Raw genomic sequence first — 260,847 nt, 5'->3', positions numbered from 1 at the left:
TTCATTACTTGTATACAAAACCAAGCTGTTGAATCACTGCCCTTCAGCAGCACCTTTCTTCCCTTTGCCTTTTCAGATCTGCTAGGTTTTCCATCCAGATGAAGACAAAAGGGTGCAAATCCCAGGCTTGATGGTAGAAGGATTTATGCATAGCAGATGCCCACAGGAATCCAGGGGCAAACTAATCTTCCTACATGCCTGCCACTATCAGTGAAGATAGACCAGCAGTTCTGGAGGGCATTTCAAAAGAGAAGCTTCACAGAAGGTGCCCTGAACTATTCCCCGCAGGTCCTCTTTCTCCCTGCCAGGTAGCCTGAGGCTTGCCTTTGTGGAAACCTCTTTAGATCCAGTTTCTTGGGGCTGATACTGAGGTTTGCTGTCAAGCCAAGAAAATCTTCCTTCATCTGCTTCTACTCAAGCAGCCCAAACCCGCCCCAAAGGCAATGAATAGCAGCATCCTCTATTGTAAAGGCCTAAAACCTGGATCAGCACCAATCACTTAAAGTCATAAAGAAGGATCATCCTACTTGAAGAAGCAGGCCTACAGCCCAGGGAAGTTGTGAAATCTCCATCCTTGGAGACAAGCAGAATGTGCCTGAGCAAGGCCCTGAAAAACCTGATCTCCCTGTGAAGCTCTAAGCAGGAATTTGGACAAGAACCTCCAGAGCTTCTGTGTATTCCACAGTGTAGACTTAAGCAAGAAGCTCTAAGGAAACACTAGCATAGGGTACACCCTCCTCCCATGGAGGGAGGACTAGAACATAACAGCACAGGACAGATAGTGGTGATATACAACACACCTAGGGAAGGCATCAATCAGGTACTGCAGAGATGTGTGCAATGTGAAACCTGCCCAAAGCAGAGCCCTTAACCAAACAGCCCTCAGCACTTTCTGCAGCCTCTGTGGCTCCTGTTGAAATGAAGGCTGCTATCTCGGCTAACTACTGCTTCACAAGCTGGTATGTGGCCAGCAGGGAGTCTGGGGACTTAAAATAGGCAAGAATATGCAAGATCTGAAAAGAAAATGGTCCTCATGGGGCTGTCACTCTCCAACAGTTAACTCTGAAAATTATTAATTTCAGGATTCCCAGGTTTACAAGCGTCAGGCTTCATGGTTATTTTCAGTTACTGCCAAAATAAAACTCAGTTTCCACATGCATATATTTTCCTCATACTCTCCCCTCTACTGGCCTCATCAACATTTTTTATCAGGAAACTCATTATTTATACTCTTCTGGCAAGGACATTATATTTCATCAGTGTTGCCAGCAATGCCAATTTCCCTCCTTACAGTTCTATCCTAAACTGCTTTCATATCTCTCGCCTTGTATTTCTCAGTAAACCAATAAAGCACAAATTCTAAGCCTTCCAGTTTCCCTCTTTTCCCTCCCACAACAGTCATTGATGTCTAACCACAGACGTCTGTGCTTCTTTTCAATAACTGTGCATGCAGTCGCCTATAAAATATGCACATGATAGCGCAGGGAAATTCCACACACGTTTTCTCCATCTGAAGATATACTGGTTCATATGTTACATTTATATTGGGTCTGGATCATGTCCTGCCATCATTCTGCAGGGAGAAATCCCAAGGCAGTCAACAGAGGCTTTTCAAGCAGATAAATGACAGAACTTGGCCTTACAAGCGGAATATTGTATGATATATTTCCTTTTCTGTTTGCCAAATTGATGTTAAGAAGGGGTTATGCACTTAGACAGTCATCATAAGTTTCAGAAATAATCAGCAGACATTTTTACTGAAACCCCAGAAAACAGAGCAATTAATCAGAATATCACTGCTTTTTCTATGAAGTTGCAGTTGCTTTTATTTTACTGGCATTGCATCACATAGCAGTTTTTCCACCATGGGAGCTTTGAGGTCAGTTTTAATTTATGGGGAAAAACCTTTTTTACTCTGAGATTTCTGAAAATACACAAACAAGCACCACTCAGACATGACATAACTGAACCACAGATTCAAACCCCTCTCAGGTTCCAGTGTCCCCTGTGGTCCCCACCAGATGTGCTGCACCCATGGAGAATGACCAGGGAGGATGCAAGTACATTGAACAAGCTGTTCCATGGGGGCAGGTGGGCTGAAACAAAAGGCAGATGAGATTGACACGTTGATGTATGCATGCTCTGTGGAGGAGCAAAGTCAAATTAACAGCCTTAGCTCCCCAACAGCAATGGCATTCAAGGGGAATATTAAGGCAGTAACCACATCTGCATCTCATTTTCCTTCAGTGTTTCCTAGTCGTACTGAGCTCACCCACTGGAGAGTGACATAACAGCATGAGCTGATGGGAAAGTGTCTTGAGATGTATTATGAGTAAAAAATATGCAGAATACACAAATACAGCAGGGACAGAGGGAGGTGAGCTGACCAAACCCTGCATTTTCCATTTATGAAAGATGAGTGGAGGCATTTTTAGGACACCTCCTGTCTCACACAGACCTGAAACAACAGCACTGGCAGCCCCAGCCCTTAGCCTTGCACCTCTGTTACAGTCCAGCATTGCTTCTATGGGCTTGCTGTGGCACAGAGATACACACATACCCCTCCTGCCATGGTGTGAAGGTGCAAAAGGACACCATTAGCCCCTGTGGGAGTCCCAAAGTGGGCGCTGCATAGCACCCAGCCAGTGTCCCTGCACGGTACCACACCAGCACAGCACTTCCACCAGCTCCTTTGGGCATCTCCTGGAAGGCATCCACATAGACAAGATCTGTGCCTTCAGGTAGGATTGAAATGGAGGGGATTGAAGCCACCTTATTCTAAATGACTGGAGTTCAGTGCTAGTTAGATTCATGGTGATAGACGAATTGCCTTTACTTGCTTGAGGGCATCTGTGCTATCAGGCCATGAGTCTGTGTGTGTCAAAAGTTCACAAAAGTGGTGACCCAATTACCTGTCTGTAGCAGTGGGGCTGTGGTATCTGGCAGGCAGATCATGCAATACCTTAGCACTTAGGTCAAGGCACTAAGCCTTCTTGAATTGCATGAGATGTATCTGGTTTCTAGAGAAGTCACGGACAAAAAATTAACTGCAGCACTGGAGGTAATCTGGGGAGTTTTAAAGATTTCTGTTAGATTTTATCACATTCAACATTGTGTCTGTTTGAGTTGCAATTAACAGCAAAGCTGCCATTGAATTTGACAGGGCAGGTCCATGGAAATGTGAAAAAAGCATCAGGTCTTTTTTCCTAGCCTACCTTCCTTCCCACTAAGAGGCACTTGGAAAGAAATACTGCCGGATCTAAGGAAATGACAAGCTCATGGTCCCAGTGCAAGTGAGAGGGGTATTGTCTTTTCTGTCCCCAGGGGAGCACTGTAACAGCCCATGAGAGCTACCTGTCCATGTCGGGAATGAGCCCCAGCAGGAACCCCACATCCTGCTCCATGTCAGCATTTCCCCTGAGCTGTGGGAAATCTCACAGTCAGATCTAATCGGTGCTTGAGCATGCTGGCACGGGTCCACCTACACTGGGAAGCAACGCTGCTTTCGGAAAGTGACACTTCACACCATCCTTCACTACTGGTATCCTTGATCTGGCAGCTCTGGCTCCCTCCAGAAAGGTAGACCATCAAGGACTTCTCCAAGAGCAGATACATCCAGTGCTGATTTGAAGCCTGCCTGTGTCACCAGCCTGCAAGTGCCAATGGTACATTTATTCAAATTGTGGCTGCAGACCTGCCTGCCCCCAGCATTTTGCCCTCAAGAAACAGGGTGCAGCTCTCACAGGTGGGTGGGGGCCACATTCAGAAGTGATGCCTGGTGCTGCACCTGAATGTGAGGTCAGGCATAGTTTCCACCGCAGCAGGAGTCAAAGAAAATGATAGTCTAAAGCTCAGTCTAAAACTTCTTTGTCAGTAGTTAAATAAAACTGGTCGCTCTGCAGCATGCTTTTTTAATCTTCATGCTTTTCTAGCTCAGTAGAGGGAGAGAAAGGTGCCACACAAAAATTATGAGTGACAGGCTGATACAATGACTAAACATCTTTGGCTTATTTTCATCGTTAGACCAACTAAGCATAGCTAGCACATAATAAATCTGAGGTGCAATTAAAGGTCTGCAGCATTTTTACTAGATGGAAGTTCAAATTCCCAAACCTAGTTCCTATTCCACATATTTTAGGGGTGTGATATTTTATTCTTCCCTTTTCATCACAGATGACAGGAACTGCACTGGAGGCAGTGATCAGCTGGCTCTCCTGCCACGCAGCAGCATGAACCTCAACAGCAGCAGCAGCAGCTCTGTCACTTAAGGAGTCTGTAGGTTTTGGTCCTTGTGGCTCCAAACACAGACTTTATCCTAAGCCTGAAGGCTGGTCTAAGCTCTGTCTGGAGCTCAGAAACTTGGTCTGTCAAATGACAAAATACCTCTTAGCTCCATTCCTGGTGATTTATTCAAAGGTGCAAGAGTAGCTTTTTCTAAGTTTTAAATCCTGATGCAAGGGAAATTAGCCATTGTTTTCCTTCAGGGTCCCAGATCACGAGTATTAGCATTAAAAAATAAAATAAAGTTATGGCCAGCTGTAAAAATACTAGCTAAAGAAGTTGCAGATGTTCCTAGGGGAGCTACTGAAATATTTTGGCACCTTTGCTCTGTCATTAAAAACAAAATGCGCTTGTCGGTTAGGGCTGCAGTGAGAGTTCAAGTGGACAGAGAAAAACAGGAAAGCATTTATTAGCATGTAAGTACTAATAGTGAATGTGGGCTCAGCCCTGCAAAAGCACTGGCAGGACTCCAGCTCCCAAACCCCATGCTTTACCCTGACTGTGGCATTTAAGTCCTGGAGCATCAGCGGGTGGCTGCAGAGAAGTCAGGATTGCAGCACACGCCTTTGCTGCATGGACAGTCCGGAGCATGGGCTAGAAACAGCTTAAAACAGGGCTTGGCACAGGATAAGGGATCACAGCAGGCAGGTAAAATAGTCTGACAAATACACTGCTGTGAGTAAACTACTTCTATCAGCTAAACTTCTTCAACCTAGCTCAAGTGTCTCCACAAGACACTACCCCACTTCAAGTTAGCTCCATATTGGCAATGGAGATATAGCCTGAAACTCAAAGGAGACCAACCAAATACCTTATAAAAATATAAATAGGGGCCCCCTCAGGCACCCTTGAAATGCTTACTCCTAACAGCAGGGCCTAGGCCATTGTGCATTTTGCAGAAAAGTGTAAATTGCTCTGCCTTAGGCCAGCCAGGAGGAAGCTTCATTCCAAGAGTGAATAGTTCCTGCCTCCAAATTCCTTCATCTTTCTCTGTCTCGATCTTTCAGGCTCTGGTTTTCCTCTTCTTTCCAGATGCTTGGGGAAAACTCTAAGGATTGAAGGATTCTGCCCTAATTCACCCCGGGGGAAAGAAACACAGATACATAGCCAAGTTGGCGAGGAAGATGCAATCAAAGCAAGTCATATGGCCCAGAGATAAGGAGGTGAGTGAATCAGTCACTGTGACACGGTAGCACTGGGAAAAAAAATGGGACTGATCCATTCATAAAAGCCTGCCTTGGAAAAGGAAGCTGAGCCAAGAAGCAGCAACTGGTCCAGGGCACACTATCACCTTAATGGGGAAGGGGGAACTCGTGCAATGCAGAAGGTCCAGGTAGCAATATACACATGAACTCTGACCACAGAAATATCTGTAGGAGCTGTCTTGTGCTACCATTCACTGACATTCCCCAAGCTAGCAGCTGGGCTATCATTAATTAGAAACATTTTTCCCCTTTTCTAATCTCTAATAGGTCATCTAATCCATGCCAACTGAATTGGAGGGTTTTTTAGAAAAACAGATTGTCAAAAGCTCTTTCGTTTACTGGAGAGGTTTGAATAATTGGACATTTCTACTGGAAAATTAATCTCTGATCTAGCAGACATCACATAGCTGAGATTTTCCTCAGTGTTCATTTCTGCCCAGACAACTGAGCACCATGCTGTATTCTCCACAAACAAAATGTCCATCCAAGAAAAAGAGGTTACTGCACTCAGTACAGTACTCAGAATCTTGATATGCCACCAACTATGCATGACAAATGCTGGAGAGGAGCAAAGCCTACAGGAAGAAAAGAGTGTGCGTGCTCTGGAGAGGCAGCAGGGTCCCAGCCCACAATATTTAAGCCCAGTTCCAAATTTTCTCAGCGTTTCTGCCTTTTTGGATGGGAGCTTTGGTCTGTGTGCATTTCTGTGAAGGAGACAAGGAGGAAGGGAGGGAGCCTTTTCTTGGTTCCCAAACAAAATCTCAGGCTGCGAGCCTGTCTCAGGCTCACACACCAACATCTAACAAGCAAAGACAAACAACATCACAGCTCCACAATGCTTAAGCTTGATTGAATGACGACAATTCCACGTTAAAATAAAAAAGAACATCAGAGCTTTCCACAGCTGCATCAACATTATCTATTAAAAAAAGCATGACACTACATGAAGCTTTGGCTGTGCAAGCCAAGAACCTCAATCAGCCATGGTTTGGAATGAGGCCATGGCTGAATTCTCGTGTAAAGTGATGCTGCCATACTGCTTACTTTCCACTGAGGTTTTCCACAAATTAACAGCTGTAGCAGACTCCCAGAAAACAGCAACTCTTTCCAAGTCTTTCTTCTCTGAAAATGTTGTTTCTTCACTTTATTCTTCCTCATATGGAAGGGGAGAGGAGGGTAAAAAAAAAAACTCAACAGCCCTATGAAACAAACCCAAAAAAGCTCCAGACAGACTGTGAGAAAAATTAATCACAAAGATTGCCTGGAAAGAGAGCGGTTATCTGTAAAATTAAACCAGTGGTGGGCCCAATTTTTCTTTTTATTATACCAGCATGGTGGGATTGAGAATCAAACCCAGGAAAAATATTTCTGGAGCAGCCCTTCTGATTTATGACCATCTCAACCACTCTGACAAGATCAGAAAACTGCTGGATTCTTTCCAGTTGAGCACCACCAAAGGCCAAATCATTCCTATTTAGGGAAAAACAAAACTTCCCTCTGGTTCAGCAAGAATAGTGTTTGGCACCAAGCACAGAGAAAACCGCTTCGTTTCAGCTGGCTCGCTGAAGTGCAGCTGAGATGGAAAGGTGATACCAGGCTGGTGTGGGTGGCTTCAGATCATACTCTTTCCTCCTGATTGCATCTTGGACATCACTAGGTCCCACACAGGGTGATGCAGAGGGATTCATTATAAGTGACAAAAAAACCTCTTTAAGCAAAAGTTATTTGATTTCTAGCTTGCACAGATGGCTGTTGACTCACTTGTGAGAGGAGTGATGGAACTAGCAGTCTGGAAGAAGCATTGTGGGACTCACAGCATTAGAAAATATGGATTCACAGAGCTGGTTGACTTCTGAAGATCTGTGAGCTATGGTGTAGTAAAAGGCAGTCCTTGTGCCTAGAGAAGGGGTTTTCCAGCTGGTGGAGTGCTGGGTTTTCCCTCCTTGTGCCCACCAGTGCGATGCATAGATGTGGATTGCCATGGGTGCTTGGGTGTGCCCACTGACAGCAGCACAGGGTGCTTTACAAGAACAGCAGTGTGAGGTCATCCAGGGCACCTGGTGCCCTGCCCTTCAGAGCCTCCTAACCCCGGGGTCACCTCCATGCAGCTATGCTGCAGACAGACACTTCAACAACCCTGCCAAAGGCAAGTCCTTTTTGGGGAGTGCTGGGAGGGTGATAGCATCTGAGCTACCATGGAGAGAAGCTTAGAACCTTGGAAAGTCAACTGAGATGAGCCTGGACCACTGTTTGATGCTGTTACAGACTCCTAGGTGACTTACCCTGTGTGTCAGAGGCAGTAGCAGCCCCAAGCCCAAGGGCCATCACAGGACTGTGCTGGCTCCTCTTCTCCATCTGCTGCTGGCAAGCTCTGCAGGTTGCAGGAGCCACTCACACAGTCAGGAAACAGCTACTGCAAAGCCAAACCTCCTAATTCCAACCAGGGCAGGATGTGATGACTTTGGGTCAAATGGCAAACTGCACCACATGGTGACCCTCCCAAGTGCACAGCTGTCTGGGGAGGGACCTCATCTTGCTGCCCTGAGAAGTCTTTCTTGTCCCTGTTTTGCTCAGCTTGGCATCTGAAGGCTTACATATTATACTCCTGATGCAGACCATGTACCAAAGGAGCTATCAACAGCCTGTTCTCTATTCAGGGAAATTTCTCTTCAGATAAATTTTTTCCAAAGTATGAAATTAATCAGCCTGCTGGAGCACATGATGCTGCTTCAGCTTCAAGTTCAGAAGCCTCTGCAGTCCAGGTTGCTACTGACACAGTTCCTCAGATTTTGATGTCCATCTCACACCTCTGTGATCCCACTGTACTAGCCAGGTCTCATGTGATCACTTCACACAACAAGCTTGAAAAATAAATATACCTATTTTATCTTTCAAGTATAGCCACTGCCTATGAGTTCCCAAGGAAACCCCAAACCACCAAACCAAAGTAATGCTGGAGAACAAAGGACCTGATCATTTCTCCTGACCCAAATTTAAAAAAAAAACATTAAAATATCCGTTTACTAGTCTGTCCTCAGTGCACTCCCAAGCCTCAGAGATGTTCTGTCATACTGTTCACTAATTGTTTTCAGTGTTTGATGTGAGTATTTTTGGCAGTCAGTTTGTCATGAATTGACACTTATTTTGTCAACCTATCTTCAGCAAAACTGCACACCCTCCCTCCTCGTAGACCTGTCAGAAACATAAAGATTACTCATTGCATATTTCTAAGAAGCTCCTGAAGCCAGCACTTGGAGTTTGCATAACAACCATTGTCGACAATCCACCTACAGCAGCTTAAAAATACAGATTTGAATGGGTGAAGAGAGGCCGGGAGTTCTCAGAAGGACAAGTCAGATTCAGGATTTTATTAATAGAACCGGAGGTGTTCTCATGAAGGCAAAAAAAACCCCAAAACCCACTCTCTTGTTATCTTAGCTGTCATCAGCAATCACCTTTTCAAAAACAGGCAGGCAAGATGCAGAGTATTCCTGTAGATGAGCAAACAGAAAGCTGCTGCAGAAAAACATTGAGAGCAAGATGAGAGAAGCAAGCACCATGGATCCTCTCCCAGGTCCTCCTTGGGAGGTGCTGGATGTCCACTGGCCCTGCTGGAAGGACTTAATTTATTTTTTTTTTCAGTCTGATGCCACACATTTCACCCCTGGAGGGTTAAACATCAAACAAAGGGAACCCACCAGAAAAACACAAAGCTGTTTGTGACATGGGCTCCAGCACTCTCTGCAGCAAAATAAAGCAATTATATTAATTGGAGTGCACAATAGGCACTCACCAAAACAGCAGATGAATTGATGCAGATCAGCAGTGGCTGCTGGAGAGGGCAGGGAGGAGCAGGGCACAGGACAGGGAGGACCATGGGTGGCTGGCTGCATTTCTGCCACGCTGCTGCAGCATCACCCTGCCCAGCCCTGCCTCCAGAGCTCAGCAAGGGACAGAGAGGAAACCCGGCCACCTCCTAACCCGGGGCTCACTCCTGCAGGGTGACAAGCTGTGGCACAGCAGAGAAGGTGCTGCCATGCCTGAAGGGTTTCCCATGAGCTTGTGCCACCTTCTCTCAGGTCTTGGGGGAAAGGAGGGACATCGGGGGTGACCACGAGAGTGCGAGACATAGGCAGGAGAGCCCAGAGAACAGCGACATCGGAGGCACCATCCAGCCATGTTAAAAACCTCCACTCTGAGAAAACATCAACACTCACAGTCTTTTTCCAGCCAAATCCCCAGCCTGTTAGGTTCACCATTAACAACAATCCCTGCAACTTTCTCAGCCTTGCTGTTTACACAAGCTAGAGCTTTCATACATAAAACTCTTAAATGAAAACATTAAAGAGCAGCTGGCGCCTCTTGGAAAACTCATAAAAAGTCTGTTTTCAAACAGTGTCGCTTCTATACCATAAATTTCTATATTTCTTACTCCCCTCATTCCTTATTTCTAAAGACATTTGCATGAAAACAGGAACTTTGTTTATTAAAGAGTTCATCTGCTCCTGCTGTTAATTTTCCACCTGAAGCCAGAATCCCCCGGGTATGACATCATTAGCACAGCTCTGGAAATGATCATGAAGTCACAAACAGAGGGTTAGGGCTTCACTTGGAAAATAAACAGCAAGAAGACAGAGCCTCTGCCACAGCCAAACCCCAGATTCTTATCCAGTTTTTCCTGGAGCAACATCCCATTGATTTCAGTGGGACACTGACCAAAACAAGGCTGTCAGCAATTCCTGTTTCAACCATTCCTCTCTTCCTGTTCCTGCCTCCAGGGCATGAGGGACTTGCCCTGTGCAGCAGGTCTGGGTCAGGAGAAGCCCTGCCTTGGCATGATGCTGGTCCTCCCGGTACCACATCCTCACACTGCTCCCTGCAGGCAGGGGCAATCCAAGGGGGGCACCATCTCATCCCTATATCAGCTTTTGTGAGTGCCCCCCTTTTCCAGCTATGCACCATGATATGTCCTGCTTGCATGAAGCCCATCATGTGGGCAGAGCAGCTGCTGGGATGCAGGAGACCAGAAGGGAGCCCTGCTGCATCTGCACATGGGCTGGCTGTGGAGGAGTGGGGCTGCCTCATGCCCAGACATAGACAGAAACAGCTGCCTAACAGTGCTGGACTCTAGGGATGACTAAGGGCACCTGAAGATCAAGAATAAATGCCTTTACAGGGAGACTTATAGGAGGGAGAGATATGTTTCATGTGCAGAGGCAGAAGAAAGAAACACAGGAGCTAATATGTCTCCTTGTGTGAGGCTGGAAAGACAAAGTAAAGATGTCTTTTATTAGAGCAGATCCAGCAACACTAATCAAATCTACATTTTCACCTCCTGTCCATGAAAAGCACAAGAAAATGACTGTGAGCTTAGAGAGCTTCATTAAATCTCTTTTCACATATAAAATCTCTGACACAGTTGAAGCCCTTCCCTCCCATCACCAGGCAAGCACAGCTAATATGTAATTGCTCAGGCCAAACACTGCTCGTTTTTTGATCTGATACCTATGCATGCAAATGGCGTATTTGTCATGTGATGGCTCTCTGCACGAGTGCCACAATGCTGGGCTGCTGCAGCAGCAAAGATAATCTGGCTCTACAGGGCCAGCACTCTCCATCCAGCAGCCTGTGGTAAGCAGCCTGCTTGTCTCCCTGCCTCCCTACCCTGGGCCACATCAGCAGCCAGTCTAGGCTGCTCAATACTGCTGCTATGGAGCAGACACCTGAGCACAGATGTCTGAAAACCTTCACACCTGTGACAAAGCAATGTGGCTGACTGGGACAGAGACAGCCTGGTTTGGAACAAGGTTATTAATACTGCATGGGGAAGGTGGAGGCAGAATATGGGATTGATCAGATACTGTCCATAAAGGATTTCTTCCGTTTATCCTTGTTCTCTAAGCTTTTAAACCTTTGCGTATATATTGCTACATCTTTATTCAGTGCTGATGCTGGGATCCTGAATAACGTTTCAGAAATATTGACTATTTCTTGAATATGAACTGGTAATATTTGGTATAGCAGAGGGAAAAGGAAAAACAAAAAAAGATATGCATTTAGTCTTGCAAATAAAACCTAAGCTTTTCCCTCAGTGAAATCACTGTGATTTGATTGATCACCACAAAGCTGCTGCATGGTGGCAGTGCTCTGTTTTCATGACCTGATTTGGGCTTGGCTGCTGGGAGACACTGTCTGGGGGAGAGGGAGCCAATGAGTGCTCTGGATGCATGGCCCTGCACGACCACCACATGCCTCTCCTCCCTCGGCTCTGCCACCAGACCCCACTGCCCCCAGCTCCCTCCAGAACAGCCCGTAGGCACCACAGCCTCCCATTTCCTTCAGCTTGGTCTGTTGTTATAGCAAGACCAGTGTTTTCCTTGGCATGGGCCAGTAGTCCCATAGCACTGTACTTCCTCCACACAGAATAAGTGTTATTTAACAGCTCTGATTATTTTGGAGAGTTGTTCAGCCTCTTTTTTTGAAAAAATGAGAATACATTGAAACTGATTGTATTGGCTGCTTGTGACTATTTTTTCTGGATGGTCCTCGCTCTCTTTGCATAAAATGTGGGATGCACACCCAGGCAACTTTTCAAGAAGGCACAGTGCCACGGTCATATGTGCCTTGTTTAAAGAAGTTGTCACCTCTGTAAAGATAAGCATGCAAAAAAGGGAAATGCAGGCACACTGGGAAGAGGTACCAGTCTCTGCTCTTGTTCGCCCCAGTACGCACCCAACTGAGTCAATAAGAATTTGGTCCAAAGCAAGTAACAACAGGAAGAGCTGATAAAGCTCCTCTGGGTGCTGTTATTTATCCCCTTAGCACAACTCCTGATAGCATAACTCTAACCTGTCAAAGAAGGGTTGCCCTCATTTCTTGATGTGGATACAGGCAGACAAAGAGTAAATATTTCAGTGCAACTGAAAGTGTCTCTGACTCATCATATCATCATAATTTTTCTGGAAGCTACTGGCTTCATTCTCTTTCCTCAGCCCTTCCCTTAGGACAGTTTACTTCAGGAGCTCTGCATTTTCTCAGAAAATCCCCAATGTTCTCTTTGAGAGTCAGTATTGTTAATTTTAAAGAGCAATCAGGAGACGAGCCCTCCCTTGGTCTGCCCTCCAACCCTTGTTTCACCATTTCCTTACTTTCAAGTCCCAGTGTAACAAATGTTCAAGGTCTTCCTCCCACCTGCTTCTCCAAGGCAGTTTTAAATTAGCCATGATTTCCTTCTCTCCTCAGCTTCTCATTTTTTCCAAAGTCTGTACTATCAAATCCTAACGCCCTCCTTTCCTCTTTGTTATTTGAGGCAGCCCTGCGTGCTGCTCATTCATGAGGACACTTCCACCCACTCTACTGAGCCAATATTCCCCACCTCTGCACAAATGCTTTCATCCCTGCATTAGTCTAGCTCTCACTTCTAGCAGCTGTTTTTTGTTTCAGAGAGGGGGGTGTGGGGTCTTTTTTTGTTGTTGTTGTTTGTTTGGGGGTTTTTTGTTTGCATGTGGGTGTGTGTGTCTGTTTTGTGGGTAGCCCTTCACACTCTGCAGGGCTGCAGTCTTTCTCAAGTGAGTACTTTCTTGGGAGGAGGGCAGATCATGGCAACAGAAGCGAAGGTTTCTTGCTGGAAAGATCATTTGCTCTCTTGAGTATGAAAAAACCTACTGCTGCTAACTTCAAGTGGGCCCACCCTCTCCTCCAGGCATCTTTACAACCATGAAAATTGCAATGTCACTGGTATTAACAGCACGAAATGGCAACAGCTCACTCCACTACAACTCCCTGCTCCTGCAGGGATAACAACTGAAACTTCAAATTAAATTGAGAAGCTGCCTCTCCAGCCAATGTCTCCAGCAATCTTCCCCAGAGGAATGTAGGGCCACAGGGTTTGAGTGGAGAGGTAGTGAACCTCCAGGCTGCTGTAGCCCATGGGGGAGTTAGTCCCAGAACAGTTTGTTGGTTTTTTTACAATGAGGGTGGTGAAACACTGCAATGTGTTACCCAAAGAAGTTGTGGATGCCCCACGCCTGGAAACATTCAAGGTCAGGCTGGACAGGACTCTGGGCAACCTGATCTAGCAGAAGATACCCCTGCTTATTGCAGAGGGTTGAACTAGATGACCTTTGAATGTCCTTTCCAACCCAAACTATTCTTGGCTTCTCTTCTCCTGGCCTGGAGGTGGTCTCATCAGTTTGACAATGTCATTTAACCCCAGCCTTTTGGCTTCTCATCCACTTCCCTGAACTGCTCTACACTACCACCACAGAGGCCCATGGATACCTCTCACCTCCTGCTCCCTCTCACTTCTCTGGGCTTCCAGTCTCCAGACTCTTCTCAAGTCCTCACTTTATTTCTTCTGTTCCCACACAAGGATCCAGGAGCCATAAATGGATCAAGCTGTGGCAAGATCTAAAACTGTCCCATCTTTAAAAAGCCAGAAATACCCTGCAATCTGTGAGAACTAGCCAGTCCAGCGACAACAGGGACATATCCAGATCTGGGATATAAGGGTTAAACTCACCTGGCTTCTAAAATCCCATAATACTTGTGTGCACAGAGCTGTTACACTGCAATTTACTCTAAATTGATACTCCATTTATCTGTCCATAGCCTTGGAATCTTGCTGCCCCTGCACTCCTAAATCACCCTTCTTAGACTCTCCTTATTTAATTTTCCAGCTCTTCAAGCAAACCCTTCCCTAACGGTCCCTGCATACCTCTGCATCCTCATCTTTGGAAATGCTGCCCCTGTCTCACTTTCCATGCAAACATGTTAAGGCATGGAGCTGAAATGTCATGCCAGAAAAAGCAACCCAGGTTGTTTTGGTACATGCAGTGGTCAGCATGCCCTGCTGGAGAGCCTACCAACATGTAACTAATATCCTGAGTTTTGGAGCCAGACAAGTCCTATTCATTCTCTTGTCCAAACCACAGAGACAAGAACATCCAGCCTCTCCAATGTCTTGCAAATCCTGGGATTGACATGGAGACACAGAGAGGGAAAAGCTGAAAAGCCACCAAGCTGCCCAGTAATGCTGGCATTATGATCTAGGACCTTCCCATGCTGTAGAAGAAGTCATGCCCCTTACTGGAGTGGGCAGGCTGTGACATTTGGCTGAAGGCATCTTATCTAGATGCAGTAGTTGAGACCTCCCTCTTGAACATACAGATGAGGTTGACCCACTTCTGCTGAGATAAATCAGAGGAAAGCCTGGGGACAATGGAATCTGAACAGAGTAAAAAGAGACATTTACATGCAAGGAATAGCTGCTGTACTATAAACCCATTCTTTTTTTTCTGCTAGCCTGCCACACCACTTGAAAAATCCTTCTCACTCTGCAGGCTTTAGTCCTGTGATCAGGGGAGCAAAGGCATGCTCCACTGCATGTTAAATATTCCCTGATGTTCCAGTGGTGACAGTACATTTCAAACCTATGGCATGAAAGCACCTCTCAGATACCAAGGCAACCTTTGCTTTGCTGTGCTTCTTCATGGGCACCAGAATCAGCACAGAAACACACCTGCCTAGGGCTGGCATCTCTGATTTATTGGTTTATTTTGAATATGTTGCTCCTCTTGCACATCTAATGCCCCCCTCAAAGGACTCAAGACCTTTGCACTTTTCTGATGACTTCGTCCTTTGTACTCTGCTCCCACAAGCAATAGGTCAGGGATCAGATGACAGACTTGACCCAAACTGGCTGACAAAAGCTTCTCATCTGCTTGGCATGGCATTCAGAGAAATCGATTCACTGAGGTGTCAGGGCTGCATTGCATTCAGCAGCAGTTTCTAGGCATGCCATGGAAGGCACCAGCACATCAGTGGGCTTATTGACCCATTCAGTAGAAATTCCAGTACTGAGCATCCTTCTCAGCTCACCATGGTCTGAGGGAAAACCTTCCTCCAACTATGTGTATTATGCTGAGTATAAAGAATAAAAGTTTCAATTTTGCAGAGTTTGCCTTCCCAACATTTTACAAAGGCACCCCTGAGGTTCCTTCTGAGTGAGAGGAAAGCCATGTGTTCCCAATATTAATGGATATTTCATTCTTTTTACTGTGAAAGTTAGGTGTTCAAGGAGGTACTGGCCAGCATGGAGACAGGAGCAGGGGCAAACAGAAATGTGCCACTGCTATTCTTAAAAGACAAAGCACAAGGAAAAAGCATCCTCAGGTGAAGTCACCTTTACCTCCAGGTTGTGTCATCTTCAGGCACACAGGTCAGGCCTGGAGTTTCTTTCTAATCTTGCTCCATCTTGCCACTGAACCAGATTTTATCCCCCAACAAAGTCCATCCACATCATCCTCTCTCTTTACCAATACTTCCCTGAGCATTTATGCTATTTTCCTTCTCGAGTCCTTATGAACTCATTTAGCACTTTTGCTGGTTTGCCTTGCTAAAAATTGTCTATTCCTCTATTCTTTCTCACTTTTTTCCAGACAGAAGGAGGGAACACGCCTTCCCAGAATTAGCAGCAGAATTATCACTGCTCACTGTCTCATCAGTGGGCAAGTCCCTGCTGGTGTCCTTACCCCTCTGCCCTCAAACACCACCCACCCACTGGGCAACAGGGCACCTCTTAATAAGACCACCTCACAGTGGAAACCAGATGCTACAATAGAAACATAAATTTTCTCAATTCCTAAAATTTGCAAAGGATTATGCTCCAGTTTTTGGGTTTTTTTCACCAGCTGCCCAGTGTGGTAAAATTAAAGATCCATTTATGATAGATGACAGTAGATAACAGTGGTTCCAGCTCGGCTGTGGTGCCCCAAAATGCCCCATTCTGCAGCCTTCTGAAATGACAGGCCGTCTGTTATGAAAATCACTTTGAACTTTCATATTTCTGGTCCAGAGTCTCCCTCTAGAATTCTCCTATGTATTAACTGCTTTTGCATATGATACCTGCTTTCAAAGCCGAGTCACACATTCAGGATATCTTCACATTGTGGTTTCACTATGCAAATTGTCTGTGCTCCTCTCTTCTAGGTACTGTATCTGATGCATCCCCCTGCCTTTTTAACTCATGGGGGGCCCCGACAGGGCTTGCCTCCCAGCTCCAAGAGCATAACTGAACATTAGCCCACCCAACTAAAGAGGCTGCAAGCATGGAGAAATGCCTCCCAGTTTGAGATGGAGCCTTGTCAGGTTGCTGGATAAAAAAAGCCCTACATTCATTTCTCTCGCTCACAGGCTTGCTGCTTAGTCAGCTGTTACACCGCCGCATAAAACCTTTGCTAAAAGAGCTGTGGTAGAAAATAGCTGATCAGTAAGTCTGAAGTGTCAGAGCTGTCTGGGTAGGTGGAGGCACTAACAGGAAGGCAGGAAACCCAGTCTGTAAGCTCAGGGCTGGGAGAGAGGAAACCATTTCCATTCAGTACAGAGATTGCAGGGCAAGCAACACTGATGGGAGGGCTCAGGCTCAGCCAAAAAGCCATTTTTTTCTCCTCTGTTTTAATGATTCCCGGTTGCTAGAATTCAGCAACCCAGGGAGGAAGCGTGGGCCAGTCTACACTGAATGCTGCTCCTTGCTCCTACCCTTGCAGCCGCAGGGAGGGGAGGCAGAGGATCTATAAATGTATTTCACACAAGTGTGTGTGAAATAACCCACAAAAATCACCCTGCGAGACTTTTTAAAAATGCCTGCTACCTGTAACACCAGCCACAACCAGCACACCAACTTATTTACATGTCATAAATCCGTGGCTCACAAAGACCTGTTGTACTGACTTTTCACCACAAACCTGTGAGCTTTGGTAAATTCGTTAAAGCAGACTCACCCCTTTCTTATAAAGGGTTTCAAGCAGCTCACAGCAGCATAAAGGTAAATCACACAAGGGCTGCCTTGTCCTCCCAGACTCCAATCACAGCTCTAGCATTCACCCCTTTGCAATTCCAAATCCTGATTAGATCTGGGAATAGATCCTACACATGGATCTAAGTGTGGGGGAAACAATGCACCAAAGATCTGGAGTTCTCTAAACCCTTCAGAGCCCCCACCGACATTTCTCAGCCTGGCAGCTGTTCCAAGGCAGCTTTCAGTTTTAATCACAAATTATTCTCCTGACAGCCCACAGCAAAATTAAAGCAAGCATCACAAGACAAAGAGGCTCGACTTTGATTTACAAATTTCATGCAGGATCCTTTGGGGGTTCTAGTTTGATTCCAGGAAGAGCAAACCAGCCCCACAAATTCAGCAGCTGTGCCCAGGAGTGCCCCAGGGCAGCGGTGCTGTTGCCTCCTCTCACCCTGTGGTATATGACAGTGGTTCCTGCATGTGTTGGCACCACTGGCCAGCCCCACCAGAGGGTCACACTTTGCTGTGCCCAAGTACACACTGCCACAGATGCCACCATATGTGGTTCACTCCTTCTCCTCCTCACTGACCAAGTCCAGCAGGGAAATACATCTCTTACAAGCAGCAGGAACCAGATTCTCTCATACCAGGTATGCGTTGTGCGAGGGAATCAAAAGCAAGTTATGTTTGAACCTGCAGGACCTACACAGCTTGACCAAGCCATAAAAATGCAGCTGTGTCAGTACAGAGACACCCAGAAGTGTCCATTTGCTCCTGTGTGTGCTGGCATGCACTTGCAGCGTGGTCTGAGCACCGCCTGGCACACTGAAGCCTTGCTGCAAATTACGGATGAGGGATTATTTTTCAGTTTCCCAACTGCATACTAAGGATTTACCCATCCCTCCATCCCTTCCACAGAGGTCTTGTGAGGATAAACTGAGTTATTTGAACATTTTGAAGGCTGGAAGTGCTAAGAGCCAGACGGGAGGGAGTGGTCCAGAGAAGCAAGGAAGCAGAGCGTAGATTCAGTGGAGGAGTTGTTCCAGCTAATGCACAGTGAGCTCCCTTGCTCCCTGAAAAGCCACTCCAGACAATGCCTAACAGAATGCACATATTGCAGAGCCTCATGTATTCAGTTTTCCTGGAAAAGCACAGAGCAGCAGTGGTTTTGGGCTCTGCCCGGGCTCTGACTGCTCGGAGCACCACACCAGCTCCATTAGCAGAATTTAGGTCCCACTTTGCTCATTCCTTTTCCTGCTCCATTCTTGGTGGCTTCCAAGGTCAGATGTTTCCACATCTCTCTTCCCCAAAATAAGGCAGGAGTGTTCCTTGTCCTTTGTGGGACCTACTGTATATTACAATTTATCATCTTTAGTCAATGGGGCACCCAACCCAAATGGCACCATCATATCAGCAGGCAAAACCCCCTAAGAAGCACAGCAATTAATTTATCTCGCCAGCATTACAACAGGGATGGTAGGAAAAAATGATCTGTGGACTCTCACAGTTCCCACCAAACCCAACAGAATGTGGAGACACAAATACAGAGCACCCCTGAACTCAGCATGGTGGTCGGGAGCAGTGAAAGGGATGGATTTTCACACCCCTGTTCACTGCTGGCTAAATGATCCCCTGTCACACATGGCCACGCTCTCCACAAGCAAGAGAAGGGAAAAATCTATGTGCTGCAGCCAGAAAACACCCTGCAGCTGAAATCATGCTACCTTCTACCTAAGGAAGGTGTTAATAACAAGAAGGATTGAATGCAAGAAGCAAAAAAGGCTGCTCTGGACACTCCAGCAAGCTTTCCATCTCATCCCTAAGCACAGCAGGACAGAATGGCTGCAGAGTGGACCACCAGTATGTTGGCATTTTTCCCACTAATTGAAGTTTCCACTCATATAAAACTATCCCATGCTAATACATTGCACTTTCATTAAAATCACGTAACTTCAATTATTTATATTTTTATTGTGGCATATAAATTACACTGTCCAAATAAAAAAATTAAAAAACAAAAAGAAGGAAAATAAAAGAACAGCAAAGCCATTATAAAATGAAATTCTGAAATTAAGTGCTCCATTCTAACCAGAGAAAAAGGGAATGTTTTGAACAAAATAATTTGGCCTGTATATTTTTCTAAACAAACTGTGTCACAACAAATGCAATCCTACAAAGACCATTTGTATTAATAAAATGGTATTTTTGCAATAAAATAAATTGCTGGCAAAGTGTTCAGTTGGGTTTATTAGTGTCATTAAGAATCCTCCCACATTCTCTTGTTTTTCAGCAGCTAGGAAAGAGGTACATTCAGAATTTCATTATTTGAGAATGAGGCAATAGATAAAATAAAAAATAAAGAGCAATTTGTACTCCTATAATGGCTTCCTCTCCAAAGCTTCACAGCAGTATACAAAAAAAACTCGGTGATTTAACCTTCTCTCTTGCAATGTAGCTATTCCTCCTTTTTATGGCTGGGAAAAATATCTCTTGAGAGAGCCTCTGTTCATTTCAAACATCTGTATTCTGAGTGCCAAGAGCGTGATTTACCACAGTTTATTGTGCTCCAAATCAGTGTCCAGGATAGGTACTCAGTATTTCTAACAAAAAAGACCACAGGCATCTCACATCAGCTATCCCAGACTTCTGGAATCTGCTACAGAGCTGGAGTGAATTTGGGACAGCAGGAAACTCAACCTCTGTTCCTTAGCTCTGGGCTGCTTCTCAATTTCCAGGCTCCAGGGCACAAGAGGCAGAGCCTTTCACCTTGTTCTAGCCCTCTCCAAAAACACACGGGATATTTCAAATGTTTTGTTAGGCAGGAATGAGCTCTCTGCAGAAACACTGACTGGCTCAATTCTCCTTTGTCCATTTTACAGCCTCTGCGTTCCTGTTGGGCGACACTTAAAGACGCGAAAGAATTTCCAGTATTTAAAAAAACTTCTTATTTTTAATGTTTTCTGGTGCCAAAACTGACAGACGCCTGTGCACGTATGGAAAAGGCAGGAAAGCAGGGCTGTTTCTGGGGAAGAAATGCTTCTTTCATTTCCTTCCCTCTTCAACATCGGTTGATATTCATTTTAAACGTGGCTGGCACTCCACAGTAAGGGGAGTGAAAGATCTTGTTCTTTCATCCAAAAAAGTATCAAATAGGTGTAGCTGCAATTTTAAAGCAACCCCACCAAGCCATTAAGTTCCCAAAAGGACGATGGCTTCCCTGCCAGCACGGGGTTTGCCATATCAGATGCAGCAGACTACCAGATCACAAAGCCTTACTGCTTCATTCTAGCCATGACCCATATTTCATCCTGTGCTTCAGAAGAAGATGAAAGGCCTTCATAATGCATCCTAAACATTACCATATGGAAAAATCTTGCAGCATTTAAAAAGGATAAGCAAATAGGATCCTATATAAATACCAGGACACTATAGCATTCATTTCTAAAATCCCAGTGGGACAATTATAATGTCTCTAATTTTCTGTGGAGGGGAAGTATATCCCTGATATATTCTCTAGGCAGTGGTGACGAGAGCTTTTCATCACAATAAGCACAGGACAGAATGCAAAAATATCTTGATGCCCAAACCTGTGAAAAATCGAAGTTCTGAACCCTACCATTTTTAATGCAGGTAGACCAGGATTCGATCTGTACCTTAAAAATTGTATAATGACAGTAACTATAAAGACTCAGAACCAGAACAAGGGCCAATGAGGCTATTAATAATAGTAATAAATGTGGTTCTGCATGAGGAAAACAGGCAAAGAATTTAAAAGGAAAAAAAAAAAGTAATTTTAGAATATGTTATGTGCTCTGTAAAATTCCCACTGCATTTGTACAATGCAGCAGCAATTAAGGAGCAATCCCTGTCTCGGAAAAGAGGCTGCAATCCACCCCGTGTTATCAGATGTTGCCTAGGAGGTCAGGAATGCTCCAAATGGTGCTGCTTCTCCCGGGCTCTCCTTGCCCTTGGGGCACAGGCACCAGCCTGGCGTCAGAGCCGCTCTCTGCCGCAGGGATGCCCGAGCATCCCTTGCTCCAGGAAGGATAAGGGGAGTCCACGTCTCTGCCAGGCTGCGCAGGGAGAGCAGGAGGAATAAAAGCAGGACCCCTCCCGCAGGGGTGCACACCACGGCGTTGTTATCTGCAGCATCATAGCTTTCCCGGGAAAAATGGTCTGCGTGGGAATGGGGGACATGCAGCCGGCACAGGGCCCCTCTTCCAGGCTCCAGTGGCACGAGTCCTGCTTCACTGAGCACCACTGAGAGCCAATAACCTTCCAGTCTCCCTCCTTCCCATGCACCTCCAGCTGCCACAGGTCTGCAGATGTACAGCTGCATTTTGAACAAATATACCAGATATTTCTTTTCTTGTACAATTCTTTTCTTGGGCAACTCTGGAGAGCAAACTGCACATTTTGGTCCTTGGTTGCACAGCTTCAATGTCCAAATCTTCCCCTCCTCAGGCAGTAAATGCAGCTATTGTTTTCCCAGTTGGTCGGGTTATTCTTTTTTTTTTTTTTTTTTTTTTTTTGGAGAGCCTCGTGTTGCTGCCAAGGTAATGCACAATGTTACACACTTTAGAAACCAGCCCGGGTTGTGTAATGCTACCCTACCACCACCAAACAACTTAGGACTGTGTCAGCCCAGGGAAAAAAAACAAGCCTGGAAGCTAGAGGAGAGAAGATTAAAGCGAAGCAGCAGCATGGTTTTTAATTGTGCCTTAGAATTTCTAATCTGGTTAATGGTCCTTCCAGCCCATCCTGTGTAAAGACATGAGCATGTGGCATGTACTGAAGGAGGATCAACACTGACACACTGACAGATGCGCTTATTGGCACAAGAGACTAGATTAGGTTTTGGACTGGATTTTTTAACTTGTTAGCTAGCCAGCAGCAACTTGCTTTTTTGGAGGGGAAGGGAGGGATCAAACAATTGCTGCAGAGGGATATTAGTTCCCTGGCAGTTCATCTTCTTCCATTACAGATTCTCTGCTTGAACATGAGACAATGCTGCCATTCCTTCCCCCTGACTCACTGGCAATTCTTTATCCATCTCTGGTTTGCTGCTCTGGAGATTTTTTTTAGCTGGAATTTGATCACCCCCACCTGCTCTTTTATTCTCTCACCATATTTTCAACACTTCTGTCTCCTTCATCACATCCCAAAGCTCTGCTGTGTAGTGAAAGCCTGTAAGTTAACCAGAAGTTCAATACATTCACCTTGGTATTATGGAATTTTGCTTGCCCATTTGAGGAAGATGAGGAGCGAGTGCCTTGTACCGCAGGCACGCCGGCATGCGTGGCAAAAAGCACAGCACAGAAGGTGGAAAGTGGCTGCCTGCCGAGAGGGATGCAGCTAATGTTTAACAGCACATGTATGAAAGCTAGCTCTGTTCACATTCCTCAGGAGAGCTGTCCCACGGGTTGACAGAGGGCTGTCCACAGAGGAGGGCAAGAGTAATTAAGGAGAACCAAATTCTAGCTAGTGGGAGAGGTGGGAATTGCAGAAGTCCTTGGAGCTCGGCCAGGACACAGGTTAGAGGTTAGAAGTGCCATGGGTGCTTTTCTGCTGACGGCAGAGTGCTGCCAGAGGTGTCATACCCTCCTGCCAGGCTCACAGCTTCTCGGAATCTGAGTGGTAGCTGAGCAGCTGGGTACACAAACCTCTCCCATACAGCCCATAATTCCCAGGCCAGTCCCCCTTTGACATCTTGCCATATTCCAACAACACAGGCAAGTGCAAGAGGGTAGAAGTTCAGGACAATGGTGGCACTGTAACTGGACTGCACTTTTTGATAAACCTTCTGTGTTCTTTCACTGTCCTGCATTCCATGTGCATGGTACCCAGCCCATGGGACCCTTTGTCCCAGAGGAAGAAGCCACTGCTTGGACACCACATCAGTGCTTTGAGGGTGGTGGGAGAGGGGACTGTGACTTTCATGCAGCACAGCAGAGACACCACAGCCAGGGCTGCTTGCAAAGGGCTGCTTGTGCCTGGCTGGGTCTGTGGCTCTCCTGCAGCCACCCAGCCTCAAGGCTGAGCCTCTCAGAGAGGCTGCTCATGGAGAAAAGGGTTGGGCTGGGACACCACCCCTGCTTGTGGCACTGATGCCAAGGGACATGTTTCCAGAAGCCAGCAGCAGTCTGAGGAGCCCTTGCAAACACCTGGCTCCAAAAGAGGCACACTGGCTGCTGAGCCTGCACCCTCCTCATACAAGGTGAATGCACACCCCTGCCCTAGAGCAAACAAACAGGAGAACACCAGCCAACTCCCTCCTAGCCCACAGGAGTATTGCCAGGTGAGGAAGAGAACAATTCACCCACCTACAGATGAGACTGCAGTACAAACAACCACATAGGAAAGAGGTGAGCCACTTGAAGGGGGCTGTTAAGCAGGCAATAACAAGGTCTGCCCTGCTTTCACCCTCCAGAGAGCCACCAGCCCTCAGCCTGGAGGACTGTGTGTCCCAGGAAGGAGCCAGAGCAGCTGCCAGAAGCCTCACCATCCCTCTGAGGGCTTAAATAGCTAGCATGCCTCCTGCATGTCCACACCAAGGAGTCTTGCTGCTTCACACAGCCAAGCTGCTCCTTCAGTGGTTTTCCAAGCACAGTGTACTTACTTTTTAATTGGGTGAGCAGAAACTGACCCCAAAGCTAGTGAAGAGCAGGAAGGGGCTCATCAAGTTATATGGCCCCAGCATTAGCATTAGCAATGCTGCACCCAGCTGTGCTCTGGCTCAGTGTTCCATGGGAGGGTTCATGCTGGCCCCAGGGCACAGCATGCATGTCATGGAAATCTAGCCTGTGTCCACAAAAACTAGAGCCTACAGCCAGGCTTGTGCTGCATGCTTTTGCTGGCAGAACAGCACCACTGAGGTGTGTGCAGGGATGCAGCCATCCAGCTTGCCAAAGCAGGATACACCTGCAGCCCTGGCAGCATTGAAGCTCCCCAAGGAAGATCGGCAGGCATTTCCCAGTCCGATGTCCCAAATGTCACCACGTGAGTTCTGCTGAGCACAGAGATCTGAGCAGAGCTGGCTGGCCCCTGGAATAGGTGGCTGCTGGTGAATCCACTACCCAAAACTGCAGGTGGTTAGCCCAGGGCATAAATGACAGCAAAAGCATTGATCTTTCTGCAGTGAGAACAGAGGGACACCAGCTCTCAACCTGACCTGCAGTTCTGAACACCAGGTTCAGCTCCCTGCTCAGAGGCAGGACAACCTGTCCTCAGTCACAGCCCTGCTCAAATCCGTGCCCTCCAGATCCAAAACAAACAACAGCCAGTTCCTGGTAGGGCTGAGAAGCAAACAGCAGGGCCATCAACAAGAGCCAGGTGGGAGCTTCTGGCTCTAAGCCTGAGAGAGCTGGGGAGGAGGAGAAAGAAACACAGTGACGGAAACATTGATCTCCAGAGGAGGGGTGCAGCAGGGGTGGCAGAGAGTGCACAGGTGAGTTCATAACTGCCTGTCAGGGAACCAGCTCTGCACTTAGGAGATGTTTTCTTGCACCAGCTATAGCTCAGCACCTACAGGATCAGCAGCATGACAGCAGGAGCAGTAGGCTCCTGCCACTTTCTCCTGGTGACCCAGGGTGTTCACCCATCAGTACACTTGCACTTACACATATGGAAAAGCCCCAGGCCATCTGCTCTTCTTCAGACTGCAAAATTATGTAGTTGGAAAAGCCCTAAAATGCTGATTCCTCTCTCAGCAGGGACACAGCTCTCCAGAAACAAAAGCACGAGTCCATTGGGGAAAAAGGATATACTGGACAGTAAAACACTGTAACCATCTATCAATGCCATGTGGGACGCTGCTGAAAGAATTTTGGAACAACTGAGAGACTTTTTGGATGCTCAAACGCTGAATGAGTCAAAAAATCATCTGTGTCCTACAGAGAAACATTTTAGAAAACAAAGCAATTGGCTTCTAGCAACATGATGTAACCTTGGTTTTTCCTCCCCTTATTGTAAGTGCATCTCTGGGTGTTTGATTTTAAAGCTGTATCCATTAATAATGTGCCTCTATATTTATTTAGAGATATGTCAAACAAGGAGTGCTTATCCGTAGCTCCAGGCAACCCAACAATTTTAATACATAAACAGCTATATAAATGAGTCTCATAATTGTCCAACAAAAGCTTCAGCAACAAAGAACCCCATAAGCACACCGTCTCTGCTCAGGATGCTCAAAACTCAGCATCCACTTCAGCAGCCAAGGAGAAAATAAGCTTTCCAAGGGAACCAGCTCGGGTTATTACAGATCAAACAGAGGAACAACTTGTTTGCCTTTCCTTAACTTAAAAAAAAAACAACCCACAAATGGAAAAACATGGGCCAGTTTTTCAAGCAAGCTCGGCACGTTGCCTGCCGAAATTACACTTACATGCAAGTGCATGCAAATGTGTTGTTTCCCTGGTCATATGCCTGAACTGCATCCACATTTTCCTCAAATGCCTCCTGGAACGTGACAGGACACGCACGAGCAACCTCCCCAACCCTTCAGAAACCAGAGCATGGGCATGCTGGTGGGAACAGAGGAAACACCTGCATTCCTCCACAGCACAAATGCAGCCAAAATAATGATGAGTCTGAAAAAAGCCCGACCGAAGGCAAAGGTCAGGTTGCTGGGACTTTGTGGAGCGCAGGGGGCTCGGCTTGGTGCTTGGCAGGATGGAACCTTATGCCCTTGTGCTTTTAAATGTATTTTCCTGCAGGAGATGGGGAAAAAAGCCAAATAAAAACAAGCAAACGTTTTCAGCTCCTGCTGCAGTTCTGTAGAGGGGTGACTAAACACTGCTGGCGATAGCTCAGCCCCATCAGAGCCTGCTGCTGCTGGCTGTATCCCTTCCAGAGAGATGCAGTCTGCCTGCCACTGAGGCAAAGGAGGTGCACGGTGGGGCATAACGTGGCACCTCTGTGTCACAGGCAAGCAACTGTGCCCCTGTGCAGTGCTAGCCACTGCTTTGGGCCAAGCCCTGCTCCAGTGAAAATCCAAACAATGCACTTGCTGGAACCTTGCAGGACCTATTGTGCACATCCCCTGACATGAAATACCAACTGCGATGTTTTGGCTGGCCCTGTGGGGAGGTCCTGCTTTTACCCTGGGGAGGTGCTGCTGATCTCTCAGCTGGGCATCACCCACCCCACACACAGAACTGAGGGGAGGAACCAAAGGCACCATGGAGGTTCAGCTTCCAAACTTGCTTTTTTCTTCCTAGATGGGAGTTACATGCAAAAGAATTATATGAGAGGCCACAAGAGAGAAGGGTAAGAAAACGCTCAGTAGTTCAGCTTAGACATCTGGGGTTTTTAATCCTCCTCCCTCTGTCTGTCTGATGCCCAAAGGAAAAAATAAAGTGCTTCGACAGGCCAGTTTGATGTGAGTCCCTGTCCCTCCCTTCCTGCTCTCCCTCACTGCAGCACAAGAGGAAAAACACTTGAAAGGCTAGGGGGTGGCCTCAAGGATGTCTGCTTTGCCTCCACTCATGCCACTCTTCCTTTTGTATCTTTTCTAACATCCAAAGAGGAAAAAGGCAGGACCATCTCCTGCACCCAGGTGCCTTTCTCACACACACACAAACAAGCACATTCCCATTCAAAACAAGACCGTGGTACATTGAACTTGTCCCTGAATGTAACCCTTCTGGATTGAACAGCCCTGCTGGCTCCTGCCTTGGGCAAGGTTTCAGTTTCCCTGTGGCTTGATGACGTGATTTGGGCAGGATTTATGAGGCTTACAAAAAAACACAATTAAATCCAAGGGGCAATGAAGGGGATTTTTTTCTTTTTCTTTTTTTTTTTTTTTCCCTCCCTTTTCATTGCTTGCTTCTAGGACTAAGGCAAAAGTTGAATTGGCAAAAGTCCACTGTGTTGGCTGGAGCCTGAATTTCTAGCCAAATATGTTTTCTCCAAGTCTAGTTAAATTAATTTCCTTGAGTTTTTCAAACATTTTCCTTGCTGTAAATGACTGAGAAGCCATTGACATTTCAGTTGAGGAGCAATCAAAATACAGGACCTGAAGGGCCAAAGCCATCTCTAACTGCTGTAACTGCTGTGGCTGGCACTGCAGCTGCCACCGCTGAGGGAAGCAGCTGAGGTGGACATCCTGGAAGATAAGGCAGGTAGGGAGGAGAAGCCAGATTGGGACTGAAATATCCCCTCTGCTGCCAGCAGAAAAAGAGCCAACCCTTTGGGAAGAAACCCAGTCAGGTCCCTGTCTGACCATGAAAGCTCCAAGAATGTATGTACCCAAATCCAACAGAAAGGAGCATGACCTCCACTGGAAACCACGCATGCTGGAAAAGAAAATGCCTGTGTCCCAACTTTGTGCTTTGAGTCCTGTTCAATAAATAATAACAAAGTACACTGGAACTGTGTCAGCTATGTCATTTCAGGTGAGGAAGGCTTGTGTTTTCTAGGTAGCAGCTCTGTAAAACCCCCAAGGAGAAGGTGCCAGGGCAAGCCAGGGTCACACGGTGCTCAGCGAGGCATGTGCGCACCCACAGCCACGTGTGCCCAGGCAAATGCATTTCTGCCTCCTGCAGAAACTAAACTTCAGATCTTGTGGGCTGATTTTCTTAATCCAAAAGCAAAGGTCAAACAGAAAGTACGTGGCTTTGGTTTATTTATGGAGAACCTTAGCCATCAGACTTTCCAAAAGCATCAGCAAATTCTGCACATCCACGTTTAAACCCCTCAGAAAGGTTTAGTGCCCTGCCCTTCCAAAGGCCCCACTGTTCAAGTGCTGGGCTGGCAGTGTCAGGAGCCAGGAGTCTGGCACAGCACCAGCCAGGCTGGCACAGCCCACAGCAGGGCCACATCCACCAGGAGAAGGGACACAGTGAACTCAGACACAGTGCATTCTCTGAGGATGTCAGTACACTTGAATTACTTACTTATTTCTTACTACATTACTGAAAAGGGGAGTGAGGAAAAAACCCTCCCAACTCGCCTGAAGAGGAAATGAATAGGGAAACTTTGAGATTTCTCATCCCTCCAGAAAGCCCCTCGGTGAGTGTGGCTGTTGCAGCTGAGGCCTTGCACCAGCTCAATCCCGATACCAACAAGGAAGTACCAACAAGGCACTCAAACCACACAGCCTGCCTCTTTTCTAAGCCTTTGGGTTGCCTCAGAAGTTTTTCAAACAAGACGCTTTCCTGTTTTTGAAACCTGTGCATCCGTATGGTTTGCAGGTTACTCAAATAACCTTATCACTTGGAGCAACGCTGGCATGAATTTCAAAACTGCTTACTGCGGTGCTCCCCTCCCCTCTCCACACATATCTATTTACTCATAGGGAGCCTTATTTACAGTATCTTCCTGCCAACTGCTGACACAGAAGAAAAAAAAGCCCTGGGTTACACATTAAGCTTTATCGTTGAAGTATTCATGCCAGACGGTGTCCAAACAGAGCTAACTGACTGACCTTAGCTCAGGGTAAGCCACACAAGGGGGAAATTTCTATCGCAATCTGCTTGCACGGGCAGAGCTCGTTTCGCACCACCAGCTTTTTTATCTCCTCCCCCCCGTCATCTGGGCTGAAAAGGCTTTTCAAAGAAAACACGGTTTTGTTTTCAGAAAGCCAAGTAGAGCTGGGTCCTTGTAAGTTCATTAAAGGAGGAATTACCAGAAGGAGACGTTTGCAGGTAAATGTTAAGGCCTGGAGAGGGCTGCCTGTACAACAAATCCTCATCTAAAATTCACACAGCCTGCAAGTCAAATTCAATTCTTCTGTCAAAAATGGGAAAATGAAGAGGACTGCGATGCAAGAATATGCCGTCCAGAAGGTCTGGAAAATCCAGAAATCAGCTTCACTATGCCTGTTTTGCACAGCAGCTTTGGAAAGAGCTGCCAAACGTAACAGTTTCACTTGACAGTCATCTTTTGGCTTAACTTCTGAGCTGGCTGGTGGCCACCTCCCATTGCACAATAAATGCCTGAAAAATTAATCATAAACTCCCTGCTTGGAACTCCCAGTGCTGCTCTCCTGAAGGGTACCTGCAGCTTGCTCCAAAACCCTGCCAGTACCTCAAACCCTGTTTTCATTAATGGCCCAGCCAGCGAGGGAGGACAAACCATGACAAAAACAATCCATGAACTTTATTCTTCCACTCCCACTTCTGCAATCTGCTGGCCGAGCCGTTTACCTCTGTGTACACTCCATGACAGCCACACCACAGCTAGGCACAAAGGCGCTTATCTTGACTTCACACTTCACATCCTTTCTTCTCACAGCTAACACTTGGCTGGTGAAGAAAGTTCTATAACCTGTCTTGGGAGAAAAAAGAATCAAGAGCTGCTCTCAGATTAACCTGCCCTGATCCTCTCTCTCCAGTAAATTCACTGCCACCAATTCAGCAGGGGTGTGTAAGGTCCCCTTGCTGCAACATTGTCTGCCTCTGTTGGTTTTGCCAGCAGGGTCTCACGGGGATGCAGACAGAGTGGGTTTGTTTGTGAGAAGTGCTGCCTGGCCATCCCGGCCACCAGAGCGTGGGGCGTGGGGCATGGGTGGGACATCACTGCACAGACTCACTGAATAAACCACTCCCCATTTTACTGCTTCCATGTCCCCATCCATAAAATTACTTTCTTCTGCCAAGCAAGCTGCTCTGCACTGGTAAGGGAAAGCCTCTGCTCCCCTCTTCCTATCTTCAGCATGCAGTGCTAGCACTTGGGGAATGCCTTTCCCCTGAGTTCCTGTCCCACCACAGGGGTGCAGCCCTTGCTCTGACAACCTCATCAATGGCTCTGCACCTCGTTTGCAACAGAGGTCTCTTCCTCTGTGTATTCACCAGAGCACTCAGGCTCATGCAGCCCCCAGACTCTCTGAGCACACTTGGCGTAGCCGCTGTCACACTGCAAGCCCTGGGCTTTCCAGCAAGGATGGGGCCATCAAATCCAGGGTGCCATCTTCCCTGCAACTCTAATTAAATTGCTCATTTAAAAAAGTAAGTGAATTGCATTCCTGCTACGTTAATTAGTTCCTCCTATGTAGTTTTCTTCTTCCAATAGACTAAGTTGAATTGAGCGTACAAACACCCTGGAAAAACAACAAAAAAAAAAAAACCAAGCAGGATTTAAACAGCTCCAGAAGGTAGCAAGAATGTATTTTCTAACATGTCTAATAACAAAACATAAAGGTATAAAACAAATGTGATTAAAACCAGAGAAGCAAGCAGCACAGATTTTATTGCTACGTTTTCACTTTTTATTTCTTTTTAACAAGGATAAAAAATAACTTGTGCAACCTCCACCAGGAAGTGAGTGGATCTTTGAACTGTGCCATCTGGCTAGTGGAATCTGTATTTTTGTTGCCTCAGGTTACAGGTTAATCCTGCCAGTTTTTATTATTTGTAGAAGTAGTTAGCCTCGTGGAAGCTTTTATAGTCTCTGTCACAGAGAAGATTGCTGCTGAGCAAAATACACATACAAAGTACCGGGGTCAGTGGAGTGAGGACATTGAGCAGGAAGGCAAAGAGATGGGGGGGGGGGAAAGGCAGTCCGGGCTAATCTAAAATTATCCTTTTTGTTACAAGAAAAGACTTTGCAACATGCACTGGCGAATTAGCCTCACTCTGCAAGTCCGCGCAGACAGGGAGGCTGAGGCTCCCTGCTCATGGTGGAAGTCAAGCCCGAGCATGCCCAGCAGCTGGGGAGACCCATGTGATGACAACAGCATCCAGCTCCATCTGGTGATGTGCTCCCAGCCCCCCCGGGCACTTTTCCATCTAGTCTTGCAAGCAGCTGGATCAATTTACTCTAGCCTACGGTGCACTGCACAGGCACAGACTGAAATTATTACTCATGGAAATCCCCTCTGTCTCAGTGCTTTGAACAAGGAATCAGGTAGCTTTCAACCTCCTGACAATTAATAGCCTTTGGTCGAGGGAGAACAGTGCAAAAACGCTGGAAGGGATGGGTTTCAAAACAGCTTGCTTAGTTTCTAGTAAATTAAAGGGAGTGGGCGGTTGAAGTACACAGTAATATTATCCAGCCCAGTGTGGTCTTCACTGACGTCAGCAGGACTTTTTTTTCCCTTCTCTTTCTCTTTGCCTGCCTGCCTGCCTCCTGAAAAGAGACACATGGAGGCTAACGCTGTGACAGAAGCATGGCTCATACACCCGGAGAACCTCCAGCTTTCCATCAACAAAGCCGGAGCACAGATGCTCCTATGTTGCAAATGAGCAGCACCAAAATATATGCAAGTCATTTCAGAGGAGGAAAAAAGCTGTTGGAAACAGAAATCATGAGGACTTGCAGTATGTATTTCTCTTCGTGTTGCATGATTAACTGCTCTGACTAAGACAACGCTCTTCCTGTGGCTAAGAACACATCCTCATCTCAGATTTTGCTTGAAATAGCACATTTGATGGTGACCCCTCCCCAGAACTGCTGTGCCCATCCCAGCAGAGCTCTGTGGTGTTTGCAACTGTGTTTTCTCAGTCTCACTGAACACATCATTTTTCTCTGAGGCCCCCGTACTGTACGCTGGAGGCATTATACAATAGCTGCCAGCTTTGCATTGAAAATATGCCAATAAGTTCAGCAGAAAAATTCCAGTATGCTTTCAGCAAATGTGATTTCTGTGTACCATCGTGCACTTGCAGCCTTTTCATGCACTGCTATTTGCATATGGAATAGAAGGTGGTTGGACAGCAAATAAAAAGATAAACAACATGAGATGCTGCAGGTAGGAAATGCTTGTAGACATCACCTTCCAGGTGAAACATAACACTACAGTGCCCACATTTACTGTGTCAAAAACATGAAACACAGAAAGTGTCCAGGCCAGGGTTTTTTTAGGGTTGCAAAAGACAAAGGGGGCTTTTTTATAACAAAAATGTGTACTGAAGCTGCTGTGCCAGGTTCTGACTCAACACAGACACATGCATACTGCTCAAAGTGGAAGATTTTTTCCAGTAATTGAGTGGACTGAATGAGCTCATCATGACCCACTGAGCAAGTTTTCTTAGTATTCCTTTTGAGCAAGAGAACAGCTTTGATCAGTGTTTGCACTCATTTGACTTTTCCCCTGTTCCCAAACTTTTGTTCCTTTCATGAAACACCCGTTCCATTCGGCTCCTTTTGGTGAAAGGAGCAATTTTTTCCTAAGTGTGGCCACGGGACTTAAGTAAATATCACTGAAGCATTAAAAATCCAATGTATTAATGAAATGATACTGCAGGCATTGTCAAGTTGCAGGATCACCAGAGCGAGAGCAGGAGAAAAGTACTGTCCATGAAAGCCAAAAGACACGGTTGTTCCACAGAACACTGCAGACACAGACAGGGCATCCTTGTGCAGGAGGCTGAGGGGGATGAGTGAAAGTGGAAGACCGTGAATCACTGCAAACAAATTATGCGATCACCAGCTGGCACATTCGTCTTGTCCTTCCATATCCTGAACTCCTGATTTTGTGATAGTCACCCATGTAAATTTATGGCATTCTGCCTGCTGCTCTAAGAGCATTTTTGGTGCCTGTTATTAAGGTATGAAACTTTACATGGTGTGCAGGTTGAGGAAAAGGTCTTGAACCGAGTCATTTTTGGCAGGAGAAGCTACAGTTCCCTCAGGGCCACAGCTATAGACTGGGCTTTGCTGCAAACACCCCATATTCGTGTGCCTGCCTTCAGAGAACAAGTCAGAGATTTCTACAAAGAAGTATCGCCCGTCTGCCTTTTCTGTGAGTTGCCTGCTGAGGTCCCTTTGACAACAGCATCTTTCAGGATTTATTTGCAACTTTCTTTAGGGCATTTTGGAGAAAAAAATGGAAGGAATTAATAGCTATCCGTAATTATAACTCAGCGTGGCAGTGCCTGTGGGTTAATGGAGCTCATATCTCCAAGTTGCCACTCCTGAATTTTAGCCACCAACCTCTGCTCCCTTCTTCCTGCAAATGGAAAGTTCCTATTGCTTTACACAGTAGGCAAAGACAATTACCCTCTGGACTTTGAAAGAAAAGGAACTTTGATGAATACGTAACTCAGCTAAGCAGCATTTTTCATGTAGAAGAAAACACTCTTCCATGTTCACACCCGGCAGGTGCAGCCCAGGTGGTAGCATGCTTTCTTCCAAGGTCTCACTGAAGAGTAGGAACGGCACCCCAGAGCCCTGCCCACACAGCTTCAGGCTCTCTGACTGAGCATTTTAACAACTCAGCTGTGGCCACAACAGCCTGCAGCACAATGTGCCCGGCCATGGCAGATGAGGTTGAAAGGAAATCCACAGGCTGCTCCAGATCTCTTTTTCAGCTGTTTTTGGAGTCCAGGCCACGTTGATTTGCACAGCTATCTTCAGACAGCCTCTGGCCACCCTGCCATGTGAGGGCAGAGCTTAAGCCCAGGTTTTAAGTTCCAAGTAAGGTGGCCCTGATGGTGAGAAACATAGCCCAGCTTGCTCAGCTTGGACTGAGATTGTCAACGTACACTGGTTTTGTAGCAGAGGATCGACGGCAGCTGTCAACTTGTGTCACCCTGGCCATGGGTCTGAGCCACTCATGCTGCAGGCAAGGCTGAAGCTGGACCTGAAGGTACACTTGCCTGAAGGTAGAAACAAGACCACCAGGCAGAGCAATGCCCCATCACCCCCAGACAAGTACAAGCAAAAATGTTAGCCATCCCATGAGACAGGCCCCTGGAAAATATCCTATGTGATTGTTTCTCACTAGCCCTGGTGAAAAGCATTCAAAGAAAGAGGGCTGCACATCTCAGCTGGCAAGCTGAGAACACCCCTGAATTATTATTACTACCACTCTCCTTCTTTACAAAGCCTTCAGAAATCTTTCCAAGATGGTATTTTTGGGACCAGACAAAGGTCAGAGTCCCTGCTATGATAAATCAGGCCTGATTCAGAGGCAGGTTCAGCTGACAGAGTCATCTGACTAGGGCAGCTGTGCACAGACCCTGAACCAGTTCCCTTCTTGTGTCTCTGTCAGGCTGGGCATGAAGCTCAGACATCTGCTAGTTCCTGAATTACAGCGTGCATGCAATAACGGACGTGCCCTGATCAGGGAAGCTTGTGTTTATTATTTTCCAAGCTTTGCATCAACTACACACACAACCAGACCACAGCGTCCGGTCACCAAATCTGCTGTGTGCAGCTGCGTTGGCTGCTAAAATGAATGGTGACTTCGTAAGGATGTGGCTTCCCTAGGAAAAAAAGAAAAAGACAAAACTAAAGGAAAAAAAATTGTGTTTCCTCTTTTCTGCCTTGCCAAATCCTTCCCTTCGAGAACTATGCAAAGTCATGCTAGGTGGCATCGTGCTTGTGAGGAGGGCAGCAGGTCCAGCCATATTGCCCACACCCACAGCTGTGTTCATGTCCAGCAAAAGTGTTTGGGGATAGTTCACAGCCACCTGGTGGGGGCCCGTGCATCCACATATTCCCTGGGGTTTGGGGGGATTCATGTCAACCCTGAGCCAGCTCTAGGACAGTGGCACCACACAACTCCCCAGCACATCCTGGGTGTCCTGCTGAGCACCAGCACAGTCAGCTCTTCCTGTCATGCCAGCTGGGCCCCAGCACATCCCTTGCCCTGCTCCCACTCCGTGCCTGCCTTCTGAGGTGCTGTTTGTGCTCCCCCATGGAAAAGTGCTGCCCTTCTGAGTGGTCCTGGATCATTCCCTTCACCACTGCCTGCCCCAGAAGGAAAGTACGGCTGCCAGCCCCGCAGGAACCTGTGCAGAATGCTGGGGCACCTCTCCAGACCCAAAAACTGGGGTACATTGGGGTAGGCAGCAGCTGGGGTGCCACCACAGCCAGGACTAGTGTTCAGGGTGAGCTCCCAGCCCACAGCTCTTGTCCACAAATGAGGCTGAAATCCCCTTCCGCCCTTCCCCTGCCAGCACCAGTGAGCTGCACTGCTTTGACCTTTTCAGGGAAATCTGCCTGGATGTTTTGGCTCTGCCTCCCTGGCAGCCACATCAGAAGGGGAGCTGAGCCCACTGTAAAGGTCAGAGAGGCACAGCCTGCCCCTCAGGGGGCTGCTGGGCCTGCCAACTCAGCTGTTATCTTCCCATGACTACAGCTGCCATCGCTGCTTGGAAAGGGCATGAACACGATCCTGTTCTTACAGTCTGGAAATCGTAAGGCCACGGTCTCAGATGGGCTCTCAGAAACAGGAGAGGCAGGGTGCTCTGCACTGGCTCCTTGTCAGGGAAAACTGAGAAGGGTCCTCACAAGAAGCTGCTTTTAGATTTGATCACTTCTCAGAGCTACTTAGTCCTGCACTCAAAGGGCCAAGTCTTTTGCTTCACATAAGGCATTTGTGTCTGCTTAAAAAAAAAGTTGAAAGCCCCTGAGACTGAGAAATTTTAAAGACACAGCAAAAAACCCCAAAGCTTCAAGCCTGTGAGCACCCCTCCTAACCATACACAAATCGCTTCCATATTTTACAAGTTTTGAAGAATGTGTGTATGCACTTTGTAAATCAGCAAGCCTGACCCTGAAGCCATCCAAAACTCATGATCAAAAACTTCTGAGTATTTGAGGTGCAAGTGACATCATTCTCCAAAGGGTTCCTTCATCTAAGTAAAAAAAAAAGGAATTTTTAAAGCAGAACAACAGAAGCTCTAAAAAGTTGCTTTCTATGCCAAGAAACATGATGCATAATGGGGACACACACAGTCCCATCGGTACAAGTGAGAAGCAAACAGGCCCTATTTTCTGTACTTTTGGGACTAAAATTACCTCCAGACAAATCCCCTACCACCTGTGACATTTGAGTGTTCAGAAACAAAAATCTGTCCCGTGGCCTCTGTGCCTTTTGTCTACCCTCCTGCATCTCTGCATCCAGTCTGGGGAGCACAGGTAGGGATGGGGACATGGCTAAGGGGTGCTGCCATCCACATGCTTCTGTAGTGCCCCTCACTGTCGTGCCCTTGGGTCTTTCAAGGCACTGTGGGTTTCTGCCAACACTTCTGAGTGGCTATGGCTCACACATTGCTGTGTCAAAGCTTCTTTGTACCAATTTCAGGGTAGCATAACATCCCAGAAGGCTGGGATGTGACCACTGCCAAGACAGCTTGGGTTTGTTCCCCTACCCCAGCAGCAGTCCCAAGGCCTGTGACTGTGAGACCAAGTCATGCAGTCTAATGGGAGCATAGCATATCTGTAGGGCAAAGCACTTGGGATTAAGGATATTGCATCCATGTAGTGCACATTTTAGAAGGGGTTGCATCAGTCTGGTTCTATAAACTCAGCTGGGAAGCAGACAGGGAGCACCCAGAAAGTACTTTCCAGTTTAGTTTCTTCCACCAGAAACCCAGCCTAAGTATTTTAAGGTCACCCCACAAGGTGGAAAGTTGTGGGGGAGCAACAAGGATATTTGTCCAAAGGGCATCCCCAGCCTGAGCTGAGCCAGTAATGCAGGTGCTTCCAGCTCATCTGTCTGCCCTGGGTGCAGGCATGGAAGAGCCCCAGTGCCTCTGCTCACCAGATGCTGTGACTGTATGAGTAAGGTAGGTGGACCCAGGCAACCTGACACAAGGCATAAGCACAGAGTTCACTGGCTGAGAAAGGGAAGGAGAGGAGATAAGTTTAGGAAAACAGTACAGCAGAGGAGGATGGATGCAGTTACAGCTCCTGCCTGAGTACACTGAGATCCAGCGGGACAGGACGAGTATTTTTGGGCCATCCCACCTCATCCCCATTTCCATCCCCAGCCCACACTGTGCTCCTGCAGGCTGTGGTGAGAGAGGAGGAAGGTGCTCCTGAACACACATCTGAGTGAAGGCCTGGACGTGGGGGTGGAGGCAGTGGGGCAGGGGCATCCAGCTCAGCCCAGCCTCCTCCGGGAAAAGGCAGTTGGGCGGGCTGGCCTGCAGCCCAGACAGCTTCAGAAAGGATACGAAACATCATCATTGTGAAAGCAGGAGGTGACAGTTCATGCTGGGGCTCCAGGGTGATTTCACTGCTGGCATGAGGTGCAGCTTGCTGTGTGCCACCACTCTGCAGCTCCTCAGAGCTCCCCTCCGGCACAGCGGCCAGAGCGAGCCTCCAGGAGTGTTGTCCCCATCCACCAGCCAGGGCAGCTCACAGCATGGCCAAGAAAACTCTCCTGCTTTCATTTAACTACAGGACTTGTCATATCTTTGTCTTCATAGGAAAAAACAAAGGCAGGAGACAAAGGCAAACTTTTTGACAAAAAAAGAGGTGTAAATGATGAAATCATGAAGGTACCAGGGTAGTTTGAAGTTCCATGGCAAGGCAGGGCCATCTCAAACAACTAGATGCCCATGAAATGTTATTTCTGGACACCACTTCAGAACTGACTTGGAGGGAAGTGTGACATTTACTGAGTCACCTCCACCACTTCCTGCAGCACCTGGCGCTTACTTCAAGGGCTCTCATTTAGATACTGAGAACTTGCTCGCTGTTCGGCTGAAAATAAAACCATTTACTTTCATTTTTTTTTCTGAAAAGCTTTGCTGAAATCATGATCTGTAACGCAACAGCCTCCAGTGCAGCTCCATGTGCAGCTCACAAGCACGATGAAAGAGCAACTTGAAAGCTGTCAGTCACCTGGTACTTCTCCCAGAAGGCAACCAAAAACACATAGCTGCTTTCTCCTTGAATCCAGTAACTGGATGAAAGTAACACTTTCATTTTCCAAGCCACCCAAACCATGTTGCATCCTGACCACTGATGGAGGTTTTCGCCACTTCCTGTGACTGCACCAGTAAGCTGCAGTAAACTGTGGCCTCCTCAGACTCAAACATGGGCTGCAGCATGGACAGAAGTCATTTTGAAGGACAGCTCTGAATCTCTGCCTTTATGAAGAGTCATTCAGGACTCCCGTGTCCCTGCTTGTTCCTGCCAGAGCCCTCCAGGGCTCAGGATGCACAGCCTCAAAATGCAAGCAATTTCTGAGAAGAGGAATTGAAAAGAAAAGCTAAACCTAATTTTAAAAAAACCCAAACCACAAAACCAACAACTAAACACAGACAAGTATTTCTTTAGTTTCGTATCTAAATTATTTTTACACATTTCTTCTGCTTTTAAGTAGTCCCCTTGATGAGGATCTAAAGCTCTGATTATTAATTGTGTGTACACATTAAGCCTCCCTGTTCTGATACACAGTTTGTTAATAAGGAAAGGATAGATTTTCCACCTTGGTATTACAGAATTTACACAACATTTCACAGCCAATCCAAAAACATCTGTGGTGTTTCTTTCAAAAGTTGAAGCTGGATAAAGAACATTTTGTCCTTATGAAGACAAAACCTTTCATTAAAGGCCATTACAATCACAAAGGATCAGCCACCTAAACCCAAGTGTCTTTGTTGGCAGCGCATCCATTAAAACAACCACTCAAACAGGATATGACATGTAAATGTTTAGTCTGTGGAAAAAAAAAGAAAAAAGCAAAAAAAAAGTACCAAATGTAGAAATGTAGAAATGTCAGAGGTGAAAGAGGAACTGGGGTTGTTTGCTGTTAGAAATGTCTCCTCTTGCATCACACTGGCCTGTGAGAGCCATGCATGCAGAAGCACCGTGGAAGTTCTAGGAAAGGATGAAAAACCTCCCTTTCTTGTGAAATACACTGTTTTCCCAGAGACCATTCCAATTCAGAGTCAGACAGGAGTAAAAGTGCAAAGTTGTCTGTGAAGAGCTGCAAAGCCATGTTGTTCTGCCCGTGCATTGGGACGCACTGCACAGTGGCTCTGCAGCACCAGCACCCAGCAAGGAGCAAACCCATGGCTGCAGACACTGGGCTGATGCTCTGCTTGCTCCATTGCTTTGGGCAGACTCTGAGGGAATAGCTCATTTGTTTTCAATCTCTCCTTGGTTTCTCTATTCTGGGATATCAACCACAAGGAACAGAAAAATGTCATGAGGACAATCAACTGCCTATTTAAAAGAATTAATATTGCATTAAGCGTCCAGGGTCTGAGAAGTTTCATATAGGTACACAACTGGACATTCAGCTCTGAAAAATGAGGCTGGACAGAGTAAAACAAAATTATGTTCTCTCCAGCTAGACATTTTTTATAGCCTGTCAGTCTGCCACATTAAATGGAAGAGAGGAAAGACCAGTTGGGACGTGCACCAGAGCCAAGATGTTCTGATCATTCCTCTTTTTTCCCCTTTCTACTCATATACCCAGAGACTTTGAAAACTAGGTGCAGGCTGGGGCTGGTTGTGAACCAAAATAAGGAGAGGGCTGTTGTGGACATCTGTGCTTGCTTTCTTGTGGGACTTGTCAGAAAAAGAGGCAGGCTGCATTTTTACTGGAAGGGGAGATTAATCATCTAGGAGATGCAAACACAAGAGAAAAGAAATAGTGTCTGTTTAGACACTTCCAGCTACATCGTGCCCCTTGCCCAGCATGTTCCTGGCATTGAGGGCAGGATCAGCACCCAAAGGTCTCCAGGGCACTGAAAGAGTAGAGCTGCGAGGGAGTGGCTGAGTGCCAGACACAGGCACCTCCCATGCCACTGCCAAGGCAGCAAGATCCTGCACACAACCACATTCTTCATAAAATTACAGAAAATGTTAATTTATAGCAAATCCTTCCCAATTAAAGACCATAAAGCTCCACAGTTAATCAAGCTGATTAAATGAATTAAACTTGTTAAGAACAGTTTTATCAAAACATTTACATTTCTGCTGAGCAGAGATTCATGTGACTTTGAGCTGCAAAGTACACAGTTGCCATGAGAGGACTGAAAAGAGGATTGGGAACATTAACCATGGAAAAAAATCAAGCCTACCACTGCTTCTCCTAGCATTCATTTAAACAGAGGAGTTCCCTGCTCCATTAATTTCATAACCATGTCAGGTATCTCCTACTTTCTGGAAAGAGAGGCATTGTTTACCCACAGTGGTAGGAAACGTGTGGGTCCAAAGGTGAGGAATTCACCCTCACCTTAAGAAACATCTCCAAGCCAAAGTGCTGCAAGAGGTCCTGGGAGAGCAGCACCCCTCACCCAACCCATGGTGTACACCCATGGCACTTGTCCAGGTAAAGTGATCTGAGTCCAAGAGCACCTGTAAAGAAACATGTCCGTAAGAGAACACAACACATACGTGTCCACAGCTGTCTGCAAGATTAAAGTAACTCAGCAGGGGATTTTTTTCCTTGTATATAAGTCTGCTCAGCTTCAGGCCCCACAGACAACCGTCCAATAAAGGCTTTAGATGTCTAACTTCTTAATTTAGACACTTGTCCTCAGTGTCACCCAACCGGGGTGAGGTGTACTGCTGAGAGGAGCTGTACATTCAACCAGGATCCTACATCCTTCAGAAGAGAGCAGCGCAGGTTGGTGGTGACATCCGATTTACCTGGACACCAGGACCCACCAGCCCCATGTCTTCCCAGAGCCTCACTTGATGGGGCTGAGCTGGGAGCAGACCTGTAATGGCTGGGCACAGGCTGAGCTGGTATTGAGGGTTTTCTCTGAGCTTATGCAGAGAGAGGGGCACCCTCCTCACAACACTCCTCACCACTTTTAGGATAAATAACATGTGGGGTTTGCTGTCTATCTGCTCACTGTAGAGCAAGTCATGATGATAGGACTTACACTGAATGCCTCACTTCTGCATAGCTCAAATACAACAAACCATGGTCAGGAGCAGAGTATCTAACCACACAGCAGCAGGCATGCCTGCCACAAATGGATAGCCAATGTGCATGTAGAAGGCAGGTTAGTGTGGGCTTCAGATCCTTCTCAAATATTTAGCCCACCTCATTGATGGGTTTACTTTGCTGCTGCAACATGCACTGCTCTCCACAGCAAGTAGTTTGAATGTAGCACTGTGTGTCTGCCCAGCACTGCATCCACAATAATGTCCTGCCAGCTAAGGATTTAAACAGTGAGACTGCACAATTCCAGCTAAGAAGGCAGTGAATTGGGAACAAGCATGTTTAGAAAATCTGCAGGTTCAGCATTTTGCAGTGAGTTCTGCTAAGGCAAAGACAAACTTGGCATTGGTACTTCATCTTCTGTGCCATATGCTTTATTCATCTGAGAGCTGTTTTTCCTGCAGGGGAGGGTGGATTGGCAGGTACGGAAAGAAATTCATTAAAATTACTTTGGTCGGTTCTTTGTGCTGGCCACCATCTCCATGTTGGTTTTTATTTCTCATGCCCAGAACAATCCTGAAAAAAAGACATCCTCTCCTGGAGCACAATAAATACTCTCAAAAGGAGTGCCTCAAAGGCCATGCTCTTGGATGAGCCTGTAAAGGCTACAAGTTGTGGCTGGGGTATTTATAAAGAGTGGTAGAAACCAAGAGACTGATAATAAAACACATGTTAAGAAATCAAATATACTTACATTCCATGCAACAACTGGGAATTGGCAAAGGTACCATCTGTTTATGTGCAAGCCACTTGCCTGGTTTTGCAACAACAGGTTTCTCAGATGATGCTTGAGCTGAGCTACCTATTCCATTTTGCACTGCTTGTCAAAGAAATGGTAGGCTTTTTAATGGAAAGACAGACACTTGATTATTTTAGGTTCAGGGATTCTGGCCAATTCCTTCCCAAAAGTGGCTGGGGTTGAATAGCCAAAGAAAATTTATGCACTTAAACCTAATGATGCTTAAACACTGCAAGTAGCAACGTAGAAATGGACAGAAGCCTGAGAGGTAGCAGAAATCTCCAGGAAAAGGACTTTTCTGCTTAGAGAAACTGCCAGCAGCTCCTGATAGTGGCCATTACAAATGTATTTCCATGTTCTACCCTTTTAAAGCATATTTTTTTTTTCAGTTAAAAAGAAGTGTGCGTTCATTCTTGAAGTCCTTTGATGTTTCTGCACCTAATGGTTTTCAGGTCTGTCCATAGGCTGTAGCAAGTTTTTGTTTATCCATATAAGACAAAGCTTTGAAGGGTTCAGACCACAAAAGCAGAAATCAACTAACTGATGAGCCACAGGCAAACATTTGGCTCCCACAGCTTTGGAGAAGCTTCCAGTTCACTGCCAGTTTGACACAATGATACTGGGTAGTCACACAAACAAAACCCTTTGTCCCTTCCTTGATTGCGAGGTTAGGTACAAACCCCTTCCTATTTCCACTTCTAATGCCTACAGGGAAGAAATAGTCAAAAAAATTTCTTAGGAAAGATGAAAACCGCATAGACATCCTAGTAGATGCTCTTCAAGTAGTGCATGTTTCACAGGTTGGGCTTAGGTGTCATTTACAAATTAGGTTGAAATTGAGTCCTTTCATATTCTAATCCGCATTGAATATAAAAATGAAGTGTGTCCTGCACACACAAAATGCATATACCATTCCAAATCCTTTACATGTCCAAACAATCAGCTCTTAAAACTTCTGCCTGAGTTTCAGCAGAATGCATTAGTGCTGACAATAACCAAGGGCTGGACTTCTCCAGAAGGGCCTTGGTCACCATTTTAATGCCCTTCCCTTTCCATATATGCAAACTGTCATCCTGCCCAGACCCCAGGGAGTGCCCAGCATGACTGTCAATGGAGATGAATCGCTTCCCAAGCTGGAGACTTATGAACCTGTAAAGCATTTATTTCTCTTTCTGTTAAAGTGTTGTTTTGGATGTAGTAATGAGGAGGAGTGTGTGAGATTTGGTTTCTAGTTATGATCTCACAAAAAAAATGTTTCTGAAATGAGGGATTGGGAAAGAAAATAGCATCTAACAGCTCCTGCTGGGACATGGGCAATGCATGGAAACATTTGGAAAAATAATCCATAGCAGTTGTTGAAAGGGCTTAACAAATGGAAAAGAAAAAGTATCAAACTAAATGCTGCTTTATAAAATAGGAGGGCCTCATTTGGACCTGTAGAAAGGTGAAGAACATTGTGTTATTGAGCAGAAGGGAGATGGCTTTTCTCTGCAGTGTGCTGCTGGGTCTGAGCCATCCTCTAAACAGATAAAGCAGCTGCAGGCACTCGTGTGTCAAAGAGATGTTGGCATACTGGAAAGAATTCAACAATGAACAACAATCAAATAACTAAAGGGAAGATTAAATAACTAAATAGTACAGTTTGGATAAGTAAATCCCTAAGAGGAAGAAAAAATTATTTGAAGGTATCAACATCAAGGAGAGAGTGCTGTTTACAGAGCTCTAGATGAGAAGTAACAAGGAAGGAAAATACCTCTTCCTGAAAAGGGAAAATTAAGACTGGAAGTTTGAGCTGCTAAGCCCCTGCTGGTAACCTTTACAGCCCTCTCAACCCCTTGCCACAACCTCAGTAGATGCAGAGGTTGCCAAGTGAGTCCCCTGGACCGCTCACAGCCACGATGGCAACACCCTTCTGCAAAGCAGCCTGCCACACACATCATGTGTGCTGCCCACCAGCAGGGTCCTGTTGCCCTGTGCCTGCACTTCACGCATGGAAAGAAAAAGCCAAAGTGTTTCTCTTCACATTTTCCCATCATTAAAATTGCTTTTCTCCCCAGCATTTGATATAACAGCAAAGCATGAAATACCTGGTAGGTCTGCAAAACAGCAAGTCCACCTCTGGAGCCTGCAAATGCCACATTACAAGCACAGGTCAGTACATGCCTGTAGCAATTGGATGCATAGCAGCAGGACTTCACACACACCCCTACATGTTTTCTGGTGGGGCCATCCACAGAGCCAGTTTCTAATTTCCCCCTGTGAACTCTGTCTGGAGCTAAAGTTGCTTAACTCTTCCCATTAGTGATGGCTTGTTCGAGCTCAAATACACCATGCTGGATGTCTGCCTCAGGCAGACTCTTCTGGTAATTTTTAGCTAAAATAACTCAACTGTCTCCTAGAATAAGATTAGAAAGATGTATGTTAGCTTGCTCTGTTTAAATCAAGAGATCAAGAGGTCTGGCTTCAGAGGCTGGTACTGATACTCTGCCAGGGAAGTGAAATGAGCCTTCGTGAGGGTCCTAAGTTCCCCCAACTGTGGTCAAGTTACAAGTTATACAAAGCCTCACTCTGCATGTACCTCATGGGGGCTGGCTGGGGTTTGGTAGATAATTTATCTGAGGACCCCATCTATTTTAGTCTTGCTGCAGGCCAGGGACACAGGTGCTGCCTCTCATCACCAATGCCGAGAACTGCTGTCGGCTGTGGCCTTGAAGGTGAAGCAAGATCCTCTCATCCTGCACAGCTGCAATTAAGCAGGACAAAGACCCTTCCCCACACAACCTCAACTTCCCTGAGAACTGTTTGCCCTGAGCATCAAAAGATATAGAGTTGTTATTGGGGGGAAAAAAGTTTTTACATCCGGATTTTAATCCTGTAGCTAAAAGCAACACTATGATGGTGCCTGTGCAGATGGGACTCAGATGGTAAGTGTTACATCAATCATTTCTAACTGCTGAGTTCTTGACCCTACAAGCTTCCTATACTTTACTCTATGTTGTGCTTGTGTCATTTCCTTGATTTACACATGGCAAACTGAAACAAAAATGCAGGAATCCCATCATGTGACATCACACTGGCTACCGCATGACTCACCAGCAGGGCTGGCTCTATTCTCAGATGTTAGTTCCATCATGCTTGAAAAGCAGAATAACTGGGAATACTGATAGCCCAACAACCTCTGCTGAGGGAGCAGGCAGAAATGACTCACAGCCTGTGCCAACCACTTCCCCATGTATTTGCTGACAACAGACAATTACTGCACAGCAGGAATCCCTGGATTCTGCAGGAGGTATGATCTGGTGAGGATACTCCCAAATCTGACTTCTGCTCCTCCTGGTGCTTCCAGCCTGTCTTATGCCTTGGTCCTGCTCCCATATCCACCTCCATGTGTGACACCAGTTTCCCTCTCCAGGCAGGGGGCCCTCAGCCTTTGCACTGCAGTAGGGTTCCCTCCTTCCCTTCCTCAGCCAGGTCCTAGACCTAGGAAGGCACATCAGCCTTCCTGCATGTTCACCTCAGCATCAGCAAAGGAGCACATCTGGAAGCACCTCCAGGCTCTGGTGCACAGCGCTGCAGTGACCACGTCAGCACAGAAAAACAATGTCCAAGAGCTGCTGCTTGGCACTTGCAGCAGAGGCTGCAGGGTGCCTGCTGTATCATCATCTGTGATTTAGCTGTCAGACTGGAACAAGTTTCCACTGAGCAAGTGTTTTCAGAAATTCAGATTCTAACTCTTAAGAAGTTTCTGTTGAGTGGCTGAGATCTGAGGCCCTTTTTTCCCCCTCTAGTTTCTTAGTTCAACTTATTTCTTTTTTCCCCCCATGAAAAACAACCAAAGGTACATTCCTGATATCTGCCAAATTTCAAGCCTCTCCTGTAGAGGCAGAAAGTGCTAGAGTTCATCAACAGATCACTTTAAAAACATTATTGAATATGAAGGAAAAAATATTGTTTCTCTCATCTCTTTCTTGTAAGCAAACAAAACCATTTTTTGCTGAAGCTTCCCAGATGCATTCGGCCTGTGACAGATACCCAGAACAGCTAAGTGGTAGACAGATAAAGTTTTCAGGGGTTTACAAGCAACTGAACCCTTGGTCTTAACAAGAAGTGTTTGATAGTCTTAAAAACAGAGAGTCCACATCAAAGTCAAGTACATGTGATTTAAACTGAGCTTCTGCTGAGTCAGGAGTAGAGTTGAACAGAAAATGTATGAACTTGATAAATTTACTTTGGTAAATTCCCCAAATTTGTAACTGCTTTTATACTTTCCAAGAACACCATGGTGAAGAGACTTGTTTTCTTCAGAAGTGCCTGTGCTCTGCCACAAGCTGCCTAAGCAGAGACTCTTCAGGATCTATATGAGTTTCAAGAGTGATTCTCCCCAGGGCCTCCACTGGCTCTCCAGGAGCCCATTCTGGGACCTTTCCCAGCACTCACAGATCTCCAGGGCAGGCTACTCATTCTGGGGGGACACCACAAGGATGCAGGTGCCAAACACGTGTTGCATTGCTCAGTGCTCAATTTGGAGCTAGACACAGAGAGCTGCTGAGCTGGGTAGGGGAGCAAGGGCCCCAGCTTTTTGGATTTACTGTGTATGTGTGGATTATTTACAGTGTGGAGTAATGGGCACCCTCAGTGAAGGGTGCTGCCAAACAGAGGGAAAGCTGCGGCTTTTTATTTTGGATCAGGTCAGAAAGGTCACTTTGCAATCATGTTATGGCATGAACTAACAAAAGCCTCGACCCATCTCCCGGTCTGTCACTGCTGAGCATTTCCATCTCTACATCACACACACACATACACATGCACACACTCTCCCTGCCACAGGGCCATCCCACTAATACCCATCATGGCACCATACGTCAGGCTGCTCTTGCTCATGAAGCATGTCTGCAGAATGTGTGATCCCCTGCCATCTCATTTTCAAAGCACAGGCAAAGATTATTCCCCATTTGTTAATGCAGACAGGAGACAGGTAGCAGGTCTGCAGACAGATGGGCTCAACCTGTCCCTCCCTCCTTCCTTCCTCTTGCCTCCCACCTTTTCCCAAGAATGCCCACTGCATGCTTGCACATGCAGTGGTGCCACAGCACTTGCTGAAACACCTCTCCTTGTGCTTCAGGGATGTTTTCACCTGTGACCGACAAGCTGGTGCTGGTGTTTCACAGTGCTGCTCTTCAAGTCCCTCTTTCATAGCCACACCATGATTCCTGATCCTTGCAATTGGGAACCTGCTTATTTATTAATCTTTGCTGACAGGAACAGAAAAGAGTGGAGGTGGGGTGCAGGGGGCAAGAGAAGAGTGTGTTTTCATTTCTGTGCTTTTGATTTTGTCTGTGCAATATGGAAAAGCTGCCCTTACACCAATGGTGACACCAATGGTGTGGCTGCTGCTGGGGCAGCAAGGGTGTGAACAAGAGGGCCTGTGAGACCTGCAGTGCTGCATGAGGTGTAGTGGCAACACTCTGTAAAGGGAGCCCATGAACAAGTTTTCATGTGAATAATGAAAACCCAAGCCTCCTCACTCTTCTCCACATTCCAATCCCTCCTCCTGTTTTCTCTATAATTTCATTTTCATCTCTCTTGCTTCTTTGTATCCAAATTTTACAGCTATTGCTCCTTTGGCAAAGAGCATCCCTGTGCTGAGATGATGGGTTTATAAGGCAGAGGGCTGCAACAAACCCCTCGTGAAGCCCAGCCAGCAGCCCCCAGCCCCCTTCTTCCCCTCCTCAAAGTTCACACGGTTTAGTATGCAAGCTTCCTGCTGCCTGCCCAGCCAGCTCACTATTCACAGGCCAACTGCGCTCCTCCGCTTGGCTCCCGAAGAAGAATAAGTATAAAAAGCCCTGAAAGTCTTGCTGCTGAGCCAGCAGGAAACTCAAACTGCTCAGAGCATGGGAACCAAGAGAAATGCTGTGGCCAGCACAACAGGTATTGTTTGGGAGGAAATCCCGGCAGCAGACACGACTGCCTACGCACACACAGATATATGTGTATATGTTTAGTACAGGTTTGGCAAAAGGGAAGGTTGGGAAGTGTATGAGGAGAGAAGAATTGATTAGAAGTTATATCCAAGAAAGAATAAGGGAGCTGCTCAGCCAAGATAAACAGCTATTTCAGTAGCCAAAGAACTGCTCCATTTGCCACGCATTTAATCCAAGTAGGACCTCAAGGTAAAGTGATGTGTCTGGCCTTGGTCTCTTGACCTTGGGCTTTTGACAAGTCTTTCTATGTCCTGGATTTTGTTCACATTATGAATGAGTTTATGAGGCAAATGCCATGTTTCCCCCATTTGCTGTGTTTTGATTTATGTCAGGGAGCATTTCTTTACCTCTATTCCCTTTGAGTAAAAGGAAATGAGGAGACAGACTCCAGGAGCACAACTCCTGCACTCCAACCTGTGATGAGCATCCAGTCCCTGGGAACCAGAACTGAGGCACTCTGATGTAAATCCCCTGACACAGCAAGTGCTCAGCACCAAAAAGCCACCTCTGTGAATCTGCTTCCCAATGCACTACACCAGCTGCTAGCCATGGGAACAGTCTATCTGCAAATATGGTAAATTTAAGTGCAAAAAAGAGAAGGAAGAAGGAAAAACTTGAATTACATAACTTCTTTTTTCAGTGAATAAAAAAGTGAATAAAAGCTGTGGTAAATGAGCTCACAAATGTCACATTCACAGGGATCACAACAAGAAGTTTGACAAGATTATGGTGATCTAGAAGTATTTTAATTATTATGTCTTACAGTCTTTCTTGACAGAGATGCTCCAAAGAAAGAAACCTGAGAGCAACAGATCATCCCACCCAGCTCAACACTCCTTGTAATCGTTCCAAGAAGAAGCAGCTGTGAAAAGCCCCCATAAGAGAATGTGTGGCCTCAAGTCTTTGGATAAACACCAAAAAGCAGTTTGGAAACCTGGCTGAAAGAGAGTCTGTAACACCAGTGGAAAATGTGGCTAAGAGCTTACCTCTGCTATTAGCAATTTTCCCACAATAGGTTTTTCCTCTGCTATCTGAGAGTTCCAGGCTACTCAGGACTTCTGCAGTGCTTCTATCCCTGAAAGTGCACTGCAGAATCATGGCTGAAGGAGGGAGATCTGAACTTTTACCTCCTGGGCTCCCAAATGAAAAGTCCTCAAATATGTAGGTGTCTTAAAACTCTGCTACTGCCTTAGTGACCCTGGCATGGGCACTGAGCAGAGATGAAGGTCTGGTGAGCCACACAGTAGGAGAGGCAGCTGGTTGCTGCAGAGATAACCTGGGATGTTCAGAGCAGCCACACAGAGCAGAGAATGGAAAATGTGACTGGTCCTTTGTGGCAGAAGGGACAGTCACATGCAGGAGATTTTAGTCAGCAGTGTGAAGCTCAGAGATTCCCACCAGTGCTTCTCCCTGTAAGGGCAACCTGCAAGAAAACAAAGCAGTCCCCTGGGGAACAGCAGCCTCTCAGCCCCAGGAACTGCCCTGGTTTCCATCCTGCAGGGTGGTGACATGAAGCAGAGGAACTCTCCTCTCCTCACCTGTCCCCACTCAAAGAGTACTTTGAGGAATGGGAATTAAACTGCAGTACAGCATGCCTGCACAGCAGAGGGGCTGCGTTGTGCATCACTCCTGCCCCAGGGAGGGTTGTATGCACTCTGCACCCACAGAAACAGCTGCATGGCTCCCCCGTGCCCCTGCACATCTGTAAATGCAGTGCTGTTCACAGGAGCAAACGAGCAGCCTCCCAGATCTCTGCGGGATGAGCAGGGAACAGCCTGTGCCACTGCAAGTGCAAAGGTCACTGAGTCATCCATGTCCTCCTCCATGAAGCACAGGGACTGAGGGTGCAGGAAAAGATAACCCACCTCCCCAGGGCTCAGAAGCAGAGGGAAAGAGGTGAAACCCTCCCAGCAGCAGGCTCTCACATACAGCCTTGGCACTACGTCTCCCTGCCGAGCAGGAAATTGGCTGCCATTACGTAGAGCCCCATTCAGCCTCCCAGGCCCATTCAGAGAGTGCTGGGGTGGACTGCCAGCGAGGGGACACCCATTGGCAGAGCCGTGAGCGCTGCACAGACAGTCCCTGCCCGCAGGGTGGGACACCTGCCAGCCCCGTGTGTTTGCCCGTGTTTGTTACGGGAGACCGAAGAGAAGAACGAAACTGTAAAGCAAGACAATGCTTCTAAGTTGATGGGGAACATTTCTTCCCGCATTAATTATTTCCCATGCTATTCCTGGCAGTGACCTTCACCAGGAAGGAAAAAAAAAAATCAGATTTGTTTTTATATCTTTTATCCGACTTCCTATGCTAAAGCCTCTGGCTAGAATGACTCACATTCATATCAGCCATCACATTATATTACACTCTATCAGTGCTGCTACCTGTCTTGTCTTCCTCAGCATTAGGGTTTGTTAACATTAAACCCAGCAATTTGCAGCTATATTTAAAGACTACCTGCTTCCGTGGCAGTGTCCATGATACTCTTGTTTCATCTTTGGAAGTAATACCATGAGGATTACATTTGAGACTGCTGGCAAACTGCCCCAGGTTTAAGGGAAATTTTTCTGTTGCAGAGCAGGCACCTGTTCTCCAACCACTTATGATGAAATCAGTGGCCTGTTATGTACCCACATGCCCTGGTAGAGATTCCTAGCATTATTTCTGCTCCCTGTGTGCAAGAGAGCTGCATGCTGAAACCATTGCCCCGTGGGGGGAATGATCCTCATGGTTCCTCATCAGTCATTGGCCCAGCTTCCTCTGACCACAATTTAAAGGGTTGAGTAGAAACTACACTAGAGGAGTTTCAGAGACTAGCACCATCCTTGTTCTCTCATTTCATTCACACTTGGTTTCTTCCTCTGTTTAACAAATACTGTGCTTGCAAAGCATCACCTTTGTCATGAAAGGTGTGTTTGCAAGCAGGTTACCTTCCAGATTTTTCATTAAAAAAAAAAAGGCATTTGGATTGCAGCAATGGCCTATCTCCTGCCAGAACTGAAGCTGTTCCATGCCAGGAGCTGTGTGAGTGCCCAGAGAGCAACCTAGCCCTCAGCTGCCTCCAGCCTAAAAGTGAAGCAGCCTAAAGGTTAAAAGAAAAATGTCATACTAGAGGTTTTAACACAATAACATATCTGAAAAAGAGTTTGATATTCGTCCTACAGAGTTCCAAGGAAACCTAGTGAAAATGCAACCATCCCGCAGAGTCTGGACACTTTTGCCTGCCACAGAATTGCTGTTATGTGTCCACCATTGCTGAAAGACCCCTGACCTACAGTATGAGGATGGAACAAGTGCTGATGCTGGCCGTGCTGGGGCCCTTCTCCATCTCTGAGTTGTGGCTCATAGCATGTCGGCAGGGCCAGTGCAGAATGTACCAATCTCTTTTATAAACAAAACAGCACCATGAACCTTGCTGTGAAATCAACTAATTTAAGGCAAATTGCAGCAAGTGTGACAAACAGCAGGAGGTAAGGGAGGCTTAAGGGTACTTCTAAAAGTGTTTATTTCACTGACAGCCCCAGAAGAGGTCATATTCTGGAACTGGCAGAATGTTTTCAGCAGCCATTGTTCTTTCTAATGCAGGTCTATCTGATTTTCCATGACACAAGATCTAACTGCTGGGTTTGAGGCTGTACCACAGGATTTTAGTTCAAAAAAAAAAAAAAAAAAACCCTGAAAGACTTTAAATATATATATATTCAAGTCCCTAAATAAATACATAAATAAACATGACACATGAAAACAAATACAATTTTTCTTTACATTTATAAATGCTTTCATTCATTTACTGCTGCATGGAATATATTCAATGGCTTATTGTCATCCTGAGATAATGGGTATGCATTAATATCCATTGCAAAACCATCTCTTCGTGTTTGTAGGCTTTGTTGATAGAGGAGAGGAAATACACAGGCCCTCCCAGGCAAGCTCTTATTCACAGGTACAAACCTTTTTTTCAGTGATGAATGAATCCTTTCAGAAATCCTAATATCAGCATTTATACAAAGTGGCCAATGTAAACAGTAACTGCTGGTTCATTATTCTTTTTGTATCCTTTGCCAATTTATAAATCTTCCCAGTTAGTGTTGAAACAGGCACCGTTTTGTTGGAAAAGAGCAAAAATTCATTTAGGAACTGAAATCTACTGATGGGAGTAGATGACATAACCTCAAGGAAGAGATTTCCTGTGAACCGCACCAGTGTGAGAGAGGAGGAGACAGAGTAAGGAGATGGGGATTTTGATACTTGGATCATATCTCACTGCTTGAATTCTCCCAGGAGATTTTGTACTACTTCTGAAAGCAGCAGCCAAAAATATGCTTTGATGTATCTTTCATCTAAAGTTATCTGTATTGATAAACTATGTTTGTGCAGATAAAGCACTGAATCAGAGAGGACATTTTTGTTCCCACTTCTACCACAAGTTCTTAGTGTGTCCTTGGAAAAGCAATGAGAGTTTGTGTGCCTGACCCCAGCCTCTCTCAGACAAGCAGAGGAGAGACCATTTTCCCACACAGCAGCATGGAAAAAAGTTCTGTGCCTCATGAGATGGACAGGTCCAACTGTACCGAGTCCTCCTGAAAGAAGAGAAAACATATTTTACACTAGTCAGATTCAGGCTCCTCTAAAATTAATCATATGATTCATTAGGAAACAAATTCTTCAGTTCAGAAATTACCAGTAACAATCTTTTCTTCTGGGATTATTGCTCGCACAGATGAGCCAAATAAAGGACCATTTCAAAGATTGTGATTAATTTCAGAGCAAAGACACTGGCTTTGCTTTGATTGAAGAGGAATGTGACTTAAATTAGGCCAGCTGACTTTGTCCTGAAGAGGACTACAGTTTCTCACATGATCTGCAGCATAGCCAAGCTGTGGATGGTGACCTCTCTGGCCAAAGCCACAGGACATTCAACTCTGCCCTAGGACATTTGCCCCAGTAAAGAGAAAATAGACTGGATGGAAATGGAGTTGTCAGAAACTGTTGAGGGCAGCTGTAGATTACAGAAAAAAAGCACTTCCTCAGATCATAGGGTATGATAATTTCTCCTACTTGCACTCTGCTCCCTGATGTAACTGAGCATTGCTGGATTAAGCTGAGGAGACAGGGAGATGGAGGGGCAAGAAGTAATCTCTTTTGGTAAGGGAACATGTATAGTAAATAACAGCTGCAAAGGCTCCCTCATGTATTGAAGTCATTATAATTCAGTGTTTTCATTCCCAAAATCAGGCTTTAATGGGAAGCAAGTTTCAACCTTTCTAGAGGAGTACTCTACAATAAGCTTGTTAAGCTTGGAAAGTACTTTGGGAGCCCCTGGGATGAAAGGCGCTCTAGGAATGAAAGCTGATATTTACGATTATTGCTTGAAAGGAACAGAGAGGAACAGCAATGTAACTTATGAATGGCTGCTGGTGCTAAAAAACATAAAATTGACTTGGTGCCAAAGAAGATAGTCCTAGCTCTCAAACCAGGATGACAAGGATTTAAGAGATGCAAAAAGTGGAAGAGACTCGGGCAAATAACAGCAAAAGCCAACCTGATTGCAGGGCAAATAGGTATCTTGTGAGTTTTTCTTTTCTTCCTCCTAAATTGCAGGCCATATCATCTGATCTCTCTCATCCCAGCTCTGCCAGCCAAAAGATGTCGTTAACCACAGTAAGTACTGCTGGTTTGTACTCAACAGAGGAACCTACAGATCCCTTTGGACATCAGGGGAGAAAAATATCCTTGGTAAGTGGTCATATGTTATGGACTGGCCTAAGCAGATTCACATCTCACTCAAAGGACTAAGAGCAGAAGCACTTCAGGCTAATGTAAATTAAACTTCTCTATTTTAGAAAGCTATAAGAGAAGAAATCAGGCTAGCAGGCTCTGCTCTGGCAAACACTTACCTGCATACTCTCAGCTTGTAAAATGCCTGCTATTGATTTTACACTGGGCATCTGGCCCCCTAATGTGGCACTCCACAGCTCCTAGAGAAGATGTTTCTCAATCCAGATCTGCTATTGAGACATCTTTATGTTGGTCTCCTGCTCTTCCACTTCTCCCTGAGAAGAGCTAAAAGAAAATCCTTTGAGAAAAAGAATTCTGAATCTCCACTTCTTCAAAAACAAGCCTGAAAGTGACTCCAATGCATAAGAAATCTTCCCTACAAAAACTCACAGGATCTCAGGAAGTGATTTTTTTTTAAATATAGCAGAGAATAACACAGCATGTAGTACAGGCTGAATGCTAATATAATACACATTTAAATTAGATATAAGGATATTATTTTTTTAATGAGCTACTGCAATGAATTAACAAATGAAAAGCTGTGCACTACAATTTACAGGCTCCAAATGAAGACAGGATACCTTTCACAGGTATGCATCAAGCAGATGTGGGTTAGTGGGCTAGAAGAATTGGAGTGGCTCTAGGGACAGGGATTTTGCTAATGAACACCCCATGCAGGTTAGCAGCCCTCTGTGTCTCTTGAGACAAGCCTTGCAACCTCTCTGCAGGCAGTCTCCCACATTTCAAATGTGGTTGTGCCCCACATCCCGGAGAGCAGCATGGTTGTGCTGTCTGGGTCACTGAAGATAGAGCTGAGCCCTGGCCTCACCTCTGACTCTGGAGAAGCACCATTTCATTGAATTGACCCTGACAGGGCTGCTCGGCACTGCAGCTGCAGCACTGGCACACTGTAAAGGGAAGAAGGTCCTCTGGCAGCTTGTGCTGCTGGGGCTGGAGTGTGCAGCATGTTCCTGCAAGGTCCTTTGCATCAGCCCTGCTTCTTCTTCCTGACAGTCTAATGGATCTGTATTAGAAATAACAGAAAGTCCTTGGCCTTTTTTTCCCCCTCTTTATTTCTTTTTTCCTTCCCTTCAGCTATTTAGGCCAACTCTGGCTAATCATACTCTCTAACTTATACTCAGTCACTGCCATGGCAACCATTTCAACATGCTGTTCATAGACTGCCTCTGAAACACACACACCTTGATGCTTCAGGAGAGGCATTAAGGAGAGCAGAACTATCATCTGCTACACTGACACATTTTTCTACAGTATTACCTCTGGCAGCATGAATCTCTTCTTTTAGCTCTGAATAGCTCATCACTTGTTCTGTCCCCTTTTCCTCCCACCAAAATAGGTTCTTTAAAAACTGACACAGATTTATGGAGATGAAAAAGAAATGGTGTGGGAAGGAAAATGCATTTGGAAATTCCACTCTCTGGCATCTAAATTCACTCTTGTCAGAATCCTGAAAGCCTGTCCTGTTACTGCTTCATAGGAAATCCTGAGGCCTGATTACAACATGGTGCTAATAATGCCAAGGTTGTGGGTTCAATCCCCTATATGGACCATTCACTTAGGAGTTAAACTCAATGATTCCTCTGGGTGCCTCCCAATTCAGAAATTCTATTTTGTTCTGTTGTGCCCCAGTGGAAAAGGAGAAAGCTTTGGGGGCTTGCTTTCTCATTTTCTCAGACTCCAGGAGAGAGGCAGCAGCTCAGGAATAGGGTAGGTGCTTCTCCTTTCTCCTTTGCAAAATGGCTTCTCTTCAGAAGTGCAGCTGCCCTGCAATGTGCAAAACCAGGTCTGCCTTTGTCCAAGTACAGAGAGCAAGATTTAAACAGCAGTGAAAAAAGATCTACCTGGAACATGTAGGTGCATTTTTCCAACAGTCACCTCCGAGGATCTTGCTCAAGGTCTGCAGTAATTAGGTTTGCTTTTGTCTAGTCATGATGCCTGGCAGCTGGGCAGCAGTGAGGTGTTGCACAGGTGTCTGCCATGCTGCCTTCAAAAGGACCATTTATTCTGCTCACACTAACACGCTCTTCTCCCAGACGCAGTCAGAGGGGAGGCTCTGACTGCCAGCACCACGCTATTAAAAATCCCTTTTAGTTTCTTTATGTAATTATAGCTGCTGTGTGGAAGAACCTGATTCCATGTCTTGAATGTTTTATGTGTTTATGTGTGCAGGTTTCAAATGTGTATATATCACATGTAGTGTCATGTTGATGCTTATCAGGTGTAATTACACTATCCATTCCTTTATTACCATCTTTTTCTGTGTTTTTATCATTGTCAGCTGGCCACTAGCCACAAACAAGGCCTGCCCACACCACTACCACCTACTTGACATCAATAAGAAAAATGTTTCTGATGCTGACCAAAGGAGAAGAGAAATTCAGATGCACCCATGAGCAAGCAAATATTGACACACCTAAAGTAAAATGTGTGGAACATTTGATTTCTGTTTAAATTATTTCAGTTTAAACTCAGCCCCCCTAGCCATAGTAGAGCACCCTCAAATACAATTCTTCAAACTGAAATGTTTCCCAGGCACAAAATCTGAGAGACAAGAGGCAGGAGTCTGTAAGGCAGGCAGATAAATCTCAGCCAACAGGTAAATAATATACAGCAGTCACCTTTGCCCTGTTATTTGAGTGCAGGCACATGCAGACATGCACATTGTTTTATAAGAACTGCATATGCACTTTCCAACAAGCATCATTTATGCATACTATCTTCCACTGAAATCAAGCCTCTGAGACTGCTGAAGTCAGGAAACATTATGAGTTCAGAAAGAAACATCATGTAGAGTCTATGAAATCTCTGGGACTCCTTGACTATGTATAGCATGCTTGGGGGGACCCAGATCTTCAGTTGTCCTTTCTAATCTGCAACCTAAAGTCAAGGCAAAGGCTGTCAGGAGGAAAATATAGGACACAGCTGACTGCTTTTAGGCCACATACTTTAATGCTAACACGTTTCTGTAACTGTATAATAATCATGGACAAAATTACAACACATCTGTGAATGGGGAACACCATCATCATGGCATGCCTACTCCAACTCTTCAGTGAATCAAATTTCTATAAACCACCGTCATGAATTCAGACTTTAACCACACCTCCCTTTCCCAATGTATCCAAATGAGTCAGTCTCCCTTGGCCTGTAGGTTAAGGATGCACTCTTATCCCAATGTGAGAGGGGGCATGAAGTGACAAAGGCTAGAAATTAAGCTGGAAGTCTTTTCCTTCTTATGTCATGCTTTAGGTAACTTGCCTGACACCAGCCAGACTGGCAGCATCTAGAGCAGAAAATCAAGCCAGCGAATCAGGGCACGAGTAGGGGAGCTTGACCATCCACCACCAAGCTCTTAGTGTGGTCCTGGGTACAGTTTTGGCCCAGGCCAAACAGTGCTCTACCAAACTGTTCCCAAGGAGTTAGCATGGCCCAGCTGTTACCAATAGGTAGTCTGTATGTGATCAGCTGGTTTTGGAGAGCATCTCACTCTGCTACGCTCCACCCTACCAAATCCCACCAGGTGAGCACCTGGCCATACCTGACTTGTAGTCTGGGGAAAAGATGGTGCCATAGTTGTCTGTTTCTCCACTGGAAGGGATTAATTTTGATTTCACACCACAGGCAAGCAGAAAAGGTACCTTGCTGGCTGGCATCATAACAGCAGCAGGAGCAGCCCAATCCTTGGCATGTGGCCTCTGCAAGGCCCTCCTGCCCCAGCCCCAGCCCCAGCCTGATGTGCCTTTCCTCACTGCTTCAGCCAAGGAGGGCCTCGGACCTGACCAAGGGGGTGCCACAGACCAGCCAAGGACTTTAATTACCCAAACAGGTAGTGCATGAGTTCAAACCTGGGCTGAGCATTTGCTACAGACACATCCTCAGCGAGTCTGGCAAAACCATGAAATGAAGCTGGATGTCCTGAGGCCACCAGTCCTCCCTTCCTTAGCATTAGAAACTGGGAATATAAACCAAACCTTGCAGAAACAAGAGAGCAGCAGCAGTCAGTGATTCTGTCTTTGTTTGATAAAAATGAAAATATGTGGGTGTCTGAATAGCTGATCTCCTGCATTTTCTCTCCTGCATTTTCCATCAGAGAAACATGACCTCTTGGGAGGCTGCATTAACAAGCACCTCTCATTCCTCCACCCCTGGCTGGGCAGCACAACATCTCTTCACAGAACTGAGCTGAGGAAAGCTGACAGTTTACAGGCAGTGCAGAAACCTGTACTGTGCACTCTCATCTCCTTTGGAATCCAGCATTAGGTGCTGTCTTGCTTTTCAAAGAGATGTGAAAGAGATTAGGAAGTAAAAAGATGGTTTTTATATTTACTTAAGAAACATTCAGGTCTTGTTGTGTTCCAAGGGAGGGCACTGGCATAGGGCAGAGCTCAGGGCTGCTCCAAATCTTATGTTCCCAAGCAGGTCAGGAGAGATTGCAGAGAAAAGCAAACATTGCAAAAACCTTTTGCAATGCAAAACTCTACAAACAATTGCAAATTGTTCGAGTTAAAGTAGAGAAATTGCTTGAATGGTTTTGAACTGTTTTCCTTCTTCCTAATAATGAGCATTTTCTTTTTTGCAAGCATGATCCTGGAATGAGAAGTCTCATAGTTTGGGGATATGTTCACCCTGGGAACATTCACGTGACCTTTCAGATCACATTCCTCCTATTTATAAGAGTATTAGTCATCCACTTAGAGAGCAGAACTAATACCATGTTTGTTAAATGACTAAATGCATGCTATGAATAACCAGTGGAGGGTACTTAAAAATCACAGTTACATCCAAGATCACACAGAGAAGCCATGGCCAGCTAACGCTTAGATGGGACACAAATAATACTATTGCATGTAAAATACATTTGAAAAACAATTTGAAGACAGTTCATTCACAGGAAGAAAGGACTAAATTAATTGCACAGATTCTTTTCCAGAGAGAGTACACCTAATTATTTAGACATACAGGAGAGCTGGCAAGAATGCATGACAGCTGAAGACTTAAATGTGACAAAAGTCCAGGCAGAACTAACTGTAAGACCACAGATCACAACTCTGCTGGACCTTGGCCTTTACATGACACAGAAAACGTCAGGGTTGTTGTACTTCAACTTTGCAACTTTGTCACTGGCAAAACACGAGGTTTAGGAGCTCTGAGTAATGCCTAATATGTTGCTCAACTTAGCTTCAGGGAAAGCACAATACAAACCATGCACGCTATTAGCCCCAACATGTTTGTGAGTCCCAGCCATCATGAGTAAACTTTCTGTGCCTCAGATCTTACAGTGGCCAGCAAACTGTCACAAGCAGTATCAGTTCCTGGGTCAGGAAAAAATGGTGCTTCCCAGGCTCTGAGGACTTTCCTGCTGTGCATGCAGAAATATCAGCACTTTGGGAAGCATTTAGCAGAACGAGACAGACATAGTCAGTACACTCAGACCATTTCTGTAAAACCATATGAGTGCATGCATCCGTCAGGAGAGGATCTGAAGGAGAGGAAAGGAAGAGTGAAAGACAAAAAGGTGGGTGGAACAGGACGAAAGGAAGTATAGACAGCAGACTATGTGCCCCTCTATAAAAGAAACACGGAAGCAGTCTGGGCTGTGTGGGGTGCACATTTCTGACAGCAGGGAAAATGGAAATGGGAACAGCTCTGCAAAGAATTTACGAGAGTTTTGAATAATGATGTGTAAATTATGGGCTGGCATGCAGAGTATTAAAGGACTTTGAGCTCCCACCTGCCCCTCAGCATTAAAGTCCAGTGATGTGCTTTCACACTACAGGATGGTGTTGGGGGGACACTGGAATGCCTGGCTGCACTACGCTTTGGCCAAACCTTCTAAGGGTGAGGTTGGACATTACTGGCAGGAAGTGCCCAGCTGTAGTCACCTGGCACATAAGGGAGCTGCCTCTGCCAGCACACCTCCCCAGTGCCAGCCTGCCCAGAGGGAGGCCAGCGCCACACCACAGGCAGCTGCTGAAAGGTTCAGTGAGAAGGTGGCAGCTAAAGGTGCAAACATCACTTCCTCATTGCAGCCTCCGTGAATGGCCCTGCCTGTGCAACACAGAGGATGTTTTGAATGGCACAGCACAGGCAGTGAATCATCATATAATCACTGCTGGTGTGTCCCAGCCTCAGTGTATCATCAAACCTTCCTTTGGGTCAAGTAACCATCTGAGTCTGACTCACCACCATCACACAGGTTTCTCCCAGCACAGGCTGGTGTGGTCAGTGAGCAGAGCTAATTGAACACGCTCTCACTGTTTCACCCATGATCCAGGAGGGCTGGCAAGGCTGGGTGCAGCTTTCTGTGCAGACCCTGGTAGCACAGAGGGTTCCCACAGACCACCTACTCTGTTGGTACCAACACAGAAGTCAGATAGCTAATTGTTAACCATGTTAAATTGTCACTGTTTCCTTAAAAACTCCTCTGGGTCAAAGGGTTAGCACTTTCATGGGCTAGAACTATGTCAATAACAAGACAAGGCCTCCAAAACTCAGAATAATTGAGGCTGACAGGGACCTCAGGAGGTTATGTGGTCTGACACCCTTACAAAGTTAGGCTTCAACATCCCCCTCCTGGTCCTCAGAGTCCGAGCTGCCAGCGTAGAGGAAGGAGAAATCCCATGCTAGCCAAGGAGTGCTTGTGCTGCTGAAGCCCCACCCAGATCACACAGTTAAGAAATAAAACTGATGGAAAAATACAGCAACATGAGGTAGTAGGAGAGGGCCATTGGAAAGATAGAGTAAACTGAGGGAAAGACCAGCAAAACTAGTGTAGGAGAGAGAAAGCATGTTTGCTCCCTTTGCTGACAAGATGGAGGCAAGAAGGGTGGTGTGAAGACATTTCTCCTTTCTCTCAGTTTGTTGCACATGGAAAGAAGCCACTTCCTGACTCTATGAAGGCAAAGTAAGAGTCAAGGTTGCTGCAGCTGGAAGAGGGAGCAGAGTCCTGGCTTCACCCTGCCTGCACAGTTCTTCCTTTACAGGCCTTGAGAGGGGTGGAGGGAAGGGGCAACCCTCATTCCTCTCTAGGCCAAATGGCAGCAGGGCTCAGCAGGTCTCACCTCCACCCTGTCACTAATATCAAATAATAATAGTATTTAGCACTTCCATAATTACCTTTGCACTCTGATATCACAGACACAGCTGAATTGGAAGTCATTAAGATCATTATAATGAGCTTCAGTGGATCCTTACAGTCAGAGGCATTATTTAGCCAGCCCTCATTTTCGTGGTTACATCTGAATAAGCACTCTGCATTGAGGTGAGGTTTGCCAATGAGACACTCTGGCTTAAAGGCAGTCTCCTACTTGCAAAGGCAGAATAAGTGTCATTATGCATCATGTTTCACCAGACTTCAAAATGCCAAGGAAGGTAAGTCAGGTTACAGCTGACTCCACCTTCAAGTTGTAATGGACTGGCACGTGGAGAAGGTCTGCCATGACCCCCAGCCATGGAAGCTGCCATTCTGGAGGCCTTCAATGCTCAATACAAGCAGCCACGAGAACCTCTCACTGCAGGCATCAATTCAGCAGGAATTGTTACTAAAGCAGAGAGGGCAGAAGGCCAGAAGCTCTGGGAGCACCTTGCACTGGGAACAGGAGTGCCGTGCTGACCCAGTGAAGGGCTGGGCTGCTGGCCAGAGCTCAGGTGGGCGGCACGTGGACATGTGGCTGTTGCTTGACTGAGCATTGCTGGGGCCTGTGAGCAGAACTGAGTCCAGAGCCATCTGCAGAACAGAGATCTGCTGGTCTTGGGTCTACTTACAGCCTCACTGAAGACTTCTTCCTTTGGCCTTTCACTAAGAAAGAAGTAAATGCCCCTTTATTGTGGTTACTTCAGTTCCCTGCTCATAAATGCAAATAGAGGCACTTATTTCTCCCATTTTTGTTCACCCTTTGTGTTTGAGCTGTGAATCCCTTGGGAATCCAAGGGCTTCTTATTATTAACAAAAGTAATGTTCTGCTTTTGTTACTGTAGTAGGAGGAAATGTAGGAACACGGAACAAACCCTTGTAATGCTATTTCTTATGTTTAAAAAAAAGAACAAAAAGGTAATCGAGTGTAATACTTTGACCAAGAGCAAAGGTAAAATCACAGCAGCTGACTCAGCGTAACAGAAAGAACTTAATAGAGTTGGCAACGTTTCAGCCTGCCTTCTTGGGGACATGAACATGGGAACATGTTAAGAGTAGCATAATATGTCCAAAACACTGTCTGGATGAAAGAAAAGAGTTAGTGTTGGGCAAAAGTATTATTTTCAGCAGCAAGAAAGTTATTCTGGCAAAGCATGAGCACAAATTTGTGTTTATTTCTTGGTGTTCAGTTACTGTCAACATTAAAAATAAACCAAATCAAGGCAGAAAATGTAAGCCTGCAGTACTGGCCCCAAATACAGCTGAAACACTCTCCTAAAGTGTTTGTGATCTAACTGTTCAATCCATCCTCCAGAAGTAGGTTAAAACAGAAGACGGGCAAGAACCAAACAAGCTTCAGTGCAGCTTAGAAATACAGTTAAGACACTATTTCTCTGCTTCAAGACAAACTGGCTCTTACAAAAAATATTGAGGAGCAATGACACTTCCTGAGCTCTGGCTGTATCTGCAGTGGAAAGGAGTTTCCCATGCCATTTCCTTAATTAGCACAAATATGCTGACAACCTTCTCCACGCAGAAATCAAGCCATAGGTCACTAAAAAATGGATCTATCTACGCATCCAAATTCACCACATGCTGAGCCAACATGTTGCAAAGCCGTAATCAGTACCTAGATTATAACATGGCTTTGTCATGCATCCAGCTGCTGAAACAAACTTGGATGTCCCAATATGAAACCTATTTGTCCTGCAGTCAGCAAATAAGAAAAGTGCCAATATATACATTCAATGTTTTGCAAGTGCTAGGATTGTGTGTTGGCATTTATTGGATCATTTTGACCATTACATGCATTTATAAATATGATCAGTTGAATTAGAGAAATAACATGATCTGAAGATCAGATTCTAAGCTTGCTTAAACTGAAATAAACAGGGAATAACTCATTTGGCATCCAGTAATTTGCTCTGGTTTCATCATGGAGAGATCAAGGCCATAGTTACCTCTTGACACAGCTCAATCTGAGCTTTAGTCCTTGTCAACAGCACGTGCTATAGTACAATCATGCAGCAGTTGAACAGAAAAGACAGCATGCCAATACAGTAAATAGTGCAGTGCCAGCCCTAGGGAAAAGTTTAGCAAGCTTATGACAGGTATGGTTTAAGCGTGTGAACCTGAGCCTTGTTCCTCAGACAGTTTTTGCCTTGTTGGTAACGCAGCTGGCAGGACAAACCCTAAACACAATTTATGCCTGGCCAGCTCCTGGCCAGCTCACAGCTAATTCTGAATGAAAGCTGTGATGTCTAAGCTGTTTCCTCCTGGCCAAGCAGCCCATTTTGACTGGCTCAGTAAGGCTGCTGCCTGCTGTGCCGATAGGACACTGCAGCGTGCCAGTGTGACCCCTTCTCCCACATTTCAGCTGCCCCTAAAGTAGTGCATCTGCAGTGTGCTGCACCAGGGGCTGCTGCTCTCAGAAGGCTTCTTCCAGGAATTCGCCTCTGTCGTTACTTGTCTGTGGCGTCACTGCCCACATTTTCCCAGAATCACTTGGCACCGATGTGGCTGGCCAGCATGGCAGGTAGCCCTGCCAGCATAGCTGCTGCTTGGAAAATCTGCCCTGTGCATGTAAGCTGAGCATCTCACTGGTTACCCGCTATAACTCTTTTAGCTGGATACAAGGTCACAGTTGTGAATAACAAGAATGTCTCTTTGATGACATTGATATAAATTACCTGTACTTTCTTGCCAAATAATAAAAAAAAAAAACAACACTAGAAAGTGATGCCCCATGAAGAACAAATTAGATCCCATTTTGTGTCCCTTCACCTGTAGAGACAGGTTTGAATGTCACTGAATTCTGAACTTGTGACTGTCACCTAGCCCAAAATGAATGAAACCAGGCTGATGGCGAAATCTGTAACTTTCCTCTTGAGCTGTTTTCTTTCCTGAATTTTATTTTGCTACACTTACTTATTCATTTCAGTACCACAGAGCAGCTTTAAGACACAAATGCACTGTCATCTGCCACAACAAATTTTCCATAGGCACTGTCAGTAAAAGCACATCCTTCAAATTTATCATTACTGGATGGGACTCCTCCTGAGCTGGTGAGGCTAGAGGGAAAACTATGCCAAGGGTCAGACCTGGGAGGTAGCAAGCACCCACAACTGGCCTTGGCTTCCTTTTGAGGTACAAGCAGCTGAACCCTCCCTTGTAGGGCAGCTGGATACTTCAGTGGTTACACGGGGAATGGAGACAGATGTCCTTGCCTGCTTGCAGAAGGACAAGAAACTGACAGGAAGCAAAAGTGCTTCCTACTGCTCAGACTGCACCCTGAACCCTTGCTGCTGTAAAACAGCCTTAGTCTTCCAGGGAGAAGGGGAGGGATGGATTGAAAGTTAAGTCTGACCTTCCTGGAAGAATGACTTACTGATGCTGTGCTGGGCTGAAATATGAAACCATTGAAACTCTGGGCCTAGAGAGAGGGAATTACCAAATCAAGCCCAGCATGATCCAATAAAGCAAACTAAGTCTCACACAGAAGCTTCCTCTTCGTAATACCATTCCTTCTCTCTGAAAGACACTTTGCATGTTTTAACCACATGGCAGCAGTGATCTAGACACCAAGAAAGCTGCCAACGTCCGGCTGTGCGTCAGCACAAGCCAGAGGAACATAAATCAGGCAAGGTGCAGGTACTCAACTCATTTGTAAATGCTTCTCCAGGGATCTCCATTGTGCTCAAGCAGTGGCAAAAAACCCCATCCACACAAAGACTGACACACCTTTGCCTCCCACTGACCTCAATATAAAATTCATATTTGGAGAGCAGAACCCCATGATCCTGGCCTCATTCACATCAGTTTCACACCGTTACCTCCTTCAGAATATCCTATCTTTGCACAGGTGTTCCCAAACCTGTCTCGCTCAGCATCTCTGAGAACCACTAATATCTAGGTCTTTCTTCACCTGAACACATGTGCAAGCACCACACAAACTTTCCCTGCAGTCCCTCAGCTGCTGGGCCCTGACCAGGAGGTACCACCAACACAAGCCCTCTTCCACAGCTCTCTTTCTCTGGAGGGTTTCTGCTGCATTACCACAGCTGAGCTGCTGGTTTAGAATGTCAAAGTCCTTCCTGCTGGAAATAAGAGCACCACTCACAGCATACACTTCACTTGAGCTGGCATTGGTTTCATCCCATTTTCTAGTCTTTGCCATGACAGCTTAAAAGTTTGGGTCTGTGCCTTGTTTACAAACTTGGCTCAGGAAAAAAAACCTCAGCTGACCAAAGGCTAGCAGGCTTGACCTCAATCATTAGCTGATATGGGGACTTAGTGAAGACTTAGGAAGTGCTAAACAAGAAAATGTCCAATATCTATGGCCCAAGAGGAGTCTTTCCCCATTTCTCACCTCATAGACAGCACTGTGCCCAATGAACATACCATAGCACAATACACAGAAGAAATTATCTCTATCCCAGACATTGTAAAATAGTGTACTGAATTACAAACTGGAGCAAGGATGTGATGCAGAAGTCCCAGACAGCCTTGGAGGCAGGATTACTCATGTATCACAAAACTAAGATGAAATTGTGCTACTTACATTGCTATAGGGCAAGGAGGAGGGAGAGACAGACTTTAGCATTTCCAGAAGACTTGTTTTAGCAACTAATGACATATGGGGACAGGATTCTCCAACCTCCCCTTGGCTCAAGAATACAAAATCCTATTTCCCCATATACCATTAATTTACTAGCCACCTAGTTAAGTGCTGTTTAAAGCCCTAGGCTTTAAATTATTCTTGGCTAATTCTTTGTATTGGCCTCTGCCCTGCAATAGGGGCAAAGACCCTTGCTTTGGGAAACCATTTTCCTTCAAAGTTGTCTGAGCTGGCTCTGCCCTTCCCCCAGAGGTCAGGTGTGTCTACAACCAGCATCTTGAACTGATGAGATCCCAAAGAAATAAGTAGCTTACACAGGTGGAATTCGGTAGAGATAATGGAAGTAAACACCAGCTTGATATTTGAGGAGTTTCTGTGCACAGTTTCATTTGTGACTACTAGCCCACAGGTGTCCTACAAGCTAAGGATGCTTCAGCTGACTCGTTTTTTCACACCACCCTCGCATGTTTCTAAAAGCATCTCTCCTTTTGATCACATGGCAGCAGGTACTCACTTGCTTACACACACAGCAGTGTTACAAGTGACTGTGCTGAACACATGCTGCACCAGTGAGCTCTGCAATATTATCTGTGGCTATAGGGCCACCACCCCTCCCACACTGTCTCATTTTTCTCAGTGCAACTCCTGGTTTGGCCCTACTCAATCCCTGGCCACTTTTCAGAGGGAAGCTTGCTCTTCCTCTCCTCCACCCCTCTGAGCTCAACAATCAGGAATACAGAGAAAAACTTCTGTTCATTTGTGCTTGGGATAAGCCAACAACCAGCCCACACTCTGTCCAGCAGCATGAAAGCCAGGTTATGTGAGGACATACCAGCAGAGCCCACATACCACTGCTGGGCTATGAGCACTTCAGATATGACTGACTCTGCTCAGGAGACTGAAATATAAACAGCAATTTCTGGGAGGAGTGGCTCCATCCAAATACTCCCCCATGTTAGTCACAGGCTAAAATAAATAAATAAACAAAGCCATATAATCTCCCAGTTGGCATGCTCACAGTCATGTGACCGGTGTCAGCCCTCACTCCAAGGTGAAATATGGATCCAAAGACTGGGTCCTGACTTCACAGTGCTCCAATGGCACAAACAGGGCAGGCAGCAGCCCTAACTGGGCAGGCACAGACTTCACCCACCTGGCAGACAGCAGAGCCCAGCTGTGTGCCACCTGCTCCCAGCTCCACCACGCTTACATAAGGGAAACATTGAGGGGGCCAGGACACATCTAACCCAGAAATCCCCATGTGACCAAGTGGATCCAAAGCAAATCCATCCCACCCAAAGTCACATCTGGGAAGCAAAAGAAACAAGGGCCACTGCAGAGCAGGGACCTGAAGAGGCTGGGGAACAGGCCTAAGGAAGTAGTTTCCTCTTCCCCTGTGCTTTGGTGAATGGGCCTAGCTATGCAGGGAGCCAAGAGGGCACACTGGGGCTGAATCAGTCTAGACTTGTTCTGCTTCTTGTCCTCCTTCCCGTGGCATCTGCTGCTGGCCCCTGTCAGAGGCAGGATGAAGAGCTAAGCAGACCTTGCATCAGGCACAGCACAGCCATTTGTACTCCCCTGCCTTGTGAGTCTGGCCAAAGCTCCTGCGTGTGCATGAAAGATGATCCCAGCATTAAATATACTCCTCCTCTTTGTCCAAGCTAGAAATGGCTCCTCAGCCTACAACATCACCAGACTATGTTAAAACATCTAAGTATAATCTGGAATGCAGCTGGAGGTCCAAGCATGGATGAGCAACCAGGATACTATATTTTAACAAGACCTATCCCAATGGGATCTGAAAGCTCCTAAAGTGTTTCTGCCTGTTGCTAATTATATTTACTGGTGGTGGTTGGCATTTTTTTTTTCCAAGCTGAAGATGAGTCAGAAAAAGAAAAAAATAGTCCTTTATTGTTGTGGTAGCAGAAGGATGTCTCCTGAGGGTGTATGTAATGCACTACTGTCACGGCATGACAATGGAAAAACTGACTGCTGAGCCAACCAAACCCCCATAAATACCTAATGATATCTCTCTTGGCCCAGATTTTCTACAAGTCGGTGCCTGAACTGCATACAAAATGACAATCGATATGAACGGATCTCTCTTCTCAACAGAGCCAGAATTTAAGAGCCCAGCTGAGCATTATATTCCAGTTCATACAAAGACATCCTTTTAAAGGTCTGTCATAATAACTTAAAGGTGGTGATCCAGCAAAAAAACTGCGAGGCCTCTCCTCAGGATCTCCCCCACGCTCCAGCCATGAGCACAAAGAACAGCTGGCCTCAGCGAACAGACAGCGTTATTAACTACAACATGGTGACACAAACAATGAGTGCCTAGGTATGTTATTGGGTTTGCATTCATGTGGGAAAATAACAACGTTTTCTTCCTTTTCTCCTTCTCCTCCTCCTCCTGGCTTGAGTAGCTCTGCCACCTCGTGTACTGGGCTGGGGAGGCAGCCGTGCCAAGCACCTGGCCCAGTTACAGGTATGTGCACAGACACAGGGAGCCCGTTGTGAGAAAACCCAGCCTTAGCAAATTTCTCTGGCCACCGTCCAGCCCCTGCACATTGGGCAAGAGACTCTCCCTGGCCGCGGTTACATCAGTCACCACCACCTCCCTCAATGTCATGGCACGGGAAGCGGCTGCCAGGGGAGGGGGGGAGAGAGAGGGAGAGAGAGGCAGTCGCTGTTTTTTGAAACAGGCTGTCCAAAAAACATTACAACACCCTTGCCGGTTTCCAGTGGGTTTGCTCAGTTCCTCCCTTCCCGAGAAGACCACACAGGCTTCGCTGGGGCGTTCCGCCCTGCCGCAGAAAGGCGGTCTCTGGGGCCCACCGCTCCCGGCAGCCGCTGCGCTGCAGCGTGATTCCCCTCGCTTCCTGCAGAGTGTCTCCCACTTGCCATCGAGGGCCAGAGCCACACTCTAAAGCTGGTATTTAGGGGGAGAACATGAGCATTTTCTTTCTTTCTTTTTCTTTCTTTCTTTCTTTCTTTCTTTCTTTCTTTCTTTCTTTCTTTCTTTCTTTCTTTCTTTCTTTCTTTCTTTCTTTCTTTCTTTCTTTCTTTCTTTCTTTCTTTCTTTCTTTCTTTCTTTCTTTCTTTCTTTCTTTCTTTCTTTCTTTCTTTCTTTCTTTCTTTCTTTCTTTCTTTCTTTCTTTCTTTCTTTCTTTCTTTCTTTCTTTCTTTCTTTCTTTCTTTCTTTCTTTCTTTCTTTCTTTCTTTCTTTCTTTCTTTCTTTCTTTCTTTCTTTCTTTCTTTCTTTCTTTCTTTCTTTCTTTCTTTCTTTCTTTCTTTCTTTCTTTCTTTCTTTCTTTCTTTCTTTCTTTTCCCAGAGGGAGATTTTTCATGCTGCTCTGCCCCCAGCACAAGGGGAGGCAGGGCTGGAACTGGAGCATTCGAAGCCCCTCACGGTTCCACTCGCTCCTCTCACCTTCCTCTGCTCTGCCTGCTCCGGTCCCTCGCATCCTGCCGGACCCGCACGCTCTGGGCACAGAGGCTGCCCCAGGCAGCCCTCAGGACAGCAGGACTGTCCTTCCCGAGCCGGCAGCAGGTCACAGGGGCCCGGCTGGCACTGCCAGCGCGGGCGGGCTGGAGCAGCGCTGCCGGCACGGCCGTCTGCCAGATGCCGCTCCCGGCTGCTGCCGAGGGTCAGTTTAGAATGACATCCTCCCAGGGAGGGACAGGGAGTCTGGTCTTCGCAAGCGCTCCGAGCAGACCCTGGACAAGGGATGGCGCTTCAAAACAGTCATCTGGGGTGTGGTGTAAGCAAAATCACTCTATAAAATAGAGCAAAACTGGCAGACAGAAGTACTGCTCCTGGCATGAATGTACTTCCATATTGATTCAACGCTTAAAAAGGCAGTGAATGAGAAGGAGGATGTTCTTTCTTCAAACCCTGCAGCAAATTCACTTTCGCTTTTGGCAGCGTGCTGTTTTCTCACCCCTCAGCTCCTTCACCCTGACCGCAGCAGCACCTTCCTCCACCGCCAAACCCTCTGCGCTGCCTCCCCTCGCTCCCTCCTCTGCTCAGCCTCTTGCCTCAAGTCCTGCTAGAGGAGGAGCTGAAATTTTCGCCTGAGCACCCTGGCAAAAGCAGGGAGACATTGCTGAAGCCGTCACCCATGCGGGCTGTGAACCTGCCCCTCAGCCCTGCCTCTCCTGGGACAGGAGCCCGTGCGGCTTTGCGAGCTGGCCAGACCGGGGGAGCTTTTCTCCAGTCACAGGCTCTGCAAGGATTATTTGGCTGCAACATATCATATGACTTTGTTCTTAGAGTTACATTTTAACTGAGAAAGTTTAACAAGTATGACTTATGGGCTTCTAAAATTGGCAGCAGAAAAATGAGCTGAGGAAGTCATGGAAAAAAACCACAAGCGAGGCCATTCCATGTTATGCACAATTTCTGGGCTCTTTTTCCAATCTTCTGGTTTTTTTGGATGGTGGAAAATATTTTCCAGCTACACAGGCCTGGCTTCACTGAGTATGTATTTATGCCAAGTTTATAAAAAGCAGCTGCAGACATGGTTGAATGAAAGGATTACACTGCTGTCTGTCTTCCAGAAGGTGCTTCAGTTCACACCCTGTCCCACAGAGCAAGGCTCACTTCTCAAATCTCCATGAATTCATGTAAGGAAGGACAAAATTTGAACCACACAATACAAACAGCTACGGCTGTGCATGCGAGTGGGCACGCACATGTGTGCACAGAGCTCTCTGGATAGCTACTAGCAGTTCCTAGCCACTGCTAACACTGGCTTTTAGCTCTCCAAGTTTACCACCATTCCTCCAACCCCTCCTCACCCTACAGCCTGGTCCATCTTCCATGAATGCAAAAATGGGGAGAGGGCTTTCAGGGTCAAGACCCTGGTCTCAGTGTATTTCTGCTGCCTGCATCATGCATACCCGCTCTCCAGCTGCTCCCACTGAAGTTCAGGCTTCACCAACCTCACGTATTTTCAGGCTGCCAGGCTTTAAGGCTAGGAGGGATTGCTGTAAGCATGCAGCCTGATCCCCTCTGCAGCACACAACACTGAATTTCAATCAGGAACCCAGGCAGCAGAGGCATAACCTTAATTTTCAGCCATGCCTTGTCACAGTCTTGGCCTGATACACTAGTCACAAGAGGAGAGTCGCAAATTATTCTTCACTCTCCTAAACAGAATGGCTCCAGGGAGTGGGGGGGGACAAACTGAAAGCAAATGTATATAAAAAGGTAAGGTAGGTGGTAAGCTGCAGATCATGCATTACAGATCTGTATCCTGCTGTTTTTTCAGTCAAGTACGTTAGAATAACAGTACTGAGAACGACAGTGTTACATCAGGAATATCGGTCAAGACAATATTTCCTGGCAATTGTTTGAGAAATGCTTTTCTCACAGCTAATTGCTCCCAAGAGGCTGTGTTTTCTCTGTTTTTAGAAGGAGAGTGATTAAGAAAGAGGGTTTTTAAACCTCTGCACCCTGCTGTGGGACAAAGAACTGTGGGGGAAAGCAAGAAAAAGAAAGGAAAGAAAAAGGCACAACAGCTGTAATGTTCTATGAAATGATTTTGTTCTGTTCTCTTGCCGAGGTGGTGGGTGCAATCATCAGTTTGGCAGAGATAAATACAGGAAAAGCAAGCCATTTTTCAGGAGCAGCTGCAGGAGTGCCACATTGCCATCTAGCGACACGGGCTCTGGAAACTGAAGCCACGGAGCTCCGCCGGCTCCCGAGCCTCCTGCACCAGTGCCCGCCGCTGGCCAGCACACCTGCACATGGGACCCACTTTCCTTCTCCTGATATACAGCCAGGCTTCAAAACTGCAAAACTGCTTGGCCTATAAAGGACAGGTGTAGGAAGGCAAGGGGAAAAGGGAAAAATTCCATAAAGAAGTTTAAGACAAACTTGGCCTTGCTAGGAAAAGCTGGTTTTTACACTGAAGCCCACAGATTCTCATCTTCCATTGCTGCTGCTACTGCTGCTGCACACAAAGCTACCACAGCTTCATCATCTTCTGCAGTTATCATATGGATGTCTGTGGCAAAATGATGGGCTGGCAGGAACAGTGAGCACTACCTTGTCTCATGGAGACAGGCCTGAATCTAGACCTAATGCCCTGTTCCCAGTCACATTGGACCAAACACCTGTGTGCCCTGATGCTATCTGCAGTGCCAACCCTGAAAATTTGACTCCACTATGTACATCTGCAATGTACCTCTGCATTTGTATTCTAAAAAGAATACAAATGTTAACCTTTTAGCACTTTAAAAGCTGAAGTGCTAAGCCCCTTAGACAGCAAAAGGCAGGCACTCCTTCTTCAGAAGATGCCCAGCAAAGGGCAGCATGCAAATTCTTTTGTATGATCTTCACACAGCAAGTTAAAAAGAAAAAAGAGCTTTGGTATATGAGAATTCTGACTTTCACTGAAAGCTGTTAAACTGAAAGATCCTGGCTACAGCAGACATACATTTACCCAGAAAACACTCCCAGTGCCTAAACTCTGCCAGAAGACACCATCATTTTGGGAAGCAATGGAAGAAGCCTTGCATCAGGCATCCAAGACTGCCCACAAAGCTCTGCTTCATGGCACATGCCCTTCCCACTGAAATAAATGACCAGTCTCACACCTAATAGGCATGGAAAGGTAATTAGCAGCAGACTGTATTGGCTTTGGGGCAAAGGATGATGCATGTAGCTAATCATTAACTCTGTCTTTGGTCCCTGATTCCTGTGAAGCTTCACAAGAGCACAGCTATACATCTGCAGGCATGTCAAAAAGGGTGATATTCTTTGGTATTAGCAAAAAATAATGTGATCTTCCAAGAAAAAAGGAAAATGCAGTTAAGTTCCTCCAAATAAAGATAATCAGTGCTACTCCAGTGAACTACTCTTTCAGCAGCATGTCTTCAAAAACCCAGTGATAGTCTCTACAAATTCTTTGGTGACTAAATATACTATGAAGACCTACAAATACTTTGAATTTACAAAACCACTCCTGCATCAATTAATAACAAAGTTTGTGGTGTCACCCCCTGAGTCCCACATCACCTGCAACATTACCAGGAGCTGGGCAGGCAGAATTTGAATATTCAGGTTTCAAAAAAGGAAAAGCCATGAAGACTCCTGAGTCTGAGCCACTGCTGTTCTGTCAGACTGCAATGTGTTTCTTTTCTTCTTTAAAATCAGGGTGAGATCACTGTTTATCTTGAAAATGTGCTTCCCAAGGTAGGAGATATCCATCTGTGAAAAGATCTAAAGTCTAATGACAAATATTGTCAGGCCTGCTGAAGATCTTCAAGAGTAATGCAGAAGAGAAAACACTGCTCCTGACTGACAAGGTCCTAACACCATTCTGAAAACAGCCAAAATAGAGAGGGATTCTAGACAGGAGTCAATTTTTCCCCTGCTTCACATTTTATGACCAAAAGCATGGGGAGAGCACTGCTCCAGTATCAATACATTCCATCCCAGGGGCTGTGTTCCCTTTAGAAAATCAACATAACTTATGAGCACTTGCTTTCATAGTTGCCCAGAGAAGCCAAGGTGCCCAAGTGGTGCTCAGGCTCCCACTGAGAATCAGATGGTCCATTGGCTTTGGATGGTGACAGGGCACACCAATCTCATCATCTGACTTCCTGAACATGTAGTTACCACATAACCAGCTCCTGCCTAGCATGTCCCCCTCTGCTTTCTGAAACCAGCTCCAAATTAGAAAAAGGAGGATAGAGCCAACAGTTCTGCTCTAACCACCAAGAGTAGGAGAGTCAAAAGCATGATTTAGAAGGCTGCATTGTTTTTAAGGATGAGGCAGCTGTCCAAAACAGGGCTACAACTTTCTCTCTGTAAAGAACTTCTCTAATCTGCAACTGTTTTATCAGGTTGTCAAGCATTCACTGTTTGCAATCCAACATCTAGGATGGACACTGACTCACTGCACTGCCTTCTAGGCTGTTTCCTTTATTTATGCCTGCTTTAATATCTATGACCCAGCTTTCCCATTTGCATGAGGGTATCACTGAATTTCGGGCACTACAGTTTGGGCTGATTACAAAGTTGTGACAGAACAGAGTTCCTTTTAAAGTTGCTATCTAAGAACAAGCTAGATTTCTGAAAGGCTGCTGCTTACATTTTCAATGCAGAAGGTATTTACAAACTGCAGGACTGCCAGCAGAGCAATTAACCCAGTGCTTGACAGCTCATGTTATTGCTTTCAGTTGGGAGGAAGTTGTGCCTCAAATCTATTCAGTTATCAAGAGTGCCTTTAATAATTCTTTATTTTGGTAGGTTAAATTATATAATCAGATCTATGGTTGGTTGAAGTCTGATTTTTTCTGATTACACTAGCAACTAGCACTAATTAGCCAACTAGTCTAAAATTAATGTGACATAGAAAAGAAGCAAGCTTCAGAGTTTCAAACAAAATTCAGATAAAATACCCAATTACTACCAAAATATCATACTATCCTAAACCTTACCTTCTCCCTTCCTGTGTTAGTCCCAATGTCCTGCTCTTGACTGCTTAGGTTTCCAAGAGGAAAGGGCCATGCAGAGTAAGTTATGGGATCAGGACTGCAGGCTGTGAGTTTGCAAAAGCAGAGACTTCATCTTGACAGATTCTTCAGAGTGCCACACACATCTCTGCTGATACAGAATTAATAATAATAATAATTTCATGCTAAGAATTCTGCCAGTGCCAATAGTCAGTAAATAACATCCCTACAAAGGAGTAAAAAAGGGCCCTCAGTAGTGTCAGAAAACTTCTAACATAAACCAAGGAACCTGATTTAAAGCTCAAACCTTTAGATGGAGAGATAAAAACAAATGAAACATAAAGCAAATAGCAAGCCCTCATGATTATGCAAATTCAGGTGTCATTATAGCAAACAGTTCAACTAGAACTCAATAAATATGGAGGCTGTAACCTGGGGTCAAATGGGGCCTCCCTTCTTTATATAGGCAAAAACTTCCATCTCCTCAGTGCTAGGATCTAGCAGTCTTGCTCACAGTAACTTACAGGATCAGGCTGTATTATACCAGGTCAAAGTAAATCTTCATCAAAATCAGACTGTTCCCACCAGTAATGAAATACTGCTATGAATTGATTAGGTGTGTACTATCAATTAAAAACAAGGGAGAGTTTCTCAAAGAACATACTTGCTCAAGAATCCCTTTTCTTAATTTCTCCATTTAATTAGTCATTGCATTATAATTCACAAATTCATGCAATAATCATTGTCATTTTAATAATCAAAGCTGAATATACATTCTTTCTCATTAAATAATATTAAATACAGCAAGAGAGGCTAACCAGGTTGTTTCAGAGCTCCAGGGAAATGCTCTTTTACATACATGGTAAAACAGGCAAATACTGTTTTTTTACAGCAAATTTCTGTATCTTCCAGGCTATGTTACAGGGTGTAACATGGCCAGAGTGACCTAAGGAAGGAGAAGCAGCATGGTTTTCACACAGTATCTTTTATTAAACAGCTTTCTCTAGATGTTATCATGTGTTGAGCAGACTTTGAAGAATTTCTTACTAACAAGTTGAATGTTTGGAAAAATGCTGATTAATGGCTACAAGGGTGGAAAATTTCCATTTACTCGTATAGCATACATACACTTAACCTCCCCACAAACACAGACCGGGAATCAGAGAAAAAACACTTTTGAGATGTAGGTTAAGATTCGGTTAAGATTCGGTTTCGAGCCAGAGTGCCACTACAATGTGGAATAGCTGCCTCCAAGGCATGGGAGAGACAAAGTATGAGATCAGCTCATTTCATATCAGCTGCAGGATCACAACTGGGTGAGTAGATTTTGTCAACTTCAGCCAAAATTCAACCAGCATTGAAAATGCATCCTCTCACCGACCTGTACTATCTTGCCTCTTTATTTTTTTGGTTGGCTCTCCTCATGTGGCCCATCACAGACAGAGTCCAACTCCAGGCAAAATCTCAAGATGCAGATTTCACTTCCACCACTCCTGCAGTTAACCAGTGCCTTTCTTTCACTCCAGCTAGCACAGCTCACCCAGAATAATCACAGATGGACAGGGGAAAATTTCTCATGCATGCCTGGGAATCAGATGCGGTTGCATTTTGTTGCAGAGTTTAAGTTATACAATGCAGCTGGCTTATCTATATACCTAGTTTGTGTTGAATGATGGAAAGTAAGAGGGATAGCCTCCTAATCATGTCACCACAACAATTTAAACACACAGGATTTTAAAAAACAAAAATTAGGTATCATCAATAGAAACACATTCCACTGTGCTCCACTGAGTCTATCTTATACACCGTACCAAATCTGTTTGGACAAAATGCTGCATTGCATCACCTCACCAGACAGAAAGATTCTAAAAATTAGGATTTTGCAGGGTGAGCTTGCACAAAATGTGTGTGCAAAACTGCCCCCTGCTGTTTAGATTAAGATGTGCTCAAGTAAATGATTGCGTGACCAAATCAGTTTTTAGCTATAAGGGTCCAATATGCTAAGACGCAGAACTGTCTGACTTCATCTGTTTTCTGCCTCCATGCACACTAGAAATTTCATACACAAATACCACTCACAACTGCCTTGCAGCATGGACCATCCCAAGAGATGCGCAGGCTGCAGCAACACAGTGCCAGCTGCAACATTCTGTTAAGCAACTCTCCCACCATGGGTGAACACCAGACATCCTCTCATCCCAAAGATGAGTTGAGAACTTCTCAGGGTGCAAGGGAAATGATGAAATGGTGAGTGACCACTGCAGGACATCCATTTGTCAACCTGTTAAAGAACCTGACCTTTACAAAGCAGGAACAGGAAATGTATGCCTGGAGTCAAAAACTTATAGCTCAGAAGCTTTTAAGAGTTCAGGACTATTAAGTTACAGGAATGATTGGAAAACAGGGTGGTGAGCTCATCAAAGGATGTCCAGTAAATATTCTTTAAAATTAGCCCCTACTGCAGAGAAAAATGAGAGAACCTGGATTTTCTTTTCAAGAATACATGGAAACCACTGTACTTTGAAAAAGTTGCCCATTATCTAATGCCAGCATGTTGCACAGTTTGGTGCAAAAAAGAACACAGAAGGGCCAGCTGTTTTCTACAACTTCACTCACACATTCATACACTGGATGTGGCAGATTCTGCCCTGCGAGAACAGCATTAGATACATCCACATTTTCTTTGGGAAGTCTGAGTTTGGTACAAATGCAGAAAACAAGTAGTCACCCAGACTAGTTCAGTTTCCAGAGCACCGCTGATGAAAGCTAGACCAGTCCTCATGAATTAAGCACAAGTTTCAGCTCTTTGCAACAGGCTCTTGGTCAGTACACAGAGAATACTGTAAGCTACAGTGGTCAGTGTAAACACACTGACTAAAAACCAAACCAAAACTTGGGTACAACAGAAGCCTTGCAGAATTTTTTTTCTTTTCATATCAGCCCTTTTTACATCCATACATTTAAAAACACAGAAGCATGGGTGTGCAGCACAACATGCCTTTGAAACAATCACTAAAAGCACTTAGTGACCACTTCAAAGATCCCCTTGATGTTTAACTCATGTTAACTGTAACACAACAGTCATGTAGGGCCACTGTTCAGCCTAAGGGACTTTAAACATACCATCAACAGATGTACAAATGAAACTTTAGAAAGATTCTTCTGAGTGCATAAATAGATGGGGCTTTACTTTGATGATGCCTGGCTGGCCTCCTACACAGCAGGGCTGGGACTTCTCCATTTTTCATCTTAAGGGCAACAATAATATTGTGTCAGCCCCCAGGGAAAGGAAATTAGTGCCAGATGATTCAGTGTGCGCCTGACCACTCTGGTTTTGGATTTGATTCCATTATCTAAAAAACTTAAATGTGACACATCAAAGGTAGTCCTGCATGATAATGAAACTAGCTGGGTGGGGTTTTTTCTATAAAAGCTGCCCAAGAAGCTCTTAACCAATGACAGAAGACTTTCCAACATAAAACTAACAGACCTCTCAGTTTCTCTATAAGAAATCCTTTTAGTGCTGAACACAAGTGCCTTGTTCTTGGAAAAGCACAGAAGGAAAGATGGTTCTTCCGGGGAGAAGGACTAGTAGTTTAACCTGTAGTAAAGTAAGATTACCAATCTTATTCTCCAGCAGCTGTGAGCTCTACAGCAGCAAATCCACAACTGGAATTTTGGATTACTTCCACACTTTTTAAATTTGCACAAGTGAAAAGAAATATGCAGCACTATGCACAGCTAATGCCATGGCATACTTCTGCTGATGCAGAAACATCCAACATTACCACCATGTTTCTGATGATCTGCACTTTACTAGTGTCTGAAAGCAGTGTCTTTGCTTGAGTCTCAAACATCTGTGGAGTATGCGTGCTTAGCTACACCTCTGACAGGCCTACCACTCTTGGAGCAACAGCAAACTTGCATTCTAGACAATGTCTTCCAAGTCTTCACAATTGTACCGTATTAGCTTCACTGGGACATTTGAGGAGAAGAAAAAAATTCAAGTCTTGTTAAAAAGATTCAGCACTCCACTCAAGGCACTCAAAACAGGTATCAGAGTTTGCTCTAGCATACTAACCAGGTACTTCTGGATTGTCAGATATGAGAATAAATTTGCATTTAAGGCTACATTTAAACCCATGCTATCTTAAATTTTGTTTGCATCTAACTTTGCAGGCTCAAGAAAAACGAAGAATGTTAGAGCAATATGGTGCTTATTACAGTAAATACCATTTATAGACATCATCAGACTGTCACCAAGCCTTCCATCAAAATCAGAACTGACACCCAGGTTTGCTGAAACACAATTCAGCAAGAGAGCTTTGCTGTAAGCTAAAATGTAAATTCAAATTCAAATTTGTAAATTCAATTGTCATTATTAACCAAGGAGAGTAGAAAAATGCTCAGGTTTGACAGAAGGGTCCTACTTTTGTCTTGTGCTGTTTGGGTTTGTTTTTCAAGGCAGGATGGAAGTTTTATTCACCTTAAAACAATGTTAAAAGCTGAACTAAAAAGATATGCTGAAGTGACCAGCAAAACAGAAGGTAAATATGCTAACAATTCTGACAAAATAAGCTAAGAATTCCAACTTTTTACTTTTAAGTATTAGAAAACTCCTTTAAAAAGCCTCATTGAAATCAGAACCTTCTGTAATTTCACAGTATTTTTAATAAGTGCAAAATAAATTTGTCCCTGTAAAATAAATTAAAATGAAAAGAGCATGCTGGCCATTGTCCCCTGAATGTGGCTACTGCATTTTACCTTATGCTACCTAAACAATTCAAGCACAAAGATTAAACTATGTCCTGTTGTTTAAGATATGTTTGTTGATACCAGCCACTAACTTCGGTATTTATCACATTACAGAAAATTTCAATAGCACCTCAAATCTTTGGAATTAATGTTTTCTAGGGCCTAAGGGGAAAATACCTATTCCATAGCAAACCATCTCAGCAGAATGACTCGGTAAGGAGCCATTTCCACTCTCCACTTAAACTCTCAAAAATCCTGTGTGAGGCAATTCCTGAACCACTGAGGAGAATCAGTGGTGCCTTTGAAGAAACTTGCACAAGGCTGAAATGAGACAGTTGGCTAGAGTGCTCTCAAAGTATCTCGCTTCTACTGATTATGCCATCTAATACCTTACTAGCAGCATCAATAGTACAGTCAGCTGGTCTGAAAGACACCTCAAAGCATTCTCAAGTTAAAAATCAGTCATTGTGACAAAAAAACAAAGCTACATTTTAAATTGTTTCTTCTGCCACCTGAGTGCTGATAGCACAAACCCAGAGAAGAGCAGAAGGCAGTCTGTTTTGACATTTAGAAGATCCCACCCATGAAAAACTCTCTTTCGTAAGTACACTTCTCCTGCTCACTTGAGCCTGCTGTATGTTGCCTGTCTCCTTTTCATCGGCAAAGGAAAACTCACCACACCATAATGAAATTGTACAACATCTAATTCCATTAGCTTTTGCTATTTACCCTAGGGAAATAATTGTCTTACCTTATGAGTGCAATTTTTTTCTTAAGGAAAATGCCTTAGGGGACTGTTAAGAACCATTTGCTATGGTCTTGAAGACTACAGACTGAAATGTCAGCTGTCTGTCTTGCAACATTTCAAGCTTTCTGAAACACCCCAACCTTTGTGCTCTTAAAATCTGCCTGGGTTCTATTCCAAACAGCTTTGTTTCAAACACATATATTATCAGAGCTTTCAAGTTTGCCAGTAATATTGAACTTTACATTTTTTGTTCCTGACAGAAATGGATTTGTCATTCTTTCTGCAGCCAGTCATCTATTACCACTGTGATTTGCATCTCCTTCTAAGGTGATCTGTAACTGTTTAAATGATCACATATTTATTTTCTGAGAAAATTACACAAGGTTTAATTAACTAAAATCATTGGAAGACCAGCCATAACATTAAAAATAAATTTTAATGTTGTCATTTTTAGATCATTTGCTCTGACACCCAAATATTCTAGATTTTAAAGTAGTACTATAGGGACACACAAGTGGAGATAAATCTTTATTGCCATAACTTCGTTTTTTCAAAAATGAGCATTGGGTTTTTAATAGGTCGTAGTTTTATGTCTGTATATGTACAACATTACAACTGTGTATTTTAATAATAATGAAGTTAGTGATACTTTGATAACTCAACACAGTGTATTTATAAAATGAATTCTTATCAAAATACACTTTTCACTGGGATAATAAATAAAATCCTGCGAAACCCACCTACACAAAGTTAATTTTAACTCTGGTAGAAGCCGATGTGGTACACAGTCCATTAACTACTATGCCCCTTTATCCCCCTACTGATGCTCATCTTCTGGGGTAAGGAAACTTTTTTCCCCCCGTTGTGGTGTGACCTCATTCAACATCATCTTCAGCCAAGCACTGTGCATTTACAATTCTCTGTAAGAAGGAGAAAAACTCATTCACAATGACATAAAATTGACAGCAGGCAACTGATTATCAAGCAATGTAATTTTACACTGAACATTAAGCAGTGTAATTATTGAACAAACTGATTAAAGTTAAAAATGGCAATCCATTTGACTTAAGTTTTTAAAGTCAGTTCCACAGAAATTAGATATAGTGCAATACCTAACACAGCCAAAATCATGTAAACAATGTTCTAACAACCTCAGGTGATTATCTCTGTGTGTTCTCTTAAGAAACCTTTTTATTCAATCATTTCCCCAAATCTGTCTTATGTACCTGGCACTTCCCAGTGTTACCACAGAGTATATGGACCTGAAATGTAACCAGGCCTGAGCTGTAAGAAGAGCCAACTGAAACCCAGCACTGAATCTCTGCTTTATGTCAGGTAACACTGTCAGGGAGTCCCCTTGTACTTCCAAGGGGACAAAACATATAATTTATTTTACAACAGACTCACCTGCCAGCATATTAACAACATTACTCACTCAGTACTCAGACTAAAATGGGAGGGCATTTTATTCATAGAGCTACTAATGGTTCTATAATCAGGGAAACTCCCAAGCCTCCAAAATTGTCACGGGTTCCTGGGCTAGTTAACATTTTGTGTCTAAAGCTGACCCCAGAAGAGGGTAGCAAAAACAATAGATTCATTTTCATGAACTTCCATAGCATTTACACACACTTGCAGAAATGTAAAATTTAAAAAAACCCCTCAAGACCCAGTGCAATAAAGTTACTGTTTTTCCAATCCCCCCAACTTGTACTGGGGAAACACCAGATCCATTTACATTACCACAGCTGTGGTCAGATGCCTCTACTTCAAGAGCTCAGCTCTTGACCCTATACACAAGAGAAGTTTTGCATTTCTATTTTATCCTGTTGCTATTAATGCTACATGATGATTTTCATATTCACTTTTTTAATATCTCAGGTGAAAAAAAGAGCTTATTTTATCTAACTTTACATATTAAAAAACCAGCAGATTACAAAACCTGATACTCAAGACTGGCGTAGTGGATAAAGTAAGTATTAACATTTTTTCCAAACCAAACCAATAGGGATGTTTCACATACCTGGCTTATTGTAGGGAGCTTAGTTAGAAGCATTTGAAACACTGGTGGTGGAAGAGTCTGCTGTAGAACTTGTAGTAGCTGCTGCGGCTGCCCACACACAGCAATGGCATTGGTCAAGTGATCAACACCTTTTTCATATTCACCTGTGTGACAAATTGTAATGTTTTGAAATCAACCATCTTCCACACTGTAACACATTTACACAAAACATCCACCAAGAGTGGTTAAATTACAGTGAATCAATACACATTAAACTCTTCTCCTTCCTTGATGGACTTTCTGAACACACAAGGCTAGAAACAAATAAGCAGATTTTCTTAGATGAAATTGACTCCCCAGAATGTCTTGATGTATAAAAAACATCTTCTAAAAAAGGTAGAGAAAAATTATTTTACAACTTACCCTTCGGAAAAAAATATTATTACCTTGAGCTAGTAATTCCTCTCCAAGCTGAATCTCCTCAAGGAAAAACTTCTGAACTGCTTCGGCATCTTTTAGATCAGGCAACTATAAACACACACAGCAAAAATTAAATCAGCCCTTAAACACCAGCTAATAAAAATTCAGCAGAAAATATTCTCAGCTGAAATTACACATGCACACAGCCCTATTGTTATACTGAAACTGGCAAAAAAACAAGTGTCACCACTAAGTTAAAAGTACTCTGAATGTTGTACTTATAATACAAGTGAAACACCTTTCAAAACAGCACTGCATTACTGAACACAGTATTACCTTCGAAAGTCCTGCTCTCTCTTTGGCAAGCTTCTGTTTCCTCCTTCCTGCAAAAATAAAAACATCTTTTATTTTCAATTTGCAATTAAAAAGCCCTTCAGATTATAGTCTGGAGCCATGAACAAATCAAAGTCCTTTTCAAAAGAAGAAACTGGTAATGTATTCCAAATACTGAAGACTGAGCACAGGACTGCAACCTACTCAGTGCAACAGAGGTCTAATTCAGAGGTCTAATGAGGGCTGGCAGTAGCACCAGCCCAAAAGGGCAATTCTTCTCCTGATGGCTAAAGCAAACACCAGCTGTGCAGGGCAGCACAGCAGCAGCACAGAACACCTTGTGCACTGCAGGCACACTGAAGCAAAGAGAATTAGAGTTATATAGGAATTATCTATGTGACTTCTAACAATAAGCCACAGAAGAACTGTCTGTAAGTCAAGTCTATCTAGTTTTGCAGAGCATGGTGCACCACCAAAGAAGGGAAATTTAGCAAGTCACAGCAGATAAACACAGTTCACTTTCTCAGCTACTTTATAGCAAAGACTTGGGAACTAGTTAATAAGTGGCAGCATCTCATCATCCCCCAGCAAGAGCAATACTAAAGCATACATTCTGAAACCTGAGGAAAGCAAACATTTACAGATGGAACAAACATTTACAGATTTAACTGCCTAACCTAAAGGCAAAAAGTTGGTCTGCTACATGAAATTGCACCACACCAGCAAAACTTGTGTAATTAAAATTAAAGTTGCTTTTAATGCAGGCAGGTATAAAGATATTTTTATAGTAGCAGTTCTTCATACATGAAAGAATAATTACACTAACACTGGCAATTTCCTTAGAATAATCATTTATGTAAATCTTCAGTTCATCAACTGAAATAGTTACACCAGTAAAACCTCTGAATACAGGACAAGTTAAACTGTCCTTCCACTCTTTGTCCTCAGTGTCTGATCAGAAAACTCCTATACTGACAAAGAACAACTGTCACACAGCCCTGACTTTCCTTTTGATATAATTTGACAAGCTGGAATACTTCCAAATATGACTAGCAAAAATTTTCTATTGTCCACATGATGAAGACAGTCAGGAATATTATTCTCTAGTATAGTGATAACCTAGCACTTGCCATTTACTGACAATATTGTGTTCTTCTTATTAAAATATAATAAAAGGTATCATTCACCAGGTTAAGCATTCTGAAACAAAGAACAAACCAGACATGCTGGTAACTGGAACTAATGAAACCTTTTGACCACTGATGACATAGATTTGAAACCATATACTTTAACCTGAAAATAATGAAGGAATATGAAGAATCATCAAGATTTTAAAACTGAAAAATGAGCTGCCACATCTTTCAAGTCTGACTACTAAGGAACTTACTTTTCCTCTTCTTAATGCTTTTTTACAGGCTCTTTAAAAGTTCACTAACTAAAACAATTTAAAAACCTAAGTAACTCTAAAGGATATTTACAACTTTTTCCCATACTGGTTGGGAAGAAATACTAGTTTCAAAGTATCATTGCAATAACAACCAAAAGTTACATTTGTAATATGACAAGAAAAAAGCAATGCCTTTGAGAGGCAAAAAACCTTGAAAAACAAACATAAAAAAACCCACCACCCCACACCTAAAAAATCTCCTGTTTGTTTTCCGTGAGGGATCTCCACAAAAATGAAACGCTACCCTCTACTCTAAAGAGATAAACACATTTTGAAAATGAAAGGCAGTCTTTCATAGAATGAATCTTTATTACCACACACAGAAATGCAGTGCATGCATCTAAAGCACAAAGCTAAACTGCAGCTGTCACACTGCAGGTCCTTCAGGCACAGCTCTTGTACAAGGGTACAAGTTTCAAAGGAGAACCAATGGGTGATCTGTACTGCTGGCACAGTTTGCAAAAGCCCCTGAGCAGCCCCAGCAGCTTCCCAGCCAGTCCCACAAAGGAGCAGAAAAGCCAAAAAGCCATTTGCATTTTCAGCTCCCATCAGTGAAGTCTGCCTACTGCCCTCCTCTCACTCTGCTGTTCAGCAGAAGATGCTCCTGGGCAAAAGTCAGCATGGTCAGAAATTCTGGCTGTCTCAGAACAAAGACATCTGTGTCTATATTTTAAAGCAGAACACTTCTATTTTATTAATTCAAGAAGGCAAATAGTAAACACACCTGAAGTACTTTATTAATTAAATACAGCCAGGGATGCTCAGCAGATACAGAGGTTCACAGCTTTGCTATCCTCTGATCCCAAGACTAAATATGGACATGCCCCCAAACTAGCAAAAACAAGACCAAAAAAAATAACCCAACAGAAAAACTCACCCACAAAATCTGCTAAGTAAGGTTAAAACATCTGGAAAAATCAAAGTCCAGTAGTTCTATGAGTCTCCCAGAAATTTCCTTTTTCCCAGGAAACTAAATCTGGCCGCCTCATTTTTATGACAGGCCTTTGTAATGCAAACTTTGGCCCAAACACAGCACACAGAGATGGCAAAAAAACCAACTGGTTCTTCATTTGTCAGCACATGCTTGACCAAATATGACAGGCAATCCACTGACACGTCAGGTCTCCTGTCCTTTCCAAATTCCGGTGAAAATACATCAGAGAGGCTGAAAAAGGACCTTATCCTAAGGAGGTTACTGGAAAAGATGTGCAGCAAAGGTGGCTTCTCCAAGCTTTCCATTTCATACCCCCACCACTGCACAATACATGGAGCATCTTTACCTAGAGAGCCGCAGCTGGCTGCTGCACTAAACCTTTCCTGGTCAAGTACTTTACAGCTCAAGCCTTCCTGTGTACCCAACAGTAAAAGTGCTGTAAATACTCAGAACCCTGGCTCCATTGCTCAAGCATCCATACTAAATAATCTGTTACAATAGCAAAAAAAACCCAACAAACCAAATTAACTAAAGCCTTGTAACTTAATGCAGACCAGTGTATCAAGTGCAAGGACTGTCCTACAATGAGGTCCTCTCAAACCAAAATGCATTTGTTTTCCACTTCAAAGCAATGCCAATTCTCAATCACAGCAGTTCTGAGGTTAATCCAGAACATGACTGTATAGAGGCTCAGATTATGGAAACCTGAAATCCAAAAATAATTTTTGGTGCTTCTGCAAAAACCTTACGTAATTCGGTGCTTCTCCTGCTGCATTTCTGGCAACATAAAAAAAACCCCATGGCTGATTATGTTGCCAAAAATTGAGTGTGCTTGTGCAAAACAAGCACATACCAGTTAACTGCACTAAAATTTCCCAATTAATGACTTGCACTGCAGGGAAAAAAGGACTTGGAACACACACAAGAGGTATGTGCCCAAAATCCTACACACAGGAGCGAGGGCTTGAAGATGAAATATTTGACAGACATAACTTGCTGAGGGGGAAATTTTGGAAATGGAAATTAATGCACTGCTAAGTGACAACACTGGCCAGGCAAATTCAATCCATGAAGACAGAATCTAAGCTGTTAAACTACATTTTAATGCTATCAGGTTAATACTCATTTTCAACCAGTCTAGTTATTGACTTTTCCATCCATGAAACTGCTGATCACATCATGTTTACTTGCCAGGAAAATTTACCTTAATGATAACTTCTTATCTTCAGATTAGTCACCAAAGGAATACATATTATCCCAAGAAAAATAACTCAGTATAAAAAGTATCACCTTATTGCTCATGATTCATCTGCTTTCCTTCAGTACTCATACCTACAATTGCATTTGAAAACATCACTGATCATTAAAACATTTAAATAAATGTTGAAGATGTGAAATAATGACGAGCCATGGGAGAAGAGCTCTACATCTTGGATTAATCCACAGTTTTCTCTGGCATTCATTCTTATCCTGGAAGCCAATGGCAGGGCTGCCAGGAGGGTTTAGAATGCAGGTGATGAAATACCTGAGAGCTGCCACCGACCCCTGCCTCACCACAGCAACAACGTCACTGTAAGAGATCACGTTTTACCTGCTTACCTTCCAAATGCCAAAAAAACAAAAAAAAAAAGAAAAAGAAAGAAAAAAGAAAGTGTCACTACGCAAACATGATGGCTATAATAGCACTGCTGAGCCTGCAGGAGAGCAAGAGTGGACAAAAAAAAAAGGCGAGGGGGAGGTGAATTTGAAGCAAGCATGGACGGAAACCACAGGTCACCCAACACCTAGAGCAAACGCTCTCCGATGGGATGACTGTCTAGAACCACCCGAAAGGAGGCTGTACTGAGGTGGGGATCAGTCTCTTCTACCATGCCAGCAGTGAGGGGACCAGAGAAAATGGCCTTAACCGAGACACGGGAGATTCAGAAGAGACATTACAAAAGATCTTTTCCACCGTTAGGATGGCCAGGCATCGGAACAGGCTGCCCAGGGAGGTGCTGGAGTCACGATCCCCGGGGGTGTTCAGGAGGGGACTGTGCCTGGCTGGGCGATGCTGCGGGGGTTAGTGCTGCAGTGGCTGCAGTGGCACGGCTGGGCGGATGACTGGACGGGATTCGAATGAGTCTCCCAGTTCTGACGGTTCTGTGTCCCGGCCCGCGGTCGCGGTGAAGGGACGGCGAGAGGCCGCAGAGCCGCCGGGGCCCGGGGCGGAGGGGGCGGGGGTCTCGGCCGGGCCCGGGGGCGGCAGCACGTGCTGCCCTCCGCGCCCCGGCCGGGCCGTGAGAGGGAGAGAAACGGGCGGAATCACTGAGGGAAGCGCGGACGGCGGGAAGGGACGGGACGAGGGGAAAGGGGAAGGGGCGCCCCGGGACACTCACGCTCCCGCAGCCGGTTCTTGAAATTGGGGTCGCTCCGCCTCTTGCGGTCGAAGTAGATGCAGTATCCGATGAAGAGCGCCCCGCAGAGCCCCGCGGCGATGGCGCTGGTCCTGCCCACCATCATGGCGCTGCCGCCGCCCCCGCGCCGCTCCCGCCGCGCGGCCCGCGCCGAGCTCCGCAGGCACCTTGGGGCGAGCGGCCACGGGGAAAGGACCCCTCCTCGCTTCCGCTGACGTCATCAGCCGGCGGCGGCACAGGGCGCCTCCCGCAGTGCCTGCGCTGAGGCTGGCGCGCATGCGCGCGTGGAGGGGCGCGCGCTGAGCCTCGGCGTTTGCCCGCCAAGCCGTGAGGGGCCGGGGAGCGGGATCCCGGGAAACAGCCTGGGATCATCGCGTCCAGCCTCTGACCCACCAGCACCGGGTCACCTTGACCATGGCAATCAGTGCCACCTCCAGGGATGGTGACCCCACCGCCCTGGGCAGCCCATCCCAATGTCTGATCACCCTTTCTGCGAAGGAGTTTCTCCTTATGTCCAACCTAAACCTCGCCTGGCACAGCTTGAGGCTAAGTCCTGTCATCCTGTCCCTCGTTACCTGGGAAAGAGGCCGGCCCCCACTCCGGTACAGCCTCCTTTCGGGCGGATGTAGAGTGGTAATAAGGCCAGCCCTGAGCTTCCTTTTCTCAGGCTGAAAGTTCCCCACTCCCCCATAAACTTGTGCTCCCAGACCCTTCACCAGCTTCATTGCCCTTTCTGCACAACAAAAAAGCCACCCAAACCAAGGTAATGATTTCTATTTCATCAAAGACCCAGTCTGAATGTAAGTCATTTTTTTCTATAGCCATTGTGGGTAATTGTACATAACTCCAAAAAAAGAATTCACAGTTAGCCTCTGCAGCAAGACCTCAGGTGGAGATTCCTGTAACACGGGAATAAAATCATGCAGCACCTCCCACCACTGCCTTCTGGCAGAAGCCAAATGCCTCAGAGCAAACAACAAGAAGGACAACAGCTGTATTAGCAAACAAAATTTATTATACTTGCACATATAAAAACCACTCTCATATATATCTATCTTCATTACACTACTTAGCATTTTTACTGGCTTGATTTTTACCAAAGGACTGTTTGTTTTTTCCAGCTTTACTCCTAGGAGTAGTTTTTAGTCTTTTTGGTTTAATGTTCTTCTTTAATGGGTTTGCTTTTTCACCAATAAAAGAGTCATTTGAGCAGCTCTTTTCTTTTTTCTTCTTCTTATCATCTCTGTCCTCGGGAGCACGAGACTGGTCTGGACTTTTCTGTGCTTTCTTCTGGTCCACTACACGCTGCACTCGTATCTTTCTTCCCATCAGAACAGAGTTGTTGAGTTTCAGAGCAAGATGTACAGCATCTGTGTTCTACAAAAGCAGACATTTTAAACTTCCATTTTAGACTTTAAAAGCAGCATTACCTCCAGCTGAGTGCTTTCAAACAAAATGTTATCTGTCTTTAAAATCGGTGAGCAGGATTTTACAATGCTGAGCACTCAAGCCGCTCAATTTAGGGAATGACACATCTCTGCTCAGGAACACCAGCACCCCCACACAGCCCACACACTGAGACACAGACACTTGAAAACAGGCTATGAAACAGCTTACAATGAAACACCAAAGTCTGAGGCAGAGAGACAAGGAAAAATTGGGAAAAAAGGCATTGGGCTGCAGGAAATGAACTAAGGAAAATGAGGCTGGGAGACTGCCATGAGAAAGAAAGTTGTACTGAATCAGAAGTGAAGAACCAGTATGCAGGAAAGAATTCCACTCACATTTTGACACATGTGTGTACAAAACCTAAAATGTTTTGTATCTCCTTCCACAGAACCGGTTTTCCAAGCTGCCTTCACCATACACAACAACGCTACCATTTAACTTCATACACACACACAAACCTCAAAAAATTACTAAAAAGAAAATAAAAATGCCCTGAAGGCAGACCCCAACTTGGGTTTTGAAGAACTCCTGTGCACAGGAGTGTGTACCTCAGAGGTTCACACGCACCTCAAAGAGGACGTATCCGAAGCCTTTCCCCAAGCCTGTCCTCCTGTCTCTCACCACTCGCACGCCCACGACGTCCCCGCAGACATGGAAGTGCTCCCGCACGGCATCATCACGGATGTCTGCAGGCAACACAAGGAACAGAAGCCTCTTCAGGGAGACACACGGCTTTGAAAGCCTGGCCCACATCCAGTTATTTCACATTTACCCATTCAGGGACGAAAACAGGATAGAATACGGATAGGTAGAAAAATATCGGTTCAGAAAATTATCGTTCCAGAAAAATCCCAGCAAGCTGACAATGCAGACTGTATAAAGGGCTATTTGCTCTGACACTGCTTCTCCAGCTCTTAAGAGTATGACATAGATCACAAAGAACTAAGGCAAAGACTGAAACAAATTTTTCAAATTATTTCATTTATGCTTGGAACACAGTAGAAATTAAGAATCCTGTTATGCATTTTTGTAGCTCTTCCTTATGCCAGAATTTCTTTCTAAGAATTTAATACTGATGATAATGAGCTTGAGCTGGCAGTTCTTCAACTGCTCATTGACTGAGCCATGAATTTTAGCTGAATGGGATTTACAGTTTCTAACCACAGCTGTTATGCAATTATTCTGATAATGGCTGGGTGTATGAGCCTTTCTCCATCTCATGCCTTGGCAAACAAATGTGACATGCCATTGCAAAAATACAGGGTTGTCTGGGGTTTTTTTAATAGGTACACTTCCTGGAATCCCCTGACGTAAATATAAACATGTCTCTGCTGAGGCGAGGGGCTGAACTCAATCGTATGGGTTTAACTACAGCAATGGGACCTAGACATGCTGAGAAAGGTCCAAGCTGCTGAAGTAATTTCAGAGCACAGCAAATCACAGAATCACAGAATAGTCTGAGTTGAAACTGGCCCATAAGGATCATCAAATCCCACTTTTTGCCCTGCCTTGACAAACAGCCTGTGCTTCACAGAAAGCACCAAAAGGAGAAGCCATCACTGTTTCTCACTTGGAATTGGTTCACAAGCAGGTATTGGTAACCCTTAAGCAGTTTAGAAAGCCATGGCCTATGCAACTTAGTCATCTTCATTTAAAAAACATGAAGTAACAAAAAGAACTAAAAGCACTTGCAGTGCCACCTACAATAAAAGAAACAATCAAGGTGCAGAACTGGACAGAAACTTATACCCTCTTTAGGTGTCTCAATTAAAACAAATAAAAATTACCTCCAGCGAAAGCTGTTTATCCACTCAATACCATGGAATAAAAAGCCTAATATCAGCCACTCCATAAATCAAATTAATGATGCATAACAATCAGACTTACCATATGAAAGATTTCCCAAGAATATAGATCGTTTATTATCATGCTAAAGGAAACAAGAGACAGAACAGTAAGCTGTTACAGAAAAAAACCAAACCAACTAAACAAAAACAATAAAAACCCACAACCAAACAGAAAAGGGGATTTCTAGCCACACATCTTACTTACCGAACTGGTTTTAGATGCAGTGTCGACTCTGATGTGAAATCCACTAGCAATTTCTGTTCCATTCCTTTTGTGATCAAAACCAAAAGGTTTTAGAAGTGAAATAAGCATTACTTAATTGACAGTATCACTACATAGCAGTATTCCAAAAGCAAAGTTACTTTTAAGTTTGAACATTTTATTCTGACTCAAGCAAAAGAGGGGAGGTTGTTTAAATTTTTCTACCCAAACTACCTCTTCAACAGGGAATGAGGGACAAAACTGAGACTTACTCCTCCAGAGCCTTCTGGGCATCACTTTCTTCCTTAAAGACCACATAAGCATTGATGAACTTTGCATTTGGGTGCATCTTATGCCTGGAATGGGAAAAGGACACATTACTGCTTAAATCCTGCTGATGCTGTGCAGGTACCAAATTACAAGTATACATGGCACATAATTCTTTATGACTTATTGAGAAAACTTAAAACACACAAAGGGAATGACAAATGACAATAAACCACAAAATACATATGAAAGACCTAACACAGACAAACTTTTAATGGCCATTGTTTAGCCCTTGAAAAATACACAAAATTCAGAAGGGGAACCTACTTGATTGCTGCTACCTTTTTGGATACAGTATCATCCGCTGGAATCTTAAAGATAAAAAGAGCTTGAGTTAGGTGGGTCTCGTGTAAACTTATCACAAAGAGTTTTTCTGTAAGACAAAGACAGATTCAAGCAGGGGCCACCCAAAGCAACATAGCCTGTACAGTGAGCAAATGACAGAAATGGCTGGACCTAGAGATGGTCTAAAAATCCCTCAGAGTTAAAGACCTTGCCTTGACTTTTTCAGACATGTTTCTTGAGTTCCAAGAGGAACTACTTCAGTGAGTACCTTGATTTACAATAATGTGTCTTAGCTTACTATGATTTAAGAATAGGTGAGCAATGTCTCAGCCAAACTAGCACAATAAAGGCATTCCTCTTTCAGAGAACATAAAGCTCTGATTCTGGATCGTCTGCTGCTACAGGAAAAATGCATCTGTGGTGCTCCTGGGGTAACATCTCCAAGGCTCCTTCTAATAGCAAAACCCACATACCCCAAACTACTTCTGAACTAAAGAAGGTACAAGCCTTACAAATACAACTGCCCTTTAGCATTAACAAATAATTTTGCTATATAACATTAAAGGAAATAACATACCAGGGACCGGAAGCGAACGGATTGGATTTGTCCATACTTCATAAAAAGAGATTTCAGTACCTAAACAGGTGATATTACAAATACTCAGTACACTATTCAACCTGCTAATGAGAATTATTTTTTAGTATTTATAAGTAATACTGTTCTTACATTGGTTTCCTTTCACTTATAGGAGGTCCCTTAAGGGCTATTAAAACAATGCAAGTAATTTGTAACAACTTCTGTGTTTTTTGTGGCAGCTTCTTCTACAGATTGCCAAAACTGAAGTAATGCTTCCTACTATGGACGAAAGTATTAATTAAAAATGTTTTATGTAACAATATGAAGCACTGCTTCATACAAAATTAGAAACAGAGTAACTTTGTAAATGCAGGTCTCATTTATTCAGCCATTTTTTTCATTGACAAGAAACTGACCAATTCTACTCAAGCAAGAATCACTGCACCCACTGCTGCAGGCAGCCCAACTCCAGGAAACCAGAGATTGTCTCTTGACAGTTTCTGAGAACAAGCACCATTTCCTACTTTCCCAGAAGCAGCTCCAATCACAAGTGTGTGTGACTTCCCAGCTGCAAACATCCCCTCAAACTGAAGACTGCAGCAACTCCTTTCATTCCTTTAGCAGACAGAACCCACCCACGTACCTTAGCAGTACAGCTGACAGGCAAGTTTCCAACAAACACCGTTCTTCTGTCTGCTCCTTCATCAGCCACCCATTTTCTCTTTTGCTGTTTTGCAGTGGTACTCTTAGCTGAATTAACAACACTTTTGGTGGTGGCTTGAGAAGCCTTTTTCTTTTGCTTTGCTTTGTTTTGAAACAATTTCTGGCCCTCCTCTTCATCCGCCTGCTCCAAAGCATTCTCTCTGATCAGAAATGACCAGGCAGGTTATAAATATGGGAAAAAAACCAGAGGATTTGGGGTCAAAAAACTGAAGCCTCCAAGATATTTTAACTTACATTTGAAATTATTATGTTCAACTCTAAAATTTCAAGCATTATTTTGTTAATTCTGCATTAAACAAATGTATCTGACCATTCAGTAATATGAAAAACTATTTGCTGTCCCCAGGACACTGCATTCACTATTTACCAGGAGTAACAGAGAAATACTTCAGAATTAAATAATTTGATAGCCTCTAAAATTGAAGGGGAAAATATCATCTTTACGTTATGTTTGGTACTCAGAACAGATTTAATCCTTCTCAGTATGCAGGAGACTGGGACCAAACCTCTGGAATACTGCTGTGCACTAACAAGTCTCCCTCTATCCAAACATACTGTAGGACCATGAACAACAAGCAGATCTGAAGGAGTCTCTGGAAGGCTACAGACACAAACACCAAGCAAACAGACTCCATGCACCCAGTGCCAGGGACAGGATGAGGGGTTAGCCTTGTGCTACAATCAAGTTTGCTGTGTTATCCAAACTGCATTGTAGAGTGAGCAGCTTCCAGCCTGCTCTGATGCACCTTGCTCCAAGTATTTAAGAGAACACAGAGAGTCAGAAAGGTTTTGTGTCACTGCAGAGGCCCAGCAGGGCATAGACAGCTCACTGTGTCTGGCACCTTGCTCCTACTGAAACCACTTCTGCTGGATAAAGCCAAGGACAGATAGCATCTCCCAAGCCAGAGAGAACCAGATCCATGTGTCTTCAACTGCTGGACCTAATGGCTCTCTAGCAAGGCATTTGCACTTCACAGACCTAGTGTCTCAACAAGCAGTACTTCCTTCTTCAGAGAAAAACTACAGAAAATTTGCACAATCTTAGAAATAATCTTAAACACTAAGCTGAAGATGATTAGTAGACGAGAACTTCGTTTTTTCATTGAACTCGTATTACGATTAATGCAGATGCTGAGGGATTTAATTTTACTATAAAATGGTAGCACTCACCTCTCTGACAGTTTTTCCTCTGCTTCTGAGCGTTCCTTTTTTCTGGCCTTCTTCGCTTTTACCGGAGGTTCTTGTACGACGGATAAGCTCTTGTCTTCTGACACTTTCTCCCCTTCTTCTGTACGCTTCCTTTTCTTATTTCCCTTTAAAAAAACGGTAAGAGAAACAGACTTGAAAGATGAAATTCCAGAATTTAGCTCACATACTGCAACATATTTAGAGCGCCATAGTCCGAAGCCCACCGCCACCCAGGAGCGCTGCCCCGGCACTCGCTCACTCACCCCCGGCGCAGCCACCAGCACCGGCGGGGCGGCGGCGCGGAAGAGGCGGGCGAGCGGCGCGGCGGGCGCGGCGGCTGCCCCGAGGCTGCCGGACACCTGTCCCAGCACGTACTGCTCCTCCCGCCCCGGCACGGACTGCTCCTCCCGGCCCCGGGCCGCCGGCTGCCGCGGCCCCGCGCCGCCCCGGCGGGCCCGCATGGCGGCAGCGAGCGAGGGGACGCGCTCAGCGCGTCACTTCCGACGGGCGGGGCCGGAGCGCTCGGGGACCGCCCCGGCATGGGAGCTGCTTCGGGACCGGGACCCGGACAGGGACCGCCCCGCTCCCGCCTCCACCGCCCCGGGATGGGAGCTGCTTCGGGACCGCCGCGCTCCCTGCTATCCGCCTCGGGATGGGAGCTGCTCCCGGCCACGTAGGTGTAGCGGCACTCCGGAGACATTCAACAGTCTGAAGCTGTGCCAGGGGACGCTGAGGTTGAGCATGAGGAGTAATTGCTTCACAAGGAATGGTATTGGAACGGGAGGTGGTGGAGTTACCACGCCTGGGTTTAAGGAAAGACTGGACGTGGTCCTTGGCACCATGGGCTAGTTGACATGGTGGTGTTTGATCATAGATTGGACTTGATGATCTCAGAGGTATTTTCTAACTCAGCTGATTCTGTGATGAGAGGCTGTCTCACTGATTTCCCACGACCCTCAGATCCAACGGGAGCTGAAGCAAAACTGACAGTGCTTTGGCTGTCTCGTCACACGTTTGATGCATTTTTGAGCTGACACTGTAAGCAGCTCTGTTGGCACCAGCATCCAATCGAAGGCTTAACAAGCAACTCAGGTGCTGAATAGAAGAAAAGTGTTGGTCTTGACACCTGCACCAGATATCGCCCTTGCCTTGCCTGTTCGATGCCAGGAAAGGTAGTGATCCTCATGGATGGGGTCAGCCCAAGAGAATACACAAATCCTTGAAAAGGGGCTACATGACTTGCAGTGGCTTTTCCAATTGCCTTCACACATCACCCAGCCCATTGCAGAGATCTGTGGCCACAAACTCAGTAAGAGGCACACGGCCTCTAGGAACTCTGCCTTGAGAGCAAGTTCAATCCCTATGCCAACAGGAATATTCCACAGTGTGGTGGGAACTACCCGGTCATAAGTATGGACAGGTATCAGTGAGCCTGCACCTAAGGGGAGGTGGGAGCACTGCAGAGCCTTCAAATAAAGTATGTTTTCCCTCAGCATATGCCAATCTCAGCTATTCCCAACATGATCAGTTGTGGGACACACAAACCTGAGGGTGTCCCTCAGCCAAAGTGTAGAGAACACAGCAGGGGGTTTGCCTTTGGGATCATGGTCCAAGCTGGCCCTCAGGAGTACAGGCACAGCCCAGCAGGCACTGCTAGTGGCAAACTGCCTCAGCTGCAAGCAGAGCGCACGTGCCAGGCAGAGAACTCACCCACATGTAAAGCTGTGTACAGTATGTACCCTGAAAAGCAGCTCAGATTTGAACCACTGGAACATGGGATAAAACAATTTGCCAAAGGTATCTTCCTTTGTTACTAACTGGAAGACAGTGGCTCCATGAGTCTGGAGAGCACCATTTACAGACATACTTCATAGAAGAGGTGCAATCTAACACATTCAGACAAATGTTTGAGTAGCCACTAAAGTGCACCAGAAATATGATGAAAATTAAATAATCTCTGTATTAATGAAAATTAAAAATCCTGTTTATGCAAAATCTTGACTTGGGAGTAGGGAGCTGACTAATGATCCCTGTTTTAAAAAAGTAAACAAATCCACCCCAGATCACAGAGTCAGTAATTGTGCAAACACACTGGCACTAAAACTGGGAGCTGATCAAGCAGTGAGTGAAACGCTGAATTTGAATCTTGCTTGCCCAGTGTAGATCCCAGTCACATCCATACCCCTTATGCCTACTGCAACTGAAAAGCAGAACTTAACTACCATGACTCTGATTCCACTAAACTTAAACAGATGAAAATACCCTCTTAGTAGCTTCACTGAAAATAAAAAAATTACCCCTGTCAGTCTTGACTTTTAACACAGTCGATGTTTCCAAAGCTTGTTTATCAGGGGTTGTCACTGTCAGTCTCATCAGTATTCTGTCACCTCGCAGGTGTAACACTATTTTGGTTACCTGAACTACAGCCAGCTGTTTGTTTCAACTGGCTCTGCCTTAATGATGGCCACGGTTTCACCTTCTGCTGAAAAAGAGGATGGATTTGAATTGATCACTAAGAGGAAAGTTAGGCAAATGCACATGCTCTGTCTTACCTTCATACGTCCATTACAGCACACCAAGATCATTTGCTAAACTGATTCTGCAGCTTGATGTAATTTTCATGAACACACTACATGCTTAATTAAACTGTTAGAAACAAAATCAGAGATTCACAAACTATGGCATTTTATTTCAGAGGCCTTTGCTTACATTTGTACAATATATTACATAACTCTCCATTTTCTGCAGAACCTAATATATATTTTATAGCTTTTTTCTATAAGCTTTTCCTTCAATGTCTGTCAACAAATTTTTACAGTCCTGTACAATTCTGAATACTTTGAAACCATTTTCAATAAAATCAGTTATAACCTTAAGCGCACACTACGAAGACTGAAAATGCTTTTCTTAGAAAAGTCAAATGAAAAGGATTCTGACACTCTAGCATCTACAAACAAAATGCTTCAAATTCTTACATGTTGTATTGCCAGAAAACAAAGAAAAACATGCCAGCCCCTATTTCCCCAGGCAAAAGAAGTACACAGAACTACAATTAAAACAGTAAAACAATCTGTACAATAAAGTACTGTGTATTAACAGTGCCAGGTATTAAATAGCTTGAATGAACACTTCCGCAATATACAAATGTCTTACAAAGGTATAGAATTAACAGGAGAGAGCTTGGGATCCATTCAACATAAAATCAATACAAGTGAAAACATTTTGAAGTTGGTTTTGGAATTTGTACAAGGCATTTAAAAAATTAAACATCTACCACTTGGCTAGCTAGTTATTTTAAAAACAACTACCCTTTTGTGGCAGTGTTGGTATCAGCAACCACAAATTATAACCTCACACCTTTCTCCCTCTTGAAGTCCTCTCCTTGAAGCTCGTAATAAAATAAGCATTACAAATGAAATATTTGTTGCTTTAAGGGGAAAAGAAACATTTACAAGAAAACACAAAAATATACCTGTTATAATCCATTATGAATAAATATACACTTTAAACTGGCTGAATACAATCTTTATACATTAAGATTTAATACAGTTTGTTAGCCATTTTCTTTCTTTTTCATAATGTATTTTATCAAAATTAAAAAAAAATACTGTTTTATAGAAAAATGGCAAAGTACAGTAGTTTCATTCCAATTAACGGGTTCTTAAAACCCAGAGTAACCTATTTAAGCCTAATTCAAACCTGTAAACATTAGTCAGTCTCTCTTTTTTTTTTTTAAAGGAATCCTCATATTTGGTTATCAGGACTGATGTCAGACATCCTACTAACTGCAGGTTTTGAATAGATGTGCTTGACGTATACAATTAAAGCCACTATAAGGTGACTTAGCAGTTAAAAAACAATTAGCTTGTACAAATGAAAATATTTTCAATATTTGTCATAAATAAATGGAAAAATATCAAATGTTCCAGCTTTAACAAAATACCAGGGAATACAGTAAGCCTTACCACATTGATTTAGATCACCCCAACAACTATATACTTATTGTCCTGTCTCTACAGGCAGTGAACAGCCTCCATTTGCCACAGTGGAAGGCCTTCGAGTCACTAGACTTACAATTCCCAGACAAGTTGGAAACAATTATTGCTTGAGGAAAAGCAGTTTGTTGTACTTTTTCTTCATAAAAGTGCACTTAAGTGCAAAGTTAGCTTGTCAAGAAACAACTTTAAATACAAAATAGTGCTTGTCTGAATTTTGTGCCACTGTGCAGTATAAAAAAAAAAAAAAAAAAAAAGGAAAAAAAAAAGAGTGGCCCTCAGCAGCCATTAAGTGCAAAGTGCTTTGGCAAGTCCTGCTGTCACCTGCACTCAACTGACATTCCATTCTGTGATGAACTTGACATAGATGGTTCTGCTAACGTTAACATAACTGCAGCCGTAATGGAACTAGAGGAAGGTGATGAGGAGGAAGATGATGTAGTAGCAGCACCTGCACAGGAAAAGGAAAACACAGGTTATAGAGATTAATAAATCAAGCAATAAACATGTCTGCTTGTTCAACAGCAAGCACTGGTACATACTGACTCCAGCAACCAATGCCTTGCAATGGAAAAGAAACCAGCCTCCTGGTTTGTGTAGGAAACACTCAATTTCACTGGTCTCCCTTATAGTCGTGAAATAAACCCCTTTTCCTAAGGGGAAAGCACTAACTAGGCCCACAAGCAGTAATACAGTAAATTAATCTGTAATTTGAAGAAAAATTATTAATATTAATAATATTAAAACAAAAGTTATTAATACCCTTTGCTTACTGCTTAGAAAAGTTTATTTTCTGTATATTTTTTCCTGTAGTTTCCTGCAGTTATGCCCCAAGAGCATTAAATGGATTGCACACATTGGTAATGCTCTTCCCCTTCCACAGTCACTGGATATCTGATCCTTCTAATGGTCATAAAATAGCTGCACACAGCATTTCCCAAAACCCAAACAAAACCACTCCTAATGACACACATCTCCCTTCAAATTATCCAGTACCTTAACATAACATGCAATTAAGCCCTTTACAAGCAGAATTTAGTTTCTAGCACTTACTTTCCCGCTCTTTTTTCTTTAAGCGCTTTCTTCTTCGGTCAATGGAAGCCACCTCAGATTTCAAGGACAGGTAATGTTTCCTGATTTCTTGCAATTTCTCTTGGAGAACTGTTATGCGCTCGGCACTAGTCAGATTTTCCAAGTCAGCTGCAAGGAAAACCATTTCTGTTAATTCTGGATTAAATTAACATTAATGGATTAAAAAGAAGAACATTTCTGGATGTCAGTGAAGTGGAAGATACTCAAATCTGAGTAATGTCATTTGAGGTAGCACACAGCAAAGCGAAGAAACAAGGGCAGCAGCAGCTGCTCTTTATCACCCCAAATTTGTTAATTTTTTATTATTCTTTACAAGATACCGCCATATGCTTTTTGGGGACTTTTAAAGGAACTGGACAGGAAAAAAAAATGCATTCTCTTCCCCATAAGGAGGAAAAGGCTAAAAAAATTAGGACAACAAATGAAAACAGCAGGGCCAAAACTAGCTTTGAGCCTGTTGCTGTTCAGTCCTGGAGCTCAGTTTGGCTCCAGACACCAGGAAGGTCAGCCTTGCCTGACTTGTCTTGGTACAAAAAAGCGAATTACAACAGGAATGTGCCCAGCTGTGGGGTGGTTCTCATGGAGTCCTGGCATATCTGCCATCAGGAAAAACCACACAGGATGACCCTGCTGGATATGGCCAGCACAGGAGCTGCCCCTCTGACTGTTCTGGGAGCTCTCCACAGCAAGGCACACAGCAGTGGGTGGCACAGGCAGGAGAAACTCTTGGTTCAGTTCAGGGAAGCCACACTGGAGACACTCCATTCAGAAGCATTTAAGAATCAGCTTAACTACTGTGGTGTGCAAAATGCACTACATCAACCTGTAATGAGGGCAGCACCAAAGGATCAAAATTCACAACTATATCAGGCTGTTGGAAAATGAGGAAAGCTCAAATGTCTGACTTGGCTACGGCAGAAAATGTGTCAAACAATACTCCAAAGGCCAACTTCTGCCAAGCAACTTTAGCACGTGGAGTGTAGCCAAGGTAAAAAGAAAGAAGGAGCAAAAGCCCTTCAAATGTGTTGCACCAGGAAAGTGTTCAATGAATCTCAACAGGGCAGTAAGTGACAATAAAGACCTTTTACATTACATACTCCTGAAGAGCACCAGAATGTAACTTGATTGTGAAGAACTACTGGGAAAAATACTTTAAAAAGTAAAAAAAAAAAAAAAAAAAGAACTCCAGCAAAGTCAGATTTGACTGTAAATTGCACTAATATGAGGGACTTAATAAGACACTGATCTGTTTTTCAGATAGGCAAATGCAGGATCCTTCCCACACTGCTCACCCCTAGCTGGACCTAGAGTAGCTTGACTGAAACAAACAAAGTGGAAGTTCTCAATACTAGAAATAGCAAATGTGCTGGTTCACTAATGCAAAATGTATAGGAAAAAAAATTACAAATCAATCACCTAACTGTCTGAACAAGAACTAGAGAATGAGGAATAAAACAGCAAGGAAATATCAACAGAAGAAGCACAAAGAGCAGATAATGTTAATGCCAGAATGACAGGTATGCATGACACAACAAGAACAGCAAGGCAGCTCAGGAGCCAGATCTAAAAACAGCCCTGGAAGAGTGTGAATAGGCAGTTCCCTGAGCTGCAATTGCAAAAATAAAAAGAGAAAAAACAAAAACAACCACCTTTTTCTTTTAAATGAGGATTTATCACAAGCTTAAGCAAAATAAGGAAATACAAAACACCTTTTTGCACTATGCCACAAGATGACTTTAGGTGTGTTTTCAAGAAAATACTTACACATTTGAAAACTCCACTTGTAAACTTTGGGCAAACGATTATTCTGTTCTTTGAGATCAGACTCCTTCTCTCCATTTTTACCACATTTTGCTGGAGACTGTGTTCTTGTGAGTGATTTGGTTTGGTGAGATTTCATGCCAGTAGAAACTGATTTTGCTGACTGAGACTTGGGCACGCTTTCACCAGCAGACAGTTCATCACTGTCGCTGCTGTTTGCTGAAGAAACAGGAAGACATTGTTACAAAACAAAGCCCAAACTAAAGAATAAGCAACTTCTGTGCTGATTTTCATACAATAGGAATTTATTTGACCCAAATCCTTTACTTTACAACAACAGAATCCATCCTGGTGCAGCAGCTTGGCTTGATGCTCTCTGCCTGTCTATAATGGGGCCAAAATGAACCACATCTGCCTGTTCACGGGGCTGTACTTTTTTTAAGAGTTCACAAGACTGACTGTTATGGACCATCTCTTGTTTACCTCTTTCCAACATTGATTTCTAATGCAGTAAATATATATATATATATATATATATATATATATATGTATACCTCTATCCCAATTTAGAGCTAACAGTTTACAGACAGACCTTTGACTGTATTTTTAGGACATGTATAGCAGATAATGTCATGCCAGAGCAAACACAGCCTTTTATTAGCCTTATGTCACCTTTATTTTAATTATCCTCAACTAAAATCACTATCAATAATCTGAAGATGTGTGACATACTCTATGAATTCCTCAGACATGATGATAAAATTTTTTGATTTTGGAAAAAGATCTTTCGCTGACCCAAAACAGAAGAACTTAACCTCAAGCTGAAAAAACTTTAAAGCAACAGACTGAACTGAACACAGACTTTTAAAAAAACCATTCAAAGGAGAGTAACAAAATAATCTATCTAGAAGATTTATGAGTAATGATTGAAAGGATGAAGTTTTTAGCATTACTAAAATAAAACTGAGGTGAAAGCAGGCACAAGAGAATGTAATTCAACACAAGTCTAGCAAAGCAGTGGAATAAAATGCCTAGGAAATCTGTAGAACCTCAATTGTTAGAAATATTTTTTAAAATACACTGAATTTTTATTTATTAATTAAAATGGATGCCTCAATTGTACCTGCCACAGGTGTTGACAAAATGAGCCCTGAACCGTTTGGCCTTTATGATCTGGTGATCTACACAGGAGAAACTGAATACCCAACACATGTAGGTGTTGGTTTAATTGGCCAGATGCTTGTTGGTGTTGGTTTAATGCAAAGGCAAGAGCTGAAGCTGCCACAAAAGCAGTAAGAGCCTTTTTTTTGTGCTTACAGCTGAATCACATTTTATCTATTTATTTTCCTTATTACATCCAGTAATGCCTGAAGTCTAACAAAAAAAATCACACACCAAGGACTACATGGTAGTAGCTTTGAAGTTTCACATCCTGATGATGTGAAAAGACACAGGTTGAGAAAAAGGGGTAAATTCACCAAATCCAAGGGAATAAAAGCTTAAAAAGTTGTATTTGTTCTGCAAATGCAGTTTGTTTTGTTACTTTAATTTCTGGGGTGAGGGTAGAAATAATGATTATGAAAGGAGACCAGTGAAATGGAATTAAAAAGGATAAGAAAATATCAAGAGGAGAAAAATTAACATGAAGGACAGGTGAGGTGAAAGCAGGCTTTTAGTAAAAGCTGTTAATAGAAAGAAGAGAGGGAGAAGCTGGGGAAAAAAGAGGGAAAAAAGGAATGTTATATGCTTTTTATCCTTGCTTTAATTCCAGTTTTTACAGTTATTCTCCAGGCTTCAGTCTCTAGCTGTTTCCTGGTATTTTTTTATTAATAGTGAAATGAAGCAGTAATTCATCTTGTCTCCCAAACACCTGTGCATATGACCCCTAACACCCCTCTGCTTTTATTAAGATTCCCTTACCCAGTACTGTGGTTTCTATTACAATTAGCTTCTACAACTACAAAAACCTGCAAAAGCTGCATTATTTACAGTAGATGTAACAGCATAGGAAGAAAACAAGAATCTATATTCTTCTGGAATTATTCTCATATTTGTTACAGGGTAGAGATATTAACACTCATCTTGCAGAAAATATAATTTCCTTCAGGTCCCAGTCACCCCTCTAAAACAGGCAGTTATCATGACACAGAGATACCTGTCCCAATTCTGCCATGTGTGAAATACACTTCTTGGCTTTCCTGAATTACATTAAAGAGCTCTTAGAAATAGGCCCAGAAATAATATAAGACATTTGAAAACACCTTGGCATTTAGGTAGAGCAGTTTCTTCATTTAAACAGTATTAAGAATTCTCTGATGAGAACATTTTGTCCTAATACATTTTTATTAACAGATTTCATCTCCTACAATCAGTTGAACAAATGGCATGCTACTTTCACACCTTTTATTTCACACCAAGCTGCTGTACTTACTAGTTTTACTCTTCTTTTTGCTGCTCACAGATGTTTTGTGGCTTCTTTTCTGCTTTTTTGAGGAGCTGCCTCCTCCCTGAGCATCTTTAAGTCTTTTTTGGCCTGTACAGGCTATAATTGGGAAAAGAAAAAAACAAAAACAAAAAAATGAGATTAAATAAATGCTTGCACTCCTCCCACAAAACACTTCAAAGCTTTGTAGACAACAATGCAACTGTTCCTGCCCATCCTTAATGCAGCTCAGTTTTCTACTTATATTGACAAGAGGAGGTGAAAGAGTGGAAGGCAGACGAAGCTTCTTTGCAGAGTGCAAATGTATTACAAATTACTTTCCCATATGCATCACCAGAATTTCTCTTGAACCACATGAATTTACTGGTTTTTAATACTGTAAATTAAATAAGAATACATTTATTCAAAAAGTTATCAAGACCTACTGGGACTAAAAAATGTTCTTAAAATTTTGCTGTACTTGGAAGCTGTGAGAAAAAAAACAAAGCCATAATCTGTGATCAGTAATTACACTGACTGAAGGTGTTAAAAAAAATCTTAGATAATGTAAAAAAAAAAAAAAAAAACAAAAAAAAATAAAGAAAGGCAAACAAAAAACAAGGGAAAAATTCTATTGGTATTTGTGACTTCAATGGGAAAAAGTAGAAAAGGAACATGGAAGCATTCCAGTACACCTGCTAAAAGAGAGTGTTTTAGGACTTCTCCAAACGTTGTTTCACAACCATCTGACTTAGAGATTAAAAATGACCCCTGGAATAAAACAACTTAAATTAAGGAACCCAATTTTCTGAAACAGGTAACATGCTGATAAAATCAGAGAGGAAGTTGAAGTCTAATGCATGTAAAAAATACTCTTTTATAATCGTGTGAAACTTCTTTCAGGTGGTAATAAATTACTTTCATATAAAAAACCCAAAGCAACCTGAGTTGTAAACCTACACAGCTCTAACTAGCAAAGCAACATAGGTGTATTTATCAAGGGGTACACATTCACCTCTTCCAAACTCTCTCCTTTAAGGAAACACATTTTGCTGCATACTTTCTGAAGAATATTTCCAACAGAACACTCAAGGTAACACACCTTTAAGGACATTTTGAAAAAAAAAAAAAAAGCTAATTGTTAGCCAAAATTTACTGAGATTTAAAAACCCACTTCTGTCTCAGAATTGTAGACAAAATGTATTTTCTTCCTTTGTGTTCATAGTTTTTAGCCACTACAGCACAGTGAAAGTAGCTGTACTCTTGATGAACTGCAAAACAGCCAGTCACTTTCAGAAAAAAGCTTCTGGATCTTGCCTTGCCAGCAGTTAAAAATCAGGCAGCAGTACAGCGACATCATGTGCACAAGTGTTTATAATCCCCCATTCTCTAGTGGTTTCAGAAAAGAAACTTCAATCTGAAAAATCAGATATGAAAGTGAAACACAGCTGAAAAGGTCAATGCTTTTATCAGCTTGACTTGAATCTTATGAAGTTAATGTTCTAGAAAAATACAAATTAGAAATGACTGCCTAAGCACCCTAGCAGCAAGAGGGCTTTCTCCCCCAAAACGAACAACTTACAGAGAATCAAATTTTATTCACGAAATGCATCTCCTGCTTCTAAGGCGGGTGCTGAAAATGCTTCCATCTTGCTACAATAAATGCTCCTTACACAAGCTATTACAGTTTGCTTTGGGCTTTTTTGCCATATCCAGTATAAACTTCATTCTTTTACCCTTTGTCCCTCAGTGAATCACCAAAATTTCTAACAAAAGCCCAATAAACTTGCTGGCAGATTACATTTTATTCATCAGATGATTATGCCATTTCCACACATCTGAAATGGGCAGCAGGCTACTACTTTCCCGCACCAACTAACTTCCCTGCACCATAACCAAAACAGGATGAAAACACATCAGCAATGTTAGAAATAAGAGCTAGTTAGGTTGGAGACAGCTCTGTTTACCCTTTCCTTTACCTTTTTCAGCATGCTCTGGCTCTGGTTGATTACTACTACTGGAGCTGACGCTGGCATCAAAGCCTGTTGGAGAAATATTTCCCTCAGACTGGAGGTCTTGCAGCTCCCCTGCTACACTGTCCACCTCTATTGTGCTATCTGTTTCACTTTTGATGCTTCGTATCTCTTCTTGATTTGGTGGCAGTGTCTCAGAGACAGTGACACTGGACTGATGTCTACTGGACTCTGTCACAGTTACAGAGGAAGGTGACTCAGGAGTTGTAGGAGGCGTATTTAGCACTGAATTGCTGCCGCTGCTTGGAAATTCAACTTTCTTCTCACCCACTTCAGTCGGCTTCTCCTCAACAGGTTTAACATCCACACTTGCTGGCAAGGATTTTTCAAGTTCACAGTTAGGCAAAGAAATACCTTCTTCTGCAAGAGTCTGAAGCTGCTCCTCTGCTGCAGCATCCTCAGGAGCAGCGTGTGGAGGAGAGGCAGCAGCCTCAGTATCAGAGTCTGAGAACAGCTCCTTCAGCGTTTTCTTCGGCCACTGGCCTTGGATACTTGACCACACGTCCTTCCGATCCTTCGCTCTGGTGTTCTGGAGTCTTTCATCAGAGTTATTGAGAAGCTTTATTCTTTTCTCTCCCACTTCAGAAAATCCAGAGTAGAAAGTACTTGTCCGCAAAGATTTCCTTTTCTCCTCTAATCCATTGTACTTTTTCGTTGGGGTGATTTTCAGTTTGGATTTGTCTTCCTCATCTTCATCCGAGGAGCTGTTACTGCTATTTTCTAAACTGAGGGAGTCTTTGTTTCTGGACTTCTCATCCTTTCTGTTAGGTGACACAGTCTTTAAGGACTCCTCTGTAACACAGTGTCTTCGTTTACCACGCTTCACTTGTGGTTTTGCTGTTTTATCCACAACCTCCTTCTTTCCATCCTTTCTCTTCTTCGTGGCTTCGTCTTCTCCATCAGACTCACTATCTTCAGATAATTCCTCCATCTCTTTCCGCAATCTTTCAGGAGACTTGGATACAGACTTGGGCACTACTGCATCTGTAAGAGCTTTAGTTTCTTCTGGGAGGGATGAACCGCTCTGCTCTTTTAGACGGACTTCATTTTTATCTTGGCTTACGGCTTCGGGCTGAGATTCCTCTTTGCCATCAGCATGAACATTTGGGGCACTTTGGTCATCTTCTTGCTCACTATCATCAGAACTTTCAGAAGCTAATTAAAAATAAATCCAAACAAAACAAAAACAAAACAAGGAAAGTTTGTATTGATTATTTATGGTTACAAAGAATTATTAAAAAAAAAAAAAACCAAAAAAAACAACTAAAGAAAACTGTACAGATATGAAGACATGCTACAGGATCTCTAGCAGTCTCTCTCTTAAATGGTACCTCCTGAAGAGTTCAAAAACTCATGGTATAATGGCTAGATTAGAAACTAGGAAGATTCTCTGTTATACAGTACATCTCCAGGAATTTCTGAAGAGAAAGCATAGAGTGCATTAATCCATAAAATACAAACTTCTGCACAATTACCCAAACCAGAAGCTGGAAGATGCCCTTACATACTTCTTGTGGGTTACAAATACTACCATTATCTGCCTTTTATCCAAAGCCCGTAATAACACAGACATTATTTTGCCTGGAAAATCCAGAGTCTAAAGGATAGAACAACACCACACACATTGGATACTCTGTGACAAACCAACCTGATGATCAACCTGGAAAAAGAAAGTGAAAGCAATAAAGAAAGGCACTTAGGGAAACAAATGGACAAGAAGAATGTAGGACAACTGCAAGAAAATTCAGGGTCAGCAATAAAGAAACAGAGAAGAAAGGATCAACAGAAATCTCAGTGTGAAAAGATACAGATTCAAGGAGAAGCACAGAACTGGCTCAAATACACACACACACACACATACATATATACACACATATATGTAACTCTTTGATTTATAAAGTTAATTACAGATTAATTACCACACTAATAATAGTGTCATTGCTATTTGGTTTTTTTTTGTTTCTCATTTCCTAAGGAAATTAAGCACTATAGGTTATGTTGACTGTTACTCTACCTACAGTTTTGGAACCCAGGGCCAGTGTCATCCAAGTTCAAATAAGTTGGAATTATTATTAAAGTCACAAAGCTTCCACAAAAGTTTGTGCTTACCCAAACTACCTATACCACACATGATTTCCTTCTCTGGAAGCATGCCCTAAACTAAGAATGAAGAGAAGCAAGTAGGTATTAAAATGTTGCTGTAAATGTGTGGGCAGGGGAACACAGTGCTAGCAACAACAGACATGCAAATATGAATAATGGGCCCTATAGCTTAGGTAAATCAAAAACGGAAAATTTAGATATTAGATAGGAAGCAAAAATCCTTTGCTCTATATCAAACAAAAAAAAGGATGGCAACACAAAATGTAATTGACTGTTAACACACTGAATTCACAGAAACTGCCAACCCTGCTTTTGTCCAAGGGTTATTTCTGAAGATGCTGTTATTATTAGCCAGACAGACTCAAGCATTTAGTTGCATCAGTTATTCAAAATTGTCATTAAGTCCTGTTTAAAAGCCATTTACAGAATTAGAAAAAGCTTTTAAGTACAATACCTTGTAGCCCATTAATGATAGAAATTTCTATTGATTTAACTGGAGCTTGTTCACTATTTTTGGTTTCAGTGCTGTCAAGTTTGGACCCAGTCTCTGGTGATGTGCTGGTGTGAAAGGGGGGTTTTGACAAACGTCGCAATTTACACGGTTTAGGAGAATACTTCTCTTCCTTCTCTCTGTCAGTTTTATTCTAGGTGAAAAAAAAGACACAAGAACTTTTCTTATTGGAGCACACATCTTATCATGGATTACAAATACACAATGCTTACAGTTATCTTTAACATTCAGTCTGTAGAGAAAAGCTCTCCTCTTTGTTTAAAGGACTACAAACACCTTTCTACACTCCATGCCAAGACCTTTCTACTGAAGACAGGGACTTTGTCAACACTAAAACAAATGGGAAAGCAAACACAACCAGTGCTTGAGGAGTAGTGGCACTGCAGGATGCCAGGCTCAGCAGTGGCAGAAGGAAAAGCTTCCCTGCAGTTCACTGTCCAAGAAATATGTCACCATCTAAGCCTAAATATCAGCCGTGGAAGAATCAATTTTGAAAGAAATCTTGGCAATAAAATTATAGAGTCACATGCACATGGCCCGGTCCATAGGTTTGCTCTGCAGAGTCAGAGAGCTCTCAAATTTAACCCCCCCAAACCAGCTCCCAACACTGAAAATAAGCTGTATCCTTCTCATTTGCATACATTTAATTAAAAATTCAGGAAAGAAAAGAAGCTTCCCCTCCTCACTTCAAGGAGAAAAGCCAAAACCGTGATGAAAAGAGTATCCATGTTTAATAGGCTATGAAGTTGCTTTGCCTGATAAGCATTTGTAGGCCAACAAAAGGCAGGCAGAAAGGCAGGGATTACTTATATATATCAAACCAAAGCTGGGAGCAACAAGAGAGAAAAACTACCTTTATTTTCTTTCGATGCTTAATTTTTGGTACATTTTTATCAGCTGGTCTCACTATCTTGTCTGCCTTTATCCATTCATCGTACCTAAACAGAAAAAGAAATCGGACGCATTTATTGTTTTAAGCAGATAATTACATCACAATAGAAATTAAGCTGAGGAAAAAGACAGTTAGTAGCCATATGAAAACAGAATTGGAATTTGAATCAAGTAATCTATGGGATTCTCAAGTCTGTGAAATTTCAGCTAAGGTTCAGAGGATTAATATCTTTTTATACTGAATGGTAAATGCCAAACCTATTTTCCAGTCTGCACAGAACAGCAGAAATCCATGTATGCAGGTAAAACAAACTACTTAATGAGAAATCTGTACAAACCTCTAAAAGGTATACTTCCTATTTATATACTGTAAAACCTTAACAATAAAAAAAATCCTTTCAACTACATAAAATGGGACCAGTTAATAAAAATAAACTCTCTTGATTCCAAGTGACTGCAAAGAGTTACTTGGAGTGAGTAACCCTTTGGAGTCACCAACTGAATCACTGACTTCACAGTGACATTTTTCAGTTCCTTTTCTGTTAAAAGTTTCCATTTTGTATCAGAGTGATTCAAGACAAAAACATACTAAATAGCACCATGTTATTAACAACAGGCATCTTGTTATTCAAGACTAGACCTGTTAAATACAAATCCAAGACCAAAGAAGTACATTCTTAGTAAGAATATAATGTTACTATGGTACTGTACTTGCCAGACTGTGCATTTCTGAAAAACTCAAGAACCATTAAAATAATTTTTTTTTTCCTCCCAATAAGAGTAAGCTGCTTTGCTACTTAAACTGTAAATTCAAGAACCATCTCTACAGGAAACAGTTCAGGTAAAAATTAGGTGGTATTAACTTTGACCTGAATGTACATACAAACTAATTCTGATCCTCCTAGGTAAACATAGAGGGGAAAAAATCAACTTTAAAAAAACCCAAAAACCCAAACTACACTCTCCAAAAAAACTTGTACAGGATGGATTTGAGCACGATCACCATGCTGGCTTTTCAGCTGGGCTTACTTGATCTTATCTTGATATATGCAATGACTACTGAGACAGTCCTAATTCAGTTTCTTTGCAACCACTGTCAATTATATTCACAATACTGGCATAAATTAGAAATATTTAGGGAAAAACATACAAGTTTGCAACCTGCTTTCCTACATATTTTAAGTTATGCTCTACGAAGGGATTTCAGAAGCTAAATACTGTATTCTACTATCTTAAATTTCACATAATAATACAGTGAGAAAAAGAAATAGCAGCAGTCTGAAAAATAGCTTTCCAAAACAATTCGTTCTGTTTTTTCACTTCCCTGTGACAATAAAAACCACAAAACCTCACAGAAGACCATACAGAATATGATACACTGCCTCAGATACCGCTGTCATTGTACCATTACACTGTCATTATCAGCTGAAATGTCACTAAACAGGTTCAAAACTGAAATACAATTCTGCAGACTACTTGCTCATATGGAAAATCCCATTTCTGTGGGAAAGTATTTGAAGCAATCTTTCTTCAAGACAAAGATATGTTTTGCACAAGGAATACCCTGAAGTGCCTGCCAAATGGATTTTGTGACCCAGAGAAAAGCAGGAGTATTTTATTAGATCTAAATATATGCATGAAAACAGCACTAGGACCTGATAAACACATGATGAAAAGTAAGGATTCTGACAGTGTCCTTTCTGCCTCAACCACACTGCTAGAATACCAAATTTGTATTCACTCATTCTTATGCATCTCCAATAAGAAATTAATCTTCCTCCTATGCAAAGTCTGCGCACAGCCCACACTGTCTGAGATTCACAGCAACTGCAGTGCCTGCTGGGGCAAGAGCTGGTAGACATGGGGGCACACTGAACCAAAGGAGAGAAGCGCAGAATCTGAAGAGAATATGTGTCCATACCACAGGGTCCTAAAAACCATGTGTTAGAAAGGGTGGTTGCACAAGCCATCATCTCATATTGGACCCTAATGTGTGACAGTCACAGCTGCTGGCCAAGCATATCCTGCTTTACTTCTGACTGCACCCCAAATAACAGACAACCCTGTGAGGAGGCCACAAAAATCTCACAACTTCTCCAGGGAATCAGCTGCCCCCACTTCACACCTTTGCATCACACAGCTCTTTTCACTACTCACACATCCAATGCATTTGGTTAACCTAAACCTGGGACAACTGGACCCCAGGCTGAAACAGATCCTGCAAAAAAGATACATTCCAAGCCACAGCTGACAACCTGACCCTAAATTAAATTCTTCCTCCACTGCAAGACAGAGAAGCACCCTGAAAGCTGTTATCTAAAATGGGGTGTGTGACTCAGACTAGAGCCTCTTTCTAGAACTGCACCTGCTAACATATAAACACTTACTTCATCACTAATCTTTGGACAGTCTGTTCACAAAACAAAATTAACCCAAAAATATTATCAAAATAGTTCTTCAGCTCTGCTCACAAGAAGCATGTACTTTCAGAGGACCTGGGTTGTTTTACTGCAGTGCTGTCTTTCACATGTACTAACTTCACCACTCTAAAAGTGAGCAGATGAGAGTGGAGAGGAAGGAAATAATATGGGGAGCTGATCCAAAAAGAGGTTACAAGATTTCTTAGAAAATCAAGATGGGGGATTCAATAAGGAATTATTATTTACTTACTTTTTAAAATCAGGTTTCATACGAAAACCTGGAATGCTTTCATAAAGAAAATCCCCTTGCCTTACCAAGATGAAGACAAAGAGGAGCACCTTGCATCAGAGCATGTACTGATAATGATACATTCATATGCACTACTTACAAGATAAAATGCACCACAACATACTCTCAGAGACTGCACAGCTGATCTTCCACAGAAGTACCAGAGGAGAAACAAGGAAGAAAGCATACTTGTCCAGACTAGATTTCATACTAGCAAAGGTACCACTTTTCTCAGAAGGACAAGTGAGCTCAAGGAGCTAGCAAGCCTTGGCAAATTCACTGAAAAGGTCCAATATACTATCTGGAGCTGGTAAAAAGGGAGATTTTTTTTTTTTTTTTTTTTTTTTTTCTGTGATCAAAGAAAGAAGAAAAACTAGTGTGATACTCAAATACTGGAATATTAGATGGGGATACTAGTTTCTTTTTTTTTGATAATCTCTCCCCTGCCACCCCATGACATACATTACTCTCCAGGACCTGAAATTTTGCTGCACATTTAATTTCAGTGGTTGACTGTAAAGTATAAAATTTGTATATGAAGTAGTGTTTCAACAAACTTAGACAGAAATTAGCACTTTCATGGGCAGATTTCTGAAGGAAAAAAGTGTTGAAAATAATAATTCTTAGCTTTAAACATTTTAAACATTCAAGAATAACATGTCTTGTGATGGTGTACCATAATGACACACAGTTTCAACAATCTAACTGCTTTTTTAATATGCACCCTCTAATTACTGGGCATACACTGCAGAAGGACACTTACACAATGAAATGTTCTTTGCACTGGAAGTTAAAGATGAAATTTACAACACAAGGAACTGGCATGGTAGGCCCCAAAGAAGTTTTAGTTAAAAAAAAAAAAAAAAAAAAAAGCACACATAATTCAGAACATCACTGTCAGAAGAAGTACAGTTTCTCTGTATTTCTCTACTTTTTCTGGTTATCATGTGGTAACATAAGGCAGAGATTTCTACCATTCCCTTTGACTACAAGCCATTCAGAGACCTTTATCAGAGATACACATCACCTGAATCTCAGGAGCTAACAACAAGATCCTTCAGCATAATGCTGTACAGCTTCTGCACTGTTTACTCTTTAAAACAAACAAACAAAAAAATTCCACAGTTCTTAATGTCACTGCTCCAGAGCATTTAAAAAAACAAACCCAATTAATGAAGATGAGTATCAAGTTTACCCAACTTCATTCCAAGTACCCCAAAGAATGTGAGCATGCCCACACACACAGTTTTTCTGAATTCCAGACTGAAACTGTGGTAAGAACAATTAGTAATTATTTAGGATTTCTGCTCAAACTTAGGAGTTTAAAGAACAGGCCATTAAATGGCATACTTGACCAAAGGGGGAAACAGGAAAGTCAACTTAGAGGAGCAGAAGAATGACAGAATTAGAAAAACCCTGGATGACTAGCAAATCCTAGTTCAGTACATCCCCTGTACTGTACATACAGTGCCTGCTAAGTATTCTACAATGAATAAGGAGATGAGGGAATTGCCTCCTACCCTACTAAGCAGTTGCTTTTCCACGTTGTCACTGACTGAAAGCCAAATCAACCTATTACAGCCTACAAGACTGGCCTTCACAATACTAAACTGTCCAAGTGTTAGATGCTGGCTAAAGCTGAGGCTTACACACTCTTTCTGTCAAATCCATAAACTTAAGTGATTTTACATGTATGAACAAAATTAGCCACATTTAGCAGAGTCCATGCACAGTCCCACAGCTAAATCTCAATCACTAATGTATTTTTCAGTGAAGAATCCTACTGCCCCACAAACCTTTTCAGAGGGCTCTTTTGAAACACCAGGTAAAAATATAAACCCAAGTCCTGCCACCAGAAAGACTGAACAATCAACACTCCTTACTTCTCAAATAAGTGCAAGTTAACTAAAAATACTTTTATTATCAAACGTATCCTAGTCACAGAAATAATGCCTCTGACATCAATCTGCAGATTTGTTTAAAATGAAGAGTTAAAAATTTAGAATCTTGATTTCTCCTTTAAAAACTGGGCTGCTTGGGATCTTCAAGGTGAAGAAGACTCATTTTTGACTTCTCATTTCTTCAGATTTGAAGTGGTACTGCTCAAATAAAAATCTGATCATTTCACCTCACAGCACGGATAATAGCATGATATTTGGTCAAAAAAGAAAAATAACTTCTATGTTTAAACGTGAATTCCAAAAGAAGAGTTAAAAAAACAATAAACCTCTTGGAATGGTACACACAGTAGTCTTCAGCGAGCAGGATGAAAATTTCAGCAAATTGCACTCCAAGGGAGTCCTCCTCAGTAAGAACTGGATCAAAAGGCAAGTCACACCCCAGCTCCCACCTTGATCAGGCTGCATCTCCCCTCATATCTTGACTTCTCACCTACTATGCTTACAGATGTTGCCTGAAGACACTTTATGTCAGATCCTATACCTGTAGATCAGTGTAGATCAAAATTCTACAGAAGATCGGTAGCAAGGTGGCAAAAGCAAGATTCCTCCCCGGCAGTAACTCAGGTGTGCCTGGAAATCACCAGGCCTTGATGCAAAGAGGTGAATTCAAGGCAGCAAGAGAACCATCACACTTCTCTGTTACCTCTGCTAGCAGTTCTTCATAGAACTGAATAAATATTTATCCTGCCCCTCTTGGTCAGAGGGAGGATTCCCAGATGACGGTTACAAGAATCTCAGCTTTTCCAAAAAAAGAAAAACAAGAAAAAAGTACCTCAGACTTGTCTCAGACTTGAGTTGTTGTTTTTCAGGTTTTTTAAAGACAGTAATGAAGTTAAAAAGGTAATAGTTAAGGAGAATGAGCAGTTATAAGCTGCTCAAAAATCTTAGTTTTCTCTACTGCTTTCAAAGTTTCTTCAAGTTTTAAATTGCAAAAAAGATGTCCAAAATAGCAACAGAAATACTTCAACTTACTTCTATAAATGCTAGACTAAAGACAATAAAAAGCATACGATCCTCCTTACATGAAAGAAAGCATAAGAAGCCAGTAGGCTGAGAAGAGTCTGGCTTGGAAGTTTAGGGCAGCCTCAGGGGGAGGACAGATACCAGATCAGATGAAATGCAGTTATTTGCTGTGCACTTAATTTGTCACTAAGAATCTTGTTGTTTTCCAGTTAAATACCCTGTTGGTGTACCCTGTGCTTCACTGACAAGAGTGAGTTCACAGCCTCAGCTAAATGCACTACTCAAATACTGAATCAGAGAAAACCGGCTTAAGAGAGCCGGAGGAGGAACCTGGAAAGAGTGATGTGTCACTTGCATGGAAGACCTAAAAGTAAGATGGGGAATAAATGAAGCCTTCTTTGAACAAGTAATTTTAAGATGATTTTCAAAGAAACTAAAGCCCTGCATTTATATAGTGTTAAAAATCTAAGTTTCATACAGTACAATGACCTTCACAGAACAGCAATACTGAAAGTTTAGGACTCCAGATGTCTATTAATTTAGTTTTTAAAATTCGTAAGTGTATTTGAGAAGTAATTCAAGAAGTAATCACTAACTAAAACTCGAGTTACCTCACGTTCCATCCACAGTAGTGCACCAAGTAAAGGACTTCTCCACCTTCGATGTCAGAATCTTTAATACTAGCTTCATACATTTTTTGATTTTTCCCTCTTCCATACCGCACTTGGACTTTCATGCCTGGTGGATAGCATTCAAACTCTTCTTCCTCATTGTTATTGTTGTCTTCTTCCTCCTCCTCCTCCTCTTCCTCCTCCTCTGCTTCTTCTTCGTCTTCATCTTCTTCCTTATTCGTGTCATCTCTTGAAAGGTTTAAAAAATTGTAGAGTTAATATGAGATACTTGATAAGCTTTTCAGTTCCAAACCACATATATTGATAAATATTGTGGATGCATTAGAGAGTGGGTAACAGGAGGCTCCAAATATGTGAAACTGTACTGAGTAATATCAGCAAAATAGGATATAGCAAAACACACAAAATCCAGTGACTGTAAGGTGCAAAAGTGACTAAAAGAAAAAAAATCCATCAAAATCTGTACGAGTAGAAGCTGTTCAAACTCATCTTTATATGATTCTTGCATGCAGTCTCTTTGTTTAAATGTAATTTTCTCACTTAAAATTAATTCTTTTCAATATAGAGAATATTTCCTAAATTCCATTTTTCAACCTACAAGTTTTACAAAGGCTTCTTGAAACTTGCTTCTCAAAAAAAAATCCTTGCTTTATTACAATACATAAACTGTATCTCAACAGTTTGAAGTTACTGCAACCACAACCAGATTTTGGACAAAAAAATCCCAACACCTTATGTGACTCTATTAGCAAATTAAACAACCTGTGCTAATTTATGACCTTGTCACTCCTTGCCAATTATGCCAAAAGTATTCTAAGTATGTCAAACTTGCATTTAATTACTATATAAATACACAAGCAGGTGTTCACTGCTTTCCGAAGTAAGCTAATTTTGAACACTTCTTTAGATATTTTGGACCAATTTTCAGAAGCAGTTAAGAACCCACAGATTTTGCTAGTTTCAGTCAATGGTTGCTATGGGCTGCTCAGTTATCTGAAAATCATCTGCAATCAGCTTAAAGAGGCAGACCACATTACAAAAGTTAATGGAGGAAAATATCTTCTAATCTTAATTACACTCATAAAGCACTGGCCCTCATATCATTCTAATCACACACTGTGCAGCAGAGAACAGATTTAGTTGCTGACTAAATTCACAACAACTGCAGACCACCAATAATCAAAAAGCCTGATACATGGAATAGGTAGTTTGGATGCCTGGATAAGAGAATGTAAGTGCTGCTCCAAGTCTGAGTCACACCAGTATTTTAGTTAAGCTCACAAACAGAGAAGCCTTTCCGTAACATTTTCAGTAGAAAACACTCAGATAAACCAAGCTACTTTCTCTCTCCGAAAGGATGCTCCTTTGCAGAAGTAAAACTCCAGTATTACTATCTAATTAGCTGGCAAAAGGTAATTCAGAACGATATGCTAAATTCAACTGATTTAATAAAATTACTTCAGAAATTAATGTTGTCACATATATTTATATATGCATAGACACATTAAATATACAAAGACACATATGTATATACACACATGTGCATACACAATGAGACAATGGCTAAAAAATCCATCTTTGTCTATTAAATACACCAAGTCACAGAAGATACCTATTCATGCATATATGGCATGGACTATACAGTTTAATTCTAGAAGGCCAAGATTTTATTTTTTATGTGTATATATATATATATATATATATATATATAAAAATATATACACACACACAAAGTCTCGGCCTTCCAGGAGATAGATAGATAGATAGATAGATAGATAGATAGATAGATAGATAGATAGATAGAACTATGTACTTTCAGTGAACTACTTTGTCAGTGAAATTAAAACCAGAGTTAAAAATGCAACATGAATAAAGAAGCTCTGAAAGCTCACTTATGGCAAAACCTACTTTCCAAGCAAATGAGGAAAAAAGGTGCCTAAAGATTCAGATGAAAAATTCCTGAATAGAATTCCATACTTAACAACAAAAAGCAACAAATAGTAATTTAAAGGATTAAGTTATAGTCTCTGCTGTACTAAACAAAAACTCCTAGGCAATTTCAATATTATCACACAAAAGCTAAAAAAAACATGGGATCAGAAGCAGAGCCACCACTGCTCCAAGAACAAGATGAGCTTGTGATTTTCCATTACTAAGTACACTTCAAAACCTCAGTGAACCAAATTTTGCCTTTTTTTTTTTTCCTCTCCAAGACCTAGGGGCACAATCCTCGAATGCGGTCTACAATATATATATATATATACACACACACTGAAGATTCAAAATTTTCCAGACACTGGCAATCATGGTGCCAGTGGCTTTTTGAAAGCTGAACAAAACTGGAGTCTCTCTCATCTTAATCACCCTATGACCTGCTTGGTGTCCCAACATATCCTACAAAGACTCCATGAAAATACCAGAAATTGGTACCTCCTGGAAGAGATGTGTGAAACCATCATTATGAAGTTGAGTATCTTGGATGATCAAGGAGATGTGAACAGCAGGCTGAACACAGGTGGAGGGCATGTCAGGAAGCAAAAGCAAAATGGAAGCAGAGATGGCTGCAATTAAAAAGTGTTCTAAGGAGTGACTTGATTAGCAATCATAAGCTCAAGATTTTAGGAATCCAAACAGAAGCAAAGAATGTTCATTTTGGAGCAGGAAAAAACCAACACACTCGTATAGCTCCTGAAACAAACAAAACAAAACATAACAAAAACAAGCCAAAAAAAATCAACAAAAAAACCCCAACAAAAAACCCAAGAACACATACCAATGCTTGTAAGGCAGATATTGTCTTATAATGCCATGAATAGTTCAAATCTGGCAGTGCAGACAAAGGGGAAGCCATGACTGCCAGAAAACTGAGGTTTCTAAGAGGAAATTGTGATTGTAGGCATCCAGTATGCACAGTCATAACTTCATTAGTCCATGTATGTATCTATGAGATCACTGGATTTTCTTCAATGCTGTTTAGTCAAAATTCCATTTGGGGGGAGGGCTTGGGGAAAAGGTAAAAAAAAAAGAAAAAGAAAAAAGAAACAAACCTCTTGGCAGCAGACAGTAATTGCCAATTTCAAACTAGTACCAAGCATTATCTACCACAAAGCTGCAACAATTTGAACAACCCAAACAGCAGCTGATGAAACAAGGCAGCAGCAGATGTGCATACACAGTGCATACAGGAGACACAGGAATACACGTGTAACTCTGTTCCAGAATCCAAAGTATTACCACAAAGCATTTCAAATTACAGCCATAGACTAAGAATACCCCCACCCCATCTCACAAGGATTGGGAACATAAACCTCCAGAAGCAAGAAACAAACAAATTAAAATGCAAAACTATTTGTTAATAAAGTAAAACCATTAAAATACTAGATCATACAAATATTGCTTATTGTTAGTTTCAAAAGACAATGCGAAATCCTCAAAAGGCTAAAACCACACACAACAGGTCATTCTCAGTCAATATAAAAATTTAACACCAACAAGCCCAGAATTAAGTGTACTAACAACGAGATGTAGGTAATAAACGAAACACTGCTGCTCTTACACCACTCAAGAAAATGTGGTATAATGCAAATCTTTTTCAACCCACATTGTCTGGCACTAAACATGAGCTGTAACAAAGCCCAGGTGAAACCTATGAGACAGAGTATGATTTGGAACACTGTATCTGCCTCCTAGGATTCCTGTTTTGCAGGAACCTACTCCAATACACTTCCCTTAATGCACCAAACTGGTAGACACAGCAGGTGAGATGGTACATGCAAGACTATTTTTTCAGGGGTTATTCTAAAATTTGAGGAAGCAAGATTATTTCAATTATTGGCTCAATTAAGTCATTACAGTTAATTGAATCACTAGCAAAAATTAACTTTAGTATAACTGACAGTTCAAGTTTAGAAATTAATTCTAATTTTGTTTCCTGCTTATTTTTTTTTCCTTTTTCTCATCCTAGAGGGTAATTTAACCCCTACTTCTCCTAATACAGAGCTGAAAGATGTTCAGTCTCTCTTCACATTGTTAATCACAGATGTATTAAGGTGACCTTAAGTTTTAAAGGCAGAGGTCATTAAGACCTTTACTGATGCCATGACAGTGGAATCTCATATTTAATTACACAAAATAACACCTCCCCAAAAATCACCAGTATTTGTCTTCCCTCTTGTCCTGGTTTTGCCTGGGATGGAGTTTGTTTCTCTTTGGTACCACAGCGCTCTGTTTTGGATGCAGGGTGAGTGGAAAGTGAGCCAGTGGTTGCATGGTACACAATTGCCAGCTGGGTTAAAATACAGCACCTCTGAAGCTACAAAGAAAATCTGAAAATAAAAGCCCAGGGACTTCCATCTGCACACGGAAAGTTGGAATAAATGCAGTTAGGGTCCCTTGTCCCAAGGGAAGCGGAAGGCACTACCTCACTGTGAGTCACACCTGAGTGTAGTACAGTACACCTCAATCATGGAAGCACATAGTCTGTAAACAGTGTGTTCCTCTGCTGCCACAGACAGGTGAGAGGACCTCACCTTATCACTTCTCATTATTCAGCCACGGGTGTTTACTCCTCAAAAGGATAAAGGCTGGTTCCAAAGTCTGCCTGAAGAGTACAGCCCTTCCTGTTTTTACAGCACTGTGTTCACGTTCACCTTGGAAGCATCCAGTATCTGATGAATGTTTAAAGACTCGCACACATGTAAGCCTCAGTGACAGGCACCATGGTTAATAACCTGCACAGTGACCATCTGCTATGTAAAATATGCTGGCAAAATCACTCTTCCCAAATCAGATGTTTCCCTTCCATTCAATACCAAGAGCCGATACATTTACACCACACCCTACGCTTTATTATTGTGTCATTTGCAGCTTATCGCTGTATCAAAAGCAATTACATGTATGTATGTATGTATGTAGCAGTTTGTATTCTACATTAAGAAAAATCAATTAGACTGTTTCTGAAAATATGACTACACAAGAACTTCTTTCCTCATACAAAGACAGCTGAAATATATAAATAGAACACACATCACAAATAAGAGCACTGAAATATATTTCTAGAAATAAAATTACTAAGTATGGTTCTTATAAGCATTTTGCTTTAGTATACACACCAACAATAAGATTCTGAGCATATATTTACACTATACAAGCACTGAACATGACACACAGCTCTCCACTTTCCCAAGCTAATAAATTCTACAAACTGGAGAAAGTTATCTCAAATATATAGTTCTCAACTCTTCAGAAGGTAAGAGATATGTCTGTTATATCAAATATACTACACTTCAAGATTCTAATCTTTTTGCTACCATTTCAGATTCACCACCACAATGATGTATCATTTCAACAGATAAGGAACTGAAGAAAACATTTCCTCTAACAATCTCTTTCTCCCAAATGTGAAATGGAGCTTCTGACTATTATGTAAGACCATTGCAACCTGCTTTCAGAAAATCCCTAATAGCTGCTATCAGAAAATTTAACTCGTGTATGAAAAGCTTCAGCAGAAGCACAGGCACAGCAGGTAGTCCTCTTACCCTATAGGAGCAACAATCCTTAATAAAATCCCTCACATGAAACAATGTCTATCTTTACTTAGTTTTCAATTACTATTTTCATTAATCCTAGTTCCATCCTACTGCCTATAAGAGAGGAAATGTAACTACTTCATGAAAGATGCATGTAACAGCTTTAAGATTAAGATTTTTCCCTTGAACGAGAATTAATGGCTGATAGTCTTGAAAGGAATTAAACCAACGACTAAATCTTTAGCATTTTCCCTTTGTGATATTGCCAAAATATGACACTACCAGCTGCTAGAAAAACACACCAGAAAGACCTAAATCACCAGTATCAGACAATCAGAAGTGGTTAAGGTTCTAAAGCATTCCTTAAGGACATTTGTCCATGCATTTCTTGGAGAAAATAAAATAATTAGATGGCTTTCAAGAACAAGAAACAAATAAATTCGAGAAGTTTCCTAAGGCCAAAGAAGGACTTGTGAAAATGACAGTCTTATGAACAAGAACAAGGTACGATCCAGAGATGACAGCCCTTCCTGGTGTTAAGGCAGCACCTCAGCCACAAGCAGCAAAATAAAAGAAGAAAACCTCCTGCAATGTCTATGTACTGCAACTGGGATTCTTAAAGCTATTTTGCCAGGGCATCTCAAAAATCCAAATACTACCCATATACAAGTCTGCTCATTTTGTGCTGAGAAGCAAAAATTACCCAGATTCTCAGCATTTAACCTTTTGTTTCAGTATGAAGCTCTTCACAGTGGTCTGTCCCAGGTGCCTTGGAGCAAAGTGTTAAAACCAAAATAAAACACAAAACCAACAAATAAAAAATTTCTCAATAAAAACTCCAAAACCAACACAGAACCTTGGAGTCGAATTAACTACGTGGGGGAAAAAATCTTACTAATACTGGTTCTATAGCAATTAACCTATTTCAGTTTCCAAACTGCACCTACTATGAAATTTTTAAAGATTTACCTTTAATTTTATTAGCCTGTACTAAAAAACCCACTCCTTCTAAAAACTCCACTAGGCTCCTGGCCTCAATCTCTTTGGAACATAGTCAATTGTCTACACTGTTCATTGTGAAGAAAAACACCTCAGTTTCCAATTTGTTGACTTTGACTCAAGTGTTCAACAAGTTAAAACAGCTCATATTATTGGATGCTACAAAGGAAACAGGACACCAGCTATGAAATGCTACATTTGAAGATCGTGACTTCCACCATATGAAGTTTGTAGGAACTTCTGAAAAGGATTTTGAACTTTCTTGTTTATTCATTGGCCAAGTATAACTACTTTTCCTGATGGTATGGAAAAGGATGATTGTTACAAAGTCGGTTTTGTAAAGGACCCTCTGGGGAATGTAACACGTAACTGGCTTTTTAAAAACTTGTTTTAATGACCACAAGTTGTACAACCTGTAGCTAGCACAGGTATCTTCCACTAGCCAAACGCAAAAAGCGAATAAGAAACACATGTACAGAAAAAAGGGCAAGGTGCCCTTTGAATCTCTACTCTGTATTCACAGATACATAAGCAGGCAAGAAATTGGCACTCTGGGGAAGAAAGGAAGAGAAAGTTGAGCCTTTCTACCTCCTCATCACATTATTAAAGTCTGTGTAGATGGGACCATACAATTCAAGCAGTAGCAATTTCAAAGGTATGAGACACATGGGATTGCACAGAGAAACAAAACCTGGAGAAAACAGACAACCCTGGCACTCGGTAGTATTTCTCAAGATCTGGAAGCTGGGAGTTTCATCCAGTCCTCCCATAAGAAAGTCAGCAAGAAGAGACTCAGAAGTTTTTCTGTCCTCATGGATCCTTATGCCTACAGGCAAATAATACATAAAGATGTCCAAAGTCCTACAGATGTAAACGCAAATAGAAAACTCTACAAGTTTGCCTAATGTAACATTAGATTTAATTTGTTTAGCTATTTTGTTAGGACTGTGAAGGACAAATGGTCCATAACTTCAAAAACATTCCAGGAAGAGATTTTAAATACACCAAGTAACAAAATTTCAATGTGAATTTCACACTGATCTATTTTGATTACATTTCAGGTACTGATGTGTGTGATTATTTTTCTACCTAAAAAATGCCTGTTCTCATTTTGCATTTCAGTTCAACAAAGAATACCAACCACAACATTTCCACCTTTGTGTAAATTCTGACACTTCTAATCCATGAAGTTTGGTATAGGGAAGTACATCTAATAAAATGCCCCCTAAGATTCTTTTAAGCCTTTATGGTAAAAATGCTAAGAACACTTATTAGCATTTAGGATGACAGTGTCATTTTTAAAAGCTCTTTAAAGCTGATACAACTGCATCTTGTACTCCCTATCAATCTGAGAGGGTAGAAGGGAAAAGTAATCCTGTTAACTACAGTAAGACTGCTTATAAATACTTACAATTAACTGCTATAAGTGTTCCATTTTTGTAATTTAAATTATTCCTTCAAACATAGCATAGCTCCCAGCAACGACCACACCACCGCCTACACCTCTTTTTAGAGTTACGCTTTCTATTCTAAGCAACTCATTACAATCTTCCATGAGTCATAATAGCAAAATACTAGTTGGAAGAGTTTTCCACTGGGATGAGTAAGGAGGAACAGAGGGAAAAGAACTCAACTGCTATCAGGTGAATTACAAAAACCTAAAAGGAAATAAATTTTTTTTTATAGATTTGTTGTTTTCATAAATAAACAACTAGGAACACTCACAACATTTTTGATGTCATAAATAATGCAAATTGTCATGAATTGGGATTTAAAACACCCCAACTTAAAAAAAAAAATAAAAATAAAGGATTACTGAAAAATAAATGCTAAGTTTCCACAACTTTCTATGACTGCAGCATGGTAAGCATGAAGCCACCATACTTTTCAGCTATATAAATAAAGTAACATCACAAACATAGACACACAAATACACAATTTAGGGAACTTTTAAAACTGCTATTCTCTAAGCATTGAAAAGTTTTCCATCTATTCAGTTGTAGAAAGCAGCATTGTAAAATCAGTCTAATAATTTTGAAAATCTTACAAACCTGTTAAAGTACAACTCATCTAATTCACATTAAAAATAGCAAATGCAACAATGTCCTACAATTAGTCTTTTAAAAAAGAAAAGATTACATAGGATGCAAACAAAATCATATCCATAAAGAAAAGGCTTTTTAACTGAGTTCTGCATTTCTGAGTTACAGAAATTGCAAAGGAAACCTCACCGAAAATGTACATTTTACAAAAGGATCATTTCAGAATCCACTAAAAAAATCAAAATCCTTAATAGAATAAAAATAAAAAACCTACTACCAACAAATCAGAAATCAATATACTAAACTATGACATTCTGGCCACAACTTCTAATGGGCCAGAAAAAGCATTAAGAGCTAATGATATTTAGACAGAAGATCAAGACAGCTGATCTACTAAACAAAAAACTGCTGAAATGAATAAGGGAATTACTGGTCAGGCAACAGATGGTATTAACTACAAAAAAAACCCCAATAAAACCCAACATATCTCTGATACACAGATTGCTGTGAAAGTATAAGGAGGTGCCATTACCTGCTTTCCCTCTTGTAACAGCTTCTCCCTTATAGCATCTGTTACTGGGTTTTATTGAAGACAAATACTGTATTAGAAGAGATTTATCTGACCTCTAAGGGGAATTTTTGTGTTTTTAACATCAGAAATCATAATGTATAACAGTTTTAATTGTAAGAATACAAATTGTTAACACACTGGGGATTAATGAGGACTATATTCTGGTTCTATTTTTTTTGTGTGGTTGCTGAAAATCACCTGTTAGATTTTCCTGCACTGAAACAGGAAAACCTGCCCATTCAATGAACCAAATGATTCACACACACTCACTGATTAGATGGCCCTGAGTATCCCTATTATTTGCATCTCCAACTTTCAAAACATCTGCCTGAAGGTTTGCACAAGAGACTCCTGCCAGTACAAGGCCTATTCAACAGCAAGGCTGTTAACTGAGCAACGCAAGGGACTTCCATCTTTTCCTGTGTTACACAACACTGTCCAAAAGCAAAAGTTGGAAACTGCAAGTCTGCTGTATACTTGTACCAAAATCAAGTATAAAAATACTTCTGCAGTATTTTTGTATTAAATCAAATAGTCATCTAGCTTTGCATATTCTGATCTCACTCAGCTTACATTTAGACCTGGAACCTGTGAAACTTAAGCTGCCTTTTCTTTTTTTTAAAGTAAATTGATGAACTTCACTGGCCTAACCACGACAAAGTTATAAACACATCAGCCTCTGGAAGATACAAGTCTAATTAACAACAGCATGTCTGATTTGAAGCTCAAATTTAGGTAAAATTTAAAAAACACCTAAGGCTTATCTGAGGAGAAACAGCATAACTTACCCTGATTTTTCTTTTTCTTCAGCATCTGCATTTACTGTAGGATTTTCCGTTTCTTTGATCTTCTCCTCCTCATTATCTTGCAATTTGGTGTCATCTTCAGTTTTGATTACATTTAAGTCCTTTTCTTGATCAGGCTGAGTAAACACAGACTCTGGCAAATTTTTTTTGTTTCCCTAGGGTAACAAAACCTTTAGTTAACTCACAAGGTGAAAACAAATGATTTAAGAAAAAGGCACACAAAACACACTGAAATCGTAAGAGTAAAACAATGCTACAGTGTGGGCTTGTCCTAAAATTACAGCACCTCTGCCGCTTTTCCTATTGAAAATCTTAAGCTAAACCTAACAGTTTAAAGTTGCAGCCAGTGTACTAGCTTGTTTTATCACAATGATATAGGCATGCAGAGCAATCCCTAAGGATTGCAAAGCAATCCCCAAGACAAACACTTCAGAAAGCATATTTCCACCTGGGATGCAAAAATACCAGTACTGGCTTATACAGCTAACTCTGAGCCTGTACAGTGCAGCACATCAGTTTATGGCCCTGAAATTCCTTTGCTAAAGCCACTGAGTCAACAGTAGAATTTGAAAAGCTACAAACATTTGTCTCTCTGGACCACTAAAGTACATTATACCATGTGTATATAATATGGCCCAGGTCTTTGTAGAGATTCACAGGTTTCACTGGAACACAGAAGTAAGAGCAGTATTCACAAGGGCTTACAAGCATAGCTAAATGCATAATGAAAGTATCAGCAATGTAATTAGCTGCAAGCATGCATTACCCAGTTAAGGATAAAACTGGACACTAATTAGTCTCCATTTCATGCAGGAGGCCCTCAAACAAAGTGGAATGCTGGAGCTGTTTTCTAACAAGTCAGACATTTTGACATCATGATCCCCGAGAACAGGTAAATACAGCTCAAATGTCTTGTTCTGAATGTGGTTTACAGCGAGTTTTAGTCTTATTTTAAATCCATCATAGAAATTTCAATCTTTATATTAATTCATAGTTATTAACACACCAACTGACTTTATAAGCAAGACACAAGATGAACTTTATTTAAAATATATTACCAGAACAGAGGGCTTATCATTTTCTTTACTTTCATTATCATTCTCAGCTGACTTTTTTTCTTCTTGTTGTACTACTGCTACTTCCTCCTGCTTGTGCTCGTCCTTGTCCACTTTTAACTCTTTTGCATCTTGCTCCGGTTCTTCACGCATCTTCAGTTCTTTTTCTTTTTCACAGTCTTTACAAGGCTTGTTCGTCACTTTCTCTGGCAATGCCATTTGAAATTCAATGTTAGCTGATGTACAGTACTCTTCAAAACCATAGAGATATCTTTAAAAAAAAAAAATTGTTTGTGATAAGCAAGTTTGACTCAAGAAGGAAAATCCAACCTAAAGAAGCTAAACATGGGCAGTATTAAAACCAAAGAGTTACAGATTTTATGTACTTTACTCCTAGCTCAGGATCACTTCAATTCACTGAAGTTTTAGCACAAACTTCATGGCTTTATTACTTACTTTCTGTATGCACATTTAACATTATATCCTGCAGCTGAATTTAATACAGGGATTCCAAGATCTTGATAAACTTGCTTCCACACCGCTCCACTTTCAATCTGTTAACGACAATTAAATCATTGTTTATTAATTAATTCACTGACAAAAAAAAATAAAAAAACACAAAATTGACAAAGTTTACAGCTTCAGAAAAATAAATGTAAGTAATTTCCTCTGATCTATAAAATTACAATTTATCACACACACACAGTATTTCACTGCAATGCAAACTGTAGTCTGATGTAATTACTTTAAGCAATTTAGCATTTCTGCAATGCAACAAGCCACAGCAGGCTTTCCTCTCCAGATGGCAATAAAACAGAGAAAAGAAAATGTAACTATCAGAAAAATCAGTACATCATTTTTTATTTTTATTTTATATTTGAAGTAATTCTTAACTATCAGAGCTAGAATTTTAATTAAATTAGAACAAAAAAGTAAGTCAAAGTATTAACAATACTCAGCCCTGGTAGTACTGCACCAGACATAGTGCCTAACAGTCTTTTATTATGTCCTTAACGTGCCCTTTGGTGACAAAGTTCCATGATATTCCCATTTCTAACCATCTGTGAAGGTAAAGCAGATGTACTGCAATACCATAGCACCACATCCTGTCTTGCCTATCAGAAAGGCGTCACTGCACAAACAGACCTCCTCTGCTGACAGGCTACATCCATGGCAAGCAGTTCAAAGCACAAACAGAATCTACTTGGCCATGAATTCAGTATGTTTCAATTACTCCTCCCAAGACAGTCTCAGCAATCTCAGCTAGCAAATGCTTCTTTATACTGCTCAGAATAAATAGAAACTAAGAGCCTCACATCAGATCTCAAATTAAATTGGTTGTCTTAGACATTTTACTGAGCAGTGACTCCTTTCACTTGCAGGTAACAACTTTATCAGACTAATCTTTCTTGAAATAGTACACACACACACTGGCTGATTTTATGCAGCAGTAATTAAACATGCTGAATAGCTGTGTAATTAATTTAGCATCTAACTAGTTTCTGGTTCATGTCAAAGCATGGTTTTTAGAGCTACAAGGTATCTTATACCTCCATATTAGAAAACTTACATACATCTTAAAGTCCTGTGTTCTTTATCACTACTTCACAGAGTAATAATTTATTCCACAATAATAAACAGCACCCTCAGGTTTTATAGCTCTGGAATACTCATACTAATACTCACGTTATCAAATCCTCCAAGCTTGTGTACAAGTCTGAATAATTTGAAGAGATTCAAATTTCTATATCCCAACACAGGTCGTTTGTTAATAGGAGTCCCTGGGTAACAAAGACAGTTGTTAGGGTGTTTCAAATTACTTTTTTCAGAATGACATGAAATTCGTATCATATGCATTACTATTAAATACAGTATTGTAAACCTCCTGCATCTGGTATTTGCTTTTCATGAAAATAAAACTCAAGAGTCTTACTGAACTAGAGGGAAAACAGTTTATGTTATTTATTGGATATATATATATACACATTTTTCCTTACATTACAGAACATGCAGAAATGATGCAAATTTTCTTGCCAACTATATAATACATATTTTTATTTCACCCACTGAAACAATTACATCTAAAAATACAACAGCCCTTTCACTGCAATAAAAAAAAAAAACCAACCCAACCCTCACCAGGAGCAATCCCACAATGCTTCAAGAGCTGAAACTTCCTATGCTACTGTACTAGCAGTAGCTATCACTATTGTCATCTATGGTAAACAGTTTTAACTCATTCTATATAGCCTTAAAAAAGATACTAATTTAACTGCTTATAATAGTAATTTAAATACAGATACCCTAACTTCTGCCTCTAAAGACACTGCACTTTTCTTGCAGGTTATAAAAACCTGGTAAAGATTTAACATAATGAATGGTACTGGCTTTTAAAAACATTTCAATCTATGGATAATGTTCATGCACTTAAGTGATCAGGATTCACAAAAGAAAATTAGGACAAAGTAAATGCATTTTTCCGTGTCCTAAAAGGTATGTGTGTCAATATTTTAAAGTTATTATATATATACAATTGAGAATATAAATTAGCATGATTGAGAGTATTAAATATTTGACTATACACACTGTTAGTACACTACAGCAAATATAGTACAATATATGCAAAACATAATAGTATAGATATTTATATATATCCATTTATTTCTGAAAGCAGAAATATGGGACTGCATTTTAGGAGATGAGTCAAGTGACAGACTCATCTTCCAAATAGTGGGGAAACCAGAAGGCAGGAGTATGGTTTTCCTGTTTCTGAAACTGTACTGCAAAGCACTACTAGTTTACAGACTCAGTTTTTCAAAGTACTGCTAATTAAAATGCCTACCTCTGTCTTCCATGAACTTGTACAATTGCTGAAGAAAGTTCTCTCGCTCTTCAGGAAACGGCTCTATTTCCTCCTGTTTAAAGCAATGCACGCAAGAAAAGTGTCACCATTCTGAGTTACAGTCCTTCATTAACAAACATAAGGCAGTGATAATTTAGGTTTAAATGTTTAAGTTTGTTTTACTGTAGTCAGCAACAGGATGGGCATAAGAGAGATACATGCTCTCACTGCTATGCCACATGAAACCAAGTTTTAGAAACTACTGTGTTTCAAAATACATAAAAAATTGACCGTAAACATGTATCGAAATTGGATTTTTGACTGATCATTGAAGTATCATAAATGATACCATAGATCAAGATGTGTTCTCAATTTCATCCATTTATGCAGAAAGTCTGGGAGACAGCACTATTAATGATCAAGAGATTATATCAGAAATCTCAGCTCTATTTCTACTGCAGTTAAGTGACTCCTTGGTTCCTGGACAGACTACGTCACTTTCAGAGATGAAGTCAAAGAGCAAATGGTGCTTGCACTTTCTTAGGAGTTCTAATCCACTGCACTGGCAAACCGCAGCCAATGGCACTGCATGCGAACTGCCATGGGGCACCAGCTGAGCGCGTGCTGAGCAGGATCAATCCCAGAACTGAAATAACAATGGATATTTTGGAAGTTCAGTTCATTGCACTAATAAACCTTTGCATTAGATTTACTTAGATTAATAAACAGTGGAGTTTCATAACAAAGCACTATGGCTTACTTTATAACACCTCTTAATCTCTTTTGGAAATGGGGCTTGCCACAACTAGAAGCAATAAGATATTAATATATTACATTCTGAAGAAATTCTGATGACTGAGCTACTGCAAAACAATACACCAAATATGAGTTAATTTTTAATGCTACCTGTAGAGTTTCCAAAAATAACTACTTATTCAGTAATCTAAACAAAATTATTTTTCTTTAGTGTATTTGCATTCCGTGTTTATTATTTCCATTCTTCAATAGTCTCCTTGTATATAATATAAATATAAAGCTTCACCTACCCTGTCTTTCAAGTTATACTAAGACAGTTGAGAAAACAACAGAAACAGATTATAATTACTAAACAGAACTGGCAAAAACAAATACAAAAACACAAACAAAAACAAACCCCAAACCTTCCAACATCTACTGAATCTATTTAATAAAGATACGTACAGCTGAAAATATGGTCAGGAAAATGTAACCATAATCAAGGAGCAGGGATTTTTCTTATTGTGTATTTCCTCTTACCCATTAAATGCCCTTGGATGACATCAGAGCAAACAAGCAAAAAAAATCAGGAACCAGTATTCACAAAAAGTTGAAACAGTTGCCCTTCAGGTATAATTATCAATAGAAATTCAATGAAAATACTCCAATCTTGCAAAGGCAATGCAAGAGAAAAGTCTCTGCCAGGGGCATTACATGATGGGCACTTGACACCCAGAGTACCAGCAGAGCTCAGAGCAGGCAGCTTTAATGGGCAAGGACAGGCTGGGTGGAGAACTGCAGCAGTATACCAGAAATCCTTCTCACAGGGCAGGGGCAACAGAATCCAGCACAACTAGCCCAATTCTTCTCTGACAAGTACAAGGTGATGCTGCAGCCCTACATGTAGTATAGATAAAAGCCTAGTTAAAAACATTTATATTCAATGGGCCATGGAGAACAAATTACTTGGGTGGAATAGAACTCCAAACTGTTTTCGTTTTTTGTTTTTAATCTCCCATAGCAGGTACTTGGAAAGGACTTCTACCAGCATCTGATGAATCATGGAACACCTTCCTGATCAACAAGAAAAAGCTTGCCATAAGACATTAATCTCACAGAGCATTTAGGGGAGGGTTGACAGGTGTCACTGAACCTGTCAGGAAACCCAATAAAGTTTTGAAGATGGAATATGTTATTTTTAAATACAGGGTGAAATAAGATAAAGGTGATGAAGAGGCTGAATAAAACACTCCTTTCTTATTATACAGTCCAGTGCCTGAAGGGTACTCCTACGTCTCTAATGTGATAATTCACAGAGGTGTCAGAATGGCAAGTGAATGAATACTCATTAATTTTTCCAGCAGAGAGCAAAGTAACTTTCTAAGAAAGTGTGCTAACATGGTAAGCTTGTGACCCTGCATGCCTCTGAAAAGCATTTACACTTTCTCAGAATCTCTACAGAGTCAGCATGTATTATACTGTACTATCTACTAATAATCTCTTAATCCAGTTAGACAATAAGGTTTCCTAGATAAAGGTTTGAAGAGGCATGTTATATTGTCGTATTTGCTTATTTTCAAGTTAGACAACCAGAGTGCTAGCTGGTCACTCTGTAGTCCCTAATGTATTTGTCTATGCTACAAGTTAAAATAAAACCCAGGAAAACAACAACATGTTTTTTGGAACACAAATTCACACAGTACTATAGCAAAGCACTGGAACAGAGGGTCTTTGACAACTCTTTTAGTAACCTCAGATTTCGTAAAGTAAAGGAAGGCCATTTTTCAGTCTTTTCCATTGGGGAAAAAAGGCAACTACTCTTCTTAGAAGGTAAGTACAGAGGATTTGCATTACAGCTCCTATCTATATAGGATGGAAGCAAGTATATAGATATGAGATACAAAAGAGCATCTATGTATCTAAAGAATAGGGTGTGAACACACATCTACAGGACAGAAGCATCTATTTTTGAAGCCCATGGTGACATCTTTAAGAGCCTGGGTTTTCTGTTTTGTTTTGCTCTGGTTTACGGGTAGTTGGGCCACATGGATGGCCTGAGGGCCGCCAGTGAGAACTTTCAATGTCCTGGGAAGTAGTAGAACAACCTGCAGTTGGATGAAGTCCCAAGAGCAGGCCAGGCCCACAGGTCCTGTTTGGGAAGAGATGCTGCTTAATAACCAGGAGGTTATAGGCACAAAATAACAGAAGCAAAGAGAATAAGCCGCAGAAACTGCTCAAATATAGGTGGAAAGAAGACACACACGCCACTGAACACCAAGGAGAGCTGAGAAGAAAAAAGAGAAGTGAAAAAAAAATTGTCTCTGTTTTATAAACTTCCTAGTTCAACAAGTGACTAAAATCACTGTTTACTGGAAAAGATATTTTCACAGGAGGTGATACAGTAAATTCCAAAATATTTGTCTGAGATTAAATCTTCATGTCTAGTAGATGGAAAATTAGTTCAGATAATGTCACATGGAACTAAGAAGAGCTCAAGAGAAGGTGTTGAAAGAATACAAGTTCAAATGTTTACAAATGCTGTAGCTAAAGGCTCTGTATTTTTTACCTAAAAAAGTTTTCACATAAAAAAGTAGTGCAGGAATGATCAGTATATAAAGATGATATGTAATCCTGCACAGATACAAACCTATCCACATGTATCATGTTCATGGCTCGACACTAACCTGCTGAGAAAGTTCAGAAATTGTACTGAAAACAAGGAACTTCTCAAAATACTAAGCAGAGCACTGCCCCTTGCAAACTTTCAATTAGAGCTGGATAATTTTCTGAGAGCTTAAAGAGGAGGCAGAAAGAAATTACAAGCATGGAAAGGTGGCAAAGTCACAACTCCACACTTTTGCAGTCTCCCAACAGGTGGCAAAGTCATAACTCCACACTTTTGCAGTCTCTCAGCACATTTTACAGAAATGAATGACTGAAAGATGAAACACTACCTTCTGATAAGCCAGAGTCACAATAGCCAGGGAGGATGGACTGAGAGAAGGACCTTAACAACCATTTAAGAACCAAACTAGTTCAGTTTCTTCTTTACAATTCCCCTACTAATAGGAAATTAAGTCTGCTGCACTACTGACACTTGCTTAAAAATTAAGAGAACAGCTCTCAAACCCTGGTGAGAGAAAAAGTGATTATGGCAGACACAGATTTAGAGTACCACAAGAAGGTACAGAGAAGTAAAAGCTTCAAAAGCCTCTCTTTCAGCCTCTCAGCCAGCTGTGAAATAAAGTTTATTCCACTAATTTTCTTCTTTTCTTGTCTTCATTTTTTTTCTGGACAGGAGGCTGGGAGTAAAGAACAGATGATTAGAAAACAAAGAATAAGGTAGGGACTTCATACTTGCAGAACCAAAAAAGAGAAGAAAGGTGGAAGTGGAGTGCATGGGCTAACATCTTGATTGAAAGTTCTTCTGCTTCTTTACACAGGGTAGCCAGAGACACAGTTTGTAGTGAAACAATTCTTCAGCAGACCAGCGAGTTACTCAATAATGCCTATGTTAACATGTTACATGTCCCCTAAAGTAAAAAAGGCCTACTTAAATACATAAATCCCTGCTAATTTTTATCAGCTGTGTATCTAGGCCCTTTACTAACTACACTTGCCTCTTCCTCACTGCTGTTATCCTCTTTTTCTTTTTCATCCTCTTCTTCTTCTTCAGCTTCACTGCTGGAGCTGTCTTCTTTCAATTCTGTTTTCCAGTTACTAGGAACAGTTCTGTTCTTACGGAATTCAAGTGCTTGGTCAAAAGCTGTAAAAGAACCAGCCTTTGTTAGCACTGCAGAAGCATCAGTCTGCACAAACATTTCAATTAAAAAAAAACAGTAATCAGGAACATTGGGGAAGAGGAGAAGAAGGAACGACTGCTAACTAACAATTCCACCCCAAATTCAAAGAACCTCAACAACCATTCCCTATTCAACAGCACCCACAAGTCCAGATTTTCAACGTTCATAAAGGCAACTTACTTACAAGTATTAGGGGCACTACTGTGAGAATAAATTCTGTAAAGTTCTAAAGTAAAAGGAAAAATATAATGTATAGAATCAACGTGTGCCTGTTTGGCGTGTCTACACTTAAGTTCAGTGCAGAGCAGGTGGGGTGTTGTTTTCAGGCATTTTGTTTAGTTAGGTTTTATTTGTTTAAAAAAAAGTTCCTCTAACTTTCCATAAGTGTTCTCCTTCAATATATTATTCTGTAACATAAGATCCTGTATTTTAGGATCTTTAAGACATGAATCAATCTGCCACAGATTTAGTGCAATTCATCTAACTATGAAACATACAAGTTTCTCAAGGAAGTTATTTTTACCTTGTTTTAACAAAGCGTCAGGCTTTGGTGAAGTTTCACTGATTTCCCGGACATCTTTTCTTGGCACAGAAATGCTGGATAATTTAGAAAGTGTTAAAAAAATTAAAATATTTTAAAGGTAAACTAACTATATAAACTAACAATACAAAGCTACCACTAAGATTATATTACATTTACTAAACATACATAAGATGCACATGAAGTATATTTCGACAATTCTATAGTGTTAGTCTGGTACATTATTAGTGGATTAAAACCAAAACTTTTACATGAAATTGACTAGACTACATATATTCACTGCATACACAAGAAAGTATGCTACTTCCACAAACAGGTATTTTCTGGAATCTCCCATATATGTAATACTTTAAAAACTGTCACATTAATGTAACATTAATTTAGAACCCTACCTTGCTTAAAACATAAATGAGTAAGTATTAAGTGCAAATTGTCACTATGAAATCAAAGACTTCCAAATTGAAAAAACAAAGCACTTTCCGATTTCTACTTGGTCTATAACCAAGGAAGCAAATCTGAATTGCAGCTCTGGAGGACTGGGGGGTGGGTATGTGCTCGTGTGCACACATGTTACGTGTGCCCCTTGGATGATGCGCACTGATGCCTGAAAAACTACCAAATGGTAAAACAATACCCTAGACTTAGTAAGTAATTAAACCACAACAAAACTGTTAAATATTTCAATATCCCTCCTGCAAAACATTTTGCTAAACTGAACCACAGTAAATAGCTGCAACTTCTGAATAAAAAATAAAACCTAGGAAAATAATTCTATTGTTGTGAGTTTAAGAACACAAAGTTCTTTATTTTGTTGCAAATACCAGACAGTCTGGTTTTCTATGTTTCTCTATCCTTTTTCCTACTTTGAGTAGCATTACAGCAGGATAAGATGCAGTTGCAGTCTAGACTGAGATAAACATATGCCTTACCACCTTCAAACAAGAAAGAGGATTTCTGTGTGTGCATGTGGTGTACGTGCAGGCATGCACACATCCCCACCGACCCTTCTGTAGCTGGATAAGCTTACAGCCACATCCCTGAAAAGTACTGCTCTATTCCAACCACAGCAGGAAAGAGAGTTCCAGGCCATTCCTGAAGTCACGTAATACCACTGTGTTTACCACAATTTTAACAATTAAATTAAAACTAAGACAGATTTATGCATTCCATTACTAATAATGACAAAGTTCAAGACTAATTTAATCACCATGTAGGCTGTTAACAGTTTTTCAGACATTAGAAAAGTCTTGGCAGGAACTTACTGAACTTACTGATGCTAATAATATTTTACCCAATGCATCTCATACTACATTTCACTTGAGGTATAAATTTGTTCAATTATCAAACTCTACATTCCTACTCACAATTTGCCATCCTTGAATGAGCGAACAAGAATATTGTCTTTTTTCACGGCAATATCATCACTACAATCTGGACAAACCACCTGCAAAGATATTACAATTGCAAAGTTTAGAGGGAAAAACTAAAACAAGAGAGTAATAGTAAATACCAGTGCTTCTCTAAAAGCTTTTGTGCTCATTACTCGTTGGCAACCCTGAGATAAGAGCAAGTGAGATCCCTCAAAACACAGAAGGGATGACCTCCTGAAATTACTGAATGCGTGAGGTCATGCTCGCTCCTAGAGGGAAACTGACAACTGCTGCTGGAAACACAAGAACAGCATTCTGAAAAAATGTCAATCTGTCATGCCTCTGCAGCTTATTCTACTCCTCATCCTAAAACAACAGAAATTTCACCAAGTGCTGCCATCTGACTTAAAGACCTCTTCTGAAAACTTCTGCAAACACCAAGGATGTGATCACACACAGTGTCAAAATCATAAGCTAGCAGGATTTATGAAATGTAATTTTCTGTAATCTACCTAGGAAAGAAGAGCACCTCAAGTACAAGTATTATGATAGGTTCTTTAATTCAAGAAGTAGACTAATCAAGTCTAACACTGAGAAAACATTAATTATTCGTTGCAATTTTAAAAGCTATTCAGGTTTTGTTAAACCAGTATACAAGTCACTAATCAAACAGCTTTAAGAATTTAATTTTAAAAATACAGATATATATATATTACGTGTGTGTATATATATATATATGAAACAGAAAAGCAACCCCTCTCCATCACTCATCTGGTGTCTCATAATGTGTATAGTCCCCTGAAAGTTAGGAAAATTGTGGCTGCTACAGAACCTCAAGGAGCAGCAAATGACTGTAGCCCTAATTAGCCCAGGTAAATACCTCTTCTCTCTTATACCAGAATTTATTTGCCTTTCAGTCTTAATTTTCCACAAAATACAAAGATACTAAATGGCAAAAATTGGGATTTTTTCCCCTCCTTACATAGGGAACATTTTAGGAGCTAAAGTCACAAGCTCCAAGTGACTTGTAAATAGACTTTACATATGACAAAGCATAGGCTAAATATGCTCCTCAAGACAAAAATTTAAATTCAATGCCTTCTATAGCCTACAAAAAATTATTTTAGAAAACTACAACTTTCAGCTGAAATTAAGCTTGAGATATAGCTTGCAACGTCAGGATAGAAGCCAATGATTATCATCCTCTATTTTAAATTCCTAGCTCTTTGAAGATGGAGGAAGGTTCTTCAGGCTTTAGCTACTGGTTTTCTAGAAGCATCAAGATTGTAGAAATCTATTCAGAGGTTGGAAAACAGCTTATCGTAAACTCATTTAGTGCCTTTACATCAAGCAACATCACCTCAATTTTGCCTGAATCAAGTTCTCAATTTCCTTGCAAAACAAACTCCACTGGAGTCATAGGAGGATGAAAGAGATGATCCTATGTAAACTCAATTTTCTGAAAATGCTGCAGGCAGATTTCCTCATCGCATCTTTCAAAAGCCTTTAAGTACACATTAAAACTAAGCAATGCTATAAAGCCTAGTAAATCACACTCTTTGACATAAGGAGCAACTGTCACACCCTTTTACATTCCAGTTAGTCACTGTACTCATTGCTTCCCCACAGAACTAACAAAAACAATTAACCAACCAACCAAACCCTCAATCAATGCAAATACGAATGCAGAATTAAAACAATCACTGAGTAGTCAATCACTGAGTCCTCACAGTCCTCTTAATTTTTACCAAATTAAGACTTCTACAGTTTTAAATTTGTAAATGATAATCTATCTGGCTGCAGGATTGATATCCAAAGCACTTGGTTTCCACTACTAATATTAATTCTTATTTGCTGTAAAGCTTTAGACTAATACCTGAACTTGTTTTCACATTACAAACTAACACAATGTCCTCTGTGCTTATATACAAAGTATCTATACATATTATCACTAATAAGAAATAATGCTGAGATACACATTCTTCAGCACATTAAACCTGAATTTTCATTACATTATTAATGTAATTACCATACTACAAAGTTAATGCAAAATTTATCAGTAATAAGATAAGATTACTTTGTTGATACAGTAGAGGAAACCTGCTTATAAGGTAAGAAAACCAAGAGGCATAGCTACTGGGGAAGGGATTATAAAAAAGAAACCAAGCCAAACCAAAAAAGGCAGTTATTTGAGGTATAAATCTATCCTTTGGAACAGCTTTTCTAGTTAAATGCAGTATGATGTTTGTTTGCAGAGCTATAAACCTGATTACCAAAGTAAGAGTTAATCTAGGATAAGCTATTTCAGAGTTAACAAGCTTCATCCTCAAACTTTATCCCCCTACTGCTTTTCACTTGTTGCAGGAAGCTTTCCATGAAGAAGCAGCAATTCCAATCTTCAAAAGAAAGCCAAAGAAGTAACTGTGTATTTTTAGCATATCTTCGGAACAGAAGCAACAGTTCAGCTCCTCCTTAAGGTCTGACCCAGCACTGTCCTGAGCAGCACTACAAGAGTCACAAACAAGCCCAACCCCTCTGAGAGCATTCCATGGAAACTGGCATCTGTCATGTGCATGACCAGAAAGACAACCCCAGCAATGCAACATAAACTGCTCAAGCCAGTTTCATTGACCACTTGTCTGAGTGAACTGTGAGACAGGTGATCCTGCATCATCTTGATGCCAGCGTTCAGCAAAGAAATACCTCAATTTTTCTTGTTTATCACTGAAAACTTCTCTTAAAGCTACCTGCAGTAAACACGGTATCTCCATGCTGTACATTCTACCCTCTCCCTTGTAAAAAAGATTTCACTGACTCCTTCTCTTCCACAAACTTCCCCAAAAGAACTCCTACTGGAAAGCTGCTGGACTGCATTACAAGACACAGCAGCTGACTGTGCAGAAAGCTGCAACTCAGAGCTAGTGAACATACTAAGAAGAGTTGAATCTTACTGTATGGCATAATTTCAAAAGCAGAACACAAGCCTCTCTGAAATTAGATAAATGTGCTAAGCTTTCATTGCCATAGAGGAATTAATCAAATATTTACAATTTAAAATAAAAAAAAAAAATGCACAGTAATAGGAGGCACCACATAAAGAAATATATTAATTTCCAAATACATCAATCAGTGAGTCTACATGTAATCACTAGACTAGCTGTGATATTTCTTTAGAAGTTGGTTTCTTAAAAAGTGTCTTTAAGCCAGAATAAAGGAAGAGAAAAAATACTGGTATCAAAAGGCTACAATGTAATTTTAAAGTAAATTTATTGTCAATTTTCCACTACCAACTGCAGTGACCAAGAAAAAAACATTTGATTGTATTATCCAAAGTGTTTATATTGAATGTTGAAAAATCATGTCTATGTGATCACTAAACTTCCTCTCCCTTTGTACTTTATATTTCCTTCCTTGATAAAACCCAGTAATTTGCAAAATTGACTTGCAATAGCCTAGGAAAAAAGCCCTGAAATTCTAGTCCAATAGTACTGAACACACTGCTGAGCTACAATTAGGTCAACAAGCTCTGGCTGTTTGAAAAAACCAAGACCATGTTAGCAATCCCTTTTTTTTAAACAAACATATCTACATATATTTCTTTTGCCTATTATTGTACAGTCCAATTTGAAAGAACATACTAAGTTCTAATAAAAACCACCAAAATGGAAAAACCCCACACCTTGCTTTGGTGCCTAGAAAATGATAAAAGCTGTACAAAATTATAGTAAGTTCAAACTCTTACCAAGGCTGGAAACCACAGAGCTTTCTTTTTATCCACACTGAAGCAGTCCACACACACAACTTTTCCTAGTAACTCATCACTTTGTTTCCTATCATCTTCATCTTCATCGCTGGAAGAGGATGAAGATTCTTCTTCAGGACTAAACAACAGAAAGAGACTTAAAACTCAACTACTTAAAACTTGCTTATTATACTTACAGGAGATCCAAAGCTAATTATCAAAGAGGCATAAATAACATGAATTGCCTGTTAGATGTTTTGGCATAAAAATGAACAAAGTATTTATAATTATATTATAGTAACAATTCAAACATTACAGACTCAGAAATGCATATTTACTACTAATATGTGTAAAACCCAACAAAAATATCACCATGCACCCATATGGGGAAAGAGAAATGTATTGTCTGGGTATTCAAAGTGAAACCATTCTGCCCTACATAAACACTGTTCAAAAATAGTGTTGCAGTTGTGGTTTTGGACCAATGGTAAACGAAACTGTTTCAGTTTTCCTTCTTAATCTCTCTATGCTTTTACTTTAAAAATCACACAGAATGGAAAGCTATTTTGAGAGAGGACAAATCTCTGAAGAAAATACACCAGATACAAAGATGAATAGCAAAGAGAAAGTCTACTTATTCTTAAACAGTTCTTTAAAGATGTGCAGTGAAGCATTTCTACGACTGTTTCAGTTTCACACTGAATGAAGCATTGGAATATAAGTAGATGGGCCAAGGTGCAAAAATGCATTTTCATTTAAAAGAGTTCTGGCTCGTTGTTTTGACTGTTCAAGTACAAAGCTGCACCCGGTTTTAACCATATGAGGAATCTAAATGTACAAACTAGTCCAACTAAAATTACCTGCAACTCCCCTCCCTCAAAAAAAAACCCAAACCCTTTCTTGATGTTCTCTATATATCTTTTTTTAACAATCACTTCAAAGGCTAATCCTCAGAAAATATACAGCATCTTCAATGAGCACAACCACCATTACTTTAAAAACTATCTTCCATTTGTAACATAACGGCTTTTGAGTACAAAATTCAGTATTAACAAAAACTCACAGTTACCATTTGTATAACAGAAGACAACTGACAGTTAAAGAAGAATTTCCTTTTCTCCACCTTAAATTTATCTTATTTCCAGTGATGATAATTGTCTTAGTTTAGCATTGTTTCAGTTTATTTTTTTCCCTAAACATTCTTTTTTTTTTTTAAGTGATGGGTTTTTTTAAAAACACATGGAAGTCCTTCAGAATGCTTTCTCAGCTAAACAATCTCTTGTCGTAAGAGAAAAAAGTCAAAGACTAAAGAGAAAGCCAGAACTGTTTTAGAGAGACTACTTCCTAACTCAAATTGCACAGATACTGCCATAAGTATCTTTAAACTCAGTTAACTCAATATTAGCTATAAGATAAAGATAAGTGTGTTGCTTCTGACATAACAATGTTCTGTACAACCCAGTCAGACATCCCAATGATGCTACAATCACATGCTCTGTGGTATTGCCAGCTTTTTTCAGCTTTTTCCTTCACTACCTCACAAATTAGTAACAACTTTCTGAATAAATTTATAGCTCCTCTACATATACAGGGCAATATTTACTTCAAGCTATTAAAAAGTGCAAAAAGGTAACCCAAGCATGAAAACCACTACATCTAAAGATTTTAAGCAAACAGGCTAAAAACCCCCACATAAACCCCCACACACACAGAAAAAAACCTCCCAAGCCACCCGCAAATAACAAAGAAGAGGCACTGGACTACATAACACTGCTTTATCAAGACCAAGGGTACCAAGAATTTTAGCACCTAAGAAATCTTGGATTTTGTTTTTATATCAGTAAACTTTGTTGCAAACTATACTAGAAGCAATAGGATGAAACTGCTGCACAGGAAGATCCACACGGATATGAGGACAAACTTCTTCACTGTACAGGTGGCTGAGCACTGGAGCAGATTGTCCTGAGAGGCTGTGGAGTCTCCGTCACTGCAGATGTTCAAGAACCATCTGGACACAATCCTGCGCCAGGTGCTCTGGGATGACCCTGCTTGAGCAGGGAGGTTGGCCCAGATGAGTCCCTGTGGTCCCTTCCAGCCTGACCCATTCTGTAATTCAGTAATACTGTTCGTCTATTTCTAAAAGCCCTTCAGAGACCCTGTATTGAGAAACCAAAGCTCTACAGGAAGATTCTGGGGCCTTCCACAGACTTCCTACCAGCTGGACAAAGACTGCACTGTAATTATTTTAGCTTGAGTCCAACACATGTACAACACTACAGAGATGTTTGTCAATATATAACATCACTTTTCCATTCAGGCTGTCATCTTTTTTACTTTAAATCAAGAAAAAGCTCTTCCCTATACCCGGTACAATTTTAAATACTGATTACATGAAGACTTGAAATGCTTGCATGCAACAATAAACAAGACCTGACTTTCAAATGGAGTGCTAAACAACATTTTTCATCCAGCCTCCTGTTTTTTTTCATTAAGAGAAGTGTGAACGTACAAATTATACATATATAAAAATAAAACTTGGCACACACTGAAAGCTCCAGAACTGATTACACACAGCACAGATAACAAAATATTTTACTTACATATGATTGGATCTCCTTCCCCTGTTTGTTTTCTTTCCTATAACAGGAGTCCCAAAGTGTTCAGGATTGGTGAGTGGAAGCTGATCTAATGTCTGTTGAAATGAAAAAATACATATGCATACACATAAGAAAAACCTGGCATATGTTATTCTCCAAACCACCTGCATCACTGAAACAATTTTTGTCAATAGAGACTCTGTCATTACAAAATAAATACAGAAGTACATAATACATGTCATGTTTGGATTTTAAAAAAGGAATGTGTTTTGTTTTGCAGTTTTTTCAACACTTTCTCTGCACCTCTGAATAATTAACTTTTGTCAAACACACACAGACAATTCTTTCCAGAAGTCCTGCCTTTGGACCATCAAAACACAAAGAAGTATCATATTCCACCTCTATCAGAATAATTTTCTGCCTATTCTATCATTAGACTAAGTACTGAATCATCTACTTAAAAATGACTAAAGATCCCCTTTGAAATGAAACAGAAAGATCACTCAACAGCAGCAAACATGACAACTTATCTGTATCTTTGGTTAGTAAATCATACTTTGATATCTGAGAGAGATTCTAAAACAATTTTAAAGAGGCTGCTATATTGATAATTGGGAGGGTGGTAATTGATGCTTTATCAGCCTCAAAACAAAAAGAGAGGGAAAGAAAGAACTTTCCCTCTTCAGGAAGAATCCCTCAACAGAAGGAATTAATGGACATGCAGTATCTTCTCTCCTTAAGCCAGCTGTTACCTGTGTAAATGATAACCATTCCAGATTTGAAGGCTCCTGGTACACAATAATTTTTTGTACAGCCACTTATTATTGTTCTTTGAAAGAAGGCAGCAAGCCTTCCAAATTAAATATAGTCCTCTGACTCCAACTTCTTTGTCATGTCTGAATTTTTCAATGTGTAACACTGAAAAGCATCTCAAGAGCATTCTGTCTCAGAGAGAATTAACTTAGGGACAATAAAACCAGCTTTCTAGAATCTAAAAATAAATGTATGACTACTTCTGAGCGTGGTGGACATTCTAAAAGATTCGACACCACACATTGGGAAGCAATATCAGAACAAGACAACTGTGGGGCACTGGCCTAATTACAAAAGAAATTTTAGATGCAATTTTCCCTGCTGAGTAGCTGTGCAATCACAGGGTAATTATTAGAAATGTACAACGTGTTTCATTCAGAGCTGGTGACAGTGAATTGCAAATCAGTGACTTCTGGCAAAACATCAAAAGCTTAGATGATAAAAAAGATGATAAAATAAGAAGTACCACTCATTTCAAAGTAATGTTTCTTTGAATCCTTTGAATCTGACAAAATAATCCGAATTACTCTCATTCAGCCAAGCAAGTTGCAAAGCAATGTATGCAGATCATAATTTTCAACCCATGTACTCTAAGGTAATACTCCTGAAACCATATTAAAATAATATTTATGGAAGAAATGTGATCTTCAGTTGGGCTTATCATTAATAACAAAGGATAAATGAAGGAATACCACAATCTTTAAAATTATACAATTTATATCTGAATCTAGATTTAGGCATCTGATTAGGCTCCCACCTTTGTATATCTTTAACCCTGATTTAGGATTCTAGCAAACACCCGAATCTTCACAAGAATGCAGCAGGCAAACAACAAACTCAACTGACTGCAATAAGAGCACACTTACAAAGAGCAAAAAAAAAACCATCTTCAGTAGCTCTTCAATAAACAAACATGCTTACATAAATCTACCCATCCATCCAGATTGTCTTATATAATACGAAGGAATAACCTTCATTCAGAAATTCCAATTATTTGGAATGTGCCACAAATGTTTGCATACTTTAATGTGCAAGTCACCTCTAAGACATGACCAGCTTCAAAATACTGGCAGCTTTTGTCAAATAAACAAGTAACAGTAACTTATTATTGGCCATTTTAAAGAAAAGCATTTATGTTTCATCAATTATTACAAATTGGGTTTGATCATCATGTACATTAGTTTTTTATGTTATAAATTATATTAATTTTCATGTTGTAAGTATACTGTGAATTTTTTTCCTACTACTTACAGATAATTTTTTATACAATGAGAAGTAGTTGTATGATAGCAGGTTTTTTGTGTGATCTACAATCTACGAATTATCAATAATATAAAAATGAAGAAGATAAAATACTGATTTTGTTTCTTAACGTACACAGTTTGGTGAAATCTAACTGAATTACTTGTTTCTAAAAAAGAAAAAGCCAGACCTTGTGCACCTCACTTTGCATAACCCCCAATTTTAGTTACATGGATATGCATAACATACTAAAAATTGAGGTAATAAAAGTATCACTTTTAAATTTTTGTGAATAAAAAGTTGTAATATAAAAACTCTTTAATTACCTCACTCTCAGCAAAATGTCTTTCTCCTTTTAAACACAGGGAAGAGCGTCTCAGAGTCTTCTCATCACCATCATCAAATACTGTCACCAGATAAGAAGTGAGGAAAGAAAACATTTCTTTTTAACTCAGGATATTAATATGCAATTCATTTACATGTCAGAAAGAATGGGATATATATTGCCCTAGTCAATCCTTAGAGTAAGCCTATGCCCAGGTAATGCTGCAGATCCAGTAAAGTTTCACAGATCAACCAAATACAAATACACAAGCTGCTCTCCCACCATAGCTCATTTACACTTGCATACGTTGAGTAATCACTCGTTGAGCAGACAATTCATGGTGTCAGAAATTAAATTCAACACACTACAGTTCAAAAGCTATTTTTCTAACATTTACAATTTTTAAAGAATTTAATTGCACAACTCCTGTGATATTCAAGTGGAAGCTGTGCTTACCACAGAGAAACATAAATAGATATTTATAGGAAAAAAGCTGCAATTTAACACTGCATGAAGTTCAATATCTTTCTCCACTGAATTCATGCAACTGCACTACAGAACAACAGTGATATCATCGTAAGGAAGATGACAATAGTCAAAGTGCTGACAATCATCAAAACCAGCTCTACTGACAGAACTGTGGAACTCCCAGTTTCTAGACTTTTTGCTATCTCTGCTATCACATGGTCAACTGGAAACAAGTTCCTAATACAGTTCATCCAGCTACATACATTATCCTTTAGAATCCTGAAATGCACTGTACACATTTAAGGTGGGGTCTTCAGAACCTGATGAACTGGTCATATTAAAAGTAAGCTTTTGTTGTGTTTTGCAGGCACTTAACAGATGAAAATCTGGTGACAAAATTTAGCTCTTAGGCTGTGCTTGCACTGTTCAGCAAGACAAGAATTCATCTCTTTTCCCCTCATGAGCAGAGATAATAATTATATTCTTGTTGCCACACAGCAGTGACCTCTAAGACTTTTGTAGCCACAAAAACAACCCCATTAAAACATTAAAATATTACATTAAAAAAAAATTCCAGCAACTTAACGTATCACCTTCACCTTTACTTAAACATCATCTTCTGTCCATCAACAGATCAAAATAACAGTGTTAAGAGATCCATTTTAGCCATTTCTTGCTTTCAGATGGAGAGTGCTCTACTCTTCAACATTTACTAATTTAAATAAAAATATATAAAAAGCAACGAGGTACATCAAGATTATTGACTAACATTTACTTGATATTAAAGAATCTCTTATCTAAGTTCTGAGAATTTTTCACCCCCATATAAAATTGAGTACTGTTGATGAAGAAACTTCCCCTTGTAACTGCAAATCCCTAGCTCGTCTTATAGACTACAGTAATTGCTGAACACTGTTCAACTGTGTTACAGTATTAGTTAGAGATGCATATCCCTCACTTCAACATTTGTAGAAAAGTATCAATGGCAAGAACTGCACACAAACCACATAGATCTGGAACTGCATCTCAAATGGTCAACACATAATTAAGCCCCCCTCTGGTCAAGTGAAGTAGAAGTCAGCAGGTTCCTAATCTAGTTTCTGTTAATTAACAAAACAGTCTCATTACATAATGAGAGATAAAAAAATATCTATCCACTTCAAGAGATAAGCTGACTACAGCAGAGGTAAACCTATTCAGAGCTAGGCAGGTAGCCACATAATGTGCCCTACGTGCTAATCTACTTGTGGCCTCTTCCCTGCCAGAGGGCATCTTAATCTCGTTCCGTAACATGAATACTTTCAGGAGAAAAACTTGACCTCCCTGAAAGACACTATGTGGCCAGCATGGCACATATGGCTTAATGACTATGACATTCTGATCTATTGGAACATCCTGAAAACAATCTACTGAGTAAGCACTGGGAGTGTAATGTATTTAAAATCACATATTCTGAAACTGCAAGAGAAAAGTCAGGGAGGGCAGGGAAGAAAAGAGACAACCTGCAACCAAACCCACTTTGAATTCTGTGAAAAAGCATTGTAATGGCAAAAAAGTGCAGAAGGGGATAAGACTACTTTTGAACATGCATAGTTGTGCATTTTTAGTAAAGCAAATAATCCTGTCATTTTCTTTCCCCCTTATAGTAAACACAGACTTTAAGAAACATTTATATGAATGACGAAACAGTATCTGGTTACCAGGACTTAAATACCTTGAGCTCTTTGAGGATTTTTTACAGGGCAGGAAAATCTAAGGGCACTTATGTAAGTATGTATGTGAATGTGTGTGTGTATTTATATATGTCTGCCTACTACATTTACAAGTTTTATGCATAAAAAAATAAATATACAGCGCCAGATAAATTTTAAAAGACTATACTAGTTAGATTTTTTTTTAAATTTGATTTAGTTTTTGTTTTCCTTTAGTAGGAAAGCAGTAGCACCAAAAAATCCACGAAAGCAAATTGATGTACAATTTCTATTCAGACAACACCTTATGAATACAAGACACACAGGGATGCTGAAAGCAACTTTGCCCGTTCTTCAGTGTTAAAAAGACGTCTCAAACAGCCCTCAAAGGGTTATTCCCCTCCAGAAACTGCTGCAATGGCTCATCTAGTCTTAAGTAACTTTTGGAAAGATACTACTTCAGATGGATCTATGCCTTCACAAAGTTTTTGACCAAATCATAGCAATTTTATTCACAAGATCATTAACAGCAAATAATTAGATGCTTCTCAGCAAGTGCTAGGACAACATTAGGTAACTGCTAGTTAAGATGTGTGCCAATTCTGGAATCTGGTAAATGGCAACTACATCTTACAGTAGGACATTCACTCAGGTCTTCAAAGTCATCACTGTCAGTAAAGGCAATTTTTGTCTCATTCCACTCACCCTCCTGACAAAGATTAGAATAATCTTCCACAGATAGAGCAAATTCTCCATCAAAGTGCACTACACTACCAGCAACTGTGGTGCTTTTACCAATTCTGCAAGGTCAACATGCTTTTGTCTGCTTTTATCTACAAACACAAGAGTTGAGACTGAAACCCATACTCCTTCCTATTTCCCAAGTTCAGGATTCTTGATAGACATCTCCTTTGACTGCAACTTGCTGACATCTACCTCTAAAATTTAATCTGCATGAATTCCTATCTTATTCTTCTTGCTGAACTGCTAACCTCACACTTTCTCAGAAACATAAACATAGACATACAATACAGTTCTAACACCAGCTACATCATTTGCTTCTTAAAAGCTCTCATATCTGACCCACTTCTGTATTAATTACCAAAACACTATGTATATTAATTCTTGTCTTTGTAAGTTATACTTCACCCCATCTTACCAGTCTCACCTTTACAAATAGATTCCACTTCTCCAACAGGGAAACAGACACATTTTCTTCAACACTTATCTGTAAGGTCTGACCTAAATTTAGAGCTCTATTCCCTTCTGAAAGGACTATGATTAGGGAAAATAGTGTCTTTCCCTAGTTGTTCAACATCACTTCATTTGCAACAATCCATACCTCAAAAGAACTAAGTCTCTCTTAAAGCTCTTCTAAGCTCTAGTCTTCATCTTCCTGTATCTACCCAGGAGAGGGCTATGAGGTTTCTCAAGAATCAATACATTTCCTGTATGTAAATTTAAAAAAACTCCACCCTCTATTGGCTAGAGAGCATGTGGTATATTATCAAACATCTGAAATATCAGATTATAAGAAACTATGTGTATTTTAACAGCAGCTGTTGTAAGGGCTAAGTCTGGAAGTGGGGAAAACAAGGTGTTGCAGCTTGTGTTTTAAAAGCACTTCTTTGCTTTTTTTTTTTAAGGATGTGACAGCATAATATGCGTCATAATATTTAACAATGGTGTATTGAATATCTAAGGAGCAGTCACCAATTCACTACATCTTTATTTGATATCCTAATTTCAGATTGTAAAGGGTACAGTTTCTTATAAAAACCCAAAATAAGAAGTTTATCTTTGAAGGTTTTTCATAAGAACTCTGAATACCTAAGCATCTCCAAAAAATCTCTCTCACCATGCTTAGGACATGCCCGGGTCACAGCCTTATTTTTAAGTCATAAGTTTTATATAAATGCATAAATCTCTCTCTTACCTACAGTATACCAACTTGCATCTGTTAATTTGTTGATAACTGCTTCCTGGTATGTTCCATCTGGATTCTTCACTTCCACAACAGTTCCTACCTAAAATAGAGAACTCACTTAGCACTGGACAGTTTCTAAAACAGGCGATGAAATCATTACACTTTCATGTTAGCAAACAGAGATAATTTCTAACTTATTCCATGTCAAATATAAAATGTTTTTCCAGTTTCACTTGAATGTACTTGTATCCCTCAAACTTCTTTTTTCATTCCTTTAAAATAAGCCAACTAACTGAGCTGATTATTTCCTGCCAGCAGGTGGGGAACAAGAACCAATTTGAGTGATGTCATTCTCTTGTATAAGAGCATTCCCATCAAATCCTCCTGCCGAGTCCTCCAAAGGAATGGTGACTAAAAATCAGTGCTAGCCATACTTCTTAACTTTAAGGCAAAAAGAACAAAGAGGCTTGCACCAGCCTGTGCTGCATCCCCTTTAAGTACAAAGAAAGAAGCTAACATGAAGAGTATACTATCTCTAACTTGTAGCGTTACCTTTTATGCTTTGTGATCCTATCTAGCCTATGTAATAATCTGAACCTTCTACACTCACCCCATACTGTATATGCACATTTATGTCAAATACTGAAAATAAAAATGTTTTTCAAAGCATTAGCACAATATAGACCAAATTTATTACCTTTAAGGGACCCTTTATGTGGTCATCTTGCACTTCCACTGTTGAAGAATCATGCCTAAAGGTTACCTAAAAAAATATAATTCAACTGACAATCACTTGATACAATTAAGCAGCATAAGCACATGCAAACGTCAATAGCCCTTCTCTTACTCTCATTTTACAGTTAATCACCACAATTATTCCACTTGTTGAAAGCTGTTTTATTAATACATTTTAGAATTACAAGGGGCTAATTCTTAGTTATCAAAACTCCTAAAATATTTTTTATCTTTCACAATAAAATCATTATCTCTAAAGGAAATGACAGACACGAGTATAACAAAATTATCTAATGGCTCAAAATTATCTCTGCAGTTCTCTTAAATGATCTGAACTTCCTAGTACCACTGCAAGAAAGGAGAACGTTTCAAGACTTCTGAGTACAGCTTTAAAGAAACACTTACATTTCAGTGCTTTGAAATCAAACAGTTTTAGCACCTTTATCTTTTGCTGATAAAAAGTGCATTTTTCACTTCATGGTTGAAAGACTCACTAAAGTACAGGACATTGCTGTTGACTAAAGAAAATGAGCAACTCAAACAGGCTTTCAGTTATAATGTCAGTCTAGCCTACATACAGAGTTAATTGGAAGGAAATGTAAAAATAGCTAACTTTTCAGTCTTTCAAAACTGGAGTAAGTACATCCTATAAACATACTAAAGTATTTTCCCCTGTCATACCCATAAAGATACAAAGGCTGTTGTCTCTAATCCTACACACTCTGTCCTCAGAAAAAAAATTGGTCTGGAAATTCAAATGTATGATTAAGTTACCTGTATCAGATGCTATACACATTCACCTTTCATTTCATTCTCAATTAACTTGGTTACACTGAAAGTCATAGGTTTAACTACATCTGAAGCTTTATTTCCACTCCAGTTTTAAAATTATAGGAAACTGAGAAAATTCTGGAATTACATTTTATATACAGATGTACATTTATTAACAAACAAATGATGTTCTGATGTTCACCAGAACCTACTCTCTTGGTATACACTGACATTGAAGTATATGATGTTTTACTCTGTATTTGAAATAAGTAAGAAGATAACATGAGATCCAGCTGTGTAACACTAGCTCTCAACTACAGCAATCCTACATCAAAAGTCTGCGCTTGTTTCACAAGTGTACCCACAAGCACTTCCCACTGTTGTTGAGAGCTTCACTGTAGCACACAGCAACAGTAAATTTTCCTTCAGAACCATAGTGTTAGAGAACACCAACTCTCCTACACAGCTTTCTTAGAGAGGAGATTTTAAGGAATTCTGCAAAGAACAGCACCTACAACCAGGACTAAGGATAATCTATCTTGACTGTCTGATCAGAAAACAAATGCACTAAAATGCTATGCTGCCTTCCAAGTGCTACTTCAGTGAAATAGTCATTTATCTTCTATCAGAACTACAGCAACACATATAGTTGTGAGAGTATGTTCTTTTTAGACCTGCACATCTCACTTGCTGATGGCAAATACTTTGTCTATCACACAGACAAAATCATATCTTGTAACCAAAAGGCAGACAAAGGATTCAGGCTAGGAATTAACTCAGCAAGGACTACTCATGTGAACTTCATCCTTACAGATAAAGGTATTTAATTCTCTTTCCAGGAATTTATCTAGAAAGCCAAAATTTATTTAAGATGCAAAATAATCTGAAACCAAGGGTTACTAGTGGCTCAGATGAAATATCCAGCAGATCCATTCTGATTTATAGGCATCTGTTTTTATTTACTTTCTGTAGTTATCTCAAATGTATTTTGCATCAAAAAGGAACTCTATCCAGAACCGTGAGTCAGCCACAATGTACTCTTATGAAAGGTAAACAAAACAAGATGCTATTGTGTATTCCGGAATGGTTTGTCTTTTTAAAGATGTCTTGGGGCTTTGACACTTTGGAGGGAGAGTTTTGATACCAACAATTTTTACTTCATGAGATATTCATAGGTGCTCAAAAAATACTGGTTATTAACATAAATATTCAAACTCCAAACTCAGCGTGACACTACTGGCCTTTCTTGAAGCAGAGAAAAGTGATGTCATTTATTTACTAGCTGGGGGGTTTAATTCTCAGAATATTTAGCAGCGTGGAATTTTTCTGTCTCAGGCAAAAGATTAAGACATTCAGCACATTATCAACTTGCTTAGACTCAGCTGGAATTTTTATTTTCATCACTATTCCGAAAAGACAGTCTTAGTAAGTCCTATTACAGAAGTTTTACTTATTTCTGTTTAACAAAGACCTATATAGAAAAAAGTTTCTTCTGAAACTTCTATGCAGGATGCACAAATGCAAGTGGCGGTGGATGATGCTGCTAATTGTTTTAGGAGATGTTGCCAAAATAAACTGGCTCAAATAACTCTCTAAAGATCTGATAAAGTAGATTAACTCGGTTGTAACACCCAAAGCCTTGCCCTTGAGTCAAATTTGCACTGCCTTCAATACTTTTGAAAAACCCAGGCAAATCTGAAATTCTACTGCTTCCCAGAAGTGTGCAGTGCTCTCATACATAATTTTAGAATTCCATACCATATACAGAATTTGCCAAAGACTGCTAAACTGTGAAATACAGTACCTATTGATACTGAAATTATAAGCACATAGCACCTGCATTATATTGAATGAAGTTATTAAATTATGCTCTGATGGGAAAGTTATCACGAAGGTATCTCCAAAATACTCTGGGAAGCAAAATTCAACAGAAGGAGAAACCACATAAAAGAAGACACAAACATATTTTACTTGTCTGAAGATTACAATACTCCATATCGAAAGAATTTTGTTGCCATCCTACTTTCTTAGCAGAACATCTAGTTATAAAACTTAAATGACTGCTTTACACTACAATTGACAGTATTAAGTTAACTGACTTTCCTTCTCCTCTAGCAGTCCTAGAAGGCTAAGGCATAAAATATATACTGGGGCCAAAAGAAACCCATTCAGCAAGTGAAAAAATAATGCGGCAGATAAACTACCAAAATTCCAAAGCACACCTGATAATGAGAATCTTTGTTAGAGCTAATACTGGGGAAAGCATGCATGTGCCAGAAAGAGCTAAACAGAATTTCAGAGAAAATCAGAAGGCCACTGCTACGTTTAAGAAATACACATTCTTGGTGGAGAAATAACAATGTAAACAGATAATGTTACAGCACTTACGCACAAAAATCTCAACCACATTACTCTAGAAAGCAACAACAGTTCTGGGGCCAAAGTGCCCCAAGCGATAATAGTAACAGTGAACACACACACACACACAAAAAACACCCAAACTGAATCCAGAGGGCTCTGTACAAAATCACCACAAACATTTACAGAAAAATTCCATTTCATGTCAAGATCTTTCTGTAAACCTTGCAGTGACCAAACCAAGTGGTAAAGCTCATAGGAAGATACTTAGCCCTGAATAATAAATAGCAAATGACCATCTAAGGAGGTGGGCTGAAAGTCCCCCAAAGAACTGATTTAAGATTTCACTGATCTAGGCACAAGAAAATTCCTGTACTGTAATGCTGATGCTTAAATAGCAGTACTTAATCACTTTAACAAAATGGTACTGTAAAGCATAGACCAGCTGATGCTATTAAGAGTTTTGACTAATGAAATGAAAAGATCACTGATTTGCTCTTCTGGCAGATTTAAGACTAAAACCTTTTTGTTGTATTTAATATTACTATCAAATAAGTGACAACAGACCTTCCCACCACGGTTTATGGAGAGTACCTGTTCTCTCCCTCAGACACACTCTAGGCAAAAATCAGCCACAGCATGAGGGCACAGTCAAATAATGCACACTAGTTTACAGTGTGCAATAACCTTCAAAACCAGGTTATCGTCACTCACATTTCACACAATTTTCACTTAAATTTACAGTAGATATAAGAAAAATATTCTGCCACTGTAACTCTTGCAGAGCAAAAATCTAATCTGTAATTTCTATGTGGTTTTGATCCTAGCTCGGTAATGTTTCTGTATGAGTTTAACAGGCAAAGCAGAAAAATAGTACCTCCTCCCTAATCAGAAGCTTTTAGGGCAACATTATCCCAACAGAAATACACAGCCATTTTGCAGTGAATTGTTCTCTTTATTTCTAGAAATGATAGTTTAGATTTTCAAATAATATTAAAATGTGTATCTTGCAATTCCTTTGCTGAATTTTTATTTGTCCTGCATGTGGTTTATATTGATTCAGTTGTTAACTAGCTATCATAAAGCTTAGGTGAGAACCCCCCTGCTTGCTATGCTGTAAGACTCAATATGCCAAGTGTTTTTTGGAAGGCAGAAGGGTTTCAGCTCATTCCTGAAGCATTGCCTAGTTGCCACAGCTAAATGGCAGTGACCTGTGCTCGTCAAGTAAAAGACATCCTATTAAAGCCTACTTTTAGAAGTCTTAGCTATCTTCTGGTAGTATTCTCCCATATATGAGCCTACATTTATCACATTTTAATCAATTACTTTAAGGTCAACCTATGGCAGTGAAGGTCAAGAACACACAGATGACAAAGCAGTGACATAAACAGAACATACTTATTTTTGTGGGAGTGGGGGAATCCCTCACATCCCAACAATAATAAGCTTGCTGTTATTTCAAATGCCAGCTTCCAAGGACAGGACAGCCTCTTAACTGACCTGAGACTAAGAACAACTTTCACACTGCACCATTTTGAACATTAATCACTTTTTTACCCCTCCTCAAAAAGTGTTTGCAAGAAAATCACATACCTTGACTTTGACAAGCCTTTTTGCTGTCTTGATCTTGGCTTCACAGAAGGCTCCTCTATACTTTGCACTCACATCAGTGCCCACTGTGAGATAGGGAGGCTCATCAATTGCCTGGAACAGGAAGGAAAACAGCTGCTTTTTAATTACTGACCACTGGAAATACAGATACCATGGTCCACCAATTTCTGTGGACAAAGTATTATAAAACAGCCCAATGAAACTTAAATTGACAGCAATAGAAACACAAAACACAACACTAAGAAAATACAATGAACAGAGTTACAATTTTATAATATACAGATATAATCTCATGATCTAAGATCACAAATACAACAAAATGATACCAGTTATCTACAACAAGCACCACATAAGCTTCCAGCCTCTGAACCATCTGAAGACACAGCACGTGATCAATTCTGCTACAACGGTGAAGGCTAACCAAGTGTTCTACCTTCTCCTTAAATTGCCTCAAGACTTGGTAAGTTGCATGAAGATACTGGTCTTAACTTACCTCAAATAATTAAGGTTCATTCTTCATTAGTAAACAGAACAACTCTGAAGAGATTTTGCTTTTTCGCTTTCAAATAAAGTAAATTATAAAGGTGACACTGATCAGGAGAGCAGCCCACAGGCAAGGTACAGTAGGAGACTGACAGAGACTAAACACACAGTGAAGTTGAAGGGTCCAGACAAAAGACAAGGTTTTGTGACATGAAACACAGGAACAGGTGACACCCAAACAGGGAAATAAGAAGCAGAAGAGGTGGGAAATAAGAGAACATAGGTCAAATCAATATACTGAGTGAGATCATGAAGGCACAGTTCCTTCAAAGGAAGTCCATATTCTGTCACACAACCTCTCTTAACATAATCTGGGTGAGAAGATTCCAGATAAGTGAACCACCAATGAAATATCACTTCATAGGCTCTGGGTGAGAAGAGGGAAGGCAGAGGCTAACACACAAGGGGGGGGCGAGATTTGTTTTCAAGAGCTGTAAGCCTCCATGGAGACCCAGACAATAGCAGAGCAGAGAGATTTAAGCCCTTATCGAAGCTACACTGTGTTTGTGCCCCTACAGATCCAAACACAGTTTACAAGGGGCATCTCTGGCACATCCAGGTTCTCTGTGGGTAAAATCTTCACAGGCATCAGAGACTGAGGTGCTTGCACTCAGCATCAGGTAATTCCTACTACCTGCTTCCAGTTCTAATACATCCGAAGGCATGGAAGTGTGTACTTGAACACTTCAATGCACCATTTTTCAGAAATATAAGTTTTAAAAATCTTCAAATTGAGAAACATTAGATGTTACAGGGTAAACTGCTTATTAATGATGTTTTTTACAGTGACTCTGTTCCAGCCTCTCTCTCTCTCTCTAACTGGCAGGCAATAGAGTATATTTCTAAGTACTATAAAATTGTTATCAATCTGCACTAAGATCATCAGAAGCATGAATGCACTACTGAACCCCTCGCTCTCTCTTCTGCATGTGTGGTACGTGACTGCATGCAGAATAGCAGGATATACTACGCTGGTGGCAGTATATCCATGAACACCTATCCTTTCCTAATCCAGCTTAATAGCAATAAAACTCCACTGAGATTAACAAAGAATCTGTTAAGCATGTTGAGATTCTGAAATTCATTCCCTCCTTGTCTGCACAACAGTACTTGCCTTTGAGGCAGGCTGCAATGCTTTCCTCTTGCTGCACTTGGATGGACGCTACAAGAGGGACTCGGTGATAAATTTGGTTTTGGTCAGTACTCTCACTGAAGTGAACCAAGAAGTGGCTGTTTCACACAATATGAATCTGAGCAGAGGAAAGCAGCAGTGTTCTCTTGCAAAGACAGTAAAGCTCTAAAAGGGGAGCACCCCTCCTGCTCCACTGCATGCTTTAGTAAAGAAACTCATTCACCACTGCAGGGGTGATAGCATTTCATGCCAGCTCGTCTTCCAAAGCTAAAAGGAATTGTGGAGTACTGAGATTAGTTTAATAAGAATGACAGATCCGAGATGAGTCCACACAGATGCACACAGCTATGATTCTACTATAAACAAAACTTAAAGAGCTAGTTGTGTCAGTGTCAATCTATACTTCCCTATACAGACAAAAGAATTATCACAAAGGCCAATCCACAGTACCAAGGTGAACTTATAGTAAAATATAAAACACTTTTTCTTAATTGCTATTGACGCTAACTAGAACAAAAAAATGTTGAGCACCAAGATAATCTGAAGCTCTGATCTTTGAAAACTTACAGCAGAGGAACAGGAAAGTCAAAAACCAAACATTAAGCAGGACTTTAAATTCTTACAGAAATCATAATTACCAGTAGTGTGATTACTTTATCACTACTCCAGCTTATTCTTAACAATGTCTTCCAGAAAGACTATTCATTCAAAAGACAACAAATTAAGAACACAAAAGTTAATTTCAATCTCTAGCCTAAATCCTTTGAAATTACTCTTATTCCTTTCACTGGAATTAATTAATATTTACTACTAAATATTTACTACTAAAGAACTTCAAAGTATAGCAAACATATAGACTACCTGATTACCAATGAGATATGTTTACTAGAAACACAGTATTGGAGTAGCTTGAGAAAAAACTGATGGAATTACTTTCTTTAACTACTGCTATAAATCATTATATACTTTAAAACAGTATCTGAAATCTTTAATGGATACATACTGGATTTTTTCCTGCAATTTCATTATTCCATTGAAAGATAAACCACATGGGCTTTCCCCCCACCCAAATCACTTAACCAAAATTTCCAAGATATTTCCCTCACTGTGACAGAACAATAGCTGAAAGTGGCAAGTTAAAATAATTAGCAAAATGTGATGCACCATAGTGAATGTAAACTAGAAAAATAAAAGTAATGACCAGAGTCCAGGATTAATTTCAGATAATTGTTATCATAACTTTGTCATTCTCACCAACTCTGAGTCACCTGTTCTCAAGCAGGTTTTATTCAATTCCACCAACATTAGAGAGATTAAAAATTAGTATACAGCTATTTTTATCTTTCTGTTATCCCTTCCCTGCTTTGTGCTTACGTCATTTATTAGATGTCCTTATGCTCAGGCTGAATTTTTATCAGGGTTTGATTTTGTTCTTTTTTTAGGCTTTTCAGAGCATGTTTCCAGAAAATATACATATTAAAAAAAAGCCAGTATGCTAAAATGCAGCTAGAATTTGATAGTTCAGTAATCTTGGAAAAGGTATTGCAAGCATACTGAAAATATCTTACCAAGATTCACTGCAGTGACATTTAAAGGCAAGGGGGACTACCCTGTAATACAAAAAGTTCTAGGCTTCCCAAAATTCTTGAAGATCTCTTAAAGCAAAACTATAGTAGCCTCATAGGCTGCTGTCTCAGCCTTTATTTTAAAATTGGCATTTACATTTTATACATGAACAAAATCATCTGCACTTTACAACTTAAAGATAAGAATCATCGTTACAGGAGCATATCGCAAACAATCAGTAAACTTCTGTCAACAGCAAAACTGAAAAGTATGCCCAGCACACGCCATCATTCATGTATAATGAGATCAGGAACTTCTTTCATTCAGAGCAGCTTTAATACACACCCCAGGATATCCTGTCAGTGTTTCTTTGTGTCTATATGCACTCTTTCGAAAATCTCAGAGTTCACACTGGAAGGAGAAAAGTGAAGCTGATGGCACTGCTCGCCTTGTTTGTTTGGTTGTTTTACTATTTTCAGAAGACTGGTATTGAAGACCTTCGTGGAGACCACTCACCCAGCAGGCGGCTCCAAGAGGAATCAGTATTTTGTCTGTACGAATGACCGAGGCCAGGCTGCCGCAGAGGAGCCGGCTCTGCGGGGTGACACGGCAGACAGACGGACATCCGTCCGCACACGGATACCGGGAAGGGCTGCACCCCGCGGCCGCAGCCGGCGGGGGCTACGGAGGGGCTGCTCTGGGAAGGGAGCGGGAGGAGCCCTTCCCCAGCATCCGCTGCAGGGGGGCTGAGCGCTCCCAGGGCGCTCCGAGGAGCTGGGACAGCCGGGCCGGTGCTGCAGCTCCGGTACGGCCGCCGGAGAACACGGCGCCCGGCTGACTCGCTCTTTCGGGGGGCAGACGAGCACCAGCGACTCTCCGGGGAGCTGCCACTTTAAGGGGAGGGGCCGGAGCCGGGAAGCTGCCAGAAGTTTCTGGCTGCCCGAGCCAGCTCCGAGCGCAGCCGCCCGCCCTCGCCCTCTCCGCGAAGTCGCCCACGGCTCCGGCAGATTAAGCGCGGATTGCTGTACACTAAATTTGTCCCCTTAAGGCGATTGCCGGGTAAATCTGCACGCAGGGCCTCCCGGGAGAGCCTGCCGCTGCTGGAGTCGGGCACGGAGCACCGGCAGCGCCAGCTCCCGGGATCCGGCCGGGAAAACGTGCGAGTGCTGCCCGCGGCCCTGCACTGCAGCTGCTCCGCAGCGCCGCTGGAACGCGCCCGGCGTTCAATATCCTAAATCATCGACCAAATTACTATTAAAAAAAAAGTTCCGCCGCTGTCTTGAGTGAGCAAGAAGGGATAAAAAGAAAAGCACTTCCTGCAGTTCTGCACTTTCCATTAGGAAATCCAAACTAATGGACAACCGCCATGCTACTACTAGCACTTAATTTTGTTTTATTAATGGGAGTAGGATGAATAGTTTCTCTGCTATCTCAATTCACAACTGCTGTGCGCGCAGAGGAGTTGCAGCACAGGCTGCAGCAGCTGAAAAGCTGGTTTAACACTTAAATAAGAACCAGTCTCTAGGTGACCAGTCAGCAATTTCCACCAATTCAGTGGCGGAATTTTCTTTGGCAGGAAAAGCAGGCTGCTGGAAGGGTTCTGCTCCAGCCTTCAAGCTGATTATACCTGGAAGGATTGATTAATGGCTACATGCCCATATCATAAAACGACCTGCACATCTTCTGAATTTGGATATTTACATGGTATTAATAGTTCTGGTCTTCCATGTATGAGGGAGAAAACACAGAGATCTATCCAGAGCACTGTGGAATACATATTTTAACACTGCAATCTAAAATGGTAGCATCATGGTTTTACATACATTTTAAAGCTCTAAAGAAGTTGGTTTTCCAGCGTTTTTTTACACACATATATTTTTCCATCTACGTGGGATGAAATCATCCTCACATCTCTTTTTTCAACCATGCTGCATTACTATATTCAAATGTCTTTGTAAAGTCTGTCATGCCATACAGCAGCTGATAAAATTGCTTTACATTGTGCTTTGCCCATAAGCACATCTAATGTGGTGTGTGAATGTATTATTTCTATCTCCTAATCTGTATTCTTCTGCACCATGCACAGGATGTTCCAAGTAAACCACATGAAAACAAGATTAAATATTCAATCTAGAAACATAACAGACAGTTACTAAGAAAGCCTGCAGGACTGCTTTGGAGTAATATAGAAAGAGAAAAACCTTCCCTCAGTCTTTCATGTATATGAAGTCTGAAGAGCCAAGATTTCAGTTTGCATTAAACATTCAAAATGCAACATTTATCTGCTCTACAAGACTCTTGAGTCAAGAAACTTTTGCAACAAGCAAAAGCCACCCCAGCTATCCCACAATTAATGAAAAGGACGGGTTTTGAAAATTTAAGATTTGTTATATTTCAATAACTAAGGTTCAGGGAAAGCTTGTTAAAGATTCAAGAAACTCTCCCCCTGATCCACCTGCCATCCAAATAATTACTGCGTTTCAAAGAGAAACATCATGAGGCTCAAAAGCTGATTTCTTTTCTCACCCATAGTAAGCATGAGGACAGTGGCAAAACTTTTCCTACTGCCTATGGTATTTTGAAGTTATTTTTCCAAGGGAAGTGTTTTTCTCATTGTTGGTCTACGGTTCATAATTTAAGATGGAAACACAGTTTGCAAGTGGAATCATTACACACATACTTGACTATTCTATCTACAGTCATCCCAATCCCATAATTTAGTAGGAAAACCCACCAGAAAATACCCCACTACTTCAATCCAAAACCAAGCATATCTTAAAGTCTCCTAACAAAGAGCAAAAATTTCACATAGCTGGAACCTTAAATTCCCTTTCCATCCTACAGAATTAGCAACCACCTCAGTCATTCAATTGGCTTTCAGAAACTTTTAGGTCAATGAAGGCTTGAAAAGATTCAGTTTTTAAAAACAGCCATCTTTTTTTTTTTTTTTTTTTTTTAACAAAAGTAAATTCATTATCTCCTGGACAAGTTCTGAAAAAAAAATTTTCATGAACATAGGTGAAAAAAACACAAACACATAAAAAATTTCCTCCCCAAATACTTCCTCCCCTAAATAATACATTTAACTTATACATTATTACCTTAAATACTTTCAAACTGCAGTAAGTTCCACCCAACAGCAGAGATCCACCTACACACTGCAGAATCAATCTTTTAATAAGCAAAATCACAGTGTAATTAGGAGTGCAAGATTTTGCTTATAGCAAAATAGTGCTGTAGTTTGGAGGATGTTCAACTTTATAGTAATAGCAGACATCTTCAGGAAAAACTATTATTACAACATTTTTAATATATTCAGTTTTGCAGATAATATCTTTATAGTTGATTTTAAATACATTCCTCATGTATTTTCAGAGCAACAAAGCTAACAAACTTCTAAAACCTTTCTACAAACTGTATCACCAAGGCATACAATTCCTCAAAAGCAAATGAAGTATCCAAAACAAAGACTGAAGCCCAGAAAATAAAAAATTCCTTTTAAAAAAAGTTAATCCATTGGCCCATCATCCACCTTCCAGAAATAAGAACACCACAATAGGAAGCAGGAGGAATTTTTCTGACACTTGCAAACTACAAAATCGAATAAAAGGCAGTGATGTTTTCCACATGAAAAGGCTATTACATGAAAGCCCAAGAGTAAGAGTGTGCTTTGAACAAATGTTCTTCTGGCTGAAAAACTAGATTTTTACTTGTTTTTTGGTTTTGCTACTGTTGTACGTACATTTCATAGAAAGGCAGAACTATTAATTTCAAAATTTATGAAGGAAAATAGTTCAATTTTATCAGTATTTACCCACAAATTAAAACTATGTTAAGAAACATCCTGACCAAACATTTACAAGTTATAAAGGGGGTGGAGGGGAGTTCTTGTAATGAAACCTATTTCCAGTTTCAAATTAAAATCTACAGGAAGTTTAAAGTAACACCTCACCAATCTTGTAAGCAAACATTATACAGCACATAACTGTTGCAAAATGTCATTGTTGTCTCTCCCCTCCACCAAGCTGGAAGTTAGCAGAGCTTAGTGGACTGATGTCTGGAAGCATTAAACCAATTTCTGACAGCTTTAGCCTTCCCTACAGGTGCAAAGCGGATATTTTCTTTATTTCAAATTATTCAGTTAGATCAGTCCAGTGCCAAGCTTATTTAAAGTTCTTAAAGACTTGAAAGGGTTCAAAAGCTGATTTTCTTCTCCAAATAGAAGTGAGCTGTGGAAAGGATTTACAGGTTCTAAGATCATGAAGGACCAAGAGACCCAAAACAAGAAATTCAATTCTGTAATCACAAGTAACACTTCTTCTATTTATTATATCTGTATCAAATGCAGAATGGATTTTCATTACTTTTATTTACCCATGTAAAGCTGAACTTTTATGGAACTAATTCCTTCTTTTTTTTGGAACTGTCAGTTGATGAATAAAATTATAAAAATATTTTAACTCTACTAAGAAAATAAGAAGTAATAATTTAAAAATTTTAAAAGTTAGTCTATCCTAATCACTGCCAAAAAGCAACTCAATTCTCCATCCAGAAATTTACTGAATAGTTTAATTTCCAAACATCTAAACTGTAATTACCTCATTTCCTATTCAAAATAGCGAATCCAGAAAGGTGACTATGCTTTTAAAAATTACAGCATTTAGGTATTTCTTTTTCCTATCATATTGAATAAAACCTACTGTATTCTGATTCTGTTCCTAATTTGGTCACAGACTTGCTGCACCATGATGTGGCCCAGCAGGCTTGTACCAACTTTCAAGTCTGCAGAATTGGGGTAATGCACACCTTACTCAAAGGCAAGTGTTTGATATTTCTCTATAGTACTTTCAGACCTAAGAATGGAAATCTGTATTCTTTCTATCAGTGCAGCATATCACTCTATAAAGTGCTTTATTTAATAAAAACACTCCAGAACTGCTGATCAAGCTCTCATAAAAATAATGGCAATTCTTTACAATTCCTCCTGTAGGTCTCTTGTTCTATATTGCTGAAAGACTACGTGAAGAAAAGATACTTTGAATGCCTACTCCTGCTGTTTATCCCTCTAAATATAAAATCTTTCTTCAAGTCAATTATTGCCATAGCTACCAGACTGCAATTTTTCTTGTAAGGTTTAGCTAAATATTAAAACTATTTAACATTTTATCTTAGTACTGTAAAATGATACAACTTCATTAATTTTGGCCAAATCCTTTTGTACATTTCAAGACTGAACACTGTTTCTACATACATACAGACAAAAAAGTAACAATTAGTTTGAAAGAAGGAGCTTCTCAATGAAGACTTTTAATCACAGATATTTTTAAGACTTCTTTCACATTTCCTGTGTTTTGCACAAGAACTAAAAGTCATTCTAGTATGGAGAATTTTAAGTCAAAAAAAGGAAGCAATCAATGAAGTGTTTGTTGTTAGAGGGTAAAATAGTTCAGCAAAAAGTATGTTTGATATCTGTTTAGCACTTTAACTACGTTAAATTCAATTTTTACATTGATAAACACCCTTTTGCCAACTAAAAGCTTCAGATATTGCTTAGAAACATTATTTAAATTATTAGGTCTGGAAAACTTGCCTCGTTTTAAAAAAATGTGTCACAGTTCTGTCTAGAGATGCTGCTATGAAAAGCTTGGGATGAAAAGAATGATATACTAATGATATGCTTGTATTCCAAATGGATTGGAACAAAGATCATTTGATAGTTTAATCAAACAAACCAGTCCAGGCAGTTCCTGAGCAAAATGATCAAGTGACTATGTAAAGTCTGAAAAAACAATAGTCAATGAAATCTCAAGAGAAAAAAAAACAAACCTATTTTTTAAACTATTTGATAATTCTTGGGCATTTTTTATCTTTCCAGTCAAAGACAATTTAATGATTGTTTTCTTTTTAAGAAGTTAGTAAATTCAGTATAACAATATACAGAACAAGAAACTATGTATGCAAAATTACTTGTCTGTATTCTAGGTAACTGATAATACTGGCATTTTAGTTGACAAAAAAATCCAGTAATATTTTTAGATAGTAAAACTGACAGCAAGAGCAAAAACAGTGAAGAGATACTAAAATCAGGTAACTGCCCAAGAATGTTAGGGTTTTTTTCACTGAAATTTTGGCATATTAAGATTCTGTTTATTATCAAAATTTTTAAAAGTATTCGGTGTTGTGTAAAACTTCAGAAGCAAATTAATGCTAAATTTAAAAACTGAACCTCAAAAAAACCACCACCAAAATTCAAAATCAACACCTAAAAAACCTCAACCATAAACCATTACATCTTTTTCTGCAGATACAAAATAAACTTTCTTGCCTTGGTTTTGTTCCATTCTTTGGACACTTTCTAAACTGGCTATCAGGAAAAAAAAAGCGGGAGGAGTTATTTTTGTTCATAAGTTAGAACAGAAAGGGAAAGCTGAAGGAATGACATACAACTCAGAAAGATTTCTGAGCAGAAAGATTTCTGAAATACTGACCCAAGTCAATTCACTAAACACAGCTATGACTTTATTAGGCTGTCAGTATTTAAATATGTACTGATAAAATTATATGCTAAAATTCTAAGCATTTAAGATGCTATTTTCTATATTAGTATGAAATCATGACTGTAGCTGATTTGTAATTTAATATAAAGTACTTTTTCGAATACCACATTAAAACTTGAATACTGGTACAGAATAACATATTAAATCACATCATTAGTGTGGTAAAAAATTAATGTGTAGCCTCTGTATTTGGTTTTCACCTTTGTTGCTAGCTAGGAGAATGATGGGGGAGTACACAAAAGGAATGCCAAACCTACACACAACTGTCAAACAATACAAAACAAAAAATGTGAATACAAAACAAAGCAAAAAAAATAGTTTTCTTATTGAGAATGAATCCTTCCTCAAGACACATGACTTAGTAAGTTAAGCAGAACCAATCTGCACATGAAGGCTATGCACAAATCCAAGCATTCTGGAACTCCAGAACTGTGGTCCTGAAGACAAAATGAATTTGTAGCAGAGAGCTAAGTGTACACAAGAGTGTACCAAAAGTATGGTAGTATAAAATGTCTAATGTCATACAGCAACAAGAAATTTAGACAAGAGAGTAGATTTTACATCTGCCATGCTCCCTCCATTGCTACGTAGTAATTCAGTGTAAAACTGTTGGCTAGGGACAAGACACTTAGAAAAGAACTATGAAAATTAGTATAGAAAATACCTACAAAGAGTTGAAATAACTTAATCTAACCACTTTATCAAATATTAAATTACAACGGATGAGGTTCTTGGGGAAAACAAACAAAAACTTAATTACACATAAAAGGTTATCAAGGTTGTTCCTCTCGCCAGGATTTTAGCTGTATTATTCAAAACAGGTCTGTAACACCTATTCTTACATTTAAGAGTGAGTATCCCACACCCTGCAGTACTTAAAGGCTTTTCTATAACATCTCATCTAAACACTCCTTGCTACTCTTATTTCTTGTCTTATCAATATTGCAAATGAAGACTTCTGCTTTATAGCTTTCAAGAGATGCAACTTCTTAGAGTAATCCTATTTCTAAAAGAAAAATACAACTCACAGTGTAAATTTTATCTACAGGCAAAACTTGATACATGTATATATATGTATATTTACCTATAGACCCTGTGTTTTGAACTGTCCCTCTGGAGTTTGATTTAATTACCTCACATATTTCTCCTAGTTGGCACCTAAAATAGGACACAGGTATGGCCTAGTTAATTGCAAGAGAAACAAATATAATTTCACACAATTTTCAAGTAATACTTTAACATTCCAGTGTGGCATTTGTCTTTTTGGCAGAAGTATGACATTGCCTCATGTTCCATTTATTTTTTGGCTATTTTTCCAAGAACTGCCCCCTCAGGAGGCAAGGATAGCATGCAGCAGGTTCCATTTTCAAAGGTAGTGAACTGATGTGGCATGGACCACACACCATGGAACTTTTGGCAGTGTTGATGGCTCCCCTGCTCAGCCTGCTGGCTGCCTTCAGCCTCAGACACTAAAACCTTAGATGAGAAGGCAGCAAAGTTCTCAATTCGCTGTGCTGGGAGTCTTGACTCATTGAATAAAGCACCAGCCTCACCCCCCCAGAGGATCTGGACTACTGCAAATCCATTACATGGAGCACACTAAAGGAAATGAGATATCTGAACAAGTCATGACTGCTTGCAGACAGGTTCTGAGCCAACCACCCAACAGAATCTACCGTACTTTACAAAGCACCATTACCAAATTCCTTCTGCCCAGCAGACAGAACACCCAGTGCCACATGCCCACGTTTATAATAACAAGGAGACTTCCACAGTGCCATCACTCGCACTGAGAAGTTTCACAAACACCCACAGGTTAGCTAGAGTCCTTCCCTGGATTTGGCCCATATTGTCAGACTCAAGTGCTCTTTCATTGCAAAGAAAAAAGCAGTATTGCAAGGACCTTTAATCTTATATTCTAGGGCATTCATAGCTTCAGGATGAACAGAGATTTTAGGTTTAAAAAAAAGATGTTAAAATGCTGTGTAACTAGTTGCTTGAAGAGATCATAAGATTGATTAAAATACTCCATCACTTCGAACTTTTGAATCAACAGTCTTACTAAACACACATTAAAAGCGTGATCAAGCAGCTTTTGAGGTAGCAGTTCAAACTAAGCCTAATATGGCTATAGGTATTCACACTCAAATTCTGAATCAACAAGGAATTCCCACAGTTAAAACAAAATATTTTGATAAAAGGCAGCTACAGAACATGAAGTCTTCTAAACAGTTACCTGTGCTTTTCAAGATTCTGTGAATTGTCCCATACACAAAACAGCCTATCAGAGTAATCAGAAAAACCACTCAGTCAAAGAAATACCAGCTTTACCACTTCTGATTTGTGATGATGTATGTCAAAACTCATTTTGCCACCCCCAGGCACTTGCGTGATGTCTCAGACAGACAGGAAGTATGCACATGGTTTCATCTCTGGTTAGAGCTCAACTTACCATAATAAATTTTAAAAATACTCCTGTACACAACTCCACTCAGCAACAATTTCAATCTGTTCACTTCTTTAGTTTTAAAAGCTCAACTGTTGCAGTCAGTCCCCACTTCCTCTCAATAAATTACATAGGCCAAAGCTGGCTGCCTTGCCTTGTACTTATATTCACTGCTCTGAAATCCTGCAATCTTGTGGCTATTATAGCTGTGGGGTTTTTAGCCTCAAAGACATCTCATTATAATGGATTATAATTTCATAATGCACTTTTCTTAGTGCTTACAAAAAATCTGGTAACATAGCTTGTATTTAATACAGTTGCTTATTAGATTTCTGAAATGGCAACAGTCATAATACTTTATCTCTGCAAAGGAACAGATGGAATAGGCCCTTTAGTTAAATTCAGGATGGGAAGAAGATTGGGGACTACTAAAAGAAAAAAAAATCTTACTTTAAGTGAGAAATTACTAACAGAGTTTCTGCTGTATTTGCAACCAAAATACACAACCACCTGTATGAGAATCAAAATATGAAAGTTTTGTGTAGAATTATGAGCTGGTAAGTGGCAAGAAGCAAAACAGCCTGATTGTTACAGAACTGACAGGAAGCTTCTAAAAATGTAATTGTTTAAAACCTAACTGGTGCAAAAGTATGTAGATTCTTTATGGCAGAAATCTAATCACACAGAACTGTTATAAATACTAGTCACACTCATTTATTTGTTTTTTCCTTGTTGCTTTGAATAATCATTAGGATGGAGTTTTGATCATTATGCAAAGTTAAAAATTAGTCTAGTAAAAAAGGGGTGAACCTATTCACTCCTTTGAAAGAACCAGGAATACTAAGATTAATATTCTAAAATCTGTGTACCTGCAGAAAACAACAAAAATAAATGTAGTGATCAAAAATAAATCTAATAAAATGGGTTTAAATAATCAAAGTTGGTGACACACACTACCTACTGCCAACAGTAGCTCTTAATTTCTGAAACTAGAAAAGGTGGGGGGATGTGTACTGCTAGATGCTCACCACCAGCAGTTGAAACAGATGGTGTGTTCTTTCATACTTCTTTTGTGAGTTAAATTAACAACTCACAAGTGTAAAAGGGGAAAGCCTGGTCCCTCCAAACTCAAATCCACATGAATGATGATGGCTCTCCCTGTGCATCCTTCCTCTTGTATGTGTTCTGATACACCTTCAATTAGGGTCTGAAGTGCTTCAACTCACCAATTCGCTTGTTTCTGTTCTTTTCACTCAATTGCTATTCTTTCACCTTAGTACCTTGTATCATTTCACTGCAAGATCACACAGCAGCATTAACAAAGTAGGGGCAGATAAATCAATGGGCAAATTGGCAGCCTGCCTCCAACTACAAGATGAGGTAGTACTCCACAATAATTTAAAACTTGTAAGGTTCTTGCAAAAAAACCACAGAAATTTCAAAACTTAGAAAATAATCCTTTTCTTTTCCTGTGGGTGTTTGATAGAATTTTCTATATTTATCTTTTCATTGCACACTCCAGCTCTAAATATTTTTTTTTTCCAAATTCAAAAAATTGAATGCATGAGGCCCTTAGCTGGATGGGAAAGATGACATTTACTGTGCTACTTTTTTTTTTTTCTGATAGTCAAGCTCTCTCTTCTTCAAATGATCTGGGTATCAAACAATCAGCTTTTGGTCAAAGATCTCCACTAAAACCCTGTAGTGACTTTAAACTGGCTGAAATCACTTCAGCACTGGAGTACATGCAAGGTCAAACAGAAGTTTGTATTCAAAGTCTAATCTACTTGGAAAATACTCAAAAAACCAGTTAATGTTAAGTTTTACATCCATACATTATTTGCAAAAAAAAAAAGCAGGTATTAGTGATTTAACTGAGCATTCTCTAGGAATGATCTAAGTTATTATTTCTAGAGAGAACAAGCAAAGTACCATTACCATTAGATCACAGAACAAAACAATTTTTAATTAATCTGTTTTTGTAATCAAGAAGTCAAACTGTAAACTGAGAATTAATTTCAAGATTAATTTCAAAAATTTCAGAATTTACCACAAAAAAATTTGCCACTTTAATTCAATTTATAAATGGGATCATTCCTGTCAAAAATCACTGCTTAGTTTGACTTCCTGAAAAATGAGATATTTAATGTGACTGGACTAGAGATAACTTGTACCAAGATGATGATCCAGTGCTGAGGCAGACTTTAGAAGTCCTTCATGGAGCAGAGATCTACAGCAGAACAAGAAAATGAACCAGAGCCATATAGCTGGACAAGCAAGATTGCTCACAAGTCACTACCTTGCAGAGGGTAACTCCATTAGGTTTAACAGCAGTAACAGACACTAGAGCACACCTGAATCCAGAAAACCTGTTTCAGGTTACATCTCACTGGCAAAGAGATCAAAACATGAGAAAACATTCTTTCAGTCCTCTCATGGTCTTGCATGGATATAACCCAGGGATCCCATTAGCAGTGTTTGACAGAGCACATGCACCCAAGAAGCACTGCAGTTCCAGGAATATGAATATACAGACTTTCTCCCCCTTCACAGAGCCTGACATTGCCATTAAAAAAATCAACTGAAGGAAGGGTCAATATCACTGCAAAGATAATTTCATTCGATTACAAGTCTGGCATCTAGTTTCTTCTGATAAATTCAGACTTGGTGGAGATACAGCCATCTAAATCTCCATTTCAGACTATATTAAATTAATAGCATGGAACACAAAGATACCTTACCTACAGAAAAAACTCCTGTTCTCTCTACCAATTTGCCTTTTGCTTTTCTCCTGGCTTTTCCAAACAGGTTGTTTTCATCTCAGACAAAGTGCAAGGCTCAGATTCACTAAGATATAAACGCAAGTGACAGAAACTGAAGATGCCATTTAGAACAGGCAAACTAGGCTCTCTTCTCTTTCCAGTCACTTGCTCTTAAAAAATACCCTCAGATTTCTCCACTGGCTTCAAGAGATTCAGCATGCACAGACCAACAGTCTGGTCTTCCTTTCTAGCTCAGTGCCAACAATAACTTTTTAAGACTTTCATTTTGCAAACAAGCCAAACTAAAAATATTTTTCACTTGTTTTGGGTTTTGACAACGTTTTACTTTAACTAGATACACATCAATCCCTACACTTTTCCTTAGGTTTTAGCATTAAGCAATCCCTCTTTGGAACATTTTGACAGTTCACTCCTGGTCTAACCTAGTCTCACAGTAACCTGCTATGCTGTTACTATGCTTGAGTGTCCAAGGGAAACATTACACAAGAGCTAACAAAACACATCTCAATTGGGTAAAACAACTAATACACCAAGAGTGCAATATTTTTGGCTTAAAAATAGTAAGCACTTATATTTGGCTTTCCTGGAATTCCCTATGCCACAATTACGTATTTGAAACATCTAATAGAATATAATTGTAATGAAATTCAAAGGCAAGCTAGCCAACAAATTGAACCTTTTGAAGAACTGTAGGTAATTTCTAGATATTAAAATATGTACGTATGTGTTCGTGTGTGTATATAAGTAAATGTAAACTTGACCATTATTACCTTCACCACATACATTTTTGGAAGTGAAAATTACCCTTGACAGGTATATCTTATCCTGGTCTCTTTGATGATATATTCTAGATATATCTTTCAGTGTCCCAATGATAATAATTTCCTTTGGTTTTCTCCCCCCTTTTACATTTATCAAACATTCATTTTTCTCTCTGAACTTCTGGGAAGAAGATTCCACTTCCTAATAAAAAATTATTTTACATTACATTAGCTAAGATACAAATAGCATACAGTAACTACATGTGTGCAAATTATCAATAGTGCTTCAGCCTTAGTCCATACAGAGGGTCTCTTTTCTAACATCTGGAGTAGAGTCTAACAATCTTTGAACTGCCAGTAAATTATATTGCAATACAAATATCTATCTCTGAACTATTTTTCTTTTATGGAAAATTGGAGATCTATCTTTATGGAAAGGTATTACACCTTTCAAAATAGTAAAAAAATTCTTCAGCTTCCTCTCCCAGTGGAAAAAAAAAAAAGGAAAAGGAGAAAAAAACCTCCCATAAAAATTTAAAGTGACTGCAACTATTGCATGTGTAAAGAAAAAGGTGACTATATATATGCAAATGAATAAAATTACATAAGAAGAGTTGCATTAGCCAAAGTTTTTCAGTGTTCTGATTTCCCCCTAATATTCTAATGAAGCTATAGGTCCCTGAATAATGATTGTTTAATTGTATTTTCAAATCTCCTTAGAAACAGGCTACAGAACCCATGGCACTATATTAAAGAAAATAGAGACAAGACACAAATAAGGTTAAAGAGAAGTATTAGCATTACTATACACACACTTGCACTATGTAGAATCAGCTAGGCAGCAAAAAACCCAATTAAAATTAGGTTTGGTCTGCCACTATAGTAAAATAGTTGGTTAAGAGTACAGATAGCTTCCAGTCAAGAAGAGCAGATTGGTTAAGATCTCAGCTACATAACCAATTACAATCACACGACCAATTATCTCTGTTTGAAAGAGAAAAAGAAACCCACATTCAGCATTTAACTTTGTGAAGGGAGGTTTGGGGGAAGAGGCAAAATGTAGCCAGTGTGGCAACTACTCAGAACAGCAATGCAAGATTTTCCTGTTCAAGTAAGTTCTACTTTTCCATCAGAAAATACCCATAGCCAACCAAGCCTGCAAGCATTAAAAAATATAACAGATATTAAGAAAACAGAAATACCCAGCTGAAGATAAGCTTGGAGGAGATTTACCAAGTGCTGCATAATTACGGATCATATTTTAGATGCATGTTACACAGAAAGTCTAAGTATCACTGTAGTAATAAAGGGAATAAGAACAATATACAAACAGTTACCTTTCAGACTCTAAGGAATTAAAGAAATTATTTGTTTCATACCTTTTATCCAATTTATCCACCCAGAATACTTCCGTTTCTTTGGCTACTCATTGCCGCACCTGTTTCCAAAACATCTTCAGCTGGCTTAGCCTGTGACTAATGGCAGCCATTTCCAGGGAGTGACTATTTAAAGAAAGATCCTTGCTCAGATTCCATAAAACTCTTCAACATATTAAAGAACAGAGAATAAAAATTTTGAAGTTGCATACACAGTGTAAGAGTCTGTTCACTGCTTTCAAGCGTGCTGAAGCTATTATGTAAAGCCCAGTTTTTTTCTTAAAATCTTTAAGCCTCTTATACTAAAACCTTCATTTTTTTAGCCTCTTTTCAAAAGGGACATTTAGGATTACTCAAGTGAAAGCGAAAAAGTCTACCTTAAGTTTTACTTGATAGTCTTTTGTATGTCAACAATTCTACTGTTACTTTCTACATGAAACCTGTTCTGTTCTCAAAAGTTGAACAAGAGGCACCTCAAGAGGTCTTCAGTTCCAAGACACAATGCAGGGGTCTCACAATGCTTCTCAATAAAATATCAGTGTCTCCATCAAATCACCAGGTTACAGTATCAACTTCATTCCCAAATTAAATTCTAATAAATTATATGTTTATGATCAATGTTTTTTCCCTAAACCTAAGAAGATAATGGAAGAAAAATTCTGAAATACATGGCTTAAAGGATAAAACTAATCTTCCAGTACTACCATAGGACAAATCAGCCCAATGTAGTATTTTTTTCACAGAAATGCTGTGCATCACCCTGCTAGAAGAGGAATAGCCAGTTAAAGCATTCACACTGGCCTTTCTAAGCAACTGATGTGCCCACGTACAACTTGACTGGAATGTTGCACACAAAAGTGCACACAAAAGCTGTTTGAAGAGAAACTACCAGAAAAAAGGGAAAGATAGTGCAGTTCCTTTAAGATTAAGGAGTTTTTTTGTAAACACAAGTCCCATCTGCACATCACATTCAAGTATTGCAGTGGTTGTGGTTTTGTTCCCCAGGTTCAATTCTGAGCAAACATAGTAAGAATATCCAGCTACAGCAGTAAGTTAGCAAAGTTCTGGAACTGTATCTAGATTTGTCTGGAATCAAGAACCTTGGAAGGAAATTTACTATTGCCTTTTGGGTTTTTGTTTGTTTGCTTAAATATATATATATGTATATATTTATATGAAAGTCTTAAAAGCTGATTTGTTTCCTCAAAACTCCAACTAAGTAAATACAATACACGTAACTAGAGAAACTTGATAAGGCCAGCTTAAGTATCATGGATCATTTTTATTCTATATAATAAATGCTATGTTTAATATGTATTGTCAGATCATAATCAGGATTTCATTACACCATTTCAAATGTTCAAATAAGTGCTGTTGCACAGCAAGTTACCACAGTAACAAAAAAAGTAGACAATTCTCAATTTCAGTGTAAAAAAGAGTAAGTATAATTTTACTGAACTGAAATCAGTGCTACTTGAACCATGACTAAAAACATTTTACTAATTTAAAGTTGACCTACTACTACTTGAGTTGCTTTCCACTTCCACATACAATACCAGTGAAGAAGTCTGTCATAGCAGGACATACACCTATCTCTCTCATATTATTAGTATTAGTATTATACTGTCAGCAAAAGAGTATTTTTCTTACAATATAGAATGTAACAAAAAGCAGCTTATTCACTTTACTTCCATCTAGAAACCTAATTCACCCTACACTGGCAAGTGTACAAAAAAATGTATTTTTTTACGTACAATGTATGAAACAGAAGGCAATTTTTTAAAATAAAATGAAATATGTTTACCTCATCAAGCCAACATTTTGGCTTGCATCAGGCAAAGTAAAATAAAATCAGAGTATCACCACAACAGCCAAAAAGCTACTAGCAAAGAAAAACTGAATTAGTGTAGACAGGCATCTAATACATACTAATACTTTCTGGAACTTCATGTTAAATTATTACAGGGAACGCACTTGGCAGGAGCCCTGGCAGTGCAATCCTAAAATGGATAAAGAATATCAGAATATATTTGAAGAGTGACTTTGCAGGTTTCAACCCCTGTATCCAATACAGTGTGTCATCAAGTGACATCAAGTGATCTTTTGTACTACTTGAATTTTAGGAATGTAAAAACAGAACTAGTAGTCTGTGAGTAAAGGAATGAATCCAAGATTTAATGTCTTTTAAATTGTCTGACACTGTATGAAAATAGGCAGGAAATTCTGCGAAGAAGACACCACACAATTACTCAAATAATGTTCTATGTGTAAAGGTATGTGGACTGTCATAGTAAAGGTCTGGAAGCACACCTCAGAATGAATCTGCATTTAGAAAATGGAAATTACTCGAAGTTGAATTATCATCTTCATTTCTGTCTCTGTTCCAGGCAGCAAGGTATTGGTACATATCAAATGCTAATTTTTAAACAGTACTGCAGTCTTACTTATGCCTAAGTATTTCACTATCTCCTATGATGCCCATCTAGCAGGACAATCTTCTAAAGAAACTGAAGTGGAAATTTATAAAATTATTGCCCTGTTTTCAAAAATGCATTTATATTTATGGAAGTACAAAGATTAAGAAGCATATATATTTCATTTCTAAGTTTAGTGATGTAATTTGAAGTAACATTCATTTAATATTACAGCAACAGCTATCTTTCAATAAGCAAAGCAGTAAAATAAGTTAAAAAGTGAAAACAAATTTTCCATTATAAATTCCTGAATTCTGAAATGCTGGTATAACATGTACTCATTTTAAAAAATGTCTCAATCCTTTATTATTTCTCCCAGGAAAAGAAGTTATGCCAACCTAAGTGTCACAGCATTAACAAAAAGATTAACTTAACACTCTTTCACTTAAATACTCATAAAAGATATTGGAAAGTCTCTTCCACCATTTTAGATTAACTTAAAGTTGTTTTTTTTTAATCTTAGAAGAATGTATTCGACATTTATTTTTAAGAAAACACCAAGTGAACTATTTTAAATGTACAAATGAGATTTAGGGCTTGCAATCTGCTGTTGAGAGGACAGCTGAAAATAGGAAGGAAAAAAATTATCACAGTGGATCAGGTTGCCCTGTCATAAACTGAAACAGTTTTTTTCAGATCAGAAGAGAATGTGAAAAAACAAATTACTCCCTACTACATTATTTATTACTAGCTGAAACCTTGCATCAGATACATTTGGATCTGAATTTTGCTGAAGTCAGATCCCATTTCCCAAATCCCATTTAGAAGGATTGCCTTAAACGATGAGGAATACCAAGTTAGAAGGATACTTAAGAGGGAAAAGGGAAAGGATCACAGATAAAAGCTCAGCTATAACACCAGTTCCTAGAAATGAAGATAACATATCATTCAAATATCTGCACTAAGTTTGTGGTAATAAGCAGAAAACGTCACACACCTCACTCTACCATCTCCAAGTGGTATTAACACTCAAATGTCACCAAATCTCCACTTGTCTACCCATAAATATATGGGCCTTCTTAACACATACAAGAAAACCATGGAAGTTTGACTTCTATTCCCCTCAGTTTCCCTATCAAAGAGTGATGTAATTTATCTCCAAGTTATCATTTTCTGTTGTTTTAATTTGGAATAAAGTTAGCACAATTGCTTACATCTTCCACCCATTGGTATAAGTACCTTTTGTCAAAATATTTTATAAGCATATAGAGACTGTCACCTTTACAGGATAGAAGTCTAATATTTATAAATATATTTCTATAGAAAATTGTAATACCAACTGTTTCTCTACTTTAAGTAGAAGGTGACATAACTGTTATTAATGGTATTCTTTCCAAATACTGAATAAGAACTTGAAAGAGGAAGGGAAGCAAAGCTTATATTGGCCTCCTTAAAAAAATCAAGTTTTTTGTCTGATACCATCTCTTCTTTAAGATCTCTCCATTTTTTGAAATCCATGTTTATCAAATTGAAAATTAAATTTTATTCATTGCTTTCAAGACAATCAATTGCCTTGAAAGGAATTAATAAAATCAATTCAATTGATACCCCAAAAATTCAATTAAATCTTTTCACTCAACATCTGGAAAACATGGACTTCAAACCTGTAAAGAAGTCTGGTGTTCTTGGTTTTAAGCAAGCACAAAAAAACCTTCTGTATCAATTTTCCCTGTAGAGAGTTTACAAAATGTTTAGCCTAATGACTGTAAACTGCTAACTTGGCAGAGGGATGGGGAAGGATGTGTGCTCACATGCAGTTTAAACCAATCCTAATTAATCTTGGTGCACTTCTGCTTTTGTGTCCTGTCTTCCTCTGCCAGGCATGAGACAGGACAGGAACAGTCTGCAAGTGAAGAATGAAGAGTACATGTATCTGATTGTTCTTAACTTCAGCTTAGTTCCGTGGCACTGCACAAATGGCACCACACAAATGGACTGCTAGGACGGAAGACAACGAGAATAAACAGCCAAGAGTGGAAGAAGGAAACAAGACTGCATTCTTCCATGACCATACAACCTTAATTTGACAAACTACTTATGAAACAAAATCCTTTGCTACAGGTTGTTGGAGGACAAACCAACAGCTAAAACAGTATGAACAGCAAACTCCTCTGCCCAAGAACAGCGTTATTCACATTAGTCCAACCTGGGTGATCTGCTCTGCAATAAAGCTCTACAGATGTCTGCATTCACACTTAGCTTAAATGACAACTGATGAATGCTATCTCTAGTTACTCCTTAAGGGGATCTGCATAAGTCACAACAGAAGACTACTTAAGCTGGGAGTTCTGGACGCTAAAAGTCTTTTCTTTGGTGTACTGACTACCACCTTCAGTCTAGAGCAAATACAGGCTCAAAGCCAAGTAACATGGAGCAAGTAACTCCATGTCCACTGGAGTGATGCCTCTTCCTACTGCTTTTGCTCGCAGTAAGGAAAATGCCTTTTCATAGTTCAGCACAGTCTTTTTCATAGTGAAGATAGGTTCAGGAGCCCCCAAAATAGTACTCCACATTCAATTAATTAATAGATACTCAGGAAGTCACTGTCACGCAGTGGTTGCACATAAAGCAGTGGTTGCTCATCTCAGTCCTAGTTTTCTAAAGGTAACTCAGCAATACCCTCCACCACCCTGCTCTGACATTCTCACAACTGGCTTTCAGAGCTTGCTTACAAACATTTCTTGCTAAACAGGTCATGACTGCTTTATAGTCTGCCAAGCAAAAGGGAAAAAAAAAAAAAAAGTAAAAAAAGAAAAAAGACAATAGCGTTCTCTTTATTGAATTTCTCCCCTGGTTCAAACTAATCTTCAGAAGGAAAATAGATGTCTTGTCAAGTATTGAATATCAAAGTGGCTTGCTGTCTTTTCCTTACTTGAATTCCCTGAAATATCCCCTCATCTGGTCACCCCATGTTAACAGAAAAAAAGAACAAAAAACTCAACTACCCAGATTTATGACTTTCTATCAAAACCTTTTAAAATAATTATTGTAACACATATTAAATCACTAACATTTAGTTTGTGCATAGCGCTAAACAATTTTTCTCAGTTCTCTGGAGGCCTGTTGAAGTCTTCTAGAAGTCTTTACAAATCCATTCCATGCACATATCTGAGTACATATCCAGCGAGTGACAGCAAGCACAGTAACTGGATAACACTAAGTGTTAAGTGGAAAAGGCAAAAAGTAGTATTTTTTACCAAAGCACATCAGTTAAAAAGCAAGCAGCCGCAATACCTGACTTCCCAACATTTCTCAACTGTGACCTGAGTCACATTTAAGGCAGAAACAGTTCAAGATCCATGGTTTTCAGCTTTGTACATTTCAGTAAAAACAGCTGAAGCGCCTATTAAGTGCAGAGTCAAACTGTTGCATTTCACAACAGGTAGTGAACAGAAAGTGGGTTAACTACTTTCAAGTAAGTATGAACTGATAAATAATCGAGCATTTGGACAGCTGTATCATGTTAGGGTGCCAAGTCAAGTGAAGTTCTAGATTTTTCTATAAAATGTGTTATTTTTTTAATGAGGACACCTCAAACTCCCTTTTATTCTTCAGCCTACTAAAAAAGTACATGTTTCTATGGAAAAGATGTGTATCTGTAGGATTTAAACAAAAGATTTCAAACCAACTTGTGACAACAGTATAATTTCCACCTTTCTCAAAGTCAGCACTATTTTTTCAGTTTACTCAATCAGCAAACAATTCACATTAAGTATTTGATAGTGACTGTAAAGCTTAATATCTCTAAACCTTTGCATTTTGTTTCAAAGGGCTTTTCATCTACAATGCAGAATTTCTTTGAAAACAGACATGCAATGTGTATCACAGCGTGCTTCTGCTCTACATGTATACAATACTTGTTTTGGATTACAAAGTGAACTGAATAACCATCCCAAAGTGTTCCAGTGAAGATATGCACATTCATTATTCTGCCTACTAACATTTCTCTTACACAGTATGTTCATACAATAGTTATGCTGCTGTGAGAGCATTGATCCAAAAATCCTTCACCAACTTTGAAGATAATAATACAGGCAACTTAACTGTACTAATGCTCACAGTTTATTACAACTTCAGTCTTCTCAGTCTAAGACACCCTTTTTTCCACTATGTGGTCTAATTAACTTGGAGCCCTTATAAACCAATACAACTGCTGAACAGTCACATACTACCCATGTAGATCTGAGTTCAAGACTTCCATGCTTACTTGCTTTTACAGTTTAGCCACTGTGAAATATACAAAGACTAGCATTTAAAAAGTGCAAATAAACAATTTCAAAATAGCATAGATTATTCCAACATGACTTGTAATTGCTTGGTGCAAGTGGTGTTTGCTTTCCTTTCTACATAATTATGCAAGCATGAGGAAGTCAATAACTGCCTCTGATCACTTGTTCAAACTGGAACATCAAGAAAGAATTTAAGAAAATTATTTTTCACAATGTAAAAACAAGTTATAGGGGAAAACCACCTCTTAAGACTTACCTGTTCTCCTGCCTCCACTACAAAAACTATTCTAACGGTACCCTTCCTTCAGAAATCACCATTTCTGCTGTAATTCAAATAGTTAACCAGAAAGTGAAAGGTCACTACATTCCATGACTGGTTTCCAGCCTGCATAAGACCAATGGGATTTTCAACTGACTTGTACTCAAAGTTGGAAATTAGTGGCTGAAAAGTTTACTAGGTATTTTGCTTTTCTCTTCAGCCATACTGGCAGAGAATATGAGCAATGGTCTGGCACACATTAAGGGAAAGCAGCTACAGCAGCAGTGTGTACCAGTGATCTCTCTGGGTAGCTGGAGAGGTCACTAGACCTCTGAAACAGACTACTGAAACAAAAATGTAAATTCAGGATAAATTAAAAAAAAAAAAAAAAAAAAAAATCTACCATAAACCATAGGCATGTCTTTGTTAGTGTGGCAATTTTGAGCAAGGAACATCTAGGATTACCAAAGAGAAGTATCAACAACCATTAAATAGTTTGTACTTTACAGAATGCAAAACATTAACTTGCAAATAGTATCAAAACATTTAAACAATCATTTCAGATCTCTTAATTCATAGAGCATTGCTCTAGCTTCTGACACTTCTACTCTTTTGATCCCCACTCAGCAGTGAACTTTTTAACTACAGAGGGTATATTACCTTCATTCACATATTTATGTATCAAACAAATGCCATGATACATATTAAAAATCTCATGAGCATTTGCAGCAGCTCTTAGTACAAATCATCGGTGAAACCAAGCTTGTGTTTATTTCTCTCTTTAAAAGCAGACACTTTGCTTTCACGGAGTTTATTTCCTCATTTTGGAGCTAAAAAAAGCACTCTATAAGAATGCTTTTACATATATTGCTACCTACTTAGTAAGTAGTAATTTAATGACACACAATTAGTTTTTAAATCATCAAACAGATTCTACATTCTTCTGACACATACTTAATGCAAAAAAAGGTCTTATACAAAAGGTGCTAAATTAAACAACAAAAAAAACGTTACAACATGCAAGCAATCCTAGTCATTATCTACACAACTATATTAACTATCAGAGGTCAATCAACACAGGAAAAAGCCTGATTTAGTAGAACACCACAATAAAAAACATAATTCTGTTAACACTTGAACACTTCTTGTAAGACATCTTTCAAGTTTCTTTTAAAGTGGTCTTTGCAGTCCATGGGAAGACTACTTAATAGGCTGAAGTTACTGGTTTACACAAGGGACTTTATTTCCTTGGATTAAGTTGAGTTATTACCAAGGAGAACAATTATACCAACAGCTCTGGTAATCTCTTAGCAGGCAGCATACCTCTCTTGTGTCAAAGCGTTGCGAAATGCAAGAACACGAGTGACTTACAGTTTTGTGTAAATACAATTGTTGGTGCTGTTCCTAAATATATCTCAGTGTATTTTACAAAGAAAGATCAACATTTTATCCATACCAACCAGGTGGGGGAAAGGAGCCAGTAAAGCTAAATGAGCTGTTCAATTTCTCATAAAGAGACAAAGATATAGACGAGGAATTTAGTTCTAAGGCTCTGTGCATCAGAATCCACAACCTTCTGCACTTGAAAGAATGACCAAGGCATAAATCAAAACACAGGCCTCAATCATGCAGTCAGAAGCAAGTCTGCAGTCAGCAAGACTAGCTCTTCAAGCATTAAATCCTCTGTATGCTAAACTGTCCTTGAGGCACACTCTTTGGGTAACTTCAAAAATAAATACACAGAAATATACAGTCATATTTAAACAGTATCTCGATCTAATGTCAATGTTACCTTGAAGTGATATAAACAAAAAGCTAATAATTCTCTTAAGCATCCTCCCTTATGCTTCTCATTGGACTAGCTTGTATCCTTGTAAGATTAACTTATAAATTACAAATTTAAGACAGCTAGAAGGGCTGATCCATTGTATCACTCCTATAATCTTGGTTAGGTTGCTGAATCCTAGAAATTTCTTTGGAACCATAATTCTGTTAAAAGTTTTCTTGTAATAACTAAAGCTCCACAGTAATGACTTACAGATTAACCTCCCTTAACACTACAGGGCACAGTAAATAAAGTACTGGAGTTAATCTCAAGTATATGTAAGTTTAGCACTACACACGCACACAAATTGCAAAAATTACAGACTTAAACTTAACACCTGAATACACTGACAGAATTCATCCTAACTTTAAAAATAAGCATGCAATAGTAGCACAAACCTTACTGAAGAGTAAGCAAGCTGTGAGGGTTTTTTTTTTTAAAATACAGGTCTTTTAACAGGTTTTTGTATTTGTTACTCTGAATTTAATCATCTGTTATACATTCAATTCAGTTTGAAGTGGATCTATATCACTATTTCACAGAACACTTCGCGTTCTACTTGTGATCTGACCTCCTCATGCTCCCAAGTGTCTATCTACATATTAATATGGCTCTAAAGCCACAGTATCTGAACCTAATCTCTATGGTAACTGTAAGATTTGTTTACATTAAAAAAGATTATTAGAAACGTATGTAAATTCAACTGTCATTTAAATAAGGGTAAAAAAGCTCCCTATACTGCCTCCTATTTATCTTGCTTCCATCTCCAGTACTCCCATCAGGCAATGAGCCACATTTGGAAATCTCCCTATCATATAATTTCAGCAGCCTATTGTTGTAAAGTCATAAATAGTTTGCTTTCAGTAAGAAAAATGTGTGCAGTATTTCAGATCTTAGGACTTGCTAAAGAAAAATCATAGAGAGGGCAATTAAAACATGATTTTTAAAAAATACTGTCATAAAGTTGCCAAAGTAAAAAAAAAACATGCTAAATCTTTAACAGCTATATGGAAAAGCTTCACTACTCAGCAACTCAGATCAATCTAGAAATTAAGAGACTATTTCATTTATCATTTCCAGCAGTGAATACACTACTGGGCACACATTTTACATAATACTCATTCACAGACAGCAGGCAAAAACTCTATAGTGGAAGAACCCACATACAGACTGCTCCTTTTTATTAACAAATACCAAAGAATTGATGCATCACAGGTTTGTAACAATTGTTTTTTATAAGATTCATATTATTTTGAACTGAGATTTACTGCTGCCCAGCAGGACCGGGAGCTGAATTACATGGGGGTAAATGGCAGCTTGAGGGAGACATTATCAGCAAAATGGAAAAAAGAAAAAAGCCCTAACAGATGCAGTTGTTAAAAACTACTTTTAGGTACACAGTTCTTGGCCACACACCGAAGAAATCATTCTATTCCACCAAAACTGTTTTTTTTCTATAAAGCTTGCATAATAACCAAATATAAATAGTCTAGAAAGGTCTAAGAGAAGAAAAATGCATGACACTGAGGTACATGAATACTACACAGCACCGAGAAGAAAATTAGAACCTGTTTGAAAATCTTTCCGCACCTTACAGCAAACATTTCACCGCAGAGAATCCTACATGCACCCTTCCCGATCACATCAAGATTATTCATTCAACAAAACTCCTACTGACAAATAGAAAGTAAGTAAATCTATCCCCTATTCAAGTAAACAATGTTGTAGAGGCAGCATTTCCCCCACATCGTTACTTTCTCGAGCAGGGTGCCTGTGCCCTGCTCCTCCATGAAGCAAGCTCAGCCCAGGCAGCCATGTCCTTATTCTCCTACAAACAATGTTTCTGAAGGAGAACAGCCCCTGTTCGGGGAACTTACAGCTTCCCCCAGCATAACGCGGCGGAGCAGAGCCCGCCCCACGATCAGCAAACGAGCCAAGGCACCGAAACGCGGCAGTGGGGGCGAAGCTGCCCGCAGTCTGCATCTGCACCAGCACCGAGCCTCGCACCGGGGTCGGGACAGATGGACTGACAGATAGGACAGCGTTTCTCCGTGCAACCCTCCCTCCTTTCCCCTCCCAGACACACGAGCGACTGTTTTACCTTCATGATGAGCTCAGGCTGCGGTAAAAGCCTCGATCGTGGCTGAGCGGCCGAGGCTGGACCTGGAATTTAAAACAAAGCGCTAAGGCACCGCACCAGCCGCTCGCACCGGGCGGGGGGAGGGGAGCCAAGAATCGGGTGGGGGCGCTGGGCTCCTCCCGAAACTCCCCCTTTCCTTTCCCGGATCCCCCCTTCTCCCGCGGCTAACCCCCTTCCCCTCTTTCCCCGGCCGCTGTTTCTCCCCCCGGCTCCCACACGCCGCGGCTTCCCCTACACTCGCCGCCACTGACGCCATTTCTGTCAGAGGAGGAGAAACTTGCCACAACAACAACCCACCCCCGGCTGCCGCGGGAGGGGGAGGCGCCCCGGCCGCCTCCCCGGGGCGCTGCGCCCCCTCCGCGGGCACCGAGCGGCGGGAGGGCACCCGCGGGGGTCCCAGCGCACAGAACAGCCCCCACCCTCCGCGCTCTGCCGCGGGGAGAGGGAGAGAAGGAGGGAGAGAGGGAGGCAGCCTCTTCCTCCATTGTACGAGCAAGAGTGCCCGTGTGCGCGGCGGGAGAGCGGGGTGCCGGGAGCAGTCCCCCCACCCCCGACACACACACACACGCTTTTGTAGGGGCTGCGGCTCCGGATCGCGGCGGCTCCTCCTCCCTCCGTCTCCCCCCCTAAATAAAGGAAAGCGCTGACTCCGCCGCAGGAGTTTCGGCAGCAACAGCCGCAACTCCCCGGCTCGGCGCAGCGGGTCCGGGCGGGGGGGGGGGAGGGAGGGCAGGCAGGAGGCGGCGGAGGAGGGGAAGAAAAGGAAGAAGAAGAAGAAAAGAAGGGAGCGGGGACGGGGAGGGAGGAAGGGAGGGGGGCGGGGAGAAAGGGGCCCGACCTGCTCGGCGGGGACACGGAGCGTGTGTCTGTGTGAGTGTGGAGGAGGGGGCTCCGTCCCTCCCGGCAGAGGGGCTGGAGGAGAAGCCGCGGGTCCCTCCCCCCGGCCCGCCACTGGGTGTTTGGGGTGTGGGGGGGGAAGAAGAAGCATCGGCGAGTCCCGCCGCAGTCTCGCTACAGGAGAAAAACAAGCGCCCCCCTCCCTCCCTCGCCGCCGCACGCCCGGCCCCGCGCCCCCACGGGGCCCCTCGTCGCCTCCCCGCCAGCCGCTGGCGGGGCACGGGGGCTTCTTCTCCGGCTCGGCGCCCTCACCTTTGTTCCGCGGCGACCGCCCGCCCGCTACTCCCCCGGCCCGAGGCGGGGGGCACGGAAGGGAACTGGGTGAAGGCTCCTCTCAGCTCCGGGCACCCCTGGCCCCGCTCGACGCTGCTGCAGCGGCTCCGCTGGCGGCGGCCCCGCACGGCGCGCGGAGGGGCCGATCCGTCCTGCGCGGCCCCGGCGGCGGTGACTGCTCGACTCGGTCCCCCTCCCCCTCCCGCACCGATGACTGACTGACGGCCGAACAGAACGGCCACGCCCCCTTCCCCACCTTCCCCATTGGGCCGTGTCCCGCAGGGCCCGCCCACCCCGCCGTCCCATTGGCCTTCGCATCGGAAATACTGACATCATTCTTCTCCACTTCTATGGAAACTGAGACTCGGCGCCGAGGGTGCTCATGGGGAACGCTGTTCTTGCTCGCTACTCGCAGCATTTCCGTCAGGCGGCGCTTCTCGGCTCAGCGGACTACAATTCCCGGAGAGCACCGCGCGCGGGGGGCGGGGCCCTCTAAAGAATGCTAACGAGCCGAGGGGGCGGGGCCTGCGCGTGCGCGGGGGGCGCTCGGTGGCGCATTTTCCCCCCAGGAGGGGAAGGTGGCGCCCGGCGGGGCGGAAGGAAGGAGGGGGGCGGTGCTCCCGCTCTGGGCTCTGCCGCCGCCAGCGCCGCCACTCCCGGAGCGGCGGCTGCTCGGGGGCGCGGCTCCGGCTGTCGACGGAGGAGGAGACGACGGTGGCGGTGAGGCAAGGTGAGGTCGCCTGCCCTGTTAGCTGGCTGTGGCTGGGGGGGTGAACTGGGCTCCGGGCGGCGGACATAGAGGGGGCGCCCCGCTTGGAGGGGCCGGTCCGAGCCCGGCTGCGGGGAGCGGGTCCTGCGGCCGCCCCGCCCCGCCCAGGAGGGGCTTGTAGGCTGCCCGGGAAGGGGCCGGGGAGAGGGGGCCGCCGGTAGTGCTGGGCGGTGCTGGCGGTCTCCGGGGCGGGCAGAGTGACTGGCAGAGCGCTCCGGGGCCGGGGCTGCGCTGGGCTGGCGGCGGGCGGCGCTTCCCGGCCCTCCCTGGCGGCTGAGCCCGACAGCGCCGATCAGAAAATGGGGGTGGACGACGGGTGGGGGGAGCGATGCGTCCTCGACTCCCGGTCTCCTAAAATGGCGCTGAAGAGCTGGGCCTGCTCCTCCTGGAGTTCTGGAGGCAGCTGAGGAGGCTGCGCCTGTCGTGTTGAACTCCGAAAAAAATGAACCTTGTTTCCCTCGGTCTGGCTGTGGCGGAAGTTTGGCAGCTGCAGACAGGGCTGCAGCAACTTCGTGTTCTCTGTGAAATGTGAGTTTTAACCGCGTAACGCAGCTCTCCAGCTGCAGTCGCGGGTTTTGCCGACTCATCTTGTCTTCGGGTCAGCCCGCAGCTCGCAGACCCTCCCCGTCCGCCTGCGGGGACTTGGGCAGCCCAGGTATTGTTCTCTGGCTTCTGCAGAGAACAGCGTGCTCAGTTTTTCCCGGAAAGCCCATTTAAAATGGAACCACGGTCTCAGGAGCAGTATGCTCATGCCGTTGTGTCGCTGGTGTTGGAGTAGGGGCTATGGAAAGCTATTGTTTACTTAGCTGCTTTTTTGGGGGAATTGTGTGGTCTGTGACTGCCCTTCCACCTGCGGGAAGCTTTCCTGCCCGCAGCTTCAATGCGAGGTGTTTTCGGTGTCAGCCTAGGAGGGGTTATAAAAACAACTCTGCTAATTAGAATGGGAATGTGGACTAGTGTCCCAGTTACATTTGGATTAAGACTTTTGTTAGTCTGTGTTTGAAACGATACATAATTCACTATGTTTTCTGTGTATTCCTTTTGAAACTTTCCTTCTCGCTCGTACCTGCTCCCCCTATCTGGGGCTTCTTCCTCCCCCACTGGTTACAACTAAGCCAGTGTCTCAGTGCACTAAGTTCTGTGGTGGAGCTGATTTGAGAACTTTATGAATGATTCATTTTATACTGCTTCTTTGGTAGTTGTCTTTTATTTTCTCTATAACTGCCCTATGAGTGCAGCCCCTGATATGATGATACTTTTTAAAATCCCATCTGAATATTTAGCCTATATTTCAGACTATTACATTCCCCCTATTTGGGAGGAGGGGAAGAAGATTCTGCAGAGTGAGATGGAACAGGATAGCGTGAGAAGTTGTTTTGCAGAGTTCCAAAGGGAAACTTTTTCTTGACACTTGACCTAGAATTAATCGTCATCAACTTTCATCCTCTCTAGGAAACTCCTAGACACAGATCACAGCTTCAAGTATAGTTTTAGGGTAGTTCCACTTTACGGAGGCCCACGTTACCATCTTATCCTAGTGTCAGGTGTGTTTTCAAATAGGTCACCAGAGATAAGGTTTGATGCAGTCCAAAAGGCAGCTGTGTGGGCTTGCTGTTGTGTGTGGCTGTTCTTTATGCCTGTGTGAAGATACTGAGAAATAACTGGAAGATTAACTTTGTGATGCACATGGATTGAAATAAAGCAAGCTTATGTGTTGGTTCACAAGGTAAAATGACCTTAACTGCTTTAATCTTATGACTAAGCATAGGTGTGATCAATTCTTGCACTTTCACTAACAGAAAGCTTTGCATTCTCTTTCATTTATTGTTTAATTGCTGGCTTTTACTTTTTATTGGGAGACGGTGACTTGAAATCACTGAGAACTTTCTCTGTGCAAGAGTGTAACTTCTGGAACAAATTGGTCAGTCACCTCGGCAGCAAACCCTTAATACCAAGCATTTCCCAACTGTGCCCTATGTGCTAATTTTGTGCAAAGAGCAGTAATATTACTCGTCTGGTATCAGGGTATTTTTGCTTAGAGGCTTTTGTAAAGAATTTCATTTACATGTTTGTTTATCAAGTGTCCCTTTCTATATACGTTTTGGGGAGTGTCTGTTCACTGTTTATGTTCCAGTGGGGTGCGTTAAATGTGTAGCTCTCTGATGAATAATCAGACTTTTTTTTTCTTTGGTGGAGATTTACTTAAAATTTCATTTAATAATAGAATAGTAGTAATTTCAATTGTATTGACTTAAGTTACTTTTGTTCATGAGATCGTTTTTCTATTTTGCCTTGTTTTTATTAAAAGGAGGAAGTAATTAAGAATCTCTGCACTTGTGGCAGAAGTACCTGACTAATTTTCTTCTAATAAGCAGTATTTCAGGTGAACTCCTATTAGCTTTGTGCAGAAAGATGCAAATATTTAGGTTGATGCTGTACAATACTAATGAATTTCAAGTTAGGTGGGGATCCTGAATATTGGCTTACTGCCTTACAGATTAGTAGAATTCCCTGAGGGAAGTGGAAGAGTTTTAATATTTATTTCTAAGCAAAAACTTTTATAGGAGAGCACTTCCAATCCTAACATCTCAGCCTAGCTGAATAGATGTGCACTTTCAATTCTATCACAGCCTGTGTAGCTTTTTGACAAATAGTAGTCACAGGGGAGTTGTTAGGTTGGTAGTATATCCTTATATCTATCTCGACCAGATTCTTTCTGCTTAAAACATCTGGGGATAGACTCTAAAAATCTTGGATTTTACCTCCTCGCTGAAGTCCTTTGAGACTTACTCTTTGTATGTGAGGGTACAGTTTGACAGCTGACTCAGTGGCAGTGCTGGGTGAAAGCACTTCAGCTACAGCAACAAGCTGGCAGCAGAATAGGGAGTCAAGGGTGTCAAATCTGATTTTCATTAGTGTGTGGCCTCGCTGCTAGTTGTGCTGGCGCATCATGGATAGGATGGAAAGGCTGTACTTCTTATCACAGCATCACTACCAAGAAACTATGCAAAGTTTTCCCAAAAGGTGAATCTTTTTGAACATTTTGTTGACAGCTATATTTGGATAAATAGCCTTTCTCTAAATAGCCCCTGAAGTGCCAATACATTTGATGAACACACACAGTGAAGCAAATAAAGGAATTGATCTAAACCTAAACTAGGAAAATTATTAACACAGATCAGTTCCCCGAGTACAGACTGCTATAAATACTTGTGGGTGTAAACCGTGCGAATGGGAATAGACAGGATCTGATTGAGCTGTGCTCTTCCAGCTTCTTGTGCACCTGCTCCCTGGCAGAGCTTGGGAAACCGAAAACTCCTTCACTTAGGATGAGCATTACTTAGCAAAAGCCAAAACATTAGTGTGTTATCAACAGTATTCTCACACAGAGTGTGAAGCACAGCACTGTACCAGCTTCTAGGAAGAAAATTAGCTCTATTCTAGCCAAAATTGTGACATTAATTTACATAGCTATTCAATTGATCCAGGAGGAAAGAAATAAATCCTTTGCAGGCACTAGCAAAGTATCTGAGAAGTGATGCTGAAGTAGCATGAGACATGTAGTAGTATGCTACTGCTGCAATTCCTGTCTTAAAATTACATGAGAAGAATTGTTTTGAGTTGCTGCATCTGCAGTGTAGCAAGGAAGGCTAGAGGTGAAAGAATAGAAAATCTATCACAGGAGACAGTCTGGAAAAAAATGCAGATGGAGATGACCAAAAGTATGTGAATTGAAGCTAATCAATAGAAAATTGCTGAGTTCTGTAAGCCCTGGGTCCTAAAAGATTAATCATAAGAGTCTGTTACATTTACCATGTATGGGAAAGTGTGTAGAGCTCTGTATGCTTGAACAGTAGTAGGAAAATGGTATTTTGACTTATAGCAAAAGATTGAGGAATTATATCAAAAGACTGAAGCTAGTATTCTACTTCTTTAGGTTGCCTTGATCTGAGGTGTATTTTCTGCTCTTACACATTTACACTTTTGGAATGTCTAATGTATGGAGACTGCATTTAGGGATGTCTAATCAGATTAGTCATGTGGGGTTTTGTATGAGTGTCTTTAAAGACTTGCAGTGGGGCTTCATTGCTGTGAATACTTCATCTAAGCAATCTACTCCATACTAAAAAGTAAAAGTCTAGGAGTTGTCTTAAACTTCATTAATAATTAAAGAAAACTGTATTTAGTGTGTATTGTGTGATGAATGGTTTCTTGGTAAATGACATCTAGAAACCTTTCATATACTGAAGGTGTCATGCACAAAATTGGAATATTTGTACCTAACCTGTAAATCAGCTGACATTTTAGTTGTATTCATCTACTGTTTACTTCCATATTTTTTAATCTAAATAGTGTTAATAACACTTTCTTTAACAGTGAGCTACGTCTTAGGAAATAAAGAAATGGATGGGATGGATGAAACATCTAAAAAAATCCTAGAGCCATACCAGTATTTGCTTCAACTACCAGGCAAGTTTCTCTGTACTGTGTTCTTTTAAATATCAAAATTTGTTTTACAGCAACTTGTGTCTTGGGTAATATAAGGCAAGAAGTTTTTCCATTCTTGGTTTGTGGATTTAAGAATAATAAAAAGTAACACTTTTAAGTGTTTCACTTTTACTTGTTCTTTTCTTCTTCTTATGGAATCACTTTTTTTTTTGTGAGACTGGTACAATAGGTCTTGTGTCTGTAGTAATATTGCTGTATTGATATTGCAATTGTCGTAAGTAATACTGCATCTGTTCTCCAGAGGCTGACTTGCTGTTTTTAAAAACTGGTAAGAGCAAGTACTAAAGACTTGATCCTGGTTTTAAACTCAGGGCTGACAAATCTTCTTTGGTTGCTTGCTGTACTGAACTTGGTGGGGTTTTTTGTTTTGGTTGAGGGGGGAGGGGTGTTGTTTGAGGGTTTTTTTTGTTTGTTTGTTTGGTTTGGTTTTGATTTGGATTTTTTTTGGGTGGGGGGATGGTTATTAGCCTATTCCTCTAGTGTAATTTATTCTCCTTGGCGTGTATAGAGGCAGGTGCTTTTCTGGCCTGTTTCAGCTGTCTGTATTCATGGCTTGCTTTTACCTGTCAGAGATTCAACCAGTCCTTGTCTAGTATCAGGTTGCCAGCAATACATTCCATGTGAAGTTTTCAGTCTCGAACAGTATAGTAGAATTCAGGAGGCAGTTTGAAAGCAAACTGCTGTATGGATATGCCCCGTGGAAGCTTCTTTGACTAAACAATCAGATTTCTGTGACTTTCATTTGTACACCTAAAGTGAAAGACCATACAGACTATCAAAGTGACTAATTTTGTAAAAATAGCGTCAGAACAACCTTGTAATTGGGATTACTGCATAATTGCCTGGTTGCCCTCTGTCCAGTTTATATTGCATGCTGAAGGAGTTAAAGAAGATACAAAATTTGGATAAATATTAAGGAAATATTTCTGATCAAAAATATCTCTGACCAGGGTAGAAGACCTTCTGCCTAGACAAGTTGCACTATAAATCATAGGCACAGTACTAAGTGGCTTTTGCCCATCTGCAGCAAGAGCTGTTTATCAGTAGGGTGGGTCCTCTGAGTCCTAATTCATTATACCTGTGTTTAATGAATTCCATTATTAACCTCCACAAATATCCAGGATTTTATTGCCAGCATTAGTGATTTCATTTGACTTGGCAGTTAGCACCGAGTTGAAAACTAAGAAAAGGAAAGAATTTGGCAGTTGCATGCATTTTTAATGCCAGAAGGCTTGTTTCCCATTTCCTCATGGGTATTCCATTTGGCTATGGTGAACTGGTTGATGGTCTTTCTAGAGAACTACCTTGAGAATGAGTCTGTGATATTACAGAGAGCTCTCTAAGCCCTGGTACTGAAGAAATTTGCTTTCCTTGAACATCATCTTTAAGTCTGCTTTTTATTTGCTTAGGTTATCTCATTAACCAAGGGATGTTGTAACACCTCTGCATCTTTAGCTGCTATTTTTTCTAACGCTAGCATAGATACCGGGAAGAAAAGCTTTTCCTAGTGGGAAATATACAGCACCCAAATGTGCCCAAAAAATCATCTACAGGCAAAAGTACTTGACTAATAGCTGTTCAGTTAGCTTTCACTGTAAATGATGCATCTAGAATACATGTTTAACCTTCCCACCTTGATTCCTGTGGCTAAATTCCTTTGCTTTGTGAGTTCAACTATAATAACTCTACTGGTGGCTTATGTAACACTACACTTGCTGGCAGTAAGGTGTTTTATATTCTGTCCTGCTAAAATATCATAAATCTGATAGTCCACTTTACCGTGTTGACTTCTTGTTAATTTAATTCCCTTAAACTAAGCAGGTGAAAATGGTGTACCTGTGGGAAGCTTGTACTGAGTAACAGGTGAAGCAGTGAGGGTTCACAATCATGAATAAACAGTGTTTCCTGTGTTTGAAAAACTGGCTTTGCCTAAGGTCAGCTATGCCAAGTACAGATCAGTAGGAGCCAGTTACATGTGTGAATCTTGGAGTCAGTATGAGTAGCAGTACTCAGGAAGAGTGGAAAAAATAGGCTTATAGATGCTGTTTCTTCCTAGAGTGGAGCTCAAATTAGATGCCTGAGCTAATCCAATAGGCTTTTGCTGAAAATGGCAGTTTTGTTCCATCCTCTTAGCTTCTGGCGGTATTTTCCCCCTGCTTAACTTGTGCCAGTTCTCAGCTTGCTAATCAAATTATTAGGTAGTATCAATCACCTAACCTGTTAAAAACTTGCCTGGGTAATCTCTCATCTTGTTAGTGAGCAAGCGCAACAATAGGGACAAGAAGCTGTTTCCCTGTTGGATCAGTTTGAGCTCTGAGGGACTTTGCCGAAAGCTTGGCTGAGTGTCAAATATGTACACTATGGCTCTACAGTAGTCTAGTTCCTTATCTTCTAAGACTAGTTAAACTCTCCAAGCAGTTTAGTAACATATGGTTGAATGAATTTTGATAGATATCAAAGTTTGTTTGCATAAAAAGGGATTGCATAACTGTATTAAGGTTGGTAGCAGGGAGGGGGAAAAGCCTGCTAATGTTGCCAATAGTGTAAGAACACAGATTTTTTTTTTTTTTTATAACTGCTAAGGATTAACTGCGCAGTAGAAGAAATTGATTGCTCTGCTTCCCTTTGCTGAAATAAGACTTTGAATAATAACAGTTTTGGAGTGATACTTAAAGTAACCTTGTTTATTTCTTTGACTTCAAACAGCACTAGGATAGGGAAGCTACTGAGCGCAAGGGTTTTTTTAGGATGGTGCTATTTTAAGTGCTAATATTGTAATTAATGTTTAGTATGGTAATTAATGTTTATTCCTTCTTGAGCAGAAATTATTACATGGGAGAAGAACATAGATTCTGAAACAGTAACTTCTTTATAGTGGAACATTGCCATACTAGTTTCTAGCAGTGTTCTGCTAAATGTAGTATTCTGCCACTTAGTATCATAAAGTGCAAGACTGAGTTTCATAGAGTCTGTTGTGGTTTGTCTCAAAAATGGCTTGGTTCACACACATGGTGAATCTTTTATTTTTGAGAGTCTGAGTTAACAGCAGCAGCTGATTTTGCGGCACTAAGGAGTATATGGAATTTCAGTTGTCATAAAACTGATATGGTTAATAGCTTGCTGTTGAAAGGGGCAGATTCTGATCCCATTCATGACTGTGCATCTTCCCATTCTTGTCCTGCTGGTCTTGGCTGCTGTCTTTCCTGGTCTTGTTTAGCAAGCTAAACAATCAAGACTGGCTTTGTTGTTCAGCTTTTACTGCTGGGTAATTGAACTTGATCAGCCTGGTGAAGGAGTTAAGCCCCATGGGCCATGATCCCTACCACTGACACAACTACATTTGGCACATCAGAGACCTCTGCTTGGGCCAGGTTCCTGAGGGAGGTTGCACCTCTCTAGATTGTGAGCTGCAGGGATGCCTGGGGGCACCTGTTATCTGGAACAAATGATGTCCCTGCTCCTAAAGGTGTGTAGTTTTGGAAAACCTGTATCACCAAGCAAAGGAATAGTGGAAGGGGGATCAGCAGGCTTGCACAGCATCAGAAATAACAGAAATTACAAGACTCTGCAGATACAAGAATCTGAAACCTCCAGGTATATTGACGGGGGGCAGAAATAGTCTGTGCATATCAGGTTGGGAGATGGATGCAATGGTAAAGGCTGGTGGCCTCTGACAGTAGGAGAGAGATTTCTGTTCCTTGAGCAGATGTACAACTGCCAAATAGGTTCAGTGCACTGAAAGAAGACACGTGGCTGGAAGCTCTTTATAGGCCTTTTATAACTTAATGATTCTATGGTTTTATACAACTAAGCATCAGAACAGCACCTGGGGCAGCAGCAAGTGGTGAGACTGAGCAGATAGTGGAGAGACTGACTCCTGCAGGGAATAGAGGCTTCGACATGTGGTTCTGTGTTAGGGAGGTTTGCTGCTTCTGGATACGCTGATACGGATGTGAGGGAGGGACTACCAAGGTGTGTTTCACCTTTAAATTACTTAACCTTACAGCTCTTCTACTTGAACACTAATGGATATAGCAAGGGGGTGCATGAAGCTTATCAGGCAAGACTATGCGGCCTTTGGAATGAAGGCCGAGGGCACAGGAAGCCAGGTAGATCTTCTCTATGATCCTCAACCCCCTTCTCACTGTCAGGAGAAATAAATAGATACTGCCTGTCAACAGTTAGTTGTACAGATCATGCTGATAGCAGAGCTTTGACTCTTAAGGCCTTGAGCTCCCTTGTAGAGCAAGGACTACAGGAGGAGATAGCATCCATCTATCCAAGTCAGGACAAAAGTAGAAATGATGGTAACAGATGAATACACACAATCAAGTAAGGAATTAGTGAACTTGCAAACAAAGTGTATAGGCTGATTTGAACAGACGCTTAGTAATCTACAGATCAGATCTGAAGGCAAATCATCCCAGCACTCCTACAAGGAAGTATGAACCGAACTTGATAGGGGAAGCTCTTGCTTTTTCTGGGGAGCTGCAGGATTGGATGCTTCTCTGAAGTGCCTTTATGCATATGCATACATTATTGGGAGTAAAAGGGAGGAGGTAGAGTTTGGTATCCAACTGTAGGGCAACAATTTTATTGTGGTATAAACACACAACTAGAGTGCTGCAATGGATGTATGTGGGTAGCCTTGGAAGGCAATCTGGGGTAGCGAAGAATGGACGTTGCAATTTACATGAAGAGCAGTTGAACTGCATGGAGTTCTGCCTTTGTCAGATGAGCCTGTTGAGAGCTTATGGTTAAGATTTGAGGGCAAGCATTATAGTGGGCATATGCTACAGACTCCCTAAGCAGGAAGAAGAGGATGAGACCTTCAGACAACTGCAAAATGCTTTATATTTACAGTTGCTAATTCTTATGAGGGACTTCAGTTACCCCACAGTGTGGTAGAAGCAGCATCACAGCAGGACACAGGCAGTCCAGGAGGTTTCTGGGATGAATTGGTGACCTCTTGCTAGCACAAGTGATCAGGGAGCTGGTACAGGAAGGCATAATGCTGGACTTCAACTTAAAAAAAAAAGAGAATTGTTTAGGACATTATGACTGGGAGCAACCTTAGTTGCAGTGACTATGGGATAGTGGCATTCAGGATTGTGAGAAGGAGCAAGGCAAAACCAGGATCACAACCCTGGACTAGTTAACCCTATTTTGAGCAGAGGGAGTTATGCTAGAGAATTCTGTCAGTGACCTTTGTCAGGCACACGTGGTTGCACAGATTAAAAGTGTATGTGCCTGCTCTCTGCTTGTCTTCAAGCAGTTCACCTCTGCTGTTTGTAGTGTTCTTGTGTCTGCTTGGGGACTTTATCTATTTAGTTTTTATCCATCAGAGGATGCAGCTAAACGTGCAAATGTACAATGCAGCTGAGGTAATACAAGAGCTTTGTTCCTCCAGAAGGGCAATGCCCCTTCCACTGATCCTCAGCATCTCCTGCTCAGACTGTACTGATTGTGGCAGATCCACTGCATAAGCTGACTCAGTACATAAAGCTGGCAGAAAGCTAACCTAGCAAAAAGCTGTGTTCTCTGCTGGGCTAATGACTTGAATTAGCTGTAATGGGGGCTAGTTAATAGTCTCTCTGCTCTTTCCCATGCTGTTCTAGCCCTTTTGTATACCCTCTCTGTAAGTGGGGTGCTGCCTTAAGGGCATAATTTGTGGTTACTTTATTACAGCAAGAGTCAAGCAATACTAGCCAGGAGCCTGTCCAGAATGGAGGTGTGTAGTTTTTGGGTCTGCGCCCTGTCACAAGAACAACTATGTATGTAAGGAGTAAGCTGGCTGATTTTTGTCCCTTCTTTTTTTCCGCTTTAGTTGAGAAGCATCTCATCTGAAGAGAAGGAGGAAATGTCCTCAGTACAACATCTTTAATCTAACTTAATATTTGTTTTGAGGATAAAGCTTTAACCTTCTTAGCTGTAGAAGGAATTTCTGACTATTTTTCTCACCTTCTCCACCCAGCATTACTAAGGAGAAAAGCATTCCATAGTTGCTGTTTGATTTGGGTAATCATTTGGGATCTTAGGCAGACTAAACCAAATGCATTTAGCAGAACTTTGATAAAAGCTTGGTGCACTAATGTCTAATATTATAGCTCTCTACAGTAGGTAGAGCTTCTGATTTTGGATAGTAGGCCTTTATTCTTCAATTTTACAATAGCTTGCTTAGAATAATTAACAGAGCAGTGAAATGTGGCAGCGAAGAAACTGGAACATTCTGGCAGTGTTCCTTTTAATTTTGTCCTAGTGTCCCTGTGTTGTTGTCTTGTCTACTTTGGGGAGAGGACAGGTGTGGCAAGGAATGGAGTTTTCTACATCCAGGCTTTAGAAACCAGTACTGAAGGGGTTTGGTCTTTTGCTATCCCAATATGGCTGTAGGCATAAATTGTGTGGCATAAATCGCTGTATTATCACATAGACCAGGTAAGATTGACTTCACAAGTGCTATTTTATCTGATTCTGTAGCAATAATCTTCCTTTAGAAGACAAGCAAATCTGCATCTATAAAAGGAAAAATAAATGTCTCACTATGCAGGTAGTGTTTTTTCCTTGGATAGTCAGTGTAGAAGAAGCCTTGCTAGTCAGGGTAGACAAGTCTAACAATTCAAATGCTGTCTGTACTAAAGAACTGAAGTGGCTTAATCCTTTGTGTGTGCTATAATCCATTTAGAGTGTGTGCTAGTAGTCAAGTTCCTCATGATGAAATAATACTTGTTGCTGAACATTCAGCATTCTTTAAGTATTTTCTAGGAAACATATTCAGAAAAACAGAATTAGCTGACTAGGATTTTAAAAAAAGCAGGTGTTGTCTGTATCCATGTAATTTAGAAGAGAATAAACAGCTACAGATAAGATACAGTTCCTTAATGTAATATTATCTCTGACCAGTTTTCTTTATGAACGTGGTGAAATACTTGTTAATCCTTAACTGGTTAGCTGTACAGTTTGGCAGATATTTGTAGCAGTTACTCTCAAGGAGAGACAAAACAATCCTTCCCTTCTGCAGAAAACTCTTAGTGTTTAAAACTGAGCACAGACAACAGAAATGGGGAAAACAAGCCAATGGCAGTGTATGTCCAGGTAAGAATGCCTGTTCACATGTGGCAGAAGCAGAGGACAGAGCTCCTGGGGGGGGGGAAAAGAGAACCATTTTGTTAATCTTGTCTAGTGAAAACCAGAAGATGGTGGTGACAGGAAGCAGTGGAAATCATTGAGAACTGAGACAAAAAGTGCAGACCTCTGATCCTGGGAGGAAGGTTTTCACACTTGCTACAGAGCCCAACCCACAAAGCGGTTGCTTACCTGGTGGTGACTTAATTAGAAGGAGAAAAATTCTCAGTTCAGTTTCTCCAGGGTCTATCACTGCACGTGAATATACTCATGCTTATTATTCTGCTCTGTATATGCTGGTTACACAGTCACAGAGAAGCCTTGGGGAGAGATTCAAATGTTGACATTTCTTTGGTGCTATGGGCAAGATGGAATTATCAACATGAGGACTAGTATTGCAGAATATCTGAGTTATGTCTCAGTACTTCTTGAGTCAAGTAATATGGGTTCCATGGGTGTCTATGTTGCACTGCTTTGAAGTTTATTTATAGCTTTTTCCAAATGCTTGTTTATGTGAGCTACATATGCAGAGCTGTTTTTTTTTTTAAACCTGTCTTGCAGTTATTTCAAGGTATTATACATAGCTGAGATTCTCAAGGCTCAGAGCAGAGTTGCCTCAGTGTGGATGGAGGATGACTTTATTTCATATTGAACGTGACTAGATGCTGAATAGATATTTGTACATGAAAACTAGCAAATTACTGAAGAAAGTGGACATCACTAATGTATAGGCATAAAGTGAACTTCTATGGAAATTCACTCTGTCGTGTAGAAAGTATCTGGATTGAACAGAACCATTTGTTTTAACACTAAACTTGGTCATTTGATTGTTGTCTCTCATTCCTATGAAACAGGGTGACTGCTTGGCTCCAACAAAGTAGATTGGGTATAAGATAAATGTCTGAATTCTTGGAAAGTTCTGTTCAGATTTTTGTTTAGAGTAATTTAGTAAGTATGTGAAATGTCACTTTCCTGTTTTACAAATTTACAGTAGCAAGTGAAGAATAATACTACAGGAGAAAGACCTAAAAATTGAGAGAAATAAATATCCTACAAATACCCATACTTTCAACCAATAATGAGTCATAATTTAAACTTTTTAATCTTAAGATTAACATGCCTTGCAATACAGGCTACCAACATGGTCAGGATCCCTTACTAATTAAATTGTGAAAACTAAATATAGTAACTGGTAAATATGTCCTTTACATAATCCTGTGAAGTGTTTAAAACTTAAACTGCTGCTAATTGATGTTTATTCCATGAGCAAAGAAGCCATGCACTGATAAACTTTCTACTTTTGCATCATCACACTGATCAGTTTTTTTAATCAGTTCTCAAATCAGCTATAGTTAAGACAAACTGTTATGCCTAATAATAAACTGTTATTTTTATACTTGTCTATAATATTTTTATTGTAGGTAAGCAAGTGAGAACCAAACTGTCCCAGGCCTTTAATCACTGGCTGAATGTTCCGGAAGATAAAATACAGGTACTGGCTAATTACTTTTAGAAGGTTGCTATCTCTCTTCCAAGACCATTGGTAACAGATGATTCTCTTACATGGCATAAATTACCAGAAATCTTAAATGCACTAATTTCTAGACATACCATGAACTTTCATGGAAACAATTTCAGTGCAGAGCTTTTACTGTGATGCAACACTGAAGAAATTACTTCCATGTCTTGCTAGAATAGTTACTTCTTTCCAAGTGCGTTCAACCCTTGAAGTTTTAGATAAGCAGCTATCATTGTTACCTGCTTAACATAACTCAGTTATTAATACTGAGATTTTAAGGACTTAAAAAAGCTAGACAGTTAGCTTGTAGACTTCACAAATTCAGTGTTTGAAAATAAAATCTGGAGATTTTGATACAAGAGTATTGAAGACAGCAATTAAATCAACTCTACAAACCTAAAACTGAGAGGGATGTGTCGTATAGTTTAGCTTACCTTCTAATGAGAAGTGTTATCTAGGATTTCTCATTCCCTTTTCTCTTGGACAAAGTGTGCAAGATGCATGGCTGTGTATTCATATGTTGTGATTTTTCAAATGAAAAATTTTCTTTTTTAGGCTAGACTGTAGTTTTGCTAAACTGCATAGAGTATGCAAAATATTTTCTGTCCAAGGCAATATAATATAATGATATCATTGGTTGTGGCTTTTGACATCCAGCTGGTCTTTTGTTAATTTCATTAATTGTTGGCAGAAGTATCTTTAGAGTTTGTGAAGGAGCTGTTTTTAGGGTGGCTTAAGGGTGGTAGTTCATAACTCTCAAGTAGCAAAATGATTTAAGTGGTTTAAGAGGCTGCATTTCATAATCTAGGAACTCCTCTAATTTTCAGACTGTCTGTGTAACTGTCTAGCAACATATATTCTGTCTTTTAGCTAGACACATCTTGCCCTTTGTACTCAGAAAAACATCCAAATAAAACATATAATAGCAATCTGTGTATTGTATGTAAGGGTTTAGTCTAGTATCATGGATCAGAATTCAGATTGGAAGTAGCTTCTGGAATTATCTAGGACAGCCCTGTACTTAAAGCAGAGCTTTCTCTGTAGCTGCTTTAGGCTTCTGGGGCCCTTTTGAGTTTTGAAAATCTGGTGATGTGGTTTGTGTAGCTTCCCAGGGCCTGTCTTCTCATGCTGAACCCCTTTCATTATAACAAACCTTTCTGTTCTATTCAACTAGGGTTTTTTTAATGTTGCCATCTCACTGTTGTCTCCTGCCCTTTTGCTGGGTACCCATGACAGTATGGTCCATTTTTGCTTAGTGCTATGGTAAACTAGATCTGCAGTCCCTCTGCGTGAAGAGAAGTTACCAGTTCTATCGCTTTAAACTGATGGATCACGTAACTGCTATTGAAAACTTGGACCACTCATTTTGATTATCTTTATGAAGAATACCAATGCTTTAGTATCTCCTTTACTACTTAAGTTGTTTGTAATGGCAGGAGGAAACAAGACTCTGTCATCTTTTAGTCTTCATCGTGATGCAATTATTACACCTTTTGCTCCTTTTTGTACTAATTTTAATAACTGAAGATGGTTAAAGTCTGGAGGACCACCTCTGATAATCTCTTTGACATCTCTCATAATCCTTATAAGATATCCCCTGTGTCTAACAGCCTGATTAATTTCCAGGTATTTGTATTTCTTTTATTAAAAATCTGCATTCTGGCACTCATTCTGGGACTTTTTTCTTACCTTAGATTGTATGTCTTTGTATAATTTATTTAAATTATACAATTGAGGCTACTGTTCCTTGGCAGTTTTTTACTGTTAACTACTGCTGTGCCCCAATCAGGTGACCTCTTCCCCCTACTCTTACTGAATTCTAGCTCCCATTTAGAGCTGCACTGAGATACTTCAATTTGTTGAATTAGAGAGCACTGTGTCAGGTGAACTTTTTTCTGAGAAGGCACTGAAATGGCCTAGCAAGAGTCAAGCAAATTTTAAAGCTATTGCAGATAAGGGGGTGGAAGAAACCTGTGTGTTGGACTGATAGTGCAGCAGATACTGATTAGATAGATGTAGGTTGTAAGAAAATATAGCACTCTGTACTGGATCTTCAGCTTCCATTATGGAGACCAGTCTTTTCATTTTCTCAGGCTACTTCCTGATATCTTCTAAAATAAGCTTTTCCTAATATCTGTACTGTTTCACTCTTTTCCTTCACCGTTGAAGGACTTTTGACACTGTCTTAATTTCACAAGATAATTTGATAGAAACAGAGTCAGGAAACACTGTTTCCTTTAAACCTTATGTATGGAAGCTGCAAGAGGTCATGAAACTGACAGTGATATGAGATAGGTTAGCAAGAGAAGTACTAGAATAGGCTTATCCAATGAATTCACAGAACTCAGGGAAATGTTCCTGATAGTTCTGAGAACGAGATAATGGACCAAAAGTATATTCAAACAAATAGAAGTGTCAAGTTCCCTTCAGTAAGTACGCTATCCTATTTCATGAGTGTTTAAGTAGGTTGTTCTTCTAATCATATCTTGGAAAGGAGGTTAAATTGCTGGGGTTTGAGTTTTAATCTTTGGGGCAATGTTCACTGAACACCAGGTGGCTTGGTGCTCAAGAAAATGCTTAAAGCAAAGTCCTCATTTTGTCCTACAGCACCTACCAAATAGGACAATACTAGATATTTGCTGCCATTTTCTAGTGGTCTTAGTATTTTTTAACAGTTGTTTTGATGAATGTTGACTGAATGCAATGTTTGTAGCTAACAAGTGTAATTGGTTCATTAGCTTTAAAATCATATCTTAATCAGATGTGTTCTGCAGTGAGTTTATACAGTATGCAGTTTTACATGCTTAAATTTATTTCTGTTTAAGCAGGTGCTGAGTATACCTGCTGCTTGCGTGGCAGCTGTGGAATAAAACCAGTGTATAGTGTTAAGACTCTTCATTTTTTTGTTAAGTTGTTAAGGTTCCATTCTCAAATGTAAACAGCTACAAGCCTGATGTTGTGAACAGTTTATTGCACACCTCAGGTGGTGTGTGGTATTGGTCTACCTACTAACAAGCAGTGTGTAGGAAGCTTCTCAAAAGAAGTCCTGACTGTTATCTTTCTGCCAAGAATTTTCCAAATGATGTTTCAGAGGGAATAGTCTGTTCTTTAAGAGCTCAGTACTGAATATAACCACACAAAGTGTGGGAAAAGAAAGATGAGCTCTCTGCTTATCAAAACATGGTTCACAAAAGAAATGTGATAATGGATGGTACCTGACACTCTCAGGAACTGACTGTGGGAGATTCCAGGTTTGTAAATCTAAACGTTTCAAAACACTGTGTTAATTTTATTTCCCCTTAGTCATGTTTCTAATAACAGTTATGCTATGACTCCTAGACAATGGCTTATTTTAGAACTGTGAAGAGGAGTATGCAAGTGGAAGCACTTCAGGGAGTAAGTTAACTTTGAATCTGAAAACATAAACATAAGACTATGTGATCCAGGATTTACAGCAAACTGGATGGTGAAGAGAATCATAAATCTACTAACAGTAAAGGCAAGTTGTCTAAAGAGAAACCTCAGTGATAGAGAATATAGTTATTTAAAACATCTATTTTAAATATAGTATTGTAAAACACACAGTTGAATTACAGTGACAGACTTAAACAATTTTCTCTTCTTGTAATAGGTTATCATTGAAGTGACAGAGATGTTGCACAATGCAAGCCTACTTGTGGATGATATTGAAGATAACTCAAAGCTACGACGGGGCTTTCCGGTGGCACACAGTATCTATGGAATTCCATCTGTAATCAACTGTGCTAATTATGTTTATTTTCTTGGCTTAGAGAAGGTTTTAACCCTTGATCATCCAGATGCTGTTAAAGTTTTTACCCGTCAACTTTTGGAACTCCATAAAGGTCAAGGCTTGGATATTTACTGGAGGGATACTTACACCTGTCCTACAGAGGCTGAGTATAAAGCCATGGTACTGCAAAAGACAGGCGGTCTCTTTGGATTAGCTGTAGGCCTCATGCAGCTATTCTCAAATTATAAAAAAGACTTAAAGCCACTTCTTAACACACTTGGTCTCTTCTTCCAAATAAGAGATGACTACGCCAACTTGCACTCCAAAGAATATAGTGAGAACAAGAGTTTTTGTGAAGACTTAACTGAGGGCAAGTTCTCATTCCCAACCATTCATGCAATTTGGTCAAGACCTGAAAGTACTCAGGTGCAAAACATTTTACGTCAAAGGACGGAGAACATAGATATAAAAAAATACTGTGTACATTACCTTGAAAATGTTGGCTCCTTTGAGTACACTCGGAATACATTGAAAGAGCTTGAATCTGAAGCCTATAAACAAATTGAATCACTTGGGGGAAACCCTGAGCTTGTAGCACTAGTTCAACAGCTGAGCAAAATGTTCAGAGAAACTGAAAATTAAAAAATCAACTTCTAGGTGTGGATTAAAACTCTTTTGAAAATGGGAAAATAACCAGATGGAGAGGTGTGATAATCAGTTTTAGGAAAAAAGATTCTCTTGTAGCCGTGTTACAGAAATAACAGTTAAAAATAACTTGTCATTGAGTTTTGAAATATGTACCGTATTAGCTGTAAAGTCTTAACTGTAACTGCTTTACAGTTGTTTTTGTTAAAGCAGGTGTACTAGAACTAAGCAAGTTTTGAGTCTAAATGTAATAGTCTTGACACAATCACAGGCATTATTTCACACCTAAAATACTTATGCCCCTAACCAGTCTATGATAGGATTCTGGTTGAAATTCTGTGTAAAATTAAATCAGGTTGACATGTATATTATGCGTTTTAAACAGTGCTTTTGTAAGCCAAAATTTGTGTTTAAAAAAAAAAAAAAAGTACTTGCAACCACAATGCACATGAAACTGTTGTGTGATATTTCTAAGTTTGACTTCTGAAGATCAGGTGGATCAGTTTACTATGTCCTAGGGTGAATATCCTATCCAGCTTCTGTGGATATTTTCAGGGGAATGTGAATTTTGAAAGATACTATTTCATATGCAAATAAGATATGCTCAGTCTGAAATTGTGACTTCATAAAGATTTTGAAGTACCTTAGAGAAAAGATTTTATCACATCAGTGAAGTGTAAATTTGCTGCTGATTCCAGCTCTGCAGTGAGTAATTTTGCTCACCTGGTTTTAGATTTTGAAGTTATCAGACATTCTGTAGCCAGAAACTTAAATCTATGCATTAGACCTCATATATGTGACTGTAAATAGCAATATAATGAACTGCTATTAGAAATGGAAAGTGATTCACACCAGGTAACTTTAGGACACCATAACTGGTGCAGGTCTCTTTAATCTCTGATTATAATTGAGGGGCTTCTCCAAGACTTTATTCATAATTCATATTTCATTCCTGTTCTGAATTGCTATCTGGAGGCATGTTCTATATCTCTCCAAAGAGACAAGAGCTGTAATTTTTTTGTTAAAACAAAGTACAGTATCTTGTTTTACAAGCTATAATACCACTTCAGTTTTGTTAATTGCTTAAATAGAGCTTTAAAATTATCAAAATACCAAAATAGAACTGGGACAGAGAGCAAGATTTAGGGGTTGGGATAAGTATAAATAAATAAATATACATATATATAAATATATAGAAAAGTGTTAATAATATGTAAGCAGAGATGTTTGGTTTTTTTCTTGCCTGGGCTGGCTTTAATCAGGTTCAGTTCCCTTAGTACTCACAGGTATTTTAATCTTTGCTTTGGGCTAGCAAGGTAGTAGTTTGGATCAAAGATAGGACTGGTGCTATAAGCTGTGATGCTGGCTCAGGCATACTCGGAAATGGACAGAGGTAGTTGTCTTCTGATGGCTAAAGGATAGTTTTATGCAGGTGTTCATTTACTGTACCTGGAAAACAGGGAGAGCTATGATCTCAGCCCCCTGAGAAAACTAACTGAAGGAGATTGCTGTAATGCCTTTCCTGGGCAGCCTTAATACCTTCCTGAAAGTGATCAAACATGACAAAATTGAGGATGACTGCTTTCAGTCTGAAATATTATGTGGTTATGGATGATAGCCTATCCCTTTTATCTGCATGCTGAGCAGAAATCTTTGTCTGATTAGACACAGAATAATAGGCTTTTCACTGAATGGACCTGGTTACTGGGACTGAATAGCTTAAAGTTGGTGAAAGGTGTCTTTAATGTTAATGAAAGAGAATTGTAATTCCTTTTTCATAACTTGCAGTGCTTAGTAAGCCTGTAAATTTTTAATGTGTTATGTGAAAATACTATCTGCAGCAAATTACATTTATTTTGTGCCATGTCTTGGGAGTTTCTAAGCACTGTTGCAGTTAATGTTGAATAGGAGAAAGCACTGAAAAGATTATTGTTATCATGAGAGTCTCCTAGTCTACTGTAAAATGTATCCTTGTGCCTGTTAGAATATTGTAACTGCAACACAATGCAAAGTGCACTTAGTGCCATTTCATTTCTGGTCTGTTGCTGGATGTAAACAGTTCTGTGTAATCAAACTTTCATAATGAAGTAGCTTTTCTTACTTTTTGTATAAAGCTTTTATACCATCTGAGATTTCTGCTATGTCATGGCTCCTTTGTTTCATTCTGGTAATGCACCCCAGTATTTATTCTAATTCTATATCTTGTAGCATGTGCCTTCATTATGAGTAGGTATGTGGATGTTTTCCAGTTGCAGACCATTTAAACCACAAATGGGTAAGAAGGGAGAAGTTGGTCCAGCTTTCTTTTAGCAGATTACAAGAGGCCATGCAATTCTGTCCTACTCTTCTGCCTTGAAGGCATTTGATGCTGGTATTCAAAGCATATGCTAAAGGTGTATCTGAAAAGGCCCACAAGTAGAGTATTATTGCTCTTCACTTTGGTTAAGATAAATAGGATTGTGAGAGCTTTTCTTGATGTATTCAGGAGTCAGAAGAGGCTGGGATATTTTCCCTTCATCTGTTAAGCTGTAGAGCACTTTAAGTACTAAATGCCAGTGGTAATGATGTCCATTAGTCAAGGTAGATTTTATATTTATTGCCATAAGATCAGTCTGTACATTTTCATCAATATTCTCCAATGTTATCACTGATACTGGCTCCTGACATTAAGCAATGTTAGGAAAAACACTTCTTTAAAGCAGCATGGGAGTTCTTGTGACTGCAGATTAGTTAAGTGCCCCTCTCTGTTGCTATGCCTCCCACAAGACAGGGAGTAGTGATTTTTCCTGATCTTCATAAAATATGCACTGTTGTAGAGTGGCAGTCTGAGTTGCAAGTGGAGATGCCTATGGGGAAACAAAGGGGATGCTGGTTTCAATGTCAGTCTCTTTGAGCCAGAATCATTCCCCTTATCTTCCTACCATTGCCAACAAGTTCTACTTTGATCAGGTTGTCAGTGCACTTCTTGGGGGTTTAGTTCTTGCAGCTCACATTGAGAGAAATGCAAATACTCATCAGTCTGGAGCATTCCCTACTACCTCAGTCTGTTTTCTGATTGTTGCTTGCTTGGATGTAAATGAAAGATGTCACCTGTTTTAGAGTAGCCAGCCAGTGGGTGGGACATCTGTGTTTGCTTTTTCATAGGCTTATGTCTACCCCATCAATTATGATGAAAATTGCATCCTGTCAAGACCTTCTTGAGGAGATAGCTTTCTCCTCTCCTTTTGACCTCAGGCCATTCAGTTACCCACTCAGAGCAACTTTGTATGTATCAGCCAGCTGTTGATACAACACAGAAATGTTAATGAGAAAGAAACTGCTAGCATTTGTTTATGCTTCTGCTTTTTTGTTAGTTTTGCTAATCTGACTGCATGTGCTATGGAAATTTCCTATATTAGTGACTATTTTCCTCAATTATTGTTAAAATGTTAGCAAGGTATAAAAACGTGGGGTTTGTGAAGAGGTTTGCACTTCTCATATAAAACTGGTTTGAACTTTAATATGCTTTTATCACTGAATTGGGCCAGGCTTTTATTCATGTGCAAGAGCCATATGGGCATCTGCGGCTCTTCTTTGTCTTGTCTTAATCATTTTACATTTCAGGCTTGGTATTTGCTAAGTTCTTTGTATTATTTGCTCAGTACTTTTACTGTAATTCTTCTTTCAGCTGTATTTCTATTCTGCTGTTAATACCAAGCACACATAATACCATCAAACTCAGTTTTGATCCTGGACAAACATAATAGTCTGGGTCTTCTTTTGAAATGTTGAATCTTGGCTCATCATTCACTGTCACAAAAGTAATCCAAGATTAATCTGGGATTTTTTGCAACCTTGAAATTCCTGAATCTTTTTTTCCTGGAAGCTAAAACCTGTAACGTTTTATATGACCATAAATTATTTTTGTCTCATGTAGCTTGAGCTACTTTCCTTGCCCTACCTGTTTGTTTTCAAGATCCATTTTGCTTTGGTGGTAATGCCTGTTAGATCTTTTTTATGAATGAACTTAACTCACTAGCCCTGAGGGAGAAAGGCTAATTTTTGTCCAGGTTAATGAATTATCCCACTCAGCAAGAGCCTGATGAATGTCAGAGCTGGCAGATGGACAAAGGCCAGGGAAAGGATTTGAGAGAATAAGAACTCATTTTTGCCTTCTGAGGCTGCCTCATGTAATTTCGCCTTGTTTTACAGTATTTACTTGACTTGGTTAAGAAAAGCTAAAGTGTGTGCTTAGTTTCTCTGAGCTTCCCTTCTTGCTTTCCAAATAAACTGTGAGAGACACTTAAGTAAAAAATTATTTATTCTGGTACTTATTTATGTAACTTGCATACATCATCTAAAGATTTTGATTAAAGGTACAGATAAAACAGAGTAAATTGTTTTCATTACTGTATTTTTTTCTCTTAACAATTTTTCTTTCTTGAAGTCAGGGAAACATAATCTGCCATGTGCCTATTTGAGTTGATTGCTACCTCACATTAGCATCCTTCCTGGATAAGTTTTATCATAGCTGAGCGTCAGTGTTCAACCTTTTCTGCAGCACTAATTTTAAAATTACTTCAGAGGCACCTTGTTGAGTTTAAACTTTATTAGGAGAAAAGCACAAAACTTCTAATAAAGATGCAGGTTAAACCACATTAACCCTGATAGTGTTCCTGACCTGTACCCTGTGGAACAAGTGAGTTCTCAATTAACCTACTGAAAAGGTATTTACTGATCATCTCTGTTTAGTACAGCATAGAGAACCATGGGAGATACACCAGGAAGGCCTAATGTGACACTTCCAGGGAAAGCACTGCAAAAACTGACATGAATTTGTGTAGAAGACTAACGCTGAGATGAAGGGAAATAATGGATAATTTTCTGCTTTTGAACTCCAGGAAAATGCTATATTCATTGGTATATAAATTACATGCTGACAGTTAAGCAGCTGTTTCATCTCTTGAGCACAGTAGGTCATTTTCACCCTCTTCATAATGTTTGAGTTGTTATTTCTAGAGCATATAGTGTGAGTTACTTAATCACTCAGTAATTACTGAGGTCTGTAAAATGGCAAATGCATGCATTTTATTTATGTATTTTGAAATACTTAAAAACTCTATTTTCCTGTGATCTGTGTTATTACACAGATAACTTCTGTTGGTTGAGGGAGGCATGACCTTTCACTGACTGAAGTTACTAAAACCAAGCATGTGTGAACAGATTGGAGGGGAAAAAGGGTTTGCAAGGAAAAAATCCCAAATTTATTCAAAAGTAGAATTTCCTGTAGTTGCAGAGTTAATATATGTAGCATAGAACTAACTCCAACAATTTTTCTGTAGTTTTGACTGAAGAACCTGTAGCTAACTCTGCTTTCTTTTTGGGATGGGATGTACAGGTCAAAGTAAAAGCCATACAGGTGAATTCTCATTGCTATTCACAGAAATGTAAAAATTGTGCAATAAACCTAATCTCTTACCTTTTACACCAACCAGCATGAAAGTTCAATAAATTCGGAAGCTAAATCCATTTTTACATAAGTGCTGAAGTTTTGATTTGAGGTAATGAGGTGAAAATGTGAAATTAGTCTAGTTGTTTCATTGGCAATGGGACTGTCTTGTTCCTTGTCAAATACAGATCATGAACTATGGCTGTTTGTTGATTACAACATTGAAACAGGAAGTGCAAAGAAATAGAAAGAATAAGCAGTAAGTTATGCTATTATCATTTTAGAAATACTGAATACATAAATTTGACAGCATGCATGTAGATTCTGAGAACGACTGGATTACCTGTCAAACTAGGGACAAAACTGGAATCAGAAAGATCACAAAAAGTGTTTTCTTGTTTTCAGTGCCTTTCCTGTCAGGCAGTACACAAAGTGGAGGATGCTTTCAGCTTTGACCTTGCAAACAGTGGAGGAGAGGAACAGTGGAGAGCAATAGAGCTTGCTGCTATCACTTGTACCACTGTCCATGTAGTTTCAGCTACATGGCTTGAAACTGGAACAGATTGCTCCAAGAGTGCCCTCTGTGGGAGATGAGGGGCTTAGGAACCCAGGTGAGACAGCACCAGCAAAATGTGGAAGAAGGACCAGGGTATCTATTTTTCCCTCCAGTTCTACTAACTGGCCTCAAATAACACATTACCTATGGCAAAGGAGGACTATGAAATAAAGGCACAGAGTTTTTTGCTAGATTGTCCCCTTGGGGAGCAGCTGCTTTATGCAAGACAGTAAATTCTCCTTCAAAGCCTGTTTCTTGAAGATGCAAGCTATTAGCATGCTAAAGAATATACACATTATCCAGATTATTTTGATTGGAATGTGCTAGTGTTACTGGATACCCATACCTGATTTCTGTAGCCAGTATCATGGACTCAGGAGAGAGTACTAATATGCTGCCTGCCAGAAGAACAGACAGATTTAATGTTATGGAGCCATAAGACTGAAAGAGCTGCTTGATTATTTACTGTCATGATTGTTCCAGTCTTGGTGGTGCTAACATTCAGATGATACTGTATGTACTAAGCTGTCATGAGACATTGAACTATGAAACATAAAAGATTTTTAAATGTGAAAAACATCGATTGGGATACTTTGATTTTTATAACCACAGCTATTCGATCTTGCCATACCTATCTCTGTCAAGCTGAAGAGCTCTTACTCAGTTTCTTTTTCTCACCAACTGGTACTAGAACACAGTCAGGTCTTTCATTTTTTGCTGTTAATCTACATATAGAGGACACTTCGATTTTATTTATTTTTTTTTTCCCCGCTAATTATTACAAGTCTTCCCTGAATTCCCCATGGGAGATTATTTTCCCCCAATACTGAATGTTGAAATAAGTGCAGCAACAACTGTCAGCGTACAGGGGAATCCAACTGTTTGGGAGTTCCCCTGGCGCGGGGGATGCTCCGGGGGAGCTCTACTGCTCAGGGAGAGCCCACGTTCTCCTCAGCCGCCGCTCCCGGGAGAGCGCCCCAGCCTTGATTACGGACTAAGAGCCCTCTCTCGTTCGGTGTCGGTTCACCGGCGCCGCAGCGCTTTGCCCACCGTGCGCTACTTTACAGCACGGCAGCGCTTCCCCGCGGCATCTTTCCTCTCCTCACACCCCGCCGCAAGTCTGCGGCTACTCCCAGAGAGGCGCAATTCCCGGGCACGGGCGGGACACCCCGCCACCGCCCCGTGGGCCCGTCTGGCCCAATCAGAGCGCCCGCCTCTCGCCCCGCGGCATTCTGGGAGCTGTAGTCCCGGGCCGGCAAGCCCGCTAGGCAGGGCCACCTCGATGGACGGCATTACCCAGGAAGCTCCACGGCGGCGGCGCCCGGGCCGATTTGCCCCTGAGGGCGGTGCCTTGAGCAGGATAGCGGGTGGGGTGGGCCAATAGCGGGCCGGGGCAGGGCTGCCCCGGGGCTCCCGGCCAATCGGAGCTCTCCGAGAGCCGCGCAGGGCGGGGCGGAGCGGAAGTGCGGCAGCGAGCGGCCCCGCCGGTGCGTGAGCTGCGCGTATTGGGGCCGGGGCTGCTCGGAAAGCGGGGGGCGGCTCGGCGTGTGGGAGCGGCACGGGGTGGCGCCGGGAGGGAGTCCGGCCTGCAGGCGGACGGCAAAGTTGCAGCTCAAGGCAGGGGCGTTGTGAGAGCAGCGGCTTCCGCGCGTATTAAGGGCGTTTCCCGTGTCCCTGCAGGTGTGGGAGCGGCCCGGACTCCTGCGGCGCCGGGATGGCTGCTGGGGTGCCTCCCGATGCGCTGGGTCGGCGGGTCTCCTGTGGCACCGACTATGGGACTGTGCGCTATGTGGGCAGCGTGTCTGGAACTGCAGGTAAGCGCCACCACAGTAATAGTCTTCACATTTTATGGCTGTTCTGGTGGTTCTGCTCGTGTTCTTCTTAATTTAAAAAAAACCCAACATTGCCAACTAGAAAGAGGCAGTTTATTGTTTGATTTTTCTTCACTGTTCTTGTGTAAATATGGTGACTTCTAATCTTTGTGAGTTGTTGAGGTTTTTTTAAAGAAGTCGGAGTTTTCAAAAGGAATGTAAGAACTCTACAGTCTTGTCCCTGATGTCTGTGCTGACATAGTCAGGGAAGGTACGAGGCAGCAGCAGCACATCACCAGACCAGGTGCTCCTTTGGCAACATTGTACTGGGTTTGTGTGACAAGGTTCTGGCAGTGGCAGGGGCTACAGGTGTGGCATCTGTGAGAAGCTGCCGGAAGCTTTCTCCATGTCCAACAGAGCTGATGCCACCTGCCACTGGCCAAGGCTGAGCCCATTAGTGATGGTAGTTGTGTGTGGAGGAGTGTCTTCTATGTGGGGAACCTGCACTGAAGCAGGAGAAAGACTCCCCTCTTTGAGGAGGAAACAGCAGAAATAAGGTGTGATGAGCTGACTTTAATGCCCATTCTCCATCTCCCTGTGCCTCTTGTGGGGAGGAGGTAGAACCCAGGAAGGAGGGAGAGCTGAGATGGGAGTATTTTTAAGATTTGTTTTACTTCTCATTATTCTACCCTGTTTTTGATTGGTAATAACTTCAGTTACTTTCTCCAAGTCAAGTCTGTTTTGCCCATGGCAGTAAACCAGTGGGTGATCTCTCTCTGTCCTAATCTCAACTCATGAGCCTTTTGTTGTATTTCTTCTCCCCTGTTCAGCTGAGAAGGGGAGTGACAGAGTGGCTTTGGGTGGGCACCTGGTGTCTAGCCTGGATCAACCCACTATAGATGTTCAAATTTATGGGAAGATTCCTGGTGCTCGGAAGACTAGCCTTGCATACAGTTCTACAAGAGGCAAGAAGGATGAACAGGAACTGTAGACTCATTAGCCTCGCTTCTATCTCTGGAAAGATCATGTAGCAAGTTTCCTTGGAATCCATTTCCAAGCCTGTGAAGGACAAGATGGTATTTTGGAGTATTTGGTACTTGTAAATAAAAAGTAATTACTTTTTATGATGATATGAGTGTGAATGTGGATAAAGGGAGAACAAGTCAGTATTCCTTTACTTCAATAAGTCTTTGCATAATGTTTCCATAAGGAATCTTATTTGGAAACTGAAGAAACACAAGGTGGGTGAATGGACTGTTAAGCAAGTTGAAAGTTCTCAAGTGAAAAAGTAATTAATGCCTTGATATCTGGTAACATGTGCGTACTACAAAAGTAAATACTGGGTTGTGTATTGTTTCACTTATTCATCAGTGACTTGGGTGATGAACAGGCTTCACCCTCAGATGGCTGCTGTGATAGAGGATAGAGTTGCAATCCAGATCAAGCTTTATGAGCTTTAGATTTGAATCCAAGAGATTCGAGAAGGATAAATTTCCACATGTAGTATGGACCAGGAAGTACTAGCAACTCTCAGAGTCTTTTGTAAAGGGCTTGGGAGATAAGTTGAATACTGTTATGAATATGAGCCAACAATGATCTCCTGTAACATGAAAAGATACGTGTTTTATTGGGTTACCTTAGAGTGAAGTGGTGAACATGGCCTGTAAGTTAAAGGAAGCTGTTATCCCTACTGGCAGGGGGGAATTCTTGGCAAGGTTACACTAGGAGTAATGTATCTGGTGTGAAACTATTCCACTCCAAGAGGGATACAGATAAAGTTGAGAGGATCTCAAAGATCTCTCTGGAGGAGTCTTGGAGGACTGCCGGGGTGATTAACGGCACACACCATGCACATGTGTTATAAAGAGGTTGAGTGATGTGAGTTTGGTTCATGTGGTGAAGAGAAGAAAAAGTGACATCCAATGGCTTCCTGCAGCTGCTTGGCAGGTGGTTACAAAGATGGCAGAGCCTAACTCTTCTTGCAAGTACTAGATTATACAATAGAGGATAATCGCCACAGCAGGAAGACCTTTTCCATTACATTGCTGTATTACAATGCAGCACTGGAATATGCTCACCAGATGTGTTGGGATCTTTCTCTCCTTGGAAAATTTTGAAGGTCTGGCTAGGTAACAAATCACCTGACTGACTTGTTTTAGTTCTGGTGATAATCTCCTGCTTTGAGAGAGAAGGTCAGACTAAGTGAACTGCAGAGGTTCTTTCTGGCTGTGATTTCTATGGATATGATGCCATAAATTTGAAAAAGTATCAACCTTTTTTTCAGGAATTTGGCTGGGCGTGGAATGGGATGATCCTCAGAGGGGAAAGCATGATGGCAGCTATGAAGGAACACAATATTTTAAGTGCAGGTGAGTTGATTCACGGCATTGGCCTGTCATACACAGTGATGAAATCGTCATGGGAAAAGACCCTTTGGCAATTTTTAGAGCAAACCCTTCTATTATCAGTTGGCCAATATTAAAAATATCATAATTCTGAGTGCTCTGATTAGCTAATACATAGGAGCTCTTGCATTGATATTTATCCAGTTATAGGTATTAGAGTATGGTAAATACTTAGAAAATATAAATCACATTTTCAGAGATATGTTATAAAATGAGACTTTTGGATGTTATTGTTATTACTGTTAGTAAGCTTTAGACCTTTTACTTTAGTTAGGAAATCAATATTTCCTAGAGACCTTTCTGAACTGAAATATTGGTCCATATTAAGTGTCTCAAATACAGTTTATATTTGAATTTAAGGTGACTTGTGTGTGTTTTGTTAAGGGAAAATACCAAGTTCCTATTAATGATTTGGTGTATTTTTGTACCACTAAGGAATTGTTAAATATATTCATTGGATTTAGTACATGCAGAACATAGTTCAGCTGTGTGGTGTTTTTAAATATATGCGTGCACTACTTTTAAGTGAAAAGATTTGAGCACTTAACATGTTTGAAAATACAGGACTCTAGGATGGATATTAACTGCAGCAAGTTGTTGATTTCTGTGTCAGGACACATGAAACAGCTAAAAGTTTGTAAGTTCAATAGTAACTGGATGAATTCATAGAAGAAAGCCATCAATAGCTCTTAAATACTACAGACTGCTAGCTCAGTAAGTTTCTGAGCATAGAAGTGGTGAAAGATGAGAGAGCAAAATCTATTCTTCAGAAAAATATGTGAAGAAGAAAACACCTGCCTGTGAGGACTGGATATTTTTTCTATCAAATAATAATAGAACAAGGCTTGAGGAGGGTAAACACACTCACTTAATACAAGAAAAAAAATCAACATTGCTGGATTTTTTGTTTCATCTGAATAATTGAAAATGAAGGTGTTAGAGCAACCAGGTCTTTTAAACTAATATATTAGTGGAGGTTGCTTCCTAAATGCTCTGAATTTAATTGAAACAGTTTCCAAGTTGAAGCTAGCTGTGTTCTGCTATAGGAGAAAAAAAAATAGAAATAATTGGCTGACCATTTCAAGTCTCTGTAGAGAGAAAAAGCAATTGAACATTTCAGGAATGTTTTCCAGAAGCTTGACTGCTTTACATTTGTGTGTATGTGATATTTATATACATGTGTATAGATTCTGGGTTTTTAGCAGCCATTAGTGTGCTTCCAGGAGATGAAATCCCAGACAGTAATCTTAATTCTTGATGTAAAAATCAATGTTTTGAGTCAAGCTCAATACACATAACAAATGTAAATGATGTGGTCTTTAAACATGTTGTTCTTTCAATACCTGTTCTCTGTACTCTGCTATTTTCCAATCAGAAAAGGTCCTTCTAGAGTCTAAGAGAATACATAGTTCCATCAGTCCCTCAAGACACACAGGCATAACTTCCTGTGTGCAGACATTTGTAGTTCTTGTACTGACTGAGAAAATGTAGGCAAACTTGAGTAAAAAATAATTACCTTATTTTAGCAAAAGAATGCTAGAACAGAAAACCATCTCACAACTTAAAACATCACCTTTACTACTGATCAGGAGGGAATAATGTTTCTTTGTATATGAATATACACATCTAAAATAAAAAGCTGTATTTTTCCGCTTGCACCTTATCATGAGTATCCTTTGCCTACAGGCCTACTTTGCTCACTCCTTGAATTCTGATAAGCAGAAGCAGCTGATCAAGTAGCTTGTACTGTAAACACATGCAGTAAAAGGACATTTTGAAATTGTTTTTAAGGCAATTTTGAAAATAACTGTTTTAAAGAATACATCTTTCAGAGTGACATTTGAAAATTAGATCATGAAAGGAAAATAAAACAGATTTTGAGATTCTTATTACCAGAGAATCTTCTTTCTAGTCCTTACTTGAAACAGTAGGTCTGCTTACAGTTCTATGTGATCTTTGTAGTGGGTTTTTTAAAAATATGACCTAAACTTTTATGTTTCATGGTAGTACATTTGTCTGGGTCATATATTGTGTGGCGATAATTGAACTCCTTAAGACTATGAATACCAAGGAACAAAACAGTCATACTTCAAATTATGCTGACATAATGAGCATGTTCATCAACCTTGTATCAGCTAGAAATGGCAGTGCACGATCTAGCAGTGTTTTTGTGTTCAGTTTTTTCCTGATAATCAGATCTTGTTTCTTAATAGCTGAGGAGGCTACTATTTTAGCTGTCAGATGCAGAAGTGTATCCTGTAGTTAAATTTTGTTCTGCTGTCCTTCAAGAGAAATGAGAAGTAATCAAGCCTTAAAATAGTGTTAAAATTTGTATACAGCTTTTGTAACATGAGTGCACTTTCCAATAGGTCCTTGTCCCACAGACCCACTCACACATTTGTATGCGTGTGTTCCCCTGGGAAGTGTGGGTTACTAGCACACCGTCCTGCCCTGGTTGTCCTATACTTGTTCCATGATGGCATTCAAGATGGTCTGCTCCATAAAAGACCTGTTTACATTAAATTAGGTTATTTTTTCTTCAAGGGTGGCAGATCCACTTCCAGGAATATCTATATAGAGCACAAACAAACTCCTCAAATACAGGAAAAAGGTATCATTTTAGTGTCCATGAAGAAGAAATAATTTCCGTTTTGTAAAGGCAGAAAGCATTCCTAAGATTACTGAGGAGGTTTCAGTTAAGAAATTTTGTCCATCAGAAACTTAAGGTTTTTGCTGCCAATAGAACTATATTGAAACAAAAGGTTGTCCCTAAATACTGCTCAAACATGTCCTATACACCAGCAGAACCCCAGGAGAGCATCTAAAACTGCAGATGTGTGTATTTCCTTGTTTTTTGCAAGCTCAGAGTCAAGTTTAACTAAGGTAAAGTCTGTTTAACTAAGGTAAACTTTCAAGAACTTGAAGTTCTTGCTCATGTTTGCAAAGCTTCTGCTGTTAAGTCAGGAATTTGATACACTATGGCAGGTTAGTGTTAGGTGTCATTTAGAAGCATTGTTTGGTGCTATGGCCTGTTCTAAAATTTGAAGGATTTTCTTTACTGCACTGTGTAGAATCTTCTAATAGCAGTTTTGTCTGTTGAACACCTTCCCCTAGAAGAAAGAGATCTGTTCAGAGCCTGTATGGAAAAGATGTGCATGGGTTCAAACAGCTCCACTTTAGAACCTTAAGAGCCCTGTAGTGCATTTGCTCCGGTCGTGAAGGTAATTGCCTGGAGTTGATCATTGCAAACAGATGGTGCTGGGCAAAGAAGCCCTTTGATCCATGTTTACTGCCTAGGCTGATAAAGCTGACATCTCTCTCTGTGGCTCAGAAGCTTCTGCAGTCAGACAGCTCAAGTGTGGTGTAGCTGTTTTGATTTATGTACTCCTGCATTTTTCTTCAGTACTGAGAAGTGTGTTGCGTGTGTATGTAATTTCCCTAGCATATGAAGAGACATCATGTACCTGTAATGACGAACAGTGCCATGACTTTGTTTTACATTAGCAAAGAATGATGCCAAATTTCCTCCTTATTCAGTGGAAGCTGACAGCTAATCTAAATTTTAATGAATATGCTCAAAGTGCCCTGGGCATGCCAGCAGATGGGTTGTATGTTTCAGTCTACTGAATCATGAATAGGAAGTGTCCTACAAGATGACTTCTGAGATTGGGGTCAACCTCTCTGTTTTAAAGTCAGTAAGAAGTGTCAATATTAACTAGAGCCAGCCACTTGCCAGAGCCTTACTTGAGCATATTCCACATTTTCTGCTTAAGATAATTGGGCCATATCTTCTACCACTCTATTTCGGCACAGTGTTTTGTTCTGGCTGCAAGACAATTTGCATACATGAGAACAAAATCTCTGGTCTCAGACTTCTGAGTGTTCAGTTTAAGTCAGGTTAATCCGTAATCCATAGGTTCTTCCATCTCATAATATGCATGCTGGATTACTCTTTGGATTAGGATTTTTCTGTTTAGTTCCCAGTTATGGAGACTGATGGTTAATAGGTGCATTTCTGCATTAATCTGGGTGCTGTACAGTATTTGTTTGATATGTACATACAGCTTGTACAGTTCATATGTTCTAATGTGAAATTTATTACATGCAGTGGAAAATTAGTTACAGTCATTTCTCTCCTAGAATGCACAATATTTTTGTCTGAAAATTGGTTCCTATTGTAGTTTTCTTTCCTGTCCTTTGTGACAGTTCTTAAAAAAGTAGATCAAATAAATAGACTGGAGCTGAAACTTAGGCTGTGGAATGGATTTAAATATACATTAGGTAACTTATAATAGCATGCAGAGTAATGGGAAGTGACAGCAACAGGAGAGAGAAAACCTATAATCTTGTGATCAAGACAAAAAGAGAAGGTCTTGAGAGATAAATGTGCTAAAATGACAGGGGACAGGGCAGCTAGGCTAACTTTTTTTTTTTTTTTTTTCTTTTTTTTCTTTTTTTTATCCTTTACCCTAAGGATAGAGCTGGTCCCTGCATGGAAAATGAAGAAGGAGATGACAATAGAAGTGATGACCAGAGAGGACAGAACTGTTGAGTGTAGAGGGATAGTGATGATAAAATCATGGTGATAGGAAATTGGACAGTTGTTGTCAGAATAAACTTACAGCAGGACCTAGTGTGAATTTCAGATAGACAGGAGTACATGGATTTTTCCCAAAGCCACAAGCAGAATCCTGTACTGTCTGCCATCTATGAAGCTGTTTGACTTAATTAAATGCAGAAGTGATATATTTGCATGCAGATGTTCTAGTTTAGGTTGTAAAAGGGTAATTTACTTTTTTAAGAAGAGGTATTAGGGAAAGAATCACATCGTTTTTACATTTGAGAAAGTTCAATATTTAAATCACTCAGGTGTTTGCAAGCAATGAAGAATTTCAAAGGAATGGAAGAATTTACTTAAGAGAAGGTTACTGGATTAAAAATGTATTGAAAATGCCTATCAAACATGAAAAGTTCATAACAGATTTACATTTTTAGGAGTTTGCCTTTCTGCTCCTTTTGTAATCATTGCACTCTAAACTTAGTCATTGCAAACATAGACTGAAAATATTTTGAAAGTCAATAATACTGAGTTTCTGTCTAGGTCCTTTAGGATATGAGAGTAGGAATGTTAATGACTGAAACTGGCATAGGAAATTTCCAGCACTGAATTTTTAACAAAAATGAATACATGGTGCCCAAGCTATTCCAACTACTTGTAATAGGTCCATAGGATTTGGGACTTTTAGTTACTGGTTTTTTGTTCTATGAGAGTTTTGAACTTTGTAGCATTGGTAATTTATATTATATTTTACTAATTAGCCACTTGATGCTTAGGTGCTGTTTTGAGAAGTTTTATTTATATAAGTGGTGTCTTCCTCCTGGGCACTTTCCTACCAAAGCCTATTGTCTTCTCAGCTTGATGGCAGACAGATATTCATAGCTACCATTTTCCTTCCTGATGTTTTCTGGCTGATGCTCCTATCAGATCTTCATCTGCTCTGGGATATCCTTCTCATAACTTGTCTTTTCTAGTTCTTCCCTGAAACAGTGTTTCCTCAGTAACTTTGATAGAAAATGTCAAAGCAGTTGCATGGGAAGAAACGGACATGCAAAAAAGTTTTTTCAGTTCTCCAGACAAAACAAGAAACTTCATAAGACTGTGTTGAACATGAATATTCAAAATTATTACCAAGTTGGTATGGGGATTTTTGAAAGTTTGTGTTTGTATAAGAGTTCTGAGTGCTACAATTTGTATGTTGTGTCATTTGTGTGATAGAATTACTAGCGAATTATGCAAGTCAAATACAAAATATCAATGGCTATTCTGAGTATCCTTAAGGCTTTGGGAAAACTCCAAGCGCATTTATTGTACGATTTAGGTAACTTCGTGTCTATCCATAGATAAAAAACTTATTTTTCTGGAGAACCTGAGTTCGTAATGAGTTTGGAGTAGTTATTTTTAATAATGACACTGATACTGTAATTTAGATGTGTAAGTACATTTTGGGGAGCTGGTGCTCCAGTTCTCAGGGTATCTCACTATGTGAACTTCTATCAAGTACTATCAATGATACTTAGAAGGTCTTACCTGGCTCGCTGGGAACAGTGTTGACTACAGTTAGCCTGCAGAATTGCCTTTTGACTTGGTTCTCAGTACTTTTGTTTAAATTAGTAATTAATTAGTCAGTCATTGTTATAATAACTTTTTATATATTTTATATAACTTTTCCTGGCTGCTCTATTCCAGGCATGCTAAAGGAGGATCATTCATTCGACCAAACAAAGCAAATTTTGGAGTAGATTTTCTTACTGCAGTAAAGGATCGGTACGGACTGAATGATAAGCAAGATGCTCAGTATGGGACAGGAAATACAGTAGTATTTGGAACAAAGACTGTGGAATTTGTTGGCATGGATTCTGTTGCAGAACAGCAAAGGTAACATATGAAAATCTAAGATACATTGTTAGTGATGGATCCATCAAGTAGTAAGAAAGTGACTGCCATGCACATAAAATCGTTATGTGTCTAAAAGCGAGCCAGATTGCACTATGGTGGAAGAGACAAGAAATCTTCCGATTGTGGATTCATAATTTATAGGTTTTACAAATAGGAACTGGGATTATGTCATGTTTGAGTGCTAAAATCCTCATTCTGGTTTCATAAAGTAGCAGGTGATGATATCTGGTGAAAAATGAGAGACAAATAATCATGATTTTGGCAGTCATCATACACATGCGTGGTCTCTTTAAAATAATGTATTTTCATGTTTTCTTAATATTGTACAGTGTTTTTTAGTCTTTGTTTACTCATATCACAAATGATTTTGTAACCAAGAGAGGGAAGGCAGAAAGTCACTGTACTGCTAGTGAAGAAGTTTTTTAGTCAGTTCGTGTCATGTTCATGTACCTGGAAGGGTAAGAAAGGAAGTAGCTTAATGATGTGTAATAAATTGCAATTCTAATGGCCTCCAGCAGTAGTGACATATTAGTTCAGTAGGTGGCAGTCTCCTTCTGAGCTGATATTCCTCAACTATTCTTCTTGTCTCCCAGAGCATACTAAGTAGTCAGAAATACTTTTGAAAAGTGATACAAGAATGCCCAAATAACTCTGAACCTCTTGCAAAACATGTTGCAAGAAACCTTTTTAACTTGGAGCCTCTAATTAAATTCCAGTTTGCACAGCTACATTTTATGTTCTACCACTCTTTATTTCAGTTGGATGAGGTTTTTTGGGGGTGTGGGAACTGTGTTTCAGCCAGGCTTATTTCATAGTAGTGATGTAAAGGCAAAAAATAGAGGTGTGTCTGTTTTCAAGTGCGAATGACACTTCAGTGTAGTAATCTGCACATTGCTAATTCCAAAGGAGAGATACACATGAAAGGGATGTTATGTAGTTGTAAAAACCAGACATTTATGTAATATACCTATTTCTGTTTGAAGATTACCTAACAGAATGTTCTTTCTCATGTAGACAGCTGAACAAACTGGTGGATATCTCAGTGCGTGAGTGTGCAGTGAGCCATGCTGGTCAGGAAGAGGAAATCAGCAGAACGTGTGCCAGTATCCTTTTTTTGCTGTATTGCATGATGCCACAAATAAAGTACATATTTTAGCATTCCAAGTGCTCACATCAATGAATTATACTTGTATCCTTTTATAAAAAAAAAAAAAAAAATTGAAACTGAAGTTTATATTTTAAATATAAAGTTTAATGCAATGTTAGAAAGTTAAAAAGCCAGACACCTACAATTGACAGAAAATGCAAATTGTGTGTAAAAATAGAAGTATAGTCATAGATTGTTACTGTGACTGCAGTTTCAGAAGGCTCCAGCAATGGTTTCTGTAAAAATTCCCTAGAATAGATAATCCTTTAGAACTGATATGTTCTGTAGACACTAGAGGTTTCCAATATATAAAAAATGTATTTAGTACACTGCATGTTGTGGCAATGTTACAAAACTACAAAGCAGTTATTATTTGTTAATTTATAAGGATTTATAAGAGTTATAGAAATTAATCCATTTGAGGATTTGTAGAATTAAGCTCTTTTATAAAACTATAAGCCATTTCCATACCACAAATCAAAATAAAAATTGCTGAGGAGCAATGTCCCTTAGTGCAATCTATTTCTCTTTGATTCAAAATGAAACCCTAATTCTGATTCTAAAAAAAGGAAGATCAGTTATGAGATAAGTTTATTTTTCTTAACAAGAAATTTCAGATATGAGGCATATAAACCTATCAAAAAATCTGATATCATCTTGGGAGACAATAATAGCTATTGCTTCTCAAGTTCAAAATCTGGAAACACTTAATGTCAGGTATAAATATTCATATTTGGATGTCTCTTACTTTGGGGTAGGAATAAAAACCAAGAGACTCAGGATTCAGTTTTCTAAATGTAACTTGATCCAACTCATTCTAATGGGAGCTAAGTTTTAAAATACTTTTTTTTGGTTTTTTAAATCTTGTTTTTATGCGACTTCTTAAGCTGTGGGCTATATTTTTCTGACATCTGTATTCAAGAAAAGACTAGAACCCCAGGGGTTCAGCTTCTGTGTAAAATTAAGTTCTGGAAAACATTTTCTTCAAAGTTTTAAGGCTTGATCTTTGTTTTTTATTATTTTTGATACATTCTGGCTGCTCAGGCAGGTCTGCATTTAGGAGCCCACTTTTGTTTAACCAACAAACAGTTGACACTAAACTTAATTATCCATAATGCTTTAACCAAACCTTAATTATCCCAAACTCTTGTCTATTTCTGTCCTAAAATGATGCCGATAAGAAACTGGTATGACCATGGTGAAAGATCTAGGGGAAAAACTCTTGTACTATGATGACACTGGAAAACAAAGGAGGATGCTATTAAATAAAGCTCCAATTCTTTACAAATTTTCTTGTTTCAATAGTAATTTCATAATGAAGAACACTTCTAGTACACATCTTTATACTCTAATTGGCACATACCACAATAACTTGCTGGTGTGGAGTAACCAGAATCCATTACTGGTGGGAATGGATTAAGTAGCAACCTAAATCACCAGGTTTTTTTATTTATCCTTATTGTTAATGTGACAAAAATGTGTTTTTGAAATAGTTGTAGGTGTTCCAGTTTCTTCAGTATTTAGCACTGAACAGCTGTTTGCAACCTGGGTGCTATTTGCAAATCTAACTTTGCCTAGGGCATATCATGATTTATCATTATCAGCATGCATGAGAGTAAAGAGAATTTATTTTAATTCACCTGGAATAATTTTTTCAGTTTTTCATTGTTGAGAAGTATTCTCTAGACTGAAGGGTTTTCAGAAGTTATTTGTGAAAAAATTGAAAACAAATTGTGATTGATGCTGGAGTCTGATGCTTACTACTACAAACTGACATAGTCCGAATCATTTTTTTATTGTCTTGACATTCTCTTTGGTTTAAGAGAGAAATTATTTATGGGGTTTTTTTTGTTGTTTTTTTTTTTATGCATGGAATGTTGGAGGAAGAATAAAAGTGATTAACCGTCCACCAGCTCTTTATGTGGAAATTTTATCCATAAGTATGTTACTATAAACTATACTGAGAGATTTTTAGGTTAGGCCTTAGGGAAGAAATAAAAAGTTTTCTTTTGGTATGAATAATGAATAATGATTTGAAGACTGCAGATTTGAGAATCTTTATCTTTTCTTCTTTGCAGTGATGCTTAACTATTGAGAGTGGGTTTTACATACTTTTGTTTTACTGGGGTCATGTAGGCTTTTCATTGTTGTCAACACTAAGGAGTTTAAGCCCAAGCTCTGACTTGTTTAATTTAATATTAATGAAAATCATTCTTTTCATGTTCAAAACTTAGTGCAAGAGAAAGAAGCCACAGATGAATAAATATGCATTCTTGAATAAATATGCATTCCTGCAGCAAGAAAGTAAATTAGGAAAAAGTGTGTTTGAAAATATCTAGAAATGTATTTTATTATATTTTAAAATATGTGACATCTTGGCAGTGATTTTAATTTTTGGAGGGTGTACGTTTCTTTTACTTTAATGTGTAACTCCAAACTAATGACTTAAATAAATGTGATTATTCATTATGCAAATAATTATTCTTTTTATGCAGTGAAAACAAAATGAGATTTCCATCTACATCTACTTTTACATCCAGTGCATTTCCAAACTTGAAGATTCTGGCACTTAATCAAACTGAAATAACATGGACTGAGGTAATAGCCTTTCCTAAATTTTTTTTTAAATTTAATATCATTAGGTTAGTGAGGCAAGGAAAGCACAATAAACATTTGTGCACTGTATTGTTCTACTGAAATCAAATAATCCTTAGAAAAGGTGCTGTGGGGTAACTGTATTAGTAACATATTAACTAATATACTTCCTGCATAATGAAGGAAGTAGTATTGGCATAGGAGTCTAATAAGAAACATTTTCCTCCATCTACATCTGTAAATTGCCAAATCAAAATAAAGCAGTTGGAGTACAATATAGCTTCATGTCCCAAAGTTTAAGTGAAAATCTTTTGGTTCCTGGTAGCTGTTAAAGGTAGCTGTACTTCTCTGCATGCAATAGAACAAATGCAAATGGAAAGAAAATATTTCCTTATGATGAGAAATTCTTGTTTTGGCATCACTTTGCATCAGCAGGAGACTGGATTGGTATCTTTGCCCATACTGCTGGCTCTTGAACCACATGGTGCCTGGTTTTTGGCAGCACAGAGCAGAGGAAAAACAAAGCTCTGACTTGTTTCAGGCACTGAAACATGTGCACATTTAAATGCCTTTCTCCTGGCATGACATCTTATTAGGAATGAAGTCCTGTTGTCAACTATAGTTAGCAGTGGGCCTTTTTTCAGAGACGGGGCTTAGGAAGTGCATCCCAGTGTCATGTTACTTACAATGCCTTCTAAATTCCAAACTGTTATTTGGATTTCTCAGGGTCAGATTTTATAGTACTGCATTGTAAAATTACATGACTTTTCAGATTTCAGCTGCCTGCTGCTATCCAGCAAAAGAGCACTTAAAAAAACTGGGGCTTGAGTAGAAAGAAGCTTCTTCATTCTCTTGTCTTGCAGCAGGACTAGAGGAAGGTCATTGCTGTGTTTTTGTTCAATGTCCATGCTTTCTGCTCTTAAAACTGCCTGTGGGATTTATGGTAGGACAGTTGATAATCCTTCCATAGTAGCAGCAATATGAATAGTGAAGGGAATGGAAAAATTAAGTGACTACAAACACTTTAAATGTCATCTAGTGCTCATCAGAGTAAATCTGTTCATTGTGGTGTTTAAAATGTTGGCACCTGTCAGCAGCTGTCTTTCATCCCTCCATGGGGTGACTGAAAGGCTGGTTGGAGCCATGGCTGCAGCAGATTAGAGTTCTCCAGGGCCAACTAAATTGCAGTGAGAAAGCCCCAGCTTAGTCAGAGCAATTTAAAATTATGCAGCTTTTGTATCTTTTTTTTTAAACCCTGCTTTAGCTGATGATTCGTCATTGACCATAAAGACAGCTTTGGTTCCAAAATCTGTTTTATAAATTTGTTCCAATTCATTCCTTGTAAGTTGGGAGACATAAGCCTGTGCTTCCAAGTGGTTTTCCAGGGCAGCCAAACAAAAGGGGAAAAATAGTCATGTACCTACCATGAGTCAGTACCTCTGTGAACAAACCATTTGAAAATATCACTGCTTAAGCTCTGAGAGGAGTTACTTGAAAAGTCAACTTTTAAATAGAAAATAATAATGAATATAATCCAAGCATATAAAAAATACATTTAAATTGTCAATGGGGATATAAGCAAAAGTCTTAGGAGTGTTTTAATTAAAATTAAAAGAATTTAATGGTGAAGAGCATTTCAAAATTATTTGCTGTTATATGTAAGAATATATGGCATTGGGATTAGTTATACTTGAGATTATTTTTTTTAGTTTGTTCCTCTGTTTTGAAGTATTTTTCATAGGACTGGGACATGCTTAACTGTTATGCAATAATAATAGCTGCACATTCATATGCCTTAAGCATGAGTTTTCAAAAATAATTCTTTCATTAGTATATTATTTGCATATATCTAAATACTTCTGAGATTATTAGTATATCAGTAAAAGAGTTTTTATTACTGTAGAATTTTTGATTGCTCAAAACATAACATACAACTTTCAAGGGATGAAAATGTCCTGTAAAATAACTTAAAATTTGGAGCCACTGACTTAGAAATTTAATTAATACATTTGAGTGTAATGAATTCATATTTATGGCTCCAAACCCTTTCTTTCTTATTCAGCATTTAAATCATAATGTTATATTTGTGATCTTGTTTTCAAACTAAGATCTTATATTTATAATATAATCTACTGTTATACAGGGTAAAAGAAAAAACTGGGTTAGAACAGAAGTGCAGGATGATGCTTCTGACACTAGCAAGTAGCAGCAGGTAGTTGGGAGGGTAAGCACATGGTAAGAGCTTCTTAGAAAGTAATCTGGAATTGTGGGGCTTTGTGAGCTCCAGACTATATATCTCTAATTAATATTTGTGGATTTTTTTTTTTTATGATTTACCTAACTGTTTAAGAACCCATTTGAAAATTTTGCTGTACATATCATTTAACATCCATTTAACCTTTTTTGGGTTCTGATATTGCTGCTTGATAATTTCATTTAGAAAAGTCCCAGCGTTTTATATGAAAGTAACTGAGAACAGCTGTTCTCTGTTTCATGGCTTTTATTCTTGTTTAGCTTTTTTGTGCTTTTCCCAAGTATATTATTTGCTTCCTGGGATAAATAGACTAAAGTGCAGTAACATCATGGACTTACATGGTGACAATTGTTTCTTGCTCTCATCTTTAGTTCTTTTGCAATAGCTCTTGCATTTTCCATTCTTCTGGTTTTGAGCATCAGTGGCTTTCCTCTGGGTGTTTGTTACCTCCCCATCAGCCATCCACAATGAAGCCTCAGTCTTTCTTGAGGATTAGTTCAGTGTCAGATCTGTGAACTTTGGTTTCTGAGGAAGCTGTTTTAAGCAGTAGCTGGAAATCTGGAATTTGAGTTTCTTGGAATTGTGTTGTGACCTATCATGTGGCAGTTTTCTGGTAATTTGGCCAGCCTACTGAAAAATCTTCAGATACTTCAGGTTTGTGCAGGTTTTTTATTCCATCCATCCATCCCTCCCAATGCAGGACTGTTGTGGGAGAATCTCTGTTACTGAACATGCACCTCATTTCTCTTGACTCTGCAGGTTTCTTATCATGCTTCTTCATCACTAGTGCATAACTATTTTGGTCTATTTTGTTGACAAGGGAAATACCATGAGATTAAAGAGATGAAATATAGGTCAGGTTCCCTGCTCTTGCTTTGGAACGCGAAAAGTTGTTGTATCTGATTTTGTGTTTGTGTGTTATAGATATGGCAGCAGGTTGATTTTTTTTATATTTTTGGGTGTGATGTCATGAGTGCCTCTTGAGGAAATCTCAGTGTTTACCCTTGGCATGGTGTCTGTTATAATGGAGTCAGTTGTATACCAGACCTGCAGCTGGATGGATTAGTGCAGCTGTAACAGAGAGAATGGTGCTGAGGAAAGGGGATGATTACAGGAGAAGGGGTCAGCTATGCACAAAACCATTGAAATGAACAGTCCAGATCTCTTAACTCCACTGCTTGTAGCCTTTGTTACCTGCTGTGAAAACAAGCTTTCAGTGACTGTGACCCGCATCTGTCCGTCTGTGTTCTTGCATCTCAAAAACTTTGAGTCCCCTAGTCAGTTACAATCACATTTTGGAAAGAGCTGGGGGCTTCAAAATAATGTATCTACCAATTCCCTTAAAACAGCAATGTAGATGATTGAAAGAGCCCCTGTAAGTTTCTCAGTCAAAGAAGGAGTAGGAGAATGAGCTCACACTTATTTTGATTATGGAGAATACACACCAGGGAAAAAACTCAGTGCAAATAATAATTTGCCACTTACAGGAACAAATTTGTAGAAAAGCAATCAGTTCCAGTGCTTATGGAAATTCCATGTGCTAAAACTGCACCATGTTTGACACTTTTGCAATGGCATACAGAACTATTTTATGCCAGCAATTTATTGCCTTGTAATATGAATGTTTGTGAAGGAAAAAACTGTGTAAAGTAAAATAATATCTTTTATACAATTTCAGGGCACAGGATCTAAAACAAAAGTACCTTTGTTCAATTTGTAGCCCTTTTTGAATTCATTTCTTTTGACAACTTGAAAACTTCAGGATGTGTTCAATTAATGCAATTCTTGGCTTTTATGGGTTATAGACTGGCACAGTCCCAAGATAGAAAAGGCTTCAAGCTCTGATAAATTAAGATATTAAAAAACATTCTGTCAGACATGATGAGATGTGTGTATTAGCTGGTTCTGGAACTTCTGCACATATATAGAGTTTTTACAGCCAATTCCTCACTTCTTCATAGGGAAAACCTGGTCACTCCAACTCATTGAATAAATTAACTCAGTTTCCAGTCTCAGCTGCAAGGGTGGCCACAAGCCTGGGACTTGGAGTCCTGTGACTGCAGAATCCCTTTGATGTCATCTGTGCTGATAGATCCAGGCACAGGAGAGCCATCTGGAAGAAAGGGAAAACTAGGAAATCCGTAATAATTATTCCTCTGGTTTGGGGAGTTATAGCTTATTCTAAAAACATTCAGAGCAAAGTTGCGTGAAGTATAATTTCCGAAATATTTTTCCCATCTTTTGTTATATTAAATAAAGTTTTGCTCTTAGGTTCTTCTTTGTGCTCAAGGATGGCCAGTACTTGAAGAGTTGTACCTTTCTTCTAATAATATTACAGTTTTGGAAAGGTGAGTAACATGAGTCAGTCAGTTGTTAGCCACTGATGTACCACAAAGCACGTGAAGTTATATTCCTGTAACATTTACATTGCCATGACAATAACTGATGCAAATTTCACTGCATCTGATGTACTTCAGAACATTTATAAATGTGCACAGTTGTGTGCATGCAGTTATATACTTAGGAAAATGTGTTTTCATTGCCCAATAACTATAAATATTGTGTTTATATTTGTTTTTTCCAATGTATCAGGCCTGATAATGTCCTGCAGACCCTGAAGTTGTTAGACCTTTCAGACAACCCGTTACTGGATGGAAATCAGCTGCATCTAATAGCACAGCTCCCCAGGTAGCTGTAAACAAATTTGCTGGAAATTCTTTGTCCTAGATATTCATCTCCATAGTCCTTGCTGGCTGAAATATGATAGTATTGATGTTGCATGAAAGATTCATGAGATCTTGAAACAGAGGCATTTTGCCCTCTTGAGGACAGTAACTGCATTATTTAGTTGAGCTGTTTTAAAATAATCTTGCTTTTGTTGTATAATAACACATTCTTCAGCTGTGTATTATTATATTTTCATTATACACTTATGAAATGAAAGTGATTTATCACATTTTGCTAATTTGCAGAATTATCATCTTTCCCTGTAAACCAAAACAGCAGCCATGATTTTCAATAGCCACAAGCTATTTTTAAAAAATTCATTTAGAAAATCACACATTTTAAATCCAGGAGCCATTCTGAAAGCTTGAAATTATTGAACTTAACTCACTGAAAATTTTATTCCCTGAACACTGCTGAAATCTGGATACTGTCTGTGAGGCTGCTTTTCATTTGTCAATCATGCTGCATCAAAAGCTGCAGATCTTTATTAAGAAAAAAAATTAAATTGTATTTCTTTGCAGAAAACTGTGCCGCATACAGTGATCATTGTATCCGTTAAATTTCAGATTAGAACAGCTAATCCTTAGAAACACTGGGATATCTTCTATACACTTTCCTGATGCTCAATTTGGTATGTAAAAGAAGTAATTTATTTATAGTTTTAAAATTCTGTTTATTTCAAGTTTTCACTGTTCTCTTGTTACTCTTTTCCTAGGATACAAGACTAAAATGTTTCCTTTGCTAAAACGCCTTGCAATAAATGACAATAAAATATCACAGGTAGGTTAGATTGTGACGGTTTCACATGTTGTAAATAAATTACCATTTTTTAAGAGTAACTTGAAGTTTGCTTTTTTACATTTTCTTTGATTGTATGTGTAAGATTCTGAGGTAACTATTGAACACATTGGACAATACAGAGGCATGATTTAAGAATGTAAAAACATTTCTTAACAGTTAAAACACATTTATGTTAGGGCAGCTACCTCATAATTCTTCTCACATAATTCTAATGATCTAAAATTCTGACTAATTCCTTGTTTTGGTTTGGTTATTAATTAAATAGAGTGCAGTTCTTTCCTCAGCTAAATGAATAGGATTCAAGTACTTGGTTCTGATGATCAAAATCACTTTTTCCAGCCATGTTTGTTGTACAGGAAAAGTCAGTGTTAACAGGTATTGCTCTGAAATGAAGCTTTATATTTCCACAAAAGATTCTTCCCTTCCATTTCAGTGGTCATCTATCAATGAGCTTGACAAACTGCCAAGTCTGCGGGCACTGCAGTGCAGCAATAACCCCTTCATGGACACAGAGAAGAACCCAGAGACCCTGATACAGCTCATAATTGCCAAGATAAGTCAGTTGGAGGTTTTGAACAACTGTGAGGTATGTGATATTTCAACAAATTGCACGAGTCTGGGGAATTGTTTTCAGTTTAAGATTATTGATTATTTGGGTGCAGGAAAAGTTAAGTGCCAACTAGTCCATCCCCTTCTCAGTGGGGCAGTCAATGGGGCTACAAGACTGAGCCCTCTTTGTGAGCATTGCTGACTCAGTGGGGACTTGGAAAAGATGGGTCAATGGTGTTTTTTTCTCAGTGCCTGAATTGTGTTGAAGCTGCAGGACTGTTAACAAAAACCATGCTCTTAAAAAAAAAAAAAAAAAAAAAAGAAAAAGCAGCATAGTCAGATCTGTTTCAGTGACAGCAATACCAAAATCAAACCTTCAGCAAATGTTTATTATCATAAAGGAGAGCAGAAGCAGCAACGTTCTTGCATGATCATATACAGCAAAATCTTTGCTTAGATATTCAGTTATGGCTCAGTGAGTACACAGACAGAGGGGCTTTAAGACTCTTAATGGCTCTAAAATGTAATGAATATGTGGATCAATCAGTATTTGGAGACCTGGTTTGTAACATTCTTGATAGCATTAAAACATATTGAGTACCAAGTACGGCCAGGGAGTCCGTGGCATTGATTAGATTTTATTTTCTGGAAAGTTATGTAATTATATTATGTATCATTCCTGTGTCAGTACAGATCCTTCCTGCTGAAAGAAGAGGAGCAGAGCTTGATTATCGCAAAATATTTGGAAAGGACTGGCTAGAAGCTGGTGGACATTGGAACCCAGAGAAAAACAAACCAAGTGAAGAATTTCTTGCTGCCCATCCCAGATACCCAACACTTTGTCTTAGTAAGTACAAGCAGAGTACAATAACATTTCTTCACCTCTGGCATTGTGGCAGCACTGGTTTGGTCTGTTTTCAATTTCTCTTCCCCTTGGTCCCTTTTTCTTGTGCTGCTACAGCCTTAGGAAAGCCCATCCATTGGCTGGGTCTGTGTGCCAGTGGGCTTTTGCTCCTGTGGGGCAGCTGCACAGAACTGCACCCTTCAGGGCACTGCTGCCTCAGGAACTCAGGCTCCCTGCCCCAGAGACCTGTGAGCATGCACTCCAGCCCTGCTGCTGAGCAGGCAGCAGCTCTCTCAGCAGTGGGAATGTTAAGCAGCACCCCCATGTCCAGAGTGCTGCAGCAGCTGAACAAGGCTCGTGTCTGCAGCACTGTGTGGTGCAGGAGCTACCACAGCTGTGCCAAGGGAATTCCTGCCTGATCCTGCACCACAGTTGTCTTAGGTCTGGAGTTTTAGTCTTTGAAGGGTTGTACATGCACTTTTCTTCCAACAGAATATGGAGCACCTGAAGAAGGAGAACTGAAGGGACAACAGCCTTTGACTCTGAAAAATCAGCTCCTGAGTAAGAGGCCAGAAATGGTCAAAATTGTTCCTTCTGCATTTAGAATAATTTATGAGCTTAGTGTCTCCTAGATGTATATGGAGAACAAAAAGTTCCAGCTTGTAATTTTGCTTCTGTGAACTGCCTCAGTGAGTTTGACTAGAAACTTGATTCTGGGTACTCTCTCATTTCCCCCCTCAACCCAAGCCAAATGATTTTCTCAGCTGAGGTTTAAGGGACAACACAGGTTATTGATACTCCATTCTGACACTGTGAGTGGCTTCTTAACAGAAGACATCTCAGGTTTTAAAGCATTACATTCTAATGCATTTAGGTGGAAGACTAAATAGAACAAGGAATCTTGTTGGCTAGACATAATATAAACCTTCTTTTAACAATAAGTCTTTTAATCTCTGTAAAATAATTAGGCTAAGAATGTCCTTTGAAAGTCTTTGTATGGTGCTTTTGAGAGCAACAAAAGCCTGTTCTAAACAGAATAAGCAATTTCCATTCTACTGCAGGTTATTTTAAGAAAATTAAATAGAAATAAAGCATTTTTAGGTAAATACTCATTTTGACCAAAAAAAATCCTATATCTAAGTATATTAGGGAGTCACTTCTACAATAAATTACCAAAGATGAATAAAAACTTGGTTATTTTAATTAATTAATTTTTCAGATAATGACTAAATGCTCTCTTAACTGCTCAGATGCAGGCTAGCTCCTAATTTTTGAGAGATCAGGCTGAGCTAAGGGAAACAATTTGTAATAAAAAAAGACTAGAAAGACTATGCTTCTGCCATAACAGGGCTTATTATTCTTTCACTAATGCCTCACCCTTCTTCCTTAAGCTTTGACAATTAAGTGTCCTGAGAAACCCGAACAGAAACCAGTGGAGAAAAAACTACCAGGTAAGAAGTCTTGGCTTATATTCAAGGAGTTGTTTCATCACTTCTTTTCAAACAACTGTATTAAATAATGGCAGCTGCCTCTGGCTTTGTCAGCTTCTGAAAGCTTTTCCTCTGTCATATGAAGAAATGACAAAGGCAGAAATTGTTTTAAAAAGTCATTATTCTTCTTGCTTGAATTATTTCTATTCATACTTACTTTCAGTCCAGTTTAAAGATGAAAGGTTGATGCTTGTCTTATGACCTCTGCTGCTGATTTCATGATTAATATGTCTGAGGCAATTAAAAGCCAATTAATATGGGGATGAAATCTGGTGGATGTGTTAACCAAGTAACCAGAACATGAAGTCTTAAGAGGCAACTGCATTGTGTGTAAATCTAGATACTGAGGTCTAGTATCTAATACATGAAATTAGAAATCTAGTTCTAACCTCCATCAAATTTGTCTTTTGAAGTTTTAGTACCTGTAATGAGACTAGAATGAATAAGACCATTCTAATTTAAGCTGATGTTTTGGAAAGATGTGTCAGAATGAAGTCTGAGAGAAAAGAAGTATTCAAGCTTTATTCTAAAATAAAAATCACATTTATTATCACAAGTTGCATAAAATCAGATAGATACAGCTTTTACAAAAATGTTTGATAGAAAAATATTTGTCTAAGTACAATGTGTGGTATTACAGGAATAACTCGCTATTGCTGTGCCTTTAGATAAAGCTTCAAAAGAAGTGAAAGTTCAACCAAAATACTGAGTTTATCTATTGCAAACACAGGTTTCACCTCTGGAACAACTACGTCTACTCATTCCAGATCCATTACAAAAAATACCCCCTCCTATAACTTTTCATAATATAAACAACTCTGCTGACATTGTGTTTGGGACTAATAACTCAATACCATTCCTAAGAATGTCACTAGTTCCACAGTGCCATTTGCTTACTTGTGCTGGGAAAGCCAATTCCTGGTAATGAAAACTGCAAGGAACAGTTGCTGGCTGCAGGTAGTCAGAACCTGGCTGGTGTGTGCCCCAAAGGTCACTTAGTTTAGCATGTAGAAATGCAAACTCAAAAAAGGTAAATTATGAAGCCATTTAACACTCTAATTTGGTATATGGGATCTGTAGTAGCACACCCTGCCCTATTCCCCACTGGTTAAATCATTTTCCACTTGACAGTAGCAGATATGGTTTCAAGTGCCAAAGACATTATTGCAGTGTTAGAACTGAAGCAGCAATACAGCCTTTCACTGTTGCTATAAGTAAATAAAGTGAAATGCTGGTACTTTGCTAGAGCTCTGTGGCAGTAGCATTTTTCTAATACCTTCTCCTTCTCTCCCCCCAACAGAGTCCATGACTATTCAGAAGGTCAAAGGACTGCTGTATCGCCTGCTTAAAATTCCTGGCTCGGAACTGAAACTGTCCTACGAAAGTTCTAAAGTGAGTTAAAAACAGATATTCAACAACAAAATATTTCATGCTGCTAAAGGGCCATAGCACGTTCTAAATACTATCTAAAGAAATTCATTTCACTTGAGGAGAGCTGTCTTCATGCTGTAATTTAGGGCCTAATTTCATTCCTGTAATATAAGAGATTCTCCCTAACTGCAACTGCCTGCTATTTGGTTTTACATGGCAGGATTTCAGTTTAAGTCTGATTAGGTTTTTTTTTTTTTTTGCTTTCTTGTTCTAGTTGGAAGGAAAAGAAGTTGAACTAGACAATGACTTAAAGCCTTTGCAGTTTTACTCAATAGAAAGTGGAGACTGTGTGTTAGTACGGTGGTAAGAAGGGACTCTCTTGCTGGACTGAAGGAAAAGCTGACACAGGAACTACAGAAGAGAGACAGTGCCTGAACAGATATACAGGTGGATATGAGTATCACACGTGGCACCAGAGGGCTGTACAACTGTACTTTCACCTCCTCAACTTTATCATCAGCCTCCCTGGAAACATCTGCTCACTTATCCTACTGGAGAGATATGAAACTGTGCTTGAATGCTTCAATTAAATAAAACTCAAGGTCACCCTTTTGCAAGATTTTGTGCTGCCTTCCCCAGCAGTGGTGAGAATTTGTTTTACTGGGTTGTGATCCCTTTGCTGACAAGACAATATTAGTGCTGCATTGAGAGGCCACTTGCTCTTTGCTTGCACCTACATCCAACGACCTTAAAGTGAACAAAACCCAGCAGTAATTTTAGAAAAATCTACCTTAGATGATTAGGGTCAAAATCTGCCAGACCTTTCTTCTACCTTACAGTGTTAACATACCACATTATAAATAAGTTCTCAGCACGCTGCAAGGCATTGGTATTTATTTTACAGTCTTTAGCATGCTGTTCCTCAATCTTATTTTACTTTCACTTGTGTAACCTCAGATTCAGATCTAATAACACAGTGAGCACTCAGAAATCCCTCCTAAATCAGGCCAAGTTTGCAGTACTTGAAAATTTGGTATAAGCAAACCCTGATTTTATTTTTTCTAAAATGACAATGGCATAAACAAACTAATCACAAGTCCTAACCCCACAGCTGTCCCCATCTCTGCACAGATGAGGGCAACTCTTTAGACAGCACAGAACCTGCTACAGCAAGACTTACCAGCTGCCCTGGTGCAGAACACAACTCTCCATAGGATCCTGGAACAGCCCTATACTGAGTCAAAGCAGTAATGCTTTAATTTACAAAAGACAGGCTAGTTGGCGTTCTTATGTGCATTTATTAATTACAAGTAGGTCTTTGACTTTATATAAAAGGGGATTTTTTTTTTAAATCTTGAACATTTTGGTTTTTGTCTGATCAACATCTATACTATAGAAAACAAATAGTATCAGTCCACTTGTAATTATCAAAAGGGATGTGCAAATATCATTATACTTTAGTTGAAACCCAACATTAAAAGATACCTTAACATTTCTTATTGTTCCAGGAATGAATCCAAATGTACACTTTTCCATGATCATTATACACTACCCTGTTTTCCAAGGCCAGTCCATCATCTTTCCTCACATCTACATGGATCTCCACACAGTTCCTTTAATCTCCAGAGCTCTGCCAGTTCCTGGGGAGAGTACTGGGGGGAAGACAGCATGCCACTCTCACATGTTTTCTCACACAACCAGAGACCATCCTGTTAAGAAAGAGAACCATTTCAATAGCTTTTCTAAGTATCTTCACTTCCAAGAATCAGGTATTTGTTGACAGAAACAATAAATGCTGCAAAAAGATCTGTTAGATCTCTTCAGAGAACTTGGGGGTAGGGATGGAGTCTGTGGGTGGTTTGTGGCAGTTTTGTGGTTTTTCTTTTAAATACATCTTTAAAATATTTTTTTCCTCTGGATTTTAGTTAAATGGTATTTCAATTCCTTTTTAAAGAAAAAAAACATTTCTCCTGCTTTATGCTACTTGGTTCAGAGGCATGTACTCTTTCTGTAAGGTCACGCAATTCCTTCAGACTTACTTGATATCGCTTGGGCCCTACAGCTGCCATCCAGATGCCCATGCTCACATCTTCACCCTGAGATGACACAAGAAAATAAAAAACAGATATGAGCACCAAGAAAGCATAACTGTGACCTGGAATAAGTTGCACCATCTACCAGCAGTAAAAAATGGTAACTACAAAAACCTACGCCAGACTACTTCAGAGGTATTAAAATAGTCCTCCCTCCTTTCCCATGGTAATACACTGTTCTTACAAAAACAGAGTACAAAAAACAAGATTACAACTCCACAGGTTCTCAGTCCAAAACATCTGTTCTTTGACCTAGAACAGGCACTAAGTATAGTAATCAGAAACGTGGCAAAAGCCCACATGTTCTTTCTGACTCATCCAGTACATGCTGTTCCCCAGACCACTTTAACACAGAAAAACCAAACTCATCTTTATTACCTGGTACGTTTTTAATCTTTCAGAGTTGCTTGCCAGCCAGTGCACAATGTCTTTGGAGATGACATAGCCAGACCCACAAGCAAAGGCTGGATATGCAGGACTTGGATACTCCAGTTCTTGCCATTTCCCAGTTCGATCAACTGCCCAATTTAGTCTAAAACTGAAGACCATGTTAGAAATGAGATGTTTATATAGAGTCCTCTGTGGAACCTATGAACACTGATAACAATTGAAGTAGTACTGATAACAAACAATTGAGAGGAAGAAGTAGGTGGTCCTAATTATAATTCCTAGTCTTATTTCTCTAGGGCACAAAGCTGAAATTGTAACTGTTGTTTGGATAGTAAGAGAAAGTTTTCAAAACAGAAACAAAAGCAACATTGACAGTCAGGTCTTCAGCATCTGCACTTTGCTGTTGGGTTTTGAAGTAGGTAAGCACACACATCCTTATCTATTTTCTTACAGATACATCTGTGTCCTGCTAATTAACCCCTTTGGTTACTCAACATGCCATGACACAAAGGCAGTGCCTTTTGATGCAGATAGCAATCCTATGCAACCCATTTTCCTGTTAACACTGGTGGCTACTTAAAAATCATGAAGCAGTATGTACCTTCTCTAAGCTGTTTTCCTAATGAAGCTCAACAAAGGAGATGCTCAAAGGCTGCCATCACTGAATTACAAAAAACCTCTTCCTGGCAGTGGTGTTCTCTAAGGAAGGCTTTACTCACTGCCAGAGGCCTGCAGGAAGCAGTCTCTGCAGTCTCCCCACATGCTCCCAGTGGGGCAGAGCTCGCTGCCACACTCTGCAGTGCTATGGACCTGCCAAACTGCCAAGTGAGGCAGTGAAGCATCCTGCTTTTCCTGTTTGGGAACAAGCTGCTACTGCACTTCTCTGGCCTCACAAATGCTCCATGCACTCACAGCTAAGAGACATAACTCTGTCAATGCAGCAGGGTCTCCTCCTGGTTTACAAAGAGGTTCAGCATTGCTTTTGCAGTCATGAGCACAAGCAGCTGAAAGCTTCAGTGAGCTACTAAGAATTGTCACCTCAGACAACAGCCCTGAAGGGAAGGAATTACCGCTGAGTGGCAGATATGTTATCAGATTCTGCCCATTCTCAACTGAAGCTGACATGTTAAAGCACAAAGTAAATAAAAGTCTCATCTGATACCTGAATTCATTTTAGGCTCAGTATCTTCCATTCCATTGAATCACAGCACAAAGGGTTCAACCCCCTTCAGACTGAGAAGCATCTGCTTTGATAATCACTTTATACATCCATAGTTATTTCAGCATTTTTCCCTACACATCATACTTGCCTGACCTGAAGACTGTGACTATTAAAGAATTTACACTCAAAGATGTCACTCCTACAGATCTTTGAGATAATCACAAGATAACCAACTATTTCACACACCCAACCAACACACCTTATTAAATCACTTTATGAGTAGGCAACAGGCAGGACCAGATTTGTGAAGCACAGCAGCAAAGGCCTGTTTATCTTCAATGAGCAGAAGGCAACAGGAAGGCACATTGTACCATTATGCTATGTTGAAGGCTATAGTAGCATAGAGTTTCTGCTATATTGGATGGCATCCCAGAGCTTCCAATGGATGGATGGCAAGATATGGGCTATTTTGATCCTCCTAGTTATTCACAAGTGTAATACAGGCTGGGAAAGTTCACTCAAAAATTCATTAATCAGATCTACTATTTCAAACAGCAGAAATTGGTATCAATGCCTGAAAATTGCAGATGTTACAATAAAGTGCAGACCAAAACAAAAATTTTGTTTCTCCTATTTACCCCACTTCCTCAAGCCCACGAGAAAAATCCCAGTGACATCACAAAAAGTAATATTTATAGTTCTGTGCTATGTACTTTACTTTTAACTTCACTGTATTGCTGGAAGATTCTTATTTACTTAAGTACCATGACAAAGATATTTATAACACATTTTAAAACCAGGTAAGATATTCAGCAAGTTTAAATCATTATAGAGGCAGACTCTGGAAAGTTATTGTAAATGACTGATTTCTGACTCTGAGATTCAAAGTTCTAACATACAGAACTCCTGCTTTTTACAACTGGCTTCCTTAAGCATAGGAGGAGAGCCCACATGAAAACAGACTTAAATCACTAAACCATTTACTAAAGAAATGGTATCTATCTTTTAAAGATAATTTTAAAAAACAACTTACTTTCCCCACCAAATGTTTGGCCTGTCCAATTTTTTCTGCATTATCCTGTTAAAAACAGCTTCCAAATCAATGTAACAGTCATCATCGGTCTTCAGCAACAAGTCAAAACTCGTTGATTCAACTGTCCTGTAGCCAAAAAGAAAAGTGACGTGATGCTGAGCTGCACACCACAAACTACAGACAATATACTCTGCAAGGGGTTTTTTGGGATGCAAGGGGGGAAGCAAGAGGGAAGGAATGTCTTTCCTACCCTTGGCTTTTAAATGTTTTCTCTATTGACCAAGGGTGACTGTTTGTCCTTCAAAGGAGATGCAACTGTATCCTATGATGATCTTACAACATGGATTTGTGTATGAGCAGAAGAACACAAATCTGAAGTTTTGTTCTCCAGGACAGATGCTGGATTTACTAAAGAAAACATCTTATGCAGTATTGACCTCAGAAGGATAAGAATCCCTGATGCTGATGGCAGCACAGCTGCTACAAGCCACTGGCTACACGTCAGTAGCCTACTTTAAGGATGAGACAATCAGTTCAAGGGCAATGAGAAGGTGGTAGGCAGTAAAAAAACAATCTGTGGAAACAACTCTGTACTTACTCTTCCTCTGTAAATGCACCTTTCAAATATGAAAAATGTTATCTTTATGTGTCTGAAATAACATAAAATAACCAAAAAAGCTTAAGATTCGGGGATCATGGCTAAATTGGTTAATGATGTTTGTAAGGGTAACTTCTTGTAACCAGAAGAGTATTTTTAAAAGCCATTTATTACCAAATCTTGAAAAATTGCTAATCTGTAAGAAATTATCACAAATATCTAAGTCTTGACATGCAAACTTCATTTTAGAACTGAAAGCATGGTTCAGTTTTTCAGTTAGATTCATAGCCATGGAATTTGTGAAGTAAGTGCACAATCTTGCAAGCAACTAACCTGAATTTTGGTTAAATTACAACTGTCAGCTATATTTCTTACTCCATAGCAGCATCAATTAACTGAAACAGTTGTCTCAGTAATAGAAACCACTGCAAATTAGAAACTTATTAGACTCGCCACAGACAATGCATTACACTATGAAAATTCTTCCTCCTGCTCACAAGCTCCTGGCCACATCTGGACTACAGTGTGCAGTCTTGGACTCCTCAGTACAAGAGGGACATGGCCATACCGGGTGGAGGGTCCAGCAAAGGCCCATCAAGATGATTATGGGACTGGAGAAATGGCCCCAAACTGAAACACTGAGTAAGTACACAAGCTGGCCAAAAGCCATCCTTTAAAATACTAAAACTGCTCGTTTTCAGTTAGATACAAATGAAAAGAAATTACAAGGAGAAATGAAAACTTTTACACCTGGACTCTTGGAGCAGAAGCCTGTCTTGCCAGCTTGTGCTGATTTGAAGCACTAAGAGTGAGCTTTCAAGAATCTATAGGCACTGCTATTTTACTCACTACATGCCCCCAAAATTGTGAGACAAAATACAACTTATGAAGTAAATCACATAAGGCATTGTATTTCATAGAACCTACCAAATAACATCATCTGCTGGATCATCTTGCACTGCAAACAGCACCATTCCTAAGAGAAAACATTAAAATATTTTCTTTTCAACTTACCATCGGTAGAAGTTCAGCAGTTTGGAGGGAACATTTCTGTAAGTGTCAATCACATCTACAAACACAATGTCATCATAGGTACTGCTTTCTTCCTTCAATAAAGCATCTTCTTTCTCAAGGTTTTTTATGTGACTTTTAAACCTTTCTGGGCGAGTATGGAGGCTTTTTAAAAGAGCATCACCTTCTGAAATAAACAGCACCCATTATTAAACAAAGATGCATATCTACTTATTATTCCACATTTCTATTGGATCATGCAGGGCACACATTGATAAAATGATAAAATGAATCTGAAGAAGCAAATTAATGGGGCTATGAAAATCCTGTAATTAATTTTAAAATGTCTACAAAATGGTAAAAGTTACAGAACAGCAAAGAAATACATTTTTGTATAAGGCTGACACTAAAAGTTTAAAGTAAAAAAGTATTCCTTTTCAGTAATAAAAGAATTCAACTTTTAAAGGTTCCTTAATATAAAGAATAGTCTGGGATTTCACTATTACTCTTATCTGTGGAGTAAAAAGGCCACTGTCAATTAATCCTAAGTATATGTATCTAGTATTAAACACACAAACAAACAAACAATGCTATGCTAAATATAATCAAATAGGCATTGCTTTGATGTAGCACACTGATGGTCCCTGCTGAGCAACATCACATAACTGCAGGTAAAAGATAAAAATATATTGCAGATAAGGAGGTAGTTTGTGGTACTGAAGAAGATTTTGACAAACAAGATGGAAGGGCTATAGCACACACCTCAATTCAGCTCCTACACAGATGACAAGACTGCAGGACTGCCCAATTATATCTGCCAGGCCTAGCTACAAAAACACAGCAATAACACTCTCGAAGTCACAGCTTATGTTGGCAATAATGGACTAATAAGAACACATCAACTCCAGTGCTATGTGGCCAAAATCTTAGAAACTGGAAAGGGCTCCTATAAAATCTCTGAACATTCTGCTGAAATAGGTGTAAAAGAGCAACAGGGATGGAAACTGTTTGTCCATATTAAGCACCGTCATACAGTACATCTAACTGCAGCAGAACTGGGAAAAAGTGTGAAAAATATCAGGAAAATATTTCATTGCATGACATTTTTTAACTTGATTTTGGGTAGAAGAGAGTCTAGATAAAAAGACTTAGGGATGCAAGTCAGCTGGAGTGGCTGACAAAAGGCAAGCAAAGGAACCACATCAGGACACTGACTTAAAGCATAGAAGAGCCAGGAAGAAAATGTCTGCTGAAACACAAGGTTTCCTAGGTTAGGAAAACCTAGGGTGACTAAGTTCATGGAGACAGCCCAAATTATACTCAGAAGTGTAATTTAGATGAACTGTTTTACCAAAACATCAAATGTCATGCTACATTTTGTGGACTTACCTTGAATAGTGTAGATAAAACCACCTGCTATTCCCTCCACACCTTCTGTAAGCTCATGTGGCAGTGACCCTTCCCCTGTCTGTTAGGAATAGATTAATGGAAATTAAAAGATTAATTAATCTCTCATTATTGATGTGTTTTCCCTCTGATTTTAAGGTGTGAAGTTTTCTGGCAACTAAGAATGAAATTAATTTAAAACTACTGGTTTAGGCACCTGTATAATCACAGAATCATAGAACATCCTGAGTTTGAAGGGGCCCAACAACAATTATTGATGTCCAATTCCTGGTCCTGCACGGGACCACCCCAAGAATCATACAATGTGCCATGAAAGACTAAGACTAAGTTCTTTAACTAAAGTTATGTGATATTTTTTAAATTTTCAGCCAAAACTAGCAGTAGCACTAAAACTTTCAGAAAACTAGTTTCAAAGTTGACAGCAAAATGCAAAATTATTCTGGCTAAATTACAATGATACAGGATGTTTAGGCAAGCAACAATTTGACACGAAAAAGAACACGTTGCCAAAAAACAAATAACCAGATTTTAACCCTTCAGCTGGGATTTTAGCCCCACATTTTGCCATCTCTGATATACTGATGCTGCTTCACATCTAACAAAAAGAGTGAGAGCTTTACTCCTCTCAAAATACCACTTATAAGCATAATTTTTTTGCAAGAAGGCAAAGCAAAACTTCTCTTCTGAGACAAAAGGAGAAACCCAACTGAATTAATGATTTACATAGAGAAACACAGGATAGTAAAACGCTAAATTCTTAACACTTATAGGAAAAATAGAAATATGGTGGAAAGGAAGGTGAGGGGACTTACTGTAATGACTCTGAAAACACCTCCTCCATCATTCACCGTCACTTTATGAAGGTTTCTTGAAACCAAGCCCTGAAGATCCTGGCTCTCCCACACAATGGTACCTTCAAAACTCTGGTTAGAGAGAAAACACTGTTATGCAGATATACAAAGACTTAAAAAGAAAGAAGTCAAACAGTTTGGCCTCTTTAAAATTATTTTATAGTAGTCAACATCACACAAGATTTAGCTTGAGTGCATAACATAAATGTTTTACTTACACTTCAATAAAAATAAGTTACACATAAATGAAGCACATCCATGAAACTCATAACACGTAATCATTCTTTTAACACTAATCATGAATCTCTATATTAAACTTTTAACAGAAGCCTAGTGTAAAAGACTTTGGCTTTCTAAAATCATTAAAATAGCATTTAGAGGTGACCTGAAGTGAATTTTTAAAAATCAAATATAAAATCCTGCACTACAAAGAGAATACGTTAAAACAGATTTGGAAACAAGCTCAGCTTTTATCGTTATGTGCCAAACAGAGATCAGAGACTTGATCCTGACAGCAGCAAAACTCAAAGAAAAATATGGCCACCTTTATTGCAGTAAAGGTGTCACAAGCTACTGTAGGAGTGACAGAATTCTTACTGCACATCTTGGCTGATAAATAAGAAAAAGACAAGTGAATAATTTCAGAATTTTCTGGTTTTAACTGTCCAACTAAGCTATTCCACTCCACGTTTTATACATATATATATATGTGTGTGTGTATGTGTGTGTGCGTGTGTGTGTGTAAGTTCTTGTATTTGAAAGAATTTCATCTCAACTCTAAACTGAAGACCCCTGAGAACATGCAAAGGAACAGGTGGCAAGTTGTACAAGTAAGAATAGGGGTAGAACTTTATTTTTAAAAAATTTTAAAGCAATTTCTCTTTTATGAAAAGGAGGGGTTGTTATACTCCTGACTTCTAGATGAGCACATTCCATTTTGTCTCTCCCAGTTCCATAGGAAACACACTGGTTGTTAGTGTGGGTGTTGGAACAGAAAAACAACTTGTTTGTAGATGCATCTCTGCTGCTGTAGGAAGTCTGTTTACTTATACCAACCTCTCATCTCTTCCCCATTTTAGCTCCCTTGTACACCAGAAACCTTCTCCAAAAATTCTCCAGTTACTGAAACACCTTTAAGTGTAGATTACTTAGATTCAGCTTACTTTTTTGCTTTCCTCTAGAAGTAGGTCTTAACATCTGCAGCAGTCTCAGTGTTTAATGACAGCTCTGTGTGCATTTCAGAAGTCTCTCATCTATTATTTAAAATGCCAGCTTTATAAGCTAATAATGGTGCTAGCCAGTGTTTATTCAAGCCTGACTTCCATGCTCAATACCTTCCCCTTGTTTCACAGAATCACAGAATAAGCTGAACTGGAAGGGACCCATAAGGATCATCCTATCCAACTCCTGACCCTGCAGGACCATTCCCAAATCACACCCTTTGCCTGCAAGTATCGGCCAAACTCTTCTTGAACTCTTGGCTTGGTGCTGTGACCACTTTCCTGGTGAGCCTGTTCTAGTGCCCAAACACCCTCTGGGTGAGGAATCTATTTCTAATATCCCACCTAAACCTCCCCTGACTCAGCTTCAGGCCATTCCCTGTCACTGGTCACCACAGAGAAGAAATCAGTGCCTGCCCCTCCTTTTCCCTGTTTAAGGAAGCTGTAACTACAATGAAGTCTCCTCCAGGCTGAACAGACCAAGTGATCTCAGCTGCTCCTCAAATGCCTTCCCCTCAAGGCCCTTCACCATCTTCACTGCTCTCCTTCGGACACTCTCTAACAGTTCAATGTCTTTCTTCTACTGAGGCACCCAAAACTACCCCCAGGACTCGAGGTGAGGCCATCCCAGTGCAGAACAGAGTGAGACAATCCCTTCCCTTGCCTGGGTGGTGATGCTGTGCCTGAATGCAGCATCAGGACACAGCTGGCCCTCCTGGCTGCCAGGGCACTACTGATTCATACCCAGCTTTCTGTTGTTTGTTTAATTATTTCTCAGTTATCAAAATAAACGGACCAATATTAAGATTTTTTTCTCATCTTTTTGCAGTGACTGTCATGACCTATTTCAATGTTTTTTGCTGTAAGTATTGGGCTCTATTCACATCTCAGTGTCCTGTTTACAGACACAACCTTTGGAAAGCAGTTTAGTGAACAGGAGAGTCCTTTAGGAGCAAGAGAGTCTTTTCATGCCTCAGCAAGCAGAAACATTACAATTCTCACCACTGACTATTACTGACACTGACTTCAAATGTACCAGGAGTCTTAATCAGTTACTACCAGTGAAGCTCAGTGTAAGGTGTCCTAAGGCTGCAAACTATCATTATTTTCCAGGTTGAAAGACTTGCAAGCAAATTTTCTAATGACTTTTGCCTTCAGCTATTCTTACTCTAAGCCACTTAATGAAAGCTGAGGCCTGAAAATGCTTAAAGCAAAAACATTAGTGGCACACCTGAGACTACATAATCTGTTTTTCCCCATTTAAATTCCAGCCTTGTTGCTGCCAGAGCGCAGTGGCATTTACAGTGAATACCGAACAGGTGAACTGACATAATGCAGCCCTGCCAAACTCCTTTCCTAGTTAGACAGCGCTGTGCTTTTTGTTCCTCCAACTACTCCCCATTAGTAGCACAGAATATGTGCATACAGAGTCCCATCTTCATGCAAGTGGCCCACAGCACTTTGACAAAACAAGTGCATTGCTAAGACTTATCTGTAAGAGCCCTGTGTGTTTTAGTTATCTGCTGGCGCTTCTGCTGTTCTGCGCTTTCAGCCGTTCCGAAGCTGAATGATCGATTCTGTCTCTCACAATCTGGCCTGCCAGATGCTTATTCTAATGCTGCATTTCCTTTCCTTTCCCTAGGACGAGCAGAAAGAGCAGCACTTCAGTTGGAAGATGAATAAAGCTCTTCAGCAGTCTGTACAATCCATTACTTCTTCAAGGTGGAAAGCCAGAGAATAGACACTGTCTCAGACACCATCCTATGACAATTAAACAGTTCACTAAATTTAGTGCTCTCAAACAAGTAGACAGGAACACGTGGGCATTGCCACCTCCTCTGAATCATCGTGTATGCTTCAGCATCCTGAGCATCACAGGAGATGGCAAGCTGTGCATAAGCCCTATTAATCTACGTTAGAAACATGGTGTTACCCTGTAAGCATTCAGCGCATGACACACATCAGATTAAGGAAGCCCACACAAAGAAATATATGAATACTAATATTCTGTCTCTCAAGGAAATACTTCCTGTCTGCCTCTCAGGAAAATTGCAACCATTTATAGCAAAATTACAACTGCCTGGAATTTTAGCATTTCAAAACAAAGTCTTACAGGGAAAAGGCTTGCATGATAGACTGCCAAATTACTGGGTAACCAATATTCTTTTTAAAAACGTAAAATAAACCCTTAATTATTTTTGTATGAAATTAGGTTGCCAAAACATATGCACAAAATACTGCAAGCGGTCTGCTCACCTGAAAGGTCTGCCAGCATAACAACTTGCACAATACTCAGGAAACACCGTCTAAGATGATAAACCAATCAGCCAGCTGCAGATACCCCTTAAAATTAATAGATTTCCAAATGCATTCATTTGTACAGAGCCAGGGGAATAAATCAGGCAATAAACTGGCCCAAATCCTCCTCTCTTCCCTCTTCAGTCTTCCCTTCCTTCATTTTTTCATAATACAATTTCTTTAATAATAGAACAATCCAGACCTAAAGACAACTTACAGAAATAGCAGCAAGAGTCCAGGAAAATATTTAAATTAAGGGAAACTGTCTAAAATGGTAGCTGAGATATCTAGAGAGAGATCACTGGTCCGCTGAGAACAATTCCTTGTACCTGGGAGGGTCTGCTAACTAGAATTCTCCTTCTGAGCCAACATTTATTCATTAAACCTTCACTGTAAAAACATCAGAATATTTTCCTATGATATGCTGTTCCTCTTTCCCAGCTGTTCTCTAGAAACCTGTGCCATCCTACCCTCCCTATCTTGTGTGCTAATGTCTGATAAAGCAGAAGGGAGAAAGAAGCATCACATTTCTGGTAAACCCCACAGAATCAAAGCAGGTAGAGTTTCCAATCAGATAAGTCTTCTGAAATTGCTACTATTTGACAATGTATTTTAGCAATTTGTACTTTCCAGGCTTATGCTTTATAACTACTCATGATAATAAGATGGTGTAAAACAAATCCTGGATTTCAGCATATCCCTGCAACTACTTACCCACGCTGTGATTGTGTGAACTAACATTCTAGAGGTTTTCACCTGCCCTTTTCTGCCTCAAGCAAAGGCCAGTTTTATCAGTCGGTCTGTCCAGATAACTCAAAAGAACTGCTGGCAGTTCTGATGCTGCACATACCTCTGGCAAAATAAACTGCTCTACTGGCTTGTACCACAATCTGTTCACCTGCACTCCACAGCTCGGTGGACTGAAGCGAGCACTGAAGATCGCTTCCTGTGAACAACAGGGGAAAAAAACAAAATTTAAAACAATGAAAACACACGTTAGAAGTGCTACTGTATTATGCAGGCCATCAAATGGCTTTTAGATAATAACAAATTACATAAAGATGTTGCATTGCCAAATTCCAATCTTCAGAAAACAGTTTCCAAGCTCTCTAATGATACCAGCTTTTCTCCTTCTTTTATCTGCTAATGCAGATAAAATTATCAGACATTGAACATCTAGGAATTCTACAATTTAGGAAATGTGAACTTGATTACAATATGATTTTATTTTTATTATGGCTCTTATAAACCAAACTCTATGGAAGTTCCTCCTGGAAGTCATACTTACAATTCTGTCAACTGTACCATAGGCAGAAGTTTTGAAATTGGCCTATCAAGTTATTGGTTGAGATAAATGTAATACATCGAATGCAACAATCTTGTTCAAATTTTTTTCCCTCCGAATCACAAAGCACAAAGCTATTCTATCAAATCCATAACAGCTTGGGACTGGGGTAAATGAAATCTGATTATCAATGAAGTCTGATTATTACTAGTAAATAATACCAGTTTCTAGAAATCTTAAAATGTCTTGTCAGAAAACAAACAAGAAAAAATTACAGCTATCCTGCATCTCTGCTTGGAGACAGCAAATGTATGTTTCTGCATATTTTAAATATATTCAATAGCTTATTTTTTATTTCTTAATAACTATCAATATTTATAACTCAAATACAAACAAAAACTTGTGCATTGGAATTTGATGTAGGTGCTCTTTCATCTAGATTAAGTCATAGCACTTTGTGAATTTGATCTTTTCCTCATTCAGGATGTGCCTCTGTATACATATATGAGAATTTAAAATGCAACAGAAGAAAAATATAATTCATACACTTGTCAGTTAAGTTCTTCTCTTCTAACTCACCAACACAGCATGTCACTTTCTGTAAGAACTTAATCTACGAAAAACAGACATCATGCTTTGAAAAGATAACTGCAATACTCTACCTCATGTTCTGCCTGGTACAGCTTTACAGTGATGTTCCTCTGGAATCCCACCCCATCAGCCTCATAAAATACCCCAAGGCTGGTAATGACAATGGGGTACAGCACACGAAAGTTCACACTGACGATTCTGTCTTCAGACAGCACAGAAGGTATGTCCTCAGGGAGACTGAATGCTTCAATTTCCTGATTCAAAACTGTATGAAAAGGAAAGGCCAGAGGAAAGGTGAGAAAAGTTCATAGTTCCTGGATACACACAAACCACACTGCCCACATGCAAAGCATTCTGGTTAATTAGTATGGCCCACAAGTGCACAAGGATAATCCAACACTGGAGTAAAAGAAAATACAACGGGCTGCAGACTGCAGAAAGGAAAATTTCAGTGATACAGCAACCTGCAGGCCAATAGCAGTTGCAACTCAATGCCTACATATCCACAGGGAAAAGATTAGAAACACAATAAACCCACAGCAGGAAGACAAAAATGCTATTTGACTGCATGAATACCTGCACATTAGCATAATAAAATAATTATTCATGTATCAAAATGGCACACACCTCCACTTAATTCAGCTGCCTGCTTTTTGGCATTATCGCCTACCTAAGCCCTGAGGTACCATTTATACTTGGGAACAGTGGATGTTGTCATTCAAAGAGAAAGTAACATAAGTTACATTCTGTGTTGAATCATGGCTCAGGGCCTAGCAGTCCTTAGTTAACTTGTACTAAAGAGCAAAAATCAAGTAAAATACAGAAGGTGACAGGAAAAATTTACAATTTTATTAGGAATTTTTGTATGGCATTTAACTTTTTCCCTCATTTTAAATTTCTTAATTTCTAAAGAAGAATCTGAAAGACCTGTTGGCCAGACTTAGAGAATTCACTGTGACCAGAGAAGTCCACCTCAAGACTGTCACCTTGCTACTTTCTTCACATTTGACACTATGCCAGGTCATTTTGTCTCTCTCCAACTCCATTTAACACATAGATCAAGTAAAAATGTATTTTACACGAGAGAGACTCTGGTGACACAAGGAAAATTCAAATCCATTAGAAGCCAATGGCCTCCCCTTCACATGCCCAGATGTCTCTCCCTTTCTGGCCTGCACACGGTACTTACAGGAAGGTTATGCAAGGTCTAGGGGGTATTTGTTTTCAAGACTAGCTGTCTCAATTAAACTCCACAAACTACTCTCAGAAAAGATAATTAGCTCTAGTTCAGACCACAGAATATTTAAAAGTTAACTTCTATACCTGGGTTACTGATGTTCAGAAGTTTGCAGGAGTAGGGGTCTTCTCTGTCCTTCACTGGCACAGCACAACCATGCGCACCTATTATAAACTTCACAAGGACACTAAAATAATTTGCTTTTATTAACACCAGTTCTCTTCCCTCCTCCCTCCATCTTCAATAAACTTTATTTTATCACCATGGCCTGTCATTCGCAGGGTTGAGATTTTGAACCTCTTAAAAATCAGCAATGACAGTTGTTATGCAGAGCAACCACATGAATCCCCTCACAGGAGCTCAATTCCAAATCTATGTTAACATTTTACATTACGAGGTCGTAAGAAGATTGGCAGCTAGAAATGAGATCCAAGACAGCCAGCACACTAAAGAGAAAAAAGACCCAAGGCAAAACTGAAGGATCCCAGAGACCTGCCCCTCCTGGCCTGAGTTTGTTACCTAATTCAAGATTGTTTCAATACTACACATTCAAAAGTCAATGAAAAAATTGTAAGAAAAAAGACACACAGCATTAAAGGAGGAAGGAGGATTCCAGACTATTGTTACAATGAAATATTCCACCTTGGGGTTGTAGCAAAACAAGAGGTTCCCCTCCAGCTCCAATCATGGTTATTCCATTAGTAGGGAAACATCAGGTAGTACAAAGAGCAAGGATCCATCTTAACCCATCTTTTCACCTAGCAGCTAAATGTCCTCCCAGAACCCCATATAAACTATGAAAGGTCACAATTTTAGACAACTGAAGTAGCTATACTGTACTCCAGGCTGTATGCTGATACCAAATCTGGGGACAGCAAAATGCTTTCAGTGCAAGGCAGGTACCAAGGTGTGAGGATGGCAGCATTTCTAGGGATGAACTACAACAGAGCTCCTCAGCAAAACCAGACCTGTCTGTGCACTGTCAGGTCTATGCAAGCAATCAGGAAGGGCCACTCACACTGCAGCAGTTTAGTGCACCTGCTTCAGTGGGAAATAAACCTGAACTTTACAGTTGAGGTTGTTTGCAAGAGTTTTCATGGCTCTCTCACCAAATGCGATCCTGCCTGCTTTCAAGAATCCTGGATTACTGAGGATTCAAGTTGCACACTGTACATTGCAACGTAAAAAAGAGAAAGGCTTATACATCACTAATGAACAATGGCAAGTAATTGCAAAAGCAGTGTATAAAAAGTAGTTACAGCCATAGCAAGAATTATTCTTATATACTATTAAGCAGACTTCAAAAAAATCTATCAGAGTACAAGATGCTCAAAAACAAACCAACAAATAAACTAGGAAATACTTTAAAAGAAAAATTATTAAATCAAGACATTTTCATTAAATTAAGCATTACAGTCCTGTCCCCCTGCCCCCCAGGCCCAAACTACACAACAGCAGAGGTGTTACCGTTGGTTCAGGGCAGGATGCTGTTTCAGGTGCTTGAACCAAGTGTTCCTTATAACCCTGCGTAGTTCATGATTGTGTCGAGCTGACAAAACACCTACAATAACATCATAATGTTTCAGCTTCCACTGAGGAAAGAAGGACAGTGGACCTAGAAGTAAAAAGTGAAAAATATTTACTTTATGCACATATTACCACAAGCCTGAGTTGCAAGCAATAATTAAAATTCCAGCTTTCCAGGACTTAAAGCAGGCTTACAAAAAGGAGGGGGAGCAACTTTTTGCAATGCAGATAGTGATAAGACAAGGGGAAAGTTTAAGTTTAGTTTAAAACCTAAAATAGAGGAGACTGAGATTAGATGTTGGGAAGAAATTCTTTACTCAGAGGGTGGTAAAACACTGGCAAAGGTTGCCCAGAGAAGTTGTGGCTGACTCATCCTGGGAAGTGTTCAAGTCAGGTAGGATGGGGCTTTCTTTGAGCAACCTAGTCTGGTGGGAGTCATTTCTGCCCACGGCAGGGGAGTTAAAATTAGATGACCTTTAAGGACCCTTCAACCCAAACCATGAAATCCTATGATTAAAGGACATCTCAAAAGCAAGAAAACTGAAACACTAAAAACAAGCAGCAGAACTACTTTTGCATTCTTGGTTTGGAATCAGAGAAACATTTTCAACATGCCAAAACCTTAATTTCAGTGTGGGATCTCAAGGCCTATTGTTTCTAACCTTTTGAAGTGGAACACCACTCTGCCTTCACACAGGGTGTTACATCCCTACACAGGGGATTGCTCTGGCTTTATTCAAAGCTGGATGGCAGGAGCTGCCAATACTTGTAATCCAGGATTTAGCTTGTGCTGTTTTAATTTAGAGATCATGAAACCTTGACTTGATTTCAAGCAGGATTATGACCAGACAGGGACCTGAGAAGCTCTGATTTACAGCCTGTAAACAGTCAGACAAGTAGCTAAAGTGCATTTGCTTAGTTTAATCTATCAGACTTCCTAGAGTTAAGACTCTAGTGTTTTGTTTTAGCAAAGGATTGATTCCCTCTCATCTCACTGTTTTTCACTGAGCTGCAGATAAAGAAAACAAATGTGTGAGTGCACTTTAAACTACTGCATATAGCATAGACAAGATTTTTTAGAATCTGATTAAGAGACTAAAAATACTGCGAAGTCTGTATTGTGAACTCCCACTAGAAGGAGCTGAATTATTACCCAGACTCTATCTTCTGTACCAGCACCCCCTTTGTCCAGTTTGAAGCTGAACAGATGAGTTCTTTTACACTGCACACTAACCGAGGATTTCACAGCATCTGCCACAAAAACTACTGTGGCCAAATCCCAGACATCCATCTAGTCTTATATTCCACTGTCAGTGTTCAGCATGCAGTGGAGAGGCCTTGGCCTTGCTCTGTTCCATGCTGAATCAACATCAACATCAGATTTCAGAACTTTTGTTGATGTTTTTTAGGACTATTGAAAATAGCCCTGATTCCAAAAGCCAAATAAAACTGCTCTGGAATTGATTCTCAGAACAATGCAAAAGCAGAAAAACTACAGAGTGATGTTTCCACAGGTAAACCTTTCCTCGTCTATTTCCCACTAAACATTTTAGTTCTAAGTATGCAAACACTGATTTTCTATAAGAAGGTTAAGTTCCACCATTATTTAAATAAATCTGTACTGAGCTACAAGATTATCAATTACTTAAGCTGAACATTAACCTATTAGGACAAGCTTCCATCAACTTAGGCTCAGAACAATTTAAAATCCTAAGCAATGAGCCATTAGTTCCATCCTTCATTTTTTCACTGAAGTCAACTGTTGCACCCCTTACAACAACCATAATTGAATTGGTGGCAAGGTTTAAGAATATGATTTGTTTGCTAGAGAGCAGCAAACCTATATAACCCTATATAACACCTGAAGAAACTTGTAAGTCAAACACACTGTTCAATCAAAATACCAATTTAGTTTTCCTTTATGCTGGTACATTTCATTTATCCAGAGGCTCTGTATGTCCTCATAGGTCATTACACAGCCAAAAATCACCAGCTCTCCAAGACAGCAGAGATACATCAGACAGGCATATGTTTATATAGTACAACATTATGGCAAATTCCTGTGTAGCTATATAATTCCTGCTTACACATCCCTTTTTTCTCTTGTTCTTTATCCATCCTTTGATTACTCTTCAGCCTTAACTTCAAGCCTTCCAGTATAAAGTTCCTAGGTCTAACATGCTTGTAGACTCTAGATGAGGTACTGTTTACACTGATTTCTTTTTTAAAACATCACTTTTAATAAGAAGCAGAACCATTCCATTAAATAAAAATAAAAGAAAATAAAACTAGGGGCACAAGTCTATGGGCTGACTTGACTCAGAACAGCATAAGTTAGCTTGAATTAATTTTTAAAAAACCCAAACAAAAATAAGCTACTCAAATCAAATATACATACTTTTAATTAGTTTATGTTTTAAAATGAGTGAAGCTTTTCCTTATGAACCATCCACATGGGAACAATGTTAATGTAACAGATGCTTCAGAATTAATACCCTATTGCTTTTAGAACAGCATTGCAGTGGTCTATATTCAGATTGTCTGTCTTCTTTGTTGCAAGAGTTGTGTCATTTTACTTTTAAAATCACTGAATTCTTTTTTTAAAAAGAAAGCTTACTTTTGCAAAAAATTTTTTTTTGCCTTTTAGTAGAGATTTCTACTTCCTATGGAAAAGTAGGAATAATGCTAAAATTTCAGGAAAATAGATTCATATGTATTTCTCTGAATTCACACTATTTAAAAAACAGGAGATAAAGGGAGAAGTACAGGGAAAAAATACTAAGGCTATTATTAATTTATAAGGATAATTCCCATATGTGCATAAATATTTTCTGATGCAGCATAATTTAAGAGAAAACATTGCTGACCTCAAAGTCAATAGTAACAATTCAGACAAGCAATCAATACCTGCCACTGAGGACCAAAGCTATTTATCTTACATTCTATATTTGTGCACTTTTTGGACAAAATTTTAAGTGTCAGATTGTATCACATCACATATATTGCTCTTACCTGAAACTGCTGTGCAAGATAATTACTTCTTTACATTTTCTGATTTCAAAGACAAGAAAAAACTGTAAATTTTTTGGTTTGTGAAGCGGGTGAAAAAAAGTAAAGGAAAAAAGCTACATATCACATTCCATTATAAACCCTAAAAGTGTTGTGGACCAAAGATCTAGAGAAGGAGAGGAAGCTTTCCAATCCAAAGGTCACACTGTCTACCTTGCTTTTGAATTCTTACTTATTCAAAGCTTCACCTCAGTTGCATTACTTAGCCCAAGACTTCTCAGTAGACCCTGAGACAAAAACACAAAGCCTACCTGTTAATTCACAGCAAAACCTACAGAAACATGAAAGCAAGCAGCCTTCCCTCAGCTGCTGAGGTCCATTTAGTTGTCTACAGCAGCTGTCAGCTGTACTTCTGGCAGCCCTAAGTCTGCTCAGTCCAGTCCGCCAGAACCTTGTGTCACATTGTTTATAGTAAGCTCCTACTGAGGCTTTCTTGGGCTCTCTGATATTGGGATCTGATACTGGGATCTGATCTGAGCATACTTGTACTTTTATTGGTACAGGTTTTCATCTCAGTAAAAGATGAAAACTTTCACAGGATTCTCAATCACCAATTTTCATGAAATGGGTGAAAGTGCTGGTCAACCTCCACCTGTCTGTCATGTTTGACTGAGAACTAGCAACAGATCAAAGTTTGGGAGATTCAGGAAAAAGCAAGCAAGTGCATATGTAGAGTACACAGCCTTTAGAAGTCACAGCTGAAAATGCAGAGGTGTGTGTCCTGCTTTGCTGAGGAAAAAGTCACCACTGACAGGCAGTCTGCTGACCCTACTCAGATTTTAACCACCTCAGCAGCAGTCAACAGCCCTTGAAGTTTTTCAAAATCCCAAGCTACAAAGATGAATATGTATCTCCTCTTCCCATGAGACTGATTCTCAATAAAATGTCAAATTAGGCTGTTAATTATATTTGCTTTGTTATGAGACGAAAAGAGTGAGAGATCATTTAGCTTGATTTTGTCAACAAACAGAGTCTTGCTAAACATATCTCTATTGATAAGTCCCCAGTCAACAACTAAATTTGCCAGTCATTTTCAGTGAAATTTGACAATATGCAGTCCACAAAGTGATTAAGTCTCCGCATTTCACACAACTGGAGTGGACTAAGAAAAGATTGATCATTAGTGCCTGCACTGAGAAACACAGCAGTGTAGCCTTACTTGCAATATCAGGCACCAGAGCACCTCCACTGGACCCTGCTAAAATAAGTGAGCTCCACAGAAGGCTGGGCTTTTTATCTTCTGCTACCAATGCAGCTTCTTTGTTTTTTCTTTTTTTCTGAATAAATCAATGAATGGAACTAAGTAGGCCAAGCAGAAGTTATTTAGAATATTCTCAACTAATCCACTTCATAAGACTAAAAAGGAACAACACCTCTGAAATAAAAAACCCCACACATTTTTATCTCTGCTTATTCCTGTGATTTTGGAACCATATTCCTGAGGTTTAATACTTTTTTTCTCAGCCGCTTTGCAAAAGATCCAAACAAAGAAAGGAATTAACTCAATATAAAGATTTGTATTCACAGAATGCTGACATGCACAGAAAAAGAACAGACCAAAGAGCAAAAGCAGCTCTTTCCCCCTTTTAATCTACTTCACTTAAAGTAATCTGCTACAGCTCATGAGCATTACATGTTTTGCTGCAAGCAGAGCTACCTGACCTCCCTGCAGTACCTACTTCACCCTAGAGCTAGAAATCGCCAAGATGTGCACCCTGCTTTCTGCAGTACTCTGTGAGGCAGACAAGCTTTAATACAAGATTTACAGATTCAAAGAACAAAACCTCTGCAGGCAGAGGTTTCTGTTTGTTTTACATCAACAGCATTCCTTAACAGAAATAGGACAGCAGGGTCCTTCTGAATTGCCCTGTGGCAGTAGTAACAGTGGTGGAACGATGATACCCTAAACACCTTAATTATATAATATTTGCACATTTCTAGACAAAACTGGGAACAATGGCCAAAGCATCAGAAGTAAAGTCAAAAGAAACAAAGCAAAGCCTTTTTGCAACACAAACTGATGCCTCCTTTTAATTTTTTATTTTGTGGAGGGAAGGTGAAGGGTTGTGGCAGGGCAGGTGGAGCAGGGTACAGCACCTTTATCTGGTGAGAACTGGCTACCAATCCCTGCTGCCATGGAACAAAAAGCCTGCTCCCAGGGAAGGCTACTTGCTCTCTTCTGGCTGTTCCACTCAGTGGGCAATTTAGAGGATAGCTGTTGAAAAACCTTCATTTGGCCAGCTCTGGCAGAACTGGTCCTCCTTGCCCCCTGCTTCAGTGCCAAAATATAAAAATGCAATTCCAGTGCCACTCATTAGTATTTTGCAACATCTGTCTACACAATAAGTGAAAACCCTAAAAAAATCCCAATTAATTTGGAAAATACCATCAGCTTATTTTGTGAATTCTTTGTCAATTATTTAGTGTCCATCAAAAGTTAGGAGGTGGCCTATCCATGAAAAACCATGTCATACTAAGATCTTAGAGATGAAGGGTGTGGGACAAGTGGCATTTTAGGCAGGACTGCACATCTACTGCCGATGCCAAACCTGACCTGCTGAGTTTCAGTTTCCAAGGCCACCAGCCTGTAAGTCTTTACACACCTACAAAAGATGAAATAACTTTGTGACCAAGCATGCTACTCAATGACAGACAGGACTACCAGACTTCAGACAACATTCTTTCTTAAGAAAGCCCCGTATTTTAGCAAAACTTCACCTCAGAGCACCTCATAGATTGTTGCCATATTTTGGTTCTGTTAGACCAGCGCTTGAAGAAGTACATGCTGAGCCACAGGACAACAGATGGCATATAAGCAGACTCTAGAAAATGGTGGGTTTTAATTTGTTGCATAATTGTTCACTAGTAGAATACTGACTCTCACAAATCCAAAAGGGCCAATTTTTAGCTGCCACCTCCCCCCCCCCCCCCCCCCCCCGAAAATGTAACAGGAATAACAACTTAAAGGGCATTAGCATCAGCCAAGCAGCAGATTACACAGAATGTGTGGGGCTTTCTGATTAGGCCCTGTAGCTGAAGTCCTACAGTGAGTAACTTCCTACTCAATATGATTCGTGCCATCAATTAAACACAATTAGCAATGATTCCACCTGGAGTGCTAAAAGCAGGTCTGTCTGTTCCTTCTCAAGTTTCTGAGGTCATTTTATAATTAGCATTTATCTAAGACTTTTACAAAAAATTAACTAAGCTTCCTACTCATGAACCTTCTTTGGATAGCACTTGTTTGTAACCAGTTAGACAAGGTTTTCAATTAAACCTAAAAGCATGCTCCTGCACAAATCTTGTTCAGAAGTGTGAATTACAGTCTCATTAACTAATGAACAAAAAAAAGCAGGAATTCGCTGAAGTCAGGATACTAAAACAAAGGCCTTTGGTCTCAGGATTGATCCTATTTATTTTTTTCCAGTTACTGAGTGCTGCCTGCAAGAAGTGTACTCTGCCTTCTGTGACACCAAGGTAAATGTGAGCAAGAACAGAGAGAAAGTCTGAATACTGCACAGGGAGAGACACAACTGAGGGCCAAGAATGCAGGCAAACTACCGGACTTTCACAAGGGGTAGTTAAAAACTTTGTTACAGAAGGTACTTCCAATAGAGGAAGAAAAGTAGATGGAATGATTGAAGACTGGAACACTGTTTACATTTAAAGCCATCTGACCACCTATAGATAACAAAACCTAACTGTTTTCTAGAAATGGAAAGCCTATTTTCCACTAGAAGTTAGAAGTACCTGAAGTGCTCGACTTAAGAAAGCAAAGGTGTAAAACAGACACCTTTGACCTCTATGGTTACATGCTGAAGAGGTACTTAAAGGAGGAGAAAGACCCTTTTGACTGAAAGGCTTAAGAATTAAAGGGCATAAACTAGTTGCAAGTAAGCTTAGGCTAGAAATGAGAACATATTTTTAATTAGGACAACAAGCCTCTGGAACAGGCTCTTCCTACAACTGCTAGGAATCCAAGTGAACAGACAAAAAGCCACCCCAAGCCTTCACTAAATAAATGTAGGCTGCCCACCTGCCATTTTATGACAGAGATCAAGAGCTGCTTAATAGAAATAGTAATGGCTGGAGACATCTATTCCAATCTTGTGTCAGTGAGCCAATGAAGCCAAGGCAAATAACCACTAAAATATGTTATAAGCTTTTTGACAGATTTCTATTTGAATGTGTGGTCATGATTATTTGGGAGGGTAATTAAACACCTCAAAAAACAGAATTGCTGTACACTCTGTCTTTGACCTCTACTGGTAGCTAATTCTGCAACTGTTGAGATAGCACACAACAATTGTACACAACTACACAGAAATATCAGAGAATATACAAATTACACATTTTTATGTCAGAGCTATTGCAAAACACTGCCCTGTTATAAGATTTACTATTTACTCACACCAGGGATTCCAGGTGATAGGTAGTAAAGAGCAGCTGGAGAAAAAAGGAAAAAAAATTATTAAAGTGAAACAAGATTGGTTTTATCAGGCACTACCAGATCCTCTTAAGTAGTTTCAGATTCAAGAAGTATTTTAATAAATAGGATATTTCTTTCTCTTATATACAAATTTACTATGTGCCTAAAACTCTCCAAATAATAAAAAAATACAACACAGAAGACAGCTGAGGTCCCTTGGCTCATCGTTCTTTCTTCTGCCACGGCAGCCATACCTACATCTTGTACATTTTGTGGTACTTTGAAGGCTAAGAGACAGACTCTTCCTTAAATACCATGCAAGGATTGGACCCACAAAAAGACAACACATGCACAGCACTGAGCATTTTCCTACAGATGACATATGTTCTCATTTTAGAGGTGGCATAGTTATTCCTCTCCTCGGTGTGAGTACATTACTCAATGGTAACTTTACAACAGTATTTATTTACAACTAAGTAAGACCTGCACAAAAATCATACACTTGCTCTTTCAGCATTTAAAAAAGCCACTTACTAAAAATCCTAGCTATCCTAACATTATCCAATGCAGCATGGTTTTACAGCAACGAACACCAACTCTAATAATAACTGCACGAAGCAGGGAAACTCTGAAGAGCAAACTACTTCTCTCCTTTCCCAACTTCCAAGTGGTGCCTTCCTCCCCCTCCTCAGGGCTGCTCTACCTCAGAAATTCCCATTAGGCCACTGTGTAATGAGTTGGGGAGTGAAGAGTCCCTTGACTGGATCAGGAAACAGCCCCACTATGGCTATGGTGACACTGACCATGGGAAGGAACTCCTGCTGCCTGACCAAGGAAGGAATGACAGCAGGAGTAATCAGACATCCCAACAGGCCTGGAACATTCCTTACCTGAACTGTACCCTGAGAGAAACAGACTCCATATTTACTGGATTTTTGAGAATTCCAGCAATTCCACAACCCTAATTGTGTTCAGGGTCAAAATTTACAGATGACTAAAGCCAAACCTCTAAACAAACCTAAGAACTGGTTCTGAGTGAAGCCCTTTGGCTCTCCTGGACCACAGCAGGCTGTCACAGCAACTCCCTGAGTGGGATTCCTCTTGGAGCCCACAGACTCTCAGTTTGCAAAGTTCTGAGTTCAGCACCCAAAACTGATGACAGGGCCTAGGCTGAAACCTTCCATTCCTTGAGGCTCAACCCTTTCCCACTGAGAAATGCCAAGATATTTGAAGTGAGCATTTCACTGAACTTGAGGGAATTTTTAACAGGTATATCTCTACACATTTATACCCATATATCCCTGTATATAAATATCTCTTTGTGTCAGGGTGCATGCATGTGTGGACTGACTTATTCTGCCAGTATAGCACGAATGTTGCTGTCTTGGATGTACAATGAAGTCACTGTAGCAATTCCTAGTAGTAAATCCTATCACTTTGTAAATGTTAAATTAGTCAATGATTAAGTGCTGCTAAATCCTTTAGATATTGATCATTGACCAAGTCTGAGACTAGGACTGGACCTAGCTGCACCTCAGCTCTGTTTAGAAAAGTAAGGAGTTTAGAAAGTAAGGGGGTCCACTCTGAATCTCATGACTCAACAGGAGGGTCTCCCTTACCCTTTTGCATCTTCAGTCTCTGTGTAAATCATTCTACATGAATTCTAACTCAGTTCTTCCTTTCTCAGTCTCCAAGGGTTTTTTTCCCTTTTTTTTTTCCCTGATCCTCTTCCCCATCCCACTGCAGGGTATGAAATAAGTGAGTTGGGTGCATGGTGCTTAGTTGTGAGCTCAGGTTAAATTCAGGTGATACCTGTTTTTGCTTCTACCTTTGACAGTGATTCTTTAAGCAACCTAAACCACTCATTTGTGACAAACTGGCATCTTTGACTGGATGTCAAATAGAAGCACAGATTACTTAAGAGAGCACAGAATAAATCCAAGTTCCAAATTCTCAGAAGAACAGGGTTGTGCTAACTGGCATGACTGTACAGCTGTGAAAGACAGCTAAAAGTGGCCAGGGCCAGATAAAAGATGGAAAAGGAATTATTTGCAAAATGCTAGGAACCTGGTTAGAAGCTCCTTATCAAGATAGCAAGAATAACAATAAAAGGGTACTATACCTCAAGGAAGAATTAAAACTCCTAAAAGCAACTGAATTAATACTGTCTTTGAAAATGGAGCAGCTGCAAAATCAGTTAAAGGAAGAAAATGAGAAAAAAAAAGTTGGAGGAAAACATCAGATTTATTTTTATGTGGGCTTTCCATTCTCCTGACATTGTATAAATTAGGAAATTAATTGTATCCCCTGAAGAATGGGATGGGAACATATGCGATACCCCTGATGACAGCAAACTGAGGAAAGCTGATTCTTCATTTCCCTCAGATTCCTCTGAACATAAGCTCAGACCCATCACCAAAGCAAAATACATTCCCATTCCTGTTGTCCCTCAACAACTGACAAAATTTCACACAGATACAGGTTCACAAATTTCAATATTAACACAACAGGATGCTGAGAAGCTGGGTGGACAACTTGGATAGCACAGAGTTAAAACCACTGCAGTGAATGGAGCAGGTGTTATTTGCCAAACCACAAAAGTGAATGTACGGCTCTGGGCAAGAAGTGAATATTGCCTACTTGCTTTGCAGTGGAAGATGACAACGGAACTACTTTGGGTTTCAATACTTGAACACCCAAGCCTGGCGCCTAATGGTCAGCAGTATGTGGTTCCTTGGTTTAAATCTTGCCCCGAAACGTGGCAGAAACCAGGGCACACAGTGCATGTACTTCATGCAGCCCCTGCATTCCCGATCCAGACTACCAAGGTACTGCAAAGCCCAACTCCTGCTGCAGCACAAAATGGAAATTATTCTGGAGTAGCAGCAGACTTAGAAAAATGGCACATGATTTCCACACTTGGCCAGTCTGAAAACTGGGTGGGGGGCAGCATCCAGCAATTGATTATCAGCTCCTAAATGCCAACACGGCCCCAGTGAGAGCTGCAATATTGCAACTCTAAGAGCTCCAAGGAGCCACACACCGTGGACAGCAGCACCAGGTGCAACAAATGTATCCTTTATGGTCTGTCCCCTTGCAGGAGGATAAAAAGAAACTTTCTTTTACTTTGGAAAAGTTCACAATGTACCTTTAACAGACTTCCACAGGGGTATAAACAATTGCTCATCCCATGCATCCCATGCTTGCTGAACTTTCACAGACAGTCTCACGCTCTCAGAATGAGAAATTGTACAGATCTATAGGTGATATTCTAATTAGGGGAAATTCCCTAGAAAACGTGGAGCAAATAGCAGCAGCAGCACAGCAAGCACTACACAAAGCAGAAGTTAAGATGGCACCCAAAAAATGTCAGGGACCAAGCAGAGAGCTAAAGTTTTGAGCACCTGGTGGACAGAGTGTAGTGTGGTGATTCTTCATTATATCTTAAGAAAACAGAACATTTGCAAATGTCCCATTCTAAGAAAGAGTAACAGCAGCTTATGGATACTTTAAGGTAGGGAAGGAAACATATAGCTAGATTTCCTTTCATTTCTCATCCATTGTACTCACATTTAGGAAGGAAAATCACTTTCTAAATGTCAAATTAGTCATTGATTAAGTGCTGCCAAATCATTTAGATATGGTCAAGTTGGAGACCAAGATTGGACTTAGCTGCACATAAGCTCCATCAGGAGTTTGAAAAGCAAGGGGATCCACCCTGAACATTGTGACCCAGCCAGAGTCAACCCTTACCCTTCTGAGTCTTTGGTCTCCGTTAAAAATTAATTCTAGCTGGAGTTTCCTTGGGATGTTTCATCCATGCAGTAAGCAACAGAGAGAACCTTGATACCCAAGTTAGTTAAGCTGCTCTTTCACAAATTTGTGTTACTCCTATTTTTGCTAATACCTTTAACAGTGATTATTTAGTGACCTAAACCAGTCGTTCACACCAACACCTACCAAGAAACTTCTGGATTTTCTTTAGAAATGGTTTGTTAGTGGAAAACACATTTATGTGGGAAAGGTCATCAAGACATTCCACACTTCTAACTCCAAATTAATGCTCTGAAGCTCCAAAACAGCACCGTGAAAGATAAGCAAAACCAACCGGCAATTCAAACGTACATCACGCTAGAAGTTCAATAATTAGATCTCCCATTCTTTTATAATTCAAGTGTGGCCACTGCTGATGTGATATGCAATCCAGAATACAAACAGAGGGACACCTATACAACTCTGCAGCCTTCAGACCATGCCAATGCACTGACCTTGCTTCTTGCACATTTGCACTATTAATTGCCACTGGCAATCAGCAGAGTCTTGTTTCCCCACAGCTGAGCACACCCTGCACGGGAAACAGGCACCAGGAGCAGAGCGTGGCTCCATCAGTGAACAGGCTACTGGGTCACTTAAATAGTTCTAAGCACACCCCAAGGAAAAAAAAAAAAAAAAAAAAAAAAAAAAAAAAAAAACCAAAACCATTACGTGTTCATGTACAGTATTTAATATTGTCAAACAGCACCTGTGGGTAGCTGACAAAAGTTTCTGTTCCGACAGATGCCCGTTTCCCCAGGCATGAAGATTTGGGGCCTGAAAACTACACCTCATTTTATAAGGAGCACAAGGTAAGCCCTCAAGGATCGGATTTCACTCGTGTTGGATCATACCCGGTCCTATGAATAGCTTTTTGCAGCACAGGGGTTTTAAAGCCCGCTGAGGCAAACACAGCGCAGTGCGAAGAGCTATTCCTAGGACCGGGAATGACGCGACACGAGCAGGATCGGAGGGAATTTCCCCGCGTGCCTCGGTGGAGCGGGAGGGCGCAGGAGGCGCTCGGAAGCGGGAGCTGCTCCCCGCACCGGCCGCAGCCCCACCGCCACAGCGCCCGGTGCCGCCACAGCGCCCGGTGCCGCCACAGCGCCCGGTGCCGCCACAGCGCCCGGTGCCGCCAGCTCGGATCGCCCCTCGCCTCCCGCCCCCGTCACCTGCCCCCCGCCCCGCCAGCCCGACCTCTCCTGGCCGGCGGAGAGAGGGCGGAGGAGCCCAGCCCGCCCGGCTGCCCAGGCATCCGCCGCCCGCCCCTCTCCTACCTGCCGGGTGGCTCCCGGGGCAGCTCAGCAGCAGCCAGAGGTGCAGCGCGACCCCGAGCACACAGGGGCACAGCAGCACCAGCCAGTTTCGCATTGGCCGCCGCAGCCGCCGGCCCCTACCCCTTCGCGCCGGCCTCTCCCAGCGGCGCCGGCGCGACGGCCCGGCTCGGCCGCCCGCGGCTCCTCCCCGCTCGGCCGGGCCGGGCTCGGCTGCCCCGCGGCCGCCGGGAGCTGCAGTCCCGCCCCGGCCCGGGCGGGCGGCGGCGGCGCGGGCGGCAGCGGCGGCCGCCTACAGCCCCCACAATGCCGCGGGGCGCCGGGGGAGCGCGGCGGCCGCGCGCGTCTCGCGCGGCGGGGGGCGCGGGAGAGCGGCCGGCGGCGCGTCCCCTCACGGACTGAGAGCGCCCGGCTGCGGGGGAAACCCTCCCCGGGCAATCGTAATTCGATTATCCTCCGAATGCCCCTTCTCAAAGTCCTTGCGTTAGGAACAAAACAGCTTTCCAGAACAATCCTCGCTAATTCAATAAAGCACAAGGAGAGAGCGCTTCGCCTTGACAAAGACCTGCTACGGCGCTCGCAAACTGTTTGCGGAGTATTTTATTCCAGCAAGTAACCTGTTCTTTGGCATTCCGGGGGTGGGGGTTGTTAGACAATCACAGTGT

General features: G+C 40.7%; 6 protein-coding genes, 2 long non-coding RNA genes and 1 other non-coding gene across 17 annotated transcripts; 3 read left to right on the top strand and 6 right to left on the bottom strand.

The window, feature by feature from the left end:
* Positions 1–51,336: 51,336 nt before the first annotated feature.
* On the bottom strand, positions 51,337–74,066 carry LOC130251741 (uncharacterized). 2 transcript variants are annotated; one of them, XR_008840215.1, is made up of 3 exons: positions 73,591–74,066; positions 53,485–53,650; positions 51,337–52,167 (listed from the first exon to the last, which is right to left on the bottom strand). It is a non-coding gene; the product is annotated as an uncharacterized LOC130251741 (long non-coding RNA). The 2 variants fall into 2 exon arrangements; XR_008840214.1 differs by lacking the exon at positions 73,591–74,066 and adding an exon at positions 68,570–71,977.
* Positions 52,195–56,331, top strand: LOC130251740 (uncharacterized). The gene is made up of 3 exons (XR_008840213.1): positions 52,195–52,732; positions 53,218–53,323; positions 55,665–56,331. It is a non-coding gene; the product is annotated as an uncharacterized LOC130251740 (long non-coding RNA).
* A 5,557-nt stretch (positions 74,067–79,623) lies between the features above and the next one.
* On the bottom strand, positions 79,624–86,891 carry TOMM20 (translocase of outer mitochondrial membrane 20). Its single transcript, XM_056487803.1, has 5 exons — positions 86,623–86,891; positions 81,867–81,913; positions 81,557–81,638; positions 81,132–81,274; positions 79,624–80,028 (listed from the first exon to the last, which is right to left on the bottom strand). Exons 1-5 carry the CDS (start codon positions 86,744–86,746, stop codon positions 79,984–79,986), a joined length of 441 nt encoding a protein of 146 aa, XP_056343778.1. The 5' UTR covers positions 86,747–86,891; the 3' UTR covers positions 79,624–79,983.
* On the bottom strand, positions 85,623–85,757 carry LOC130251951 (small nucleolar RNA SNORA14). Its single transcript, XR_008840272.1, has one exon. It is a non-coding gene; the product is annotated as a small nucleolar RNA SNORA14 (small nucleolar RNA).
* A 744-nt stretch (positions 86,892–87,635) lies between the features above and the next one.
* On the bottom strand, positions 87,636–93,734 carry RBM34 (RNA binding motif protein 34). The gene is made up of 10 exons (XM_056488293.1): positions 93,502–93,734; positions 93,221–93,363; positions 91,971–92,190; positions 91,328–91,387; positions 90,733–90,776; positions 90,411–90,494; positions 90,142–90,205; positions 89,977–90,019; positions 88,657–88,775; positions 87,636–88,017 (listed from the first exon to the last, which is right to left on the bottom strand). Exons 1-10 carry the CDS (start codon positions 93,697–93,699, stop codon positions 87,706–87,708), a joined length of 1,287 nt encoding a protein of 428 aa, XP_056344268.1. The 5' UTR covers positions 93,700–93,734; the 3' UTR covers positions 87,636–87,705.
* A 2,172-nt stretch (positions 93,735–95,906) lies between these two features.
* Positions 95,907–182,344, bottom strand: ARID4B (AT-rich interaction domain 4B). Of its 3 annotated transcripts, none has more exons than XM_056486899.1 (24): positions 182,124–182,344; positions 180,936–180,997; positions 152,866–152,976; positions 148,106–148,171; positions 147,418–147,508; positions 143,324–143,403; positions 140,946–141,037; positions 138,346–138,484; positions 134,598–134,677; positions 133,216–133,289; positions 132,510–132,655; positions 128,155–128,227; positions 126,999–127,093; positions 125,769–125,866; positions 125,316–125,583; positions 124,240–124,412; positions 114,291–114,539; positions 108,009–108,093; positions 107,099–107,288; positions 104,488–105,696; positions 102,518–102,628; positions 100,090–100,305; positions 98,287–98,433; positions 95,907–97,684 (listed from the first exon to the last, which is right to left on the bottom strand). In XM_056486899.1, the coding sequence occupies exons 2-24, from the start codon at positions 180,939–180,941 to the stop codon at positions 97,554–97,556; spliced, it is 3,930 nt and encodes a 1,309-aa protein (XP_056342874.1). In that variant the 5' UTR covers positions 180,942–180,997; positions 182,124–182,344; the 3' UTR covers positions 95,907–97,553. The 3 variants fall into 3 exon arrangements, with proteins under 3 accessions (XP_056342874.1, XP_056342872.1, XP_056342873.1); XM_056486897.1 differs by lacking the exon at positions 182,124–182,344 and adding an exon at positions 181,210–181,474; XM_056486898.1 differs by lacking the exons at positions 114,291–114,539; positions 182,124–182,344 and adding an exon at positions 181,210–181,474.
* A 326-nt stretch (positions 182,345–182,670) lies between these two features.
* TBCE (tubulin folding cofactor E) lies at positions 182,671–231,513 on the top strand. 3 transcript variants are annotated; one of them, XM_056488216.1, is made up of 17 exons: positions 182,671–182,874; positions 208,124–208,257; positions 210,539–210,623; positions 216,907–217,095; positions 218,131–218,219; positions 218,881–218,980; positions 220,759–220,861; positions 225,384–225,460; positions 225,705–225,800; positions 226,406–226,470; positions 226,555–226,619; positions 227,074–227,226; positions 227,883–228,036; positions 228,526–228,594; positions 229,425–229,484; positions 230,824–230,915; positions 231,169–231,513. In XM_056488216.1, the coding sequence occupies exons 2-17, from the start codon at positions 208,158–208,160 to the stop codon at positions 231,259–231,261; spliced, it is 1,590 nt and encodes a 529-aa protein (XP_056344191.1). In that variant the 5' UTR covers positions 182,671–182,874; positions 208,124–208,157; the 3' UTR covers positions 231,262–231,513. The 3 variants fall into 3 exon arrangements, with proteins under 3 accessions (XP_056344191.1, XP_056344189.1, XP_056344190.1); XM_056488214.1 differs by lacking the exon at positions 182,671–182,874 and adding an exon at positions 204,826–206,498; XM_056488215.1 differs by lacking the exon at positions 182,671–182,874 and adding an exon at positions 207,890–207,930.
* On the top strand, positions 182,680–202,589 carry GGPS1 (geranylgeranyl diphosphate synthase 1). Of its 4 annotated transcripts, none has more exons than XM_056488218.1 (4): positions 182,680–182,874; positions 187,291–187,383; positions 195,966–196,036; positions 199,695–202,589. In XM_056488218.1, the coding sequence occupies exons 2-4, from the start codon at positions 187,317–187,319 to the stop codon at positions 200,454–200,456; spliced, it is 900 nt and encodes a 299-aa protein (XP_056344193.1). In that variant the 5' UTR covers positions 182,680–182,874; positions 187,291–187,316; the 3' UTR covers positions 200,457–202,589. The 4 variants fall into 4 exon arrangements, with proteins under 4 accessions (XP_056344193.1, XP_056344195.1, XP_056344194.1 ...); XM_056488219.1 differs by lacking the exon at positions 182,680–182,874 and adding an exon at positions 183,057–183,441; XM_056488220.1 differs by lacking the exon at positions 187,291–187,383 and having other exon boundaries at positions 182,682–182,874.
* Positions 230,032–260,384, bottom strand: B3GALNT2 (beta-1,3-N-acetylgalactosaminyltransferase 2). The gene is made up of 12 exons (XM_056488217.1): positions 260,186–260,384; positions 247,538–247,685; positions 246,157–246,257; positions 244,905–245,098; positions 243,808–243,903; positions 239,401–239,511; positions 238,571–238,649; positions 237,185–237,368; positions 235,573–235,698; positions 233,366–233,525; positions 232,934–232,990; positions 230,032–232,603 (listed from the first exon to the last, which is right to left on the bottom strand). The coding sequence occupies exons 1-12, from the start codon at positions 260,277–260,279 to the stop codon at positions 232,469–232,471; spliced, it is 1,485 nt and encodes a 494-aa protein (XP_056344192.1). The 5' UTR covers positions 260,280–260,384; the 3' UTR covers positions 230,032–232,468.
* Positions 260,385–260,847: the final 463 nt, after the last annotated feature.

Source organism: Oenanthe melanoleuca, chromosome 3 (assembly GCF_029582105.1).
Source record: "Oenanthe melanoleuca isolate GR-GAL-2019-014 chromosome 3, OMel1.0, whole genome shotgun sequence".
In the NCBI taxonomy this organism is placed as follows: Eukaryota; Metazoa; Chordata; class Aves; order Passeriformes; family Muscicapidae; genus Oenanthe; species Oenanthe melanoleuca.
This window is presented reverse-complemented; position numbering and strand designations above follow the sequence as displayed.

What these genes read in the sequence shown, in the direction of transcription:
- TOMM20 (XM_056487803.1), bottom strand. Translation starts at nt 86,746, where the DNA reads ATGATGGTGGGCAGGACCAGCGCCATCGCCGCGGGGCTCTGCGGGGCG. An exon ending in CAAGAACCGGCTGCGGGAGC is followed by an intron (nt 81,914 to 86,622) that starts GTGAGTGTCCCG and finishes TTATTTTTGCAG; the next exon opens with GAAGGAGGAAACAGAAGCTT. An exon ending in AGCTCCCTACAATAAGCCAG is followed by an intron (nt 80,029 to 81,131) that starts GTATGTGAAACA and finishes TCCTTCTTACAG; the next exon opens with AGAATTGTAAATGCACAGTG.
- RBM34 (XM_056488293.1), bottom strand. Translation starts at nt 93,699, where the DNA reads ATGCGGGCCCGCCGGGGCGGCGCGGGGCCGCGGCAGCCGGCGGCCCGG. An exon ending in CTGCATCTAAAACCAGTTCG is followed by an intron (nt 90,020 to 90,141) that starts GTAAGTAAGATG and finishes TGTTTCCTTTAG; the next exon opens with CATGATAATAAACGATCTAT. An exon ending in TCGGATACGTCCTCTTTGAG is followed by an intron (nt 88,018 to 88,656) that starts GTGCGTGTGAAC and finishes CTGCTTTTGTAG; the next exon opens with AACACAGATGCTGTACATCT.
- ARID4B (XM_056486897.1), bottom strand. Translation starts at nt 181,459, where the DNA reads ATGGAGGAAGAGGCTGCCTCCCTCTCTCCCTCCTTCTCTCCCTCTCCC. An exon ending in AAAGGCTTGTCAAAGTCAAG is followed by an intron (nt 148,172 to 152,865) that starts GTATGTGATTTT and finishes ATATTTTTTTAG; the next exon opens with GTAACCTTTAGGCATGATTC. An exon ending in CAAAAAGAAGAGTAAAACTA is followed by an intron (nt 100,306 to 102,517) that starts GTAAGTACAGCA and finishes CTGTTTCTTCAG; the next exon opens with CAAACAGCAGCGACAGTGAT.
- GGPS1 (XM_056488218.1), top strand. Translation starts at nt 187,317, where the DNA reads ATGGATGGGATGGATGAAACATCTAAAAAAATCCTAGAGCCATACCAG. An exon ending in GTATTTGCTTCAACTACCAG is followed by an intron (nt 187,384 to 195,965) that starts GCAAGTTTCTCT and finishes TTTTTATTGTAG; the next exon opens with GTAAGCAAGTGAGAACCAAA. An exon ending in TTCCGGAAGATAAAATACAG is followed by an intron (nt 196,037 to 199,694) that starts GTACTGGCTAAT and finishes TTCTTGTAATAG; the next exon opens with GTTATCATTGAAGTGACAGA.
- TBCE (XM_056488216.1), top strand. Translation starts at nt 208,158, where the DNA reads ATGGCTGCTGGGGTGCCTCCCGATGCGCTGGGTCGGCGGGTCTCCTGT. An exon ending in CTGAAATAACATGGACTGAG is followed by an intron (nt 220,862 to 225,383) that starts GTAATAGCCTTT and finishes TTTTGCTCTTAG; the next exon opens with GTTCTTCTTTGTGCTCAAGG. An exon ending in ATGACAATAAAATATCACAG is followed by an intron (nt 226,620 to 227,073) that starts GTAGGTTAGATT and finishes CTTCCATTTCAG; the next exon opens with TGGTCATCTATCAATGAGCT.
- B3GALNT2 (XM_056488217.1), bottom strand. Translation starts at nt 260,279, where the DNA reads ATGCGAAACTGGCTGGTGCTGCTGTGCCCCTGTGTGCTCGGGGTCGCG. An exon ending in AGCAGTTTATTTTGCCAGAG is followed by an intron (nt 239,512 to 243,807) that starts GTATGTGCAGCA and finishes CTCTCTAACCAG; the next exon opens with AGTTTTGAAGGTACCATTGT. An exon ending in GTGTTTTCAGAGTCATTACA is followed by an intron (nt 238,650 to 239,400) that starts GTAAGTCCCCTC and finishes TATTCCTAACAG; the next exon opens with ACAGGGGAAGGGTCACTGCC.